This window comes from Phocoena sinus, chromosome 9, assembly GCF_008692025.1.
Source record: "Phocoena sinus isolate mPhoSin1 chromosome 9, mPhoSin1.pri, whole genome shotgun sequence".
NCBI classification, from domain to species: Eukaryota; Metazoa; Chordata; class Mammalia; order Artiodactyla; family Phocoenidae; genus Phocoena; species Phocoena sinus.
The window spans coordinates 92318306-92606663 of NC_045771.1; the positions used below are offsets into that span (position 1 = coordinate 92318306).

General features: G+C 41.6%; 1 protein-coding gene and 1 gene segment (V, D, J or C); both read right to left on the reverse strand.

Moving 5' to 3' along the window:
• Nucleotides 1-9614: 9614 nt before the first annotated feature.
• On the reverse strand, nt 9615-10540 carry LOC116759198. The segment is given in 2 exon segments: nt 9615-9998; nt 10105-10540. Coding segments are annotated over 2 exon segments (384 nt in total).
• Nucleotides 10541-20843: 10303 nt separating this feature from the next.
• On the reverse strand, nt 20844-213376 carry AMPH (amphiphysin). Of its 3 annotated transcripts, none has more exons than XM_032642627.1 (21): nt 213253-213376; nt 124032-124112; nt 104230-104284; nt 101714-101808; nt 98511-98606; nt 89662-89769; nt 87657-87742; nt 81189-81264; nt 80469-80551; nt 77598-77736; nt 76375-76503; nt 63212-63328; nt 59304-59327; nt 57316-57339; nt 54520-54552; nt 50426-50476; nt 45571-45696; nt 29217-29426; nt 27226-27465; nt 24804-24905; nt 20844-21147 (listed from the first exon to the last, which is right to left on the reverse strand). In XM_032642627.1, the coding sequence occupies exons 1-21, from the start codon at nt 213319-213321 to the stop codon at nt 21040-21042; spliced, it is 2052 nt and encodes a 683-aa protein (XP_032498518.1). In that variant the 5' UTR covers nt 213322-213376; the 3' UTR covers nt 20844-21039. The 3 variants fall into 3 exon arrangements, with proteins under 3 accessions (XP_032498518.1, XP_032498519.1, XP_032498520.1); XM_032642628.1 differs by having other exon boundaries at nt 21023-21147; nt 50426-50482; nt 104230-104280; nt 124028-124112; nt 213253-213321; XM_032642629.1 differs by lacking the exon at nt 45571-45696 and having other exon boundaries at nt 21023-21147; nt 50426-50482; nt 104230-104280; nt 124028-124112; nt 213253-213321.
• Between the last annotated feature and the right edge of the window lie 74982 nt (nt 213377-288358).

Sequence of the window (288358 nt, forward strand, 5' to 3'; positions counted from 1 at the left end):
GGCTTCCTGGAAAGCTCAAGAAAGTAGCAGAGAGAGTGAGGCAGAGGCTGGGAGCCCAGGAAGGAACTAGCTGAGTTTGCTCCTGTGGGAAGGCTGTGATGGGGCAGAGCCCCCTCAGAGGCAGTTGTTAGGCTCTGTTGGCACCTCTGGTGCTGTGGGTCCCACCGCACTGTAGTCAGTGGCCACAGCTTCTTCTATGAAGTTTATGGTAAGGATTGAACTGGGTGCTTGAAAATTTTCTTGCCTCAAATTTGCTTTGCTTCTCACCTAAGTGAACTCAAACTGGGGTTTTTATTGAGATGACAAACATCTGATGTGTCATAATTTCGTTGGGTTTCTGCAAATACCAGTGTATAACTATATTTTCAAAGTCTTCTTCATACAGGATATGTTATTTGTTTTTCTGTTGCTCTGGAAGATGACATTTTAGGTTGCTCTAACTTTAACTGCCCATATCCAACCACAAAAAAAAAAAAAATTTTTTTAAGGGAAATTCCCATAAACATCTGACACAGAAAGTGGAAATAATAAAGAATGTATTTCATCTCTTAAGAGCAACTCACAAGCCCAGAGGGAGAAAAATGTGGATGTGCCCAGCAGTGACATTTTCCTGTCTGCCTGACCATGTCACCTGGAAGAAAGCAGGAATGTGGGGTTTTGGAAGATCCAGGTGTCGTGTGACTTGGCAGGACAGGAGGAAGATGTAGGTAGGGTATTTCTACTACAAATCTGCTGAGGATTTGCGGGCACCGTTCTAAATATTTATTTCGTATTCTTTCATTTATACTTCTCAATCTTGAGAGTCTGTGGTATTATTATCTCACTTTGAACTATGAGAACAGTGGGGCAAAGGTGCCTTATCTCACGTTAAAAAGCTGGGAGGGCTTCCCTGGTGGCGCAGTGGTTGAGAGTCCGCCTGCCGATGCAGGGGACACGGGTTCGTGCCCCGGTCCGGGAAGATCCCACGTGCCGTGGAGCGGCTGCGCCCGTGAGCCATGGCCGCTGAGCCTGGGCGCCACCCGTTTGCTTCATCTTTTGCTCTCTTCCCTTTGATTTAATTACGGTGTTCAGTGTTATGTTTGGATTCCTTTCTCTCTCATGTGTGTATGTATTATAGATTTTTGGTTTGTGGCTATCATTAGGTTTATATGTAGCAATCTGTCTATAGAATGTTTTCAGTTGCGTATCTCTTAAGGTCAAACACTTTGCACTTTAACCACTTTGCATTTATACTCCACACCCCCATGTTTACTGTTTTTGATATCACGTTTACGTCTTTTTATTTCGGATATCCTTAACTGCTTATTGTGGATATAGATGATTTTACTACTTTTGTCTTTTAACCTTCCTACTAGCTTTATATGTGCTTGATTTACCACTTTTACTGTATATTTGCCTTTATCAATGAGATTTTTCCTTTCTCATTTTTCATGTTTCTAGTTGTGGCCTTTTCTTTTCTACTTAGAGAAGTTCCTATATCATTTCTTGTAAAGCTTGTTTGGTGGGGCTGAACTCTTTTGATCTTTTTCTTGTCTGTAAAACTTTCGATAGCTCTATCAAATCTGAATGAAATCCTTTCTGGGTAGAGTATTCTTGGTTGTTGGGTTCCCCCCTTTCATCATTTTAAATATGTCATGGCATTCTCTTCTTGCCTGCAAATTTTCTCCTGAAAAGTCAGCTGATAGCCTCATAGGCCCAGGCACTAATAAGCTAGAGGGAGGATTCCAAAATGACACTAGCCACCACGAGTGTTCTTGTGGTAGAATGAGCTCCCCCAAATGGCTGCTGCCAGAGTCTAGGTCCCCTGGGTGAGCTCTGTTTGCCTCCTGCCTCTGGGGAGCTCTCCAAGATCATCAGGTGAACCTGACCCAGGCTCCTTTAAATTACTGCCACTGCCCTGTGAGATTTCGTGTGCGCCCTGTATGAGTGGGGCCTCTATTTCCCTCAGCTCTTTGGCTCTCCTGAAAGTAAGCCCTGCCACCCTTCAAAGCCAAACATTATGGGGGCTCGTCATTCCAGTGCAGGACCCCCGGGCTGGGGAGCCCAATGTGGGGCTTGGTACCCTTGCTTCTTGGGGCGAACCTCTGAGATTGTAGTTATTCTCCCACATGTGGGTCACCCACCCTGGGTTATGGGTCTTGCCTATACTGCACCTTCACCCCTTCTACCCATCTTGTTGTGGTTCCTTCTTTATATCTTTAGTTGTAGAAGATCTCTTTTGCTAGTCTTCGGGTCTCTCTCATCAACAATTTACAGTTGCTCTGTAAATAGTCGTAATTGGGTGTGCCCACGACAGGAGATGAGCTCAGAGTCTTCCTACTCTGCCATCTTCTTTGATAATTCTTTTTTTTTTTTTGCGGTACGCGGGCCTCTCACTGTCGTGGCCTCTCCCGTTACGGAGCACAGGCTCCGGAAGCGCAGGCTCAGCGGCCATGGCTCACGGGCCCAGCCGCTCCGCGGCACGTGGGATTTTCCCGGACCAGGGCACGAACCCGTGTCCCCTGCATCGGCAGGCGGACTCCCAACCACTGCGCCACCAAGGAAGCCCTGATGATTCTTTTTACATAGACTCATTTTGTCTTTCCTTTAGGCCAGGAAGCTTCATAGAGTCAATTTATTTAAAACCCTGTTTCTTGTCTACATGATTCTATGAACTTATTACATCCTAAATAGGGCCATCCCATAGCACATAAGGCTCCTTTTTACTCATTAAAAAAGACACACACCCCTATGCAGAATTAGAAAAAGGCAGTCTCTTGAGACTAACATAGCCCTGGTCCTGAGGGTAGATGGGGGTGGGCATGGGAAGGGATACCCAACCCCTAAGCACCCTTGAGCAGGGCACAGTGACAGAATATACACATGCCACCACTCAGTGCGTGTGTGTGGTATGGAAGCATCATTACTGTGTATAAATGATGTATCTCTTCCTCATTCTGACACTGGAAGAAGATACTAAACTTAGCAATTTAGAATAGTCTCTGCTATTTTTTTATTATTATTTTTTTGCGGTACGCGGGCCTCTCACTGTTGTGGCCTCTCCCGTTGTGGAGCACAGGCCCCGGATGCGCAGGCTCAGTGGGCATGGCTCACGGGCCCAGCCGCTCTGCGGCATGTGGGATCTTCCCAGACCGGGGCATGAACCCGTGTCTCCTGCATCGGCAGGTGGAGTCTCAACCACTGCGCCACCAGGGAAGCCCTAGTCTCTGCTATTTTAGAACGGTCTCCTTCAGGTTACTTAGGTCCCTTTTGGTATATTCTTTATCTTTTTTGCTCCTCTCTCTTCCTTCCTCTCGTCCCCCAGAGGGTATCACTACACATAGGAGGAGTGTGAATTCTTATAGTCATCCTCCCGCCCCCCCTTGTGTTCTCATCAACTTCCAGCTCTTTGTCCTGCTGGTCTCTGAGATTTGGTCTCTTCCGCTCAATTGGCTGGTACAATAGTCAGAACTTAACCTACCACTATTGATTCCGCATGTTGTACCCCTTAAACTTACACAATCTTGTATATCAATTTTATCTCAATAAACATGGGGAAAATAGATAAAATAAAAGAAGCAAAAAGGGAGCTGTTTCTGAGCACAGCCACTATCTCCTTCCACGGGTGGTAACCTCATGGTTTAGTTTTAACAGAAGAAGGACTACAGGTGACATGATTTATGTAGGAGAGTAAAAATATGCTGCCTACAAATTTCCAAAATATTACCCTCATTGCACAGTGTGATTGTTCTTTAAGTCCAGGCTATGGAGTTTTGAGCCCTCTTTATGTACCCTGTCTATGATATTTCTTGTTAAATTAAATTCATAAAACATAGAAGATAGATGATTTTCTTAGACTTTTACCTTCCCCTAGGGGCGAAGGGTCCTGGGGCAGACTGTACAGAAACAAAGCTCTTTAAAATGTGCCCCAAGGTGACCTTCTAGCCATGACCTCTTGAGTGGTTACTCATTCTGTCCTGATCAGGCTCTGCCAGGCAGGGAGATAGGTCTGGGACAATCCATATTTGCTCACAAATGCCAAAGTATATATAAAGTTATATAAAGTTAGTAAACACTAAGGGTATTCAAAGTGGCCCAATAGTGCAATTGAAACAGCACGGACTATTTTTTTGGACTGATTGCTGCCTCTGTCTAAGCATCAACTCCTTCGTCCATGAAACATGCTTATTTGCAGAGTTTTTAGTCACATAAGCTTCTGAACACATATGACATCTAACACGTCATCTGGCAGCCATTGGGAGCTAAATGGATGTAAATTCCATTATGTTCATTGTCAGTACCTTTGGCCTGAGCTTTTCACAATTACTGAAAATCTCTGGGAAATGAAATAATGCACCTTGCCTTTTCTTCTCTCTGAGATAATTAGGCCATTTCAACATACATATTCTCTAAATAGGAACCCATGTCTATAGGAAATGATGTCAAGCCAGACTTTTGGGGGCACAGTTATTAACATCTGTATGGGTACAACTGATAGCCATCAGACTCCCTTTCCTCTTTCCTTTGATATGAGGCATCGACCTAAGAAGCACAGGAAGTGCTGCAGGCTGAGGCTGAGGTCTAGCCAGGGCTGAGATCTGGACTTGGGACCGAGGTTGCTTCATGTTGGGAAGGATGTGGTCACAAGTCATGATAAGGGGTGTTTTTGCTCGTTGTCTTGGCTCTAATGATACTGTAGGTTCCCAGGGCCCATTATATTAGGTCTTCATTTCATCTTCTTTTGTGAATTTTATGTACTCTGTGGTTGCAATTCTTTGATTATAACTGACCTTAAATAAGGTTTTTTTCAAGTAAATATCTGACCCTCAAAAGCCTGATTTGGTTTCAGCACCTGTGTGGTACGGAAAGTTATATCGGGATACCCTACAGTGAAAACATATGTTTCCTTTCTGCTATTAAATATTTTCATTTGCTTCAATTGGAATAGCATTTCCAATCAAAAGCAAAATAATCAACAAATAAGACATTACTTTTTCTTTGGTGGCATGGGTAATTCTATTTTTTCTTGAAGTATAGTTGATTTGCTATATTATGCTTCCTTCAGGTGTACAACATAGTGATTCAGTACTTTTATAGATTATACTCCATTTAAAGTTATTGCAAAACAATAGCTCTGTTTCTCTGTGCTCTTGCTTAGTATTCTGTACATAGTAGTTTGTATCTCTTAAACCCATCCCCCTACCTTGCCCTCCCCACCTCCCTCTCCACACTGGTAACCACTAGTTTGTTCTCTATACCTGTGAGTCTGTTGTTATTTTGTTATTCACATTCTTTTGTTTTATTTTTCAGATTCCACATATAAGTGATAACATAGAGTATTTGTCTTCCTCTGTCTGACTTATCTCACTGGAATTTACTTTATTAAAAAATCCTCACCATATATGGTGAGGATTTTTTAATAGAAAACTTTTAGACAATAGGGAAACAAATTTACGTTCTATTAGACAATACGTTCTATTAGACAAATTTACGTTCTATTAGACAATAGGGAAACAAATTTACGTTCTATTAGACAATACGTTCTATTAGACAAATTTACGTTCTATTAGACAATAGGGAAACAAATTTACGTTCCCAGCATGAGTGAGGAACAGATGAACATTTGTAGCCATACATCCTGTCTGCCCAGGCTGAGTGCCCAAAAAGAATAAGCAGCAGATAGGGAAGAGGCCCAGGAAAAGGAGGAGAGAGCCTCCCAGGGTGTGGGCAGACGAAACCCATCCCTCCACTGGGTAAATTTGTATAAAAAGGAATGTCCATGTGCACTTTCACCTTTTGGTTCCTGGACATAAACCTTCTGGCTATGAGTTAGATGTCACTATATTTGGCCCCTGGAGGAGAACGCAGTCAATCTAAGGCCACCTGTCAGGGAGGGAGCCCTGACCTCACTCTCTGCCCACTTTCCAGTCTCCCAAACAGCAACCAGAGATAAGACCGTTAACCTAGTCCATGAAGGTCTGACTCGTAAGGCATACAGGACAGTTAAGAGAAGTGGACAGTCAATCTGGAAGAGCAAAAGGAAGAAATCAAGCACGTGGTCAAATAAAGTGGGTTATGTTTGCCCCCAAATAAGTAATATAAGTTGAAGAGTAAGAAGAAGGTTTCGTCAAGCTTGTTTCATTTCACTTTCCACAAAGCCACTAAGATCCCATCCCTAACAGAACAGGATGTGCCACTGCTCCTTCAGTAAGAAAACAGGAAACTGGACGGGTGTTGAGAAAGTATCATTAAATTCTGTGCTTTCTAGATGATAAACTTCATAGAGAGGAGCATGTGTTTCTTTGTTATTTCCTCAGGGCTTGGAAATCCTAGTGCCCAAGGAAGGAATGCTTTTGTCAGGTGACACAGTCATGGTTTCTTTGAACTTCAAATTCCATCGGCCGAAATTAAATGGAAATCAATGGTTTCCAATGTGCCCATTAGTGGAATCCATAGGGGTTAGCCTTCTGCGTCGAGAGCCGGTCGAAAGTCTATCTTCTCCCTACTCTCCAGGTGAAGATCCCATGAGGCTGATTTTCTAGCAACCTTCCATGAGAGGTAGAAGATTATGTTCTCAGGCAATAGGAGTGCCAAACAACCTTGCAGACAGAAACCCCTCCTGTGTAATGAAGTGTGAAGTTTTTGCTCATCACGGCATCTGCCTCTGGACAAAACAGAAGTAAAGAAAGCAAGAACGTCGTAGCACAGTGTTAATAAGAAGACTGCATATTTTTGGCACTATCTGTACTACTTAGTGTCTATAATAAGGTAAAAAAAGACATTTAAGCCCAATAAGCCACCCTGAGCATTAACACTGTCTCTCACTTGCCAGACAGGATCACTGGGAATCAGGAGAGAAAACAAGATTTCATTTTGTAAAGAAGCAAAAGTTGTTAGAGAAGAGGGGAGAAAAAAAATGGTCAAGACAGAGCCCATTACAGGCCTTTCTAACCATCAAATTTCATGTTACTCTAAGTGCTCAAAGGTTTCTGAGGTATTTTTAATATTATGAAATGTGTGAATTCTTTTTAAAAATAAAATAAAATTTAAAAGTAATAAAAGTTTTCTATTAGACAATATAGGGGCCACAGAAGTGACATAGAAAAAAATTATCCATGATCCCAACCTCCAGAGGTGACCATTGCAAATTAGCACCCTTTCCTCTACCTTGGGCTGATGCTCTAAACCCATTCTCAGGGCTGAAAGTAAAGATCACCCAAGACAAAAGAATCAAATGGATTTCCAGGTGGGCCTAGCAATTTTCAGAATTGTGGTTTTTCCAAGTTGACGCTTAGCGAACAGACATCACTTTTCCCACAGTACTAGTATGTACAGGGAGTTGGCAGTAGATGATATGACATGATATGATTTATGATTTTTAAGGTTTTCCTTGACTTTACTCAGCATTAATTCGATAATATAATGTTGGTTCTATTACTCAAAGTCATTGTGAATCACCCACCTCAGCTGTGAGAGAAAGTTAAGTTGAGTCAAAGTCATCAGGAGATTTCAGGCATCCATCTGTACAAATTCCCCCATCCACCCATCAGGTAATGCAAACACCTCAATAATAATGGAAATATAGACCTCACTTCAACAGACATTAATTGAGCCCCTTCTGTATTCAGTACTGTACATGCTAATCAAATGCTTTCCATGTTCTATGAACCATTTAATTGCCAATGTTTACTTAGGACAGGGCTGGTTTGCCTCGGGCTGGTTTGCCTTTGGTGTGTGCTGCCGAAGTGTCCTTGATGAAGTTCACTTTAACCTAAAGAAGGGCATGAGGAGTAAGTGACTCCAAATATAGACTTTTTTTCCTCCCATAAGGCTTGTTGCTCCATAAGCAAGACCACTGTAAGTCTCACCTGTGTGTGCCCTAAGGGTACTAGGGACCTGTGATTGGAAACTTAGATTGAAATTGATTGGGGATGGCTCCTCAAGAGGCTTTCTTCATAGCTAGCTAATCTCTCTTTAACTAAACTGTAAGTCAGCCACACTACGACAGATGTGATGCTAAGACCTGGATATAAAGAGGTGTGTGTGTGTGTGTGTGTGTGTGTGTGTGTTCCTGTACGTATAGCTGCCCTCATCGTTACTTTGTTTGTTTCATTTGTTACTAGCTAACGTTTACTGAGTTCTCACAGTATGCTGAGCACTGGACCAAATCCTTAATATGCGTCATCTCAGGAACACTCACACAACCAGGAGGACCTCTACTTTACAGGTGAGGAAATGCACTATAGCAGCGATCGGCCTTGTCACATAGCTAGTACGTGTCAGAGCCCAAGTCAGACCTAGGTCTCTCTGATACAAGAGGCCAAGGTCTTCACCGCTTGGCTACACCCTATCTGTGGCCAGATAATTGTTGACTATTGAAGAATCAGAAAATGTAAGAGCTATTTGAGACGACAAACCTAAGAATTATTTATCCCTCCATTCTGTTAACCAGAGCAAATGTACTTTCATTTGTTTTATATAAGAACACATTTGAAGAAAACAAAAATCATATTTGTTTCATCATGGCAAAACAACAAAAATTATAAACCATGAGCTGATCTAGAAGTAACCAGCATTCCTGGGAGACTTATAACCCTGAATCGTAGTTGAGGACTGTCATTTCACTGGGGAGTGGCAGCCCAGCAGCAGAAAGGGGGCTCTACAGAAGTGACCTCCAGCTTTGACAAAGCATATGAGATTTGCAATGTCTGCTGTGCACAACGCCTGGCTCAAAGTGTCACACACTTATTGTGGGATAAATGGAATCTTAAGCCAGAAAATGCAAGACTCCCCAAACCTTAATCCAAAGTAGACTTTGACTTGGACTCAATAAGTAGCAGCATTTATAAGTTTTGTGCAAAATCAAATATCACCATTCCAGGGCATGAATTTGATATATTTATTACGCAATCAGCCCTGCTTGTGGTTAGATCATGGTGTGTTTGCTACATTTTAGCCTCTAGGAAAATGAATAGCATTTAGGGACTTTCCTGGCAGTTCAGTGGTTAAGACTCTGCGCTTCCACTGCAGAGGGCCTGGGTTCGATTCCTGGTCCCGCAGCCATGAGGTGGTCAAAAAAAGAGAAAATGATTAGCATTCAGTCTAATATCCATTATTTTAATCCAAGGAGATAAGTAGATAATAAAAAACACTAATGAAATACAAATTGACTCATACAAGAAAATGTCACAGATAACGTGGTATATATATCTTGGCAGAAAATAAAAGAGTGAGTAGTGGAGATTGACTCAGATGAATAAACATGGGTGCCCTGGGAAAGTCTGTTGAGAGCAAGATGATTCCCTGAAAACATAACCCTGGTTATTTGCACATACTTCTGAAAGCTTCCTCTAAGAAAATATAGGATTTGACCACTTCACATAAAGTCACCTATATAAAAGTTGATCTAGAAAACTGTACAGAAGCATACAGGTGGTAACTGTGGTTTCCTAACTCACAATAGTGAATGAAAACCCAATGATTTTTGTGACCACCTATAGGGGTGGGATAGGGAGGGTGGGAGGGAGACGCAAGAGGGAGGAGATATGGGGATATATGTTCATGTATAGCTGGTTCACTTTGTTATAAAGCAGAAACTAACACACCGCTGTAAAGCAATTATACTCCAATAAAGATGTTAAAAAAAAGAAACCCAAGGATCATTTATTGAATGACGTGACTCTAATGTCTGCTACTGTGCGCTTCCCAGAGGGCACAATAGTAGGTGGCCGCGTCTTGTTCCTGTACATTGTGAATGGTGAGGGTCGACGTAGAAGTTTCGGGTTTCTTGTCTGCCTCAAACTTGCCCAGTGTAACGTCTGATTCTCTTCTGACGGTGTTGTTAGATAAAATGTGTAGCAGGTGCTGCATGGCTTCACCAGGTCTTTCTTGATACCAATATACAGACATTTTAGAAATGGTTATACCAGATGCCACGCATTCCAGGCGGGCTGTTTTTGACAGCGTTTTGGTACTGGAGAGTTGAGGTTGCTCTAGATGACCTGCACCATACACACATACTGGAAAAAAAGGAGGAGAGTAAATAAACCAGAACCTTGGAATTTTTTAAAATGACAAAATTAGAGAATATTGGTCAAAGGCTATTAGGGGAAGAAAACAACTTACAAGCCCCAAGGACTGTCAGAGTGAGCAGGTGGAACAGCGACGGCATGTCTGCAGGAACTGTGCTCTCCCCGAGGACAGCCTGGAAGCGCTGCTGAGAATTGTTTCAGACCAGTGGGGCTTGGCTGAGTCAATCAAGTCTAACTTCCTATTGGTGACGGTGACACGGCTCTTTCCTCATTGTGAAGGAGTGTTTCTCACCACCTGCTATTACATCCACTCCAAGTCAGTAGTTCAACTCCTCCTGCTTACTATAGACCACACAGACGGCCACCTTAGAACTCTGACGGGACTCATTTTTCCAAGCGGTATTCATGAATCTGCCATGACGTGCAAGGCATTATGCTAAGTTCTTTGGGTGTAATAAAGATGCAAAGATAGGGCATCTAACTGTGGAGAGCTGTCTAATGGGGAGATGGGGTGACAATGCCGTGATCGTGGTATTTATTCTCTCTTTTCTCCCACTGCCTTTTGCAGAAGAAATCCTCCATAACCCCAGAGAGGTGGCAGGCCAGAGCTGGTGAGGAAAGAAGGAGGGTGATCTGGGCTGGGTTATGCATCATTGGGCCCACAGAGAACTTCTGTAACCAGCTGGAGAGACTTCGGTTCATCTGTCTGCTTACATCTGCTCAGTTACCCACAAACACCTACAGCATAGGGTGCTACTGACCACCTTCAGGGTCTGGAGACTCCATTCCAGTTTGTTTGCTTCCATTTAAATTTCAGGTTTATGTCTTCCCCCTTGGCTACCTGGATGATATATCAAATCCCAGTCTCTCGTCTGTGAAACAGGATTTCCTCTTTCTGGATTCCTGAGTTTCCTTTCAGTCTGGTTTTCTTTCTCTAACCCCAAGATATTTCACCTGTTTAGGGTATTTTTAAGAAATTAAGGGTTTAGTCTCTGGATCATCAGAAGGTTTCATTTGAAAGCGACAGGTTCTGATAGGTTCAGACGAAAGGAGGGGACACTGCTGGCTCAGATAAACTCCACGTGGCTGCCAGCCTTCCAGACTTCCTTGTCAGGTGAATGGTCCCGTCCTGGGGCTCTGCCTGGGGTCCCCGGCTCTCTGGACAGACAGCAACGTAACCCCATCAACAGTGGGCTGAGGGGAGATGGTCCTTCTCAGGACAGAGTCACCAAATAGGGACATTTGCAGAGTCCGACATGAGACCCTGTAATTCTGTGAGGCTATATTGCTTTGGAAAAGATAGAATGACAGCTGGAATCCAAGAACTGCCACTTGAAGGATGTGTGTCCTTGGGCAAGTCACTGTAAATGGGAACAATGGTGTTTACTCTGGTTATGCTGTCCACCCTGTGCCAGGGATTGTGTCAAGTTGTTTGTTTTTTAAATAAATACTATCTAAGTTGGTCTTAAGTACCATTTAATTCTTATAACATTTTAATCCTTGTAATAATACTTCAAAGTACTTATATTCAACCACATTTGACAGATGAGAGAATCAGAATCTTAAAACATTTCATCTGCTCGGGATCTTTTTTTTTTTTACATATTTATTGGAGTATAACTGCTTTACAGTGGTGTGTTAGTTTCTGCTTTATAACAAAGTGAATCAGCTATACGTATACATATATCCCCATATCCCCTCCCTCTTGAGTCTCCCTCCCACCCTCCCTATCCCACCCCTCTAGGTGGTCACAAAGCACCGAGCTGATCTCCCTGTGCTATGCAGCTGCTTCCCACTAGCTATCTATTTTACATTTGGTAGTGTATATATGTCCATGCCACTCTCTCAATTCACCCCAGCTTACACTTCCCCCTCCCCGTGTCCTCAAGTCCATTCTCTATGTCTGTGTCTTTATTCCTGTCTTACCCCTATGTTCTTCATAACCTTTTTTTTTTTTTTAGATTCTATATATATGTGTTAGCATATGGCATTTGTTTTTCTCTTCCTGACTTACTTCCCTCTGTATGACAGTCTCTGGGTCCATCCACCTCACTACAGATAACTCAATTTCCTTTCTTTTTATGGCTGAGTAATATTCCATTGTATATATATGCCACATCTTCTTTATCCATTCATCTGTTGATGGACACTTAGGTTGCTTCCATGTCCTGGCTATTGTAAATAGTGCTGCAATGAACATTGGGGTACATGTATCCTTTTGAATTATGGTTTTCTCAGGGTATATGCCCAGTAGTTGGATTGCTGGGTCATATAGTAGTTCTATTTTTAGTTTTTTAAGGAATCTCCATACTGTCCTCCATAGTGGCTGTATCAATTTACATTCCCACCAAGAGTGCAAGAGGGTTCCCTTTTCTCCACACCCTCTCCTGCATTTATTATTTGCAGATTTTTAAATGATGACCATTCTGCTCAGGGTCATTTAAGAAGTAGGTAATGGAGCCTGGATTCAAACCCAAGTCTAACAAATTACAAAGCCTGTGCCAACATCTGTTCAATACATAAAGGTGATATATATGTGTGTGTGTGTGTGTATATATATATATATATATATATATATACACACACACACATACACACACACACATATATATATATATATGATGTCTTTTAAAATTATAATATGCAAGGGACCATGAAGAAAATTTCAGAAATATTACGGAAACTCAGGAATAACTCTCACACACCAACACACAAAGACTATAAGATATTCTTTTTTTTTTTTTTTTTTTTTTGCTGTGCGCGGGCCTCTCACTGTTGTGGCCTCTCCCGTTGTGGAGCACAGGCTCCGGACGCACAAGCCCAGCGGCCATGGCTCACGGGCCCAGCTGCTCCGCGGCATGTGGGATCCTCCCGGACCGGGGCACGAACCTGTGTCCCCTGCATCGGCAGGCGGACTCTCAACCACTGCGCCACCAGGGAAGCCCTATAAGATATTCTTGAAGAACCTACATTCATTAACGTGGTTGACCTCAAAAAGTAAAAGAAATTTCTTCTAACACTTTTGATTTAATAGTTGATGGTCTTTTAAAAAGCCTAATTTTCTTGAGGTTGTAACAGAAATCGTTGATCCATTAAATGATAACAAATACCCTTTATTGAATGTGAAACATTGTACATACTTATCCCTCCTTTGCAAGCATAAAAGCATACTTAGGCCCATTTTACAGATGAAACAGAGGCTTAGAGAGGTTAAGTAACTTACTCGAGCTTGCCTAGGGAATAAAGACACACCAAGAATTTGAGCCAAGTCAGCCAGTCTCCAGAGCCTGTGCCCTAAGTACCATGCCTGGCTGTTTACGATTCAGGAATTACTTTGTCTCCTCACTGGACTGTTTCATTTTAATGCAAACCGTGGGGTTACTGTACATCGGATCTGTTCTCAATTCGTGCTTCCTGCTTACAAAGTGCAGTAGTATTTGGATGCATTCACTTACGCTAACTTCTGGCACCCCCTTTTGGCCATAGGAGATATGTCATCCATGTTATAGTTCCCTGCAACGGAGCCCCAGTAAGTGATGTCTGTTAACAGCAGACTCAGCGTGATGAATGAAAGTGCCCTGGAATGCAAGGCAGGAAACTTGTTTTTCCAATTGTATTCCTAATATGCTTGGTGTTTTTAAGCAAGCGACTCCTCCTTGCAAGGCCCCCATTTCCCCAGCCTCAAAATGAGAGGAGAGGGTGATGTTTTTGGTCTCTTCCAATTCCAATAATTTGTGATTCTTGAACTGAATTGACACTCCAGTTGTTGAAATAACAGTGTGGCAGGATGCAAAAGATGAAATCTTATCATTTGGTTTTGATGTAATAATAATGCCTGTTGCTTGCTTCCTCTTGACAATAACTGCTCTAGAAAACTTTTATTCTGAGTAGGTTCCTTTGCAAAACCCCATTAATTCCTAAGTGTATTGTGAGGGTATATATAGCCACTGGCTTTGTTACCCAGCCTGACCACTACAGAAAGTACTTCCTCCAGCAAACTTGTCCCAAGCCGGCGCAAAGGAAATGCTCAAATATCGCACCTGGAAAAGATGCAAACGTTGAGGCACGGAGAGAGCCCAACGCGCTCACGCGCACGCACACACACACGTGCACACACAGGTATATGTACATGACTACAGTACATACCCAAAGCTGAATTATGCTGATTATCATAGGTAATTGGTTCTGGCTCTGTTGAGGAACTAAGAGAGACCTTCAGTAAATCTAAATATGCCTACAAAATAGAATTCTCTTGGGGATATTTAGAATTTGCCATCTGTCTGCACCACCCCCATGCTTCAAGTTTATTTATAATTTTAAAGTGTTGTAATGTTTCATGGTTTTTAAAAACCAAAAGGATTATCAACAACACACTCAGTATGCCTGTCTCTGAGGGACTTGGTTGTTGACTATGATTTGGAAAACATCTTGGCTAAAAACTAGATTCTCACACCTTCTCTCATTTTCATTTCACGGAGACCCCCAAAGGCTTGTGTCAGTACCTGACTCCAGTTTTTAAATGCAGAAGCATCCCCATTCTGGGTTTGCTTTAATTGTCTTGGAGGAGAACATTGCCTTGAAGTGAGGTCAACATCCATGACTAGCGCACCATGGCCAGGTCCAGCCAGACATCCGTTGGTAGCCAGTGTACCTTAATTTTCCCTGAAGAAGGAAAAAGTTGGGTTGTCCACAACCACTGAAGAAAATGAACCAATTCCCCTTGGGTTAACCTGATCTTAATTTACCAGTTGAAACCATTCTTGAGATTGAGGGGAGATAGGTTGTCGACAATTAAGTCTCAAAGCTCAAATACGAGGTTTTGATGGCTTGTCCTGGAATTAGCATTCTCTGAGTTTCTCCATGGTATATATTTTTCTGATTGCTTTTTGGTTTTGGGTATTTTTTTAACCTTCATTTTCATTTTTGTGTGTGTCATATTCTCAGTGTAGAGCACACTATCACCATTAATCTGTACCAGTCATGTTACATAGTTTTACGTATTTGTTATTTATTTTATTCTTTTTTCCCCTTCTTTCCCTATTCCAGTTCCTCCATAGATGCTCGATCTGTTATGTCCTTCAAGCTTATGTATCTGGGAAAACTAGAGTATCATTTGTGAAGAATGTATTTTTGCGTTGATATAAATGGCACAGCAACCTTACCTGCCTGTGTCTGTACATCTGTCTGCTCACCTGGTTTACTGCTCTTCACAGCTCGCTGCATCCATCCCCCAGGGACCAGCACCTCACCTGCTGCCCGCTCCTGGACATCCCCAGGTATGCAGTGACTGACACCTCAGAGGATCTCTTCATGCCCAGAGTAAGCAATTCCCTGGGAAGGTAACCCCAGGGTTGTAGGTCACAGGGACTACACATACACATGTTCACTAAATACCGTCAGTGCTATGTTAGCTGACACTTTAATTTTCACCAACCTGCTGGCTACCAAGCAGTATCTCACTAGTCTATGAGATTATTGGCACTGGTCTGATCACGAGGAAGCTGAAGGTCTCCTTTTATGCCTGGTATCCACTCAAGTGTCTCCTCCAGAGCCTTGCCTATTCAAGTTCTTAATACAGAGCAAAAAGAAGGGTGGATAGCAGAGGGGCAAACATATGTTAGAGCCAGGATGCCTAGGCTATAGCCTGGCCCTGCTGTTTATTGGCTGTGTGACCTGGAGGAAGTTCCGTCATGTCACTCACTGTACCTTAGCCTCATTTACAAAAGGGAAAAACAGCAACTACCTCACAGATTAATGAAGATTAATACTTGCAGAACACTTAGGTGAGTGTCTGGTAAATAATAGACACGTTAGTCTATAATAATGTTAGTTATTATATACTATATATTATATAATAATATACTATAATATATAATACTGTATATTATTACATAATATACAGTAAGTATATTATGTATACTTACGTAAGTATATTATGTATATATAATAAGTATATTATACTTATTATTACAAGTAATTTATTAATATTATAAATACAAAGATAAATAACAAACATAGGTGAATTATTAAAATTGTATTAAGATAATACTAATTTAGTTTTTGTTGACTTGAATAAGTTTAAGATACTTATCTTAAAGATATAAGTATCTTAAACTTATAAGATACTTATCTTTTGTGACTTCGGCTGTCATGAATATTCTCAGCAAATCTATCATCTCTCTACTGATTTTGTCTCAAGCATCATTCATTAGATAGAAATTCTCAATTTTGTAGTCAAACCATTTTTTGGCCATATACTTTGGGTACTTTCTTATAGTGAATTTCAGATTGGGGATTGGAGTTTCTGGGCTTCCCTGAATTAATCCATCACTCAGTACCTTGTTCCTTTGCTTGGTGCACTTGTGTATAAGGTCCTGGAGCAGACTCGGAATACTGAGAAGGTTGGTAGAGAGTTTTCAGTTAGTGGGGGAAACAAAGGGCTATCTGATATCCTTTTTACACTAAATTCAATGAGCTGAACAGGTGTGGACAGAGGAGTGAACTGGTGAGAAAGCTTTGTCCAGGAGATGGGACTTAATCTGTGCCTGGAGGGAGGGAGCATTGCAGAGGCAGACACGAGGGGCGCGCATTTCAGGAGGAGGTTGCAGTGCAGTGAGCAAAGGGTAGAGGTGCAGCGGGAGGGCAGGATGTACCAGTGAGGAAGGTCCTCTGACGGAAGCAGAAGACAAGCATCGGTAAAGACGTGCAGGGCTTTGAAAGCCAAGCAGAGGCATGGGGATTCCGCGTGTCATACAACAGTGTTCCTCATTAGTGTGTGTGTGTGTGTGTGTGTGTGTGTGTGTGTGTGTGTGTGTGAGAGAGAGAGAGAGAGAGAGAGAGAGAGAGAGAGCGGGAGGGAGAGAGACCAAGAGGGGAGTGCTAACCCTTTGACATCAGTGTAGGTAAATGGTCTGGGGAGTGGAGGATAAACTAGGAAGAAGGGAAGCAGGGAGATAGTGGGACGACAAGCACCAAAAGTCTTCCTTGGCAGGGATAAGGACCACTCCCAGATGCGGTAGCAGGGATTAAAGCACAAGATTGCCTGACATTTTGAGAAAAGAAACATAGGCAGGTGCTTGGAATCTGGAAAAGGAATGGCAGAGGCGAGACCTCACATTTCCAGGCCCAGAGCTCTGAAGAGGGGGACCCCTCAGTGGTGGGCTGCAGCAGGGTTTTTTTTTTTTTTTTTTTTGCAGTATGCGGGCCTCTCACTGTTGTGGCCTCTCCCATTGCGGAGCACAGGCTCCGGACGCGCAGGCTCAGTGGCCATGGCGCATGGGCCCAGCAGCTCCGCGGCATGTGGGATCTTCCCGGACCGGGACACGAACCAGTGTCCCCTGCATCGGCAGGCGGACTCTCAACCACTGCGCCACCAGGGAAGCCCTGCAGCAGGGTTTTGAGAGCAGTTCCTTGAGCGCAAGGTCTCAGTCCATGTGGTCCAGTGCACAGTAACTGACACTTAGCATGAGCCTTACAGATGTTTAATGAATGACCATGCAGACTTGGAAGCAGTAATGGGACCCTCCAGGGAAACATGCTCTGGACAGCGGGTGTACAGACCTAGAGAGAGGGAGACTGATGCTGCCCTGCCCCGCCACCCCACTCCAGCAGCCACTGGAAGAAGCAAGAAAACAAGGAAAATGAGTCTCTTGGAACCTTACAGAGAGTTTGGAGAAGTCTGGCGGCATCATCAGATGTCACAGAAATCACTTGGTGGTCACTGGCCGGTTTTTGGAGAGCAGAGCGTTAAGGACACTGAGTCTGATGCTATTTATTAACAGGGAGAGGGTGTAACGGTGTCAGCCGTGTGGCAATGTGCCGTAGACCAGGCGCTCCTGCACTGGCTTTCATGGCACTGAAAGGCATCAGGAGGTGTTTTCCCAGAGCAAATGAGGCAACCTCAGTGCTGGACCTGAGACCACAGGGGACTGGGAATTAACTGGATTTTAAGAAAGTGAGTTTAGATAGCCTTTGAAAGAGTTTCAAGGTACCTAGCCTGCCTCTCAATCTGCATAGAATTAAGGGGTGTGTCTCAATTACCCCTTCAATGGAAAAAGTCAGTATGTGTTCCCAGTAAGCAATCATAACAAAGGATAGCCAATGAGGCACTAACTCTTGGGTTGGCTGAAAAGCTCACTCGGGTTTTCCGTAAAACGAACTTTTTGACCCACCCAATATTTGGATGGACTATTAAGCTTATTTTAGCATATTTTATTGGTTATTATGAAAAAGTATCAAACCCACGCTCTATACCTCGAGGAAGGCTGCCCTGAACAGCTAGGGTTTGTCTAGTCGTGGTCCTGCTGTGGAGTCGAGGATGAGTAGAGAAGCACACGGCTCTCAGATCTCTAAGTTTGCGAAGAGAATACTGGTCAGCACCTCCTCCATGCAGCTACCAATGTCTGATGCCATTAATCCAAGTCCTAGGACTTGGATGCTATCATATATCATGCTGGGAAGACAGTAGCTACACCACCACCCAAGAAAACTGTGTGACCAGCACATGTCCGAGGTCTGGTACACAGCGTTCATAAAGTCTTTAGTTGGGTTCCAAGTAAAAACCCGAAGGCAGCTTGGGCTCCTTTGAAAAAAGCAGGAGAGTCCTAGCAAGGCAAATGAGTTATTTCTCAGGCTTTGAGGTGTTCATGCATTTTGTGTGAAATAAAGCACTGAGTCTCAGGCATCTTTAAACTCATTGATTTCTTAAAACTCCTGCAGTTTCCCAAAGGTTTTTTCTTGAATGGGCCATCAGAATGGACCATGGGGCCATGCTGGGTTTTTCTAGTAGATTGAGTTCGGGCTTTTTTAGGTAATGAGAGGGCTCAGAATTCTGAACCTGCATACTCTTTCCATGGAAGCCCATGGATGTGGTGTTCTGGCTCTCTCAAAAGCTGTCCTGGCTTGGTCAGAAAGAGCTGGCCCAGGTGGAAGCAGTGTGACAGCATGGTGCATGGAACTTTTCCATCCCAGGTGGCACTGAGATATTAAAAATCAAAATTGTCTGAGGACTTTGCCCTGCAACTGTATACGTCACTCAGTCTATATGTGGAATTGGCAGGAATGCCAAGTAGGTGTATGTTTATAAGAACCATAAGCTTCCGTATCTGACTTTGTGAAGGTCCTCTGATCTATCTGAAGGTCTGAGTCCTACTAGATTTGTAAGAGAAATCTTAAAAGATGAAGAGGAGGCTAGGATAGGGCTTCCTGGGTCAAGGCCTTTCATGAGGATCCAGTTTCCCTGGAAATCAGCCACTGGAAAAATCTTGGGTCGATAATAGCTGTTTCTCTATCAACACTTAACCACCCACTAAGCGTCCAAGTGAGTAATCCACCAGGAGAAATGAAATCATGACTCACGAATACATACCAAATTTAAAATTCTAATAACACCCATTCTAGATCAGCTTATATCGAGTACAATTATACTAGCAGAAAAGAGTCTAAATCAACTGAAAGGGTTTTAAGAATTCTCTTCTATAAACAATGGTCCAGTGAATTGCCTCTTCTATGTCATCTAATCTATTTTTTTGTATGTACCTCCAAACATAAACATGTCAGAAAGAAAAGTAACCCCAAAAAATGAGGCTGGTGTGAGAAGAAACTGCTGATTACGGACGTCGTCAGATTTCTGTGATACACAGACTAGGGCAGCGACAGTCGGCACCTCGGAGGGGCCTCCACTGAAAGCTGTTATTTGTGCTGTAGCGATTGCCAGGCAGCAGGGACCACCGAGTGACCAGCAATGACTGGGATGCAGGGGTTTGCGGAAGGGAGGCGGCCTGTGAAGCACAACCCGGAGGAACAAGCATATTTCTGCACAAATAACAACTCCAACATGGACTGTTTCAAGCACCCGAATGAAACAAGCTTTCCATAACAAATGACTCATCGGAAGGAGTCAAGGTCATTGCTGGAGATTACCCAAGGTTTATTTGGAATGACACAGCACTGAAGACAGACTCGTTACAGATGACTTGTGGATACAGCATACATCATCTATATCTTATTTTCGGACGATCTGTGAAGATGAGTTGCATCAATAAAAAGAGGTGGAAATATATAGGAGCTTTTGGAAATAGTGTTCTTTGGGGGTGGACTGAAATGCCCCGATCATCAGCCAGCCAGTCTCAGAAAGGCAGAAATTAAGACAATTTAGCTGCTAATCCCTACTCGCCCACCTCCAGTCCTAGTGGCTGGACATCCAGATCATCAGACTCTGCTTTCTCCAAAGGGGCAGCAGCTCCGACGTGCCGTTAGTCATCGCATCCTGAAGAATGCACATTCCGAACACAGACACTGTCCACCGTTTTGGCAATGGGATGGCTGGTTTTGCCCGGAGGCAAAACTGCAACTGTGATTCCAGACGGAATGAGAGCAACGCATGTATCAATGACACATAAGAGGCTAAAAGCTACAATGGGAAGGAGAGAGCGCAACTATGTATATGTAGCCTTGTGCATACACATAGATCCAGGAGTGATGAGAAATAGCTCGTGTGACTCTGTGTCCATATATATATAGAGAGAGAGGTGCTGGTAAAGAACAGTGACAACTTTTGCAGCAGTTTCGTTTTAAACACAGTAAATGTGAAAGGGAGAGAGAGAACACGTGCTCACACCTGCACAGGGGAATAGATAATCTCGTATTACAGGACAATTCATCACGTCTTCTGCAGGGAAGCCACTCAATACCATACACTTGGTGCAGAGAAATTAAGGTTCTGGTCTGCAGAAAGCTACTTTAGAACTGGTGGGAGGGGGTCGAGTATACAAGTCTCCACAGCTTGGACAAAGCACAGACAAACCTGTTAGCAAGAACGTGGGAACCAGTGAAGACTTTTTCCTTAATTTACTTGGTTTTTTTTTCCTCTAAACATTTGTTTGCACACATGCTTCATTGACATAGCCTCCCAAACTTCGTCTGGCATTGGTCTGCAAATCACTGAGTGTCATAGCAAAAGTGAACTCTTCAGGTTTTCACAAAGGTTTAAAAACCCAGTAATCAGGCTCTTTCTACAATACTTTTGGCCCTAATCCAGGCGCCGGGTGAAGTTCTCTGGAAAGAGGCCTTTGTACGTGGCGAGATCTCTGTACTGAAGCCAGTCTGATTCCTTCACGCCTACCAGCCAGCCTGCATCCTGCAAGACAAAGACAGGGCTTTCAGAGTCCAACAAACTACTGGAAAAATCTGCATTGCCAAAGATTAATAAAATGATGGGTTTAACGAGCATTGCGGTCCTGCACGAGGATGATGCATTACATGTAAACAGGTGTGCTGAGCTCAGGGGGAAGGCTTGTCCCAAGTAAGTTGTTAGTTAAAAAAAAAAAAAGGAGTAAACATTTGAAATTATTTTATGTATATTGTTAATTGAAGGTTAATATTATAATTTTGTATAAAGTATAGTTAATTGATGCTAACTGGATTATGACGTAAGTCCTTAAGGAAGAGGAAAGAATTAGAATTATAGCCAGTGCAGGGAATTCCCTGGCAGTCCAGTGGTTAGGACTGCGTGCTCTCACTGCCAAGGGCCGGGGTTCAAACCCTGGTCAGGGAACTAAGATCCCACAAGCCGAGCAGTGTGGGAGGGAGGGAGGAAGGAAGGAAGGAAGGGTTATAGCCAGTGCAAAGAGAGGAACACTGGGTGAAAACATCATACACAGGACCATTTCCTGTCCTGTGGATCACAGTGAAAAAAAGGCTTGAGGACCAGTGGGCTGGAATATAGTGCTGACAAGGCCATGGAAGGTCTTTTATTTCATCCTCAACCACTTGCTTATAAGAAGGAACTCTGTCTGCCAGCTCGTATCATGTAACTGAAATAAAGCACCATATACAAGGCTTACCAAATACTAACAGCTCGATATGTGTTGCCTGATATCACTATCGTGTGTTGTTGTTTTTTTCAAGTTTATATAAACTACAAAGCTGTTTGATGTCATGACATTCTTGCTGGCAACATTTGTAGAGTCTTTGTAAATTACTCCTGAAAAACATTTCTCTATCATATAGGCGTGCCCTCACAAAAATGAAGACGGTTAACCACGGAAAGTTTAAAGAACCCATCCGTGCATGGTCATACAGCATGAGAGACCAAACGTAAAACTGAGAAACAGAGGCTGCCATCTGCCCTTGGCCTTCTGGAGATAAGCAGAGTCTAGCTGGGAAAAGCAGAGTTGAAGGATCTATTTTAAACACACAGACCATATGAAGTGAAACGAGAGGGAAATGACTACCTTTATTATGTTAACCAATGCAGGGAAGAGATCTCACTTAAAATGAGGGAGAGCCGGATTTAATCTGAACCAATCCCCAATATGGTTCAAGTACATCAGATAAAACAAGGTCTCAAAAATTAAATAAAGAAGCTGAATACATTCCCTTTGATATAATCTGAGACCATAAACTGATGCTGCTATATAGACAAGAAATATAAGCATTTAGACAGGCCAATATTTGAAGGCAGAAAAAAATAACACTGAGAAAAAAATGATTCAATAAAATAACTGATAAAATCCTAGCTGACGAGGAAAAGTGTCCTCTATAAAATTATGATGTTATGTATGTGAAGGACAAAGTATACTTAGAGTAAAAGATGATAACTAAATATTTTCTAAACCTCTAGTAGACATATAAAAGGTCATATTTTCCCCTCAAGTGTCTATATTTGACTTTATTTACAGCAGGTGAAAAATCTAATGCAGCCAAGTGGAGTCACGCATTTTAAAATAGTTTCAATAAAAATAAAAATAAAGGGCTGGCACAAACCCATAATCAACATATATTCCAACACATACATTCTGAAATGCAACTTATAAAGTGAAGAATCATAGTTAATATCAATCTTTAGTGAGGAAAATATAGAAAATTAAACTTTAACTGCTTAGAACATGTGGTAGACTAAAGATTTCCAGTTTTGGTAGTGGCAAAATAGCTGGTATCAGACAAATGCTTTTGCATAGAACAGTTATAAACACTAGAACAACTATATATTTATATGTAGTTATATATACATATGCATACAGAAATGCAACTATTTATATTTAGAAATGACAGCTATAAAATATAAGTTTATATATTAGAATTTGACAAATAACGGAGTTGTGCATGTATAACAACTATTTGAAAGCACTGAGAATGACCCAAAGCAGTAGAACTGGGGATATTTGACCTTGAAACTGCATTGGGTGAGATCGTTAATAGAGCTTTCTCCCTGAGGATCAGCCTCAGTCTGGGTGACGCAGGGCATTCAGAGAAGCACTTTTATGGAGAATATCTGAAAGAGAGAACTACTATCTTCGGTACGCGGGCCTCTCACTGCTGTGGCCTCTCCTGTTGCAGAGCACAGGCTCCGGTACGCGCAGGCTCAGCGGCCATGACTCACGGGCCAGCCGCTCCGCGGCATGTGGGATCTTCCCGGACCGGGGCACGAACCCGTGTCCCCTGCATCGGCAGGCGGACTCTCAACCACTGTGCCACCAGGGAAGCCCAGAACTACTATCTTGAAAGAGAGAAATACTAAGAAATTTAAAGCAGCTACTGTAACTCAGTTCAAGTACTTAAACTGAAAGATGGTAATAATGTAGAACAGATGGGAAAACCTCAGCAAGAAACAGAAACTATATAAAAGAAAACATAGAAATTATAGGCCTGTGTAAGTAATATCTGAAATTAAAAATTCCCAAGATCAGATTAAACAACAAATTCAACACAGTGGAAGGATCAGTTGTACTCAGAGAAGATCAATGGAAATTATGCCAATGTGAGTACAAAGAGGAGTAAATACTGAACAAAAACCCAGAGTCTTAGACATCAAGAAGTCCAACATATATATAGTTGGAGACCAGAGGAAAAAAGAGTGAAAGAGAGCGAAAAATTAGGAAATAATAGCCAAAAATCTTCCGAATGTAATAAAAAAAAATCAAGATACAAGTCTAAGGAGCTCATGAACCCCAAGCATGAAACCTATAAAAAAAATAACACCTAAGCACATTAGAGCTGAATTGATGAAAACCAAAGATTACAGAGAAATATCTAAAAAGTACTCAGGAGTAAACTGAGTACTACAGTGTATCCTGAGAAACAAGTTAACAAATTACAGCTGAATTCTAATATAAATAGGAGGAGAACAGACAACAATGGAGCAACATCTTTAACGAGTGAAAGACAAAAAATCCAACTCAGAATTCTTCCTATAGTGAAAATCTTTTAAAATGAACATGAATAAAGGCAACAAATACACGTCAGTAAACAAATGCTGAGAGGATTTACTGCTAGATCAGCACTCTAGGACTCCAGATCTATAGGAAGAAATCAGAGCACTGGAAATTGGCAAACATGTTGGTAAATATAAAAGGACTAGCTTTTTTCCTCTTTATTTCTTTAAAAGGATATCTTATGGTTAATGCAAATATATATATAAATTTATATTTTATAATATATTTTATAAGTATAAAATATATTTTGATATATATTTTTACATATTTTCCTAAGTTTATAATGAGGTGTTTAATGATTTTCAGATACCTAGACACTTTTGCCTGATATTGGTAATTTATGCTTTTGTCCATCTATTTGTATTAAAAAAAAATAATATATATATATAATAACATCCAATGGCATCCCCAAAAGAAGTGTCCTAAAAATCTAGTTAGTGATGCTGTGACCTTAAGCCCTTTTCAGAGCTGTCACACAGCATCTCAGAAGGTAGAAGACGTCTTCAGGAAGTCACTGTGCCCAATTGACTCTCAGGAAAAACCAATACAGCCTGCAGTACTTTCCACTCTCATCCTTTACCTGGTCAGCTTCCGAATCTGAGGGCACCACCAACACCACGTCACCCCTTTGTAAGGTAAGCTCATCAGAATTTGCTGCCTCGAAGTCATGCAGTGTTTCCACCTGCAAAAGATTGTAAGAGAACCGATTCATTTTAGAAAGAAAAGGAGATGTAAAATTAAAGTGTCTCAGCCAGATTATCAGCAGGCTCTCTAAGAAGCATCTCCAAGCTGGATAAAATAGTATGAAGATGAGTCACACCCCAAGGAAGAAGGCTGCTGAAGACAGAAAAGAAATCCTAATCTCTGTTTACTTAAAATATCCGAGTCTTACAGACTGATACTGAGGCCACTTGAACATATATTTAGTAAAGCAATGCCTTCTGCAAGAACTAAAATGTAGTGTATTAATGAAATTTTTAATTCATCATATTTTTGTTAGAGATTTGTATTGTATTATCATCAATGTTTTGTTACTGTTTGTTTTTTAACCTGAAGTAAAGATACCTAGTGAAAAGTTCCTCTAACCCCAGCTTCTGTAAAATAATAATTGAGAGCTTGCATGTTTATATAGGGAATTACTAATTAAGCCTGTGATCAATTTCTTTATAAGCAAACTTCCTTCCCTATCTTACCTTTAAACCATGACAATCTGTTTCTTTTCCTTCTCTCTTTCTCTGGTTTTTAATTGAAATATATTTGACATGTGACACTGTATAATTTAAGGTATACACCGTGTTAATTTGATACATTTATATATGGTAATATGATTGCCACTGTAGCCATAGCTAGCTCCCGATCAGGTTACATAATTATCATTTCTTTTTAGTGGTTGGGTTAATTAAGTTCTAGTCTTTTAGCAGGTTTGATGACTATAATACAACAGTGTCATCTATATTCACCATGGATTAGATCTCTAGGTCTACTTTACTACTTGCTGCAAGTTTGCATCTTTTAACAACATCTGTCTTAACCCACCACCCTTCTTTCCCTTTTTTTTTTTGAAAGATTTCTTTAAAATTTGATTATAGAAAAAATTTTAAAAGCAAAAGGAGAAAGAGTACTATAATGAATCCCCACGGACTCATCACCCAGCTTGGATAATGATTTAGTCATGGCCAGTTTTCTCTCTCCCATATCCCTCGCCTCAACCCCACTGCCAAGATTAAACACCTGGCTTTTAAGTTGTGTATTCTGCATACAGAATCATGAGATTTTTCTGATGAGAAAACTGAAGCCCAGAGAGAGGGTAAGTGCAATTCCCCAGTTCACACTGCAGCTAGTGGGCAAAGCCAGGGAGGGACCCAGCCAGGCCTGGCTTTGCATGGCACCTGCCCCCTTGATTTCATGTCCTCTTCTTAAAACAGAACCCAGTGGGACACATGTCCTCGCCACAAGTCTAGCTTTTTTCTCCACATTAATTCATTCATCAATCCCACCTGGACCCACTGGAGGTGACAAGGTAGCAGTTACTTTCTAATGAGCAGAGAGAGAAGAAGAGGATTCTACTCAATCCCACCCGACAAACACACACGGAGTTAACACTTTTTAAAAGACAAAGAGCTGAATTAGGAAATGCAAAATCAAACATGCAAATTAACATTCCAACTATATTCTGTTAGGTAGGATTATCTGCCTTTAACCCCTGGCTTAAACTAGGGTATTAGGCTTAAGTATTAGGTATTTACTGGGTTTTTGGTATGCACCCTTCCATTTATGAAGACTTTAGTAGCCATTTGATGGCCTCTCTAAGCAAAACCTTCTTGCCATTATTATTATCATTTATTTATTTTTTGCGGTATGCGGGCCTCTCACTGTTGTGGCCTCTCCCGTTGCGGAGCACAGGCTCCGGACGCGCAGGCTCAGCGGCCATGGCTCACGGGCCCAGCCGCTCCGCGGCATGTGGGATCTTCCCGGACCGGGGCACGAACCCGTGTCCCCTGCATCGGCAGGCGGACTCTCAACCACTGTGCCACCAGGGAAGCCCCTTTGCCATTATTTTTTATCCTTATCGTGGAAGCCCATTAAGATAGTTATTAACTTTCAAAACAGTTATTGACTCCCTACTCTGTGCCATGCACTACTGTGCACTGACTGTGCCATGCAGTCAGCGCCAGAGCTGACTGAACGATTCATGTATCCTGCCCTCCATGGGGGACCAGATGAGCACACGGGCGATTTCAAGCCCTGGGCTCTAGGGGTCGCTCGGGAGGGCACACCCATTCACTACCAAGAAGAAATCCACCCATTCACTACCAAGGGGCATATCATTTATCCAATGAACCTCAGTTAACTGCAAATCAAATGCAACACGGTTCTCAAGTAGGGCTAAATTTAATTACACTCTGTTCTCCATCCAAAGTGACAGATTTTTCTATTACATTTTCCTGACATTGAATAAAATAAGAAAAAGAAAGCAAAATAAAAAGAAGGAATGTTAAGACCTTGTAGAGGAAACCGGGAGGCCCTTCCTGGAGGGCCTCGCTTGCGGAGGGGGCGGCCGGCTGGGAGGCCTTGCCCTCCTTCTGCTCCTCCGAGGCCAGCGCTGGTGTCTCGCCGGGGGAGCCCGGGAGAGCCGCGTCAACAGTTGCCTCCTTGGACTCTGCACCCATGGTGTCTTCGTGTTCTCCCTCCCCTTCATTGTTGGAGGCGGGCTCTATGACCACCGAAGGGATGACCTTCTCCTAAAGGAAGAAAAATGTAGTTGGCAGCGACTGGGAAAGAAGACTTCTATACCCTCCAAGAGTGGCCACTACCCCACCCCACGCTGCCCGGCTCCACTGTCCCCACCTCCCCCATCCAGCTAAAGGCCTGCTGTTCCCTTATTCTGGCCTTTGGCCCTTCCACCTTGTGGCACCTTCCTCCCGACATGGCTTCCTTTCTATCTCTCCTGAGACAGAAGCCCCTAGTAGGACTAATTTCTGGATCCTTGAACAACCAGGCAGTTTGGTAAGAGTGAGGTTACTAGAGAAACTGGGAAGTGGGATAGGAGGTTTCGGGGAGAGAGGGCGAGTCACCACGGGAGCGGGGGGACGATCCTGAAAGGGAATGTAGTAGGACTCTAGGGATGCTCTCATTTTCGCAGTGGTCCGTTCTTGTCCCACTGAATAGTAACCCTCGCTTGAAACTGACATTTCACCTCCTGTGACCGCTTTTCTCCTCGAAATCCCATTGTCGATGAAGATCTGGTGACCCGTGTTTGGAGATAACCTGCCTGTCCTTTGCTTGTTGATTATCATCAGAGCCCACACTGCAGTGACAACTTGAGGGATGACAAGTCCCACCAAGCACTCTAAGTACTGTGTTGTCTGGGGGAAAAGCAGAACCAAAGGATCAGGATCTCTCTTTCATTTTTGAACAAAGATAAGCACTGAGGGGAATTCTGCTAGCATAATGGAAGCCTGGACATCAAGTTCGCTACATCCTCAGGTATCAGCGGACACAGGCACCTCCGTTCTTCAATTTGGAGAAAACAATACACTCTTTCAACAAGCACAGCAACACGTACAGAAATATGCCTGGCATTGTGACAAAGAAAATCGACGGAAAAAACGGCATATACGTTTGAGTTGTTTCTCTAAGTAGTACTGCTACCTGCTGTTTGAAGGGCTCATTCAATTTCAAGCTTTAAGTAACGCTGGAGAGGTTACTGGAAATTTATTATGAGTAAAATAATCAGGAAAAAGCAAAGCCTCGCATTAAACCAACTCTTCTCTGTTTCTACTTAGAAGAGCAAAGAACTCGGGCTTGAGAAGAGCCGTCCTGCTTTGGCTCCTGGGTTTGAGGCTCCACATTAGGAATGTCTGCATTTGTTGCCTTTGAATGTTTCTCAAAAGAAAGGAAGAGCTTGGGTAACTCCAACTTCATGTACGTATCAATGACCCATTTTATTTTGAAAGTGCAACACAGGGGTGGGCTTTTGGTGAAAGGAGCCTAATGGTGAGTTTGGGGCACTCTAATAAAAATAATGACCACAAAACAGTAATTACAGTAATATGACTCCTAATACGGGCTTCTCACCATGTGCCTGGTACCTGGCTAAGCACTTTCTGGCTCTTTTCTCACTGCATCCAACAACCCTGTAGTTGTTCTACCATATTCTCTTCCTCCTTCCCCCATTCTCATCCTTTTCACCGTGCTTCACTCCTTTTCTCCATCACGTTATTCCACGGTTTCCTTTGCCCCTACCTGTGCTTCAGCCCAGTCCGCCAGAGCAACAGGGGCCCATGTGGAGCCTCAAAATGCCGATACAGAGAGAATGCTGAGGCCACTCTTCCTGAGAATTGAGTATTTCGTTTTGGTGGAGTGCGATGCCACAGAATGGCTACCAACTGTCCACAACTCCACATTCAAGAGAGGTACCACCATTAACCAACAGACAAAGGATTTCAATGGGCGTTATCTCCCTAGAACCTCCATTTACTAGGACATGTACCTGAGTTGCTGCTGCTTCTGTTTCTACCGGTTGAGGTCTGTCACCATCTACAGCCTCTGTGGCTTCGGTGTCAATCTTGGCCTCCTCTGAACTCGCTCCTTCTCCAGCAGGAAGAGTCACCTTCTCTGTCTCTGCTTCTCCCACGGGGGCCCCCTCGGCTGCCGGCACCAAGGTCCCAGCCGTCACATCAGCATCCGTTGCAGGGATGAGCTGTAAACCAGAAACCAAACAGGCTGTGTCTGTCTCCAGGGGCCTCAGGAAGAGTCAGACTCAGCCCTTTCACGTCTCTCCCCTCCTCTGAGGCCATCAGACTTCCAGGCTTTTTTTGTCATGTCCTGAAGCCCCGGATGCAGGTACACCAGAGTCTGCCATTTGCTCCACAAAACCCTGACTCCTCTCCCTCCTGGCCCCCAACAATGCTGCATTCCTCAGCTTTCCTTGCAGTTGGGTGTAGCACATGGAATTTGAATGGAAGTGACACATGCCACTCCTGAGACATGGCTTTTGAGGTGTGCGTGGTCCCCTCCTCAAGCTCTTTCTAGCTCTGTTGGCTGAAAGCAGAGGGCAGCAAGGCTGTAGAGGCTATCTGAGTGATGAAATGGAAGGGGTCTGGGCCCGATACTACCTGGGTCATGGAAGAAAGCCACTTAAAATTACCCTCATCACACAAAGTCAGAATTTAGAAAAACTGTATTTTAGTATGAACTTTCAAATCTTCATGGGGAAAGGTCCCAGAAGCTAAATCCCAGTCATGAAGAAAAAAAAAAAAAAAGTAGGAACTTTCTCAATGAGACCTCTTGAGAATGAAGGGAAAATCATTTTTGTCATCAAATATGCAATATAATCCAAAAATCAAATCAGACTTTGGGTCCTTTACTGAGAAAAGCAAGACAGAAAAAAAGAGAATTTTGTTTCTAAGGTTGGAACGCAGTCAGAAGAGCTTTGAATAGTATTTAAAACTTGTAATAATGAAATAAAGTGCAATCAGAAGTTTTAGTTTTGCACAGATTGGCTATGGAGTCCAAGTCTTGAACCAGACTCTCACATCAGTTTGGCAGACGTGATTTGAGAGCTTCAAATCGGAAAGACTGAGACAGAAGGAGAATTGTAGCTTGATCTTATATAATACGCTCAGGACGCATCTTTCAAAAACTGATCTTGATAGCTGATGTGATTAGCATTAGCCATTCCTTTTCTTTATTGAATAAATTCTACCCAGTCTGTCCTACTAAGTTAGGAAAGCTCTGATGTTGCAGATATTAACTGTCAAACCCAGAATACTGAAAAGGGTGATGGAGAGTGCCTGCCAATCGGGCCTCAGAAATGGGACATGGAGATTCTGAGCTACACACCTACAGTCACAGCCGGGCATTTTTTAAAATAACAACTTTCTTCTGACTCAAATTTACTTTTATTTATAAAAATAACCCGTTGCAGTATACACATTACTAAATAGAAATTAGATAACCAACAAGGACCTACTGTATAGCACAGGGAACTATACTCAGTATCTTGTAATAATCTATAAAGGAGAAGAATCTGAAAAAGAATACACACATAAATGTATGTATAACTGAATCACTTTGCTGTACACTGGAAACTAACACAACATTGTAAACTATACTTCAATTAAAAAAAAGAAAAACAAATAACCTGTTGCAGAATACATTTTTCTGCCACATTTTACTTTAGAAATGAAAAATAATGCTAACAGTGGAGTATTTGTTATAAGTATTACTCATATTCTTAGAAATTTACTTCCCTCTCTTGGGAGAATTTCCTATTATGAGAATTTGGCTCTCCACACGGTATGCAATGATCCAAAATGCAGCCACTGGCCATGACATGGCATTTATTTATTTTTTCTACTCTGGCATTAAAGCACATGACTTCAGAAAAGTAATCCTTCTACCTGAATTGTAATATACTTATTTATGATGAATTATAAACGTTGATAACTACTGAAGTGGGGTAACAGGTACAGGGGGATTTATATTTAGGTGAATAACTGAAAATTCCTATAATAAAAAGTTAATTTAAAAATTTAAGAGAATTGCATCTCTTGTTTTACATAAACGGGTCTTTTTATGTATATGTTTGTTACCATTGTTAAAAGAGTAATACTCAGAATATATATTAGGAGGGCATCTTAATTCTAAGAAGAGTAATGAACAACTGCTCTTAGCTTTACTGTTGGAGAAACCAACAAGCTCTCTCCAAGATCCTAAGGACCTAATGAATTTTCTTCCTCATCGGAAACTATACATAAAGACCGTGTGCATGCAATGAACTTATGAGCTCAAATGTAGAAAACAAGTTGTATTGTCGTCATTCTAAGTTATGTATGCTTTCTATCTGTCTGGAAAAATCACACCTATGGAGTGAACATCCCCCTGGTTTCAACAGCTTCGAACCAGACGGGCTCTATACTATGCAGACAGCATGGGCAAGCGGTGAATACCATTACATACACACATACACGCAGACACAGTGTTACAGATCGAAAAGCAGCCATTATCGTATTGACAGGCTACTCTTCCAAGTTATCATACATAAACCTTTCCTTACATACATGTTCCAAGCACATACTATTAGTAATTGGATTTTACTCTCAACTGGATTGATGTATCTCCCGAAGAGAATATATTTTTGTGAAGTATCGATGGGGTTACCAAAAGTAATTTTTTAATTCGATACAAATAGAATGTTAATAATGAGTCCCCGATTTATCTCTATGGCTCTCTATAACCATCAGTTTGGTTGTATCCGATTTTACTAGTGCAAGATATACATGTTATCACCTCTCCTTTGTTAAATAATTTTAATAGGCATCCTCATCGGCTGGATCTGATTTACACCTGACAGGGTGGTTGCAGCGATGCCGGCCACCAGCAGGTGGAGACCAAGGGCTCTTGTCTGTCTGCTCTGAGGTTCGCTGACCTCAAAGGAACAAATAGCCCAGCTTTAGCGTATCAGCAATTTACCTGATCCCTGTCACACACAAAAAAAGGGATGGAGCAGGTGGAATATTGTTGATAAGAATGACGGCAGATATAAATCACCAAAATATTGAAAGTAACAATGCTAATAAAGACAAGGTGCTAAGGAAATGGAACTGACTACAGACAGGAAAAGCCAAACACTTTGAATGACCTGCTTGGGAAAGGGAAGAAATGATCACTCCTCCATCCTTCTCTGAGTCCATTAGAAACGAATTCCTATTTCTCTAGCTGAAATTAACACTGTGATTTTACAGACCTTAAGAACATTATAGAAACAGAGAAGGACGTCGCCACTTGTACTCCCTTGTATCTTTCAGCCTCTGTCCGACACTCCTCTGAAAAATCAAGGATGCCCTGATCCTTGCCTTATGTCTGGAATCTGTGCCATTTTTTCTTCTCTTACCAAAATATTTCCAGTGCATATTTACTGACTGTAATAATAGAACAACATAAAAATACAATGGAAAATAGAATCCATTTGCTCAGATTAGGTGTTAGCTCTAGATAAATCAAGAACAGATTAAAAAGGTTTTCAGTGACAGAGTTATCCCTCTATGAATATTTTTATGCATTCCAATCTGTTAGCTAATGTAGACTTCAACTTTAAATCTAGTCTTTCCTAGACTCTAGACACCTGCAACCACAATGACTAATGACTGTATTTTGTGTGTGTTTTTTTTTAAAGGGAGACCAGAGTATTGAAACTACTGAAAGTATTTCAAGCCTTTGATATTCAACGTTACTAAATTTTTCTCTTCAGTACACATTTTAAGAGAAACACTATTATCTTATCTTCTGCCAAAGCGGTACTGTCTGTTCGCCAAATAGATTTATGGTGGGAAATCATCTGATGCAAAAAGAGACTAAAAACAGTTCTCCCTACCCTCAGGTTGTTTACCGTATCCACAAGGTCCTGAATCACATGCACCCTATTGCCAATTTGCACATTAATCACACAGAAATCACAGGGATCTGCAGGGGACCTTCTTTGAGAAGGTGAGCGGTTCTCACTTTATCACAGTGTATAGATCTTACTGCCTTTTAATATTCTGCCTCAACAATCCCCTTGGTGGAAAGCAATATGATCATGGCGTGCATGGCAGAGTCTTTTCAAACACCTACCTGCCTTAGCGAGATTTCCTGCAAGCGGAATGAAATGAATGCAATGCAACAATGGCCCCCATATCCTGCACAGCAGGGGAACACAGTGGGTGACGGAAACTAACCGGTCCCTCTGGGCGGTGGTGCCCTAGAAGCAGGTCAACAAGGGCTGAGACCCCAGATAACAGCTGTGATTGGCTGCAGGAGAATTTGTAATCTGCAGGCTTTGTGTAATTTATTGATTTACTTTATTCATTCATGGTTTGTTTTCTTGGCAATATTAGCTCTGAGCAATGCCTGAAAAGCAGCTTGCCAACTGTGTAACTGATCTGGATGAGGAAAAGTGAAGAGATGCCCTAGTATGAAATTCCTATAGGGTAGGCCATCTGAAAATAGGTATTTTTCTGCATAAAAAAATAATAGATACCATTGTTTTCAAAATAATAAAGTAAATAATTTATGGTACCATTTTGATATATTTATTTTTATTCATTTTCTGTGCATATAGGGACTTTGTTTATTTTAGAACACATGGATTGTGTTTCTTGGAAAAATTGTATTAGTGGATATATAACACTTTGTTTTCTCTATTTAACAATTTATTTAACAGTTGTCCTATAATTGAACACTAGCTGGTTTCTAGTTTGTGTGTATGTGTGTTAATACAATATAGTTTCTTTTTAAAATTTTAGTATTTTTATTAAATGGTGGTCATTAGAGAAAATTTGGAAAACATGGGAGCGTAAAAAAGAAAACAAAGTACCCATCACTTTATGACCAATGTTAACATTTTGATGTGTTTTCTCCCACACAGCTTTTTGCTATGGACACACGTGCTTGGACTTAACTGGGATTATCTAGCTACGGTTTCACCCTTGGTCCCAGCTAGTAGCAGAGGCATCACCTAGGAGCTTGTTAGAAATGCAGGGTCTCAGGCCCCACCCCAAACCTACTGAATTGGAATCTGCGTCTTAATGAAGTCCAGGGAATTCATGTATGTATAAAGGTAGCACTGCCTTTTGCACTCTGCATTACATTGTAAGCATTTCACAACCATCTGTCTTAAATCCCCCAAATGCATGCGTCAAAGGATGTGTTGGTGTGAGAGCGACAGTAGGTCCCAGGTGACCTGGATGCTTCAGAGAGATGTGCCCGCACTCATGGTGGGCTGGGTACCAGTGTCTTCTATCTGGGGTGGGATGGATGACACATATTTTTCTATGCCAGGCTCAGTTACTGTGCTTTTAGGATTTGTTCATGCCTTGGTTTGTGGAAAATTCTCCAGAGCCTGGCTAATACTTTGAGTACTATTCATGTTTTGACTCACTTTGTATATTTAAGCGTAAAGAGCGTTAACATGAAAAAATACACTGGTAACAGTGAATCTAGTAAAATTTTGTGATTTTTTTTTTTTTTTCTGTTTCAGTCTTACAATCTTCAGTTATGTGCTCACAGGATGCATTTGATTTTCATTAAAATATTCCTGGGGTAAATGACACAAATGATAAGTAAAGGATGTAAGAAATATATTTTTTAAATTTGGTTACCCTTGCGTCAGAGAGTAGCCATCTTCCTGACATTTGCTCTTGGCAGGAGGCACTTGGCTAAAAGATCACTGAATTCTAGGCTTTCCAATTTATCCCAAACATGGAGAGTAATAATTCTGATCCCCAGACAGGTTTCTGCTTCATAGTTTCAATATAGGCGCATTCTGTAGCCTGTCGGGGAAACTGACCTTTACTGTGGCTCTATAATTTTCCAGGTGCTATCCCAGGTGTTTTACACTTACTGCATATTATTCACCCAACAGCCCTATTAGATATAGTCCCGCTTTCTACACAAGTCAACTCATACTTAGTGACTTGCCCAATCCGTAAACCAGGATTGCAGCCGTCTAACTCTAAATTCTGTGTTTTTTCACACCAAACGGCAACCAAGAAAGCAACGCGCCTCTAAATCAGAGTTCCACAGTGATCCTGAGACCCGGCACCTCCACAGACCTGCCACGTCCTACTGACAACTCCCAAGCGAGCAGCGTTTGCTGAAGAATTCAAGCATGTTCTTACAGCCAATGCGTTCACTTACACTCTTGGATTTGTAGATTATAAATAAAATTTTTTTTGAGATTTGTAGATTATAAATAAAATTTTTAAGCTGAGATTTTTTTAAGTTAAGAATAGTAGATTATAAATAAAATTTTTATTTGTAGCCATGATGTATCTGGGCACCTAAGCAAACATGTCGTAAAATCCCTCTTACTTGATACAAATTATATAATCGAAAGCTATCAAGAAGAGATTGGTTGAATAGGATTTCTCCCCATTATTTTTGTCAGTAGTCCTGTAAATTCCATTGTTTAGAAAGATATGTACAGAATGGGAAAATGGAAAAGAAGATGAATCCATCTCCTGGTGTTATCCAGTGTACTGCAGAGTTACAACTGAAAACACTTAGAAACTGGGCACTTGGGCAGTCCTAGCTATGTTCCCAAGTTAGAGATTGATATGATTCCACAGCTGGAAGGACCGGAGGCCTCATCTAACCCAGAGTTCTCATTTTACAAGGGAGGCAATAAGGTGGAGTGGCAGTAATCCTAGAGATGGAGCTGGCGACCTGGGTTTTGGTTCTGACTCTCCCACTAACAAGCATTGGAGCTGGAGTGACCCCTGAGTCCCTCTGGGAAGTAATGAAGGGAGATGAATCTCACAGTGTGAATCCTGGCTCCAGGCCATCCTGGCCTTTTCCTGCCCAGCCCTTGTTCTGGATCCAACATGAGCTCTTGACTTGTCCAAAGATCCAAGCATTTATATGAAAACACAGGATTCTCTTCAGGATCCATTTTAAAGAAAATCTTAAGAGGCAGCTAGAGAAGAGAAGGTTCCTATACTAAGACACAGTCTGGTGGACGGTACTCCTTCTCTCATAAACTACACTTAAAACATGGCGGGTCATAATTCCCGTTCAGCAAGACTGTACTGTGAGCTCTCCCATGGAACACCATGCCTCCAATGCTGTTCCCTTCAAAGGTTGCTCCTGGTATTACAAACTTCATTTGATAATCTATACGTTTCCTTTCTAATAAAGGAGTTCAGTGGGTTTTTCTCCCTCTGACCTTCAGCTCAATCATCTTTTTCAATCTACTCTCCTAGTATCGCCTGAAGTCCCATCCTAAGCCTTAAGCAGCCTGGTCCCAGGGCAACTCAGCTGCTGGCAGCAGGGTTGCCATGGCAACATCTGTCCAATTTAGCTCCATACTTTCCTTAAAAATTAAGATCTCCTGCTGAAATGCCAAAGTTAAGGAATTTGGGGGTTAATTTGGCCTTTAAGGTCATAGCAGAATTAAATTCTTAAAGTTTTAATTAGAGATTCATTTGCAAAGTGTATGGGAGCAATGCACAGGAAAGGTGGATTTATCTTTATAAGCAAAGGTAAATATTGTGCGTTGTACACTCTCAGAGATTGGGACGTGAGCAAGTATTAGTTTCAGAAGTAGCCACAAAACACAGTTTCAATGGGGGTTGCAAAGAACTTGTTAGAGAGGCTCTTTAGAAAATGCCTTTACCCCACAAGAAACATTTCACCCTGCCTGGCTATGGTATCTTTGAGCATTTGCTGCCACTACTCAAACTGCCTTCTAGTGAGCAGGCTCAGGCTGGGGTTAGCAGACGGCAGAGGCAGGGCTGCCAGACACACCCAGAGACTAAACCAAAAAACGGAGATCTGCAAATCACCTAAATGTCATCATGCTCTGTTGGCAAAACTCCCAACCCTGACCCTGCCAAGAACCACAGGCATGTCCTTGGGCAACCTGTGACTCAGCCAGATGGCAGTCGGGGGCCTGAATCTTGAGGAAAGGTAAGCAGCTGACTGTCACATGTGGAAGACCCAACTGCCTACCCTCTGATATGACAGCCTTTGACTAGTCCTTGGACTTGGTAAGTAAAACACTCCATGCTGATCTGTCGCCCCATTTGCCTAGCAAATAGAAGCTGGAAAATAAGACATGATTCGAGGGCGCTCTCATTACAAAGGATTTGGAAATCCTTAACTGTTTAATGTAGTAAGTTGTAGACTGTTGAGAGTAGGAAGAGAACATATTGTGTATCAAACACAACTTGTAAAGGAGAGATGAGAAAACTGGTAGAGAACGGGAAAATGATTTCCCAAGGCCGCCTCGCTGGTGAGCCATGGAGCTAAGAGTCTCTAGACTCTTGATTCAGGGATCTTTCCAATACATCCCCTTAGACCCTTGCTTTGCAGCCAAAGTGGAGGATTAGGATACCCATTGTCTCTGCGAAGCTCAAGGTTGGGCCCTACAAGCATTTCTATTTCTTTTTGACCCTTCAGCTCTACATCAGGAATACGCACCAAGTCGAAGCATTGGTTGGAGAAAGTCCTGGTCTCAGCGTGGAGGGATTTGAGCCCAGTTGTGACCCTGTTGGCTTTAGATTGGTCTGTAAATGTACTTTTATAAAAACCTGCTCTTTTGAAAAATATAGCATCTGGAGTAGTTATGAGATGAATACCTATGGATTAAAAATGTCAGGATTTGCATTTCATGTCATCACTTTCTGGGTGTGTGATCTTGGTTTAAACCACATAAACTCTCTGTGTCTCAGTTTCCTTAATCTGCAAAATGCGGTAATGATACCTAAAGAATGCTTCCTTCACGGGGCTTCCCCGGTGGCGCAGTGGTTGAGAGTCCACCTGCCAATGCAGGGGACACGGGTTCGTGCCCCGGTCCGGGAAGATCCCACGTGCCGTGGAGCGGCTGGGCCCGTGAGCCATGGCCGCTGAGCCTGTGTGTCCGGAGCCTGTGCTCCGTAATGGGAGAGGCCACAACAGTGAGAGGCCCGTGTACCGCAAAAAAAAAAAAAAAAAAAAAAATGCTTCCTTCACAGGACTGCTGTGAGATAATGTATGTCAAATATTAGCATACAATATGGTCCTGTTGCCTGTGCCTTAACTCTCTTGGTGTTTCAGTCATACTGCCTTTCACTGCAGGCCAAACACAGTAATTCTCAAAGGCAGCCCTTGGGTTGGTTAAGATTCAATATTGGCAACACTGACACTCAATTTGCCAGAGAAAAGGAAGGGATCTCTGATCCAAAATCAAGCACTTTTTCCTGATCACACTTACGGTTTCAGCTCATGTCCACTAATGAGGAGAGGTCCATGGAAAGGACCTTCTACCCTGGAGGTGCTGAGAGGATGAACAGAACAAGAAAGGGTAAGAAAAGGTGCAGAACTATAAGACACACTGGTCTGAATGTTCAGTTCCATAATATCCATGGACCAAATAAACCTTGATACTGGGACCCACAGAGTGAGAGACCTGAGCCCGTAGACACATCTGCAAGGCTCAGCCAAGTCGAAATCCTGTTTGGGGTAAGACTAGGATTGATGGAGGGTGGGGGTGGGTTTTATAAAGAGCTGTCTTTTTAGCATTCCTGGCCATCAGCCCAATTGGGTCTGGTCTTACCCAACCGGGCTGATGGCCAGGAAATGTATCAACGTGGGCTTATGCACTGAGCTCAGTAAATACTGAGAGAGAATAAGGGAGTTTTTATCCCGAAGTTAATTACAACCAAAGCCATGTTGAAAACAGCAAGTTCAAGCACGAGATTTAGTATGTGCCAAAAAGTATACACCAAGCCGGACACAAAAGGTCACATATTGTATGATTCTATGTATATGAAATCTCCAAGGTAGATAAATCCATAGAGACAGAAAGCAGATTGGCAGTTCCCAGGGGCTGGAGGGGGGGGACCCTGGGTATGGGGTTTTAACCTGGGGAGATGAAAATGTTTCGGAAGGAGATAGAGGTGGTAGTTGTACATTAGGAATGTACAAAAGCCACCGAATTTTTCACTTTAAATCGATTAATTTCACATTATGTGAATTGCACCTCAATAAGAAAAAAAAGCACATGCCAAAAGTAACACTTAAAAAATCACTAGGCACCCATCATCGACAAATGGCTGCTCGAAACTGGAAGAATAATCTGAAACCTCACGATCATGTTCACGTGTAATGAGAACACTGAAGAAATAATAACATTCCACAATCATCGCACGGGTCTGTGAAAGAAGGGGCTTTGGAATATGAGACCCCAGAAAGCAGGGAAGGTGGTTTGTGTGTGCTGCCTAACAGCTGGCAGGTGGTTAATGAATACTTAATATCAGCCACACAGGGAAACACCCACGGCCCCATTCTCCAGAGACAGAAACTGACAACCCCAGGTCAACCTGCTCTGTGAGGTGTGAGGCGTGGGGAGTTTCCACCAGCTACCTTCATCTTAGCCCTGGCCAACTCCATCTCTTCCCCGTGATGTGCTGCAGGGGTAGAGAGAAAGAAAGGTCTCGGCCCGGCCACTTGGGTCAACTTTGAATACATCTCTGGAGCTCATCTGCCTGTGTGCTCCTTCTATCACCCCCCCTGAAGGAGGCTGCATGCCTCTGAATGCCCACATCTTCCTGGCAGTGAAGGTTGGAACATTCCCTATCAATGGACCCAATATGAAGGTCCCTAGGAGAGAAAAAGTCTTCTCAGAAAAGGCAAAGAATTTTGATGGGATGCAGCTTCTTTAGGAACCAGGAGGAAATTTGCGCCGATGGGGACCTAAATAAGATCAAGTCCCTTAATATCAACGTGCAACAAAAGGGAAAGGGGTGCTGTTATCTTCCACATCTGTGGCCAGCTCCTTCCCAGAGTACAGCTTTCACCTACATCTGCTTATCTTGGAGGAAACCACTTATCAAGAAGATGATGACAATAATGATATTATCCAACTCTCACTGTCGGAGGAACATCTACGTGTCAGATGCTAAACTAGTGACCTGGATTATTTCCAAGCCCTTGCCAGACACTTTGAAGGTAATTATCATCAATCCCATTTTACATTTGTGGCAACTGGGGCTCAGCTGTCACAGGGCCACTGTGCAGCATGATGAGGAAGGTGGCCCTGCTTTTGATCACAATAAGCAGCTTCCTTTTCCTAAGTATAAAAATTCAATTATCTGAATGCAAACTGAAAGAAAGAAAATGACCATGTAACATCGGTATTTTAACAGCTTTGGCTCAGTAGATTACAGTGTCAATCAGTCAACAAATCAATGACTCAGAATGTACTGGGCATGTATTATTCACCCAGTTCTGTGCTGGGTGCCATGGAACACAAAAGAAACAGCTATTTGTCCGGCCTGCAGGGCACTGAGAATGTAATTAGCTGCTAACAGGAATACAGTCAAACTCAGAGAAAATAACCATTCCTGTGATTTTTTTCTGAGAAAGGTAAAAAAGGTACATCTATCTCCAAGACATGCATATCTGTCTGTCTGTCTATCTATCTATCGCCATATATATCCATATCCATATATAATTATATACATTATAATTTGAAGCATGCTTCAGAGTGAGCACTTTGCGTGTGGACATGATTCTGTGATAATGAAGGGCAGGCGAGAAATTGCTGGCTTCCTCTGTTCCTCAGGTCTTCCTCTGACAGATCCGAGCTCACATCTAGAGGCACAGTTGAAGCCTGAGCTCCCATGTTCACTCTGCACAAGGAGAAAACTCAATGCTGTTGCCCACACACATGCCCATCACAGAAGGATGCCTGGACTACTGTGTAATGTACGCCTCACCCAGCACCAGTGTGTGTGAACCAGGACGGCAGGAGCCATATCTACTGCCTGCATCATCGTATCCCCCAGACCCAGAACAGAGCCAGACATCTAGAGAGGACTCAGCTATATCTACCAGCTGAATGAAGGAGGAAACTAGTACATGCATTCTACACACACAGATAGAAATATTCCTGGAAAGATGAAGTTCACAGACCATAGTGTATATATCTCTATCTATGTATCTATCTATCATGTATCTGTTTACCTATCTATCTACCTATCATCTATAAATCATCTATCTGTTTACCTATTATCTATCATCTATCTATCTATCTATATCTGTTTACCTATCAGTTATCTATCATGTCTACCTATCTATCTATCATCATCTATCTGTTTATCATCTATCTATCTAATCTATCTATATCTGTTTACCTATCAGTTAACTATCTACCATTTGTCTATCTATCTATCTATCTATCTATCATCTATCATCATCTACCATCTATCTGTTTACCTATCAGCTATCATCTATATATCTATGTATCTATCTATCTATCATCAATATATCTATAGTTGTCGGTTTAAATTGGTCCTGACAAGTCAACTTAACGAAACACAAAAGTAGTTCCTCAAATAATGGGTCAGTGTTTCACCTTCCAGGATTCTAAAATTATTCTAAAAATTCTAAAAATATCTACCTCGATCTTTTCCCCATTTATTTGTTTTGGAAACAATGTAACCCTAAATTTAATTACACTGCATTATTTCTTTAAAAATAATACGGAAAAAAGACATTGGTCCACTTCACATCATTGGAGCAAAATATAGGAGCAGACAGAAATTTAGAGAAAGTTAGAAGGGATTCTCTGCAAGAAAATAAAATAAATGTAGGTAAAAATCATCTTTATCTGGTTTTGACCTAATTCTCTGATATATTTCTAAACAAATACTGATTTTTTTTCTAAAGAAAAATTTCAGTACTTATATAACATGGAAACGTCTGGAGAAGAGGTAGCAAGTGTTGGTTTTTAAAATGTATCCTGCAGATATACTGGTAAAATTTGGTGCTGTAGGGAAAAACTAAAAACAATATAAGCTAGGTGGGGAATGAGACAACAAACAAAAATGTAATAATTAAACTTTTCTTGGGAGCCCGAGGTTTCTTTGTGAACCGCTGCTCAAATTTCCTGTTTTCGAAATTACATTTGCCTCTTTTTTTTTTTTTTTTTAAACAAAACACCACAAATTTCACCTCATACGAAATGCATTCTGTCAAGACTGGAAATAATAACCGTGTGGTGACATTTCGGCAGCAAAAATGATGACCTCAAAAGGTCACATCAACCCCATCGTGACCGATGACAGCCACAGCCAGCCTTCTAATTGATGCTTGGGACACGGTGTGGATTTCCATCTCAACTAAATATCACACATCTAGCAACAGAAGAGAGATTTCTTTAGGAAAAATAACCCTAATATTATCTCAATTATGACCAGAAAAAAGAAGCTATAAACCTACATTAAGAGAACAAAACATTTTATCTGAGATTATTTTCTTAAGTAGAAGGGTGGACTTGGGGGAAGAACTGACTTTATCCAAGTGTGTCCATTTTAAAACATGAAAGTAGCCACTTCTGATGAGTATTAGGCAAATCAAACTGCTGGAAACTGCCTTCTCTTACTATTATTTTTAGTCCATATGAGGGTGGAGACATCAACTGCTTGAACTTTTTCTTCTCAGAGAGGATGACTCACATAGTCAGCTCAGGACCTGCTGTTCTTAATCATCTCTGCATCTCAGCAGGTGCCTGAATCCTTCATAAGATTCTCCAAACTGCCTTGTATTTCACAAGGAATCTAAATTTTCTATTCTCTAAAGTTCACATAAGCTTTAGGAGACAAGCATTTTCAGAATGAAGAATTCTTCCAGGGACTTCCCTGGTGGTCCAGTGGTTAAGAATCTGCCTTCCAATGCAGGGGAAGCGGGTTTGATCCCTGGTCAGTGACCTAAGATCCCACATGTGGCGGGGCAACTACTGAGCCCGTGTGCTCTGGAGCCCATGCACCACAGCTAGAGAAAAGCCCGCGTGCCGCAACAAAGATCCCACGTGCCACAACTAAGACCCGACGCAGCCAAATGAATAAATATTTTTTTTAAAAAAAGAATTCTTCCAAACATCTCCTTACCCAACATGAGGGAAGCCCGTTCTAGTAATGGTTGATGCTTATACCATACAGTTTGCTAAATATTTTTAACACCACCCTTGATTTAAAAGATTATAATTCTTTTATAAATCTTTATACATGTAGTAGGTACGACACAATAGGTACTTGATAATCGGTAGCTACTCAGATTGTTCATTGGAAAACCAATGAACTTAGACTTTGAGAAAACAAAACCTACTTATATAAGTTTGTTAAAGTAAGGATGGGTATGAGAGGTTATGTGGTCACGGCCATTAGAGGATCAATATTCGAGCCTGTATTTAACACATGAGCTTGTCTATTTCACATCTCCACCCTACTGTCAAACCCAGAATACCCTTGCTCACAACCATGGGCGTTGATGTCATTAAGCCTTACACTGAATAGTCTGGGGCACTGAATCAACTGGGTTTAAAAACACTGGTATACACTACTATATATAAAATAGAGTTTGCTATATAGCATACGTAACTCTACTCAATACTCTGTAATGACCTATATGGGAACAGAATCTAAAAAAGAGTGGATACATGTGTCTGTATAACTGATTCACTTTGCTGTACAGCAGAAAGTAACACAACATTGCAAATCAACTCTACTCCAATAAAAATTAATTTTAAAAAAAGCACTGGTAAAGATGGAGTCTGTGCTGCTCTTCAAAATAGAAATTTGATGACAACTTTTCAGAACTGAAGCCATTTCTAAAGCAATATCTGAACCTAATCAATATCTTTCTAACTCCCTGGCATGGTCCATATTCTTTTTAAAATCAATTTTCTTCTTAATTGTAACAGCTTTCGAAGATTCAATTGTCTCTTTCCCTTCCTTTGTTATTTAAATCATCCTAAGCTGGGTGGAGAGATCTGACACCAAATGAAAATGCTCCATCTGCATTGAGTTACTAAGATCACCTGCCAATCTGGGCATGAGAGTTAAGAAGAAAAATCCCGGACACTGGAGCACCTCAGCACTTCCCAGTCTACAATCTGTGCAAACAGCCTTTTTAGGAGGGACTCAGTCTAGCAGAACACAGTCTTGTTTTCCTTACAAAACTTGGTCCAACTGTGTACCTTTACATGGAAAATACGATCATTTTTCTTGAGTAATTCTTAATTTGTATTTTGCGTCACTATCTTGCCCTATTATTTATTTTTTCTACTCTGTTAATAAATAATAAATTTGACAGATGACCTACCCTTCTCCCAGTAAAACAACCTAGGGCACTGACAGCAAAAATATAGCTTTTATTTCTCTAGTTATCTCACCTAGGCAATGTTATTTTGGAAATAGGGAGATTGGTCTACCTCTTCTTTTTTTTTTGCGGTACGCGGGCCTCTCACTGTTGTGGCCTCTCCCGCTGCGGAGCACAGGCTCCGGACGCACAGGCTCAGCGGCCATGGCTCACGGGCCCAGCCGCTCCGCAGCATGTGGGATCTTCCCGGACAGGGGCACGAACCCACGTCCCCTGCATCAGCAGGCGGACTCTCAACCACTGCGCCACCAGGGAAGCCTGGTCTCTCTCTTTGTACAGATTCTGGGAAGGCTGTAGGGTACCCTGATTGAAATTCTTGAGAGATATTTTAACTGCATTTCATAAGTAAACTATTGTTCACTCTCCCTGGGAAACTTTGGTACACTTCCCTGGTAAATTTTCCTTGGTATCATTCTACACTTTCACGTGTATTAACTTATCCAATTCAATAGGGTGCATATAGAGCCCATCCCAGTTTTCGATGTGGTGTGGTGTGTGGCTCAAAGGAGCAGGTTAGAGAAGGGTTCCAGGCAGACAAATGAGTCTCCACACTCTTGCACAAAATACATCCTCAAGCTCTCTTGTGCTATAACAGCCAGCACCAGACTTGATTTTGAGCAAATGGTTGTTCCCATAGAAGTCTTTATAGATTCAAGGATTTCTAATATAGGATTTCAGTCCCTCCTGGGGCCTTCACCAACCTACAAAACTAATATTGTAAGAAATCAACGTGTAGACACAACCAACAAGGTGATTACCCTTCTGTCTATCATCTGCAGGTTAGTCCCTAATGGAAGGCCCAACTCCAGCCATCACAGGTGGGGCGGAGCATTAACAAGTCTGGTTATCTGTGAGTTATTACAACCTATTGACCATGAATGGGAGAGTTATCAGAAAGAATCAAGGCACCCTTTTTTGAGAACCAAGCCTGTGGCTACATGAGAGTGTAAGAGCAGGTCTCTAGATAGCTTCCTTAAAAAAAAAACAATATGCAGTTTCCCTGTCAAAGGAGTAAAGGCCATTTGAACCTGGGGAGCCATGACAGATATGCAGGTGATTTGGTCCAAGTGAAGCATGAATGAGAAGGGAGAAATGGGATGATGAGATGAGCACAGCTAATGGCAGGGGGGGCGGGGGGAGGGTGGAAGGGAGGTGGCGCTCACCTCTGCCCCCTCCACTAGCTCCTCAGCCTGGGTGTCAAGTCCAAGGTCCAGCCCGGCAGCAGGTGGTACAGCAGCGGGCGGCTCCTCTGCTTTCGGCTCTGTGGGCGGAGCCTGTTCAGGTTCAGCCTTTGATGGTTTGAGGATTAGAGGAAAAAGATTCAACAAGTGAATAGATAACATGACGGAATACTGGACAATTACGATTTTCTTCGTCATCCTACAGGCAATTAGCTTCATTAAATCTGTGCTGGAAAAAACCCGCACATTAGGCATGATGGGTCTTTACACAACTGAAAAGTCTAGGAATAAACTCTTATTAAGCTTCACATTACCATCACCAAGCACTGTTATATCCCTTGAAGTTGGGCAGAAAGACTTACCATTTTGGCTACTCATTTTACTTACTTTCAACATTATGAGTATTCACTTCCTTAGGTCACCTATAAGAGATCCTGAAACGGTACTTTCCACTACTGAGCAGAGAGAGGAGAGATCCTAGGAGCTCCCACCTTTGGAAATTGGAAGGAGTAGGGAAGAGCTCACGGAAACACAATTCTGGAACCTCCCCCCTCTGTTGATATGCAATGCAACCAAAAAAATGAGGGGCCATCCCAATATTCAGATCAAAACGCATTAAGGTGCATGAAAAGGTCACTATGAAGTTACCTCGCAACTGCCCCGGCTGGGAGGAGTAGATCCAACCACCTGGCAAGGAGCCACCACAGTCGTAGAGACTTTGCTGCCTTACATTTTGTTCGTTCCCTTATTCCACTTTTCCCTCCAACAAAATCCTTAGCCATCAGTTTTTTGTGGTTTTTTTTCATATAATATACTGATTCTTTAGGGAACCACAGGCAGTATTCTCTGTGGTACCCATTAGACTATTCTACTTGTGTGGATAAGAGTGAGGTCTTTTCTTCCCACTGTGACCCCTACACACAGACACCCTCCTGATTCTAATTATATGCTGAATCAAGCCTCTGGCCTCTCTTACCTCCAGATTTTTTGAGTTTTAAAATTAGCATGATTAAATAACAACAGGCTATGAAAAACAGCACAGCCAATGCAAGTTACCACGACTACTGAAATTGTTTCCTCTCTTTTGATTTATAGATTAATGTAAACACACTATTTAGCATGACTATTTCACTAAATGGATGGCCACTGTAGGGCACTTTAAGATCATTTTCTATTAGGGCATTTAAACCATAAGAAAGTTTAAAAGCATTTTCCTAGAGGAGTCCGGAGTCTCCAATAAATACTTCCTTTGGAGGAATCAGTAACTTCCGTCAGACATTCCGTCGCCATAAGACATCAGAAGCCATCTCTAGCTCTCCCATATGTCCACCGAAGCTGGTGCACATGGCAAGCTGCATGGGGAAGTTATGCTGAGATTATAGAAAATAATGATAGCCTGCCGTTGGATAAATACGCAAAATATTTGTCTTGTGCCTCCACCAAAACCTCCACTGTGACGCATACCAAGGTCATACCACCCTTCTCTTGAAAGGGCTTCATAAAATGAAAGGACACTTAGGGAGATAAATGTACAGAGGTTTGATATTTTTATGGGCTTTTATAACCTTTAAGGGGTGATCAGACACAGTTTTTAAGAAAGAATGAGATAAAATTCACTCTCATCTACTCTCAGGAGTCCTTTATGGGGAAAGATTTCACTTGTATTGTTCAAAAGGAATTATCTTCATAATGCACTGAGTTTTCCTTGCAGCAAAGAGCTACTGTAAGCTCTCAGGGTATGATCTAACCATTTTGGAAGTCGAGGTGATTTGCTATGAGAGAATGGTATCAGATGACCTACACAACAAGGATAGGAAGGGTAATTTGACGAAGAGCAAGAAACCCATAGGCTGATGGCTGTCCCCCTGCGAGCTGAGTTTGCAATGGAGGATGAGGGGTCAAGAGAAGTTTCAAAACGTGTATCAAATAAATATATCTGTGCACATTAAGAAAAAACCCAGAAAACCAAACACAGAGATAACTTAAAATGAAAACATATTTGCATCAGAGGCTGGGTTTCTTGGAAGTGCGAGGAAATTCTGAAGTTTTACATACGGCGAGAATAACTAGGGTGATTTCATGAATAAGTCCAATGGCGTCTCCTTGCTGAGGTCAGACAATGACTCAATGGAAGCAAAGTATGAAGGGGAGGAGAGACGGGTTATGTCCCATGAGTCACAACATTTTTCTCTATTTATAATATCACACTGAATATTATAATATAGCATTACACACTTAACAACTTAAATTCTAGGGGGACAAATAGAACTCACTGAATGATGAGTAACGCTGAAGCGTGACAGCATGTTTGCACATAAAATCAGCTACTCAACTCTGGAAACAGAAACCACTTTCCTAATCCTTCTAAGATAATGTAAAATTGAAAATGTTTTGTCAAGATAGAAAGAAAAACAAAGGTAACTTGTGAACAACATCTTGTAGAAAGATCTCAGAGTAGTCCTGTAGGAATTGTGCCCTGTTTCAACCACTTTTTTTTCTATAAGAAGCCTCCCTTGACAAGCATTGCAAGTGGGTTGATACCATGCCATATCCATCTGGGAGCGCTGGTAAGGACTTCCTATTGTTTGCTGGAGTAGAGACCATTATACATTCAGAGGAGAGGTATACTCTATATTTATTACTGACAGCAGGATGCCACAATGGTTTAACTCTGAGACTCAGAAATGGAATTCGTGTTTTAGAACAAAATGAGTAGTGTAACTTCGGTGCACATTTTCCGGCATCCTCTGTGATAAGCTAGAAAGACGGTCAATGCAGAGGAAGAAGAGATGGGTTGGGAGAGTGGAGTTAAGGGTCTAGTCACATTCCAATATGGCGACTACCTTATGATCCTGCTTCTCCAAACTGGGGAGAGCTAATTTAGTGAGAACTTCAAAGGGTCATGGAGGCAACCCTGAGCCCAGGGCAGGGTCTGCAGATTCAAAAAGGTTTAAACTTGTACACAAGGGATGTCCCATGGGGGCATAAGATACAGACTGTGGAGATGTGCAGTTGACTACCAACTGCAGCCTCCACCTTGCTCAGATCAGTCAATGAACCCATGTTGGGACACTGCCCTGCTCCCGGGAAGATCCCATATAATCACAGCTCAGTGGGAGAGGGTCACTGTGATTCCTAGTTCCCCACAGGGCAACCCTAGCAGCATCTACAATGCTGGGAATGACGAAGCTAAGTTCCCCAATGGAAAGAAGGTGCAAGAAGTCTGCTTCAGAGAACACATATAAAGAGAAGGGGAGGGCAGGCAATGGAAGCTCCTAGAACCAGCTGTAGGTGGTAGAGAGATGTTCAGAGAAACTTAAAAACCACTGGATTCTGTGCCAGGAATTTGCAACAGTAATAGATGTGAATTTAATGACGACGCATTGCCTTTTCGTTTATACCAGGGTCCCTCCGTTTTTCTTAACCCATTCTCAACTGATAATTAAAAATCTCATCCTCCAGCACCAATATAACCTTTACTCCATCAGCACCCCAGACTGAAAACCACCAATGACCATGAAATGGAGGTCTCTCTGGCTCCATTATTAACATCAATATAATCTGAATTTTAAACATTTAAATCTTTATTTGCAGGCCTCACAGGCTCCACCTTTTTATCTGGTTACCCAAAAGGCAAAAATACAACCACCTCCGGACAAGGTGCTAGAGAAACACTTGCCTTTGAAAAATATCAAATTAGTTTGGAAGCTCCAAACTTCCTGGAGCAGAAATCCTTACTTAGAAGTGAAATCATCTGAAGGGAAAAATTCCTTCTCCTTAAACCCAATTCTAAGTTTCCCAAATGAAAGCCAGAAGCTGGGATAATCCTATTCCACTCCCATGGGAAAAGCAGTGTGCTACACATAACCGTGAACTAATCCTCAAAGGGCCCAAATCCTCTGTAGTGTAGCACTGGGAAGCTCTCAGTGGTGTCACTCAAGGTCTCTTCATTCAACTTTACGAGTAAGCTGCTGCTAAAAACGTTTCCCATGATAACTGAGTTTGTAAGAATCTCCTCTAACCCCCAGAGTTACCCTTCTGCCTCCTCACTCCCCAGCTAAGCTATTCTCTCATCTCATTTGACAGCAAAGTAGGAATCCTACCTCTACTGTGCATTACTTCCTTCTACAACTCACAAAATGAAGGGAGGACGTGAGAAATGAGGTAGCTTCAGGTTCAAGGAAAAGCAAGGATCTACTTTCAAGCATGAATTCTCGAGGCAATTTCATCGTCAGTCCCGAAGCATAAGGTACAGTCACTCAGAAACACCCATGTACAGGTTCGTTCCCTGGTCTGGGAAGATCCCACATGCTGGGGAGCAACTAAGCCTGTGCGCCACAACTACTGAGCCTGCGCTCTAAAGCCCGCGAGCCACAACTACTGAGCCCGCGTGTCTAGAGCCTGTGCTCCGCAACAAGAGAAGCCACCGCAATGAGAAGCCCGCACACCGCAACGAAGAGTAGCACCCGCTCACCGCAACTAGAGAAAGCCCGCGCGCAGCAATGAAGACCCAACACAGCCAGATAAATAAATTTACTTTTTTAATTAAAAAAAAAAAAGAAACACCCATGTCCTTGATGGATAGACTGTGTTCCACTGAAGCCCGTAATTAAGAGACTGATTTTTGCTGGGATCACTGTGCCTTTATAAATAGAAGTAACCACATTCAAAGTCACACTGAGATTTTTCAGAAGCTCTCCTTCTCATTTTCTAGAAAAGAGGGGGCTACAGAAACCACACTCTGGATTTCAAGCTCTAAATAACCTACAAAGATCAACCTTGGATCATTTGGTGGTAACTAACAACATCCCCAAAACACAAACCAAAATCAGCTTACCAAGTTACAGATCATATTCTGGTCTGTCTGCATTGTGAATAATGTAGTGTCCTGTGGCTGAAAATTGGGAATAAAGTAGAATATTCAAAATTATTAGGGTTTCAGGTAATTTGCCAAAAAAAAAACAACAAAGGTATCATATAAATTAGCTCGCATGAACTGTGTCAACAAATACATTATAAAGTTTTTTTAGTCTCTTTTTATTTTAAATCAGAAAAGCAAAACATGCAGAGATAATTTTTTGCCAGCAGTTATTCTAAATAGAAACCTGAGCTAGCAGAATTCAACGATCTGATGAGAGACATTATGTAAAGGGCAGTGTCTTCAGAGGCATCTTTGGTCTGCAGCTTCTCCTCTGGACATCAACATCAAGTTAGAATTTAATGGATCTAAGCTACAAATTTAAACGTTTTAAAATGTTGGAACCTTAATCTTACTATTTCACTGAAGTGTGACTTCTATGAGTTAATTATGAGCCATAACTTAAAAACTGTATACAGTATATTCATTCAAGATACGAATCCTAAAAAAATCAAGGTGGAGGAAATCTCAGGGAACAGTGATCTCTAGGAGAATCTTCATCAGGTAGCCAGACTTATAGCCTCCAAACAGGAGACTGAAAGAATCTTTCCTGGGTAATCTGACCAAAAAAATCCCAAAAGAATTAAACATCAACGGTTCCCCAACAGAAAAGATGAGCCAGTGACATCAGGTTAAAGATGGTGGATCGAACACAGGCAATTACCTCCAGAATCCAAACTAAATAACAATAAGAAAATTAATTTTTAAAGGCATAAACCCATAAGGGTAAAAAGAATGGGAACAAAAACAACATCAATAAAATTCTGAAACTGAAAAGCAAATGAATGAACAGTAGGTAACTTGGGGAACCAAAAACAACTGTACCTTAAGTTGATGTAAGAAATGCCAAAAAGCAAGCCAATTTATTACTCATAAATCCCAATGGATCAAGAATTAGAAAGATGGGGACCACAGGAAATGGAAGTTAGGATGCTGCTAAAGACAGAGGAACTGGTTGGAAGTCTATTAAAAAGTACTTGGACCTGGAGACACTCTCATCTACCTGAAAACCAAGCAATACCCTTTCCACCCCCGACTTGAGATTTTCAGAGGCTGAAACAGAGGGTCTCTGGACTGGGGGACACACAGGCATGTTAGGAAAGCAGCAGAATGAAATGAAAATTTACATAATAAATATTTAGACATGGGCTCCTCCTCTCCCAACTTCTTCCCCATTCAACTCCCATTACACTGGCAGCCAGGCTTGTACCCCTGCACCCCTGCACATATCCAGACAGGAGACCAGAAGAGTCTTCCCAGGGAAATATGACCAGCTCAAGAAAAAAAAAAAAAGCCTAAAGAATCTGACACTAGGAATTCCTCAACAGGAAAGATAATCCTACAACAGAATCCTACAACAATACCCATAGTCAATGAGCTCTACCTACTTGTACAAGTTTCTCAGCTTTTCAGTGTCCCCCTCTTATTAAATATGAGAAGACAGCCAAGATTAACAAACATTTAAGAAAAGTTTCAAATATTAAAGGGAGACCGAATAGGTTTAAAAAAGTGGGAGAAACAAAGACTTTACAGGGGGGAAAAGACCTTTGAAAATTATTATTATTAATACACTTGGAAATATAATGGAAGATGCTGTATTCATGACACAAGAAGAGGATGTTGTTATTAAAAACCAAATATTCAGTAAACAAAAAGAGCTCTTGGAAATTAAAAATATATATAGAAGTGAAAAATCTGTTGGAAGAGTCGGAAAGCAGAGAAAGAGAAAAGGGTAAAGCAAAGAAAAAGAATTAATTAGAAGACAAGCTCAAGAAGCCAGCATATGAAAAAGAGAAGGGTTACAGAATGAGAAAACAAAAGAAAGCAAAAGAAATCATCAGTAAGAAAAATTTCCCCAAACTGAAAGACACACAGTCGTTAGATTACAAGGGCCCAGTACAATGTATGAAAATAGACTCAGAACACAGTACATCATTGTAAAATCCTAGAATCACTGGGGTATAAAGATTACACAGACTTCCACAGAGAAAGAGAAAAAGAAGGTGGGAGGGGTACATAAGGGGGCAGAGAGAGAGAGAGAGAGAAAGAGAGAGGGTTTCTTACAAAAGATCAAGAATCAAAATGACAATTTCTCAGTGGCAAGGCTAGGAGGTAGAATCGGGTGGAGCAATGGCTCCAAAATTCTAAAGGATAACAGTTTACAACTTGTAATATAATATCCAAACTTACAGTCCATTATGTACATGGGAGCAAAATTATTTTCAAACAGAGAAGGTCACAAATACATGCTTCTTGTGCACACCTTTCTCAGCAAGCTACTGGAGGATGTGCTCTACCCAAATGAAGAAATTTAGCCCCAAATGAGGACAATTTGTGTCCTGAAAAGAGTGGATGGACAGAAGACAGGTAAGGCAATCCCCACAGTAGACGTGATGGGAGACCCTGTGATAATAGCCGTAGCAGCAAGTCGTAGCCATGGAATCCCCAGGTCAGACTGGAGCCATCCAGAAGGAGAGCTTCAACCTTCAGGAGGATGAAACTTAAAGAATGTTTAATGTTTTAAACAAAACGAGAGGAGATTTCTGTAACTACAGAGTATGGGGTTGAATCAGTAATAAGTACCTAGAAAACTAAGCAAACAAACCAACATGCTAACAAACAAGACCCTACAATTATTTCCTCAAAGGAAAACAAAACGTTGGCATAAACGGAAATGTAAACTTCACGACTTGAGCACTAAGAGCGTCTATAGCATCGTGATAATACCACCACTGATTGGCTGGCTGGCTATGACATCAGTGGAAGGACGGGAAGCAGAGACAGATGTGAACTGTGGCCACAGCAGGTTGAAAGCGCTTTAAGTCCTCATCTTCCAGAGAGATCAGTCCATAGCTAATGCTTCGGAATCAAGAAGGAGCATTAGAAGAAAGACATGCACACATATGGGGGTGAAATCAGAGAATCTGCTACAAGGTGTGAAAGTATTTTCCTCTAAGAAGCAGGAAATCAGGGGATGTAAGATGGTCTGAAGTTTTTAAATTAAAAAAAAAAACCTTATAAAATGTTGTTACTCTTTAAACTATGTGCATTTATAAGTGATAAATACAAACTTAAAAAATAAGAAATGAATTCTCATGACCCGATCTTTCAAAGGAGTTCTTTTCTATGGAAGAGACATGTTACCATCTCTCTGTGCGTTTGTGTGTTATCTGTATTTGGGTGTAGGTGTGCGAGTCAGTGGGTTTTCTCTTTTTAATAGGTAACATGGGGGAAAGCAGTCAAACTTTTAAATGGAGAAATTCTGAATGTTAAAATTCAAAATTGTTCATGTCTAATATTCTGAGACAAAGCACTCATCACAGACAAGCAGATATTTGAAGTCTCCCTTGAAGAGGTTTTCAGAACTTATTCCATGAACTTGACAGCCACGTGGCCTGCCTTTCACATGGGTTACACCGTCCATCTGTTGGGACATATACAGTGAATGGGACAGTCCACTGTGTGGCACGTCTTATTGGCCAGAGCCAACCTACAGTTTCTGATCTTCCAGTGGCTCCTTCCTGAAGAACCACTGAAGAAATAAGGTTCCGCGTAGTACGACTCTTAGATAAATATTTAGAAGGAGGCTCCTAAAAATCTCTTATATTGTCTAAAGATCCATCTCATTAGTTCAAAACAATCCTATCTCCTCTTTTCCAACAGCTGAACCTAGGAGATCTCTCAGATAAAGACAACTTCTAATTTCTAGTGGAGGCATCATCAGAATTCCGTGGTAGAGCTAATCATGTTAACAATAGCTAACTAGAGTCAAGGAGCACTTAGTATGTGCTAGGCTGCTGGGCTAAAACTCTACGTTCACATTTCATTTAATCCTCACAACAGCCCTGCAACATTGCTCCTATTACTGTCTCCATTACTGAATTCACAAGAAGTGGGCTCAAATTTTATGCTGACGTACTTAAACATTATGCTATCCCAGCAAGCAGAGGTCTACATTTTCAGACCCGCATCATTCTCAACAGATGGATTTTGCCAGCAAATTGATTTCTTACCTGGGTGAATCCATTAAATGGACCTCCGGAAGCCTAAACAGAAATGGGAATCAGAGTACGTTATTTTTTTCATTACTTTTGTAGGATTGGTAAATGTCTATTAGACAAGTGGGAAAGTAAGGACCACTGCAAATTTTAAAATAATACAAAAGGCTTCTGTGCATGCAAAGGCTTAGGAAATGGAAAAGGCCACATTGTATTATTTTAAATAGGCTGACAAAAAAAAGAACAACATTATTTTTACAATTATTGCTGGTATATGGCTCAGGGTTAACCAAAGCCCACTTTCTCAATAATGAGAACATGATTCCAGACAAGAGCCATGAGTGGTTAAATAGCTCGTTTTTTTTAGCCATCTATAGAATCTGGAAGCATTTCCAGTATTTCTCTAAATACATCATTTTGATGAACAGCTATTAGGAGATTTTATAGCTTCCATGGGCCTGGGTAGAAACATTTCATGTGTTTTTACTGGGGTGGTATCACTTTGGGAACAGTAAACCTGTCTGTTTTATATATTTTAGTGCTTGAACAATAAAAATGAAAGTAGAAAGAATAAATACAGTAAATAGGATGGTAAAGTAGACACTCATTAGTTTCCAACACCACCATTCTGCTTTTTGTGTTGTTGTTCCGGGGGATTTTTGTTTGTTTTGTCAACCTATTTTGTGTTTGGTTTGCACAGATTTCAGGAGGTACATGACAATCTGTCAAGGAGATGAGCAGATCTTGGAGAAGATAGTGATGGATGATGAAGTCGGTGAGAAACATTAGGAAAAACAGAACCTACAGAAGTCTTTGGCTAGTCTATACTACATACTGGGGTAAGTACCTCTTCTTTATCAGCCTCTATTTCTTGGTACAACAATCCATATCTCTGGTTAGCAATTTCATCTTCAGATAAATCTGAGTTGTTGGTGTCATTGTCTTGGGGACTAGTGGAACTCTCGGTGCTAACATTCTGGCAGGTTCCCACAACCAATGGTCTAGCTATCTCTTGAGTCTGTTCCCCACATACCTCTGCTAGTAAGTCCATCTCCAGCCCTTTCTTGCTCCCAACTGTGTCTAAATGTTCCCAGCAATTATCTAAGCCTCCCATATCTCTGATAGACCAGTGGTTAATAGAATCAAGGTAACTGGCAAATCCACTTGCTTGGCCAACTGGTATACCAGAGAATTCCAATATATCCGTATTATTCACTGCTGAATCCAAGCTTGGCTGCCAGATTTGACCTGGATCTGTCCCCCAAGAGTCTGGTTTTGCAATTTTTGGCAAGTTAATGGTATGGCTACAGTTCCCAGTCACTGTACTTTCAGGTTCCTCTATTAATGAATCTTCAGCCTTACACAAACACCAATCTCTTCTGTTTGCATTAGTTCCCAGAGCATAATTAAGATCTGTCCTAGACTGAGCTGCTGCTTCACGTTTTATCGATAAAACAACAGACTGATTTCCATCTCTGTTACTTCCAGGCGCATGTAACACAGCCTCACACTGCATCTCTTCAGCATATGCACTGCCCTGTGCTGAGTGATACATTTTATCATGGTTAAGAGGGTCGATTAAATTTCTCTTTATGTTTTTTCCAGCTAAGAACCATTCCTCTGTGCTGGCATCTTCAGGATTAGACACAGAGTCAGTATGGAGAGGCAGATTCAAAATATCTGTGTGATTGGCAGGGTTAGCTCCAGATCCCTCTATAATTTCACAATTATTTATTACTACTTGAATCCCTTCATCTAGCCCTTGGTCTCTGTCACTCAACTCATCTGCTCTGTCTACACTTTCCACGTCTTTTTCTAATATGTCAGTTTTCTCAAGATACTTTTCATTGGTCTTTACACTTTCCTTATACCCAGCACTTAGATCTTTCCTGGTTCCCTCTTCATTGCTTTTTAAGGTCTCCTGGTCTTGCTTTCCTACTGTCTTAAAAAGATCTACTACTCTGTTTCCCGTACATCCTCTCTCTTCAAATTCCTCCGTCCCTTCTAGGGCCTTGACACCAGTAGCTCCAGCCTCTACCTTTTCATATGTCTCCACACCTGCCCAGACAGAATCTTCTATCTTCTGTTTTCCTTCTTCTTCTTCTGACTTTTTAACATCTTCTTGACTTTCTTTGACCAGGCCACCAGTTTCCATGGCTGGTATCTCTGAGTCAGGTAGATCGCAAGGATGCTCCATCTCCAAACAAGCAGCACCAGGCATGGGATTTGGGGGCATTTGTTCTTCTTCACATGGAGCGGCTGGCCCCAGAACATGCTCACCCTGTCCAGCTACAGTGTGCCAGCCAGCAGCAGGAAGTATTCCGGTGGAAAATCCCAGTTCCTGCTCTGCTTTGGAGAGACATGCAGAGTCTTCCTGCGACCCACCTTGGGTAATTTCCTGGCTGACACTGTCTGTACTAGCATCAGGGCCCCAAATAATTGCACCTAAATCAATCTGAGATCTTTGAATTTCTTCGGTCAACCCACTGTCTGGGGGTTCCTCCATGATCAGATTACACAGCGAAAGACTTTTTGAAGAATCAGTCTTTAGAGTGTGCAGAAAAGCAAAGGAAAAAAAAAAAACATAAGATGAAATAGATCATGGTAAGATCTGATGAAAAACACAAAGCTCTTCAGTAGGGTAGCACCAGTTACACAAAGCTAGAAAGTATTTAAATTAAATGGTTTAAGGCTAAATCTGTGACTAACAATGCCATGAGAAAAAAAAAAAGCTCATTCTAGATAATATACCACATATACAATGCATACTAAATACCAAAAAAATCCAGAATTTTCTGGATATTTACCTACCGGTTGTACCAGATCAGTGCTTGTCTATATGAGTAAAAAAAAAAAGAAGAAGAAATAAGCATAATCATAAGGCAAGAGACGAAAATTCCGTAGCACATTAAAATCCCAGGCTGTCCAGAGTCAACATACTGCTGAAGACTTGGGCTTTTATTGGTTTGATATTAAGTTTTGCAACTTGTTTTATAATAGGAATGAGTTTTATTCCACTATTGCTAAGACTACACAACTGAAACATGAAAAATGCCTCTGTCATTTACAAGGACGTTTTATGGCTATTACATGACTTTTGCTTTAGCAGACTCTGAAATGAAAAGTTTCAAATGAAGAAGCAAGCCTGAGGACACCAGAGCAAGATCAAGGATGAGCAGCCACAGAATCACACAGCATCGTGTGCTCTGATACGGTGTCAGAATAAAATCTTTCCCAAACTCATCCTGCCCTTGGTTCTGCCTTTGAGGTGGTGTTTGCATGGAAGATGATCCGACAGACTAACCACTCTGCCTGCCTGGAGGATTTTCCTCTTGTTCTCCCCGCAACCTAGGAGACTTGTCTGCACACAAAGAAATAACACTGAGGAGATAAGATCAAGAAATGTCAGCTATTATGCCCAGGGAGCTTCCGTCTTACAATCTTGTCATCATTACCATTCCTAGCAGGTCTGTCCTCTGAATTAGTCAGTGTTCCTTCTAGATGGTACTTTTATCCTCTCTATACCCTTCCCAGCTAGGGAAGGTAAGGTGTGTAATAGCTCCAACTAAACATATGAAATATTGGAATAACCAAAATTAGCGATGTCCTCTTAATCTTTAAAAAAAATTAACACAAAGTTGAGGCTAGAATTTTCCAGTGTTCTGAATGTCAATCCATGTATCCCTTTTTGCGAATATCCAAGTAAAACCAGCTCCCTAGAAAAGATGTTTTCATTCAACATTTTTTAGCTCTTCTCTTGAGAACTTTCCACGATGCTTTAAGCTCCTGTGGAAGGGAAGGGGACAGTCATCTTTCTCTTTTAAGGGAAGAAAGTAGCAATGTCACCTCAAAAGACCAGGCTCATGAATAGTTAAATCTACCCAACTTTCCTGTTGCTGTCCCACTAAAAAAGAAGAAAATGTGAACTCAAGTTGATTTCTTAAGACCACGTGACCAAGGGCTTCTCTAAGAAAGGGGCAGACCATGGCCCTACCCCAAGGGATGTGAGGCTCTATGTGGGTGCAGTCATTTTCTTAATTTCACAGATGTCACCACCACAACAGCCTGTTTGTGTTTTATTCTGAAGTCTAAATTCTGAAAGTATTCATCCTTGTACATCAGAGTAGCTGAATACATAACATGAGCAGTAATATCTACCTTGTATTGACACATGCTAGACATTGGGCTAAATATTCTACAAATACTATCTCTAATCCTCACACAACCCTCTGAGGTCGGTGTCATTACCCTTATTTTACAGATGAGAATAACTGAGGCTTAAAGAGTTTTAGTAGAAGTTGCTCAAAGTCATATTGTTGGAAGAACTAGAGTCTAGACTCAAATCCAGGACTGTGTGACTCTGAGGTTCAAATCCTCATTGACTAATAAGCTTCATTGAAAATAATAATGAAAAAATGGTTCCCTGTGTAGAGTAGCTCGTCCTTCACATTTTCTCGTCCATACTTTTTGTGTATCCTATAAGCAATAACAAATAAGCACGCCTTCACTACAAACTTTCCTCTGGCCACCGATAATCACAGGAGGATGCATAAAAGGCAAAACACTGAATTACTGCTCACCCAGGAGTCTGGCACTGACATTCTTTTCCTCACCTTTGTTTCCATGTGCAGGTAAATGCTTAGAAATCATGAGGGAGCTGATGATTGTTCTAGGGGACTACGTTGTCATCAAAAAACATCTGGGTCTTCTCTCCATCACAGATGAAATAAAATATAACAAGGTTCCCAAATGTCTAGCGATCCAGATACACCAAAATACAGAGTTCTTAGTTCTCTTACCGTCCATAGGTCCCAGGGCAATGTCTGAAAGCAAACAGAGAAACAAAAATACCATTAACAGACAAATCCCCAGCATGTAAAAAACACGGAGGTGACAAAAGTTCTTGAAATAAAATCATAAACATTTCAGAAACACTTAGTAAGGCACTGTCCAACAGAACTTTCTTTGGTGATGAAAATGTTCCATATCTGTGCTGTCCAATACAGCAGCCACTAGTCACATGTGCTACTGAACACTTGAAATGTGCAAGTGGAACAGAACCAAACTTTAAATTTTACATTCTTATATTTAATTTAGATTTAAAATGTCCACATGTGGCTAGTGGCTACCATATTGGATAGCATAGGTCTAGTCAATCTGCTTTTTGTTCTGTGAGTGAAAACTATATCTGAACTGTGATGAATGGGTTTACATTAACACACACACACACACACACACACACACACACACACACACACACATTAAAATGAAGTAAACAAGATGTCCAGAAATTAGAGTTTATCACATCTTTGAGGAAATGCAGGTCCTAACCATCGCTAATGCTCTTTCCTCTCCCCACCCCGCCTTACCAAATTCAAGACGATGACCTGTTAATGGTAAATGAATTCCAGAAAAATAGTTCTTCAGTATGTTGAATTAGACGATAACACACAGCTCGATTAATTGGCAATCGTGCAAATTAGCAGGGTGCCCCCTAAGACATGGGTGAATTACACTTACTACTGGCATTTTAATTATGAAGCTTATTGATCCTGGGGAATGAATCCAGATGGTTTAAATAACTTCCACTGTGTGGGGAAAGTGGGGAACACTTTCTTATTTCTTTTGTGACTCAGAATTACAGCTAAGACTACCTCCTTTTCTGCTCATGTCTTTGTGACTAGAATAGATCCATGTTTGAGCACTTATTTTGAATCTCTAAATGTGAACAGAAAATTAAGAGAGCCTGGTACTCACATCTGAAGAATAGGACACTTTCCAGACGGGATTATGGATGTCTGGTTTGGGTTCTGTACTACACAGAAGATGGGCCCTGTGGTTGCAGCTGAAACCCCCCCCCACCGCAGTTGGTCCAGACCTCCTCTAATGGTCCCACCCTGCAGCTCTGGGCAGCCTGGTCGGTCTCTGGGTTAGCACCCACTTGTAGAACGACTAAGTGTAGAACAGCTCCACTGAAAGCCAGTTATTGGTACTTGGACTCCTTCTGCACCTTATATGCATTTTCTGATTCTCCAAATGGTTGATGCTTTCTTGCTTCACAGCCCCTTAAGAATCACAGCTCCTAGAAGCTCCTACACATCCCCGCATAACGCAGACAGAACAGGTATTTTCTCCAAAGGAAGGCAGCAACGGGAAACGTGTTTATCACTCCTTCCGATCATGAAAGGATGTGTTAGCTCGTGTGGACACTGCAGAGATCACAAGGTGAGGTGTTCTGTGAGCAGCAAGAACACAAATTAAAACATGGGGTCAGATGGCTAAGATGAGTCCGGATTACAGAGCCTGCCCTACCCCTAGAATGCTATTTAGATCAAGTTTAGCTGTTAGAGTCCAGGTCTGGTTAACTGCATGCACCTATATAAATAGGAGTCAGAATGCATTATTAGTTGAAGATCGAATCACACATTGTAGAGATGAAGTAGCTGTGATTAAGCTGCATATTTATGCTGGGAAATGGCTGAAGTGGATGACTAGTATGAAAGCTGTTGGCCATAAACATCACATGTCTCATCTGCTTGGAATATGGAAATAGATTCTAAAATAACAGCCACTGGGGTCTTGTTCACTATAAATTCAAACTTCACAGAACTTGGCAGCAATTCACAATCTGACTGTATCTGCAAACTGTCTTCACAGATGTCTAATAAAGCAAAACTCTGGATCTCAAAATAAAATAAAATAAAATAAAAAACACGGGGTCAGGCGATGGGGAAGGGAGAGCATTTTGAGTGAAGGGGAGAGAAGGTAGCAGATTCTAACAGCTCTGTGCTTTTTGTTATCTCAGCCTAGACGTTTCTTCTCAGCCAAAGAGGAGAGATGTGGTTAGCGCTGGATCACAGGACAACTCTGCGGTGAGGTGACTCAATTACAGTCACTGGGAAGTCAGAGCAGTTAATCACCTGGCCCGAGGGAAGGATAGAGGGGCACACACAGCTTGCCCTGATGGCAGTAATACATTTCCTCCAGAAACTGAGACCTTTGAAGATATCACCAAGGTTATTTTTTGTTTGTTTGTTGAATTCTGAAAGAATCTCTTAGCCTTAATTTCCATGATTCATGGCTTCTTTTAATCATAAACTGATAGAGAAGAGGTTTCTCTCCTGAGTCAGACTTGCAGAGATCATCACAGCAGCCACTGTGGAAACTTTCTTCCTGCCACTGAAGTAATAAATGTTGGAGGGGAAGGCAGAAGAAGTCCCTTGAATTCTGCTGGCTTTCTATACAATGGGAAAGCTCTGGAAAGGAGCTGTTCTGAATGATACGTACATTCATTTTCCGCTTTGCTTGGCCACCAGGATAGAATCGTCAAACTTGCTGACAATGACTACATCAGCATTTTCCAAAGTGAGTTTTAGAGGCCATTCCCATGAATGTTAAGACCGTTTCATTAAAACAGATTTCTGGGGTCAAACAAAGTTGGGAAACCCTAAGTTAAACAAATCTAAGCAGTTTTTTTAAATTGTAGGACTTCTTGGAGCCCTTAATATTCTAAGGCACATCACGAATATCTTAAAAGGGAATTAATAGAACTTTCTGAAACATTCATCTAAGAGACCCTTTTTTTTTTTTTTTTTGGCAAAGTACCTTTCCGACTAGTGTCTAATCTACTTAATTGCCTGCTTTATGGATGTCTCAGATTTTTATTTTATTCCAATAGCACAACCTGGAGGCCTGCAGAAATCCAATCACATTCTGGAACAAAATATGGATTAAAGAGGAGTTTTATTTATTGAGGGTCACAGTGAGCTGTCTGTGCCCCAGTGGTTTACTGTATCAGGAAGGCTTCATGACCAGGAAGTTGAGCTGGGTCTCACTTCCTAAGCTGAGTGTTGCAATACACCGTGATTCATTCATTTGAAGCACATTGTAGCATCCTTGGATTTTTCCCAAACTCAAATGTGAGGCCCCGACCACATCGAAACTACTGACATAAACAATTCCCGGGTAGCAAAAATTCTGAGTTAACTTCCTTCCATGAGCAGAGACAACTGTGAAGTAGCTATATTCCAGTGGAATCACCCACAGGTCATGACAGCATCCACCACCAGTATCCCCCTGATAGACAATGAGATCATAGTAACTACTGAAATGGGGAAAATGTTGAGGGGGAGGAAGTCATGAGCAGGGGTAAGCTTGGATAAGCAAGGCCAACTCTGCATCAAGCCATGATCAAGAACACATAGGCCATCATCACCATCATCAAGTTCAGAACTATCAATACTGAAAACGAATTCCTTTTGGGGCAAAATCTCATGGTGATTTGAAACATGCCTTAATTTGCAAAGTATGAGGAAGGAAAGTAGAGAAAACAGTAAGAAGATTAAACCCCAAGCCCAAAGAAACAGTCTTATCTTGGGAAGCCATAAAATGTATCATCCAACCCTGGACACTTCCGAGTACAAATGTGGTTCTGTGGATTACCATTCTGAGATGGATGATTCCTGGCAAACTGGAATGTATGTTATCCCAGCTCTGCGGGTAGAGAAAGCTAATGGTAGGGGAGGTTGAGAATAATTGACAGTGATCAAGTCCTCTTTCTACCCTTCCTTCCCATTAGGAAATATTCATCAACTGAAAAGAAAAGTCAATAGTCACGTGAAAGGGAGAGGGGTCAGCGGAATGCCTTACTGAGCTTGTTAAAGTTTATGAAATATCAGCCCCAAACATCCAAAAATCCACTTGGTACCTGCGACATCGGTGAGTGGGTTACTCCAGCAGAACCCGCAGAGGGCATGTCGGGCTTGAAAGGATCAAAGTCCAGATCCAACAATGTCTCCTCTTTCTTCACCTCAGGGACTTCATTCTGTTAAAACAAAACAAAACATGCACGAGCTTAAATCTGATCAGACTTCATGATCTATTCCATGTATAACCCTCCAATTTCAGCTGATACCCCAAAGCACGCTTTGATAGTTTACCACTTAGCTGGCTCATCCATGGGCTCCCAGAGTCACTACTTATGTATGATGAGAGGTGAAATAACCACCTCCAGCCAAGTATCACCTAAGATGCTCAGGTACATGGCCCAGGCTCCAGTTCTTATCCTTTGTTCAGCTCCAAGTCCAGGCAACAAAGAGAATATCTGAGAAATGTATCCTAAAGCCACCAAGATCCAAGGAATCTCCTTCTCTGCCAGCTCAGAAAACTCAGGTCAAGATTTACAGAGGAACAAGTAGATAAGATGGGCTAAGGCTTGGACCCGTTACAGTTACCCACTGCTGTGATGCCCCCTAGGAAGCTAAGATTTAAAAAGTAAGGGGGACTTCCCTGGTGGCGCAATGGTTTAGAATCCGCCTGCCAACGCAAGGGACACAGGTTCGAGCCCTGGTCCGGGACGATGCCACATGCCGCAGAGCAACTAAGCCTGTGAGTCACAACTACTGAGCCTGTGCTCTAGAGCCTGTGAGCCACAATGACTGAAGCCCGTGTGCCTAGAGCCCGTGCTCCGCAACAAGAGAAGCCACCACAATGAGAAGCCCGTGCACCGCAACGAAGAGTAGCCCCCGCTGGCCGCAGCTAGAGAAAGCCCACGCGCAGCAACGAAGACCCAATGCAGCCAATAAATAAATAAATTTATTAAAAAAAAAAAAAAAAGGCAGGGATTGTTGTCTACTGTGATCTCACCCCACCTGCCTCTTCCCCTCAGAGGTGGCCCACCCCTGGTTTCAGTTATCATGTGATCCACTCTTCATCCATAATGCTGTTTGTCCCAACTGTGTTTATGAGGGAGCGAAAGAGAGAAAAACACATCCCCCAGTTTTCAATGCAGAATGAGCTCCTACCCCAAGAACATTTTTAGATTAGAAAGAAAACCAAACAGAGAATGAAAGTACTGTTATAACAATAGCAAAAATAATTATAGGGCTTCCCTGGTGGTGCAGTGGTTGGGAGTCCGCCTGCCGATGCAGGGGACGCAGGTTCGTGTCCCGGTCCGGGAGGATCCCGCGTGCCGCGGAGCGGCTGGGCCCGTGAGCCATGGCCGCTGAGCCTGCGCGTCCGGAGCCTGTGCTCCGTGGCGGGAGAGGCCACAACAGTGAGAGGCCCGCGTACCGCAAAAAAAAAAATTATAATACTGAGCACTAACATTAGTTCATTTACTGTGGAAGGCAGCTATGCTTACCACTGTACCAGCAATGCACATTTACTGTGAGATCATGACATAGCATGGCCTTGAAGTTGGTCTAACCCAGACTCAGGTTACACAGTAAAGGTCAAAGCTGAAATAAGCCCTCAGAAACTGTACCACAGTGGAGAGAATTGGGGTCAGTTTTCAAGCAATTCAAGTTACATACGTTTGGTATTTGATATAAGCTTCAATTCTGACCATCTATTGCCTAGAAATTGAAAGGGCACAATGGATAAAGTATTATATAAAAATAGAGGTGTTTAGAGACAAAATTTAAACAGGAGTTATTTTAATTAATGTTGATCATAGACATAAAACTTAAAAATCCGGAAATGTATGAAAAGTCTGGGGGCAGAACAGATAATACATTTTTTTAGCATATCCACACTCCTTGTAGGAGGAAATCTGCTTATATATCCTGCTGTTAGTCTTGAATTATCTATTTTGCAGCACAGTTATTCCTCACATATACTTTTAAATTTGACAAGGATAATGATCTTCTGAGATCTCTCTTTCTTTAATAATGACGATCACAAAACTGTCAACAGGTTCCCTCAGCCCCTACTCAAAATCTGCATGAGTTTTGTTTTTCATCAATTGTATACTGGTACAAGTTATATTTTTAAGATTTTGCAAACACTTAAATTACATTTAGGATGCATACTGCTCTAACAACTTGACACATATGAACATTAACTCACAGGAACGCACTTTGTTGTCTTTAAAGAATTACTTTACTGTATTCCCCAAACTGCATTTAACCTGTGCTGCGAATCCTTAAAAAAAAAATCAAGAGGTAGATCATTTTCAAGAGGCATCATTTTCCCATTTGGAGATGAAGAGAATGGGCTGAACCAGGTTATCTACCGTCCTGTGACTCCAATGCTATTCCAGGCTGCTGCAGAGACCCCGTCCCACATCTTAGGGAACCCTGAGATGTGCAAAGGAATGCTTGACATTCTTCTTGTTCTCCAGAAAAATTGAGGCCACACAAACATGTCCATTGGTCCCTTAGGAGCCAAAGAGATCCCCTTAAGGAAGCTCAAATGGGAATTTAGAGATAAAGGATTTAAAAAATTAGTCAATTATGCTTTGACTTTCATTGAAATAAATCTGGGTTTGCACCCCAATTTTGCCACTTGCTTGCTGTCTCTCACTGGGCAGTTAATTCAGCTTCTTTGAGCCTCCATTTCTTCACACATAAAATGAGAATAATAATACCTAGTAAGACTACCATGAGTAATAAAGACAAGAAATGCACTGAATATAATATATTAGTGATACTCAAAATGGAAATGGAAGCCATATTGTTACTACTCTTAGTAATGATGTCTGTGTAAAATTACTGTCATCAAATATTCATCATACCAGTTTGCCTGCCTTCAAAATGTGTAACTGGCTTCTTCAGGCTCAATCTCTATTTGGTTTTTCTCCCTTAAACTTGACAGTTATCCCTTCAGGCACTCATAATCAAAGAGTAATTTAATAGAGCTACAAAAAGAGCAAAAAAGGGTTGCCTGTTTATGCAGTATTCCTTTATAAAAGGGCACGGAAGTACTCACAATGCTGTCATTCCATGTCTAAACATAGTGACATGTAACCTCCCTTAACATAACAAAAGAAAACCAGTCTTTTCTCATTCCTCACACCTGCATCACCACTGGAGTAGATCTGATGCGGTCCCAACATTCTTGAGCTTTTTGGGAGCTTGATCCCAACTACTGTTTTACCATCCAAAGTCTAGAAGAGATGACCTGGGATGTGTACCTAAGAAAGGAGACTAGATGTGAAACCACACTGAGGAGAAATATCCAATGGGAAATAACTACCAATTATAATAACCTTCTATGCTGTATTTCATGAAGTGTCTTCTGCTAAGGACATCTTAAGTTTACAATTAAGGTACTGGACTTCCTCCAATATAGTGTACAATTGAGCATAATCCTTATGCCTAGCCCTGCCCTGGCCTCATGACAGATGGAGTTCACTTCCTTATGCCTTGACTTGGGGGTGACCATGCGTCATGCTTTGGCCAAGGGATGTTAGTGAACATAATGCAAGCAAAGGCTTGAAATGTGCTTGCATGGTTGACTTGTTTTCTTTGGATTCCTGCCATTCACCATGAAAAGTACAAGCTTTGTGCAGCCACTGGCCAAAGAGGATGGGAGACACATGGAGCACACCTGGGCCCATCATAACTAATTTCTCGATACTAGCATTAAAAAGAAATTCTTAAAAGTGGCCAGGCAAAAAAAGACATGTCACTGGGGCTTCCCTGGTGGCACAGTGGTTGAGAGTCCGCCTGCTGATGCAGGGGACACGGGTTCGTGCCCCGGTCTGGGAAGATCCCACATGCCGCGGAGCAGCTGGGCCCGTGAGCCATGGCCGCTGAGCCTGCGCGTCCGGAGCCTCTGCTCCGCAATGGGAGAGGCCACAACAGTGAGAGGCCCGCGTACCGAAAAAAAAAAAAAAAAAAAAAAAAAAAAGACATGTCACTTACAAGGAATGACATAAGAATAACAGAAGATTTACCACCAGAAATAATGCAAGCAAGAAGACAGAGAATCAATATCTTTGAAGTACCGAGAGGAAGAAACCGCCAACCTAGAATTCTGTGCCTCTTGAAACTATTTTTAAAACACAAAAATGAGATGGAGTTTTTTCAGACATACAAAAACAGAGAGAATTTATCACCATCAGATCTGCCCTAGAACTAATGTGAAAGAACATTTTTCAGGCGGAAGAAATGCTATCACATGGAAAGATGGATCCACATAAAGGAGTGAAGAGCATCAGAAATTGTAACTACATAGGTAAGAACATATGACTTTAGTCATTATTAAATCTCCTTAAAAGATAATTGATTGTTTAAAAAATAATAAAGTAATGTGAGGTTACTTCACATTAAAAAGTAAACTCCATGAAAAAAGAGCACAAAAACCAGAAGGGAAGAAATGTAAGTATAATATTGTGAGGTTTTTACACTATACCTGAAATGGTATACTACTGTTTGGAGGTAGACTGTGATAAGTTATTTAAGCCCTAAAGCAACCGCTAAAGTAACAAAATAATAAGTTAAAGCTAATAAACAAAAGAAATAAAGGAGAGTAATAAAAATGATGGATTAATCCAAAAGAAAAATGAGGTGGAAGGGTTAAAACAGATGAGATAATAGAAGAAAAAAATCAAGGTGCTAGATTTAGACTTCACCATATGATAATCACCTTGAATGAAATTGGTCTATATAATATAATGAAAGGCAGAGATTGTCAGGTTGAATTTAAAAAGAGCAAGACTCAACTAGATACTGCCTACAAGAAACTAACGTTAAATATAGAGACACAAACAGTTAAAAGTAAAAGGATGGAAAAAGATATAGGATGCCAACTTAACAAAAAGAAAGCTAGAATAGTTATATTAACGTCAAACAAAGTATATTTCATATCAAAAAGTATTATCAGGGATAAAGAAGGTAATTTCCCGATATAAAAAGGAGTCAATTCCCAAACATTTGTACATTCAATTACAGAGCTTCAAAATACAGGAAGCAAGAACCAAGAAAGCAGCAAAACGAAAGAGAAAAATGCATAATTTTGTAGAAGAAATTTCAATAGTTAATTTTTAATAGTAGAACAAGTAGAGAGAAAATAAACAAGGTTACAGAAGACATAGGTAACACTATGACCCAATATGACCTAATTCACGCTTAGCATTCCACACAATAACAGAGTACATCTTCTTTCTGTGTACACATGAAACATGGAACATGGTAGACGATATTCCAGAGGCATAAAACAGGTCTCAATATACTTAAAAATATTCAAGTCATATAAAGTATGTTCTCTGAGTTCATTGGAATTAAGTTAGAAATCAGTAACATAATTATCTCTGGAAAATCCTCCAATATGTGGACAAAATTAACACTTTATTAATAACCTGATGAGTTGAAGAAATCATAGTGGAAATTAGAAAATACTCTGAACTGAACAAAAATAAAAACAGCACAACAAAATTTGTGAGATGCTACTAAAGCAGTACTTGGGGGGAAATTTATAGCACTAAAGCCCTATTTAAGAAAAGAAGAAAGGTCTCAAATTAGTAAACCTCAGCCTCTACTCAGGTGAAAAAAATACACACAGCAAATAAAACCCTAAATAAAAATGGGGAAAATTATACAGATCAAAGTGGAAATTAATGAAATAGAAGACAAGAAAGAGAGAGAAAATATGAATATCAATAAAGTCAAAAAGATAGTTTTAATCTTTGAGAAGGCTAATAAAATTCTCTAGCCAGACTGATCAAGGGTAAAAAGAAGACAGAGAAAGTGCACAAATTATCGATATCAGAAATGACGGGGCTTCCCTGGTGGCACAGTGGTTAAGAATCCGCCTGCCAATGCACAGGACATGGGCTGGAGCCCTGGTCCAGGAAGATCCCACATGCCGTGGAGCAACTAAGTCTGTGCGCCACAACTACTGAGCCTACACTCTAGAGCCTGCGAGCCACAATCACTGAAGCCTGTGCGCCTACAGCACAGGCTCCACAACAAGCGAAGCCACCGCAATGAGAAGCCCACGCACTGCAACGAAGAGTAGCCCCCGCTCACCACAACTAGAGAAAGCCCGCATGCAGCAACGAAGACCCAAGGCAGCCAAAAATAAATAAATAAATTTTTAAAAAAGAAAAAGAAATGAGAGTGGGGGCAGAGTCACAGACATTAGGAAGAATATTAAGGAAATATTATGAACCACTTTATTCCAATACATTTGACAACTCAGAAGAAACAGACAAATTTCTTAAGAAACACAAACTCCCAAGGCTTACTCAAAAAGAAATGACTTGAATTGCTCTATATCGATTAAAGGAATTACATTTGTAGTTTAAGACATTTGTCCATTAATAATAATAATAATAGTAATCACAACCCTTCAGGCCCAGATGGCTTCTCTGGTGAATTCAACCACATATTTACAGAAGAAAAAATACCAGTCCCATGTAATCTTTCCTGGAAAATCGAAGATGAGGGAATACTTCGCAAGTCATTCTATGAGGCAAGCATTACCCTGGTACTAAAATCAGACAAAGATGTTGTTTTAAAAAAACACCCTGCGAACTAATAAACCTCATGAATATAGACAGAAAAACTCTAGAAAAAGTTTTGGCAAATTGAATAGAAGTATGTATACAAGTATAATGCATCATGACCAAATGGAATTTACCTGAGGAATGCATGATTGATTTACCATGTGAAAACCAATGAATATAATTCATCATATTAACAAATTAAAAAAGAAAACTCATATGATCATCTTAATAGTGTAGAGAAAGTATTTGAAAAAATCCACCTCCAGTCCTGTCCAAAACTCTGAACAAGGTAGGTAAAAAAGTCAACTTCCTCAACCTGATAAAGAGTATCTACAAAAACCTACAGCTATCATCATGCTTAATAACAAAAGACTGGACGCTTTTCCCCTAAGATCAAGGCAAGGACAACTTCTTCACCACTTCTTTTCGACATTATACTAGCAGTACTAGACAGTGAAATAAGGCAGGAAAAAGAAATAAAGGGCATCCAATTTAGAAAGGAAGAAATAATACTATCTTTATTCACAGAAGATACAATCACCTATATAGAAAATCCAGTGAAATCTGCAAAAAAGCTAAGGAACTAATATTGAGTTTAACAAGGCTGCAGGATACAGCAGCAATATACAAAAATCAGTTATATTTACATATAACAGTATAAAAACCCAGAAACTGAAATTTTTAAAATATGATTTACAGTCACACTAAAAATACGAAATACTTAGGGGTAAACCACCCAACAAAAGATGTGAAATGCTTGTATACTGAATACTACAAAACAAAGCAAAGATAAGTTAAAGATCTTAATAAAGGGAGAGATATACTGTGTTTATGGGTCAGACAACTCAATATTATTATGATGTTAATGCTCCCCAAATTGATCTACAGAATCAATGCAATTCCAATCATCTGTATTGGGTTGAATACTGTGCCCACCCAGTCCCCTGTAAAATTCACGTCCATCAGAAACCTTTGAATGTGACCTTATTTGGCAATAGGTTCTTTGCAGATGTAATAAAAATAACATGAGATCGTACTGGATTAGGATGGGCCTTAATGCAATAGCTGGTGTCCTTATAAGAAAAGGGAATTCTGGATATAAAGACACAAAGACAATGCCATGTGAAGATACAGAGCACACAGACACACAGGGAAAATGCAGTGTGATGACAGAGGCAGAGAGTGGAATGATGGGTCTACACACCAATGAACACCAAGGATTGCCAGCAACCAAGAGAAATTAGAGGTGCAAGAAAGAATCCTCCCCCAGAGCCTTTCAGAGGGAACACGGCCCTGCTGACACCTTGATCTTGGACTTCTAGCCGCAGAACTGTGAGAGAATAAACGCATGTTACTTTAAGCCACGCTATTTGTGGTGCTTTATTACGACAGCCCTAGAAATCGAATACAATGTCCCAAAAGTTTGTAGAAACTTACAAATTGATTCTAAAATTCATATGGAAACTCAAAGAACCTAGACTAGCGGAAACAACTCTGAAAAAGAATAACAAAGTTGCAGGACTAACCCTATCTAGTTTCAAGACAGTATAAAGGGACAGTCATCAAGATGGTGTGGTACTTGGCATAAACCTAAGCAAAAAGATCAATGGAAAACCAGTCCAGAAACAGAACTATACACATATGGACAACTAATTTTCCACAAAGGTACAAAGGCAATTAAGGAGAATAATGCTAGACTTTTCAACTATTGTATATCCATATGTAAAGAAATAAATTTCAACCCATACTGACTGACTCTGGGCTTGAAAAGCACTATTTTTTCCTCTTTCCGATTTTCATCTTATTAATTCTTTCTGTCTTCAAAGAATGTTAACATGTTTACTTTGAAAAAAAATATCAACTGAAAGTAGAAGCAGCTGGTCCAGAAATATGCTACATTGAAAAGAAAAGCCAGGGCGGTATTTAAAAGCAGGTTACAGACACCCAGGAAGCCAGTGACGCACATGTAAATAATCGCAGTCTGGCCCCATCAGGATTGAGGAGATGAAAAAGGGCTGTCTCGTGAACGTATTTTGCAAGTTGAAAAATCTATTTAAGTTTGATTGGCTAGGAAAAAGAGGTTTATTTCACGAACTTAAAATGTAAGATGCAGCTTTAGGCTGGAGAACGGAGATCTAAGAGTAGCAAAGTAAATAGTGCTGACGTGATCCCGACGGTCACACGATTTAAAGGCTGTGCTGATGTCTTGCCTTCCCGCACATCAGGGTGACAGGAGGGCTTCGAGAAACAAGCTGGGCTGTTCAGAAGATAATCCCTTTGGATTCGTAAACAAGAAAGCTATATCAAAGAGAGAAAATATGTGACGTCATTGTCAGGAAAAGATTTAGACCAAATAGTTGGGGTATCTGCTATGAAAAAAAAAATCCAAAAACAAGCCATCTTTTCTTCCTCACTGCTATTTGACAGGAAGATAGGCAAGAAGGGACCCTGCCCCTAGCCCTGCCTCTCAAGGGGTCCCCACGCTTTTGAGCACCTTTCTTGGAATTTTTTAGATCACCCTCTGGTTGTGGGAATCAGCTACCGCTAGCAGTGCCATCCAAGCAGCACACCCCTGGAACAGGAGCTGCATGGGCCCGGCCCCCATCTTTCCACTTTGGAGCATTCTCCCACCCTAACTCCACAGGGAGGGTCCATCTCATACCCCAGGAGTCTGGGGCTCATAAATCACCAGGTTGCCCTGGAACTTGGTGGCCAGGCCTGCTGCAAAGAGGCTGGCTGACAACCAGACCTGTCCCACTGGCCGGCATTTCACTTACGGGGTCCCGTGAGACTGGCCACCAGGATGCTGCTGTGAACAGGATGCTGTTCACATCAAGTGACTCAGACTGCTTATACGGAGAGCTCCTGAGCCAAAAAAAGTATTTGCCCAGGACCACAATCCCTAAGGAAAGGCCTGGTGGGAGGGGACGGTGAATATCTGAATTAAAGTTAAGTAACCAAGTCAGCATAGAAAACACTCCAGGACATTTTCTGAAGAAAAAAGGAGACAACCTTGCATGTACACATATATCTATGTGTATTTATACACATGATTTTTTTTTTTGGTCTTGATCTCTGGTAAAAATCTTATTTATTCCCCATATATTTGGCTTCCAGGGATGTAATACCTTTTTAAAATGTTTACCAAAAATCCATTTCCTAAGAATAGAGTATTTTGAGGGGAATGGGAGATTATTTGAGAAGCTCTTATTTAAAGAAAGTACACAGAGATTTTGTTGCAGAACTCCTCAGAGCCCCATACATGCTGAAAGGGACTATGAAAAATGCAAAAGGAGATGTAGCCCCCACCCTTCTATGATCAAAGATGCCCTTTTCACAGCATCTCATGGGACTAGATGGAAAATGCTGTTTTGAAAGAATAATGCAGGTGCGTGCACGCACACACACACACACACACACACACACACACACACACACACACACACACAGGATTTCTTCCTATTTAAGTTCCTGGGAGTTAAATACATGGAGGGATGGATTTGTCCTTTATCGGGTCCATATTTGTAAACACAGAACCAGAAAAGCAAAGTCAGCCCTGTGGTCTTGATAAGCAGGCATCTCCCTATAAGCAGATAAGGATATTTCCAGAGAAGATTCTGGGAAATATATATTTCCCAAATACACATGCTACATTTAAGGTTTGGGCCATTAGAGGGCTCTGTAGACCTGATGGATTTCTGTTTCCAATCCCAGGACATTCTCAAGGGAGAATTATCGCTGTGACGAAGCCTGGTGTATGAAACATACAAATCCATCAGAGATGAGGAATATTTCATTCATCACGTCTTGAGCTTCCAGGTGGGATTAATACAAATGCTTTTCTTCCCCATTATGCAAATGATAAAAATAGCAAACTGGGGGCATAAATCTATTTGTTAAATGTAAAATGACCCATTAAACATTTTGAAAACAGTAAAATAAAATTTATATATAAATATATATATGAATCACTTTGCTGTACGCCAGAAGCTAACACAACATTGTAAATCAACTATACTTCAATAAAGAAAAAATAAGTGAAATTAAATAAAGCTAGATTATATCACTCAATAAGGGAGAAAGCAGACTGAACTATAAATCCCTGATTCACTCCTGCTCTTATTGCGACATGAGACTCACAGCCATTGAATCGATGGAAATGCTTCGAGTTACATACTGGGGTCCACCTGCTAGAACCATGTTGCCACTTATATCCAGAAGAAAATGACAGAAAATCCTTTCTGCCTCCTTCCCAGAGTAAAAGAAAACAATCTATATGAAGTTGAACCCTCCCCAAATGCACCCCCGTAATGTCTCTGGGGGTTACTTCTTTCAGAGTCACCTGGCACACTGATGGACGTGACCCAGCCAGTAAGTTATAAGTGGCAGACAGACAGAGCTTGATGATTTCAGAGCAGATACAGGCCAGGAAACCATGGCATTGAGTGTGCTGAGCCCAGATATTTACACACACATCCAAATTGGAAGAGAAATTGTATTTCTTTAGGTTTCAGACACTGTAATAGATATAAAGCAAAATAAAAACGTGTTGCAAAGTTCTAAAAAGAAGAAATGATAAAAGGCGCTAACGTGTATTAATATATATTGCAAAATGGGAGATGCTTTTCCTTCCCTTTCCAACAGCCTTGGAGTCATGCATACAGACTATCGAAGCTGGGGCAAGGGGGCTCCATCAGCTATCTGTGTCACTGCAGTAGCCACACTGCTACGGCCACAGCTGGAGACGTTTCTGCTTTGAAAGGTGCTTCCTCTCCCTCTCCTCTCCCTAACTCTTGACTTTGCCCATCACTCTCAGTCAACAACACCAGCACACGTTAAGACTCTTAGGAGGACTTAGGCACCTCTTCTGGCGTCTGTAATTTTTAGAAGTGCTTTGATTCTTTTTTTTCCCCCACTGTAAAGGACCCTTATATGAGCCAGCAAACTGCAAATAAAAAAAACATTTTCGAAGAAAGAACTCTTTTAAACCCCATCTTTACTTCAGAACCAGTCTATGTGTCACGTTTTCTCTACTCCAGTGGCCTCAGCTGCTACATGTCCTCAGCTAAATACACACGGCTTCTAGGTGGCTACACTCTCTATTGATGATGGAATTGAGAGGATGCTCTCGCGGGGTCCAGGTGAAAGCAACTTGAGTAAGGGTATTATCACCCTAAAACACTGTTGCTTTTAAAGTGATGTAGCTAAAAACAGAATGAGCTGTTAGAAATACAAAGGGACAGCACAACTTGGAAGTGAAAACTGCTCCAGTTTGGTGCCACGGCCATGGCGGATGCTGGGTAAGATCATTTGGCTCTAAGACCGCTATCCCTGGTGGCATCTGTGCATCCACAGATATAATTGGTCCACGCACTGATAAAAGTGCAGTTCCCCCTCCTCAAAGGAGCTACTAAATCACATTTCAAGTTCTAATTAGCTTACCAAATTCAGCACCTCATACAAACAACAGGAGAAGGAAAACAACAGCTAAAAGCATCGTGCTGATCCATAAATGCCCTCGAAAGAGATGAGAAATTAGGATGTGCCACTGCACTGCTTCTGAGTTTTCATTTTCTGAGCTCCCTGTTTTTAGCACATTATTTCCATTATTATCGACAGGATGCAATTGTAATTGGGATACAATATGCAGTGTTGTTATGGATGTACTCAGTAATTACAATGCTGTGTTTGCACCCCTTGCAAAATGTTAAAATTATTTCTGACCCTGAGAACACCAGGAGGAAATGATATTGGCATGACTTCTCTGGGGACATTCACTCTCAACAAAGAGATGGCTTTGAGGGCATTAGGAGCAACTGAGTCCTTGAGGCAATGGGACAACCAAACTGGGACAGGTGTAGGTATAACATTGAGAGTAGCTGTAGGTGGAGCACACACACAATCAGGCATCTTGAAAAGCAGGGGCAACGCTGGTGCCAAGTCATGGAAATGAATACATTTACTCCTGCTAAAGGTCAAAAGACTTAATATTCACCTCTTTGAATTTCATTTTCCTATTCTCTGCTAGGGAGCAATATGGAAGAAATGATAAAAGGCACAAACGTGTATTAATATATATTGATATCACCAAGGTGCTGGTGACGTAACAGAAAAAGTGGAAGTAACCTGTGACCACCATCAACGGTTGGTTCCATCCATCTGATAGAATACCCCGGTCAAACTCTTTTTGGAAAAGACAATATTATGACATGAAAAAATGCTCAGTAAGATGACGCAGAAAATTCAGGAATACCTAACAATACAATCCGAATTCTGTGCTGCAAAACTGATAAAACAAAAAAACTAAAAGAAAGTAAACCAAAATGCGTCAGCGGTTACGTTAGTGTTATGATTTAAGGGATTATTAAAATTCTTCACTTTACACTTAGTATTTTTCCCAACTTTCTATAGGAAGGATGTACAACTCTTAACAGTGGGAAAAATGAGTCTTTTCAAATACCACACATCTCCCATTTGGGAACCCTTTAGACACACCAAGTATTGATAAAGCAAACCTAAATGACAACTGAAATTACATTGTTGGCTTGAACATCTGCCACCTTCTTTAGAGATGAGCTCTGAGAGTCCCTCTGCTGTGGTGCTTTAGTGAACATCCCAGCTCTGTATCAGGCACTCACCTGAGAAGGCGTCGTCACACTGATTTCCGGAACAAAGTTGTCCTCAAAGAAACTGATGATGTTCTCCTGCTGCAGCTCCTTTGTTGGGGTGACTTTAGGGAGAGGTGGGACAGGAGGCCCTTTCCTTGTCTAAGAAGCATCACACAAACCAACAGGGGTTAATTCAGGCAAAGTGGCATGGGAGACATGCAGAAATGTCACGTGAACAGAGCTAGGGGAACAGATGGATTGCTGATTGAAATGTAGGTCTGCTTAGAGAAATAAGCCCACCTGATTCGGGCAAAGAACGCCTTCCTGGGTAGCCCTCAGAGCTCTGACAACCAGTGGCCCAATGAGAAAAATTCAGGCTATGAGGCTCCATCCATCTCAACCCAAGCGCCATACACAGGGCTGCGGTGCCACGTGTACCTGTGCCTCTCAAGGTAAATTAAGGCAGTACCTTCTCTGAAGTCAACTGAAAATGATTTCTCACTTCAGCAGTGCATTAGCATTCTAGAACTAACATCCAGCAAGCTTTTCACTGGAGTTAGTGAGACCACCATAAGCAGCGTACATCTCAGTCGGCACTCCAGTATTTTGGAAAATAAGCGTTTTAGAGATCTATCCGTTATTCATACCTTCGTACAACGTTCCTTAGTTTCAACCATACACAAGAAAGCTTGAACTGGATTGGACACTTCAAGTTTCCCCACAGGAATTTCATTTTTGCCAAAAGCAGGGAAGCAAATTCCCTGTATTTATCTTTGCTTGGCCCTTTCTGCTTCCTTCAAACACTTGTTCCATCATTTTTGTTGAGCGCACGCACAATATACCGCGGGTGACACAAAAAACGTGAAATGACATACACGTCGTGGCCTTTCTTGCTCCAGATGTTACCTAAAGCACTAACAGGAGGGAGGCTTCCTGGAAAAGGTAGGATTCAACAGAACCTTAAAGGACAGGACTCTGAGAAAAGGAGAGCATGCGAGCCTGAGGAAGCTGAGATTGTGGAAAGATGTGTCAACACACTCAAGCAGAGGGTATGTGAGGAAACATAAAAATCCAAGTAAGAGAAGGAAGCTGATTCCTTGGTGACGGTCACAATGCCCAAGGCTCCCACCTCAAAACCTGCCTGACTGGAAACTCTTGTCAATGTCCCCACCCCATAGAATTACCCCAGGTGTGGTCAACTGAGCACCAGTTTTCCCAGTCCCCCTAATATTATACACGTGATCTCTTCCTACCTGCGAGGGTGACCGAGGCCGGGCTGGTGCAGGAGACGCAGGTACCAGCGTGTGATTTGGACTAGCTGTCGGGCTCGGGATGGGTGAAGGCTCCTCAGGCGGCGACGGCGTCTTTGCGATACGGAGAGGACCCGAGTCGCTGGATGAACACAGAGAGTAAGCAGGGCTCCTTGTAAGGAACAGAACTTATTTCTCAGGGGCCCTCCTTCCCACAGAAAAACTGAGGCACTCCAGGTACTGTTGGTTGTCTACTCCCTCTTCCTGTTAATTCTGCTTATTAGCAATGGTGATGTGGTAACTGGTACTATGTACTGTCCACTGTGTGCCAGATCCCGTTCATATATTATCTCCAATCATCACAAGACCCATGCACGACTGTCCCCACTTTACAGGTAAGTAAAGTAGGGCACAGAGAGGATAAAGATCCCTAAAGTCACTGGGCAACTTAGTGGATCTGAATTCTGGCCTTGGTAATGCAAACCCCTGTTCTTTCCACTGGGCCAGACGGACTCTGCAAGGGTCTTCCAAACATAAGCTGAATTAATTGAACTAATTTTACTTTTGATTTTTAAGAGAATCTTGCTATGGCATAATCTATAGCAAAACCTACCCCCCAAATGATTCGTGGGGTATTAAAAAGCATCCTTAGGAGAGCACTCATTAAGATTTTGTAGGAGTGCTTTCTGATGACATTTAGAAATTAATTCATTATTTCTCTTTCTACACCTTATGGCACAGTGACTCAACTCAGACAGCTTGAAACTGCAAACATATTATGTGATGGATGTGAGAGTCTGTACTGTTTCCTGAGAGCCCACTACATTCCTGGCACCAGGCCAGATGCCTGTCGTCAGCCCAAATGCAACAGCTAAGACACTACTCGGGATACATCCTACTCTCTAAGAATTTCTAAACTCTACAGATTTGAGGGAACAAGGTCTGCACCCCCAAATAAATGAGCACGTACACAGCAGCAGGGTCTACATATTCAAGGGGCTGAGGGAATAGGTCCCGTGGACAAGACGCGGACACATGCATGATTGGGGCCGTGCCAGCAATCATGGCCTCTGCTGGGAAGCACAGCCCCCAAATCTATGCCAAATGGAGACCCCGCTGAGCTCACTCACCACCTTGTTCTGCGGAGGAACATGGAAAAAAATGAAGAACGTTTGTCAAGTGGTCGTGGCCCCGCTTTTTCTTCATTGTATCTGATTCAGCAACATTGCAACTTCCAGATGCCTCTGTCCCTTTCCTCTCTGTGTAAGGGAACAACCTTTTCCCATGCACTGCATCTCTAAATCACCCAAATGTCACTGTGATACTCTTATTACAATTCTTTCTTGGTTTCTAACCTCATATTGAAATAATTGTATTGGAAACAGCAGCTCTATCCCTTTCCTGTATTCTGTTAGGCAACATTCTTTCCCTTAGACAAAGAAAATATACTTAATGCTCACTTAGAATAGCAGCCAGAGTAGGGACTACAAGTACAGCTAGACCAAGGAGCATCAAATAAGAAAATTACCTATTTCTGGGGAGTTCCAAACACTGATATACGGAGGTGGATATATGGAAGTGGTGGTGCCTGTGTTAAGAGTATGTGTGTTTTTATAAATGCGTGTGTATCATGTATACATTGACTGATGTTAAAATCGTTAAGTACAGAATGTCAGGACTGCATATTACCTTAGAAGCTGTTTAGTTCAATAGCACATTTTTATTTCTGTTGATTAAAAAAGAGCTCTTAAACCAGAGAGGTTATTGAACTCACTCAACGAAGGCACAGCAAATTAACTGCAGAGTCAGAAACTTGAAATCCGAGTCTTCTGACTTCCAACCCAAGCCTCACTAGCTTGCACTACTTGAGTACATAATGTCTGAGAAGGATGGATAAAAGGGATTCCCAAATCACAGGAGAAAGCTGCTGTGAATCCAAACCCTGGCAGTGTAGACCATTTACTTACAGATCACTGAGCCTTTGGTATAACTGACTGGTGTACTCAAAATAAAACCAAACCAATGTTCAACAAAACAACACAGTGCTTTCAAGGTCAAGTTTGGAGGTAAGATGAGGTCTCACCTACTTCCTTTCTCCTTTCCCAAAATGGATTCATTAAAGGTATAAGTACGAATAATAAGTATCAGGAATAACTGTTGTGAGTTTGGGGAATTCCCTTCTCCAAATAAAGTAACAAGTGCACAACTAGAAATTATATGTAAGGGACGTCCCTGGTGGCACAGTGGTTAAGAATCCGCCTGTCAATGCAGGGAACACAGGTTCAAGCCCTGGTCCGGGAAGATCCCACATGCTGCGGAGCAACTAAGGCCATGCGCCACAACTACTGACCCTGAGCTCTAGAGCCCGGGAGCCACAACTACTGAGCCCACGTGCCACAACTACTGAAGCCCATGCGCCTAGAGCCCGTGCTCCACAGCAAGAGAAGCCACCGCAATGAGAAGCCCACGCACTGCAACGAAGAGTAGCTCCCCGCTCGCCGCAACTAGAGAAAAGCCGGAGCACAGCAACGAAGACCCAACGCAGCCAAAAATAAATAAATAAAAAAATAAATTTATTAAAAAAAAAGAAATTATATGTAAAAAGCTGACACCACTGCTGGAAAGCAGAGAGAGGTAGATATCAACTCTATTGTGACAATGACAAAAGTCCATGGAGATACATCTGAAGGTTAAAAGTCAATGTAAAAGCACAGAACTAAGGCTGGCGTCAGCCTCCAGATGGAAGGGCTCCTTGGTTTTAGATCTTTGGAGGATGAGTAAAAGACCATAGGCTGATACAAACTGCAGAATTTGCAACAATCCTTGCTTTCAAGGTGTACAGACATGAACTTGGCTCTGATGAACATGGCCTACCTGGGAGCTCCTTGAATGGTGAAGGCCTTGTCAGCATGCTGGTCACCCAATTTCGTCATCACTTCATATAGTTTGTGGCAAAGCTAAGGGGACAGAGGCCACTGCTGTAAGTCATTCTGGTGAAAATTCAGGCTACTGACCCCAGAAAGGAATTGTTTATTGAAAAACTAAGAATCTTATGATGGTATGGATGGTCCCAGGATAATTTAACCTCTGAACAGGGTTCAACTTAAAATTCATGTCAAAACTGTCAGGCCACAAACACAAATAAACTAATATATATACAAACCAGAGCAGGAAAACTTATTGTTTACATTGATTCCATTAGAGATAAAGTCATACAACCTCCCTGCTGAACTAAGAAAACATTAGTCGACAACAGAGCTGCTGACTATGTGAATGTCTGGAGACCAATTTCTCCTGAGCCTAAAGACTTGGAAATCCAACTTTAAAAATTGATTGAAAGAAAAAAAATAACGACTGTAAGACTGTAACAAGCAGGCAGGGATTCATGAAAGCACAAACTAAAATCTTTACCAGCTATACAGAACCGTGTGGTCACTACAAAAAAATGTAGAAATATTATTGAGGGTCATGAAACACTATTAAAAGAAACATGAAAGAGAGTGAATTATTTGCATAATGCTGTGCCATTTCATTTGCTTCCAGAACATTCACTTACTTTATATTCCATAAGGAAAAACAATCTTCATTACTCACCACCGCAATTTCCTTATGAAACTTGGCCTCTAGGCTAGAGACATTTTTGAAAGTATTGACATAAAATCCAACTCGTCTACCATGTAGAGATACAAAGAGGAAAGAAGAGATGGGAAAGACCGGTCAGCAAAACTGTATTTTCAATGGCAACGACATATATTAAAAACAGATTTTCTTTACGTAATTTTGAATAACATTGGATTAAATAAAAATACGTAACCCAGAGTAGGCCCAACCCTTCCTGATTTGTTAATGAACAAAAACAGCTTCTTTTGGTATACAGCACAACCTTTCCTGGAGTGTTGGTAATAACCCCAACAAATGGTTCTCACACTTCAGTGTTCACCAGGGTCACTTGGAGGTTTGTTTCTGATTCAGTAGGTCTGAGGTGGGGACTGAGAATTTGAATTTCTAACAAGCTCTAGGTAATACTGATGCTGCTGGCTCAGAGATAACGCTTTTGGAACCACTGCCCTAAGCATTTGTAGTTTAGATTTGTATCTTGTAAAAGTTTTCAGATAGAGAAGTTTATTAATTTTTACAAAATATAAATGGTCTAGTTTTGGTATCATATATTTGGATTCTGAAATTTGTTTGATAGAGAGAAATAAAAAAATCTACAAATTAATTACAATTTTTCAGCTGAAGTGAGAGTGTACTTTCATTGAACAAATAAAAACACAAGCTACTCATTCGCAATACCTCAAACACATTTGTGAAGTAAAGTCATGGTGGGGGGATTCTGTGAAATGAGCAAGGTCCCCTCAGTCTTCATGTTTAGGTCCCTAATAGTAAGCACACCAGTCAGCCCAGTGGATTCAGCCCAGTATCCCCAGTAAAAGTTCCCTCTGCTCTAAATGAAGGCTCTTTGGACTCTATATTTAATTCAGTCCTTCTGACTCCATCTGAGCAAATCACTACTTTGATTTAATTCATGTTCTTTTTTCAGTGACATTCTCAAAAATCATCCCAGAATCCTGATTGGTTTATGCCAATAAAGAGCAAGAAAGGACCAGAAATACTAAATAGGTCTAATATATGGAGTAAACATATATTCAGGGAGTTTATAATAAGAATACTTACTGGGGAATAAGAATGTGCCCATACACAGTAGGCACCCCTCTTATTTAAACAAAGAGTTGAAAGGGTAGAGAAAAGGGGGCTTCTAGTGGCTTAGCTGTGCCTTGTGGTGAGTCAAATTCCAAACAGTAGAGGTGGATGAATGTTGCATCATCATTAAAGCCAATAAAAAGAAGAGTCATCTAAGCACTTTCTTATATTCCCTCATTTAACCCTCATAACAACCCCCTAGGCAGTGATTCTCATTTTACATCCAAAAAAACTGAGGCACAGAGAGTTTTATTGTCCCAGGCCATGCAGTTAACAAGTAGAGAACCAGTATTTGGTTGCAAAAGGAGGAAAACGCAATAGAAAAGCATGGCATGTTTGCCAAGAAATTCTGCTGAAGCGTGAATGTTGTTATTTCCATGCTTTCTCATGAATTACGTGGATTGGAATTTTAATAAAATAAAAGCTAGAAGTTCAATTTAGACGTTCGGAAATGAAACAGTAGTTGAGTGCTAAAATCCATTCTACCAATAAGACTTACTTCTCCTATGGCTTAACCTGTACCTTAGATTCCTACCATGTTTCACTTAATCTTTTTTTTTTTTATAAGATTAGTTTCTTTGGGCTTTCTTCATCCTTTTTTTCAGCTTCATTAAGGTCTAATCGACAAATAAAATTGTACGATATTTAAAGTGACATGATGGTGACTTGATATATACATTGTGAAAGGATTCCCCCAACTAGTTAATGAACACACCCATCACCTCACATATTTATCTTTTTCTTGTAGAACATTTAAGTTCTATTAGCAAATTTCAATTATATAACACAGTGTTATCAACTACAGTCACCATATTTTACATTAGGTCCTCAGTCCTTATTCATTAGAGCTGAAAGTTTGTACCTTTTACCAACCTCTCCCTACTTCCCCCACCACCAGCACCTGGCAACCACTTTTCTACACTGTTGCTATGAGTTTGCCTTTTTTAAAAAAGATACCACATATAAGCGATACCATGCAATATAACCTCACACCTATTAGAATGGGTATCATCAGAATGACAAGAGAAAACAGATGTTGGCAAGGATGTGGAGAAAACGGAGCCCTTGAGCACTGTTGGTGAGAATGTAAATTGGTGCAGCTGCTATGGGAAACAGTATGGAGATTCCTCAAAAAATTAAAAATAGAACTATCATACGATCCAGCAATTCCACTTCTGGGTATATATACATGAGGGAATGGAGACAGAATCTCAAAGAGGTATCTGCACTTCCATGTTCATTGCAGCGTTATTCACAATAGCCAAGATATAGAAACAATCCGAGTGTCCATCAACGGATGAGTGGATAAAGAAGATGTGATATATAGATACAATGAAACATTATTCAGCCATGAGAAGGAAGGAAATCCTGCCATTTGTGACAAGACGTATAGACCTTGAGGGTATTATGCTAAGTGAAATAAGCCAGACAGAGAAAGACCCATGAATGTTTCGCTCAATCTTAATATTCTTTATCTACAGTGATTGGCCCTGAATTCACCTTTTTCTTTTAATTGATTTAAAGTACAGTTGATCCTTGAACAACACAGGTTTGAACTGTGCAGATCCACTTACACATGGATTTTTTCAATAAAGATAGTACTTGTATTTTCATTTGACAGATCTTTAAATTAACTAAGTGTAGGGGAAAGCTTGTGTTCAATGAGAGATCGTGATAGGTGGAGTCAAAAGAACTAGGGTTTGAGTTCTGATTCTAGCTGAACTGTTTCAGTTTCCTGCCCTTGGACGAGTCATTTATCAATTCTTTTGTTTTTGAGGCAGAGCTAGCAGTACTCGGACTTTAGACTGTGTGAGGGTCAGCAACCCTGCGTTGTTCAGGAGTCAACTGTAATATACATAATCATGTGTATGTCTGTACACACACACACACATTAATAAAGAAAATCCTGGCGCAGTGTGTTTGGGAAATAGTTAGTACGCGGAGGGTCAGATCAGAAGCCTGGGAGGTGACGGCCTGGGGAGACGGAGGACCTTCCAGACCAGGAAGCACGCATTTATTTGCAGGCCACAGTTACTTACAACCCATGGCCCTGTTGGACCTGGGGGAAGGAGAGGACTTGGACCTGTATTTGAGGAAGCTAACTAAGGCAGAGGCTGGGTGGGAGAGGAGAGACTGCACGTGTCCTGACAACATCGTGCAGAGGGACCCAGCTCTTGCATGGTTTGCAAAGGAGTCTTCCTGGGGCACTTGAACCGGCAGCCTAGGACCCCAATCACGCAGACAGTAGTTCCTCATTCAATTACTAGACAAAGAGACTATCTAACTCTGGCTGCACACCTGGTGGTGGGCTATGGTGGCTCCAGACACTAACAATCCAGTTGGAGGAGCACGTGAGGGCTGACTGATGAACATGTGCTCCATTCATACTGGTGAGAGAAAGAAGCAGATTTCAGAACAGCACGCGAGTGTTAAAGGTACCACAAAAGGCCATACGTGGTTACATAGCAAAAATTAGCAGATACGCCAGAAACAGCTGAAGGAACCAAGAGGAGAGGAGAGGGATGAGCCCTGTGCCAGCTGCAAACATCTGCTTGAGACGACAAAGAGGCTGCCCTGAAGAAGGGTCAGATTTAAATAGAGATGGGGGAGTGGGATGAAGTTGAAGTTGATGGTGGGTATCGTTTTCTTTGCATCGATTTTTCACTGTAATAAACAAAACCCTAATGAAGACCTATGACTTGAACTCCGGGTCCAGCTTTACTAGTTCCTTTGAATAAGCTTCTTGGCTGTAAATGCTGGGTGAAAGGCACGGAAAATAGAAGCTTCGATGGGCGCTGCCGACCTGCTCCCCCTTCTGATCCCTCAACTTTGAATGTGACTTCACACAAAACCTTTGTAAATATGATGAGAAAGAGTTAGCATCTCACCAACTATTTAATTATGTATGTTCCTTTAATGAAAGGTGAGTTAACATTTTTTTGTTCATTTATTTATCGCCCATTTGAATTTCTCCTTTTGTGAGTCATCTATTCCTAGTTTGCTTATTTCTTGATGTCGTTTTATTCTTATTTATTTATAAGGGATTTTCTATTAAACACATTGAACTTTGAATACATTGAGCAAAAACAAGAATCCCCTTTCTTCTATTTTTAAATTCTGTTTCCTGATACACAGCGTATCTTGTTTATATCAATGATTATTTAGAGAAATAACTGGCACTAGAGAGAAATACCTTATTTAGAATGACTAAACAAACATCCAAAATTTTCTAATATGTTTATTGTTTCCTTTTAGAACTGAGAAATTAAATCAACTAGATGTATTTAATTGAGAAAAAAGTTCAATATTTTTAATGCAACTTATCATATAGTGATTCTCTCCAGTTTATGAAATCAGAGATTCTTTCAAAGTAGGTACTGCCTTGGTCTAGTTCGTGAGTATAGGCCCAGCACCTAATATAGCAGAACAGGACAGAACAGGCATGCAGTAAATAGTCCATGAATAGGGCTTCCCTGGTGGCGCAGTTGTTGGATGTCCGCCTGCCGATGCAGGGGACACGGGTTCGTGCCCCGGTCCGGGAAGATCCCACATGCCGCGGAGCGGCTGGGCCCGTGAGCCATGGCCACTGAGCCTGCGTGTCCGGAGCCTGTGCTCCGCAACGGGAGAGGCCACAGCAGTGAGAGGCCCGCGAACACACACGCACACACACACACACACACACACACACAAAGTCCATGAATAAATGAATGAATGAAAAAGCAAATGAACAAACCAATGAATGAACAAATTTGGCACTCATTCCACTGGAAGGGCACATTCTGACTACAACCTTGGCTTCTAAAAAACTAGCGTCACCAGCAGTAAGATATACACCCACAAAGAGTATCAGGCTCTGAATTCTGATATCATCTGCTTGGGAGGTTTCATTTCACAAGTTCTTCATAAACAAGAGACTCTGAGACATTACCATTTCCCCAAAGGACTTGTCTGAGGCCTTCTCAGGTCCCTCCTGGTCAGCTGTCAAGGCCAACTTAATTTCTTTATTAAGATGTTTCTTTGTTCTCGGAAATGGTGGAAAGGATTAAAAGCTCAGCTTACCACAGTCCCAGCTTGCCAGCCAGGACGCTCGCATCTCAGCAGTGCCCTGAGGGAAGCCTGTCCCCCCGGGACCTGGTCACTGTTTCCCCCAGAGCCCCCTACAATGGAAGAATAATACTCTGCCTATAAGTCTGTTTCTGTGTCATAGATAGGTTCATTTGTGCCATATTTTAGATTCCACATGTAAGTGATATCATATGGGATTTGTCTTTCTCTTTCTGACTTAACCTCACTTATGATCATGTCTAGTTGCATCCATGTTGCCGCAAATGGCATTATTTTGTTCTTTTCTATGGCTGAGTAGTATTCCATTGTATATACGTACCATATCTTCTTTATCCATTCATCTGTCAATGGACACTTAGGTTGCTTCCATGTTTTGGCTATTGTGAATAGTGCTGTTATGAATAGAGGGGCGCATATATCTTTTTCAATTAGAGTTTTCATCTTTTTCGGATATATGCCCAGGAGTAGGATTGCTGGATCATATGGTAATTCTATTTTTAGTTTTCTGAGGAACCTCCATACTGTTTTCCATAGTGGCCGCACCAATTTACATTCTCATCAACAGTGTACAAGGGTTCCCTTTTCTCCATATCCTCGCCAAGATTTAGGATTTGACTTAAAGCAGTGTTGCAATGACAAGCACAATTCTGTTTACTCAGGGTGGTAGCATGGGGGTGCTGATGGGAATTGAGAGATATAAGGCCCCACTTCACCCAACAACTTCTCGTTCAACCACTGAGTGGGAAAACTGCACTTATGGCATGAGAAATGCAGAATACCTATAAATAAGAACAGTTAACATCTAAAATAGGAATGAAGTTCGGGTTAACAGGTAAGGGCTGAAAGTAGAGGCTTCGTATCAAAGACAGAAGACTAGATGAGCTATTGGAATAAAGGAAGTTCTTCCAAAAGCTAAAAGAGTATCCTCGTAAATTTCAAGGTTAAGGACAGTTCTCCTAATGCTTCTTGGCTGAGATTTGGGTCTCCACCTGGCAAATATACCAAGGTCTAAAACTGTGCCATCCAATGGAGTAGCTGCTAGCTACATCAGGTTATTTAAATTTAAAAGAGTTAAAGAGAAATCATTTTAATTTAAAATTCAGTTCCCCGGTCACACTAGTCATATTCCAAGTGCTCAACAGCTAGCCACGTGTGGCAAGTAGCTCCCATATTGGAAATTATAGATTACTGAACACTTCTATCGCACAGTGCTGAAGCCGCACACGGAATAAGACAAGAGAAGGAATATTCTCTGTTCGCGAACTTCTATAACCTGTACAGAAACATCTTTACCTTGACCATAATGATGGTAACTCTTCTTGTAAGTCAACGTTAAACTCTTCAAACACTTTCTGTGCTTTCTGAAATTCCTCTTCTGCCTAGAAGTGACACATAACATGTTTACACTAAAAAATATCACATAGACACAAGCCATTTCTAGACACAACATCACTTAATATAAAATAGGAATAGCTTTATGGCATCCCGGAAACATTTTGGGAAGGAAAGAATCTGGTAAAAATCCAAAAGATTTTTTTCAATAAAAGTGAAATACTGGGGACTTCCCTGGTGGCGCAGTGGTAAAGAATCCACCTGCCAATGCAGAGGACACAGGTTTGATTCCTGGCCCGGGAAGATCCCACATGCTGCGGAGCAACTAAGCCCGTGCGCCACAACTACTGAGCCTGCGCTGTAGAGCCCGCGAGCCACAACAACTGAGCCTGTGCTCTAGAGCCCACGAGCCACAACTACTGAGCCCACGTGCCACAGCTACTGAAGCCTGAGTGCCCAAGTCCGTGCTCTGCAACAAGAGAAGCCACCACAATGAGAAGCCCACGCACTGCAACAAAGAGTAGCTCCTGCTCGCCGCAACTAGAGAAAGCCCGCGTGCAGCAACGAAGACCCAACGCAGCCAAAAATAAATAAATTAATTAATTTTTAAAAAAGTGAAATACTGAATCTTATTTCAAAAGGAAAACGTGGTTGATTACAATGGTTGCTCTTGCATCTCTTACAGAGTCACTCACTCTACAAAAATGCATTAACAGCCTGTCACATACACTGCTCTGCTCGGGGTGCTGGACACGGAGGCTTCTCCAAGAAATTCCCTGTCTAGTGGTAAGTCTAAGTAATTACACTACAAGGAAGGGCTTATAAGCTGTTATGGAGCATGCTATTAAGGAAGATGGTGCAAGGAATAGAGAAGGTTCCATAGGGCAGGTGATGTTTTAACTTGATATCAAATCTTGAAGAATGAGCAAATGTTTGCTAACAAAGGGAATGGAGAATGGACTGCAATACATAAAAGGTGGACTTGCTGGACTGGGGATGCTAGCTCACTAACCATGTGGACTGCTCCACCTTGGTGCACCTCAAATCCGTAAAATGGACATAGCAATGCCCACCTCACAGGTGTTGTGAGTATTGAAGAAAGAGGATGTAAATGAAGTGTTGAACCTGGTGCGTGGCACCTCAGGGGCCTCGCGTGAAGGGCAGCTCTTATCACAGCTGCTCAGCAGCTGGTATTGTAGGTCACAGAGGCTCCAGCTTAGGACATGTGTAGAGGGAGGAAAGGCGGGGAAAGAAGACTTGAAAGTTGACAAGGATGGCGAGGTGAGTCAGAACCAAGTTGCGAAGGTCGCGTGGGCCATGGTAAGGAATCTAGAATTTTTTTTCTACAGGCAATGGGAGCCATTAAAAGACTTAAGCAGTGGAGAAACTCTATCTAAATATGTGCTGCAGAAAGGCCATCCAGGCAGCTGTGTGTGTGCAGATGGGGGAAGGCAACACTGGATGCCAAGTGAGAAGTCAGCAGGTGTCTCCCATGAGTTGTCAGCCAATGACTGACATACATGGTAAAAGCTCCGGAAATGGGTTTTCTAAAAGAAAAAGAACGTCATGCAATTGTAGTACACATCTGTACGCTCAAGCACAATTTATGTCTGAGAATTTCACACTCGATTTCCTAGTTGAATCTGCATTCTGGCATCAAGTATGGAGCACGACCACAGAAAGAATGTAAGGACGCATTACTTTCTTATCAGGCAGTACTGTTGGGGGCGAACGTTTATGATGATGAAAATGTGAGTCAGTGTCACCCATGTGAACTCTACTATGACCTGAAAACCCTTAATGTTACTTGAAAATTATGAACGGCAGCCCACAAGCACCGTACTTCAGTTTCAATTCTGTCCTGATTCCAGTCTCCATGAGAAAGGGAAGATTTTATTTTCAAAAGCAAAGTTGCGATAGGTCACAGAACATAGAGAGTGGTGACAACAGTGGGATCGGCCCCTACCTTAGAGATGCGACTCTCGTCCTTCCTCTTGGAGCTCTGCAAAGCCTCCAGGTGGTGGCGGGCACTGTCGTAGTCCACCAGCTTCCTGCTGCGCTTTGCGATGCGGTTCTGCCAACAGGGAAACATATGCACTAAGAAAGAGACGCGGTCCCAGACTCTCTTCTTGACTGCCGAAATGCCTTCCTTGTCCGCAGTAGCTGGGGACCTTGACCGGAGATCGAGGTGAACCAGAATGTCACTAGACAAATGATCCCTGGAAAACAGACTACAGCCTCTGCTCCTTTGTGTGAAAACCATTAGGTAAAGGCCTCCCTTCCGAAAATAATTAGGACAATCGTGAGGAGGTGAAGGCTGAATTTGCAAAGACCAGAGAAATTCCGGAACTGGTTGAGGGAAGCACCTAAACCTATACTCTCTGTTAGTCTCTATTCTAGATCTTTAAATGTTCCATTTTGAAGATAGTACAAGACTATATTAGGATTTGGTTTTATAATTCTCATAGCACTCACACTAACAGTAGTTCTATAAATCAGATTTACTTCCTAAGAAACCCTTCTGCCTAGAAGTGTTTGTCAATCCTCTTGTTCATTCAGATCATCTGAGGAGATTTAAAAATATATTGATTTCTAGAGACTTTTGTTTCCAGTTAGGATATAGAGAGCTGCAAACAATGTTACGGTCGCACTAGCAAGAAAAAAATCTGGATAATTTATAAAAGCATAAATTGTCTTGATTGTATCACACACATGAAGTCATAAGGCAATAAAAGAATCTCAATTCCAAAGAGGGATGAGTCTCTTCAAGGAGAGACGAGACATACCAACTCTTTCACCTTTGGCAGGTAAAAGCTGTGGCCACCATACAAGTGGACAAGAAGTAGTCAGCTAAAATTTTAACACATTGTTTAAGGTCTATTGTGGGCTAATGTGTCAGTTTGGAATAGGCGGGTGTCCAAGACACAAAGGGAAGTTGCACTTACGGGCAAGCTCTTTCCTTGGGCCTCCATTGGATGCTATCAAGTCTGAGGACAAGACACTTCCTTGCAGTGCAAGTGAGAATGAGATGATCTCTGATGGCTATGGGGGTAGAAAGACAAAGCCCTGCCCATTCCCTTGGACATTTTTCTCTTTACAAAGCAAAAGCCTTAAGCCACTTGAGGAGGAAACAACAGATCCTCTGGTCCACAGAGACCAGGCAGAGATCCACTGATTCTGCGGGAAAGGTAGAAGCAAAATCGATCTGGCCCCAGTGATGGATAGGAATCCCTTGGGTCCCTAGATATATTCAAAAATAATTGTAACACACAGAAGAGTGGGAGAAAAAAATCTCAACTCATAGGGGACGAACATAAAACCCTCTTGGGCCCAAGATCGGATTCCTATAACAAGAAGAGGTTTGATCCCACTTTGGCAGGGTCAGGAAACTCCTGCTCAAGCTCAACCACAGATACGAGGCCGACTTTGCCTAAGACAGGCCAGGAAAGTATAACATAAGATAGCCTTGCCTCAACTCCAAGCCCAGCACTGAATAACGAGAAACAGCTGCCTACCACTGGAGAAAGGCCAAGTGTATGCAGAGAGACCCTCTCTGGAACACTGGCACACAAGGACACCTGAAATCTGAGGGAGGCAGGAACACGGAGAAAAACTCTCTGGCATCCAAGGGCCCAACCAATGTGGGTCAAAGTAGAGGCAAAAACTAGACTTCAACCCAAGAGCCTGAACATTTTATAGATGTTAGACTATACGTGCAAGGTATTAGCAGCCCAATTCCAGAGGAATTTGAAAGCGACAGGGCACCGAAAGTAACAATAGCAACAACAAAACACAAGTCCAGCTCAAGGTGCAAGCAGAGTAATTTGAACTGTCCCACTACTGGCTTGACAAAAAGGCGTGCCCATTTCCAGGCATAAATAGTACTCCAGTCTTCACTATTCTATACACAATGTCTGGCATTCAATCAAAAGTTCTGAAACACACACCTTAAAAAAAAGAAAAACGGCCCCTGAGAAAAGACAGAGCAAGCAACAGAACCAGACATGACCCAAATGTTGGAAGTATTAGTAATTTTTTTTTGGGGGGGGGCTGCACCCATGCAGCATGTGGGATCTTAGCTCCCCAACCAGGGATTGAACCTGTGCCCCCTGCAGTGGAAGTACAGAGCCTTAACCACTGGACCGCCAGAGAAGTCCCCAGTCAGTAATTTTAAAATAACTATGACTAATATGTTAAAGCATCTAGCTGGAAAAGGTAGACACAATACATAAACAGATAGGGAATGTCAACAGATACATGGAAATTCAGCTAAATGGAAATCAAATGGAAATGATAAAATTTATCAGAGGAGAAATTTCTTCATTAGACTTAAAACAGCTGAGGAAAGAAACAGTACAGTTCAAGAGAAATGAAATGAAGAGAAAAATTTCTCATTAAAACACAAAGAGAGGGACTTCCCTGGTGGCACAGTGGTTAAGAATCCGCCTGCCAATGCAGGGGACACGTGTTCAAGCCCTGGTCCGGGAGGATCCCACATGCCGTGGAGCAACTAAGCCCGTGCGCCACAACTACTGAGCCTGCGCTCTAGAGCCCGCGAGCCACAACTACTGATGCTGCGTGCCACTACTACTGAAGCCTGCACACCTAGAGCCTGTGCTCCACAACAAGAGAAGTGACTGCAATGAGAAGACCACGCACCACAACGAAGAGTAGCCCTGCTTGCCGCAAGTAGAGAAAGCCCGCACCCAGCAATGAAGACCCAATGAAGCCAAAAATAAAAATTAATTAATTTTTAAAAATCACTAAAGAAACTGCCACAAAGTGAGCAAAAGTTTAAGAAAAAACAGAATCAAGCATACAAGACCAATACAATATCAAACAGTCTAACTGGAGTCTCAAAGAGAGGAGAGGGAGAGGCAGAGAAACATTTGAAGTGATAATGGCTGAGAATTTTATAAAATAAGGAAGACATCAAAGTACACATCCAAGACATTCATAGAATCCCAAGAGGGATAAATACCAAACGAGACACAGACAGCTACACCAAAACCAAACTGCTTCAAATCAAGAATAAAGAAACAAAATAAGTACAAAGGTAAGAATTACAGAAGACTAGTCTTCAGAAACTGTGCAAGCCAGAATACAATGGAGTAGCATCTCTTAAGCACTGAAAAATAAAAAATCAAGAGAGATTTTTAGAATTCGATTTCCAGTGAAAATACCTTCCAAAAGTAAAGGTGAAATACACGTTTTTTTAAAAGACAAACAAAAGTTGGGGGAACTCATTGGCATATACGAATTTTAATACCAACAGGAGCTGTACAAAGAAATGAGTACCAGAAATGGTGAAAATTAAGGTAAATAGACAAGATTTTGGTTTTTTACTTTGAATTGCTTGAAAAGGTCACTGAACTAGAGAAAAGCAGAAACAATAGATCGTGGGCTTTATAACCTATGTATAGGGAAAATATATGACAATAAGAGCACAGGGAATGGAGGGAGGAGCTGGAAATACACTGCTATAAGGTTCTTAGACTGTACATAAAGTGCTGCAACGTTACCTGAAGTTAAAGATGTACACTGCAAACTGTAGGGCAACCACTAAAAATTAAGTTAAAGAGGGACGACTAATAAGCAAGTAGTGTAAAATATACTGATTCCTGAGCCCCAGACTAAGAGATTCTGATTTAGTTAGTCTGAGGCAAAGTCCAGGCATCTGTCCTTTTTAAAAAAAATCCCCAGTGGTCTAGTTGTGCCCGGCTAGTCTAATACTGAGAACTGCAGAAGAGGACCCTTAAAAAACTTTAAACTTCATAGTGTATTTTTTAAACATGCCTTTGGGATAGTAGAAAAGCTTCCATAAAACATTGGTTGGTTGATTTGCACTCGTTTCTTATAAATTCAACTGTGTGAGAGGCCAGGAAAACCTTGCCACCAGTCCTAGCGTCCTTGATGAAGCTGGAATAAACCTGCGCTTTCAGTAGGAAAAGAAAAAAAAAAAAAACAAAACCAAAAAACCCCCAAACTTTAAATTTCATAGGGTAGGAAGAAGAAAAACAACAACAATATAAACGTTTATCGTTTACAAAACATAGTCCTCTGGGTCCTCACAGCAATGCCCAGTATGGGTGTTTCAGGGATTTTCCCATTTTACAGGTAGGGAATTTGCAGTTGCATGAGATTAACCTCTAACTTGTCCAGAATTACTCAGCAAGTCTGTGGCGAAAGATGAATTAGGTATCAGCCCCGGGACCAGTGCCAAGAGTAGGGTGACTCCAGTGAGACACCTAGGGCACAATGTTTAAGGAGGCTCTCACTCTTGGGGTAATGTTAGTGCAGGGTCAGCAGTCCACGTAGGACTTTGAACCCTCGTGCCCTCACCTGTCTCACTCAGTCCCTGCCCCTGATGCTTGGTTAGTACTCTTTCTAGCACTGTCCAGGTGTCTCTGACAGACTCTGTCATCCAGCTACCATCTGTCACTCCGTGCCACTCCTCTACACCCCCTTCAGGGGTGATGACAGGTGGGGCGGGGCAGTTACACTCATTTAGCTGCTTCCAATCCCTTTCACTTTATCCTCTGCACCGACCACTTCCGACTGGCATCAGTGGAAGGATGGCTGACATACCACGTTCACTCAAAATATGCGATGAATTAGCCCAGCAGAGTAGAGAGAAGGGTGCTAACAAGGTGACAAAGCTCATTACTTTCGGCAGACATCTGTTACCTTCCAAGGAGCACCGCCCCTTGAGGTAGTGGCCTTGTGTAACTCTGTGGAAAATTTTACAAAGCTCTGCTTTGTAAACTTGGTTGGGGGTGGGGAGGTTGTCCTTTAGTATCTTCCAAAAAGGCAAATCTTGATGCTTTGAAGGTAAACTTGATTTTCGAAAAGAGGCAAAATTCAATTACTTCCAAGCCTGGGAACAGTGCACTGGATCATCTTATTTTTTGTTCAAAAACAAGAAGTGAAGTAAATAATGTGAGTCATTTTCTTGTGTAACTGACAAGTTAATTACGGAGTACAGCTTACCATGGTAGAAGTGACATTTTGAAGGCCATCACTTATTTTGATGCATATATTTTTGTGTTGGCATAACATATCAATCTTATTGCCTTACCTACCTGATATTTGGGAAACCTGAAAAAAGAACCACATCTCCTAAGAAAGGGTAGAGTTAATACACTATAGCTTTCACATGGAAAATGATCCAATTCTTATTTAATCATCCAATAGTAAACTTTATTAAATAAATTTACTAGCTTAATCGCAAATCGTTTAATTAAATATTTATTTATTTTAGTTATTTATTTATTTTTATTATTTTTGGCTGTGTCGGGTCTTAGTTGCAGAGCTTGGGCTTCTCTCTAGTTGTGGCGTGTGGGTTTTCTCTCTCTAGTTGTGGTGCTCGGGCATGTGGCTCTGGAGCTGTGGGATCTTAGTTCCCTGACCAGGGATTGCACTTGTGTTCCCTGCATTGGGAGGTGGATTCTTTACCACCGGACCACAAGGGAAGTCTCAATTAAATGGTTCAATTAAAAGTTCTTCAGGGCTTCCCTGGTGGCGCAGTGGTTGAGAGTCCGCCTGCTGATGCAGGGGACGCGGGTTCGTGCCCCGTTCCGGGAAGATCCCACATGCCGTGGAGCGGCTGGGCCCGTGAGCCATGGCCGCTGAGCCTGCGCGTCCGCAGCCTGTGCCCCGCAACGGGAGAGGCCACAACAGTGAGAGGCCCGCGTACCCCAAAAAAAAAAAAAAAAAAAAAAAAAAAGTTCTTCAGATTCCCCACTATTGATTGACCGTATGCAGTAAAGAAAATAATTTACTAAAGTTTTTAAAAATTTCAACAATAACCCCGATTTGGAATTCATTTTGGCCCACTGCTGTAAATATACGCTTAATGGCTCATGCACAGCTGCCAAGATAAAATCTAAACTTCATTTTACAATAACTGCTAACAGCTGTAAGCCTGTGTAGGTTGGGGACAAGCTGGCTCTTATTACAACATTGATTTTAGATATCAGTACTGCACAACAGAAACTGTAACACCAGGTGCCCTGCCAATCACAGCTGGAAAAGTCAAACACCATTCCCTCATGAATGGTACTGCACAGGCCTTGCTGATGGGCTGCAGTAAATATTTGGAAATTTGCCTAACCATGCACACCCTGTTGATGTTAATGTGTCAAGGAAGTCAACTGTGTTCCAGGCTTTGAAAATGCTCCACTGTATTTTTAATCATTAATCCTCCTTTTCATCAATAACCCATTCACTACACAATCTCTCAGCACTCACTTTACGAAGTGACAGAGTCTGTATTCACATCTAACTTCTGTCCATTGCGTAAAAGGCACAACATCTGTGTATGTTCACTGAAGAAAAGTCTTTCAGCTATTAGAAACAGCTATCCCAACTGCTCTCCAACCCCAGATTGTTTCCTTTCCAAGTTAAACACTGCTATTTCCTTCACTGTTCACCATATGAAATGGTTTCACAACTGTCTATCTTGGTTGAAACCCTATGTGTATGCTCTAATATTCGAAATGTGACTTCAGAGAAACAGAGAGAGAGATTATGCAGGCTCTTTCCACGATGCAGGTAAAACCATGTTTCATTTATCTTCAGGGACTCCAGCTAGATAACATGATTCCAAATCTCTCATGTAAGATGTTTCAGTAACTGGAGGATCATCATTGGGTGTGACCTCAACCATGGACACCATGGACCACAGGAAAAGAACTGCTTAAACAGAATAAAAGGACTTCCCTGGTGGCGCAATGGTTAAGGATCCGCCTGCCAATGCAGGGGGCACGGGTTCGAGCCCTGGTCTGGGAAGATCCCATATGCTGCGGAGCAGCTAAGCCCTTTCACAACAACTACTAAGCCCACGTGCCACAGCTACTGAAGCCCGTGTGCCTAGAGCCTGTGCTCCGCAACAAAGAGAAGCCACTGCAACGAGAAGCCCGCACTCAGCAACGCAGACCCAATGCAGCCAAAATTAAATTAATTAATTAAAAAATAGAATAAAAGTTCCACTGAGTGTTTCAACAAACTGAAAAGACTAACCAACATAAACCATCATGAGTTTATTTTAATCTCTCTGTTTCAACAAAGGTACTTCTGTATGTCTTCTGAAATTTTACGCTCCTAGAGAGAATGGTCAATTTCCAAATAGCTATTGCTGGGCAGTATCATGACAAATAACAGATAACAAACAGATCCTTTGCACATTTTTGATGATACTACGTTTTTGTTCCTGAAGCTCAACAACTTTTCAAATGTATTCTCCTATAGTCAATCACAGCCTTTATTTGCTTATCTAAGTTGTACTATCAAATATTATATGACTAATTTAGACAACTTGCGAGGTCCTTTGAAATTTTCAAGTAGGAAGACAAACGTTTCTTTTACCTAATTTATTAGGAATTGATTTTTATGGAGACTGAATTACCACGCAATAAACAGTATTCTAAAGCGTGATAATAATTCTGAGACTGTTTGCTCCACAAACGCTGCAAATTCCAAGACAAAACGTCAATGCCCATCAAGTTATCTGAAGATACCTCAGAACACATGCCCTGTGTACAGACTTTTAACTTTTTAAAAAATTGTTTAATTTCTCAGAAAATTTTTAAAACTGACTTAATACCTTTCCAAATTAAGATGTAGCTATACAATGACTCGGTAAAGCATTCTGCTGCCTATCATGATAACATCACTGAGAATTCGTCATTTGGATTTGTTCTCTGGGACATCTTGCCAACAAGGCTAATGTGTCCAGTCTGATCCTCTTAGGTTTTTGTCTGGTGCCTCTGGTGGCCCAGAACACACTTCAGGTGTTGGCCATCTAGCGTTAGGCATTCTGTGTGGGACTGAGGAAACTAACGTCATTGATAGGAGTATAGATTTGGCCAAGAAGCTTCACTACGTTTCACGGCCAAAGGCGGTGCACATTATTGCAGATAGTTTCCTGGTGTCTGGCAATGGCTATAAAGAAGGCCAGGTAAAAATGGAACTTCACATCAGAGGTCACCTAGCAAGATATTGAAAATGCCCATGGACACTGGTTCATGGCCTCCTTGCTCTACAGGAAGGGCAGCACATGGCTGTCTTACCTAGCAGTCCTCTTTGAGCTGGGAGAACAACTAGGGAGCAGATCTATTAATGCTACCATTTGCTATATACAGCCCTGATGGTTTAAAGACCATCTATACCTTAAGAGTCAATTTCAAATCTGTAATATTCAATCTTTCACTTGTATATTTTCCTTTCAATGAATCCAAGTGTCGAATAAGACAAATGGTTTAGACAAGATATTTTTAGATCCAGATGCAAATGTATTTGAAATGCTTACATCTTAAGAATTCAATGTGAACCTGAAAATTTCAAGGAGAGAAAAAATATGCAGGTGTACTATGAACATACACAAAATAAACAGTAAGGAAAAGATCAGATTTTGCTCTCACATGTGCAATGAAGTTTCTCCTTTCCTCATGACCTTTGTTTATTCTAATGGAAATTCTTGCCAAATGCCATATAACCAAAAGGTTTGAACATAAAGAAGACTGGAATTTTTTGGTATCTCTGATTTATGATTTTATATCTATAGGATTAAAAAGACTTCTGTAGAGAAATAAAAGCTGAAGCAGTTCATTAAAGGGGGAAATGTGATTTCTGGAACTATATTTCATTTTAAACTGTTAGGAACAGGATAAAAATCTCATGCTTAAATAAATGAAAAGTTACCAACTGTTTCTGATGTCAGCTTGAGGACTTTTAATTCTACTTATCTCTTGCCCATGTTTTAATAAGAACATGGGACCATTCAATTCTTCCCTTTATAGACACAGAATAAAATACCTTTATGTCAGGAAATTGGCCCAGATAGGTGTCCAGTGTCAGCAAGGACCCATCCACTAGTTTTTGATGGAAGTCTTCCCACAGCACATCACATTTCTGAAAGAAAAAGAGAAAGAGACAACTGCAGACTTATTTTAATTGGATAACTTTCACCAACTTCTAAAAAACCTGAGACTATAAAATTAAATAAGTTCTACTTCCCTGGCTAGTAAATGCTAGAAAAGTGTGGATTATTTAAGAATACAGTAATTTGGCTACCAGTTCTAATTTATGATATAGGCTACCTAAGGGCTCAGCTCATGTAAAAATGTGTTTCTGATTCCAAATTACTAAAGAATGTAGAAACTTCAAAAGGTCCCCCGATTCCTATAAATGGACTTTGGGGCTAGGAGTCCGTGAAGAATTCCACCAAGACAGTTTGCTTCTGAAGCAATCCATGAAATTAGAAACCACTCCAGACAAACAACAAACCACAGCTGAAGCCTCCACATGGAAAGCAGAAAATTTAGTCATACTGGGAAGGGCCCTACCATTTATGGAATATCAATTGTCATAAACACAATGAGTATTAGATATTATTATTATTGTTACTCCTATTACTGTCAAGGCATTGGGTTAAAAGCTGTATGTGTCTCTGTGTGTACGTGTGTGTGTGTGATTTATTTCTCACAAGAGCCTTATGAAGAAAGTCTCATTGTTGCCATTATACAGAAGATGATGCTGAAATCCAGAGATGTTACATAGTTTGGCTAAGGTCATGCAGCTGGTATATGACAGACTCTGGTTTCAACCCTTGAATTGGAAGCCCATGATCTGTCGATGACACCAGGCTGCCTCACCAGAACAGAGTTCATATCCTAGCTGTGTGACTTTGGAAAACTGAACGTTCCTGAGTTTCAATTTCTCCAGGTATGTGAGTTGACAACATAAACTTGCTTCACAGAATCCCAGGCACGTGTGCAACAACGTCATTCCATATTCCTCCCATTACTACATCTGGCGTCTCCTGACAATGTCTACCCTTCCTTTTTTCTTAGCAATAGAACGTCCACTTTTAGCCGGGCACACGGCTGCCTAGGATACAGACCATACTTCCCAGCCTCCACTGCAGCCAAGTGCAGCCATGAGACTAAATTCTGCCAATGGGATGGACTTTCAGGAAGTGGCCCTAAAAGGAGGCTTGTCCTCCAAGCCTCCTCCTTCTTGCTGACTGGAAGACAAAAATGAGAGCTGATAGCCAGAGCTCAGAGTCATCTTGAACGTGGAGGTGGCAGCGGGGATGCAAAGACAGGCGCCTGATGCTCGTGGGTCCCCCATACCACACCTGGGCTGCCAACCTCCAAGGTCGGTTATGGGAGAGAAGCTTCTCTCTTGTTGAAAACCACTTTTTAATGGTTGATTTGCTTCTCTTTTTCACACGTTAAAACCCAATTCTAATTGTCATAGATCCTTATTAAGAATTTTATGCAAACAGGGACTTCCCTGGTGGTGCAGTGGATAAGACTCCGTGCTCCCAATGCAGGGGGCCCGGGTTCGATTCCAGGTCGGGGAACTAGATCTCACATGCAAGCCACGACTAAGAGTTCGCATGTCACGACTAAGGAGCCCATGTGCTGCAACTAAGGAGCCCGCCTGCTGTATCTAAGACCCGGCGCAACCGAATAAATAAATAAATAAATACATTAATTAAAATAAAAGAAGTTTATGCAAACAAAAAAATTTAAGTCCACCGTACAAAGAGGCTTATCTTATGATCTGAGCAGACGCCCTGGACATGCAGTGTCAGGTGCTTCACTATTGAAAGATTCCCCAAATCCTGGCAGCCACAAGGATCAAGGCAGGACAGCAGCTGTCTCCTTAGGAATCAAGGTCAACAGTGGCATTTGCCACACACAGAATTGCAACGTGGTGTTCTGAAAAGCCATTCACACAAGTTTCTAACCATTCCCTTAAAAATTCTTCTTTTCACAATGAATTTTTAATTATACACCTCTAATTGGAAATTTACAAAATGAGTTAAGCCTTTAACAACACGCTGTTGAAACACAGTGTCTTTATATTTAAGAAATGTGAGAAGATGCCATTCCTCAAAACTGCATTGGAAAATGGCGTGTGGAGGCTAGTTTTGCCTAATTCACATACTGAAAGTTTTCGAAAGAGGTAACGGAGCTCACAATGAGCTTTCTTCATAAATAGATCTCAGTTTCTATCATAGTCATAACTGTGGGGATGTCAGAATTTTGGTGAAGCAGCCCAGGAAAGATGTTAACCCATCTTTCCAAAGGCTGCGTAGATGATCGGCATGTCATGTACCAGAGTCTTCCCTGAGTTGTGGCGGCCATGTCTTAACTCTCCGGTACCTCATGAGAAGCAAGGAGCTCCCATGAAGTGGGCATGATGACCAACCATTCTGTTTTAACAAAGAGCTTGGACGTAAGAAAACCCGACTGCAGGCTTCCTAAAGTCAGTAATAATCGCACACACTGTGCACTAGGTCGAGGATGTGAACACACTCGACTTTAAGTGTGTTTTTAGGAGATACAATTATTATTCTCACTTCGCCGATAAGGAAACTAAAGCCCAAGAAGATTAAAGAACTCATCTGATGTCACATCCCATTCCGCCTTCTTCAAAGCAACAATGACCACTTTCTCACTTCCCAGAGCCAGACAGCCCTGAGCTAGATGGAGCATTTCAGGTGTTAAGACATGTCTAAGGACGAAGCCTTTCGTTAGTCAAATTCCTATTAGCAGGCCCTGTCCTCGGCCCTGCAGACCAGCAAATGGACCATCTGGTGGTAAAGTGAATGGGATGCTCTTCCCAGATCCCGTGCCTGCTTTCAAGGAGGGATGGGGAAGAAGGTGCAGTACATAAAATCAGGCCATGAGCCAGTTCTCCTACTGGAATGGGCTAAGAAGTGTAGTAAAGGACAGACAGGTGCTATTCTTATGTTGAACAAAACCAATCTTTAAGCCACAGCTTTCTACTCAAGTGGCTTTATTGTCATGTTCACTCCTCACTGCAAGTTTGGGTTGATCTGGATGGTGGAACTGCACAGTGCCTTCTGGGTACACGGTGCCCCTTCATGATTAGGGCCATGAGGTGGTGAGAGGGGGTCAGGGGATAGGCTGAGTGAGCAGGACATGGTGGGAACCTCACAGAAGTCACCCTGGGGCCTCTCACGTGCTGTGACCAGCTCTCACCTCGCCAACCATTTTCACGTCTTCGCGCCCGTACCAGTCGGGCTCATAGACTTCATGCAGCGACTCGGTGAGCTTCATGGAAGCCTCTTGCATGCCTAGCATTGGAGAAAAACAACTCCTGTTAGAGAGAGGCAGGTGAGGAGTCTCTTCCTCCTTTCCCTACTTTTCAAAGTGAGAGGAAAAATCTTGAATACTTGCTAATTGTTTAAGGAAAACCTGGGCAGGCACAATTGCTCTTTGCACCTGTAGTCCTGATTCTGATCACAGTGTGCATTTTCTAGTATTTTTAGGATAAAGATACATGCTGGGTCTTGAAAAAATCAACAAGGTGTTCTAGTCTAAAAGCACCAATAATAATATGTCCTATTATGTGTGCTGTCACTTGCTAAATGGCATGAAACCGTAAATGTATGGGACACCTAGAATACTTACCTATAAAGCTAAAGAGTTCTAAAACAACTAATACCAAATGACTTTAAATATTAGAAATAAAGCATTTGGCGGGGGGAAGCAGATAGAAGCAAAATCTATAGGATTTTCAGGCATCACTGAAAGGGCTTTAAGTGGCCTAAAAATTTTCAAAAGAAACAAGAAGTTGCTCTTTTTCCAATATTACTAAAAGCTTATACATACAGTTTTAAGTCAGAACTCTCAGAAAGCTTAGCGTTCTTAAGTCTATGGGTATTTTCAGAATTTTCGTTAAGGTACAATTTGGTATGTTACAGAAATATGGTTATTAATAATAGGAAAGATAAAAAGTTTCCCAGTGCAACACGGTGATACAAAGTATCATGAAGTCTTTTCCAGACTCCCTCTGCCCCTCCTTCAAAACACGGAGGGTAAAGTGTGGATTGCCATGGAGACAGCTCAGGGCTGGGGACAGAACAAGGTGGAGTCTTTGGCTGGTGACTTGGAGAAGCGCCTCTTTGGCACCAGACTCTCCCTCACAGCTGGAAGGTGAGACCTGACCGAGGTGGTGTCCTGGTCTTTGTCACTAGGGGATATGAAAAGGGGCTGGATAGAAGGAGAGGAGAGAAAAACCATAGCGCTGCCATTAAAAATAAAAGACATATAAACTTAATGCCAGTGAATCAAAGAGGGAAAGTTTTTTGTTAAACTGAAAGCTGCAACACTCTAGACTCACCCACATGCTTGCTGAATTTAAGACAGTCAGTTCTGGGTTCAACAATGAGAGACAAGGACAAAAGGACAAAGGAGTTTGAGGTTTTTGAGCACAAGATGCCTGTTCTCCTTGCTTGGCCCTTGCAATAAACCTTTCTCTGCTCTACAAAATAAAATTAAAAATGAAAGGAAGATGTCTGAAATGATCAAAGTATACCCTCAAAGAGTCACACAATGGACTCAGCCACAAAAAAGAATGAAATAACACCATTTGCAGCAACATGGATAGACTTAGAGATTATCATACTAAGTGAAGTAAGTCAGACAGAGAATTTCATATGGTATCACTTATAAAATGATACCAATGAATTTATTTACAAAACAGAAATAGACTCATAGACATAGAAAACAAACTTATGGTTACCAAAGGGGAAAAGGGTCGGGGAGGGATAAATTAGGAGTTTGGGATTAAAATACACACACTACTAAATATAAAATAGGACCTACTGCAGAGCACAGGGAACTATACTCAATATCTTATAATAACCTATAATGGAAAAGAATCTAAAAAAAGTATATTTATATATATTATATATATAAAGTATATATATATTTATATATATATCGCTTTGCTGTACCCCTGAAACTAACACATTGTAAATCAACTATATATCAATACCAATTTAAAAAAAATAAAGTAAAATACTAGTCCCACCCCACAAATCTCTCCCCACTAATCTCAAAATCTGCCTTATCATCCATCACATCCGTGGTTGCACTTGGATCGGACTCAGTGCAGGGGGCTGGACAGCGGCCAGCCGGCAGAGATGGAGCACACACCCCGATCACTCTCCCTGCCCTCCGTCACCAGCCTCATTTCTTTGCCTTGAACATCCCGAGACTAGAAACCAATGCCAGAGCCTCTCTGTCCCCCTACAGTGGCAGGGCTGCAGGTGCAGCTGGGCCCCACAAGTCACAGGCAGTCCAGGACCATGCTTCCTGCTAACCCTGCTACCATCCCTCACCCCCTCCAGCTAGAAGGCTTGTGTGTAAGTCTGTGAGCATCCAGCTCTTGGGACATACTCTCCCCTGGGATGAAATCAGCTGCAAGGTCTCAAGCTCACTCTGTCTAACAACTCTTCCTAGAAAGCTGTAGGACGTGGGAGGCACTTATTCCTAGTTTCCAGCATAAGGGCAGACACATTTGTTCCTTGTATATTCTGATTATCATTTCAATGGGAATTGGGGAGTGGGTGGAAAGGAACACCTGTGCTCGAGTACCCATCCTGCCAGAAAGCCAAATGGCTGTATAATTAACACTCAATCTTGTTACTCTTGAATTCCAAGAACAACCCGTGCTTGGTAACATGCAGTAAACAACTCATACACGTTACCTTTGATAGCTGCTAAATATCCTCGGAGTTCTCGCTGAAGTCTGGTACCCTCTGCCTGAAAACACACAAACACAGAGATGCTAAGCATCTTGTCTGTATCTTGCATGCAAACATGTACAAAGCAATAAGTCTCGAGTTATTTTCGCCAGGAGCTCTTTCTTGAAAGAACATAAATATGTGGACACAGACTAAACAAGGTGCCCATCACTCTAGATATTTACAAAGGTTTTACTCAGCCTAAAAAGGAAAAGGAGAGGGACCTCCCTGGTGATCCAGTGGGTTAGACTCCACACTCCCAATGTAGGGGGCCCGGGTTTGATCCCTGGTCGGGTAACTAGATCCCGCAACTAAGATCCGGCACAGCCAAAAATAGATAAATAAATATTTTTAAAGAAAGAAAAGAAAAGGAGAAGGCAAGTAAGACTTTGCTTAGAAACTGTGACCCACCATACAGCAGTTCAATACATTCAAGAGCTACTAAGTCTCTAAATTTTGACATGTAGGTTACAATGGCTGGAAACTGATCACCACTGTTCACTGTTTAATATGGTAGCTACTAGCCCCAAGTGGACAGAGATTTAGTGCCCAAAAACATATATATCTCATTAATATATTCTACACTGACTGTATATTAATACAATATTTTGGATATACTGAGTTAGATAAACTATATTGACTCATTTCATCTCTTTCTTTTCATTTTTTAAAAATTAAAGTATAGGGCTTCCCTGGTGGCGCGGTGGTTGAGAGTCTGCCTGCCGATGCAGGGGACGTGGGTTCGTGCCCCGGTCCGGGAAGATCCCACATGCCCCAGAGCGGTTGGGCCCGTGAGCCATGGCCGCTGGGCCTGTGTGTCCGGAGCCTGTGCTCCGCAACGGGAGAGGCCACAACAGTGAGAGGCCCGCGTACCAAAAAAAAAAAAAAAGTTGATTTATAATACTGTTAGTTTCAGGTGTACAGCATCTTTCATTTTTTAAAATACATTAGAAAATTTTAAATTATGAATGTGGTTTGCATTGTGTTTCTATTGGACATCACCAAATTAGAGAAATTGTTCAGTTGTAAATGTTGGCCCATGAACATTTGTTTTGGTTTGGATTGCACTTAGAAACTCTAAGACTCTGAGAGTAGGATTAGATTTTAGTCCGGAGTTACCCCAGGAAATGTTGATGGTAGCGTGGAGTGGTGAAGCAGTTAAGGAAAGAGAGCCAACGCAGGGTGCATTAGCAAGCAAGCTTCTGCAGTGGGCAGCCCCAGCTTAACCCCGCTGGGGAACTCTGGGAGACAGACTCAAACGCCCTATAGACATCCTAACCGAGGGGCAAGGGAGCTGGAGCATTTATGCATCAACTCCTGCCAATCGTTGGCTGAGGGCTGCTTCTGGGGGACATTAATTCTCCATTATGTCCATGTAGGGGCAGATAGGTCTCAGGAACCACAGAAAGCCCTCGGGCAAAGAGCTCTGATGCTGGAAGCTGTAAGTCAGTCTAGTGGGCTCAGAAAAGGTAGGTGCTAGGGGCATACAGCTGGGCACCTACAGTGTTGCCTATGATACTGCAACTTAACACATTAAAAATATATGCATTTTAATTGCACGATCATTTAACAAAAGTGAAGAGGGCTAGCATACAGAATGACTCCACCTTGAAGATTAATACTATAGCAACTGTTTTACAACTATAACTTGATAGTTAAGAATACACCCACTAATATAGCAACTATAATAGTCACATTCAATTCAACGAGCATTTGTTAGTATTTACCAAAAAGGGAGAGGGGATGAAGGCAAAAAAACTTATGTTCCTTCAGGGACTTCCCTGGTGGTCCAGTGGTAAAGAATCCACCCTGTAATGCAGGGAACGCAGGCTCGATCCCTGGTCAGGGAACTAAGATCTCACATGCTGCGGGGCAACTAAGTCTGCATGCCACAACTACTGAGCTTGCGCGCCTCAACTAGAGAGTCTGCGTGCCACAAACTACAGAGCCCACGTGCCCTGGAGACTGCACGCCACAACTACAGAGCGCACGTGCCCTGGAGCGTGTGTGCCACAACTAGAGAAGGGAAAACCTTCAGGCCACAACTAGAGAGAAGCCTGCACGCCACAATGAAAGATTCCGCGTGCCCCAACTAAGACCCGATGCAGCCAAAAACAAATAAATTAATTAAAAAAAAAAGAAAGCTAAACTGTTAAAAAAAAAGTCTTTCAATAAATTATAATCTAGTAGAGGAACTAAAATATCTATACGAAAAATTGCATTGCAAAGCAGATTATACTTAACTCTGAAACACCATCCAAACACAATGCAAAGCCAAAATGCCCAGCACATTTAAAATTAGATAGTGATTAATACAAATAAACTCTGGGGACTTCCCTGGTGGTCCAGTGGCTAAGGCTCCGCGCTCCCAATGCAGGGGGCCCAGGTTCGATCCCTCGCCAGGGACCTAGATCCCACATGCTGCAACTAAAGAGTTTGCATGCCGCAACTGAGAAGAGTCTGCATGCCACAACTACAGATCCCAAATGCCTCAACTAAGACCCGGCACAGCCAAATAAATAAAAATAAATATTAAAAAAAATACAAACAAACTTTGAAAAGAAGTGTTTAAGACTATGCTGGACTCCAAAATAAATTCTGGAAGAGAATAGTTTCCTATATCTTATAGTGCAGGTATAGTGACATTATTTCTATAAAGTCTATGTAAAGCTCAGGTGAGGTTTTCTTTACCTGCCTTAAGCTCAGGCTTTTTTTGCAACTCTGTAAATCCAGGTACCACCAGATGAAAGCTTAGGGTTAATTCATTTGTTGGCACATATGAACTTCAACCAGAATGGTGCTACACAGAATGGCAAAACAGAAATCATCAGAGTTCTAAACAACTGACTCCCTTTCTTGTGGCTCAGCATGGCTGAAAATCAAAACTAAGTTTCCTTTGCCTTGCTGAGCCATTCAGAAATGCAGTGTGAAAGCAAACTACTACAAGCTAGATTAAAATAAAACTAACCATAGTGGATTTCCAAAACATCAAAGTATAGTGTAAAACTGTAGGCAAAGAATGAGGAGAATGAAGAAAAACGCTAATGATAAACACTTGGGCACAGGTAGAAGATATGAAGGATCCAGAGAAGAAACAGGTAGAATCAGGCCAAGGTCCCCAACACGAACAGGAAAAGAATTTGGGGAAAAAGGAAGTCAGTCTTTCCCCTATTGATTATCTATTTTGGGACAGATACTGTGTAAGATTCTGAGTATATAAAAAGCTGAAAAGACATTATTTGGGGAGATTTTATTATTGTCACATCTACACTGCATCTCCCTACCAGGTCTGTTTTGGGGGGAGGATTATACTTCCTGCCCCATCAACATCAAGCTTGGTTGTGGGACTTGGCTAATGAAATGTGAGTGGAAGAGCCATGTGCTACTTCTGAGCAGAAGATGTAAGAGCCGTCACACACTCCGACCATTTCCTTTCCCTCTACCATGCGCCCCATAATGTTCCAGATAGGGGTTGCTTCTCCAGCCCGGATCTCAGAGCGAAGGGAAGATGAAATGGGCAGCTACCGTGCACATTTTCAGGAGTGAGAAACAAACCTGTTCTTAAAAGCTGCCAAGGTATTGCTCCCACAGCATGACCTACCCTAAACAGCCTAATACAATGGTTCACCATCAAGAGTAGAAATGCAGAAAGACAGAGTAGCCTGGAATCTAACAACAAGCCAGTGGAGTTACTGAGCAGAAGAGCATTAAAGGCACTTACAGAAACAGTTCAGAAAGGAAATCAAATTGGAAAGATGAAGGACAAAGTGGGTGATTTAGCAAATGGGAGCCTGAGTGGTGGCCAAGTGATTGAGAGAGGTAGAATGGTACTGAGAGAGGACAGCAGGCCACAATCACTTGTCCCAACAGACGGCAGATAATTTAGAGAGAATAATATGTGAAATCAGACATGTGATTTACCCAGACAGATCTAGATCCAGACCGACCTAAAGCCTACAGCCCTGAAAGGGGTAATTAGGAGGGTTTGACTCCCCTAAGGCCACGTTTTTCAAAATAGGTAAGTGTAGACCTTAGAGGTACTTAATGATTTGTCTAGCACACTTACAGCCACAAAATAAACCTAAAACATCTCACTGGAATATCAATTTATCGAGATTGGAGGGGGACAAATAGAGAAACCATTATTTTACCACCACTAAGCCACCTGTTAGGATGTAAAATGAAAAGCTGCATAGAGATGAAACAGAACTTCACAGATGTCTCCTGTTTTCAGATGTCTGCTTTAAGACTCTGCTCTACTACTGTTCCTGCCCCTTCCCTGGAAAAGTGCAAGAAGCACTTAGCGCAGGCAGGGCTCACATCTCACCCAGAGGGATGCTTTCCCCTCAGGAAGTAATACAGAGCCAACCACAGTAACTGATGGTTTTGAGTTACCCCGATTGCCCAGAGTACCTGGAAACAACAAAAGAGTAAGGTGGAAAGGCATTCTTTTCCCAAATACTTACGAAATAAAGCACGTCAAATTAAGCCCACAATTAAGTCATTGCCTTTTCTTTCAAGAAAAGTACAAGAAAGAGAAGGAAATATTCGGGCTCTAATCTATACACTGCATTCATCTAGCCCAAGGGGAACAATAAACATTTTAAAAAATAAAATAAGCATCCCAGAAGAAATGTTTAGATATTATAAGAGTCACAGAAAATTCAAATTATATAATAATGGCTTAAATTCATGAGTTCAATTTAGCCAGATAAACTGGAGGCTAACTTAAATAACTTTATTCTTTTCCAATTATTAAAATTCTTAATTTTCCCCATGAGTATTAAGGTTCATAAAGCATTCAGTAATGACCATATTGAATTTCGTATAAAATTCTGCCTGAATCAAGCAAAAGCCTCTGGAAAGAAATTTTTCACCTATAATGTGCCACACAGTAGCTCTGCACAAAACCTATTGCATAATAAAATTTACTTAACATCATTACTCTATGTGAATCACAAGTAAGTTTTAAATGAGAAATAACTTCTTATAGCACTGCTCGCATTTCACTGAATCTAAAGTTCGTTCCAAATTCCTCTGAAAATTACCATTTCAGTAATTCAGACTTGAATTGTGTATTGGGCATGTGCGTATGCAGAAAAAAGACTGAAAATTCCACAACGTTGAGAATCTTCCCTTCAATTTCTTAATGTCATTCTCTACAGTATAAAATTACTATTCCAACTCCTGGTCACACTCTCCTCAGGACTTATGGGCAAGTCAGTCTATTATAATTAAGTTATCTGCATTGCCTACTAATACTTCTCTTTGGAAAATATCTAAGAAGGATTCACTGCCCACAATATCCCTTGCCCTGGCATATAGTATAATAACATGCCCCTGGTGTTAGTCAGAGGTCCTTTATTTATTTTTTCAATTGCATCATTTATCAGTGTCAGGAGCCGCTGCCTCTCAAGCCTAGACGGTCCCCCAGGCCTGGCTTTCTTTCCACACAGCCCAAGGGAGTGGCTTGCTTCTCCTTCCTCATTAAAGCTACCCCCCAACACCCCCTCCCTTGTGTGTCATGCCCTTACAGGGCTGGGGAGAAGGAAACCGTCTCCCCAGTCTTCTGTTTCCTGGATGTTCTGGGAAGCAAGCCAGGGTCATTTTGGGTTTCATCATGAAGATATCCAAAATGAATAGGCAAGATGGACCTAGAGATTGTCATACTGAGTGAAGTAAGTCAGACAAAGAGAAATACCGTAGGCGGAATCTAAAAGAAATGATACAAATGGAGAAATGATACAAATGAATGCATTTACAAGACAGAAACGGACTCACAGACTTAGTGAATGAACTTACGGTTACCAGTGGGGGAAGGGTGGAGGGAAGGGATAGTTAGGGAGTTTGGGATTGACATGTACACGCTGCTATATTTAAAAAGGATAATCAACAAGGACCTACTGTATAGCACAGGGAATTCTTCTCAATGTTATGTGGCAGCTTAGATGGGAGGGGAGCCCTGGGGGAGAATGGATACATGTATATGTATGGCTGAGTCTCTTTGCTGTGCACCTGAAACTACTGCAACATTGTTAACTGCCTATACTCCAATATGAAATTTTAAAAAATTTTAAATTAATAGGCAAGCAAAAAGTCTTCATAGTTTTAAAACCTTACAGAGGTCTGAGACTCGCTGCCTCTAATCAAAGAATCCCTTTATTCTCTTGCAGAGTGGTCTCTTGAAGCTGTTGCTTTCTTCCCCAAGTGCTGTGAGCACCTCTCCATGATACCTGCCTCTAAGGACTAGACTGAAGTTTAAAATCTAATTAAATAGCTGGAGAGAGAGTGAAACAGGCACACCACCATGGAAAGTTTCAAATATCTTTGTTACCCAATAGGAAGAAATCACATTCCATACCTAATTAAATGTGTTTCCAAATTGTTCTACATCAGATTGGTCCTCAGGAACACCAATTACTTAATTATTTGTTTATATGTCTTGGGGGGAGGGTGGGGCAGAGGAGGGGGTCGGTTCCCAGATAGGCCTGGCTCCTGGGCAGCTCTCGCTGCTTAAGTCTCTCTTCAGCACCTAGGACAGCTCCCAGACACAACTTTGGTTCTTGAACATTTAAAGATTTAATCTATGTAGTGTCAAAGGACTAGCTATAAATGCTACCACATCAAGGTTTCCTACTGCACTCTAGTAATAAGTGCAAGGAAGAGTTACAGACAGATTTCCTGCAAGGTGAGCCTGGTTCCTGATAAGAGCTACCACAGACTGACACACAAGAAGAGTGTCTCAAAGTTCTACAGCTATGGCAAACTGTATCTGGGCATTGGGCTTAAAAACAGGGTTGCACCAAACTATGATGAATAACACTTGAAGATTAATGAGTCAAGTTGTTTATTGTTTCGGTATACTGAATTCTGAAACACTAAAAAGATATTAATATTGGTAAATACTTATGTCTAGGACTGCAGGAGCCAATACAGAGGTACAATTTTGTTAGCTTACCTTAGACCCAGTTACGCCTGCCCAAAAGAAAGAAACTGTACTTGAGGCATTGATTTGAATTTGAGATACAACGCATAGAATGAATTGATAAATTTCTAAGGAACTAAACTCAGCACAGCAACCACTGCAAATTCAGAAGCACCATGCCCCATACTACCATGTGCATGACACCCGCGGTCAGGGGCATATACCACTGTGGCCCTGACTGTACTTGTAAAACCAAATCCAGTGCATTTTATCTGCAAGGCTATGCAGGTCTAGCCAAACACCTTAAGGCAATATGTATTTAATACCTAGTAAACAAGCAATGGCTTGTTGAATTGACTTGTTAAAATATGGTGAATGTAATTTATATTTATAGGTAACTGATTTATATTTATAGGTAACCTTGTTTTTAAAAAATGAAAGCAATACCCATAAGACAGAAAATGTTTTAATTAAATATCCTCTTTAACTAAGAAACTGGGTTGATGTTTTAAAAGGAGCCAAGATAGAAGGCCAACAGTATTAACGGATGTATGAAACTTGGATCTGAAGAGATGTAACTTCAAAAACTGTGATTTCACAAAGGTAAGTAATATCAGCTTGCCTGTGATCAGGAACCTATAGAAGTTTCCAGAGTTACATTATTATTTTTGGCCTTTACTGACATTCTTCTCTTGAAAAGGCTAAGTAACACATCAAAATTAAAATTGGCTCAATTTCTCAGAGTTCGGACAGGTTAACTCAATCTTGATGTTAGTATATTTTGTGATCATTTCTGAAGCTGAGAAGAAAATCAGATTACCAAGAAGATTAGATTTAATGGAGTTATTATCAGCAACTTGATGAACAGATGACTCGTAAGTCATAACGTCTGAATCCACTTATGATCAAAGACAACCTTAGGCTGCTCAACACTCCAGGCACTCTTGGTTTACTAAGAAATAGAGCTCTCCCTCTGATAAGCTCGGGTGCCGTTCAATTGGAAGATGAGAGTTTTTCAAAGGTAAAAGCAGCAGGGTCTTAGGCACGTACATTTTTTGCTTCCTTGCTTTGAGCTCTTTGTCGTAATAGGAGTCGTCATTAAGAACCTAGCACTGATTTCATAACACCATTTCTTTATTTTTAAAAATTTCTTTTGGCATATCTTCGTGCGAAAGATATAAGATAGAGAGGAGACTGGAGTGTATTTTGAAATCACATTTCTGGGCTGATGGCGGCAGCGAGTGGAACATGGAAGGGAGATAGACATCAAAGAGAACATCCCAGCTTCCACAGTTTTATCCAAGATTCATGGCCCAATTTCCAACTATCCTTGTCAGCAACTCCAAGCATACCTATGATCTGAAAACCAAGTCAAATACCTTCCGCCTTTCAACAAAACAAAATTAGAAAGCTAGCTAGTAATTACATGTACCATTTTCCCATATATTTCCCTTAAGCCAACTAACTTGTTTATAGGTGTCTATTCTGATCTTTTGGAAAAGCTAACCCATTGTGTGTGCAAGGGGATAGAACTACCTAATTAGAACTGTTAAACTCACCACCACAGGCAGGCTGGATATGACTTACAGATATGCTTTATGGCCTTTAGGCAATTGAGTTTGTGAGCCTTGAAAAGCCATCCCAGTTTTTTTTCATTTCGTGTGTGTGTATGAAGAGGCTTGACTTATAAGCTGCACCAGAGACACTATATACATATCTTTCCAAGCTTTGCTTTAATTCCTAGGGCATAGTAATGAATACAGTGGGGAAGGGGGAAATGACCCAAAAATTAAGAGAAACGCCACAGGAGCCCCCCCTCAACAATGACTCTTCCTGTGACTTACTGTTCAGTGTCCCTTTCTGTGGGTATGGATACAACTCCATTTACAATATTCTATCATGGCCAAATTGGACAGGACTTAAAAGTATTAGAGAAACAACTGCTATGTCAAGTTACAGAGGTGCATTGATGAGTAGGAATGAAGTACGTACCTTGTCTATCATTATTCCAGACATAAAGTAACAACCAGGATGCTTCTGAAGCTGCCATTTATGATGTCTGTGTTAGTTCGTTAGGGCCACCGTAACAAAATACCAGAGACTGGGTGTCTTACACAACAGAAATGTATTTCCTCACAGTTGTGGAGGCTACAAGTCCAAGATCAAGGTGTTGGCAGGTTTGGTTTCCCCTGAGGCCTCTCTCCTTGCCTTGCAAACAAACAGCTGCTTTCTCCTCACGTGGCCTTTTTTCTGTATATGTGTGCATCCCAGTGTCTTTCTCTTTTCTTAGAAGGACAACAGTCATGCCGGATTAGGACTCACCAATATGACTTCATTCGACCTTAATTACCTCTTTAATGGCCCTATCTTCAAAAACAGTCACATTGGGCTTCCCTGGTGGCGCAGTGGTTGAGAGTCCGCCTGCCGATGCGGGGGACACGGGTTCGTGCCCCGGTCTGGGAAGATCGCACATGCCGCGGAGCGGCTGGGCCCGTGAGCCATGGCCGCTGAGCCTGCGCGTCCAGAGCCAGTGCTCCGCAACGGGACAGGCCACAGCAGCGAGAGGCCCGTGTACCACAAAAAAAAAAAAAAAAAAAAAAAGTCACATTCTAATGTGTACCAGGGTTAGGACTTTAACATACAAACTTAGGAGGTACATAACTTCAGACCATAACAGTGTCCTCAAAGCAAGCCTTTAATATAGCAATAAGTAACAAAGTCAAACACTTACTGAGGGCTCCCTTTGCTCCAGACACTGTCCTATTAACTCATAATCCTCACAATACCTCTGAGGTCAGCACACATTTACAAATGAGAAGACTGAGGAACAGAGGCTGAAAAGCTTGGCCAGAGGTCACAGAGCTAACAGACGGCAAGCCGGTACTGGAGCTGAGGTGGTCTGGATTATTTAGGCTCTGCAAACTGCCTCAAAAGCCCACGTGTTTCACTGCCCTCTCCCACCTCTATGCCCTCAAACTGTAAAGGCACAGACGCCTTCCTGAGTATACTCCATAGGATTCATAGAGCATAGGGGTTACGTCGGTGGGCTCTGGGATCGCACTGCCTGGCTTTAAAATCTGAGCTCTGCCACTTTTAACTGTGTAACCTTGGGCAAGTCACTTAACCTCTCTAGGCCTCTGATTCATCATTGGTAAAATGAAGTGATAATGGTATTCACTTACTAGGGCTATCACCAGCGTCAAAGGAGACAGTCCACGTAAATTATCAGCAGAGAACCAGGCACACAGTATGCATTCAATAAATGTTGGATGCACTATTATTATTCTACCTGATACCTTTTCAATGATAAACTGTGCAAAGAGCAGGTGTTTCATAAATGCTCGACTGAACCAAGTTCTGCTGCTTGTCATAGTACGAAGGAGTATCTTCATGAGAAATATACAAAACCTCCCCCAAACGAGCCACTTGGGAATTGTGACTGCTTCCTTCTTTTTAATTTGTATTTCTAAGTCTCAAACACACATTTATGTTTTTCAGAAAGTTTTTTTGTACCTTTAAGTGCTTCAGCAACAGAGGATCCTAGAACCTGTGGCAGTAATTTATGCAAATGTGTAAGAACCACTCAATAATGGATATGAGAAAAAAAATCAAACTGACATGATAAATTACTGTGAGGAAACAAGAAAGCATGAATACCCATGACCAACAGAGTAATCAAGCCCATTCCACAAATGAAAGCTTTTGTGACATATACTCAATTTTCTCGTATATAAAGCATAATTACAATTATGAGTTGCTATGGAAATCAAGTGAGACAATGTTCAGAACACTTTATAAGTGTTAAAGCCCTACCTATGGAAAGTCTTAATAATAAAAATACTTCATCAGTGCTTTTGCCTAAGCCAGTCAGGTGTGGCTTGGAAATTTGTAAATTTTTTAAGCTCCGTGAAAGAGTCTTATAATTATCTGGGTTTAGGAACACAGTCAAAAGAAGGTACAATTAAGGAATGATGTGTATTACTATTCCACATACATGGAAATATATGTATTATCTTCACTATATCAGTGAAATCTAAGGCTTGCATCCAAGTTGTTACTACCTTACGATGCTTCTTTAGAGATACAAGTCAAACGGGTGACCCGATTCAGAAGTCTGGAATGGGACCCAGGAATCAAAATTTTAAAAGGCATCCAGATGATTCTACTGGTTATTTGGGAACCTCTGCTTTAATTTCTCACTGGGTCTAGCATTTAATTGACACTGTGTGAATGGACACTCTCGTATGTGGCTCTAGTATGACATAGCCAAAAAGGCCCTTAAAAATACATCCGGCTCCAGGTTTCATTCAGTCACCATCAGACATGCCTTCTAATGCACTTCCATCACTTAGACTATATCTTCAGCGCAAAGTTAGCAAGGGGCTTACAGGGTGACTTATGAGAGAGAATTGCAGGCAATTGCAGGGAATCAGTAATACTGACGTGAATCTGAAAATCAACTGCAGCTCATCTGTGCCGATGTTCACAACCATTCTACAGCCTCCTTAGGCTCGGATGAGAGAGATGCCTACTTCTCTGCATCACATTCTCAGAACAGTACAGTCAACCTAAGGATCATTTAGGGAGGGGCATCCAAACTAGATAATAAGTTGGTTTCACAAGGAGAAGTAGGAGATACATGGAATTGGTCTCTAAATGAATGCTGGGAAATGAGATACTAAATCTTCTCCAATTGGCATAGTTAACTAATGTAGTAAGGTAAAATACAATTAAAATAGGCAACAGAATAAGCTAGATGAAAGGAAACCTTTTGAGCAATAACATGACGAGATTCCTCTAAAAGTGATTTCTTAAGTGGGGAACAGGCTCCATAGGAAGTGGCCCAAACAGTGATGCCTAGAACATCTGTAGTTTGACTGGATCGAATTTTAGTTAGGTTAAGCTTTTGATTTATATAGGCCATAAATGAAAAGATATTCTTGTGGTTGGAATGAAAGAAATAAGAGCAAAGAGGATAAAAGATGGACAAGTTCTCCAACGAATATTTTTCTCTTTCTCCCATCCGGCACCATGGACAGCAACACCTGAATAGTCACAAGAAGTAGGCAGACTCATTTCCCTCCTTGAAAGCCAGTGAGCAAAAGAGAGGTTTAATGGGTGTGTCCGAAATGAACAAACAGAAGACCAAAGAGAAATGCAGGCACATTTGAAGGGCAAGGACCAGTACATTCTTTTGACACCTGCAGGTTTCTTCTCTCTGCTCCCTTCCACAGAAGTCAATTGTATTGGCAATCAATGGGTGATACTTACCAAAAAAAGGACTCTTAAGTCAAGACTGTATATGCAAACCACATCTTTTCCACCAGAACAATGGTACAAAGAAGACTGAAAGTCTTAACTAGGGGCTTAGACCATTTTTCATAAGAATACCAATTGGAGTGAGAGTATACTCATATGCTAATGTTAAAGATGAAACTAGGATACCAAAATGCATTCTAATGATGGAAATATAGTAACATTATCTCAAAATTCTGTGTCTTTTTTCTACTACTTTATTTTTTAAAAGAAAGAAGACTTTTGCACCCTAGACCACAAGCTTGACAAAGACAGAAACTATTCTGTCTGAACTATTTATCACTCTGTTTCCAATGCCTTATGCTTAGTAGACATTTAATTAGGTGTTGAGTCAGCCAAGAAATGCTTTTAATAGACACTTATTATTTGGCTTGTTATATATATATTGACCTGTTACCTTCGATGAAGTATCCAGCTCCTAGCTCAAGCCAATGTCTCCAGTTGTGTACTGGATCCCAACTCCTCTTTCTACTCAAGGACACAAGTCAGCTGTTCTCTCCCCTTTCTCTGGTGATTCATCATATTTTCCTTCTGTACTAAATGAGTCCCATTAGTATACACATATTTCTGCCACCTTAGGAAAATGCTCTCCTGACGCCACTTCCTTCCCCAGCTACAGTCCTATTTATTTGCTCCCCTTTGAAGCAAAACTTGAAACTTACTGTCTCCAAGCCTCCTGATATATTTTACCTCACTCTATATATTCTCTATCTATTCGGTTTTGTCCCCCATAGCTCTCATCATTTCTAGCAAACAGTATAATCTGCTTATTTTTATTAAAGTGTTTTATTTATTGTCTGTCCCCCTGTTCTGGAATGTAAGATCCACAGTGGTAGTAACCTTTGTCTGCTTGTTCTCTGAAGTTTCCCAAAGACCTAGAACCATTCCTGGAACATAGAAGACACTCAATAAATATAAAGAAAATGAATATTGAAATGGTTACATACTATTGTTCTAAACATGCACCCACATGCTATCATCAATCAAATAACCGTGAAACTTCCTTAAAAGTTGATACCAAGAAGAAATACTTTAAATTTTGGAAAACACTGGCACACTAAGATGGTTTTCAGTATTACGGAATTCTCACAGAAACGTATAGCTAGCCAGAAACAGGAGTAAACTTTATTTCCAGAGATGCAGACATATATCAATTCTCTTGTAGTATACTGTGCAATCATTGAGCTCAAACTTTAATGGAAACCAAGTATAAATGCAAGCAACAAGACTCAACAATTCTCTCAGAAGAAAGTAACCATATCAATTAAATATATTAGTGCTCTATGGTCAAAATATTATCCAATCAGAGAAGAGTAAGCTTACTCTAAAATGCAATTCATGAAAAAAAACCCCTACAAATTGAAGAATGTAACTGGGGTTCAAGGACTGAAAAACATCTTCTGCATTAATTAAAATTACTTATTACATTGTGAGTAAAAGTATGTAAAGCTCTCAGAAGATGGAAAATACCATACATGCCAGCTGATACATATGGAGTAGCATGGAACTAGGGCAGCTTCAGAACCCAGGGAGGGGACCAGAGCCTTGCTCTAGTCTCGATAACCCAGGTTAGAATCAAATCCAGGCAATGTGAGACACTCTCCAAAGGCTATTTTGCTGCCAAAAATTAGGATGAAAATGAGAAAGTAAACGACAATGAAGAGAAACACTGACAATGAATGAGTGAGGAGGCATGGAAAATCCAAGACAAAGAGGGAGTACAGAGATAAGTGTGACAAGGAGGGATATATTTACTAATAAGCACCTATCAGGTGCAGAGGGCAGAGATTTTTTTTGTTTTTTTGGGGGGCTGTGCTGGGTCTTTGCTGCTGTGCACGGGCTTTCTCTAGTTGCAGCAAGCGGGGGCTACTCTTCGTTGCGGTTTGCAGGCTTCGCATTGCAGTGGCTTCTCTTGTTGTGGAGCATGGGCTCTAGGCACGTGGGCTTCAGTAGTTGTGGTGCACGTGCTTAGTTGCTCCATGGCACGTGGGATCTTCCCAGCCAAACCCGTGTCCCCTGCATTGGCAGGCGGATTTTTTTAACGGCTGGGAAAGGATGCCTTCTTTTAAATATTTTATAACCTAATGAGGACATAGACGCACATCTAAAATAACTGTCATATAAGAAAACTGGAACAAGAGCTTTTGGATGAATTACAAAAAAATGTACACTGGAGGATACAGAGAAAGAGAGAGGCTGGCTGAGGGGACTGGAAAGACGTCAGGTAAGAAATATCTTGTAAGTTGACCTTAAGCAAAGGTAGGATTTCAACAGATGGAGATGGCAGGTCAGGCAAGGATAGTTCAATCATAAGGAAGCACCCGCAGTGGAGAAAGTGGAAGAAGAAATTGGAAGCAAGCAGTCCAGTCCCTAAATACCACCACCAGGCATAGGAACAACCAGCCATCCCCTTTCACATCATGGTTATCTGTGTTAAAAAGAAATAGTTCTAGGATATCTGTTAGGACTATCTGCTCAAGGAAATTACAAAATTTTTCAGAATGTAAATGTGATTTGCCATAAATAAAAATTTTATCCACACATTAACACACCGTGGGAATATATCCTGTATTTATGTTGTTTTTTCAAACTTCTATTCTGTAATTTTTAATTATTTATATACGTATGTCCTAAAAAGTGTCGTGAAACTGCTTACAAAAATTCAAGCGCTAGTCAACACCTCTTCCATCCCAGAAATAAAAACGTGCTGTAGGAACATGCTCCAAATGATCATTTCTGCCACTAGTTCAGCTTCAAGTTTAACAAATGTTTTAAAGTTTATGTTCAAAGCACTAGATTCTGTGCAGAGAAAAAGATGAAAGCGGCCACACGGGACCCCTGTGCAGAGGAGAGATCAGTATGAAGACATGACTCCAGCTTTCAGACGCTGGATTATCCTAATAATGAGAATCAGTGGCTCTGGCTCCTCCCCACTGGAGAGCATTTCAAGGTCCCGATATTTCTTTCCTTCTTCATCTGTGTTATACCAATTAGGCCGTTACCTCGTGGTGGGCATGGAGAGAAGCAGCAGAGCTACACTGTATGGTATTTCAAGGGGGGACTAAAAAGCCGTGGAGACGTGAGCAGAAGTGAGGCTCCCTTCTCCTTCATATGAGAAGTTCTCAGACCACACCTCCATTAGGGTGCCCATATCTCTACTCGCTGAAATGTGATCAAAGCTGGTTATCTGAGCCCCACCAGCCCCTGGGTTATCCTGTTGTAATCTGCACACTGGCCATAAGCATGGCATCTTCGTGGGCAAGTTTATGAGCAGGAAGGAGAGGGAGAAGCCAAGGACCTTCCTTTTACTTTGGGACCTTCTCTGGGCTCATTAACAGACCCATCAGCAAGCACCCAGGTGAACTGAAGTGAAAGCAGCCGATGTTCACACCAGTCACTTCTGTTACTTGTTAGCAGCTCTGGTAAAAGAGGAAATATAGAAAGGGACAAAACAAACCCTCTGGGGAGGAAACGGTGAAGTCAGGTCTCATTCTTCTGGCTGGATGTCTCCAACCCTTGCTTTCCTTACCACTCGTCACCACGGAAAACCCTGAGCTCTTGGGGGAGGGGTCACTCTATCCTCCTTTGCTGGACCCTCCTCTCCCCCTCCTCCCTGTCCTGACTGGACCACAAAATCCACAGCAACGGGGAGTACAGGAGACAATGCAATGAGAGCATATGCACAGAGCCTGCATCCATGCTCTCCGGCTAATGCAAATCAAATAACTTTTAGGAAGAGGTCTGGGATCAAAAAGAGAATTTGGGGCTGGAACAAGATAAAAGCTAATCCTGAAGCTCAAGGGCAAACATAGACCCGTCTGCTCCCTCTGTTTCCACCACGAAGAAGCAGGGAATATATCAACTACTATAAGGACTCTTCGAATTTTCTTAAAGGAAATTTAAAAGCAAGATCATCAGAGCCCCAGATGCTTGAATACTTTCTAGAACATTCTAGCGGTCTACTTTTCTTAACATTCTTTTTTTTTTGGCCGCACTGTGCAGCATGCAGGATCTTAGTTCCCTGACCAGGGATCGAACCCACGCCCCCTGCATTGGGAGCATGGAGTCTTAACCAATGGACCGCCAGGGAAGTCCTAGTGGTCTACTTTTAGAATCTTTTGATTAAGTACTAATTTAGTATGGTCAGATGACTCTAATATACTGCACAAATCCAAATAAAGTTCATTTTATACTATAAATAGTATTTCTGTTGGATTTGAAATACATACACACGGAAAAAAATATGAAATCTAGATTTCCTAGGTCAATGTCTTTAGTGTATGTCACCTTAAGAGAATGCCTTCTGCCTTTAGAGTAATGATTCACATTAATACAAAAAATAATAAGCCTTGTAGAGGTCACCACAATCTTGGGAGATCCTTCATCCTTGGTTAATGTTTCTACATAGCATAAAAGCATACGCCACAAATGGGAATTGGTCACCAATACATACTGGGGGTTAAAAAGACACAGTTTTCCTTCTACAGAGTATTAATAAAGTCAGTCTGCAGCTATGCTTCCCAACCTTTAATATGTTTCTATAGAAGATTAGTAAACCTCTCTCCTCACCTTCCTCCCACCCCCTCCTTTTTTCCTTCTCTCCCTTTAATATACAGACAAGGTTAAAGTTCCCTCCCTCCTCATGGCAGTAAAATGACTATAAATTTACTCTTTCTGATTAAATCAAAAAAGTATCAAAATGAACATGTGCAAATGCAAGATGATTTTCATGTGAGAATATTTTCAAAGGGAACCAAAGAGGGTCAGGAGACTCCCTGAGAAATACTATTTTTACATTTCCGCTCTATTTGTTTTACTCTTATCAAGTAGAATTGCTCGTGCAAGTTTCCCCAAATGTTTAAGTTTTACCTGCATTATGAAATCTGCTAACGATCTTGACAGAACTAAGGCGCTGATCTTCAAGAACGACAGTATACTATCGGCTCCATAACATTTGAAAATGTATATAGTGAAAGGAATAAGCAGCAGAGCATGTAACTGATGATGATCTAGCCAACTGCACTTCTCTCTAATACCTTAGACGAAAAACAATCCTCACCTTGTTCAGTCAACAAAGTCCAAAAAAGAACAATAAAAATTCCCCATAAGGGACATCCCTGGTGGCGCACTGGTTAAGAATCTGCCTGCCAGTGCAGGGAACACAGTTTCGAGCCCTGGTCCGGGAAGATCCCACATGCCACAGAGCAACTAAGCCCGTGCGCCACAGCTACTGAGCCTGCGCTCTAGAGCCCGCGAGCCACAACTACTGAAGGCCGGGCACCACAACTAATGAAGCTCGCACACCTAGAGCCCGTGCTCCACAATAAGAGTAGCCACAGCAATGGGAAGCCCATGCATCACAAGGACAAGTAGCCCCCGCTCGCCGCAACTAGAGAAAGCCCACGCACAGCAACCAAGACCCAACACGGCCAAAAATAAATAAATAAAATAAATAAATTTATATTAAAAAAAATTCCCCATAATTGGAAAATGCAAAGTACTACCTTATCATGAATGCATTCCTGAACTTGATGCTTCCCAAGGTTAGCCTTCTGGGGTGCTAAAATATCATAATGCCATAAAAGTGACTGAGAAAAAAAATCTAACAGCAAAGAACTAATTAGCTCCACAGGGACACACCAGACTGGAAGACTAGGTTTCAAAGGATAGAGGGTAAATCCTCAAGTAGGGAAATCTGTAAACGTGAGTCACTTCTTCTATCCAAAGCCAATCCCTTCAAGCAGACACTGGGGACTGGCCTGCAAAGTAACAAGGGCCCTGATTAACAAGTTTCTCTGTGGGAAGTTGCTGCCATCCAAGTCAATGATCTGCACGAGTGCTATCCTAGTGTATGAGAAAGTGCAAGAGAACTCACCAAATGAGAACATCAGGAGATGTGGAGAATCTGATCTCCTGGAGGAGACAGGGGGGCAACTTAGTCTATGAGCCGACGTCCAACATTTCTCTAGGAATTCTCTTTTCTACCGTCATAAATCCAAAGCTCTCTATAATACTCAGTGATCGGGACATGATCTATTTTTCCCTCTACCACCGTTTTCTTCTCCAACTCCCCTCTCTCTTTTCTCATTTTCAGATAGAACGAGATCACTGTTATTCATAACGAATTGTGTTCCTATCTGTCCGACCCTTAGTCTTGGGATGAAATTGGAGACATTCAGCAATGTGTTTTGGTGGAGACTAGTCTACCGGGCTCTACCTGCTGGATTTTATATCCCCTGTTGGTGAGGAAAAGAAACAGCATGTTACGAAACAGCCAGAACACTGATACACAAATGGAAACAAGAAACCTCCAGGATCAGGGATCTGCAAACAGAAGCAAAGGCAGCGACATAAAACCTACGTTGGGGGCTTCCCTGGTGGCGCAGTGGTTGAGAGTCCGCCTGCCGATGCAGGGGACATGGGTTCGTGCCCCGGCCCGGGAAGCTCCTACATGCCGCGGAGCTGCTGGGCCCATGAGCCATGGCCGCTGAGCCTGCGCGTCCGGAGCCTGTGCTCCGCAATGGGAGAGGCCACAATGGTGAGAGGCCCGCGTACCGCAAAAAAAAAAAAAAAAATTGTGAAAACCTATGTTGATCTTCCATTGCTGGCTGTCGTCCCTGAGGCCACAATTTCCTCTGTGGACACTTGTGGCTCCAATGACAACAGGAAAATAAACCCATGTCCTTACATTTTCCCTGTGTCCAAACCTTATTTTCCAGAGTTTGCTGGCCCAGCCTACCTCTAGAATGATCTCCAGATTTGAAGCTTCTAATCTAAGAGATCCCGGCATTTATCTTCCCTCTCCCTGACCCTCACGCATGGTCTCTAAAGATGATATGCCAGCCATTCATCAAGCCTTAGAAATATAAACAAATAATTTTAAAAAGTTTGTTTCTTTATTCATATGTCTGTTAAACACGTAGCACCCTATTAAAGGAACAAATATCACAAACTGTGTTCTTCAACCTTTTTTTTCATTATTGCCTCCCCTGAGGAAACTTTTTAGACATTTTTTTCCTAATTATACCCCCATGAAATGTTAATACCACAGATATACCATGTCTACTTATGTGAAGTATTCCCATAAGAAGAGTATGATATTTTTCATCCACCAACAACCAATTTTCTCCCTCTTGGGAGATATACTCTCTATTGAAAATGCGTGATCTTAAAGCTGCAGCAATTGAAATAATTTTGTCAGAAGTATTTAATTACTGCTAATACTCAGTGGAAGATAAATCACCAAAAAGATCGCCTTTCCTTTAGATCAGTAATCTGTATTGAAGAGCTCCAGAGAAGCAAAGTCTTCATCTCCTGAGATTCTAAAACACAAAACTTCTTCCCGCAGTGCCTACTACCTCTTTGCCTCACACAGAAAAAGTCTACAGAATTAACCGTTGTTCCCCTCAAGTTAATGCCAAGCCCAATGAAGAAGATCTTTCTTCAACCTCAAGGTATTTTATTTACGCACTAAAACACAAAGCCAACCCATTTCCCACTCCAGAAATGAGATAAATATACTTGCCTCTTGCCGTTTGAAGTTCTGCACATATTCTTCAAACTGTTCATCTTTTGTCTCATCAGCTTTCCCAAGCTTCTGAAGGACCTGGTTTGTGGATAAAACAAAATGGTTCAATTTAATAATGTTTTCAGGGTGGGATAGGGACGGTGGGAGGGAGACATAAGAGGGAGGAGATATGGGGATATATGTATAGGTATAGCTGATTCACTTTGTTATAAAGCAGAAACTAACACACCAATGTAAAGCAATTATACTCCAATAAAGATGTTAAAAAAGTAATAATGTTTTCAAACAAAAAGCAGAGCAAGGCTGTTGTTTTGCTCTTCTGAGGAGTCGTCTCTCTTAGCACAGCTAGTTTTCTGTTCTGTAAGCATCTTGGCTTAGTGGCTTTGTAGTTGAACAGACCTGGATTTTAATCACAGTCCTACCACGCGCAGGCTGCATGACCTTGAGGAAGTGTCAAGTTATAGCATTCATTTATGCACATGTTTTTTCTCCAATAGGCTATAAGACTTAAAGACAAAAGCTATGCCTTGTCCTTTTGTCCAAAGCATGTGGCACAATGCTTGATGCGTAACAGTTGCTCAATTTTTTTGTTAAACGGTGAATCAAAGTTATTTGAGGAAAGTACTAGCCTACTTCATAGGGATGGATTTAGAATTACTGGAGCCACAGGCACATGGTAAATTCTCCCCCACCATCTCCTGACACTCTCTTCAATTCAATAAATGTTCAAAGAGCCCCTGGGATACACAAAGCCCATGCTAAGAACTGGTCATCCAGAAATAGATATATGAATAAAATAAGGTCCCAGGACTTAACCTTAAGCTTATGATCTAATGGGGTAGACAAGGCAAGTTCACAAATAACAAATCAAAGACAATCTGTAATAAGCAAGATGAGTGGATTGTAAGGCGTTAGAAGCAATATCCCCTTAGAGCTGAGCTCTTCAGGGAATCCTGGTGGGGATTCTTCAAAACATGCTGGAATCCAGCAATCCCACTCCTGGGCATATATTCAGAGAAAATTATAATTTGAAAGGATACATGCACCCCAATGTTCATAGCAGCACTATTTCCAATAGCCAAGACGTGGAAGCAACCTAAATGTCCATCGACAGATGGATGGATAAAAAGATGTGGTATAACATACCAGCAACTCACTTAACCTCTGAGTATATTTCATCATCAGTAAAATGAAGATAATAATAGTAAAAAAGAAAAAACAAAGATGTGGTACATACATACAATGGAATACTACTCAGCCATAAAAAAGAATGAAATAATGCCATTTGCAGCAACATGGATGAACCTAGAGATTATCGTACTAAGTGAAGTCAGTCAGACAGAGAAAGACAAACACATATGGTATCACTTATATGGGGAATCTAAAATACGACACGAGTTTGAAGTTATTTACGAAACAGACTCAGACACAGAAAACAAACTTATGGTTACTAAAGGGGAAAGGGGGTGGGGGAGGGATAAATTAGGAGTTTGGGATTAGCAGATACAAACTACTATATAAAAGAGATAAATAACAAGGTCCTACTGTATAGCACGGGAAATATATTCAATACCCTGTAATAAATCACAGTGGAAAAGAATATGTATATATATATACACACACACACACACACATATATACACACACACACGTATATAACTGAATCACCTTCCTGTACACCAGAAACTAACACAATGTTGTAAATCAACCATACTTCAAATTTAAAACTATCCTGGCAATTCCTGCAGACAGGAACGTGGCAGAGTACATTCCAGTTAAGGAAGCAGCCTAAGCAAAGACCACTGGAAGAATCATGATGGACTGTGAACTGGACATGAGTGGCTCTGTTTTCCTAGAGCACAGGACTGGGTATCAGAAGTAGTTCTTAGCGATACAGCAGAAAGTTACTTGGGACGGAGCAAAAGGACCCTGACAGTCATGATCGGGTACACTATTCAAGATTCCCATATCTAGTATCTAAAACGCTAACTTATTTAAGAATTTATAAAAACTCCATAAATGTTGCCTTCTCAGAATACGTACACCCTATGGCATTACCAAATATGTTTTTCCAAAACATAACCATTTGGGCATTAAAACATACGCTCATACAAAGCACTTTCTATGGCTGGGTTTTACATCAGCTTGTGCTAATTTGTTTCCTTAAAGATATAATCTTGTACAAATTGATAACTTCCTTAGACTCAGTTTAGAATGTTTTAACTAAACCCAAGTATCAAAGTATTTACCCAACAAGTCAGAGTCCATGCAGATTCCTTCAAGAAATAAATTTTCTTTGGAGGTAAATAGTAATTATTCTAAGTATATAAGTAAAAAACGATTATTTTATTCTATTCTAAAACTAACTGTTTATAATATATGCTAGTATTCCTTCCTTTGGCATTACTAAACAAAGATTTTTTAAAACAATAAAACTGTATACAGACTCACATATATTACCAATTACTCAACTTCATTCAATTTCATGTCCCAAACCAACATCATATATGAATAATAGGAAAGATATATTATTTCTCATTGCAAATTTATTATTTAAACAAAGCTGGATGTATCCAGTAACGTAACTATTCAAAGGACAAATAATCACTCTATTAACTAATAATCTTTTCTCACTTAAGAGTCTCTGTGAAAGACAGAAGAGAAAACACTAATTTTTGAAAGAACTGGGCATTGTAACTAGGGAATAAGTTGATAAGCATAAGAAACATGATCAAATATCTATATGAACTATTTTAAAGTTGACAGAGGTTATTCCTGGATGGTAAGATTCAGAGTGATCATTATTTTTTTCTTTATAATTTGCTACATTTTCCATAATTTCCTCTATGGTTATATGTTACTAAAGTAATCAGGAGAAATCATAAAGGTAAGTAACAGGAGTTTATCATACTGATATCCGGTATATAAGAGATTTATGTATCAGATTCTAGTACAAGCAAGTAGCTTGTTAGTAACTAGTTGAAAGACTCTCCTCAAAAGATATAGATGAGTGAATTAATATCAACCGGAAGAAAGGTTTCCAGAGGCAGCCCTTGGGGACCTATACCTGATTCAGTGATTCATGTGTAAGGAGAGGGTATCAATGGTACTTACTTCACAGTATTGTGTGAAACTACCAAGGATACACATGGAAAGGCTGAGCTTTGATGCCTAGCATATAATTAATGCTCAATAAATATCTACTATTATTATAGATATTATCTAACACTATCGAATAATTTATCAATGGCCTAAACTTACACTGACAAAAAGTTGGGAAGGATATTGGATATGTCATATGATGAGAATGAGATTCACAAAAGAAAGCTTCCCTAACAAGCTGAAATTCAACAGGGATAAAATGTAGGTCAAAATATAATTGTCCAAGTGCCAGATTTATGTATTCAACTTTCAACTACAAGGAGACAGGATGGATGTTAAGAATACATGGTTCCTGGGGCTTCCCTGGTGGCGCAGTGGTTGAGAGTCCGCCTGCCGATGCAGGTTCGTGCCCCGGTCTGGGAAGATCCCATATGCCGCGGAGCGGCTGGGCCCGTGAGCCATGGCCGCTGAGCCTGCGCGTCCGGAGCCTGTGCTCCGCAACGGGAGAGGCCACAACAGTGAGAGGCCCGCGTACTGCAAAAAAAAAAAAAAAAAAAAAAAAAAAAAAAAAAAAAAGAATACATGGTTCCTGCCCTTAAGTAGAAATAAGGAACCATTTTCGCCGACAGTCAGTATGAGCTGACAAAGTGATATTGCTGCCAAAGCATCTAATGTGATCTCAGGCTACACGAATAAGCATGAAAGGTACCCGGGGAGCAGTCCTGAATGATTCTATGTGGTGAACATGTTGATAAACACATAGATACGTAGACAACCTGGAGTCAGCTGAAGCGGAGAGAGCTGATACCATGAGGTAAGAGGCATAAATGATATAATCGGTATAGTAACAGGGAGAAGAGGAGACCAAAGGGAAAAGAGTACATCTGTCCTCAAATACCTGAAGGACCAACATCAGGAAGAAGGACTGGACTTTTCCCATCAGAAACCAAGATCAAGAACCAGCACGGGCAGGTAAAAGCTTTATCAAGAAAATGTTTGTGCCAGAAATTTCTATCATGGTTTTCTGGAAATTAAATAGTTTGTTGGTAGAGGTAATGAGCTCACTGTCCTAGGAGTTATTTAAGTTTAACCCAAAGTTAGAGGTGCTAGAGAAGAGATTTATTCATCACACTGGTGCATGGAATGAGTCATATTTCAAATATCTTCTCATTCTTGAATCCATAATCAATGTATCATGTTAGACATTTTCCCTAGAGAAGAATGCAAATCTCAATGAATAGAAGGCAGAGAAGAACGTCTGTTCGTTTCCATCTCCAGCTGATACTGACTTGCTGAAGACTGCTTGCCAAACCCTGTGCTAGGGGCTGCAGAACAGCAAGCTGCGTTCCAGGGACTGTGGTCACGTAACAGGTCTGAGCACGGGTGCAAGCTGTGGAACTAGGGTAGATGTGGCTAGCGTGCTAGGCAGAGGGCAGATTACAGAAAGGCTTCGTCTGCAAGACTAAAGACTTCAATCTGCTTGTAGAGACCACGGGAAGGCAATGAAGAGTCTCCCTTCCCTGGAGACAGCTACGTGATTAAATCTGTGCTCCCTGGTGACAGTGTTAAGGACAGGTTAGAAGAGAGAATGAGTGGAAAAGGGAGACCAGTTAAGAGATTATTTAAATAGTCCAGGCAATAAATGATAGCCGGAGCTAAGGAACAGATAAAACCAACCCTCAAGAAGTAAACATACAGGATTTCAAAGCTTATGAGACAAAAATGGTGAGGACAGAATGAGTCAAGGGTGACATCATTTCTTCTGTGGTGGCTGAATGGGTCGTCTGGTGACAATCAGGGTGCTGAGTTGTTGCAAAGTCTCCAGGGAGATGGGGATGGTTTAGATGTGGAATTGGAAAAGGTTAAGAACCAGAAACACAAAGCAGAAATCGTGGGTGGAACCAAAGGCCCAGCTGAGGCAGAAACCACCAATGTGCAGGTACCCACATTTAAGCAGTTTTGTGATTTTTCTCCAGCAGCCTTGATACAGGTGATAAGATTCATTGCTACATAGAAAGACAGTATCTTAAGGCATCAAGGACACTGAAACCTAGAATTGAGATGACAAAAAAATGTATCTTTTACCTTGCTCTAATATTACAATATTTAACAGTGAGTTTATAATTTAGCTGGCCTCTCTCATTCGCCTCTCTACCGGCTATGTTGACAATACCAATTAAGCCTGAACAGTTTGGCACCCCTGATATTACAGGAGGATTACTAACATATTCACGCATCTGATACTCAGATTTTGACAACATGACACATCTTCCTCCTCCCCAGGCAAAAGGAAGAGAAATCTGCGCCTGGTGCATCTTGGCTCAGGATTTAGGTCTTTTACTTCAAAGATAATTTCATGTACATTGACACTTTCCTGTTTTTTTGGTTTTTTTTGCAGTTCGCGGGCCTCTCACTGCTGTGGCCTCTCCCGTTGCGGAGCACAGTCTCCGGACGCGCGGGCCCAGCGGCCATGACCCACGAGCCCAGCCGCTCTGTGGCATGTGGGATCTTCCCAGACCGGGGCACAAACCCGCGTCCCCTGCATCGGCAGGCGGACTCTCAACCACTGCGCCAGCAGGGAAGCCCGACACTTTACAAGAAGATTTCTGTTGTTACTTTTGTTGCTGTCAGTTTTCAAATGTAAAATAATATTCTCAACTGAAGAAGCTTTTTCAAACTGCTTTTCCTTTCAGTGAGATTCTGAAATATTCCTCTAGAGCTGGCTGGGTATTCATCTTCTCACTCTCAGCCCTGAGTTCAGAAGTTCTGATCTGATCCTAAAAGACATCATGACATAGGCAAAAAATTTTAAAAATTTAAAGCAGGAATATGGTAACTTGGAATATTTAAGCTAATAAATCTTTTTTTCAGTGTCTCCTAAAGCAGTTAAGCTTCTCAGCTTGGTTTACAAAGGCTGCTCCAATGATGTGAATCTCACATACTTTTCTAGAGCAACTGTTCGTGTACAAAGTGTCCAAGTCAAGTCCCTAAAAATTTAGAACTCGTTTTAATTTGGGCAGTTTCCCCACACTGTAAAGCCAAAATTCCAATCCAATTTCAAATCCTCGGAGTCCAGTGCAAATTAAATGCTGACTATTGTAGCAGTGAGAGAATAATTGCCTTCTCTCCATATGTTGAAATTAGGAATGGAACACTATGTTCACAGCTCTCAAAAAAAGTAGTTGGCATTTGAAGTCAAAGAAAAAAACTCACAATCTTCCATTCCACATAGAAAGGACTTCTGTTAATTAGGGGAAGGATCAAAGCAAGGTCAAAAAATAGTGAGGTATGACCCCAAGCACGAAAAAAAGTCCTATGATCCGAAGTGGGAAACTGATAAGAGGCGGGGATGCAGACAACAAGGTAATTCAAGATGAAGGCCATTGTGGGTGTCTGAGACACGTTTTTATATACTGCTTGATGCTGGGACAAGGGTGATGGTTAAAAGAATTCTGCAGCATTGGCCACTGGGATGCCCTAGAGAGATTCACACATTAGATGAGGGCTCAGACTAGACAAAGTTCTAACTCTGGGTGATTCATTCCTTCCTTAATTCATCCTTCCTTAAGCCAGACTCTAAAAGTCAAAGAAAGAATCCTACAATCTAATTAGTTTTCTCTAAACAAGGAGGTGCTCCTCTCTTCACGCTTTCTGTCTTTATAAAGAAGAGCACATCAAATTATGTAAACATGGTTCACTGAATCCAGGAATCAAGTACATGGGAAGACCATGGCCTTTTCTGGACAGGAGGACACAGACAGATGGTCTTCTACCACTGCCCACACCCAGATGATTCATTCACTTATCTGTCTGTACACCCACCTATCCATTTATCAAGTGCTCACTCTGAAGCTGTGCAAAGATCCAAAACCTCGGACTGGAGGGAAACCATTGGGTGCCCGCGAGTGCAGGGTAGCTGCTCTTCTGAAGTGTCCTATGGGTACACACTGCACTGTTTCTCCAACTTCAGGGTACTAGTCCCTTAACCTCTTTCTGGATATGTTTCAAGACTTAAAGAAGTGGCTTTAATGTGGCCTGATTTGAGAAGAATAAGATGAGTCATCCTTTGGTGTGGCTCAGGTGCCCATCAAGGTCCTGCACTTTGCCTTCCATCTGGTCCTCTGTGGGACCTATTTCTGCACCGCTATGACATTCACTTCTTGCCCTGGCAGATCTCAACAGTACATTAGGCATCACATCATCAAAGCCTCTCGGAGGTTGGGATGAGCCTTCTTGCTGATTCTGGGAAACACTTTCAGGGAGGTACACGAGAACAAATGAGAGAGGGAAGGTTCACAGGCTTCCATCCCATTTGGGTGGCCTTCAGACTTTAAAAATTTGAGAATAACGCATGGTAGAGAGAAAGTACAAGTCTCAGACATGAGCAGGTTTATCCTAAGTGGGACAGAAGCAACTGGGTATTAGAAAGCAGTGGAGGAAAGAAAGTTCAGGGGACTGGAAAGGAAAGAGAAGTGAGGTGGGCCCCCAAAATGCAGATACAGTAAAGCACCAGCCAAAGTTGCTTTCAATCACGGGTCTACCTGGTGAGGTATCCTGCTGCAGAATTCTGCTCTCTTCTACCCTCCCCAACCCTTTAAAGTTGAGGGCATCTTACTCCTCTGACTTAAAAAAAATCTTGTTGGAAAAGATAGCTTGAGGAATACTGATGTAGGAAAGATGAATTGTGAGCCCTGGCATCTATCTGACCCCTTCTTCTTCTCCACGAAGCTGGGTGCCCCCTCTCTTCCTCTTGCTTGGGTCACCTCGTCTCAAGACTACTTTTCTATGAAAACTGATACTTCCAGTATCCAACCCAGAATACAACATTTACAGCAAAATTCAGGTACATGGTTGGCTAAAACCTTTGAGTCATCCTAAGGCTCTGAGAGGGACCATATTTTCCTTCTCCAGTGCCCCCCCCCTTCAAGGACAGAGCGCTATCTCATGCCAATATTGCACAGTGAACCTCCAACCTCATTAAATCGTTCAAATTAATCCTCATGCTGCTTAGCTAGGGAAAGATATTCCTCCATATACCACAAGAGAAAAGTTGTCTGCTAAACGGGTGGCAATCTACCTACAGAGGAGCTGTTAGAAAGGCATGTGGCCACAGCAAGCAGGGAGGGCTCTGTACCCAGGCGCTTCACTGGGGATCAGTCCTGTGCCTGATTTCTTCCTACAGACTCCTCAAGCCACCTTTGTGACCTCAGTTACCCACAGTACCAGCAGAAGGTGGATCAGCGATTTGAACACACGGAGCTGCAGTACAAACAGGAAGGAAGATGTTGACTTAGGTGGATCCAAAGTCCACAAAACCCGACTCAGGATTTCAATTGGGAACTGTAAATTGCCTAAGACAAGAGGGAGTTGATGGATAGGAATCAGATGAAAAGGAGAGTCCAGAGAAGAGAGTAAAGACATGTTTTTGCTTTTCTTCCTCTAGGGAAAATGCCCCATCTTAATAACTCCATATTCCTTAAATTATTAGCTATCATCTATGGAAATTTAAAATACATCAAGCACAGTTCCAAATGCATTATACCTAAAAGTGAATTTAATCCTTCCAACAATCTTGTGAGTTAGGTTATAATGACTACCCTCATTTTACTGATGAGAACACTGAAAATTGGTGAAGTTAAACAATTGACCACAGTCACAAACTAGTATGTAACTGAGCTGGGATTCAAAGCAAACAGTATGATTCCAGAGCCAGCTTCTAACTACAAGGCTATATAATGCCCTAAAGACAGCAGCAGGGAAAGAAACATGGCGGATAGCTTTTCCCTAGACAACTAAGTCATTTTCGTCCATTCTACATTCACTCTCACTGATGCCAATATAGCAACTGCTGGATCCATACTTTTGTTAAATGGAACCATCTGACACCACCTCCATCCAAAACAGGTCATTATATTCATTCAAATACCCTGGGTGAGGGGACATGGGTTATACAAAAGACGCATTCTCCCCACTCTACCCTTACTTAGAAAGAAGACTTCCAACTAGCCTCAGACTGGGAAAAGGAGGCCATCACCTCGTTTAAGGACCTGAGAGATCAGGCCACAAAGAGTGCCTCAGCAACAAGTAGTTCAGAAAAACAAAACAAAAAACCTTAGGTGCACGTCAGTACAATGTAGCTGCTTGTTCTGTAATGTCCTATGGGCAAGCATTGCACTGTTTCCCAAAGTTCTGGTGGAAAGAATGGCGTGAACAGAGCCTCACAACGAAGTCCCCACCGCAGTCCTGCCTGGGGCCACACTGAGTGATATCAGAAAGGACACTGTCCCTCTTCAGACTCCTTTTTTTATTAATGATGCCTTTGGTAACTTGACCCTTCCTGCCTCACAAGCACTTCGTGAATAAACACAAAGAGAAAGATATAGGGTGCTTAAAGAACTTTTGAAATCGCATTCTGGGTAATCTCATATTGAAGCAGGACCCCAATTCCACAGGTTCCTAAATGTGCAACAGACTCCAATTGCCAGGGCTCACCGTTACCAAGGATTTTAGACAGACCCGACAGGATGTGACTCAAAGGCAGTTTCACTAGTGGTTTCTATCTTGAATGGTTATCGATCCCAAACTAAGAGTAATCTGATGTAAAAATTTTTATACAAATTGCAGGTTTGAATGGAAGTCAAAAAAAAAAAAAAAAAAGGAGATTGCTAATAGGTTGAAAACCAAATGGTACTTCCTCTGGAAATGAGTCCTGATATAGAGCTGGACATGGTATTTTCCATTCAGTTTGTTCCTGTGGCAGTTTTCTAAAGATCTGTGCACAAGAAGGAACTCTGAGTGCCTTCGTGACCTTTATTTAAAGAACACTGGAACAGAGGGGCAACATAAGGTCCTGGGAGACTTAGGTGAGATACAGGATGCTCGTTACGGCTGTGAGGGCTGCCTGTCAGAGCACACGGCCTTCTGCTCCTGGGCACTCAGGGCTGAAAATACTTCTCACCAACAAACATGCAATCGCCACAAACAAACAAATAAATAAACGAGCGAAGAAACAAGTAAATCCTGCAGCACTAATTATTTCTGCACACATTTCTGTATTTTGCTTTTACGCCTTGATTTTCAATTTTCTGCAGCTATTTTTAAAGTCTGATCTGCATGAAGTGAATTACTAAAGAAAAGAAACTATTAAATATAGTTTGGATGAGGCCCACTTTTCAGATTTAATTGGAGCTTCTGGAGCTGGATTCGCCACTTTCATATGGTTAATATGGAATATTTTATAAAGTTAAACGCAAACTTTGTGTGAATTTTTAAAATATCGAGCCTAACAGTATGCTGCTTTGGGCTATATCACCAGACTCTTGTCTGGACGGGAATACTTTAAGGGTATTTTTTTTTAAGAAGCACAGTTTGGTGTGTAAGAATTACCACGTGATAGAAGGGGTAGGAAGAACACAGCTGTTTTCTGGACACCCTGAGTGATACTTCCATGATACTTGCACAAGGGAAACATGCTTCTGGAACAGCCTTTTACTGGCTGTTCGGACCATCTGTAAACACATGCAGACACTTCTGCGGGTCATACTCTGCACTGACGCCTACAGATCCACACTCCCCCCTCCTCGCCTGGTTCAGCACCTCTAGGGACTGCACCCGGCCCTGCCCCTCTGGCTTCTGTCTAGAGCTGATCATGAGAACTCAAGCCAGCAGAAGATGGAAAGGCAGGAGCAGAGACGTGGCGACAGTGGTTCCCCTGGTCTCCCTGCAGCCACCATGGCAGTAGCCTCAATCCTCTGGTGGCCTCTCCAACAACTACATCTCCTCTCCCTAAGTTCTGATAACAGCTTCCCCCCCTTCCCCTATAGGCCTGGAGATCAAAGACCCCCAGCACCCTCCTCTGCTGCTAGACCCAGCAGCGTCTCCATCCCTTGCTGGTTTGCTTTCCACAGGCCATCCTGGAATACAACAGGGGTCTCAAAATTCCTAGCTCATAATCTCCCACCGCCCTTTTTACATTCCAGCCATGAGCAATAATGAACTAAAGCAACCCAACACACTTCTAAAAAAGTACCACTGTTGTGTCACAGTGTACGAATGGGATAAAAACAAACCAGCACAATCCATCCTACCAGAAACAATTTGCAAGATAAGCAAGTCTAAAGATACTGATCCCACAACAATGGGGTTTTGCCAAGGAGGACGCTTTTCAGGAACATAAACCCTGCCTGCAGTTGGCAAAGGATAATTCTCATTAAAAAGTGTTTAGTAGGCTGTTTTCAGCCTTCATTTGAAGACATCTCAAAGAGAGATTGTTTTTCCTTTTGAAAGGTTGTGGGACTTTGATCCCTGGCACTTGCACGGCATCTTTTCATGAATGTTGTTTAGATGTCGATGTTCCTCCGTTGAGAATTCAAGGTAATCACAACCAAAATCCTAGCAGGCTCATTCAGGAAATTGACAAGATAATTCTACAATTTATATGGAAATGTGAAAGACATAGAATAGTCAAAACAATTTTGAAAAAAAGGAGAATAAAGAAGGATGCTATATCCCACGCCAAAGCACTTTAAAGTCATAAAGTCGAACTTTCAGAATAGAAAACTAAAAATGGGATGACTTACTTTTGTCCTACTGAAAGGGTAGTCTCCTGCAAAATCTTTGACCTTGGCACCTAGTAAATCCTGAGCAGAGTAAAAAGTAAACAACACCTACAAACAACTAGCTTCTATATGTCTTATTCCATGTTTATGGGGAAATCAAATCCCATGCAGGGTCTCTGGTGTAAAAATCAAAATGTTTAAAAAGCTAGGACTGTGTTTTTAGAAAAATAACTGACCAAGATTCTAAGGCCAAACCTCTCTCCAACAGCCTGCATTCTCATGAGATCATTACTTTAGATTTCACTGGCTATACCAGTTCTGCACCTTATTATAGGCAATACTGCAGTAGTATTTCTCTGCCTTTTGTTTAAGAAGATCCAGATGTGAGATCACTTTATTTATTTTTTACAGTAGGTCCCTGTTGGTTATCTATTTTAAATACAGCAGTGTGTACATGTCAATCCCTAACTCCCAATCTATCCCTCCCCGCTGAGATCACTTCTTAAAAAGTTGTTTCTTTCCCTTCTGCTTCAATGTCGCTGTTAAAGCCATAATCTATAATATCTAATTTTTTTTTTTTTTTTTGCGGTACGCGGGCCTCTCACTGCTGTGGCCTCTCCCGTTGCGGAGCACAGGCTCTGGACGCGCAGGCTCAGCGGCCATGGCTCACGGGCCCAGCCGCTCCGCGGCACGTGGGATCCTCCCGGACCGGGGCGCGAACCCACGTCCCCTGCATCGGCAGGCGGACTCTCAATCACTGCGCCACCAGGGAAGTCCTATAATATCTAATATTTGATTAGTCAGCAAATGGAAGGAATACTGCAGTCCAATCAACATAATGTCCAGGGTCATAGAAAGGAGTAACCCATGAACACTTTCAAATGTTCTTACTGTACAGCTTTCAAGAATTATTTAGTCATCCTGATGAATTTATTAAGCAATAAATGTAACTGACCGTTTATTCGATGGCATCCTTTCATCGTATTTACATTTCTGTCTCTAAATTCTTGCCACTCAAAGTGGGTCCTCACACCAGCAGCATCAGCTTTCACCCGGCAGCTTGCTAGGTATGCAGAATTTCACGTCTATCCCAGACCCACTGAATTAGAATCTGCTGTCCAACAGTATCCCCAGGCAATCCATCTGTACGTTCAAGTTTGGGAAACCTCCTCCAAAAATTACAAACTCAATGTCACACCCCACAGGTAAATAAAAAAAAAATAGTCATTTTTCTGGGCATTTGCTGTCAATGTAGAAAAAATCAAGCTTATCACACTGAAACTGCAATGATCACAGGATACACCTTGAACATTGGATATTAAAATGAATGCACAAGCTCTATTCAGCGTTTCCTCCATTCTCTTAAAGCAAAGGACTGAAAAATTTCCAAATGGTTAAATGCTCTGGACAGGTGAGTGGGTTCTGGTTGTTTGCAGTTTAATTTGCATTTTAATGACGTCATCGCCATCAAGTTTTTATAAAAACATGATTCTGCAGACTACTCCATAGGAAGCGGAATCATTCCAATCAGTCACGTTTTTGTCCACAATCTGTGAATTAAACGTGAGTTTCTGGCTCAGCGACAGTCAACAACGTCAGATAAATGAAACAGGAACATCTGTGACGGTTTTCCTGGCCATCCCCCCAAATGGTGTGTAAGGCACTCCTGCCCTTTCATGTGGAAACAACTGAAATCACATGGACCTTGGTCGGCATCAACGTTCCAAGCAACCTGGACTACAAACAGGGGACTTTAACATCAGACAATCATGGCTGCAAATAAGAGCAAATCTGTCTCTCTGGCAAATGTCCTATGATGGTTTTCTATATAAAATAAGAAAGAGGCTTTAACCTAGAAGTCTGCAGGCCATAATCATTTATACTGAACCAAACTTTGCTTCTTCCTCTAAAATCTAACGAACGTCAGTGACCTAATGCCCAGCCAGCACCCGGCTGTGAACAAGACACCAGGCTTAGCCTTAGCCCTATGCCGTATCCGCAAACACAACAGTCACCTCCTCCTTTGAACATAATTGAGGCAAATGGGGTCTTCTCCTGTCATTGCTTCTTTCTCTTTTCCTTTTCCCTCCTCACATCTTACTGGAAGCATCGTGACAGACTCTTTCAGCATAAAATATACTTAAATTAGCTGTGAAAAGTGTCCAATATTAGTGAGAGGAAGTTTCATTTTGTAGAACTGTCTCTCCAAAGAATGTGAAAAACCTTATTCACTTCCACAAATGCCCAGGCCTCAAAAACTCGAATTCCCCCTCCTCCCCAATGAGTCCAGGACCCTGCAGAAAGGGCCAAAGGCATCCTGAGATAGAGATGCATAGCTGCACATCCCAGGTAGGCTGCTTCTGAAACGTTAAGCTGCAAAGTTAGGAAATGGGAAAAGTAAAGAAACATCTTTACTGTACTTGGGTCTCAAAGTATGAACAGAAGCATCTAAAATGAGCCTTCCTTCTGAATATGGGCTGTACAGTTGCACTGTCCTAGGTGTTAAGGACCAAACGAAAGGGTTATATAACCAGCTGGAAAGACAAAAGACAAAAACTGAAATAAATGTAAATTTAAATAATAACTCACACTTAAACAAAACTTAGCCAGGAAACTAGATGACTTCATATGGTCTTAATATGCTAAGTGCATTTTGAATCACCACGAAGATGATGCAGAATGCAGTGTCGTCCAAAAATTTTTTGACCAGAGAACTTTTTGGTCTAAGGAGTATCTTGCGAGACTGATGTGCTACCAAACACACCTGGGAAAGCCCTGAGCTACACCATCCCTACCAGGGATCTAGACCTGGGAAGCCCTGCACCTCTAAATCAGAGCTCCTCAACCTGGCTGTGGCATCAGGATCACCTGGCAGGCGTCTGTTGAAGCAGGTCTGCAAATATCATTCTGATGACCACACATTTGCTCTGATCTGTTAGCTGTGGGCAAAGCCTTAAGCTTATTCCTCAGGAGTAATTATTTTAATTTAATACCAAGTTTATATAACACTCAGAAGTGAGTCATCTCTCAGCAACAAAAACAAATAATGAGATGTCCTGGTTCAGCCAGGTGTAGTAAGCTCCATCACCCCGGATAAGCCGCTGAGGCTCCGTGAGTCTCCCTTCCTCATTTCTGCCGCCCCAAGGCACCCACAAAGGATCCTGAAAAACAAACAGAATCCCTGTATTGTAATTCCTGCCAAGTGCAGCTCAGGTTACTGGGATACATACGGGCAGCATCATTAATTGCCCTGTATTCAATATAAACCAGGCTCAAATAGTTGGTGGGGAGGGGATCTGGTTCATGACCCAGCTCTGCCAAGTGTAAGTGAAAGCTTTCTCACTTCTTCCTCTTCTTCTCCACCATTCTTTCACCATTTAGGTGACAACTAATGAAAGAAAACCATCTGTGTAATACACATGATGACCTCAACATACGCCGGCCCCAAATTCATTTTCTACAGGTCTCTGTGCCCTGCAGGACTGAACCAATGGACGGACTTGCCCAAGCTCCCTTGACTCTAGCTTCCTGGACCAATGGAGGCACCAGCAGGAAATGAAAGTGTGGGGAAAGGAAGGTCAGGTCCTGCTCTGTCTCGGCTTTGAGCTGTTTCTGGCAATACTTATGGTCCCTTCACCCCTACGGCTCCCATCCGGAAACCCCTCCTTTATGACTGTCACTGGGTCTGGCTGCACCATCTTCTCCTCTTGCCCCTTGAGTCCTAGCAGTGGTTACAGTTTCTTGCTGTTGTTACTAGTCTTTGGTGATTCCGTTAACACTTCTGCCCTTCTATGCTCTATTCACTAAAGCATCTTTAAAATTTTTATTTATTTATTTATTTATTCATTTATTTGGCTGTGCCGGGTCTTACTTACGACATGCAGGATCTTTTAGTTGCGGCACGTGGGATCTAGTTCCCTACCCAGGGATTGAACCCGCGCCCCCTGCACTGGGAGCACAGAGTCTTATCCACTGGACCGCCAGGGAAGTCCCCACTAAAGCACCTTGAACCATCTGAGCTGAATTCCGCCTCCTGCCAGGCCCTGGCTGATAGCCCAAGACCGTCTCTGGCCCTGGCGATCACTGTGCCCATCCTGAATCCACTGAGCGAGGGGTTGGAGGGCATATTTGCAGTTTTAAAGCACACATGCACATATACACCGTCACAAAAAAACCTGGTCTCTCAGAATAGATTGCTGAGGGTCCAAATAAACCATTTTAATATACACCAAGTAGCGTGTATTTAAATATATATTACATTGAGTCCAAGTTCTAAAGCCGTAATTGCAAAACAAGCCTGTGCCCTAGGAAGGGTAATATGTATTTACATAGATTAAGGCCCTTAATAATTGGCCTTGAGCGCTGCCAGAATTTGATTCCTATAAACTAAAATTTCAGGGCTTCCCTGGTGGAGCAGTGGTTGAGAGTCCACCTGCCGATGCAGGGGACACGGCTTCGTGCCCCGGTCCGGGAAGATCCCACATGCCGCGGAGCGGCTGGGCCCATGAGCCATGGCCGCTGAACCTGTGCGTCCGGAGCCTGTGCTCCGCACCGGGAGAGGCCACAACAGTGAGAGGCCTGTGTACCGCAAAAAAAAAAAAAAAAAAAAATTTCAAAACTCAAACTGATATAAAAGGAGCCTGGTGGTTTTCAAAGGCAAGGCCTTCTAGGAGGACCAGAAACACATGCTCGGATTCCCACCCTCCATCTCTGCAGCCTGGGAAGGGGTTTGCTCTCACTGCAGCAGACACAACAGGTCAGAAGACAGCTGACCTTAAGAATTCTTACCAGGGTCAGCTCTTCCAGATCTCTGCAATATCCGTAGAAAGAGGAAAATAAAATATCTCCTGCATCCTTTTGCGGGGAGGGAGGGTGTCTCTTGAGTCAAAGGGATTGTTCAATACTGCCAAAAATATTTACTGTTTGTCCCTGCTAAAAACTACGAAGTAGCTCTGTGGTCAGAAATTGGCCATATTGCAGAGCCTGATAGAAAAAAATTTTTAGGCCTTCTTCCCTAAGTTAAAATAAAATGATGTACCCAGAAGAAAGGAAAAAACCCCTAAAGCCCTTGTAAAAGGATTTATTGGGTGGATCAACCTATGATGTCATTTAGGCTGCAACCCGATTCTCTGAGGAATTAAGAGCAACTGTCCTTATCTTACAAATCTTTGCAAAACTAGAAATGTGAGTCTGGAGGCAATTCAAAGTTCACCTATTGTTTTTGATCAATCCCCAAACCTCCCCTATTTAGTCCATAAGGCTTGTAAAATGTGGGTCTTGGGCAACCAAAGTCCTTCTTGGAGAAACCTGCATGCTTTCCCTGTTCCTCTGAGTTGTCAATGTGAAAATACAATTTTCAGGGCGGTAATTTTGATCAAAAGAAAAACAATGGAGAAAGGTCATTTGGGACTTGGACAAACGAGAAATCTTAAGTGTATGGAAGCTATTCTCTGTGTCTGTTCACATGTGTCTATATGTATGTATTGTAGATGTCTGGTATTTTCTACCTCTAGATGATACTGTCAGAATTAATTTGTATATGAGCTCTATTTAACTGGCCTGAAGAAAATTAAGCTCTTACATAAATTATGTATTCTAAAGTTCTTAAAAATGTAAGAAAAACTAACTCAAATGCTTTTCAGGTTCACACCATCTGAGATAATCTTTAGTAAATAAAAGCTAGTCTAAATGTGTTAGTTTAATTAAAGTAGACATGTCTTTAGGATTATCAACATTAAAAATAATGCAGACATACAACTTTTATTCTACCTAGGCTTACTAAAGGTCAAATAAGATCATGTAATCTCTTATAAAATCTGCCAGCAAGAAAAACTGTTTGGGTTGATGACTGACTTTGTTTAATGTCTCATAAAGTTTTTAATGGGTAATGTAAACATAATTGTTAAGAACAAATAAAGTAAATTGATGTAAGTAGGATAAAGTTTTTAGCTGAACTTTTCAAATCTCTTCAGTAACCTAAAACCTTAAAGTTTGCTAAATTAAATTAAATGACGGATAATCACTAAACATCTAGATCATTTCCAAGTAACATGGAATACTGAAAAATTAATTACTAAACACAGGTTTATCCACTTTGGCTTCCTTTTACAGAGAAACTAAAAGATGTTTGGGTTTATTAGCAAACATATTTTGTGCCACCCTAAAAAATTTACTATGAGAAAGCATATGTTTCTAGAACTTATAGAAAATATTTGTAAATTTGTCAAGCCACGGAATACTAATGTAAAGAAGAGTTCACAGTTGTTTACCTTTTCATTTTCACTAAAAATGTGGGTTTTTAGGGTTAAAATTTATAATATATGTAACTAAAGCTACTACAAATAATAAGAAAAATATCTCTGTCAACAAGGGAAGTAGAATATGTGTTTTCAGTAAGAGATGTTATGAGTAATAGAGATACTTTTTTTTAAGGGAAATGAAAGTTATTTTGTCCTAAACTGGTTATTTCAGAATGGAGGAAAAGAGAATTTAAATAAAAAGCTGGGAAAAGATAGATTCTTACCTTGTGTGGTCAAGTTGGCCAAAATCAAATAAACTTATTATAAGGGTTATAAAATTAAGCTTTAAAATCAGTAATGTACTTATGTAAAACTAAAACTTACTTTTCTTTCATCTGCTAACAAGACAAGTTTTCTTGCATTGTTGATCTGCTCTTAATGAGAAATTGTAAATAGGGGTTTTTCTCTACCTTTTGAGTGATCTGCCTAGAAAACAAACACTGAGTTTTATCAAAATCATTTTCTGTGTATGCTGTCTTTATAAGGTCTTTGATTACTTAAGTAAAACTAGTCTTCTCAATTAGAAGAGTTAAATTTTTCTTTTTTTTACAATCATTTATCTTTCAAAGTCTCTAATTGCCACTATGGTTAAATAGATAACTAACTATTGTTTCACTGTGACCTGTGATCCTATTTGACCAAGTGTTTTGAAAGCTTTTGATATTTTTGACAAACTTCCCCAAAGTCAAATTCTAAATGAAGTCTTTTTGACTTTGAACTAACTTGGGGATTTTACAGAGGGTCCCTGGAACATCTCAAAAGATTTGTTCCCTCTCCTTATAAAGGCTTATTTTAATATGTTGAATTACATGGGAAGCATTGTCAAATAAGTGATGATAAACCTTCTTAGATTATATTGTATGGGTGCATGTTATTAATATAAGTGGTCTAGAAATTATATAAAATTCCTAAAATTCTGAAATGTCCTGGTATAATGCTATCAGTCATAATTATGATTATTATATTAAAATGGTGTATGTCACAGAAATAACCAATTTCCTTGTCAATTGCACTTTAATAAATGCTAATCACATCTTTAACCATGCCATTTTTAAGTCTTTTATCATTTACAGACAGTTATTGCTTTACTCTAATGGTTTTGCAAAACTGTTTCAGCAGAGAGATTCACAGAAAGAACTCTGACAAGGACTCTGGAATACAGGTTTCTGATAACTTTAAGATCACAAAATTAAACTGCATAAAAATTTCCAGAACTACCAGAAAAACTGCATTCAAGGAGAACAAGTATTATTACGTAGGACTGAATGAAGTGAGAAGAATGATTATGATTCTTATAAAACATTCAGAAATTTGGAGTACTCTTTTCATGTAGCAATACGGTTAGCTATTTGCAAAAATTTAGTAAGAATCTGTTCTCCTTGCAACAGGCCTTAGGAAAACTGACCTTGTACATTGCTTAAAACGTTCCAGTCTTAAAAAAGGCTTATAAGGTTAATCACTATTCTTGCTACATTTCTGTAAGTAATCAGGCCAAGTACAATGTAAACAAATTAGTTTTACTGTGATTATTCTTTAAAGAAAAATGTGAGTAATTGTAGAAAGAAAAATTATGTTTGCACCTTTGTCTACATTAGAGTCTAATTCTGTTAATTGTCTTTGAGGTTTTTGCTATATATACCTGTAAACTGAACTAGATCCTGAGTTCTAGTTTCCTCAAGTATCTGGCTACAACTTTCCAAACTAACATTTCCAATTTTCTCCTACCCTTCTGATTTGGAATCACTAAGCACAAACACTGCCCTTGAATCTCCTGGGAAGGTTATACACCAGGTCCTTCTCAAGACCCAGACACATTTTAAGGACTTGAACTGTGGATACACATCTCCCAGCTGAAGAAGGCTCCACCCGACATCTGGTCCTGTGCAGATGCTGGAACCCTCCAATCAAATGGACTAGGAAGGAAGAAGCCAACAGCAAGGTAAAGGTAGACTGCCTAGATGTTGGACTGAGACTTCATACTTTAACTAAACATGAAACCTTTTTATCTTCTCCTTCTTCCTTTACTCTGGCATGGCCTGGAAAAATAATACTATCATCTATATCCTTCAGCCCATTGTTAACCTTTCAGACCACTGGATTTGTCATCAAAAACTCTTATCTGGGGCTTCCCTGGTGGCGCAGTGGTTGAGAGTCCGCCTGCCGATGCAGGGGACACGGGTTCGTGCCCCGGTCCAGGAAGATCCCACATGCCGTGGAGAGGCTGGGCCCGTGAGCCATGGCCGCTGAGCCTGCGCGTCCAGAGCCTGTGCTCCGCAACGGGAGAGGCCACAACAGTGAGAGGCCCGCGTCCCGCAAAAACAGAAAACAAAACTCTTATCTGTTCATGATCCTAGAGACCCCCTGGCCCTCCCTGTGACCAATTTCCCTTCTATTCCCAGTGTCCCTGCAAACTACGATTGGCCCCTCCCCCTAGAAGTCTCCTATAGAGCTTAGCTTTTACAGCCACAACATTCTGTGCATTTTTCTTACCTTTCTCCAATTACAGCTGCACGAGACAATTAGATACCTATGTATGTCTCAGTACACTTGCACCCTCACGTTCTCATGACTATCTACACAAGATCTGCCCTTTTTCACTAAACGATCTCACCAACAGCACCCATCTTTGCAAGGTCATCAGGACAACTCTTTATTTTAGGCTGGGAGAAAACTAGCTGCTGACTTAAACAGGCACCATGAATAGCACCATCTTAAAGGAAATGCTTTGTGCCTCAATCAGGTTTGTGTTTGTGGTCATTATCGTTCTCCTTGGGTTTATGAATGCTTAGATGGCTGGCACATAGCCAGGCAATGCCTCTTAAATTACCTAACTGTGCCCCTAACTTTCCACAAACAAACGAAGACACCTCATTGGTTGACTCCCCTGGGTTTACATCATCGAGGGCCATACTTCCCTGGTTAGGAGTAAATGCAAATGAGAATACAATCAATAACCTCTCCTTAACTCTTGAAAGTATTGCACCATCGACCGTTCAAGCAATAGTTGCCTGACAGAACATTCTTAGACTCTCTGGCCAAAGTTGTCCTTGATAATAGGAAAGCCCTTGATTTCCCTTTTAGCTGAGCTAAGAGGTGTCTGAAGTGTACTCCTGTTAAAATAGTTTATAATAGTCATTGTAATAGTCTCCCTGGTGCACTATATTCTCTCAAAAGCTTTAAGTGGATGTTTGCAGCCACTAACCACCAAGCAAATAATCTCCCTAAGACCGGAACATCAGAAAAGGAACAAAGAGAATGGCCAACTTGAAAACTGTGAACCTGAAGTCATGGCCCATGAATATCACAGAGGTAAGGATCATCAGAAGCTTCAAGAACTATAAACAGCAGTAGCTGAGAACGCTGCTAATGCAATTATTTTTCTTTTTTTTTTTTTTTTAGTAGAACAAGAAGTTTATTACTCCCACTCAGTAGTTTCTGGGGGCTTTGATGTTAAGTCATACATAACTCAAGAAATACCAGGAATCTTCTTAATCTCAGTGACCATCTTTAACACCACCTCTACAGGGATCTCATTGCCGGGGGCTGCAGGTATACCAGTCATGAAATCACTAGTAATAAAAGTTCGAATAACCACAGATTTCTGGCGTGAAGGCTGCTTCTGAAGTGGGTCTGAAGTGGGTAAATTTTGACCACATCCCTGTTAGGCTGAGCATCTGATCCAAAGGGGGAATTGAGACAACAAGCCCAACATGGAGTCACTTGTGCTAAGCCCCACAGCAGCAAACCAAGACCTAATACCTAACCTAAATGCAGCTTCAATCGCCCACAAGAATGTAATCTCAACTGGTCAGCACTAGTGAAGTAATCTGTCCCACAGAACCCTTCTGCCTCCCTTCGGAGAGTGAGGTTCCTTGAAACAATGCATTCTTTGCGAGTAATTTACTTTTTCTGCCCCCTCTCCATCTTTAAAAACCTTTCCTTTTCTATAGCTCAGCAGAGCTCCTTTCTTCTTTTTTTTGTTTTTTGATTTGAGAAAAAATGTTTATTGATAAATCACTGAAACAGAGTATTGAGTAGATATCTTAAAAGGCCCGTGGATGTGTTTCTTTTTCTCTCTCTTTTTTTTTAATTGAAGTATAGTTGATTTACAATGTGCCAGTCTCTACTGTACAAAGTGACTCAGTTTTACACATATAGACATTCTTTTTTTAATATTCTTTTTCATTATGGTTTATCCCAGGAGGTTGGATATAGTTCCCCATGCTATACAGTAGGACCTTGTTGTTTATCCATTCTAAATGTAATAGTTTGCATCTACCAACGCCAAATTCCCGGTCCATCCCTCTCTCTCCCCTCTCCCCCTTGGTAACCACAAGTCTGATCTCTATGTGAGACCCTTTGAATTTTTAAACTGGATTGCATTTATGAAAAATTAAGTGTGTTCAAAAACAAATTTATTGACAATCAGAATATTTACATTAAACTATATATATATATATATATATATATATATATATATATATAAACTACAGTTGTTCCCTGTATAAAAACTGGAAAATACAGGTAAGCAAAGACAAATAATCCCACCAATTAGAGAGAAACACTGCTAATCAATTGCTTTTGTGTGTAGATATAATGTACTTTATGTAACATTAACGACTGGGGACATTCAATTTCCATACTTTTTGAAAAGTGAATCTGGAGTGAACAAAATTCAACTGCAGCTTACTTTAGAAGCCAACATGAATTGCCAATACTATGAAAGTGCATAGTAGGAAGTACCTTAACAAGTACTACGCCCTGTGTAGGGACTTTAGAACTTTTGTTTTTCCTCAATCTCCAATGTTTATTATACTTTTCAAATCTGACTTGCACATGAAGCAACAATGAAGTGGTCTCTTCAGTAATCACAGTTTTTTTCAACTTGTCAAATTCAAATTCAGTCATGTATCCATAGCCCAGATAACTGATATATTGACACATAGGTCTGCACAAGTTCAGTGTCAGGATAAGATCTGATTTTTTCAAGGCCTGATAAATTTTAAGTTGTTTCCTGTTATTTGAACATTCCCCTGGTATCTGTATACTATTGCTTTTAACTGTCAACTGTTGCCCAAAATAATTTACACATTACTTTCATGTATTTCAACCTGTTTTTCTAGGTTTTTTTTTCTGTTTCTTTTTCTTTTTTTTGCGGTACATGGGCCTCTCACTGTTGTGGCCTCTCCCGTTGCGGAGCACAGGCTCTGGACGCGCAGGCTCAGCAGCCATGGCTCACGGGCCCAGCTGCTCCGCGGCATGTGGGATCTTCCCAGACCAGGGCACGAACCCGTGTCCCCTGCATCGGCAGGTGGACTCTCAACCACTGCACCACCAGGGAAGCCCTGTTTTTCTAGTTTAACATTGTGAATTTTATCCAGGCCCAACTAAAATATATTTTCAATACTTGCCCTTGAATTATATATAATGTATTTCTTATGTTGATAAACTGTTAGTAAAGAAAAATATACCCAGAACAAAAGAATGTTTGTATACACGTATGTAATTTTTTCTTCCAGTTTGACAGCATTAAAAATATTTCAGCATCAGACACGAAGTTTGGCTTTACTAAAGAGGAGGAGTCTGAGTCCGCCCCAAGTGGTGTGACTTAAAGTATGTTAGGGCTTCTTTGATGATACTGTGGTTAAGAGTCTGCCTGCCAATGCAGGGGACATGAGTTCGAACCCTGGTCCGGGAAGATCCCACATGCTGTGGAGCAGCTAAGCCCATGCGTCACAACTACTGAGCCTGCGCTCTAGAGCCTGCGAGCCACAACTACTGAAGCCCGTGCACCTAGAACCCTGTGTGCCTAGAACCCTGTGCTCTGCAACAAGAGAAGCCACCACAGTGAGAAGCCTGCACACTACAACAAAGAGTAGCACCCACTCGCTGCGACTAAAGAAATCCAGCGCACAGCAACAAAGACCCAACGCAGCCAATAAATAAATTTATTTTTTTAAAAAAGTATGTTATTTATCTTGTCTATGTTTTTTCTATTTCTTTTCTGTAAAATGAGGATGATGATACAATATCAGAGGGCTTATAACACTTTACAGGGCTGGCAGTACTCAAGAAAACAATTCCTATAAAGCACCAGCTTTTTGAAAAGGGTCATCATTCTCCAAATAGAGCTCCTTTCTTTTTGCTAGATGGGATGCCACCTGATTTATTCATTCAATAAAGCCAATTTGATCTTTAAACTTAGTTAAATTTTTGTTAGTTAACAGGAGAAAAGAGAAAGATTCATGAAACATTTGAGTCAAAACTTCAAGACAAGGTGACCACTAGGTTGCCTAGGGACATTCAGAATGCTCATTATTGACGTAATTGCTGAAGAAGCAAATAATGTATTTCTTGAAGCCTTTCTAAGCATAGGTCCTAGAGAAAGTCCATCCAAAAGAATTCATCTGACAGATGGCCCAGAGAAAGGCTTCCACAACACACAGCTCAAGGCCAGTGAGCAGACAGGTATGGGTATTGATGGTTTGGGCTGCCAAACGATACCAAGGACTTTGCACCACCCAAAAGTGATAAATGCAGGTGGAGTACATCTGGTCATAAAACGCTGATTAGAACTCAAAAGACAGATTCCAGCATTTGACAATGTAGTCCTGCAATTAGAGCCTCATTTTAAATTTGCATCTTGGCTTATTCATAGAACTAAAACTTTTCTGCACCTAAAAAGTGGTCTCCATCGCCAAACACTCCTCAGATTAAATCCGAGAAATCATTTAAAACACTTTGATTAATGCTATTTTTAGTCCTCGGGATGGCAAGAAAGGCACAATGCCACGACGGAGGTGGGAAGCTGGTTAGTAACCATCAGGGTGAGAAAGATGTAAAGCATTTTCTTTTAAAGGAATGTTTGGGGCTTCCCTGGTGGCGCAGTGGTTGAGAGTCCGCCTGCCGATGCAGGGGACACGGGTTCGTGCCCTGGTACGGGAAGATCCCACGTGCCGCGGAGTGGCTGGGCCCGTGAGCCATGGCCGCTGGGCCTGTGCGTCCGGAGCCTGTGCTCCGCAACGGGCGAGGCCGCAGCGGTGAGAGGCCTGTGTACCGCAAAAAAAAAATATATATATAAAGGAATGTTTGTAGGTTAAGAGATGCCGAACAACATGCTATATAACAATTTTCACATCTCAAGAAAGTTACCTTAAAAAGCTATTGGTGGGCTTCCCTGGTGGCACACTGGTTAAGAATCCGCCTGCCAATGCAGGGGACACGAGTTCAAGCCCTGGTCCTGGAAGATCCCACATGCCACGGAGCAACTAAGCCCCTGCGCCACAACTACTGAAGCCCGCGCTCTAGAGCCCACGAGCTGCAACCACTGAACCCACGTGCTACAAGTACTGAAGCCCGTGTGCCTAGAGCCCATGCTCTGCAACAAGAGAAGCCACCGCAATGAGAAGCCCACATACCACATGAAGAGAGTGGCCCCCGCTCACCACAACTAGAGAAAGCCCGCATGCAGCAACGAAGACCCAATGCAGCCAAAAAAAATTTGTTTTAAAAAAGGTATTGGTGAGTGATGGGTGTTAATCCTGGGACGCTCCACAGCCACGCTGGGCTCCAGTGACCCCAGTGGTTCAACCTGGGAGGAAAAGATGAAAGAAAACAACAATGCTCACTGCTTTTGTAATTGGCACTTATATGACGAACAGACCTCTGCGTTAAGAAGCTGATTTTGCATTCTTCCACTTGTAGTCACTCCACTTGATTTATCCTGGCAGCCACACACTGACTAGGAAACAGCAAGATGTAAGGGAAGCATATAGATTTCGGAATCCAAGAACAGTTCGTTTAATGAAAAACTAAAGTCACAGAGGACATGCCCTTTGCATGTTCACATTGTCAAAATGTATAATTCACGTGTTTTCCAGCCTCCTCAAGTTCCTAGCAGGCACGGTATATGCAGCTCGCCAGCTGCCAGTATTTTGTGATCCGGCAAACCCAGCAGGCGTACTACTGAAATCACGATCAGGTACCCAACCATATTTCCTCAGCTCCTCTCTTGATCGTGACAACAGAAAGTGACAGAGCAGTCAAAACCCAGCCGAATTTACAGCCCACCCACACAAGGTGAATACAGATGGACAAAGAGATGCAAATCTAATTTTCAGGCTGAGGAACAGGGGACAGTGGCTTCTACACAATATTCTAGAAGAAAGCCAGACCTGTGGTTTCAGCTGCACTGGGTTTCCCGACGGGAGGGGGAGCCAGGGATTCCCAGGGAGATGCTCAGTGAACCATCACTGACAACAGGCTCGATGCCCAGTTGGAGCGAGCCCTGAGTCACATTAAACAGGAAGTAAGGGGCGTTCCATCTTGTCCCTCTGACAAGTGGGGATGTCTAATTCCAACAACTTCATGCACTGAATGCTTCTGCTGTGTCAAGAACTGTGCTACAAGCTTTATTTCATGTAACCCTCCTGAATAGCCTGTAAGGTAGGTACCATTATTATCCCCAATTTACAAATGAGAAAACGGAGGCTTACAGGTATGAAATGGCCCCATGTCACATAGCTAGAAAGTGATAGAGCTAGTACCAGAAACCCTGGTCTGTGCTTTTAATAACCTGCTGTTTCATGATGCTGAGCTTGTGAGATTATTTCAAGTCAAGAGACCACACGTTCCTTGCACCGCTGCCATCTACGATATCTGTGCATATAGACAGGGGGCCAGGCTCTCTTAGCAAGGCCTTGCTTTATTGTTAAGTCCACTCGTTAGGCTCACAGGGCAGGTGTGCAGTTATTTTTATGTGAGATCTCAGACAAGTCATTGAAGCTCTCCTGCAGTCATCTTTGCCATACGGAAAGAGGTGTCAACTAAAAAATAAATGCACAACCTAAACGTCGAGAGTTATGTTTTATTCAGCAGAAATCTTTAGGACTTCAAGCCCGGGAGGCAGCATTTCAAGTAACCCTGAGAGAACTGCTCCCAGGAGGCAAGAGGGGTGCCAGGATATATAGGAGTTTTGCAACAAAGCGCAGGTAGTAGGAACAAAAGATTACTGTGAATTAAAGAAAACTAGAAATCTAAAAGTTAAGGGAATGTAGCGCTTTTGTGTGTGTGGGAAGATGCAAGAGTCTGGCTCACTGAAATCAGTCCTTTGATAGGCACCTCAGCTATCTGGGGCCAGTATCCTGTATTTTCACATCCTGAGTTTCCTCAGGGCTCACCGTGGGGAGTGGCTGCAGTCCGATGGCTGCTAGATGTCACCGCAGGCTGGTGGTTACAATTGCTGATGACTGTGACATCCTTTGTTACGGATATGGCGTGCTGCTACGTAACACGCTCATGGGTGTTGAATGATGAGCACTAAGTTCCCTTCCAGCTTTGAACGTGTGATTGTATAGTAGTTACCAACATTCAAGCTAAACAGCCAACACTCGGTTCCTCTCATGAAGTTGGACAGCAGGGCCTGTCTCACCCTCTGTAAAGTATCGTGCTTCCAGCCCAGGGAGGGGCCAGCACATGGGTCACGATCCATCAGTGACTTGGTCAAGAAATGCTGAGTCCCAAGCCAGGGCCGAGTATTGTACTAGGCACTGCACAACAGAGGAGGGGGGCAAAATGCAGGGTTCCTGAGTTAATCATGATTACAGGGAAGCAAAAGAGAGAAGAGAAACCTCCAGAGCCACGTGACGGGCCCATGAGTAACCCTAAAGGAAGAAGGAAGGCAGGATTCCTCTGGCTCAAGGGGCAATGGACTTGGGAATGAAAAATGTTGCTGTCATATCAGTAAACAAAGGATGCTGCAGCCACCAAGCCACTACAGCCACTCCGACGGTGAGCCCTGAGGGAACTCAGGATGAAGACAAATGGGCTGCCAGCTGCCAAGCTCTCAGCCACTGCAGCCACCCCCGACGATGCACCCTGAGGGGACTCAGGATGGGAAAGCACAGGATACTGGCCCCAGACAGCTAAGGTGCATATCAAAGATATTATTTCAATGAGCCCAGTCTCTTGCATTTTCCCACACACAGAAAAGCGCTGAATTCCTTAACTTCAAAGATCTGGTTTTATTTATTTAACAGTAATCTTTTTGATGTTTCGACTACCTGGTCTTTGTTGCAAACCCCCCTGTGTATCCTGGTTCCTCGCTTACCTCTTTGGAGCAATCCCTCAGAGCTATCTGAGAGGCAGCATCCCAGGCTTAAGTTCTCAGTTTTGTCCTCCAAATAAAGCATAATTCTCAACTTTTAGGTTGTGTATTATTTTTTCAGTTGACAGACTGAATGCCCATGTTCCCTAAAATGCGTATGTTAAAGCCCTAACCCTCAAAATAATGGTACTTGGAGGTGGAGTCTTTGGGAGGTAATTACATTTAGATGAGGTTATGAGAGTAGAGCCCCCCCTGATGGACTTAGTATCCTTATACGAAGAGGAAGAGACTGTAACCCCCTCTCTCTCCATGCACCTGCCCGAGGAAAGGCCATGTGAACACACGGAGAGAAGGCTGCTGCCTACAAGCCAGGAAGAGAGCCCTCACCAGACAGCAAATCTGTCAGCACCGTGACCCTGCACTTCCAGACTCCAGAACTGAGAGGAATAAATATCTGTTGTTTAAGCCCTCCATTCCATGGTATTTTGTTATAGCAGGCCGAGATGACTAAGACAGAAGACTTTCCAGAAGAGACGGGACTTCAGCTGAAGGGCCAAGTAGAAAATAACATGAGAAAGTTAAATGGATGGAAACCGAGGTGGGGAGAAAAGAAGGAAGCCATTCCACAGATGGAAAGACAGGAAGAGAAAAATGAAAAAGTCAGGAAGGCAAGCAGGGGGCAACCTCACAATACAGGAGGAAAAAAAAATCCTGTTCAACCCTAAGCAAAACACATCGACAATTTCAATTCTTTACAAAAAACCCTGATAGTCAAAAGAGAAAGCCATCATTCCCCGGCAGCACCAGGCAGCTGTCTGACAGGGTGAGGACGTGCTAACTGCTCTGTGGTTTCCTTTTCTCTTTAAATCAATTAATTTTAAAACACGCCTCAAATTGGGGTGATGTCATTTATAGTACTGTGACAGCATCGAGATGAAATCACTAGTTCATAAATATTTATCACCTACTGGCAAAGCAGAAGAGAAGAAGGGGAAACTGAAGAAACACTTAAAAGCTTCCCGCATCATGAAAGTGACAGAAGCAAGGCAAAGGTATGGATTCTCAAATACATGAAGGGGTGCTGGGGGTGTTGAAACTCACAGCCTCTACTTCTGCGGCAGCATTGAAAATATTCAAAGCAACCATGATTTGATTACACAGAGTGAGAGAAGAGGAGGGAAAGAAGCAGAGAGGGGCATGGAGATAAAGGGGAGCAGAAGGATACGAGAAAGGGGTGAGCAACACAGAAGCATCTTCTATTTGTAATTTGCTATTGTAATACAGCAGCAAAAAGAAAAAACAACAATGCGAGGGGTATGTCGTCACACCTACTCTTCACCTTCTTTTAAGGGAAAAAGCTTCACTTGAAACAGAATTTAAAGTCATCACTAGTCTCAGAGGCATCTTCCTTGAACATTTCTGTAAGTTCTTCTTACCAAGCATCACCACCTATATCTGAATTCCATAGCGGTAACTTGAGGTCAACTACATTTGCACCCAGTTGGGAAATCAACTGCTAAGCATTTTATGCTTTCCTATTTGAATTAAAACGTATTTTCTGAGGAGAAGGCATTAGAAAGAGATATTTTTCATGCTTATCCTTTTATTTATTAGATGCTCACGAAGTACTGAATGAATGATTATATGAATGTATTGATCATATGAATGATGAATGAATGAATGAGCAGTGAGTGAATGAATGAATGGGCTCCATGGTTCATCCAGGGGCAGCTTGTTAATTGTACACATAAATGCCCCAGAAGAACCAAAAGATTTTTACTCTAGGGCAAAAGAGTTTCTAAGTCAATCCTTTTTCATTCGTTTATTTCAATCATTCATTCTCAAATCTTGTTTGAGAAATCAGTATGCCAGACACCAATAATAAGCACATCATGATCAAATTATTTCATTTCATGACATTTGGTAAGTAACCACACCACACTTTTCCCAGGAGGCTGTGAGCTCCACAAAAGAACAGGCCTGAGTTAAGTAACTTTCCCAAAATCATACAACCAAATGGTAATACAGGTGAGATCTGAATACAGGAATCTGATTCCCAGGACCTGAGCTTCCTATGCAGTCTCTCTCTTAGAGGCACTCAGTAAATATCTATTGAACAAAAGATTTACAGGAATACACGATCTGAGACTTTAAAACACCTTGAAGAGAGAAATAATACATGTATTTTTAAATGAATCATTATTTGAAAACAATAAAAATAATCCCCAAATAATTAAGAATAATTCTGATTTACCTAAAAATGCTCTGTTACAGAAAACATGGAAAGTCTAAAGAAAACAAAAAGCTCTGATAGTCTCAATAACCAGCAAAAAGCACTATTAGCACTTGGCATATCTTTTTCTTCTTTTTCCACTGCAACTGCTTGTTTATTTATTTATTTTCTTACATTACTGAAATCATTTTTTTTTTTGCGGTACGCGGGCCTCTCACTGTTGTGGCCTCTCCCGTTGCGGAGCACAGGCTCCGATCCGAATGCGCAGGCTCAGCGGCCATGGCTCATGGGCCCAGCCGCTCCACGGCATGTGGGATCTTCCCGGACAGAGACACGAACCCGTGTCCCCTGCATCGGCAGGCGGACTCCCAACCACTGCGCCACCAGGGAAGCCCTGAAATCATATACTTTTTTAATTAAAATGGCAATACAGTTTAATAATCCAACCCCCATCTATTTTGGCTAATATAATCTGCATAATATGATAACTGAGAAATAATTTATGGCACCTAAGGTAACAGTCTAAAACCCAGCAAAGACTTTATGCACGTATATCCTCATCATCATGTTATCTGTAAAAAGAAAAAGAAATGCCCCCAAAATGGGGAGCTGCAAAATAAAGTATCAATACAATGCAACATTAGGCATTGTATTATCATATAAAGTAATTCTTTTAAGTCACCATACACTGAAACAATTTCTAATGCTAGTTAACATTTACATGTAAGTGGCTTACGTTTATGTGTACTTGTATCTATTTGTACTGCAATTACTGTATTTCTGTTCTTATACATTTGTCCTAAAGAAAATAAATACCAGGTAACATTATATGAAAAGCAGAATTGCCTGACAGAAGTACCTGTCATTTGCACAAAGCACAGTTGGACAGAAATTGGGGGGTGGAGGCAGGGGTGGGGGGCAAGTAACCTGAAGAATCACAATGCCTGGGAAAGAGTTTCTTCCACTTTCTAAAACATTGGTGTTGCTTATATATAAGAATACGGAAAATCTTTTTTTTTTTTTTTTTTAATTTACAAGGAAATCAGAATATGGAAAGGCTTGGGATAAAAAGCCAATCGGGCCCAGCAGGGTTGTGCGAGGCTGGTTATGAGTGCCCATCTGAGTGGGGACCACAGCACTAAAGGTGATAGAAAAGTTGCCTGTGTATGTCTTTTGAGGTATTCTTTCTTTGTTCTTTTTTCATTAATATAGAGATGGAAGCAATTTCACTAACACAGAAAAACAAAATGTCCCAATTATGTTCCATTTGTAAGGCCATAGGTTTCTTGGAAATAAATTATGGAAACAAATGAAATACATTTCTTCAATCTAAATGGTAATTCTCCATGACAGCACAAATTCTACATAACACCATGCCCAGTGCAAGTGGACGTCCAAGTAGATTCTAACACAGCAGCCTGCCTGGAAATTGCCCTAAGGAGTCCTGAAAATTGGAGGCCCTGACTCTGGGCTGGTTCGAAAAACTCTATCAAACCAAAGCAGCCCTTTAGTGGGGAAACATACCCACAGGCGTAACTTTACAAAGAAGACCTTATAATGAGTAATGGATTCCACATTAGCCATGGAGACTAGCTGGTGAGGCCACTCTTCAGCCTTCTCATTTTCTCATTTGTTTTGTGATGCTAATTAGTTAATTTTTTATTTTATTTTTGGCCGTGACACGTGGCATGCGGGGATCCTAGTTCCCCGACCAGGGATCGAACCCGCGCCCCCTGTGATGGAAGCGCAGAGTCTTAACCACTGGACCACCAGGGAAGCCCCTATGATGTTGATTAGTGAGACAATACATCATCATCCAGAATCCAGCCAGGTCAGTTGAGACCTGATGTCTGTATAAGTCAGAAATCAGAAACTACTTACTTGCCATCCAGGGGATGGAGGTGCTGAGAAGCCAAAGGGGCACATGAGGAGTTTCAAAGACTAGCCAGTGGGGAAAGCCGCTCCCACACCTGAGCTGGGAGAGCCCAGGGACCAAGGTCAACTGACAGAAGGTGGCACCATCGTCGGCCAGCCCATGAGAAGCTGGACCCAGGAAGGACACACAGCTGCAGCTAAAGGAACCACCCCAGGTAAAGTGGAAGAGAGAGAATTACCCTGGTCTCTCCCTTCCACCTACCCTCCAACCTCCCGACAGTGCCTCCCAATGGCCAATGTCAGCTGGAAGCCAACTGAAAGAGCCTGGGAAATGGAGCCTGCAGGGTCCGGGCCCTCCAACGCAGAGAGCAGAGGAGGGACAGCATGTGCCCCAGAGAGGGGCAACTGAGGGCAAGCAGGCCCAGGACCCTTGCACTGCATCACTGTATCACCATTCTCAACCCTGAGAAATCGCTTTCCCATAATCTGCTTTGGTGTGGTGCCATCAGCCAATACCAAGAGAATGAAATGCACCATCATCGTTAGTAATAGTAGCAGTAATGACAAAATGGTCTTAAGATTGCCCATCATTATATAACCAGTAAGTACCCTCTCTTGATGACTCTGAAGAGAATTTTTCCCACTGTGCTCAGTTATCAAAATGACTTGTATGTCCTTTAGTAATTAGGTAGGTTTGGGCTTATGGACACTGGATGGTAAAACTGCTCGTCTTCTTACGTTGCCCTGTCAATCACAGCTGCACTGGGACTCCACCTCAAGTCCTCCTCCACTGTTTCTCCTTTTTCTTTTCTCTTATTTTTAATATTTGCTATTTTGCATTACTGTGAGCTGGCAAATCATTTACAGAACAAGCAGGAAAGAAATACATACATATACACACACATACATACACTCGTAGAAGTGTAGGTGCATAGTTTTGAGCACGGGCTAATGACAACCATATATAACAAATCCAAGGGATGAGCTTTGGTCTCCTGCCAAATTGTGTCGGAAGGCTAACTATCACCTCTTCATCTGTCAGGTGTGTTGCAACTGTTTATTCCGTGTTTTTATTTATTTTTTAATATTGTAAATATTTATGCTTTACTTTGTTGACCTAGCCAATATAGACATTAATGTTTATGTAGTTAAATCTATCAGTTGTTTGTGGTTTCTGTCTCTGATTGCATGCTTAGAGAGCCTTTTCTAACCTTAAGATCAGATAAATATCAATTTCTATTTCCTCCTGGTTGTTTTGTGGGGTTTTTTTTATACATCTTTATTGGAGTATAATGGCTATACAATGTTGTGTTAGTTTCTGATTTATAACAAAGTGAATCAGTTATACATATACATATGTTCCCATATCTCCTCCCTCTTGTGTCTCCCTCCCACCCTCCCTATCCCACCCCTCTAGGTGGTCACAAAGCACCAAGCTGATCTCCCTGTGCTATGCAGCTGCTTCCCACTAGCTATCTATTTGACATTTGGTAGTGTATATATGTCCATGCCACTCTCACTTCATCCCAGCTTACCCTTCCCCCTCCGCGTGTCCTCAAGTCCATTCTCTACGTCTGCGTCTTTATTCCTGTCCTGCCCCTAGGTGCTTCAGAACCATTTTTTTAAGATTCCATATATATGCATTAGTGTACAGTATTTGTTTTTCTCTGACTTACTTCACTCTGTATGACAGACTCTAGGTCCATCCACCTCACTACAAATAACTCAACTTTGTTTCTTTTTATGGCTGAGTAAATAAAAAAAAAACATGTAAAGCATAATAATAATAGTAGTAGTAGTAGATAATAAGAATAATTACAAACACACTAGCAAACATCATCGTCGTAATACTAAACAATTATATGTAACCTGGCTTGTGGCAGACACTGTCCTAAATTATAATTCTAAACAGTAAATAATGCAATAACATTTAATTCTCACAACTACCCTAAATAGCTACTATTACCATCCCATTTTACAGGTGAGAAAGTAGAGACATATCTTCTCAGAGAGAAGTGAGGTAACTTGAGTAAAGTCACAGAGCCAGGAAGTGGCAGAGCCAGGATCTGAACCCATGTAGGCTGGCTCTAGACTCTCGGTGCTCAAACACAATGCCATGCTGCCTCTGGGATGGATTTTGATGTACAGTGCAAGACAAAGATCTAAAAAGTACTTTTTTTTCTTTCCAGAGTAGCCAGCTAACAATCCTAACAACATTCTTGAACCATCCTCATTTCCCACAGTTAGTGACGTCAACTTTATCACATATATTCTTCTTTTCCTTGACTTCACCGCGCACGAGACGACGCAGGGCCTTGTTATTCCCATCATGCACTTCCAGATTCGGTACGGAGGACAAATGAGCAGGTAATCTATCAAAGTCCCACAACTGGAGACTTCTGCTCCATCGGCCCTTGGTGAGGTCCACTCAGACAGCAGGATCCTCAAGACACAAGCAAACACTCCTAACAACACTGAAAATTATTAGAATTCCAGCCAACTGTCACTCTCTCATTAGGATTCCTCTAATTATAAGATTCCGTGAACTGAAAAGACAATCACAGTCAGCAGCTGATACCACTTATAACTGAGAAGTGGCTGGCCTGAAAATTGTGACAAACAAGCCATAAAAGCCCACTTATTACAAGAATAAATATTAACAGGACAAATAAAAGAAAGATAGCAATGATTACCAACATTATCTTTTGTGGTAAGTCTACGGGTAAATTTTTTATTCTATTTTTTCTAGGCTGTCCAAATTTCTATAATTAGCACTCATTACTATTACTTAAGTAAAAAATCATTATTAAAACACTCCACAATAGTGGACTGAATAGTGCTAGTAAATCCAGATCCCGGGTATTCTGTTGCATCCTTCCTCTGTAAACAAATGTGCTTTTGGCCCTACTCTGCCTGTACCCTCTGCTGGGCATGGGGATAGAGAACAAAAAAATGTTTAGTCTCCTCTGTAGTAATCTGACTTTTTAAGCTGGAAAATATAGTCATGAATATTTTGTGATTAAATGTTAATTTTTTTAATGTTTATACGTGTAAAAAATGGAGAGTGAACATGATGTGTCACAGCCAGGATTTCAAGGGGAAGTCATCAAAGGGCAGCTTGATGCTCTTTCCACCTTCCTGGCCCTCCCTCCTCCACTGCTCAGCCTCTGCTACCCACACCCCACCTGTTCTTATTCACCTGGGGTCAGAGCCAAAGAGGGGAGGTGGCTGCCCTGCCTGTCCTCTCTGAGCCTGACAGGGACGCAGTAACGAAGGGACCACCTCCTCCAGTGGCCGTTGTAGCTTTTATTCACCTTCCCTAAATAACTCTTACAGGGGAACGTCTCCATTGATAAACATTCTGGTCCTGGCTGCCACTAGAATTTCTTGAGATGTGGCAGCGTGTAAGATCACAGTTCTAAACCAATAACGAAAACACCTTCACAGAAAGCCTTCGAAGTGGCCATCCAATGCTGGAGAACTCAAAACCTTCTAAAGGAGCCCATACCACTTTGGAAAAGTCTAATGGAAGGAAGGGAAGGAGGGAGGGAGGGAAGGTAGGAAGGTAGGGAGGGTGAGTAGAAGGGAGAAAACAAAACAAACAACTTCCTAACACTGAGCTCCACAACTCATGCTCATCATTTCTCTTTATTGGTTCTCCCAGTTCATTGCTTTAGGGCAGAACTAATCCCTTCTCCACAGGACAGCCCTTGAAATGTTTGATTTAATATCCGCAGATATTAAATTATGGCAATTTTCCTTATAATGTGTTGCAGCTCTATCTTCATTATTTTTTCTTGTTTTCATACTTATCGACCTGAGGATACACAGAATGAACCATCTGGGGTCTTCCAGGAAATCTGGTTATGAGAATTAGATGCCCAGACAATGCCAATCTTGTCTTATTTATCAACTCAGAGTACATAAGAAAAAAGGCAAAAGAATGGGGCAGAGAGGGTGGCTCGTTGTTTTTTTCTATGTCTATTTCTAAAGAAAAGGTTTAAGGATTGGACAGAAGCCCCGGCCTCATGCCTGAGAGATCTTCACTTAACTCCTTCTGTGTCTAGCACAAGGAAAGTAAGGGGCGTAGCACAGCATGTGGATATGAACGTGGACTTGGAGACAGAATCTGGATCCTGCCATGTAACAGTGACCTGAGGCAAGACACTTACCCTTTCTGGAATCCGTTTCTTACCTATAAAATGGAAATGATAAACTCTACCTGATAGGATTGCTTTGAGGAATCAAATGAAATAACATTTAGAGGGTTCACAATATGCTCTCAGTAACCAGTAGTTATTATTTCTTAAAGAAGATCTGCGTGGGGTTCTGGCTTACCATCTTATTCTCTTCTAGTCTACATACAAATCATCTTTACCAGGGTGTGAGAAAATTTGGAAATAGATTTTTATGTAGCAGAAATAGGCAGAAGATATGCTGCTTCCAACACAAAACTTTATTATAGCTAAAAAAAAAAATGCTATTAAACAGATGACATCCACAGACTCATTTTAAAAAATCAAAAGGAAGGAGAGGAAGGAGCCGCATGGCAGATGAATTTCCAAATTTCCAGGTTTCCAAACTGCGTGGAGATGAATCACCTCACTCCTGGGCTCCCCCCTTCCTCGCAGGACCATAGTCCCAGCCCCGTCAGTTACAGGTTTGCCTACCAGTGCCCTCTCCTCCTTGTGCAGATGCTAAGCATGGAATCCACTGGACAGGACAGTCCTCTGCTGGAAACTAACCCACTGACATTCTGACTTCTATGCCTCATTCCCTTGTGAGCTTGATTAGTACAAGTCAGTGGCAAAGAATTCTGAGATACTGACCAAGGTCCCCAAAGGCAGGAACATCACTTTTTTGGTTTTCTCCTGAAAACCAGAATTTAGCACAGTGCCACATACACTGCAGAATGCAGTGAACAACTGTTGAACAGAAGAGAGGAAAAAAGAAAGGGAGAGATAGAGAGACAGAGAGATAAAGGAAAAAGAAGGGATGAAGGGAAGGAAGAAGAGAGGAATGGAAGAAGGAGAAATAATGAATCAATCAATCGAGCAATGCCAGTGAATCCTCTTGGCAACTGGCCCTAGAGCCCTCTCTTGACAAATTCCAAGGGCTTAACATTAGAAACAAGCACAGTAACTGTGCCAGCTCTGCAGGCTCTGCTGTGAGTGACAAGAGATACAACTATATCCAGTAATAAATGGCAGAGATTGAGCTGAGATCAGTTGCTGACACTGCCATGCGGAACCAGGGAAGCCTGCATTTTTTTAGGTGATGGCTTTCAAGTAACCCTCAACTCTTTCCTGGAGAAAATCACACCCACCACTGCAAAGTCAGAAAGACATCAAGAATAACCCAGTGAGAATTATTAGGGAAATGAAAATCAAAACCACCATGAGGTATCACCTCACACCCGTTAGAACGGCTATTACCAAAAAGGCAAGAAATCACAAGTGTTGGAGAAGATGTGGGAAAAAAGGAACCCTCCCATGCTGTTGGTGGGAATGTAACTGGTGTAGCCACTATGGAGAACGGTATGAAGATTCCTTAAAAACTTAAGAATGGAACTATCAAATGACCCAGTTAGTCCACTTCTGGACATTTAGCCAAAGAATATGAAAACACTGTTTCAAAAAGATATATACACTCCTATGTTCATCACAGCATTATTTAAAACAGTCAAGATATAAAAGCAACCTAAGTGCCCATTGGTGGATGAATGGATAAAGAAGATGTGGTGTATAGAGACAATGGAATATCACTCAACCATAAAAAAGGTGAAACCTTACTATTTGAGACAACATGGATGGACCTTGAGGGCATTATGCTAAGTGAAATAAGTCAGACGGAGAAAGACAAATGTTGTATGATTTCACTGATATGAGGAATATAAAAAACAAGCAAACAAAAAAACAAAGTAAGTGAAAAAAGCAAACATGTATTGAATAGATACAAAGAACACAGTAGCAATAGAAATTATGGGAGGAGATGGGGGTGGTGAGATGCGTAAACAGGTCAACTGTATGGTGACAGATGGAAAATAAACTTTTGGTGGTGAGCACGCTGTAATACATACAGAAGTAGAAATGCAATGTTGTACACGTGAAATTTATATTATGATATAAACCAATGTTATCTCAGTAAAAAAAAATAAGAATAAATAAAATACATTTTAAACTTTTTTTAAAAGAATAACCCAGTGTGCCTGTACTTATTAGAGCTGGTTCCACTGTCTGCTCAACTGGCAGTCAATAAATAAGCAAGAAGAGCTTGTGGTTTTTCCACCGTCTCCCCAAACAAAGAATAGATGCTAAAACAAGCCCTTCCCACAAAAAACAAGGGCTGAGCAGTTAGGGTTGCCAGATTTAGCAAATAAAAACACCTGCAATATTTGGGGCATACGTACACAAAAAATGTTCATAAACATCTTTAGTTTACTGAAGTTATATCTTACCAATGATTTACCCAATTCAAATTTTAAGCAAAAAATACTTTAAATATTTATTAAGCTATTTCACATAATAAGTCCATTATTATGTGTCATCGTATATAAAATATTTTATGACATTTTATGGATTTTTAAAAAATATGCTTCCAAATTTCTTTACTGTCTGGCTTAACAGAAGACAGCTGGATTCTCACATCTACTTCGGCATTCAATCTGTAGAGATATTAGCCTCTGGAAAATTCTACGGTACGCTTGTAAGAGAATGAGAGTGATAAAAGCAAAAACAACAGCTTAGCGTTATTTCGAAAATAATGTTGGTCTCACAACGCCCCTGAGAAAGTCTTAGGTTCTGCCAAAGTCCCTGGACCACGCGCTTTGAGAACTGAGACTCCAAGATACGCAGGGACAAATGGAAACTATGAAACACCCAGCAGAGGCTGTGTTGGTGTCCACTGCTCTGTCTAGCTGGTCTACGGTGTGCAGTGACTCATGAGTCATGTCTACGACAGGACAGACAGAAATGCCATTTCTCCCCTGGAACACTGGTTCCCATAGAAACACAGCCAGATCCTCTTCACCACCTGTGGGCTTTGCTTTCCCTTCCAGCACCATTCTTCAGAGAATCGTGTTCTTCAGCCTCAAAGTAGGAATCGGGGACAGCTTCACTCCCAAGCCACCAACTCCTAAGTTGTTTCTTAATATAATATACATCAAGTGTAGGCTGTCTTCTCCTAATTGTAGCGGTGGCTACAATTGTGGGGGTGTACTGTCTTGACTTACGTTCAGTGAACAGTTGGTAGGTGCTGAGATCTTAGAAGATAACGTAATAGCCTACAGTTTAAGAAATGCCTGGGGCTTCCCTGGTGGTGCAGTGGTTGAGAGTCCGCCTGCCGATGCAGGGGACACGGGTTCGTGCCCCGGTCCGGGAAGATCCCACATGCCGCGGAGCGGCTGGGCCTGTGAGCCATGGCCTCTGAGCCTGCACGTCCGGAGCCTGTGCTCCGCAACGGGAGAGGCCACAACAGTGAGAGGCCCGCGTACCGCAAAAAAAAAAAAAAGAAATGCCTGGTCCAGAACTCTTCCTACCAAAGGAGCAAACACTGCGTGATGAGTGCAATAACATTTGTCAATGGTTATACTCCCTGAATATTTCTTTAAGGGATAAAGAAATAATCAAAATCAATGAGGGAAGACATGTTTTATATTGATAGTCGAATCCGAAGTACTGACGTTAATACCTACACCTAAATTTAACTTTGGATTCCTCTGTCACCAAACCCTTTAAGTAAATTACGCATAAAGAAAAAGAAGCGCAAGGGACCAAAAAAGTGTACACAGTGTAAGCCCAGTCCCTCAGTGACAAAAAAGTTTATGCAAAAAACTAGCCTAATGTGAATCTCCAAAAAGTTCAGCTGACTTTTTTTGCACATACCCTTTTGCAGATTCTCATCAAAGCGCAGCCCCAATTCTATGTAAATAAAATACCCTCCTAGACTTTGTTCTCATTTTGGAAGAAGCAATTCATTATAAGACCTTTCTACTTAATGTTTATGTCTTTCTCTTCCTAGTGTTGGCAGCCAGAGAAAGATGAAAAGAATGTAACACATATAAACAGTAAAGGCTCACTACTATGTTCATGAATTCCCCCCAGGGAGATGTTGCAAAAACAAAAGGGTTTGTATTCCAATAACTGTGTGAAACACTGCCTCCTATAATTCCTTCTTTTTTTGCTAAATTAATTTTTATTGGAGTATCGTTGCTTTACAATGTTGTGTTAGTTTCTTGCTGTACAGCAAAGTGAATCAGTCATACGTATACGTATATCAACTCTTTTTTAGATTTCCTTCCCATTTCGGTCACCACAGAGCACTAAGTAGAGTTCCCTGTGCTATACAGTAGGTGATCATTAGTTATCTATTTTATACCTAGTAGGGTATACATGTCAGACCCAATCTCCCAATTCATCCCACCGCCCCCCCCTCCCCTCTTGGTAATCACAAAACAACTCCTTCTTAGAGGCTTACTATATACAATTCTGAAATAAAGGCCCTGGAAAAAGCAGAAACTTTAACTGGTTATTTCCCAGACTATTTTATCTTGGACCTCCCCGCTTTTTGCAAAAACCACATAGCTGTCTGTACTATATATCCTTCAGTATCAAACCTGGGCTGCCAAATCCCAGGGGTGTCCTGTGTGATGCCCTGAGTGGATGGACCAGACCTGCACCTGGGTTTGTCTTCCCTCAGCCAGTGGCCTAAGGAGCCTGAGATAGTCACCCTCCCAATATTATCTATTATTACCTATTATCTGAGTATAAGAAGCTGCAAGATAAATGCAGTAATGATGAGGCTGATAAGGCTCTGAGAACTCTGGAATAGTTGCACTTGTTCTCAAAGGGGAGCCCCACACCAAAGGTCCTCCACCGCAAAATCAGTTTATGCAAAGGTACCTCACCATGTAGGTATGAGTCTACACTTGAACCTCAACATAAAATTTGGGCCTTCCTGTACCTCAAAAAACTATAAGCAGAACTACCATATGACTCAGCAATCCCACTCCTGGGCATATTCTGGGAGAAAACCATAATTCCAAAAGATACCTGCACCCCAATATTCATTGCAGCACTATTTACAATAGCTAGGACATGGAAGCAACATAAATGTCCATCAACAGAGGAATGGATAAAGAAGATGTGGTACATATATACAATGGTATATTACTCAGCCATGAAAAGAACGAAATAGTGTCATTTGCAGAGATGTGGATAGACCTGGAGACTGTCATACAGAGTGAAGTAAGTCAGAAAGAGAAAAACAAATGCCGTATAATATCACTTATATGTGGAATCTAGAAAAATGGTACAGGTGAACTTATTTGCAAAGCAGAAATAGACACAGAGGTAGAGAACAAACTTATGGATACCAAGGGGGGAAAGGAAGGTGGGATGAACTGGGAGATTGGGATTGACATATAATCTATAAAACAGATAACTAATGAGAACCTACTGTATAGCACACGGAACTCTACTCCATGCTCTGTGGTGACCTATATGGAAATCCATAAAGGAGCGGATATATGTATATGTGTAGCTGATTCACTTTGCTGTACAGCAGAAACTAACACAACATTGTAAAGCAACTATTTTTTATTGGCGTATAGCCAATAAAAATTAATTTTCAAAAAATTGGGGTCTTCCTATGATCAAAGTCATGACTTATCCTAGAAGACATTTTTTTGAACTACACATTACGTTGAATACTCTGTGAAAATGTGGAGTTTGGAATTAGCTAATCCTATTCTACTTCTTTGATGTTTTTAATGAATTCTTTCTCAACCTAAGGAGATGAAATTGACAGTTTCATTCCCACTCATTCATTCATTTAACAAATGTTTAATCAGAGTCTAGGGTTTGCCATGCACCCTCTAGGCACTGAACTGCAAGAGAAGAAACAGACAAAATCAACCACTGCCTTAAGAGATCTTTCAGCTGTGGTTGGAGAGAAGAGAGATAATTTTTTTAAAACAATAAGTAAAATATATAATTAATGTTGGAATACGTCAAGGGGAAAAATATAGCAGGAAGCGGTGTTGACAAAGGCCTCACTTGAGCATGTGATATTTGAATAACGTTCAAAGTTGTTTTGTTAAGAGCTCTTTTGAGGTATAGTTGATATATTGATACAAAGAACTGGATGTAGTTAATGTGTACAGTTTGATGGGTTTGGACATATGCAAACACTCCTGACACCATCGCCACAATCAAGGGAACTGACGTTCCCAACCCCTCCCAAAGTTCTCTCACATCTCTTTGTTTTCTATTCTGTTTCGTTTTGATATGTAAAGAGTGAACCCTGCAGACAAATGGGAAGGGCTTTCTAGAAGGATGATGCTGTGGGGCAAAAGCCCGGAGGTGCCACAAGGATACAGCGTGGGGGGATGGGAGTGAGCCAGGGGAAGAGCAAAGAGACAGTGGACCTAGGGGACAAGTCCTACGGGGCTTTGGGAGCCTTTTCTAAAGACTTTGGCTTTCTTTCTGAATGAGATGAAAAGGCACTGGATCTTCTGGAACACAGGAGAGCCATGATCTGATTCACCTTTTAGCAGGAACAACCAGATCGCTGTGCGAAGAAGTGGTTGTAGTGAAGCAAGGGAGGGACCAGGGGACAATTGAGAGGCTCTGCGGTAACTCAGGCCAAGGCAGTAGGGTGGTAGTAGCAGAAGAGGTGGTGGAAAGTAGCAGGACTCCAGATCTATTTTAGAATTTGAGCCAGATTACACTGGCTGAGGGACTGGGTGAGGAGTGTGAAGGAGAAGAGTCGAGAATGACTCCAAGTTTTATGACTGAGCAACTCGAAAGATGGGAGTTTGCCGCAATGAGGAAGACTATGGGAGAAGAAGGCTTAGGGAAGGAGCTGAGGAGCCCCATTATGCACACATTATGTTTGAGATGCGACCAGACACCCGAGGAGACAGATCAAGGAGGCAGTGGGATACACAGATCTCGAGTTCAGGAGAGTGGTCAAGGCTGGAAATAATACTTGGGAGTATCTGCACATAAATGGTATTTTAAAATATGAGACTGGATGATGTCCACACAAAGTGAATAATGCAGATTTGAAAAAAAGAAGTCCTCGGGCTTCCCTGGTGGCGCAGTGGTTGTGAGTCCGCCTACCGATGCAGGGGACACGGGTTCGTGCCCCGGTCCGGGAAGATCCCACATGCCGCGGAGCGGCTGGGCCCGTGAGCCATGGCCGCTGAGCCTGCACGTACGGAGCCTGTGCTCTGCTCCACACGGGAGAGGCCACAACAGTGAGAGTCCCGTGTACCGCAAAAAAAAAAAAAGTCCTCAAGGACTGAGTCACGGGGAAAGCCAAATGAAGAAAATATTTCAAGGATAAGGGAATGATAAACTGTGTCATATGGTTCTGAGAGGTCGAGTCAGGTGATGACTGAGAACTGACCACTGAATTAAACATGTGGAGGTAACGGATGACCTTGACAAGAGCAGTGCAGGTGGCATGGTCAGGTAGAAAGCCTGACTGGAGTGGGTTCAAGAAAGACGAAGAGGAATGAAAAACACACAGATCAGCAGCTACCAACGTGTGGTCCACACACTCCTGGTGGGGGTCCCCCACACCTTTCTACGGGTCCGCAGAATCAAAGGTATCTTCACCCTTATTCTCTCATGAGGGTATACTCAAGTTTGCCAGAGACTCCATGACGTGTGATGACATCTGTGCTCTGACAGCTAAAGGAATGTGTGCCTGTGTATTCTTATGCTGTTAATTTTTCTGCTTCAATTTCTAATATGGGAAATATCAATGAATATAATTCAAATAAACCACAACTCTTTGGGGTCATCATTTAAGAGCACAAAATGGTACTGAGACTAAAAAGTTTGAGAACCACAGATATAAATAGGTATATTGATAGATAGAGGGATAGACAGATAAATAGATGGACAGATGGTAGACACACAGATAGATATATACTGAAAGTGGGAATGAATGAGTATCCCATGCTGCATTTTCTCCTAGTTCCACTGTCTGACATTATAAGTCACCCACATGTGATTCTTAAACAACTAATCAGCCATCAGCTTGAGAGGACATAGTGGCCCTAGGAGGTGGCACATGACAAAGCTTTAGCCCAAAGGGACATGTTGAAGGAGACACAGGGCATAGTCAAAAGCAGACTCGGTGCAATCTGTGACTGTCTGAAAGGCTCTATTCTGAAAACAATTTATTTATTCAGGATCTGGTATTAAAATGCAAATGATTATCCCACACTCAAGCACCATTTGGCACATGGATTCAAATTTCTCTTTACCTTCATTATATTTTTGTCTAAGGGGAAACTTAGCTTAGAATGATCCTGCATACATAATAGTAAACAGTGCATTGGCAATCTCGTGGTTTATTACTGATAGGAATAGGGAATTCTTTTCATAAAATGTCGAAGTTAAAAAAATCACCACTGTCCTATTTCTTCACTCTTAAAGATGATATTCGGGCTTCCCTGGTGGCGCAGTGGTTGAGAGTCCGCCTGCCGATGCAGGGGACACGGGTTCGTGCCCCGGTCCGGGAAGATCCCACATGCCGCGGAGCGGCTGGGCCCGTGAGCCATGGCCGCTGAGCCTGCGCCTCCGGAGCCTGTGCTCCGCAACGGGAGAGGCCACAACAGTGAGAGGCCCGCGTACCGCAAAAACAAACAAACAAACAAAAACAAAGATGATATTCATCAGAGCTCCCCTTCACTGAAAGCATCCAAGAGCCCAAGATGACATTTCTGTATCCCAGCAGAGTAAAAAGAATATAGACTTGGGAGTGCCACAGACCTGGGCTCCACCACGTCCTAGCTGAATGACTCTGTCACGTTACTTAACTTCTCTGAGATTTAATTCCCCTTCTATAAAACAGAGATTTCAGAAGTTCATGAAGGTCAAAAGAAGCAAGCTTTACAAAGTACCTAATATAGAGACTAGCAAATGGTACATATTAAGTAAATGGTAGATTTTTGTTTTAGTATGTCAGTAAAGAGCACAAGATGTACCTTTAAAACGGCCTTAATTATAATATCAGGACACACTTATAAGCAAAGAAATATACAATCAAGGAGTTAAGGGGAAACACATATGTGAATATTCATAGTGAAGCTTCCTGTATTCTTTGAGGATGAGGCTATATTCCATCAGGTCCTTACTCATTCAATACACATTTATTGAGTCCTATGATATGCCAGGCACTGGGGTAGACACTGGGAGTACCGAACAGGATAAATCAGAGCCCCTGCGCCCTGGGAAGCTCATGGTCTGATAGGGAAACAACCTTCAACACAACTGCAGTACAAGAGGGATATGGCTTTGAGGGCCATGCACCAGGCGCCACAGAGGCAGAGACAGCGGAACCAGGGGTGCCCGCGCTGTGGGCTGCCCACTAAGTCCTGCAGCCTTCTCTAAATGAGGAACTGTAGTAGGGAAGAACAAACCTGACTCCATATTGGATCTGTTTCTTTTCTCCATACTTTAACCTTGCTATTCTATTACTTTGGCTTCAAGTTAAGAATGTTGCCTATAGCATGAAATACACAGGATAGCTCATTCTCAAGACTCTGACCTTTAAAGGGTATGATGCTTTTCCATTCATATAGAGGTTAAAAAGTTGCAGAACAGAGAATAACATTTGTCTTGCTGGAGGTTTACAGGATCATAGTGACCTGACCTACATGGAAAGCTTCAAGAACAAAGGATTCTGACACCAAGAAGTTGGCAACAATCAACCACACCCTCTCCCCTTTTAGCATGAAAAGAAACCTGAATTCTAACTCTGGTAAGTTGGCTCTTTGGGACACTAGTCCACCATCTTCTCGGTCTGCTGACTTTCCAAATAAAGTCACTATTCCTTGCCCCAATAACTCGTCTCTTGATTTATTGGCCTGTTGTGCAGTGAGCAGTACGAACTTGGACTCGGTAACACCTGCTGCCCACTAGGTCCTGCAGTCTTCTTTAAATGAGTAACAACTCTTGAAAGTTGTCCCTAAAGCACTCCCTCTCCCACCATCACCACTGCCACACTTCTCAGCTCGCTAAGTCCTGCTCTATCATGACAAAGTTAGGGATTGTCATTGTGTTTTGAGGGTTTAGGATTTGAGCCTCATCTGCCTGGAATCCGTGAAAAATGAATGATTTGGTTACGACCATTTTCATATGTGCATTTGTTTTCAAACATTTTTAGGATCATTAAAGGCCCGTTCGGCTTTATTTATTTGGTGTGTTTCAACCCACTGTAGTCATTATCCTTTCCAAGTTCTTATTGTGATGTCTCAGGTCACTCTTTTTTTTTTTTGCAGTACGCGGGCCTCTCACTGTTGTGGCCTTTCCCGCTGCGGAGCGCAGGCTCCAGACGCGGAGGCTCAGCGGCCATGGCTCACGGGCCCAGCCGCTCCGCGGCATGTGGGATCCTCCCGGACCGGGGCACGAACCCATGTCCCCTGCATCGGCAGGCAGACTCTCAACCACTGTGCCACCAGGGAAGCCCTCAGGTCACTCTTTTGACCTGAGGGAGCTCTTTTGAGTTGGCATCTGTTTCCTTTGAAAGTGACCCAAAGTCTTAGATAGCTTCCTTCCTTTAGAGGATGACAAGATATTCCAGACTCATCTTGTACATTTCCTGCCCACACTGGAATCAGCTATTTCTCCAAGGAGCCCTGGCAGTAAGAAATTTCAGTAGGAAATGGTTCCTTTTAGTAAGATATGGGTCACTACTGCATGGATGTCACTGCTTCTGAGCCTCTTCATTACACAGCAGTAGATCCCTCCCGATGTAGTCATACTCATGAGATGTCTCTGCAGGCAGGTGAGTCGTTTACTAATACCTAGTACCTTCCTTTTCAGACAACACCATCCATGAGGGACTCTCCCCTGGAGGCAGTTATTCGGCCAAAAATTCCAGTTCCTCTTAGAGATAGTCTCTTCCTTCTCTGGTGGGTAATTCTTGGTATTCAACCATGAACTATGCTGTGGGGTACAAGAGGGAAAGGACCCCTAGGGATTTGGAAGGCCAGGTTTGTGATGAGAGAACTGGGAAATTGACATTCATGGGCAGGAAGCTTTCTGGAAATTTTCTCTCTGAACACTCTTGGGTGCACGGTCTGATTCCACTCTTGCTTCAGCAGAGACCAGAGCAGATGAAGCTGCGTCCTCACGACTTCTACCTAAATAAAGTGGCCATTATGTAAAGATCTGGGCTTGAATCCAGTGTGCAAGGGCATATGTGCATTTTTTGCCAAATAGCCCCCAGGTCTACATTTTCCCTCACGTGCCTCAGGTTTGAGACGGACATTTCCTTTCCTTTCCAGGTAAGAATCACAAAATATTCATCTTGGAATTCTCCATGACAACCAGGGAAGACGGCAATTTCCAACTCTGGGAAGCAGCAAGCCAGCTACATGATCAAACACTCAAGACTCCTAGTTGAACGATTCATAATCACAATTAACAATAACAATCCACACAATTATTTATTGGGTGCCAGTTTAGGTAAGGAGCTGTATTTTATTTCCTTTCACAACAGGGCTATGGGATAGATACCACTGTTATTCCCATTTTATAATGAGGAATCTGAGAATGTGTGAGGCCACGTGGCTCACAGCTAATAAGAGGTAGTCCACAGATTTAAACCCAGGGCTGTCTGACTCCAACCTCCAGGCCCTAAACCATTACTCTTTGGGAAAGAGTGAACAAACATCTTGCTTCCAGTTGGCATGACAAGAGGGTAGGGGATATAAGTTGACTGCTAGCTTTTAGCTGGAGGGGAGGAGAGACGAATAAGCCTTGCTGACTACAGCAGAGCACTCATGGAGCTCTCACAAAGATGAGGATGCAGCTTGATGGTGAAAGCAAGCCCTGAGGCCATCTGTGGTACCAGGTCCTGCAGACACACACCTGGCTTAAGAAAAATACATTCTTTTGACACATAAGAATACTTGAACAGTGTGACAAAGGCACTGTATACTAGGTTTTGATGTTGTTTTATACATCACAAATTCAAATTCAGCCCAAGCTTTAAACACATGGGTATATTAAAAGAGCCCCACCATCCACTGTGTCAGTGGAATTTTCCTGTCTACTCTAACAGGCTATTTAAATACAGTGAGGGCTATTTCTGAACATCCTTCATCATTTAAGTGCCATATACAGCAGAATGTCTAAATCTCAATAACGCTTCAGTACTGATTATTTCTCCTGATGGGAAAATTAAATATAAATGTATGCTTAACTGCGGAATCTAGCCACCCAGAGAATTTCACTCACATAACCCTTAAACCAGAGGACGGTGAGATTGCAGTTGTCCTGAGAGATTTTTTTCCTAAGCTTCCTCTACTTGCACTGAGATAACATTCTCACTTCTTTTTTAAATTGAAGTGTAGTTAATTTACACTGTTGTGTTAGCTTCAAGTGTACAGTAAATTGTTATACACACACACACATATGTGTGTGTATATATATATATATATATATATATATATATATATTCTTTTTCAGATTCTTTTCCATTATAGGTTATTATAAGATACTGAGTAGAGTTTCCTGTGCTATACAATAGGTCCTTGTTGTTTATCTATTTTATATACAGTAATCTGTATATGTTAATCCCAAACTCCTAATTTATCCCTCCCCCGCACCTTCCCTTCTGGTAACAATAAGTTTGGTTTCTACGTCAGTCTATTTCCATTATGTAGATAAGTTCATTCGTTTCATATTTTAGATTGCACATATAAGTGATATCATATGATATTTGTCTTCCTCTGCCTGACTTACTTCACTTAACATGATAATCTCCTGGTCCTTCCATGTTTCTTTTGAAATTAGCTTTCATCTTTTTTTGCCCTATTAAATCATCTCATCCTACAAATAATGACATAATACATTAAGCAACACCTAAAAGACAGCTGTATGAAATCCAGACATGGGACTAAAACATGCCTATTACTTCCAAATACAGGAAGACAACTACCCCAGAATTTTCAAAATGTGGAACTTTTTTATTACGGAAAATTTCTAACATACACATAAGTAGACATAACAGTATAATAAGCCCTCACATACCCACCACCCAGCTCTGCCATTCTTGGGTCATGTGTCCATCCCATTCTCACCAGAATTTTTTAAAAGGGCATTCTTTGAGCAAAACAAACCTTACATTCGAATACCAGTGGGGGGAATTCCCTGGTCGTCCAGTGATTAGGACTCTGTGCTTTCACTGCCAAGGGCCAGGTTCAATCCCTGGTCGGGGAACTAAGATCCCACAAGCCGTGTGGTGAGGAACCCCCCCAAAAATACCTGTGGGGACTGAAGTGAAGTGATAGTATCAGACTTCAGTCTTGTGGTACCAATCATGGGGTATCTCAAATCAAGAGCATCTGCTCAATTTCAAAACTACTCTAGATAGTAACTCACGCTTGCAACAAATCAAGATATGAAAGTGCTAATTGCTACTGAGTCAGCTCTAAGAAATACAGATGGATCTTTTCTTGTACATTTACCACATTCATGTGAAAATACACAGCCCAAGATAGAAGGAGTGGTCTAGAGCCAATGCCGTGTACAAGATGAAAGCACGCGACCCAAACCAGGAAAACAGACAGCCTATGTTCTACCACACCAGAGTTAACACCACAGGTCCCAAATTTTGCTTATCATCGTCATTATCCCTGCCATTATCATTTACTGCCGACCTACTCTACCCTACATCCTGTGCTAAGCACTTCAGCATCTCTTTACTGTCCAAAATAAGCACTTTAATCATCAATTTGCAGATGGAGAAATGAAGGCTTAGAGAGATGAGATTTCTTTTTCAGCAGAGTCTCGATTATAAACCAGGGCCTCCTGACTTCAAAGTCTGCATTCTTTTCCTGTAACACACTTTGGTCCCAAATACTGACCCAAATATCATCAGTTAATATAAACAAACACACACACATACACAAATAAAATCCCCACCTATTCTGAATCTCCGGCATGTTAATGGATGGAATGATCAGTACCCGTGTAATATCTGGTTAAAATCTGAGTCTAGGAGGAGGCCCTTTACCAACTTTCTACCCTTTTTATGACTCCTTAAGGGACTGAATAAATCAAGGAGCTGAAACCACACCAGTCTGTTCACCAGGCTTCATCACACTTCAGACCACCTTAGCTTTTAGGAAACAACTCTGGGTGCCTATGCTTCCTAAAGCAGGTGGGCCACGAGGTTTGGCCGTTGTGACTGTTTAGTGCTACCAAAGAACAATGTTGACATCAACCTGGAAGTGCTTACCCTGAGGAGGTGTTTCCAGGGGCAATTGTCAGCTTAAACTTCCTGAGTTATCAGTGGTGTTTAAGTCCAGGTAATAAAAGAGCTTCTGATACTTAAATAATATTTTGTACTGAAACCAACTGAAAAGGGATTTGGGGAAACTCTGACAAGTTAACTAATGAATGTTTGCAAAAGAGAAAGCACTATGTTATGACCCGAGACAGTCACCGGGGGCTGTCAAACGCAAAGTCCTCTGAGCTTAATTCTTTGAACAAAATATTTAATTAACAATTTTCTTAAACAGTGAATGAAACCTTCAAATGGCACCAAAAAGTGGTACAGGGATGACCCTGCTTTGATGTACTGAAACATCGGATCATATATATGTGTCAATGCCTTTGGTCCATTCCAGAAGAAAATCTTCCTAATTATTGTGACTGCCAACTGTGCTCATTCTGTAAGCCCTAAATTGTAATACTTACTCAGTATTAAGCCCCTATATAGTCCTGAGTAATCAGCTAGGCTTCTCAGCTTCAAAATTCTGAACTTCAAAGCAGCTTATTAAATACTGTAAATTATCATTCTCCATACTACTTTCCATCTTATTTCAAAGAGTCCTTTCCCCAACTTTAGGTCTGCACTCCTCTCTCAGTCACTTACACATAATGGAGTTCCTTATTATCTTGAATCTTTTCTATTGAATTTAATTTCTCTAGATATAAAAAAAGCAAAACAACTCCAGTATACGTTTAATCATTACCCTGCTGTACCTCCCTTGATGAACTGATCTGGGTAAGCAAAGGGCAGTACGATTTATGATTTTCTAAATGTCTACTGTACGTTACACATATGTAATGCCACCACATCAAAATAGACCTGTCAAAATTTAAAACTCATTTTCTTTGCCAATTAGTATGCCTAACTCACATTCCTGACTTTATTCTGTGCCTAATCAACTCTCCAATAATGGGGGTTTATATTGGATTAACTGTTATGGGTATTTATTATTATAATCAGAAAAGAAAAACAGATACATATTCAGAAAACCTGGAAGTGGCTTTAATTCTAAAGACCATTATTTCTTTACCACCAAACCATCAGTATAAAGAACTCCTGTGATACTATATTTAAGACATATTTTACTGAGATTATGGCTATCATTGTTAAAATGTAATTGAAGACTTTCATGGGCATCTGGAGTTCAAATACCAGTTGCAAACAACTCTGACAGAGTGTTGAAATGCTCTGGGAAACTGTGTCAGAGAATTCAAAAGGAGGCTCCATTGGGAACAAAGATACTGAGGTCAAAGATGCATGTGAAAAACTAAAAAACTGTTTCATAAAATAGGAGTAGAAAAAGCTATATCTCTAAGGTAGGATATGATTTTATATGAGATTTCTAAATATATGCTACTAAATTAATACATTAACTTTACTTTATATTTTAACATCTTTATTGGAGTATAAATGCTTTACAATGGTGTGTTAGTTTCTGCTTTATAACAAAGTGAATCAGCTATATGTATACACATACCCCCACATCTCCTCCCTCTTGCGTCTCCCTCCCACCCTCCCTATCCCACCCCTCTAGGTGGTCACAAAGCACCAAGCTGATCTCCCTGTGCTATGCGGCTACTTCCAACTAGCTGTCTATTTTACATTTGTTAGTGTATATAAGTCCATGCTGCTCTCTCACGTCGTCCCAGCTTACCCTTACCCCTCCCCGTGTCCTTAAGTCCATTCTCTATGTCTGCATCTTTGTTCCTGTCCTGCCCCTAGGTTCTTCAGAGTCGTTTTCTTTTTTAGGACCTAGAGACTGTCATACAGAGTGAAGTAAGTCAGAGAAAAATAGATACCGTATGCTAACACATATATATGGAATCTAAAAATAATAATAATAATAATAATAATACATTAATTTTATAAGTTGACATTCAACAATTTCAACTACAGCCTTATAAGTTCATACAGAGCGAAAAAATTTTTGAGAGTGAACCTTCTCACTGGTTGCCTTATATTCAGGAGAACATGATAAATATCATTATTATGTTTTAGGGAGGGTAAAACGTACCACAAAGCTATTTAGTGATAGAAGGGGGGCCAACACCCAGGTTGATCTGTATCCAAAGCCCAGGGTGGTCTTTCCACCAACCACAAGAGCTCTTCCAAAAAGAAATCCCATGATTTTTTTCTCTCTTGAGAGTACAGCTAAGTTATCAGGTCTCCTCTGACTTCCACCACGCCCTCTAGTTCCCTAAAGCTAAGGCAGTTTTCAAGTAAAAATAATCCCAGCCAACAAAGACAATAACATACAAATCTTGAAAGCCCCAAACCTCCCTCTGTCAACTCTGCTTTCCTAAGTTTGAAAGGGTCCCCAAAGTAGGAAAATACTGCAGAGATCCCTGAATCTTCATCATCCCCCCTCCTCTGCCCACAAGCTCACAGCCAAACTGCTGGCAATCCCACCATTGTACTCAGTGTGCCTCCACCACCACCTCCTGTTCACAGCTCTGACACTGACGTCCTTCTGAAGCCTCTCCCTCCATTCAACTTTCTCTGAGGTCTCTCCCTGCAGACACGATCCTTCCCCCCTCATGAACTACAGCACCTTCTCAGCCGTGTTTGAGTGGAAGGGGAAATGACCTTGAGGTCTAATGACCTTGGGGTCTAACAACCTTGATTCAAACTCAGTTTCTCCCACCGCAGGATGCCCAGTTACTTAAGCTCTCTGCATCTCACTGCGCTCATCCGAAGTGAGACCAGCAATCTCTACATCACAGCTGAATAAATAAGGGCATGTGCTTTGACTTACCCTAAGGATGGTGTCTGGCATATTCTAGGTTCCCGATGACTGTTAAAGAAGCATCTCTTTTCTTGTACTTACTTAACTTCTCTTATAGCTGCTTATGAATCTGCATGCTGTCTCTCCAACTGAATTGCAACTTATTGAAGTGCAGACATCATTTTAATACTTCTCTTTGTATCTTACAAAACACTTGGCACACAGTAGGGACACAAGAAATATGCTGGCTAAATGATATAAATGAAAGGCTTTCGAGAGGAAAGAAACCATAAAACAGCTTAACGATCAGTCAAACATTTAATTATTTTTGTACTTAAGGATCTGTTTCACTCTAGTGAAACAGAATCTCTTCTTTCAGTGTAGGACATATTCAATAAATTGCTTTGACATTCTTTAAAAAAAAAAAAAAAAAAAGCTCCAGGAGCTGCCAGGACACTCTGAAGGAATGTGTGTTCTGAGGGAACAAACCCTGTAGAATTAACCAAGGCTACATTCACAGCACCAAGGGATACAGACAGTGCTCCTGGGTGGTTCCTACTTTTAATCAAATACAAATGTTAAAGGACCTATAATTTTCCCTCTATTGCTTTCCGTTCTGTCATAGGAGCTAACTGCCTCTCTAAAAATAGCAGGTGTTAATTTGCTGCTTTACTCCATAGCTTGGCTTTGGAAAGAAGAGGAGGACAGGTGCTCCTTTTTGGTAACATGTTTTCATTAGCTTTTTCTTAAAGAAGATGTTGGGGGTAGGAGTTTATTAATTAATTAATTTATTTTTGCTGTGTTGGGTCTTCGTTTCTGTGCGAGGGCTTTCTCCAGGTGCGGCAAGCGGGGGCCACTCTTCATCGCAGTGCGCGGGCCTCTCACTATCGCGGCCTCTCTTGTTGCGGAGCACAGGCTCCAGATGCGCAGGCTCATTACTTGTGGCTCACGGGCCTAGTTGCTCCACGGCATGTGGGATCCTCCCAGACCAGGGCTCGAACCTGTGTCCCCTGCATTAGCAGGCAGATTCTCAACCACTGCACCACCAGGGAAGCCCCTTCATTAGCTTTTGTTTCTTGGTCAACAAACAAGTGTGGGGCACCCGTTAAGTGCCAAGTACTGACCTTGACACTGGGGATACAGATGTGAACACACAGTCCAAAGTCCCTGCCCAAAGCTTACATGGAACTGGGAAAAGAAATAATAATAAGATGAGTAAGTAAAGTAAGAAGTGCGTTGGACAGTTGGAATGCTTAAGATGCAATAAGGTTAAAAAGTAAATAAAAGAAAAAATAAAACATATTTGCAGAAAATAAATAAGTAAAACACATAGGCATAAAAATAGATGCAATAAGCAAACAAAGAGGAGAGAAATGGAGTGGAGAGAGCGGGGCAGGGGGGGGGGGTAAGAAATAATGTCAGAGAGACAAGGAGGAAGGAGCCAGATCAGGAGGGCCTGTGGGACACGGAGAGAGCGGTGGCTTTGACCACAGTGACGTGAGTGCCACTGGAAGGTTCTGAGCAGAGGCCTGCCTCGCTCTGACCTTAGCACTCTGGTGGTCTTGAGGAGAACAGGTGGCAGGGGTCTGGGTCAGAAGCAGGAAGCCAAGTGGGGAGGCCAGTCCCATCACCAGGTGACAGATGGTGGCGGTCTGGATCAGAGAGAGAAGTGAAGACTCCCCAATTCCAGGTTCGTTCTGAAAGCAGAGCTGACATGATTTATTGATGGACTGGATGTGGGGCAAGAAAGAGCGGAGTCTAGGATGACAAAGTTTCTGCCAGGTCTGTACACAAGATACATGTATGATCCCAGTGAATTCCAAGCTCCTTCCAATACCTCTTCCCCCATGTCCCCAAAACACCTTCCCCAACACACCATCTCCTCTTAAGCCTGTGAACTAGCTCCCTGGGGGACAGTAACCCATGTATCCTGCTTGTCTACTTCATATCAGACATTGTGCTCTGTGTACACAAAATCCACACTAAAAACTTGTGCGGTGGTGATTATTATCCCATCTTATGTTTTTGTTTTCTTTTCTTTTCTTATTTTTTTATGGAAATATAGTTGATTTACAATGTTGTGTTAATTACTGCTTACAGCAAAGTGATTCAGTTATCCATATATATATATTCTTTTTTTATACTCTTTTCCATTATGGTTTGTCATAGAACATTGAGCATAGTTGCCTGTGCTATACAGTAGGACCTTGTTGTTTATCCATTCTATATATAAAAGCTTACGTCCGCTAACCTCAACCTCCTGCTCCATCCCTCCCCCAACCCCCTCCCCCTTGGCAACCACCAGTCTGTTTTATATGCCCGTGATTCTGTTTCTGTTTCACAGATAGGTTCATTTGTGTCATATTTTAGATTCCACATATAAGTGATCTCATATGGTATCTGTCTTCCTCTTTCTGACTTACTTCACGTAGTATGATAATTTCTAGGTCCATTCATGTTGCTGCAAATGGCATTATTTCGTTCTTTTTTATGGCTAAGTAGTATTCCATTGTATATATGTACCACAGCTTCTTTATCCATTCATCGGTCATATCCCATCTTATGTTAGAGACCTGAGGCTCAGCAGAGGTAGGTGATCTGCCTAAAGCTGGACCCAGAAAAGAGAGAGCATGTCTAAAGTGGGAAGGGGGACATCTATTCCACTCCAGGATTTTGCTGCCTGGAGGAAATGCCATCCCGGTATTGCTACATCTTCATATTTCTCTAGGGAAATCTGAAATCCCGATTATTACGTGGGTTCTCCTGATATTTAAATGTATAGTTTTTTAAAAACCAGCACTTGTAAAACTATATTTTGTGACCTCCAAAAACTTATATTGCTCCCATTCAACCCTACTCAACTCAAACTTTAATAACAGATAGAAGAAATAATTACCAAACGTATGTCTAAGATTTTGTGTCTATAGCATTCTAAAAACAAGCAAACAAAACAAAAAAAACAAAAAACCAACACTTACATGGGCTAAATAAACATACCTTCATACCAAATTTCACCTAAGGGCAGTCCATCCTAGAAAGATGGAAAAGGCAATGTTGCTAATTCTTAATTATTCCTAGATTTTTTTTATCAGCAATATTTTTTGAAATGATCATCCTAAGTGATGTAGAGAAAATGAAAGAATCTAAGAAACGCTTCAAAGAAATATAAGGCAGGGATGAGACATAAGTTAAAAGAAAAAGAAAGAATTTTAAGACTGACTACAGGCCCACCGTATTGGAGTAGGTTACACACCAAATGTACAAGAGAGGAAGGACACAGATGGCCTTTGCTCTCCAGGAGAGACATTTGCCAAGTGAAACTGGGGCAAGGTGTCTGCTAGCAGCCAGTGCTCTGTGACCACAGAGGGATGCGGGAGCAGGTCTCCAGTTATGCCTTTGACCTGTTAACTCTGAATTCCACTCTCTAGTGGAAGCAGAGCGCTCCCCAGGGCTCCCCAACATGTGTCTTCCTTCCCTCCCCTCCATGCATCGCCTCTGCTTCCTGCTTTCCTCTCAGAAGCAGGCAGAGAGGTGGGAGCATGCATACGGTCCGTGCTGGGGTCCAGGGTGGGAAGTGCTAGGAAAGATCAAGGTCACGTTAAAAATGGGTTGTACGACATATATACAATGGAATACCACTCAGCCGTAGAAAAAAAAGGAAATAATGCCATTTGCAGCAACATGGATGGACCTAGAGATTATCATACTAAGTGAAGAAAATCAGAAAGAGAAAGACAAATAATTACCATATGATGTCACTTATATATGGAATCTAAAATATGACAGGAATGAACTTACCTATGAAACAGAAACAGACTCACAGGCATAGAGAACAGACTGGTGGTTGCCAAGGGAGGGGGGGGGAGAGATGCATGGGGAGGTTGGGATTAGCAGATGCACTATTATATATAGGATGGATAAACAACAAGGTCCTACTGTACAGCACAGGAAACTATATTCAATATCCTGTGATAAACCATAATGGAAAATATGAAAAAGAATGTATACATATGTACAACTGAATCACTTTGCTGTACAGTAGAAATTAACACACATTGTAAATCAACAATACTCCAATAAATTTTTTTTTAAAAAACGGGCTGTACGAAAAGAGGGTGTCTGGGGTCTGCGCTGGTGAACTCAGCAGCCAGTAGAGCAGTCCCCGATGCGGTTCTCTTGCAGATGGAAAGGATATGAGAACGGCCAGTGAAGCCCAAATACAGAGCAGAGGCTAAGAGGAAGAGCAAGCATCCTCCCCCATAAAAATCAGGGCATCCAGAAAAGCCCAACTTGAACTTGGACATGAGTAAGTACTAGAGACATGTGCAAGGTCTGAAAACTGCTGGGAAGGAGGAGGGGCTGTTTGCCTGTGTGAGAGAAGGAAAGAGTGTAGAGAGGCCAGAGCTTGTTCACAAGCCACCGCCTTCCAGGAGCCGTCAGTGAGGGCCTCGTGCAGCCTGTTGCCTCCATTCCAGCTCCAGGTGGGAGCACCCAGGCCTGGCCCTTTAGACACAAGGAAAGAGCCCAGGGACCATCAGAAAAAGAGACTCCAGGCAGGAAGTGTGGGCAGCAGGAGGGGGACGTGTCAAGACACCACCAAGAGGTGGGGGGACACGCCGAGAAGAGTGAAGAGGGTCACCACTCACACCAGATCTGAAGTTGGGACACGACGTTATAAACACGCTCAGAAGTGTGCCCTCTGTTGTGACTTTCAACTTTCACGCTGCAGTCAAGCGTGATCAAATAAAACCGCTGATGGGAAGGGAAAGGTGAAAAAGGATGGGAGTCCAATCGTCCTCCTTCTACATTTACTTTCTTAAATCAGAAACCTAAAATTGCCCTTGACCATCCCTCTTGCCCACTCCCACACACCAAATCCCATCCATCTCCCTCCCAATGACCCCTCAATCCTGTCCACCCCTCTCCAGCCCCCTGCCATTCTCGCTGGGCAGATGGCCTCCATCCCCCATCCCCTCACCTGTGCATCTCTCTGCTTCAAGTCCTTCTTACCCGTCCAACCCATTCTCTACATCACAGTCAAACGACCCTCTAACCACTCAGATCCAATCACATTTCTCTGCTGTTTCAACAGCTTCCCACTGTCTTTAGGATAAAGTCCAATGCCACCTGACCCAGGGCAAGAGTGCAACGTATAGTCATTGAGTAAGTGAAAAAGTCGATTTTAGATCACCTCTATCTATGCTACTCCTTTTTTAGTCTTGGTATAAACCTCTGAGCTGAATATTAAAAGGCACATATAGGGCTTCCCTGGTGGCGCAGTGGTTGAGAGTCCGCCTGCCGATGCAGGGGACACGGGTTCGTGCCCCGGTCCAAGAAGATCCCACATGCCGCAGAGTGGCTGGGCCCGTGAGCCATGGCCGCTGAGCTTGCGCGTCCGGAGCCTGTGCTCCGCAACGGGAGAGGCCACAACAGTGAGAGGCCCGCGTACCGCAAAAACAAAAAACAAAACAAAATAAAAGGCATATATAGTTCTTTGTTGACATTACTATAAAATGAAAAGGCAGAATAAATAATATCCATTTCATGAGTTTTGATACCATAATTACTTAATAAAAGCTTCGGATTCATAGTCAATCCTTTTGCTTATCTGTGAAACTGTATGACATATGCAATCACAGGAATTCAAAGATTGATGTATATTATTGCATTTCCATTTAATAGGAGTTCATCATCATGAAAGTTATATTATGTTAAGTAAGAGGGCTATTATTACTGAGTATTTGCCACATAAAAGGAATAGGAGAAAAGCTATAATGAATCACGAAGTTCAGCAGATCATGCGTGTGACCTAGATGGGTTTGAACGGGTTTGAATCAGCTCTACAGTTAGGAGTTCAAGGTAAAAAATATATACAAATGTATAGACATTTATGAATATTCTAATTCAAGAGAGACGCTTTGGAGTAATTCATTGTCTAGGATTTCTTAAACAGAATTAAATATACATTTCTCATGCTGACGTTAATTATCTTTAAAAATTTTTTTCCATTAAAATTAAAATAGATTTTTATAACCTTTCACAAGCAGAGGCAGAAATTACTCCTACTAAACACTCAGAATACAAACAAAAGGCAACATTAATGTCTGAGAAGCTAAACTCGTCTTAATGACATCCACCTACCAAAACTCAACAGAACACAATAGAACATGCTGTGAGCTGTCATATGATTTGAAAATATCTTTATCTCTTACTCTTATTTATGGTAAATTTTATTCTTGGTTTGTTTACAATAGACTGAAATCTGTCTATCTTTTCTGGCATGGTGTCTGCCTTTGCACCTGGCTCAGAAAGACTCCCCTACCCTCAGGCTCCCTATGTATTTATCTGTGGTCTCTTAGAACACCTGTTTCATTTTTCTCTTCTGTACATTAATCCTCATTCTGGCTGTGAATTTATTTTTGTATATAGTGCATAAAATAAATATGTTTTTTTTTCCAAAATGATGAGCTGTTGTTGGCTCAAATAGACTTGTTGAATGATTCTTAACATATCTTTGGCTTTGTATCTCAACTTTCTATAATTTTCCACTGATTTGTCTAATTATGTTTGTAACATCTTAATTCTGATAAGACAAAGTCCATTTCCTTTCACTAAAATTTTGTCAGTGTTCAAGTAGTTATTTGTGTTTGCAATATTTTAATATCTGATAAGACAAGCCCCAGTTCTTTTCCCCAAAATTTTCTGAGTGATAGGTTAGTACTTTACATTTTTTCAGCCCTATATCTGTGGTTCCGCCCCCTTTCTCTTTATTTTCTTGATGTGTATTCCAGCATTTTTTCTTGATTGGTCATCCCAGAGTTACATTTATTTTATTAGTATTTTCCAAGAATTATCTCATTTTAATATATCAATTTTATTGTATATTTCATTGCCTTATTCCTGGATTTCTGTTTTTAACCTTATTATTCCTTTCTCTTCCTGTCCTTAAATTATATTTCCTGGCTTCTTAAGTAGAAGCTCATTTTATTTAATTTTATCCTTTCCTATTTAATACAAAAGCATTTACAGCAACTGCTTTATCTCATGACTTTTAGAGTGTAATGTGTCACGGCCAATTGATTTCTACATAGTGATTTCTACATGTAGTTTTGATTTCCTCTATTTGCTTTAAATTACTTAACAGAATCCTTTGTAATTCTTCAAGTAGTTGAATTGTGATAAAACTTTTCAATTATTCTCTAATTCTTTGAGTTGTAGAGAGAATGTGGTCTGTGTGATTCCTGCTTTTAGCAATGTAGTAAGATGATCTTTATAGCTTACTGTATAGTATTACCAGTGTAAATATTCTTGAAGTACCGGAAAAGGACATATATTCTTAATTTATAGGACACAATAAATCACCCGTGTCCTCCCGTTTACATATGAATATATAGCTATACAAATTGATATGATCATACATATAAAATTATATAGTCTGCAGCATGTACTTTTTTTTTTTTTTTTTTTTTTGCGGTACGTGGGCCTCTCACTGTTGTGGCCTCTCCCGTTGTGGAGCACAGGCTCCGGACGCACAGGCTCAGCGGCCATGGCTCACGGGCCCAGCCGCTCCGCGGCATGTGGGATCTTCCCAGACTGGGGCACGAACCCGTGTCCCCCGCACCGGCAGGCAGACTCTCAACCACTGCGCCACCAGGGAAGCCCTGCAGCATGTACTTTTACTTAATATTTTATCATTAATATTAAATAGATTTGAAATATTTAAAATATTTCTTTAAATAAGCTTTGTAAATATTATTTTAATGGTATTTTAATTTAATCCATAATAAATGGATCTCACATAAATTAGTTAATAAAACCCCTATTCTCCAACACTATTTATTCCCGTATTTTACTATTATAAAACATTTCCCCATCCAAATAAAAAAAAATTCCCCATCCAAAGCATTACTATAAAAAATATCTTTAAATATATATGTATCTTCATAGCTTTTAATTTTCTTATTGTATATTCCTGCTAATAGAATTACTGAATCGAAGATTGTAGACATTTTTAAGGACTGCACTCCCAACCAGTAACTCAGAAGAGTGACTGGGACCTCATTAAGAGGTAATGAGTTGCTTTTATTTATTTATTTTTCTTTGAGAGTCTAATAACATAAGAGATAAAACTGCAATTTAAATGCATTTCTTTTATTACCAACTAATCTGACCTTTCTCATATCTTTCGAAATCATTTTTATTGCTTCTTTTAAGAACTATCTAAGCCAGCCATTGGTCCATTCCCCTGCTAGGCTATGAACACTTTAATTGACTTATGAGACCTTTTGATACAGTAGGAAAATAACTCACATATGTTCCAAATGATGTATTTTAGTTCTTTGCTTTTTAATATTGCTTAATATATTTCAAACAAACTTACACTTTAAACCCGTACGCAATAAAAACTATGTTAGTGTTCTGTTGCTTTTATGCTTAGAAAATTGATTCTCATCACAGATTCAGTTATATATTCACCTTTAATTTTTATAGTCTTATCTGATATTTTTTTAATCGATCCATCTGAAAAATGTTTTTGTTTATGGCATAAGGTGAAAACTCACACAATTCATGATTTCCCCAATTAGCTGCTTTTTTTATGACCGATTATTGATAAATATTCCTTTCATGTATTTTTGGAGTGAGAGCTTCCCTTTGTCAAACTGATGCTTCCTTGATGGGTCTGCCTTCTTCTGAGGTTTGTGTTCTCATCTAATTTGTGTATAGATTCTTGAACAAGAGCTCCATTGTTTTAATTATTTTACCTTTACAGTACATTATATATGAAGAGGGTAAGTCCTCTGGTGGCACAAAATAATCAAAAATACTCATATGTACTTTCATCTGATTACCTGTTGCTAGAATATTTTTATTTTTTTAACATCTTTATTGGAGTACAATTTAGAATATTTTAAAATTGAGATTAAGTCGGGAAGTGCTGCCGTCCTTAAAATATTCAGTCTTTCTAAAAGAACAGAGTACATCTCTCCATGCATTCAGACATTTTTACACCATAACTTACAGCTACGGCTCTCAGTATACAATATCCTTTTAAATAAGTGCCACTCTTTGCTTAGTAGGGTTGTCCAGAGTTTATATTGTGTTGTTGTCATGGAATAACTTTTTCTTATCATATCTTGTAAATATTGATGATATTTAAGAAAATAGTAATTTTTCTTTGTCTCATGTACTAATGTACTAAATTTATTACTAAATGATTTAAATAACTGCATGAGTTTTAGATGAATGTTTAAATTTTTCTTTGTATCTGTTAGTCATGTCACACTCATGTTATAATATTACTTCCATTTCATGACTCTTTGAATTAGCCAGAAATTCCAAATCAACATCAAATAATATTGTTAATTGGAGATCTTTCTAATATTCCTGATTTTAAATAGAACAAATATGATGCTCACCATAAGATTAATATTTTTTGTCATGAGAAAAAAGGAGGTTTTTGTTTTTTTTCTTTTCTTTGCGGTAGGCAGGCCTCTCACTGCTGTGGCCTCTCCCGTTGTGGAGCACAGGCTCCGGACGCGCAGGCTCAGCGGCCATGGCTCACGGGCCCAGCCGCTCCGCGGCATGTGGGATCCTCCCGGATCGGGGCACGAACCCGCATCCCCTGCATCAGCAGGTGGACTCTCAACCACTGCGCCACCAGGGAAGCCCCAAAAAGGAGGTTTTAATCAGGAATGGGTGGTGAGTTTTATCATATACTTTTATACGTCTATTGAAATTATTACCTATTGATTGGCTACATTTTTAGGTTGAACCACAGGAAAATGCAAATCTTCCAACATTTTTAAACTGGAAAACATGGTAGTTTCCTATGGTTCAACCTAACATACCGAAAGATATGCTAAACATTAAACCATGCCTGCACTTAAGAGACAAATCTTACCTGGTTGGAGGATAATTCCTTTAACGCACTTCGAAATTCAGTTTGCCCACGATTTTATATGGGGCTTTTGTATCTACACTCATCAGTGAGCTTGGGCTAAATAAACGTTCTTGATTCAACCTTGTTACAAGACAATTCGAATAAAATATTAAGACATTATTATGAAGTGACAAGTACCACCACAGACAAACATCACCCAAGCGGGCACTGAGCCAAAGATACAGCATCCAACCTGTTTCCTTCATCATGTTTCCCTCTCTGACTCCCCTGGCTCTCTCCTTCCTTTATCAGGACCCCTGATTACATTGGACCCACCCAAATAGTCCAAGATAATCTTCCCATCTCAAGATCCTTCACTTAATCACATCCATGAAGCTCCTTTTGCCAGGCTAGGTAAGATATTTACAGGTTCCAGAACTTAGGATGCGAACATCTTGAGGACATATTACTCTGCTTACTACAATCTCCAAGACATTGATGTGATGTACTATGACACTGAGAACACTGCATCACTTCTACAGTATTCCTGCCAAATTCACTGAATCACAAGGAAACAGGCATGCCAAAACTGAGAGACATTCTACAAAATAAATGGCCTAGATTCTTCAAAACTGCCAATATCCTGATACAAAGAAAGAAAGGCTGAGGACTGCTTGAGACCAAAGGAGACTAAAAAGAGGTGCTGCTATAAGGACGCAACTGGTGAAGACTGAATCAGGTCTATAGATTAGATAATAGCACTGCATCAGTCTCCTGGTTTTGAATATTGCCTCACTTTGCAACTTTTCCATAAATCCGATATAATGTCAAAATAAAAAGTTAAAATAAGGCAGAAAAATATGACGTTTAAAAAAAAATCACGGGACTTTCCTGGCGGTCCAGCGGTTAAGACTCTGCCTTCCAATGCAGGGGTTGCAGGTTCGATACCTGGTCGGGGAGCTGAGACTCCCACATGCCTCGTGGCCAAGAAAGCCAAAACATAAAACAGAAGAAATACTGTAGCAAATTCAATAGAGACTTAAAAATGATCCATGTCGGGGCTTCCCTGGTGGCGCAGTGGTTGAGAGTCCGCCTGCCGATGCAGGGGACGCGGGTTCGTGCCCCGGTCTGGGAGGATCCCACGTGCCGCGGAGCGGCTGGGCCCGTGAGCCATGGCCGCTGGGCCTGCGCGTCCGGAGCCTGTCCTCCGCAACGGGAGAGGCCACAGCAGTGAGAGGCCCGCGTAACGCATTAAAAAAAAAAAAAAAAAAAATGATCCATGTCAAAAACAATCTTTAAAAAATCACGTTAAAAAACATAATTCTCATTTCTCAGAATTCCAAAGCAAAAGAAAAGCTACTAAAACTAGTTTTGAAATTCTTTTCTATTTTCCCAAACTTCTTTGTACTTCACCATGGGAGTCAGATTCTTTCAGTGCCTAAACCATTTTGGCAATATGCTAGGCACAAGTTACAGCTACAAATGTACATGTCTCCATGGGTAACCTAAAACAAGTATAGCGGTTAAGCCCCTTGACTTAAAGCCACCAGGGGAAGAGGACTTCCCTGGTGGTCCAGTGGTTAAGACTCTGCGCTTCCACTGCAGGGGGCACAGGTTCCATCCCTGGTCCCCCAGGTCAGGGAAGTTCCAAATGTCACGAGGCACAGCCGAAAAAATAAAAAGCCACCAGGAGAAGAACCCGGTCACTTATGTGACACCACCCTGAGGCCTCCAGACTATTTCCAGGCTCCAGAGTGGAGAGTGCTACCAAATAGAAATCCAGCTGAGTTGTACTCAGGCCCTGCTCTCATCCTGGAAAACGAAAACAAGAAAAAAGATACAGGTTTTGACAAATCTCACAAAATATGTGAGTGTGCAATGCGTGAAAAGTAATATCTTTTCAGTGGACAAAGGACAGAGCATACAGGACTTAGGTTATATGGCAGGGAAAAATTAGCTCGATGTGAGAATTACATCCTGTGTTGATTAAGAGGACCAGAGGAATTAAGATGACTTGAGGGGATTTCCAGAGAACTTCAAAACTAGGCACATAAGTGCAATTGCACCTGTCCGGAATGAGCCAACGTGTCATTTATGAAGACCATGGCTGGTAGATGAAACTTCAAGTGTTGGACCTCATTCACCGGTACAGTGAAACCTTTCTAAACAGAGGGGAGATGTTTGCACTCTCCCCAACACACGGAAACAACCTACAGTAAACAGACCCACAAAACAAAGAATAAGCACACATCCGGTGCAGCCGAATTTGAACTCTCAAGGCCTGAGAGGCAAAGGTGGAGAGCAATGGACACACCACACGCAGAAGCACCAGGGTGTGTGTGCCCCAAGAAGTCCTAGAGAAACAGGGTCTTCTGTTGGTGAGGCTGGGCACCCTCCCAGGTGTTCTGTAGCAAATGTCCCCAGGAATCAGCCCTCCTCCTTGAGGTGCCAAGAAGCCTCAAGAAGACGGTAGAAGCTGAGACAAATGACGGCAAGACAGAAACTGCAACAAGAGCTAAGGATGAGGCATAAACCCTCCAACTCCAAAGACCCAAAGCCTCTGCTTCTTCTGCGCACCCACCATGTCTGTGTACCAGCTACGACTGTGTACAAGGGAGCATTCTGGGTGTGGGATGGAGCAAGTCACCTCATTTTCTCCACTTAAAACTCCCCTGTAACTAAATATCCAAAGCAGAACATCCAAGACACTAAAATAGTTAAATGTACATTGGGTTATATACTAGTGATACAGATCCAATTTTTGAAAGCAGAGTGTTTTTATGCAATGTTTCAGGCTAACCTCGAAGAGGACCCTTCCAGAAGACATCGGGGCCTCCAGGGAAACAAAGAGTTACAGACAGATAGAGGAAAGGAGGCAATAGAGAGAAACCGGGAGGGTTTGTTTCCGTTATTGGGGAATGGTCTAACGTCCGCTAAGTCATCCGTTTCCATGACTGCACAATCGAATGAAAGCAAAGGGGGTCTGGATGCTCCAAGGAGGAACACAAGGAACTCACACAATTTTCCTGGTAATGGATTTAATTTTAATTGCATAAACCAATGAAGTTACTAAAAATAGGATCTAAGGCTTCCAATATCCAGTCCTTGTGGGACTAATTCCTGATGTTACAAACACTGACTTTATTAAAAGTTCCAGGGACTTCCCTGGTAGCACAGGGGTTAAGAATCTGCCTGCCAATGCAGGGGACACAGGTTCGAGCCCTGGTCCGGGAAGATCCCACATGCCACAGAGCAGCTAAGCCCGTGCGCCACAACTACTGAGCCTGCACTCTAGAGTCCATGAGCCACAACTACTCAGCCCGTGTGCCTAGAGCCTGTGCCCCGAAACGAGAAGCCACCGCAATGAGAAGCCCTCGCACCACAACAGAGTAGCTTCTGCTCACCGCACCTAGAGAAAAGCCCGTGCGCAGCAACGAGGACCCAACGCAGCCAAAAATAAATAAATAAAATTACCCCCAAAATCCATTTATAAAGCATTATGAAGATGACTTAAAAGATAGAGCTTTCTTTTTTATCCCATGTTGGTGAAAACTCCGATATAAGTCAGGGATATTTTGTGTGTGTTTATTCGTCAAATCCCTGCGGTCAGAGCTTCTATGCGGGGTTCGCTTGCATAAGGCACGCGCTTTGATGGAGTTCAGGACTGTGGAGGCATCTGACCATGAATCTGTGGGCCAGCTCTCCTCTATGCTGCCTCCCGGTCTCTGCCAGCTGTTCTGACTATCCTCCACTTTCTCTCTCAGAATCCTTGGCGTCCTCATCTGTAAGAACAGGGGTCTCCCAATCCCGTGGTGAAAATTAAATGAGATAAAATCCCTCTCTTGCCCCCTTCTTCAACCTGTTCTTCACTGAGTAGCTCCCCACCTTCCTAATACACCGATCTCGGTCTAGGCTTCTTCAGCTCTCTAGCAAAGGCTTTTATCCTGATCAGCACCTCCAAGAGCCCCCAGACTTAAAAGAAGAAAGGCTGAGAGTTTAATCTCTGTCATATATCTCCCCAATCCCTCCAATATACTGACGTCACTAATTGTCACTACTGACACCTATGATCAATACTGACATCAATCCGAAGAAACAGAGGCCAGGGCCTCATGGGGAGACAAATCAGGGTGGAAGGCCGGGTTACCAGATGCTGTCATCAGGACATTCGAGTCCTGTGCTTGCCTCTCTCCTATGTGTGACAAAAATGCTTCAGCAGCTCATCATTTTAAGCACTATTCACAATAGTCAAGATGTGGAGACAACCTAAATGTCCCTAAAGGGATGAAAAGGATAAAGAAAATGTGGTACATCCATACAGTGGAATATTAGCCTTAGAAAAAGAAGGAAATTCTGTCGTATGATCAACATGGATGAACCTTAAGGACACGATGCTAAGTGAAATAAGCTAGTCACAGAAGGAGAAAATGCTGCCTGCGAGGTATCTAAATAGATGCATAGAAGCAAAGAGTGCAGTGGTGGTGGGGCTGGCAGGGAGGGGGAAACAGGCAGTTGCTAATCAACAGGGATAAAGTTTCAGTTAAACAAGATGAATACATTCTAGAGATCCACCTGTACAACACTGCACCTGTAGTCAACAGGACTGCACTTTATACTTAAAAATTTGTTAAGAGGGCTTCCCTGGTGGCGCAGTGGTTGAGAGTCCGCCTGCCGATGCAGGGGACACGGGTTCGTGTCCTGGTCCGGGAAGATCCCACATGCCGTGGAGCGGCTGCGCCCGTGAGCCATGGCCGCTGAGCCTGCGCGTCCGGAGCCTGTGCTCCGCAACGGGAGAGGCCACAACAGTGAGAGGCCGGCATACCGCAAAAAAAAAAAAAAAATTTGTTAAGAGGGTAGATCTCATATTGTGTTCTTAAATAAAATATTTTTTAATGTTTAAATGAGGTGAACATCTCTTATCTGAACCCCAGGATCATATGTGTTCTACAAAATTAGGATTATCTAAGTCCTATATACAGCTCTGATTCCTAAACCTCCAGTCTCCACTGTGGAAGACACAGCCACAATAGGAAATATTCTTTCGACTTCCGTATGCTGCCTGGTGCAGTAACTCTGCAACTGTTATTTGCAGCAGCTCAGAGAAATGAAACCAGCAGCTGAATTCTACCCACCTGCTACGGGTTGTCTCACCTAAATTTGTGCGCTTAGGTTAGCTCATCTCTTCTATAGGTGTATCAAATACATTTCCTATGCACTGGGCTGGAACAGAGGTTTAATTCATTCCTTATTTCATAAATGTCAATAGTAACAGTTAGAGGCACTTCCCTGGTGGTACAGTGCTTGACAATCCGCCTTCCAATGTGCAGGAGCCAGGTTCGATCCCTGGTCGGGGAACTAAGATCCCACATGCCATGGGGCAACTAAGCCCACGTGCCGCAACTACCGAGCCCGCGCGCTCTGGAGCCCGCAACTAGAGAGAAGCCCACGTGCCTTAACGAAAGACCCCACATGCCACGACGAAGATCCTGCGTGCCCCAACTAAGACCCAATGCAGCCTAATTAATTAAAATATTAATTAAAAATAACAGTTAGTTATTAAAACTAATTATACTGATGAGAGAGCCAAATGACAGGAATAGATAAGCCTGGGTTACTGTAAATGTAATAGATCCAAAACAAGGTCCGTCTACACAACTTCGACAGTAAGCTAAGCCAGTGACTTGGGTCTGAGGATACACCTCTGATTTCTCACTTCCCTTCTAGCTCTAAAGTTTTGGGTCTAAGTTCAACAAAGACCCTAGTAAGACTGTTTTTGTTTTGTACCATTATCACCATGAAAATGTCACTAGCGTTTCAAAGGGGGCTTTGGAGCTTGAACAGAGGGCAAGGTGGATTAAATCTTACCCACGGGATCAAGTTCCTCCCCGCCATCTGAACAGTTTTCTCAAAGAGCCCCGCAAGCATTGAGATATAGAGAGCTTTGAGAGAAAAGAAAGAGAGAAAACGTCTTTCCATCTTGGTCTTACCAAAAGTTGGTTCTCTGCATGGACAAGAATCAGGATTTTCAAAAGTGTCCCTGGGTCTGTTCCGCCATGGCTGAGGGTGCAGGCCACACACTCTGCCTGTGAGGTATCCAAGGGCAGACAGATGATGGCAAATGGTTTGTCTTCACCTGTGGCTCTGGCCCCAGTCTTTAGCACACATGAACGTGACCAAAGGAAATATATGTTATGTACCAGGTTTTCTCAGTCTTAACAAGGAGCCTCCCAATTTGGCCCAAATAGATGTGTGGAGTATATACTTAGATCCTCTTTTTGGATCTAAGATCCAGAAAGGTTGGAGATTCTCCATCTCATCTAAAGAAGGATTAGAAGCCATATAAACAGAGCGCTGATGTGCCACCTTGAGAAAGACATTAAAATCCAAAGAAAATAAAAATAGCGACCATTTCTATTCTGTGGAACTCCTACATCCTGTGCCAATGTTTACAATATTAGCTCAGATTCTAACTGCAGTCTGAAAAATCAGCACCATTATCTGCTTTTACTGAAGTGGAAGCATAGGTTCAGAGAGACTGGCCCCAAGACCACATGGCTGGGAAGTGAGAAAGTCAGGATTCGAACCCACACCTGACTAATTCCCACATCTCTTCCCATCATCCTGAACTGCTTCCAAATCCTAACAAAATCTTCCAGTAGTTCTAGCGGCCCAGCTTACCTTTTACCAAAGGCACACTTTCTAAAGTATCATGGCCAGCTCCAAATACCCCTGAGAGCAAAGCACCTACCCTTGGCAAATGACCCAATACATGTGGCCCATTTGCATCACAGCTGAAAGGAAAATACCACTCAGGGGGTCAAACCTTAAAGTCATCCATTGATATACTCAGCTGCTGAGGTGGCTGCCTTCCAACTAATAAGAATAAAAATACCTTATGAGGCTTCCAGGGAGGTCTTAACTAAAGAGAACAATGTTTACAACAGATCGAATCTGGGTAATTCCTGAGTCACCAAGCACCTACTCATTACCTCCTGTTCTGAACTGACTACTTCTCCACCACGTCTGAGGCACCTTCCATAAAACACTGTCTACTTTCACAGGATGCATCCTCAGATGGTAGGTGCTAAACTTAATGAAAAAAAAATGATGAAATGAATGTGTGTTCTTAAGTTGAACAGTATGAAACGGATGATATTTGACAAGTTTTGATTCACAAAAAAATGGCGGTTTCAAACAGTTCAAACTAAACCTTAGGACAGAGGTTTAGCTGTAGGAATGAAAGCCGGAAAACACGGTAGCTTCTGCAGAGATAGAATTCTCTTGCCCTGTCCGGCCACTGTTCTCCTGTAGCCCTGAGGCTGTGACAACTCCACAGTGTGGTGGACCCAGGCTCCGCCATCAAATTGTCTTGCCACGCTCAACACTTGAGATGGCGTGACATCCACGGTCCTAGGTCTCAGCTCCACCTCCCACCATTACATCCACATTCCAGACAGTGGAGATTAAGAGGGGGCAGTGGAACCCAAACCCCCAGGCTTACAATCAAGACCTAGAAGTTTTACACATGAGCCCTTCTGCTCACCTCCCTCTGGTCAGAGCTAACTGCCGTGGCCACATCTAGCTGCAAATGAGGTTGGGAGATGCTATCTTTAGCTGGATAGCCGTGAAAAAGGAAGAACTGATACTATGGGCAACCTGAAATTGTCTACCACGTGACAAAAGAAAGAAGAGGAATCATCAGCGAATGCTAGAGCGTTTCTATGATGGATCATAAAAAATTTGTGGACTTGAGAGGCTTTGGAAAAGCATCTGGAGAGATGAAAATGGAGTTATTCAAGTGAGCTAAAATTAAGAGGAAGTCAGCATTGTTAGCCTATACAAGTTTCTAAGATGCAGATGTAGAAAATGCGCCGGTTCACTGGATGGCTTGGGAAAAATCTGCCCTTTGTATTTAGAAAGCCGCCTTTGTCAATATGGTAGAGCACACACATCCACGCTCCGCTCTCTTCCCCATCTGTGAGGTCATATTTAGTGGTACATCTTTCTCTTACTTCTCCTGGTGCTCAACTTTAGGGTGAGTGGTAAAGATTTCACAGGATGTTCATCCTGTAAGAAATGAAATGAACCTGGATAACTGGTAATTCTCTATGGTTTTTCCAAACCCATCTTTTGAGCCACTAAGACCCCAAGTTACTAGTACCTCCTTCCCAGATCCCATAAGCCGGTGAGCACCATGTTTATTAAAGTAGTTTGAGCTGCTAATATAAAACTACCATGTAACCAAAAACAGGTGATTGTCTCATGGGTTTGCCCCACCTTAAGAAAAGCCAGTATGTAAAATCCAAAAGTCGAGATGATGACTGAGAGGTCCCAGGGGTACAGATATGATGACACATAAAGCAATGAATGACTCATAAAGGAATGAAACCATTTCAGGCACCAGACTACATGGAATTTCTCCCCAACCCGGGGTCATGACTTGAGACCTGACATTTTCTCAGTTCAACACTGCAGAGGAACATCATGAGAACTGATGAAAAGAACATGCCAAGTTCTCAGTCATTTCAGAGAACGTGGGCTCTCCGGAAGCAGACTTCCGAGATCAAATCCCAATGCCACCCTTAACTGGCTAAGTAACCTCAAGCAAACTGCTCAACCTTGTCCTTTCTGTGCTTCAGTCTCCTCATCTGTAAAATAGGGATAATAAGAACACCTACTTCATAGGTTTACTATGAGGGTTAAATGAGCCAATATAGGTAAATTGCTCATAATGATGCCTAATGGATAGAAAACATCCAATTCTTCTTTTTTTAATGGCAAATTTCACTTTTTTAAATGTTTTTAGTTTTATACAATTTTGAAAGGTTACTTCCCATTTACAGTTATTACAAAATATTGGCTGTATTTCCCAGAAAACACCCAATTCTTAATGCAAACTAGACGGGGCGCAAGAATGAAGATGCCTCAAACGACAATTTTCCATAATCTTTCATTTCTCTCCTTAGTATATCAAATGCTAAAGAGGCAAGTGAAGCCCAGGGCAGAGTCCTCGCTCCCACAGTGGAATGAAGAGGCCCCTTTCATCCGTGACGGCCTGGCAAGCTCTGTGGCAGGAAGGTACAACAGAATGCAAAGGAAAGCCTTCCCCTCCACGGACAAGAGAAAAAGAGGTGGAATAAAAATGCATCCCCATTTTCCTCTCTCCTCCCTTTGAAGTAAGGATAATGTCAACGGCAAAAGGGAGCTATGACACTTACACCCCACGGAGCACTCTAGAAAGTTCCTTTTTCAGCCTGCCCTACTTGCCAACCTTGGACACAGCTACATCTCTGTGGCTGCGCTAGGTAACCAGGTCAAGGGGAGCCTGAACTTTAGATTCCTCAATGCCTTGATACTCATGTGGTGAACACATAGTTACTTGGAAGTTCGGCCAAGAAACCCGCCAGCTTGGAAGAGGGATGTGGCTGCTGAGGCAATAGACACGCGGCTCTGTAGAAGGGCTGGGGACCAGAGTCCCGTGTCAGTCTAGCCAAATGGCAGAAGAACATACGGGGCCAGAAGAAACCAAGGTGGGGCTAAGTCAGTTGCAGCACGCCATGCCACTGAGCCTTGCTTAAGCCCGGAGGTGCTCAGATCCTAACTTACTAAACCATATACACCTGCAGAGAAAGCCACCTGTGTGGACCAGAGATCCTGATCCCAGAAGACAGGAGGTAGAATACAGCACATCAAAGAACCCTTGCCACCCTGAGACTCTTGGCACCACAATCCTCCTACCCCTCGCCCCATGCACACAGGCGCCAGCTGTACCCTTCCTCTGCACATGTGAGTGGTAGTGTAATGGTCACCACTCCCCGAGTTTAAACACAGTATATTGATGGGTTCTTGAGAGAGGAATGCTCCTATGACTATGTGTAAAATACATAACGTCATTTGTTCATTAAACAGCACGGGACAAATAGAACTCAGTTTGCTGATACAGCACGGGACAAATAGAACTCAGTTTGCAACACCAAACTTATCATTTGAAGATACAGGCTCTCTAAACTCTCACACTTGCTGATGGGAGTGTAAATTTGATATATCACTTTGGAAGACTCTTTAGCCCTTTCTCCTAAAGCTAGATAATGCTTACCCTAAAGAATCAGAAATTGTATTCCGAGGTATTAACCCAAAAGAAATGAGTGGGTTTTGTCCACCGGAAGACATGTATAAGGAATGTGCACAGCAGCTGAATTCATAACAGCCAAAGACCAGAAACAAGCCAGATGCCTGTCAACTGGAGGATGGATAAATTGTGGGAGATTGTACAGGGTAATACTATTCATGAAAGAAAGGAATGAACTCCTATACACAGCAACATGGATCACTCTCATACACACTGGGATGAGCGAAAGAAGTAAGATTCAAAAGAGCGCACACTGTATGACTGTTTATACAAATTTAAAGAACAGGTGAAACTAACCTATGGGAGTAGAATCAGAATAGCGGCTACCTGGTAGGAAGAAGCGAACAGAAGAGAGGAAATATTAACTTGGAAGAAGTCTGAAGGAGTCTACTGGGTTCCAGAAACGCTCTTCACTTCATCGGAGTGTCAGTAACACAGATTATATGTTATACATGTAACGCTCTTCACTTCATCGGAGTGTCAGTAACACAGATTATATGTTATACATGTATATTCGTAAAATTTTGTCAAACTGTACACCTAAGATTTTTTGCAAGTTAACACATGCATGTCATACCTCACTCTAAAAGCTTCCCCAAAACACACACACACACACATAATGCACACAGATATGTGCATCTTTCAATTTCAGTTGGAGGAAACAGAGTCTTTAGTGATGAGAGGAGGGTCAGCAATGTTACTATGTTACTCCAAACAGGTTGCTCTATATCCAAACTCTACAGCTTCTCATCTAATGCACTCTGGAGATAAATGTAGATGTCTCCCTGGTCACCTCTAATAAAGACTCCCTCTTCGTTTACCTGGGCCATCTCTACATACAGATCTCTAGTTACTATGGGATGGGCAACTGGGAAAAGGTAGGCTACAGTGACTACATTCATGTAAGAAATGTTATTAGCCCTAAATAACAGATTCTTTTTATAAGAATTTGTTTATATAAATTAAGAGTTTGGGATTAACATATACACACTACTGTATATAAAATAGGTAACCAACAAGGACCTACTGTATAGCACAGGGAGCTATACTCAGTATTTTGTAATAACCTATAAGGGAAAAGAATCTGAAAATGAGTATATATATATATATATATATATGAATTTTTGTGCTGTACACCTGAAGCTACCACAACGTTGTAAATCAACTATACATCAATAAAAAAAAAATAATAATTGTTTTAAACGTGTGATGAGGGGCTTCCCTGGTGGCGCAGTGGTTGAGAGTCCGCCTGCCGATGCAGGGGACGCGGGTTCGTGCCCCGGTACGGGAAGACCCCACATGCCGCAGAGTGGCTGGGCCCGTGAGCCACGGCCGCTGAGCCTGCACGTCCGGAGCCTGTGCTCTGCAACGGAAGAGGCCACAACAGTGAGAGGCCCGTGCCGCAAAACAAAAGCAAAAACAAAAAAAAAGTTATATTTACACTATACTGTAGCCTATTAAGTGATCAACAGCATGTGTCTAAAAAAACTATATACATACCTTAATTTTAAAATCCTTTATTGGGAATTCCCTGGAGGTCCAGTGGTTAGGACTCGGTGTTCAATCCCTGGTCGGGGAACTAAGATCCCACAAGCCACACAGCACAGCCAAATAAAATAAAATAAAATAAAAAATAAATTTAAAAAATAAAAAAATACTTTATTGCTGAAAAATGCTAACCATCATCTGAGCCATCAGCTAGGCATAATCTTTTTGCTGGTAGAGAGTTTGAAATATTGCAAGAATTACCAAAATGTGACGCAGAGACACGAAGAGCAAATGCTGGTGGGAAAATGGGGCCAACAGACTTGCTTGAGGCAAGGTTGCCACAAACCTTCCATCTGCAGAAAATACATTATGCGGGAAGTGCAGTAAAGCGAAGCACAATAAAACAAGGTATGCCTGTACTCTCTCGTGATGCTGGGCAGCGGCAGTGAGTACAGCACCCAGCCAGCCATGTGATCACGAGGCTGAACAACCAATACACTTACAAGCACTCTGTACCCAGACAACCCTCCCGCTTTTCACTTCCAGTACAGTACTCATAAATTACATGAGGTATTCGACACTTTATTATAAAATAGGCTTTACATTAGATGATGTTGCCCAACTGTGGGCTAATGTAAGTGTTCTGAGCATGTTTAAAGTAGCCTAGGCTGGCTTCCCTGGTGGCACAGTGGTTGAGAGTCCGCCTGCCGATGCAGGGGACGTGGGTTCGTGCCCCGGTCCGGGAGGATCCCACGTGCTGCGGAGCGGCTGGGCCCCATGAGCCATGGCCGCTGAGCATGCGCGTCCGGAGCCTGTGCTCCGCAACGGGAGAGGCCGTAGCGGTAAGAGGCCCGCGTACCCCAAAAAAAAAAAAAAAAAAAAGTAGCCTAGGCTAAGCTATGATGTTTGGTAGGTTAGGTGTATTTAATAGATTTTTTCAACTTAGGGTATTTTTAACTTATGTTGGCTTTATCAGGACTTAACCCCATCATATGTCAAGGAAGATCTGTACTTCAAAATGATTACCACAATAAGTTTAGTTAACATTCATCATGTCACATAGTTAAATATTTTTTTCTTGTTTTGAGGACTTTTAAGATCCACTCTCTTAGCATGTTTCAAATATAGAGTACAGTCTTGTTAACTATAGTCAGCATACTGTACATGACATCCCCATAACTTATTTATCTTATAACTGGAAGTTTGTACCTTTGACCACATTCACCCAATTCCCCCACCCTCCATTCCGCAATAAATTTAAAGGACTGAAATCACGTAAAGCATGTTATCCAACTACAATTGAATGAAATTAGAAATCATTAACACGGGAAATTTTGAAAATTAATAAACCTGTGCAAAGAAAACAACACACTCCTAAATACCCAACTGACAAAAAAAGAAATCAAAGGGAAACTGGAATATATATTAGATAAATGGAAACCCAACATACCAACTCTTATGGAATGCAGCTAATGCAAGAGAAAACTAATGAAACAAAAAATTGGTTCTTTGAAGAGATTAACAAAGGTGACAAGACTTTAGCTAGACTGACCAAGAAACAGAGAGGACTGAAATTATTAAAATCAGGAATGAAACAGGTGACATTACTACCAACCTTATAGAAATAAAAACGAATACTACTACATAAAGGAACACTATGAACAAGTATATGCCAACAAATTCAATCAATAAACTAGATGAAATAGAAAATTTCTAGAAAGACACAATCTACAAAAACTGACTCAAAAAGGCATAGAGAATCTGTGTGGACCTAAACAAGTTAAGAGATTTGATTAGCAATCAAAAAACTTCCTGCAAATAAAAAACACAAGCCTAGGTTGCTTCACTGATGAATTTTACCAATATTAAGAGAAGAACTAACCACAATTCTTCACAAACTCTTCCAAAAAATAGGAGATGGGTCACTTCCCAATTCATTGTTTGAGGCGATTATTGGATACAAAAAACAGACAAAAACATCACAAGAAATGAAAAGTGTAAAACAATATCCATTAAGAATAAAGACACAACTTCTCAACAAATACCTTTAAAAAAATTAAACTTAGAATCTAATAATCCAGGTCCTATCAAATGGGGCTTCTTCCACAAGAGACCAAAACCATCCTCTGAGTTTTGACCACACTCTCTACTAGGCACGTTTAGCAATCTCATTACTATTCACTCTACAGTAAAACATACAAAATCAATGTAATTACAAACATGTCTCCCAAACTGGCCCATCTCCTTCTGTCACCCACCAAAAATACACAGCAGTTTTTTGAGACAAATATTTCTACTTTTTGTGACTGATGCATTAGCCAGCATTATTCTAAAATTATAATGGTTTTTACAGAACCGGATTTCACAGACTCCGATCTTCTATGCTATACAACACTCCTCATAAGGAAGACATTTGGCCCTTGATGAAACATCTCCAATTTGGCCTCCACAAAACTGATTCCTTTGAAATCTAAGTAGGCTACCTTAAGCATAAGGATATTTTTAAGCATAGTATAGGGCACTGCTTTTCACTTTCTTCTCTCTACTACATTGGAGATAAATTTATAGTCACTGGGTGGAAGAAAGCCTTACTCTCCAAATTATAACCCTGGAGTGGACCTAGGAGCTCATACCCACCACAGAATCTCAACCAAATGCCCTTCTCTAAAGCAGTGTGCTTTGCAGATTCATTAAACCTTTGAATTACCAGAGGAATTTATTAAAATGCATATTCCCAAGTCTTAATAAGAGATCCTGATAAGTTTTAAAACAGGCCCAGGAATCTGTATTCTTAACTCACCCACTCCCCAAATGTTCCTGACTATTGAGAAAACACTACCCTGGAGGTACCTGATTTCTAGATTCACTCCCTATGCTTAACAGGAGTAACCACAGGCCAATACAGGTACCCAGGAGAACCCTCTGCTGACCATGTTTCATAATGCTAGTGGTCCCCATGGTCACATGCATTTCCTAGAGGGGTGGGAAGAAAAATCTGGACATTTTCCTAGAGACTCAGAGAAGAACCCACTGAACAGGGAGCAGGTTGGAAGTTGATTTTTTGCTATAGAAACACGTAGGTTAAAGAGGCAGGATTTCTTGTACAGATGCCTCAAATATTGAGGAATAACAGGGCATGGGAAAGGTATCATCACACTGTTCTAGGCTGTGCTACCACAAAATGGGAGATCCTTCCAAGGCTTGGGCCATCTATGCTACTCAACTGTTACTAACCATTACTAGGTAGAGGAAGAGACTGCCTGCTACAAAAGATTCTCTTCCAAATTTAAGATTCTTCCCAAGCTGCAAATCATCTCAGATTATTCCTAAATTCAAGACCACAGCCTGCAAAATAATCTAGTCAATGTCTACAACATAATTAAGTCAAGTTGCTGCCAGTCTTAACCATGTGTGTTCTCTCTCTTCGCTCTCTCTCTCATTAAAAGTTGGGAATCCAAGTGCATTCAAACCTTTTAAAGACAAACCAATGTTTCCAGATGTGTGGCATTTAAGAATTTTATAAGGGCTTTCATATTTATTTTGCGTTTCTGATGGTTTACGATAAGAGACCTTACAAATCCATAAAAGCAGATTGGGCTGGAGTTTACTGCTGTTATACAAAGGGATCTTTGTATGACAGATAATTCAGAGGGCAAGTCAGCTCGGAACCAGTGTCCTGCCTCTGTATCAAGGGGGAACTCTGACCTAGAAGGACCCTTCAACACGTGAGAGTAAAAATCTGATCACACAAAAGAGGGACTGCGACTACAGAAGGACCATCCCAGTTAGGGTCCACTTTGCCACTTTCATAAATACGCAATGCAAATGGTAGAAGAGATCATTTATAAAGCCAACGCTAACAGTCGATTCTCATTACCTATTGTATATTCTACAGCTCTTTTCTTTTTTTTTTTTTTTTTTACAGCTCTTATTTTTATCTTAGTTAGTTGAATCAGGGCAAAGAGTATGATGTTTAGAATGCTTACTGACTCCTAAAATCCCCACGCTCTTGCCCTACTCCCCTTGCCTGGACAGCTACAACTCATCCTTAGGATCTGAGCTTAAAATCTACCTGCTTTAGATAGGTATATGCAATCCTCTCACTCTAGGTGAGTTCCCTAGTTACATTTACAAATGGTTTTTTTCTCCTCACAGAATTTTTTATTATGATTTTTCATTAATAACGATTTAGTTATTAGTATATTCAAAGATTTCTCTCTCTACCATCTCCTGCTGGTCTTTGTTGAATGCTATATTACAAGTGCCTAGCAAGTGCCTTCTGGGCCTTAGATTCTTTTTTTTTTTTAATTTTTATTGGAGTATAGTTGATTCACAATGTTGTGTTAATTCCAGGCGTTCAGCAAAGTGAATCAATTATACATATATCCACTCTTTTTTTAGATTATTTTCCCACATAGGTCATTACAGAGTATTGAGTAGAGTTCCCTGGGCTATAGAGTACGTCCTTATTAGTTATCTATTTTATATATAATAATGTGTATATGTCAATCCCAATCTCCCAATTTATCTCTCCCCCCTCCCCACGCCGGTAACCATAAGTTTGTTTTCTACATGTTTTGTAAAGAAGTTCATTTGTACCATATTTTTACATTCCACATATAAGTGATATAATATGGTATTTGTCTTTCTCTGACTTACTTCACTCAGTATGAAAACCTCTAGGTCCATCCATGTTGCTGCAAATGGCATTATTTCATTTTTTATGGCTGAGTAATATTCCAATGAATATATGTACCACATCTTCTGTAACTATTCCTCTGTTAATGGGCATTTAGGTTGGTTCCATGTCCTGGCTATTGTAAATAGTGCTGCAATGAACGTTGGGTGCATGTGTCTTTTAGATTCTTTTTTTTTTTTTTTTTTTGCGGTACGCGGGCCTCTCACTGCTGTGGCCTCTCCCGTTGCGGAGCAACAGGCTCCGGACGCGCAGGCTCAGCGGCCATGGCTCACGGGCCCAGCCGCTCCGCGGCATGTGGGATCCTCCCACACCGGGGCACGAACCCGTGTCCCCTGCATCGGCAGGCGGACTCTCAACCACTGCGCCACCAGGGAAGCCCTCTTTTAGATTCTTAATAAATGATTCTAAATGAATAACTGAATTTTACCAGGTTGATTTCACAATCGAATATATTAACTATTAGAATATGTAAATTTAGCATCCTTTTACTCAACAAGTGTCAGGTGCCATAACAAAAGTACATTTATTCATACGTCCATGTGTATTTTATTAAATCATTATAGGCACTTTAAGATAGAAAAAATGTGTATATATGTGTACACATACATGTATATTTTTTCAGGTTCTTCCCACTCATGAACTAAACTTTCAACTAAAGAACTATATGAGAATAAGATGAAAATGACCAAAATCATGGTTTTCTGATTTCCGTACATCTAAGTAGCTTCAGGGTAATCAAAATTTATATATAAGTATATTACGCGTAGCAAATATTTCAAAACTAAGATCTTTTTCATGGCTTTATCCAACATTATTCCTAATAAGAGATTTACTCAATATATATTCAGGAAATATATCTACTAAAGCACTACACTTAAATTTAGACTTACTTTGAATTGGTAAGAATGAAGTTTCAGCTTCACTTATTAAAAGTTGGCCTGTGAGGGCTTCCCTGGTGGCGCTGTGGTTGAGAGTCCGCCTGCCGATGCAGGGGACACAGGTTCATGCCCCGGTCTGGGAAGATCCCACATGCCGTGGAGCGGCTGGGCCCGTGAGCCATGGCCGCTGAGCCTGCGTGTCCGGAGCCAGTGCTCCGCAACGGGAGAGGCCACAACTGTGAGAGGCCCGCATACCGCAAAAAAAAAAAAAAAAAAAAAAAGTTGGCCTGTGGATGTGTTCTCAGGAAAACGTGATTACTCTCATGTTAATTTTGTACAATGCTGTGTATGTAGTCTTATTATATATGTTCATCAGTGAATTCCTCAAACTCTGTGATGATGGCAGCTTCATTACGTCAATGTTAGCCGTTATAGAGAATATCTGGAAAATTATATCTGCAACGTAAGAAATCTTTACATCTGTTATCCCTTCATACAAGCCCACAGGTTCAGTTATTTCCTCGGGAGTTCTACTCAGACAGCCCCTAATTTAAGTGGCTAGAAAAATAAAAAATTGTGTTTGAAGAGTCAAGTGGAAATTCCCAGACCTTAAAAAGTCAGAACATATTTTTTTTAATACTCTTTGCCTTCTCGACTCATCCCCTCACAAAGTGCTTCACAACATTTTGAAACTTAATCACACACTCACACACACACACACACACACACACACACACGCACACACCCTTAAATGGACCGATGGCCCAAAAGAAAGTCAGCTTACAAGAAAGGATGCTGGAGGTCCTCTAAGGTAGTATTCCCAAACTGCAGGCTGGAAATCCATTTAGTATGTCCCCTTAGCATGTTATTAAAAACAGAACAGAGTGGAGTGGCATAGAATGGAATGGATAATCAGTATTTGCTGATAATGAATTTCCTAACTTAGAAACCCTGGCATGATGGGAAATCTTGGAGCAAGAAGCTGTGTGTATATGTGAAAGTATATTTGGAAATAATAAGCCCACTGATAAAGAGCTCACATATTTGGAGCTCAGGCATTCTGTGACACAGTGGCCATAGTTGAGTATAATCCCAGAGAGAAAGGCTTCCTGGCCCTGCCCTCACTGTGAGACCCATCAGTGGGGACACCATGTTCCTGACACACTGCAGTGCTCACCCTGGAGGACAAGAGTGACATCCGAATGCTGGACTCCCTTTTAGAAGCCTTTTCCATAAGGCCACAGTAAAAACCACAGACTTCTTTAGAGAAGGGACCCTCCCCATAGGATTTCTGAACTTATCACAAGACGGGGACCCCAGGGAGGAGTAAGAGATTCTCATGATACACTGGATTCGATGTTGAAACCATTTAATTAGAGTATTTTTTTAAATGGGACCTAATTTTATACCTCTAGTAAAGTGGACCATATTATTTACACAAGTGTTTCAGGTATTTTAAGTTGTATCGGTCCACAGACAAGCTGACTTTTAAAGTATGATTTATGGAACACACACACACACACGCACACACAATATGCTATGTTGTAAAGGATAATGATAACTCTTACTAATATTAAAATCTCAATCCCTACAGTTCTAATTCCCTATTCCTGGAGAAAGAAGGATGCATGGGTATATGCATGTTTATGTGTAAAAAAAAAAAATGAAGAAAGAAACGTTACTGTCAAGAATGTCCTCAGAATTATTTTTAGTTTTGTCAGTTCCTAATACAGCCAGAGAAAATTATCTTAGTAGATGAGAAGGTATAAGCTTGTACAATGTAGAAGCGGACAACAACAAAGTCTTCTGATGATCTTAAAAGGGGAAACCCTGGATGTGTCTCAGAGACTCAGTCTCCAAAGTGTCCTCAAATGTAAACATGGTCATACAAGCTACTCTTCCACAGACAAGGCACTGGGATCCATGGAAAGTGTCTCCTGGTCAGAGCAGGGTATTCCTTCTCCCATTCAATCTGCATAAACAAATAAACACAGGCACGTACACACACAAACACCAACCACATGTCTCCCTTTGAGAGCAAACCAAGATGTGCGCACCAGCAAGGCAACAATTTTTTTTAAAAAACCCACAAATGTCACACAATTAGGCATAGAAGGAGACTACACTCTTTTTCTTGCCACATCACACAATCAGCGTGGGGCTGAACCACAGGACTTTACCAATATTTGACTGTTTGACTTACAAAAATAACAATTTAGTACAGCAACCTAACATTGATGGAGTTCCCACCATCCTCAGAACTCATAAGGTTAATTTTATTTGATATACTACCTCCACAAAATGACAATTCAAATGACAGTGATACATAGTGACACCTTTATGATAATTTCACAAAAGTCAGAGAGAAAGAATAATGTGGAAGGATGCTTTCAGACAATGTGTTTGCAGGGTTGGGAAGTAAACTAGCAAGAACATACAAAGTCAAATAATACATCATCACCGAGTACATACAATTCACAAGACATTAGGTCCTTGTCCTCAAGCACCTATAATTTACTTGGGAAGTTATAATGCAAGAAAAAAATCGCACCTATTATTTTACAATAATTACTCAGGGCAGATAAACTGGCACAAAGAATAGCAAACAGTGCATGTCTTTAGAGTTTAAATAGCATAAGTCTCTTATTAAAACAAAAAAAAGAAATCTAACGCTGAAAAAGGCTAGTATTATACCAAAGGCTTCCCTGCTCACTAGAGTCACATTAAAAAAAAATGTTTAGGGCTTCCCTGGTGGTGCAGTGGCTGAGAGTCTGCCTGCCGATGCAGGGGACACGGGTTCGTGCCCCGGTCCAGGAAGATCCCACATGCCGCTGAGCGGCTGGGCCCATGAGCCATGGCCGCTCAGCCTGCGTGTCCGGAGGCTGTGCTGGGCCCATGAGCCATGGCCGCTCACTCTGCGTGTCTGGAGCCTGTGCTCCACAACGGGAGAGGCCACAGCGGTGAGAGGCCCGCGTAACACAAAAAAGGGAGGAGAAAAAAAAAAGTTTAAATCTTAAAAAATGTTTAAAGTGCTCTACCAATTTAAATACTGCATAGAGGTCAAGGAGGGTTAAGACCAAATAAATGTCACTGGATTTCACAAATGAACAAAGATGGACAAAAAAATCCGAAAGGGATTAAATATTTAAGTAAAAAAGGCCTCTGGATAAACAGGCAGACTGACTGTATGTGTTTATATCTGTCTCCTCCCAAAACCCAACAAAAAAACAACAGCAAAGGAATAAAAAGGTATGAACATACATGGATAAAAAGAGGAGAGGCACTACTAGTGGATGAGTTCAATACATTTTACAGAAGCAGAAAAATAGATAGAAGAATGGAAACAACTCAGCAGAATAGAGAAAGCTACTTTTTAAAAGTGGCTGTAGAGGCAACCAATGAAAAAGCAGCCAATTCTCACTGCCCAGTCACACACACAAACACACTCCAGCTTCAAACCTGGTTCTACCAAGTACTACAGAAAGTGAGGATAAAGAACAACAATGACAATGGGGGACAGTCATTAGATGTGCCTTCAAGTCCCTTCCTCGACCCCAACATTGGCAAGGAAAGACCCAGGACGACAGGTATGTAGCAGGCCTAGAAAAAATAGTCAGCCCAGATTACAGCAAAAGGGCAGAGGCTCCAAACAGAGGGGAGTTGTGGGTGGTGTCGCTCAGTGGAGAATATAATTGCATTACCTGATATACTGAACTTTTGATAATGATATTGACAGGCATTTGACAGAGCTGATGAAGCAAGAACAAACAATTCTAAATAGTTCATAAAAAAATAAGCGAACAGAAATAAAGGCTATTATTAACTCTAGGGAAACAAAAAGCTGTATGGAAAACCTAATCTTCAGATAAGACTTCATTAAAATTTTAAACACACACAAAGGGCACCATTAAGAAAGTACAAAGGCAAGCCACCTTCTAGGAGAAAATATTTGCAAATTGTCTATCTCACAAAGGATTCAGATCCTGAATATATAAAGAACCACATAGCAAGAAGAAAACAACAAGCAACCCAAATAAAACACACAGGCAAAAGACTTTAACAGACACTTTGCAAAAGAAGATACCAAAATAACCAACAAGCATTATACAAGAAAAGATGTTCATCAGGGAAATGATGGTAAAGGAATTAAAAAGGTATGAACATAAACAAGACAAAGAACAAAAGAGACATGAGGGATGACAGATACCTGGTTTATAATAGAAATGTTCTATAACTTGATCTGGGTGGTAGCTATATGGAAATCCATACACATAAAAATCCACCGAGCTGAATATTAAGATTTGTATACTTTAGTCAACAAACATCATACTTTTTCTGATGCTATCAAGTAAGCTTTTTTTTAACATTTTTATTTTATATTAGAGTATTGTTGATTAACAATGCTGTGTTAGTTTCAGGTGTACAACAGAGTTATTCCGTTATACATATTCACGTATCTATCCTTTTTCTATACTTTAACTTTTTAAAAATATAATCCTCAGCAATCAACGATTTTTGCTCTATTATTAGGGGATATGGAAGTAGAAGGATGAATGTAAGAGAGCTAAATCTTTACCAGTCTTCACCAAATAAGAAAGGATAGATCCTTTCCTATCTTAAGCTTATTTGTGATTAGTAATAGCTACCTCTGGGGAAACAAGACTGGCCGTTGAGGAAAGGAGAGACAGGGGACTGCTATTTTTCATAATAAGTCTTTTACTAATATTTGATTTTTTTAAACTGTGCATATATTAACTTGATGGGAAATTTTTAAGTGAATATTAAGTTATAAGCTATTAGCTATGTGATTATTTACACAACCACGGGGCAGAGAAGGCCTTTGAAGTGCGCCGCGGTGGACACCGTTCATTTTGCCAGCACAGTGCCCATTCCCTTTTCTGTGCTCTGATTCTCCCTCCTCTACCAGCAGTACAGATGGTCTAGGGGAAATTTCTCCACCCCAGCTTCCGTAGTAGCCTGTGACTCAGGCCCAATCCAACCCATGGCCCTGGCCCTTGGCCAGAGATATATTTTCTTTTCCAGGGATAGGCACAAGCCCAAATTTGGGCCGATGAGGGCTATACTGAGGAGTTCTCTGTAAATGTGGCCTAGCCTAGAGGGGCTGGCAGCCATCTTGCCACCAAAAGAGAAGAAGGTGCCCAAGAATGGGGCTGACAGGATGGACAGCAGAGATGAGAGATGAGGAAAAGACACCTGAGCCCTGATGCCTGTGGTTGAGCCCTGGTTCCATGCAGGTCTGAAGTCTGTCTTCCCCTGCCGTTTTCATAATTATAAGAGGCAGTACCGTGTAAGGAAGAAGTATTGGACTGCGTGGCTTCAAACTTCAGCTTTACTGCATACTGTGTGACCTTGGGCCTGTCACTTGACCTCTTCCTAATCTATAAAATAGGAATAGTAATAGTACCAACCTCACAGAATCAAATGAGTTAACATGTAACACACACACATATGCACATATATTTTATATATACATATATGTTCATAGCTTAATACAAACATATATTCATTAAAATCTCATTTAAATGTATGTGTGCAAGAACCATATTTTTACTTTTAATTAAATCCTCTTCTTTCCTTAAGCCAGTTTGAATTGAGTTTTCTGATACTTACAAGTGGCAGGATCCTAATTCAACAGCCAAAAGAGAAACCATGCAAAATCAATCGATAGATTTAAGCAAATATATAAAACATACCCATAATATAAACATAAATGTGCTCTATAACAGAAGAAAAATCCTCAAAGAATTAAAAAGTAAATAGAAAAGGAAGAAATAATGTTTGGATTGATAAAGTTTCTGCCCTTACAAATAACAAGATGGAGATGCTACACAAAATGGGCACAAATATAAACACACCATTCACAAATGAAACAAAACAAAAACGCAAGAAACTAATGTTTGGGTTTTAAAAATCAAACATGAAATAAACAGGAACTAATTTTTTCCGATGTTAAATCTAAAGAGTGCTTTAAATTTTATTATCTGGTGTTGGCAAACGTCCCGTGGACTGCTAGTGAGAATGTAAACTGACACAACCTTTCTGAAAGGCAATCTAGCTATAATAAAAAGAAGCACACCTTTGACACCATAATTCTTCTCCTAGGAATTCATCTAAGGAGATACTTAAGAGTGTGTGGGAACATTTTCCCTATAAGTTTTCTCACTGATTGTATTTATATTCGAAAACGCTGGAAACTGAGTGTCCAAAAACAGGGGGTCCATTATAACTCATACATTCCAATACTGTTCAGTCACTTATAATAGTGATGGAAAATATGTACATCTGTTGAAGAACGTTCATGATTATTAAATGAAATAAACAAGTTACAAAACCATATAGGATGCGCCTGTTTTAGTTGTATAAATATATACACATACGTAAGGAAACAAATGTACTGGGATACATATCAAATGACTGTGAAATCTCTGGGTGGTAGAATTTATGTGTCCTAATTTGTTGGTGGGGTTTTTTTCCCCCTTATATATGTATTTCATTCTTTCGCCAATGAACCTTTACAGACTTTCAATAAGAAAAAATGTACCTTAAATTCATAGAAAGCCATAAATTACCTCTGAGTGTAGTTTCAGTCATGCATTTGGAGCCAAAATGCATGCAAGCTGTTAGGTGGAGTACAGGTGATAGAAAAGTCGAGGGAGTGGACACTCTTTTGAGAAAATGTGGTGGTAGAAACAAGAAGCAAAGGGTCTCAAAAACATACGTAGCATATCATTATTGCAATGGAGCATCTGGATAAGAGGAGGAGACCGAAGATGCGAAAAGAAGGAATCACTGGGGGAGATGTCTTACCAAGCCCAAACAGCAACACACTGCTTTCCATTGTCCCGCGGCTTCTGTTTGGGATCGACTGGGCTGCCTTAACTGGATTCCCACACGCCCTTTTCCCATGCGCTGCATGGGCTCAGAACTTACCCAGGGACAGAACTCATACTCTCAGCCTCTTGGTGTCTTAACCCCCTAAACTAAGTACAACAGGCAGTTTTCATCCGAAGCTTTCCCCAGGGAAGAAAGTAGGACACTTGAAGCTCTGCTCAAGGCTTCCCTAGGCCACCTTGATTAACCACCAACCACAACTGCTATCATAATACACACCATTATGAAAAAGTGAGTTTTCAACAATTCATAAAGGTTTGAATGCTCTCTAAGTCAGATTACATTTTCTTTTCAGTTATTTCTGGCATATTAACAGCTGGTGACCTAGATTAAGAAATAATTTAATATGTCAAAAGGCAGACTGTATCAATAAATTCCCTCACAGATGGGAAGTGGATTCAATGAAAAGCTTCAGACCTAAAATTCAAGTACTTACTTGGAAGGAGGGAGAGGGCGGGGAGGAATACCTACCAGTGGGTAAAAGGAAGTATGGAAAAATGACAAAACCTGGCCAGGATCCCAGCAGATCATGGCTACTTTCTGCACAAGTAGCCAGGGACTAGAAGGGGGCAGGAAGCCTTGTTAATTCAGCTGCTAAAGGTGCGACAGGAGGATCACGGTTCAGGATGAGCTTGGGTAGATATTAAAAGAAATACAATCCTCTTACTGCATTGAGAGCATGCATGTGTGAAGGGAGGGACGAGAGGCAGCCACCCAGCCTCTGGGCATGCGGACAGGCAAAGGAATCAGTGCCCCCTTCAGCTGAGTTCATGGGAGTCAATGGGAACTGGGGGGGCGTCCTGAGCCCAAGTCTGAAAAGGGAAATTCACCGTCATAGTGGGCAACGCGGTAAATCTGACTTCCAGTAAAACAGGAAACCACTAAACATCCAGAATCCCAGGGATGGAAAATACTTCCACGTGAAAGAGAACACAGTTCAAGTGACACGGACCGCGGGGCTCATTAGCCAGTGTCCATTTTCAAGTACAATGCTTCATCTACAATATGAATGTCCTTTGCCCAGGACACAAATGAAGACCTCAGTGCTGGCAAGGTCCTGACGACAAGCAGTGGGCAGGGAAGCCAGGCAAACCCACCGCCTGCTACTGTACCTCTCCAACTGCTCGAGGCTGGGCTTGATTTGGACATGGCGTTCATTTGTGCCCACCTCTCGGGGAGAAAAATAAATTACTGGGACCAATCTTGAGGGGCTTGTGAAACACCAGGGAACCCAACCCGTGCAGCATAGATTTTTTTTTTCATGCAATAAAACGCCCTCCTCTGTGCAAAAATATGCAGAGAACTGTTAGGTTCAGGTCATATTTATTTTTGACCTTCCAGAGAAGGACGCTGACGTCAAAAGGGATACACATACAGAGAGACCCCTCAAAAAAAAAAAGGAAGAAAAATCGAAAGAAAGAAGTGTGCATCTAGATCTCGGTTTTGAACTTCGGGATTCACTGCACAGTACTGTATTAAAGCCCTTGGCTCTTCGCGATCAGCCTTCTTAATCCAAACATATTTCTTCGGAGGTAGCTTCTGTGCTAAATCGCTCGTTCCTGCTGCACCCAAGTAGCCAGGAAATCCCGCCGGAGGAAGGACAACGCCGCAATCTCCCGCCGGGACCTGCGGGCCGCGTCCCCACCAGCCGCCTGCGGGCGCGCGGCCAGCGGGCGCCGGGAGGAAGATGCGCTCAGCTCCGGGAGCCGCGGGCGACACGCCGCACCTGCCACAGCTCGTGCCGGGCGCCGGCCCAGGAGGGCGGGGAGCGCGGCCAGCCGCGCGGGGAGCGGCGAGGCAGCCGGGAGACCCGGGCCAACCCCGCGCCTCCTGGGACAGGGGCTGCGCGTCCCCGGCGCTCCCGCCTTCCTGCCGGCTCCCCGCAGCGCCGGGTGCCGCCTTGCTGCAGTGGCTGCGGCGGAGGGCAGGTCGTCCCCGCGACCCCGGCCCGGCCTCCTGCGCTCCCCCACATCCCACCCCCGCCCCGGCCGGCTCGGCCCTGCCCGCCGCGTCCCCGCCACCCGCTTCTGACCTTTTCCTGCGCGCGGTTGAGTCGCTTCTGGACGTTCTTGGCGAAGATGCCCGTCTTGATGTCGGCCATGGCTGCGGGTCCGCGGAGGCTGAGAGGAGCGGAGCGGGCGGCGAGGAGGAGCGGGAAAGGAGGAGCGGGAGAGGCGGCGAGGAGCCGCCGAGCGCCAGGAGGGGTGAGGGAGGGGCGCGGCGGCGGGGACCCACTTAAAGCGACAGAGCGGAGGCGGGACGCGCCGGGCCGGTCGGTGACACGGGTGGCGAGCTAAAGAGAGAGAAGAAGCCAAGAGTCGAAATGCCCAGAGAGCGCCCACAGTGATGGCAGAGGAGATCTGGTGGAGAAAGGGAAGGGAGCCGAGCAGCAGCCGCAGGGCCCGCAGCAGCTCCAGGGTTCTCTGAAGGCGGAGTTTGTGGTGGGGGAGGGTGAGAGGGGCCCCAATTCTCTCCAGCAAAAAAAAAAAAAAAAAAAAAAAGGCGGGTGTGGGCGGGGGAGTTGGAGAAGAGGGAAGGAGAACACCGGGAAGGTGCAAGTGGAAATGGAGGGGGTTGGGCTGCGCTCCCTGGAGGACCCGCTCGACGACCCCAGGCAGAGAATGCAACCCTCGATTATCTGTGTGTTCAAGAACACACCCTCGGGAGGCTCGCAGCCCAACGAGGGAAGCCGACTGGGAAACCGAGTTACGGCAGACGTTGGAGCTGCCCCAGAGACACAGGTAGAAAGGAGGGAGGCACCAATGGTGACACTTGTGTAAACTTTCACACAAGACTTGGGGCGAGGGCGGGAGGTTCCTTGCTGAGAAGGGTCCACTCCTTTAAGGCAGGTGCTGTGCTTTGGTGATCTCTGTAATCCCTGCCCTGAGCATAGGCACTCACTCTCCAAGAACCATTGCATGGAAGAGGCAGGTCCTTTATTGCCTCACACCAGCAGTGTAAGACCCAGGCCTCCTAACCTGTTGCTTCTTACCCACCTTCTGGTAACCTTAACAGGGATTCACCATCGTCAGTACACTTTGCGGAAATAAGAGTAATAGAGATAAACTTGTCCTATACCTACCTAGAGCTCTTGAAGCCTCTGACCGAAGGTCAAACTATTCATATTGGGTTCTCTCTGAGAATGTGAGAAGGGTAAGGCAGGTGGCCCAGCAAACAGGTCAGAAGTGAGTCAGGCACCTGGGAATCCTGTGAGTTCCGGAGAGCATCTCACGCCACCTCTGGAGTAGACTGTCACGTGGGCAGCTCCCATGCTTTGCCGCTTGGTATCCACTCCTAGAATAGTCCCCTCACCTTGATTCTAAAAGGCTTGTGACTGCCTTTTACCAATAAGATATGGCGGAAGTACACTGTACCAATTCCACACCAACGCCTTGAGAAGCCAGGCAGGTTTCGCAGTCTGAGGAACGAAACCTGTTCTTCCTGTGCTGCTGTGTAGAGTTTCAGCTACCCTGCTCTAAAAAGCCCCTTGGAGAGGCCACGTGGTAAAGGGAGAAGCCCTGAGGTTACTTGGACAGGGAGAGCAAAACCCAGATGTCCCTGCATCCCAGCTGAGACCATCCTCCAGGAAACACACTGGCCCGATACAGCCGCACAAAAAATCATCAGCAAGACCAGCGGAAGAACCGCCCAGACAATCCTAGCCAAGAATGTGGAATGGTGAGCAAAAAAAAAAAAATGATAGTGGTTTTATTACACGATGCACACTGAGGCCAAACAAACTCAAATGTCAGTTTGGAGCAGAGAAAGGTTTATTGCAGGGCCATGCAAGGAGACAGCTTATGCCTCCCGAAATCCCAAACTCCTGGGAGGAGTTTCAGCAAAGCATTTTAAAGGCAAGGTGAGGGAGGGGCATGGTTGGTTGTTGGAGACCTCTTCGTGTCAGAATCCTTTCTTCTTGCAGCTGTCCAGGTAGGTCAGGTCAGGATGATCCTGTAAACCTCCAACAAGATAAATGTTATTCTCTGTTCTGCAACTTTTTTTTTTTTTTTTTTGCGGTACGCGGGCCTCTCACTGTTGTGGCCTCTCCCGTTGCGGAGCACAGGCTCCGGACGCGCAGGCTCAGCGGCCATGGCTCACAGGCTCAGCCGCTCCGCGGCATGTGGTATCTTCGCGGACCAGAGCACGAACCCGTGTTCCCTGCATCGGCAGGCGGACTCTCAACCACTGCGCCACCAGGGAAGCCCTGTTCTGCAACTTTTTATCTCTATATGAATAGGAAAATGTTATACCCTTAAAGGTCAGAGCCTTGAGAATGGTCTATCCTGTCCATTTCAGCCTATAGGCAACATTCTTAACTCTAAACAAAAGCTATAGAACACAAAGATTTAAAGAAACAGATCCAATATGGAGTCAGATTTGTTCTACCCTGTCACAGCTTTTTAAGCCACTTTTCTGATGGTTTTTACTGAAATACCCAGTCTATTCACTTGGCTCTTACTTCCTTAGGATGGCTATTCATCCCAATTTGCCTGGGAATGAAGGCGTTTGCAGGACACAGGACTTTCAGTGCTAAAACCAGGAAAGTCCTGGGGAAACTGCAAGAGTTGGTCACCTTCTTTCCAACATCTCAACTAAACAGGAGTTTACTTCAGAGCAAAGTAAGAAAAACTTGTTTCTTCTCTTGGTCAGCATACAGTAGAACAGACTACTCAGAAGCCACGAATTTTGAGTCAGGGGCTTCTGAACCTTAGCTCTGCCTTGGGATCTTGGCCATGAGGATATAAGCCTCAGAATGTTGGAATATACCAGAATGTTCTGGAGAATATCAGTCCATGGTTACTCTTATACTGTGAGCCCCAGAGCCCCCTCTGCTCACTCTGGGCCTGGCTACAGCCCTCATTACAGTCACCACTGCCCTCTCTCTGACAAGCAAGGGACAGGGTCCCAAGCAGTGGGTTTACTTTTTCTCTGCTTACTTAGGGCCCGAGCCATCAGATCCCACTGTCCCAGCCTTTGTCTCTCCTGGCAATTACTCCCCCACCAGTTTTTGGAACACAGTGAATATCTTTTGAAATAAAATTGCAAATGGTTCGCTTTTCTTATCATTCGGATGCCCAAATCTAGATCTGTAGCGTGGGTGGAAAGGGAAGCTTGTCATTTCTTGATAATTCCATTTGGAATACATGCTGAGCATATTAAAACATTGTGTGCAAACTGTTAACAAATCAACCAGTATTTTTGGGTTGCCATGTGGCTCATTCTAGCCACTCTGGAATATTGATGAAGCGCTTTAGCTGGTACTTAGTAGGTGCCCTGTAAATATATATATATATATATTTTTTTTTTTTTTGGCTGCATTGGGTCTTCATTGCTGCACGCGGGATTTCTTCTAGTTGCGGTGACTGGGGGCTACTCTTCGTTACGGGCTCCTCATTGCGGTGGCTTCTCTTGTTGTGGAGCACGGGCTCTAGGCGTGCAGGCTTCAGTAGTTGTGGCTCGTGGGCTCAGTAGTTGTGGCTCACGGGCTCCAGAGCACAGCCTCAGTAGTTGTGGGGCATGGGCTTAGTTGCGCCACGACATGTGGGATCTTCCTGGACCAGGGCTCGAACCCGTGTCCCCTGCACTGACAGGTGGATTCTTAACAACTGCGACGAATGCAGGAATGCATGAGACTAACTCATGAGGATGCATTCTTAGCTATTTCTTCTCATAATTCTTCAGTAATGTTACTGGAACATGGGTGGGGGGAAGGGGAGCCCAAGTACTACAATGTTTTTTTTCCTTAGGATAATTTTTTTAAATTGAAGCATAGTTGATTTACAGTGTTGTGTTAGTCTCAGGTGAACAGCAAAGTGATTCAGTTATACATATATATATATTCTTTTTCAGATTTTTTTCCATTATAGGTTATTGCAAGATATTGAGTATAGTTCCCCATGCTATGTAGTAGGTCCTTGTTGTTTACCTATTTATATGTGGTAGTTGTTTGTATCTGTTAATCCCAAGCTCCTAATTTACCCCTCCCTCCCCATTTGGTAGCCATAAGTTTATTTGCTATGTCTCTGAGTCTGTTTCTTTCTTGTAAATAAGTTCATTTATGTCATTGTTTTAGATTCCACATATAAGTGGCATCACATGGTATTTGTCCGACTTACTTCACTTAGTATGATTTTTTTTTGAATTTTTGAATTTTATTTCACTTATTTTTTTATACAGCAGGTTATTAGTCATCAATTTTATACACATCAGTGTGTACATGTCATCACACCACCATCCCCACCCCCTGTGGCTTTCCCCCTTTGGTGTCCATATGTTTGTTCTCTACATCTGTGTCTCAATTTCTGCCCTGTAAACTGGTTCATCTGTACCATTTTTCTAGGTTCCACATACATGCATTAATATACAATATTTGTTTTTCTCTTTCTGACTTACTTCACTCTGTATGACAGTCTCTAGATCCATCCACATCTCAACAAATGACTCAATTTCGTTCCTTTTCATAGCTGAGTAATATTCAATTGTACATATGTACCACATCTTTATCCATTCATCTGTCGATGGGCATTTCAGTAGCTTCCATGACCTGGCTATTGTAAATAGTGCTGCAATGAACATTGGGGTGAATGTGTCTTTTTGAAATATGGTTTTCTCTGGGTATATCCCAGTAGTGGGATTGCTGGATCATATGATAATTCTATTTTTAGTTTCTTAAGGAACCTCCATACCGTTCTCCATAGTGGCTGTATCAATTTACATTCCCACCAACAGTGCAAGAGGGTTCCCTTTTCTCCACACCCTCTCCAGCATTTGTTTCTAGATTTTTTGGTGGTGGCTATTCTGAAGACTGGTGTGAGGTGATACCTCATTGTAGTTTTGATTTGCATTTCTCTAATGATTAGTGATGTTGAGCAGCTTTTCATGTACTTCTTGGCCAACTGTATGTCTTCTTTGGAGAAATGTCTATTTAGGTCTGGACATTTTTGGATTAGGTTGTTTATTTCTTTAATATTGAGCTGCATGAGCTGTTTATATATTTTGGAGATTAATCCTTTGTCCGTTGATTCGTTTGCAAATATTTTCTCCCATTCTGAGGGTTGTCTTTTCATCTTGTTTATGGTTTCCTTTGCTGTGCAAAAGCTTTGAAGTTTCATTAGGTCCCATTTGTTTATTTTTGTTTTTATTTCCATCACTCTAGGAGGTGGATGGAAAAAGATCTTGCTCTGATTTATGTAAAGAGTGTTCTTCCTATGTTTTCCTCTAAGAGTTTTATAGTGTCTGGTCTTACATTTAGGTCTCGAATCCATTTTGAGTTTATTTTTGTGTATGGTGTTAGGGAATGTTCTAATTTCATTCTTTTACATGTAGCTGTCCAGTTTTCCCAGCACCACTTATTGAAGAGACTGTCTTTTCTCCATTTTATATCCTTGCCTCCTTTGTCATAGATTAGTTGACCATTGGTGCATGGGTTTATCTCTGGGCTTTCTATCCTGTTCCATTGATCTATATTTCTGTTTTTGGGCAAGTACCATATTATCTTGATTACTGTAGCTTTGTAGTATAGTCTGAAGTCAGGGACTCTGATTCCTCCAGCTCCACTTTTTCCCCTCAAGACTGCTTTGGCTCTTCGGGGTCTTTTGTGTCTCCATACAAATTTTATTTTGTTGTTGTTGTTGTTTTAGTTTTTTTGCTGTACGTGGGCGTCTCACTGCTGTGGCCTCCCCCACTGCGGAGCACAGGCTCTGGACGCGCAGGCTCAGCGGCCATGGCTCACAGGCCCAGCCGCTCCGCGGCATGTGGGACCCTCCCGGGCCGGGGCACAAACCCATGTCCCCTGCATCGGCAGGCGGACTCTCAACCACTGCGCCACCAGGGAAGCCCTCTCCATACAAATTTTAAGATTATTTGTTCTAGTTCTGTAAAAAATGCCACTGGTAATTTGATAGGGATTGCACTGAATCTGTAGATTGCTTTAGGTAGTAGAGTCATTTTCACAATATTTATTCTTCCAATCCAAGAACATGGTGTATCTCTCCATCTGTTGGTATCATCTTTAGTTTCTTTCATCACTGTCTTATAGTTTTCTGCATACAGGTCTTTTGTCTCCCTAGGTAGGTTTATTCCTAAGTATTTCATTCTTTTTGTTGCAGTGGTAAATGGGAGTGTTTCCTTAATTTCTCTTTCAGATTTTTTCATCATTAGGGTATAGGAATGCAAGAGATTTCTGTGCATTAATTTTGTATCCTGCAACTTTACCAAATTCATTGATTAGCTCCAGTAGTTTTCTGGTGGCATTTTTAGGATTCTCTATGTATAGTATCATGTCATCTGCAAACAGTGACAGTTTTACTTCTTCTTTTCCAATTTGTAGTCCTTTTATTTCTTTTTCTTCTCTGATTGCCGTGGCTAGGACTTCCAAAACTATGTTGAAAAATAGTGGTGAAAGTAGACATCCTTGTCTTGTTCCTGACCTTGGATAAAATGCTTTCAGTTTTTCACCATTGAGAATGATGTTTGCTATGGGTTTGTCATATATGGCCTTTATTATGTTGAGGTAGGTTCACTCTATGCCCACTTTCTGGAGAGTTTTTATCATAAATAGGTGTTGAATTTTGTCAGAAGCTTTTTCTGCGTCTGTTGAGATGATCATGTGGTTTTGGTTCTTCATTTTGTTAATGTGGTGTATCCCATTGATTGATTTGCATATATTGAAGAATCCTTGCATCCCTGGGATAAATCCCAATTGATCATGGTGTATGATCCTTTTAATGTGTTGTTGGATTCTGTTTGCTAGTATTTTTTTGAGGATTTTGGCATCTATATTCATTAGTGATATTGGTCTGTAATTTTCTTTTTTTGTAGTATCTTTGTCTGGTTTTGGTATCAGGGTTATGGTAGCCTCATAGAATGAGTTTGGGAGTGTTCCTTCCTCTGCAATTTTTTGAAAGAGTTTGAGAAGGATGGTGTTAGCTCGTCTCTAAATGTTTGATAGAATTCACCTGTGAAGCCATCTGGTCCTGGTTTGTTGGAAGATTTTTAATCACAGTTTCAATTTCATTACTTGTGATTGGTCTGTTCATATTTTCTATTTCTTCCTGGTTCAGTCTTGGAAGGTTATACCTTTCTAAGAATTTGTCCATTTCTTCCAGGTTGTCCATTTTATTGGCATAGAGTTGCTTGTAGTAGTCTCTTAGGATGCTTTGTATTTCTGCAGTGTCTGTTGTAACTTCTCCTTTTTCACTTCCAATTTTATTGATTTGAGTCCTCTCCCTCTTTTTCTTGATGAGTCTGGCTAATGGTTTATCAATTTTGCTTATCTTCTCAAAGAACCAGCTTTTGGTTTTATTGATCTTTGCTATTGTTTTCTTTCTTTCTATTTCATTTATTTCTGCTCTGATCTTTATGATTTCTTTCCTTCTGCTAACTTTGGGTTTTGTTTGTTCATCTTTCTCTAGTTCCTTTAGGTGTAAGGTTAGATTGTTTATTTGAGGTTTTTCTTGTTTCTTGAGGTAGGCTTGTATAGCTATAAACTTCCCTCTTAGAACTGCTTTTGCTGCATCCCATAGGTTTTGGATCATTGTGTTTTCATTGTCATTTGTCTCTAGGTATGTTTTTATTTCCTCTTTGATTTCTTGGTTATTTAGTAACGTATTGTTTAGCCTCCATGTGTTTGTGTTTTTTACATTTTTTTCCTTGTAATTCATTTCTAATCTCTTAGCGTTTTGGTCAGAAAAGATGCTTGATGTGATTTCAATTTTCTTAAACTTACTGAGGCTTGATTTGTGACACAAGATGTGATCTATTCTGGAGAATGTTCTATGTGCACTTGAGAAGAAAGTGTAATCTGCTGTTTTTGGATGGAATGTCCTATAAATATCAATTTAATCTATCTGGTCTATTGTGTCATTTAAAGCTTGTGTTTTCCTATTTGTTTTCATTTTGGATGATCTGTCCATTGGTGAAAGTGAGGTGTTAAAGTCTCCTACTATTATTGTGTTACTGTCGATTTCCTCTTTTATAGCTGTTAGCAGTTGTCTTATGTATTGAGGTGCTCCTATGTTGGGTGCATATATATTTATAATTGTTTTATCTTCTTCTTGGATTGATCCCTTGATCATTATTAGTGTCCTTCCTTGATCATCATTAGTGTCCTTCCTTGTCTCTTGAAACATTCTTTATGTCAAAGTCTATTTTGTCTGATATGAGTATAGCTACTCCAGCTTTCTTTTGATTTCCATTTGCATGGAATATCTGTTTCCATCCCCTCACTTTCAGTCTGTATGTGTCCCTAGGTCTGAAGTGTGTCTCTTCTAGACAGCATATAGGTGGGTCTTCTTTTTGTATCCATTCAGCAAGCCTGTGTCTTTTGTTTGGAGCATTTAATCCATTCACGTTTAAGGTAATTATCTATATGTATGTTCCTATGACCATTTTCTTAATTGTTCTGGGTTTGTTTTTGTAGGTCCTTTTCTTCTCTTGTGTTTCCCACTCAGAGAAGTTCCTTTAGCATTTCTTGTAGAGCTGGTTTGGTGGTGCTGAATTCTCTTAGCTTTTGCTTGTCTGTAAAGCTTTTTATTTCTCCATCAAATCTGAATGAGATCCTTGCCGGGTAGAGTAATCTTGGTTGTAGGTTCTTCCCTTTCATCACTTTAAGTATATCATGCCACTCCCTTCTGGCTTGTAGAGTTTCTACTGAGAAACCAACTGTAAACCTTATGGGAGTACCCATGTATGTTAAGTCATTTTTCCCTTGCTGCTTTCAATAATTTTTCTTTGTCTTTAATTTATGTCAGTTTGATTACTATGTGTCTCTGTGTGTTTCTCCTTGGGTTTATCCTGCCTGGGACTATGTACTTCCTGGGCTTGGGTGGCTATTTCCTTTCCCATGTTAGGTAAGTTTTCCACTATAATCTCTTCAAATATTTTCTCTGGTCCTTTCTCTCTCTCTTCTCCTTCTGGATCCCCTATAATGCGAATGTTGTTACGTTTAATGTTGTCCCAGAGGTCTCTTAGGCTGTCTGCATTCCTTTTCATTCTTTTTTCTTGATTCTGTTCTGCAGCAGTGAATTCCACCATTCTGTCTTCCAGGTCACTTATCCATTCTTCTGCCTCAGTTATTCTGCTATTGATTCCTGCTAGTGTAGATTTCATTTCCGTTATTGTATTGTTCATCTCTGTTTGTTCTTTAATTCTTCTAGGTCTTTGTTAAACATTTCTTGCATCTTCTTGATCTTTGCCTCCACTGTTTTTCCAAGGTCCTGGATCATCTTCACTATCATTATTCTGAATTCTTTTTTGGAAGGTTGCCTATCTCCACTTCATTTAGTTGTTTTTCTGGGGTTTTATCTTGTTCCTTCATCTGGTACATAGCCCTCTGCCTTTTCATCTTGTCTATCCTTTTGTGTATGTGGTTTTTGTTCTACAGGCTGCAGGATTGTAGTTCTTCTTGATTCTAATGTGTGCCGTCTGGTGGATGAGGCTATCTAAGAGGCCTGTGTAAGTTTCCTGATGGGAGGGACTGGTGGTGGGTAGAGCTGACTGTTTCTTTGGTCGCCAGAGCTCAGTAAAACTTTAATCTGCTTGCCTGCTGATGAGTGGGTCTGCATTCCCTCCCTGTTGATTGTTTGGCCTGAGGCAACCCAGCACTGGAGCCTACCTGGGCTCTTTGGTGGGGCTAATGACAGACTCTGGGAGGGCTCACGCCTAGGAGTACTTCCCAGAACTTCTGCTGCCAGTGTTCTTGTCCCCACGGTGAGCCACAGCCACCACCCACCCCCCGCCTCTGCAGGAGACCCTCCAACACTAGCAGGTAGGTCTGGTTCAGTCTCCCCTGGGGTCACTGCTCCTTCCCCTGGGTCCCAATGCACACACTACTTTGTGTGTGCCCTCCAAGAATGGAGTCTCTGTTTCCCCCAGTCCTGTCGAAGTCCTGCAATCAAATCCCGCTAGCCTTCAAAGTCTGATTTTCCAGGAATTCCTCCTCCCATTGCGAGACCCCCAAGTTGGGAAGCCTGACATGGGGCTCAGAACCTTCACTCCAGTGGGTGGACTTCTGTGGTATAGGTGTTCTCCAGTCTGTGAGTCACCCACCCAGCAGTTATGGGATTTGATTTTGCTGTGATTGCGCCCCTCCTACCGTCTCATTGTGGCTTTTCCTTTGTCTTTGGATGTGGGGTATCTTTTTTGGTGAGTTCCAGCGTCTCCCTTTCGATGATTGTCCAGCAGCTAGTTGTGATTCTGGTGTTCTCACTAGAGCGAGTGAGAGCACGTCCTTCTATTCCGCCATCTTGCTTCCTACCTCAGTAGCATCTTATACTCAAAAAACAGTAGTATGATTTTTAATCATGGTTATGTCATACAGTGGAGTCTTTTATTTTTTACAAAAGCTTATGCAGCACTCAAATATATTAATCAGGTGGACCCTCTCTGGATGCAGAGAATGTTGGGTGCCCAGAGCTCCACCCATTAGGTGGCCCGTTTATTCCCTGTGACTGTCTTTAAGGAAGATCCTTAGAGCCACAGAACACAGCAGAAGTCCACAGTAGCAGCGACCCTCAGCGACACCTTCTGTCTCTGAAGCTGTAGGATCCATGCTTTTGTGTGTGTTTCCTTCATCCCCAATACCACTGGGCCCTCCCACCCGTATTCCTTGATTGTTTGTGCCTGTTCCTCATAATGACCATACATTTTTCTCCTTGGTCAGTCAAGGAAAAATGTGACCCTTGCAGTTCCACGTAGATGTCACTATTAATGAAAAGTAACCCAAATCCTCACTAACTTCAGGGACAAGCTTAGATTGTTACCGAACTCAGGTCTGGCTGTTCACCACTCAGAAAGCAGTACTCGAAAGAGAGACAAATGTTGGTAGAAAGGAAAACTGCTTTTAATCAGAATGCCGGCAATCTGCCAGCAATCAGTGTCCCCCAAATCCATCTCCAAAGATACTGCTCGGCCACGAAAGCTTTTAAAAGGAAAAAGGGAAGTAGTCTCAGTTAATCACTGAGATGGGGGTCAGAGTTGTTGCCATCCCACAATGTGTGCAGGCTTATGTGCAGGCTTGTTGACTTCTTGTGGTCTTTCTCTAGATGCAATCTTATTCACACAGTTTGGGAGCTTACCGAAGGGGAAGCTAGAGAAGAGATCTGGTCGTCTGTTAATTCCTTATTCTTCATTTCTACTTCTTTGATCGATGGAAAGAACCAACACGTTAGGCAAGGTATCGTGTGATCAAAAGCTTTGAAAGGTGTGCTTGGGCCAGAGATGTGTAGAGCATGGGGGGTGCCTGGTTTAAGGTTAGTGTCAAGACAAAAGGGGCCTCCTGCAGGGAGCTCTTTCCTGCAAAGAGCTCTTTCCTCCCAAAAGCTGCTTACAAAATGTTAAATTTTATTTAATGATTATTCAGGTAAAGTTCAGAAAAAGCATCACAACTCCAACCCCAGGTATTCATCTGAACAGGGCAGAATTCCTGAATTAATTGTAATTTCCAATTCACCTTCCTTCCTTCTAAACTGCACTTCAAATTGCTTGATAAATCAGAAGTATAATTATGACAGGTTTTCATAATTTGGAATAGGCCCAGAATTACTACTGTATTATCACAAAACTCATTTTCCAGATGTTTTAATGGTACAGAAGTTTATCCTTGCCTATATTTATATCTTGTAAGTCCAATTTAGACCCTTAGGAAGGTAGATTTCTAGATCCATCGTTTAATGTGTCTAGCTCTTTGCTAACACTCACAAGAGTTAAAATTTATGCTGTATATTCTAGTTAGCTACAACTTCTTTATCTCATTGTACAGATAATTAAGGAGCCATTCCATTTAAACATTTGGTTGAACCTAACTGGACTTTTGGTCCCAACCAAATTATGACTAGTACTTACACTTACCTCTTTGTTTAAAGACTCAGACAAAATTTTATTTTGTCTCACAAATGTTAAAATAGCAGTGAAAGGAGGATGTGCTGTAAAATATATTTTTTGGACTGATTATCTTATGCATTTCAGGTGAAAACTTTCTTCAAATTATGCCAACTATTTACATTTTAGTCCCACATATATTTTTATTCAATTTCGCCTGCATAACTACCCTTTTCTTTTCCCAATTTAACCAAGTCTAAAAATACAAACTTCTAACTCTATTAATAACGCATCACTAATGTATCCCAAAATACTGCGTAGGAGGCAAGAGATTTGTTTTAATACGTGAGCCATTGGCCACTAAGGAAAACAATAACAATGTATTCAGTTGCCTAATAACTTTAAGGTACTTCAACACCATGTTTGATGTGTTTGTGCAGAACAATGCAAAACAACTTCTATGCCTCAAAACAAAATGCTTGAACATCACTTAATAGCTTACAAGCCAACTAAGAGGTCAGGGAGCAAAACAAAATAGAAATTCTAATTAACCACAACTCTTTCTGAAGAAAGGGACAAGTCCCTGCAAATATTTTAAGCTATTTTCTATCCACAAATAAGCTATAAAAATTCCATGTACAGTGTGGGAAACAACACATTTGTCTGGGCTACTGAGAGCATCCTCTTAATTGCTTATATATCTAGACTATGTTATTGGGGAGTTTTCCAGCTTGGACAAACCCCAGCTTTGTAACATTGATCTACTTGAAAACCTTTTAACAAATGCTTAATTTTATCATATGTTGGCCCGAGATTTTTTTTGGTTCGAGGAACTTATTTTTTTATTAAATGTGTCCATATTTATATTTTACATGAATGTAGCTATTCACATGTGCCTACATTTGGCTGCATGGCTGCTACCCTACCTTCACCCCATCTTTTGCCACCCCTACACATCTCTCTCCAAACTGCTCCTGGAACTGTGTGACATATGCCGCTGACCTAGTAGAGGTATTACCTTGGACCATAAGATTCCCCACGACAGTGTTCCTCCACTCCAAGCCCGCACTTCAACCAAAGCCCCTGGCGAATGAAGCCAACCCAGGTTCCTGGTATGATTTTATGTACAAGAAGTCTGGACTAAGCACTGTGTCCTCCCAAACATCTGCCTACTTCCCTGCAGTATAGCCTCTTTCCTCTCCAGAGACCACACAACCTTCTACCTGTTCTTGTTACCAACTCCAGGTTCATACTTCTCACTGCATGACAGGCCAATAAATCAAGACACGAGTCATTGGGCAAGGAATAGAGACTTTATTTGGAAAGCCAGCAGACTGAGGTGTCGGACTAGTGTCCCAAAGAACCATCTTGCGCAGGTTTGGATGTTAGTTTCTTTTATAGAACAAAGAGGGGAAGGTGAGGAGGTAAAGTGAAGAAGACAATAAGTTGTTGCAAATGTTTCCTGGTTCCGGCCAGACTCCAGAGGGGATGTGTTAATTACTTCTTTCGTGAAGCCATTTACAGGTGTGCCCGGTCAGGATGTTTCCTGTGAGCTAAACAAAGGCATTTTAGCTTAACGCTGAGGTAGGGGAGGCAGGGTTCTCGGGGATGGGCCATTATGTGTACTTTCCCTTTAGTAATAAACTTCTAGCAAAAGCAATAGAATACAAAGGTTAAAGTAAAAGAAGTAGATCCAATATGGAGTCAGATTTGTTCCTCCCTATTACATTCTCACATCTAAAATTACCTCACTCTCTTCACCTCTCTTCTCTAAGACCCCCAACAGGCTGCTGCCTAGAGCCACCTCCAAGGAATCAAGCAAGTTGGATGGTGGTGGTGGTAATATTTCCTATTAGTATTGCTTTCTGTGTTTCTGCTGTAGTTCAGCATTATTGGGCTTAGAGAGGCTTTGGTAAGCTACTCTAGGACAGAATCTGTCATGGATTGAATTGTGTCCCTGTGATATTGTGATTTATGATAAGAAATATTATGCTTGGTGTTTGTCCCTGTTCTTGCACAAAGCTCCCCAAACCCTTGAAATTTCCCAAGTGATTAGAGCAATACAGGTATTTTTTGTTATTCTTAAGAAAGCCCCTTTTGGGCTTCCCTGGTGGCACAGTAGTTAAGAATCCGCTTGCCAATGCTGGGGACACGGGTTCAAGCCCTGGTCCGGGAAGAGCCCACATGCCTCAGAGCAACCAAGCCCATGCACCACAACTACTAAGCCTGCGCTCTAAAGCCCGTGAACCACAACTACTGAACCCACATGCCACAACTACTGAAGCCCATGCACCTAGAGTCCATGCTCCACAACAAGGGAAGCCACCACAATAAGAAGCCTGTGCACCACAACGAAGAGTAGCCCCCACTCGCCGCAACTAAAGGAAGTCCATGCGCAGCAACGAAGACCCAGCACAGCCAAAAATAAATAAATTTATTTAAAAAAAAGAAAAAAAGCCCCTTTCAATCACACCTGAGTGTATGTTAATGAGGTAACTCTTAGAAAGGTCCTAACGATGGGGGCTTGTTGCCAGGAGAACCAACCTGGTGATTAGAGGGTTGGAACTTTCAGCCCCACCCTCATTGCATCCCCCTACCCCCCCTACCTTCTTCCACCCCCGACCTCTGGGGAGAGGAGACAGGCCAATGATTGAATCAACCATGCCTATGTAATGAAGCCGCCATAAAAACAAAAAGGGTAAGATTCAGAGAGCTTCCAGGTTGGTAAACACATGGTGGTGCAGAGAGAATGGGGCCTGGAGGGGGCTTAGAAGCTCCACACATGTCTTGCCCTATGCATCTCTTCCATCTGGCGATTCCTGAGTTATACCCTTATAATAAACCAGTAATCTAGTAAGTAAACTGTTTCTCTGAGTTCTGTGAGCCACTCCAGTAAATTAAATCCTAGGAGGGGGTCACACGAACCTCCAATTTACAGCCAGTTGGTAAGAAGCACAGGTGACAACCTGAACTTGCCATTGGCATCTGTAGTGGAGGGTGGGATTGAGCCCTTAAACTATGGGATCTGACACTAACTCCAGGTAGTGTCAGGACTGAACAGAATTGTAGAACCCCCAGCTGGTGTTGCAGAATTGCTTGGTGTGGGGAAACCCGGCAGCTCCCCCCAGCATTTGGTGGCCAGAAGTTTTGCAAGTAGAAAAGAAATACCTAGGAGGAGTTTGTTCTTTACAGTCTCCACAAGAGATCATTGAAGTCCTAACTCCTGGTACCTGTGAATTTAATCTTATTTGGAAATAGGATCTTTACAGATATAATTAAGATGTAAATTAAGATGAGGTCACAGTGCAGTAGGGCAAGTCCTTAATCCAATAGAACTGGTTTCTTTATTTTTTTTTTTAAAAAAGAAGAGACTTGGAAACAGACACACACAGAGGAGAATGCATGTGAAGACAGACGCAGAGGGCAGAGGGCCGTGTAGTGATGGAGGCACGGATGGCTGCGCCACCGGAGCACCTCCAGCAACTCCAGAAGCTTGGAGAGTGAGCACGGCCCCGCTGACACCTGGATCACAGACTACCGCCTCCAGAACAGAGGTTATACATTTCTGTTGTTTTAAGCCACCCAGTTTTTGTTACTTTCTTATAGCAGGCCTAGGAAACTGATGCAGAATCCAACCTCCTTCTTCAAAACAGCATGCATCTTGGAATAATTTATCTCCCAATCCAAATAACTGACAAACAGATTTCTGACAAACAGATTTCTGAAAACAAGATTTTCATTAGTTGGAACAGCCCGTGCTCATCTGTTGCTTTCTTTTGAAACAATGTATTTTTGTAAGTGCGTGATTTGCCCTTCTTTTCCTTCTTAATTTAATGAAAAAAGCAGTAGCTTTTGAGCAAGCCTCTTGCAGGTTGGGTTCTAAGGAAGCAGAGGCTGAGTTTGGGGTGCAAGTTGATTAGAGATCGCTGAACCTGTGAAAGGCAGGGGGAGGAAGCAGGATTGGCAGAGGAGGAAGCTGGACTCACAGGCAGGTCTGGGCTCTGTAGGGAGCAGTGCCCATAGAATGTCCCCATCCAGCTCACAGGAGCTGGGCCATTACCCCTCTGCCCACCAGCCACTGGAGGCCGGTGGCCCTAGGAGGCGTGTGAACTGGGGTCAGGCAGCTTTCTGCCAGGGGAGTCCACTCTGCAGGCCCTGGCAGGAGGCTGCCTGGGGACCACACTCCCTCAGAGGTGAGCAGCAAGCCCCTTTTTTTTTTTTTTGGCCACACAGCGCAGCATCTGGGATCTTAGTTCCCTGACCAGGGATCAAACCCACGACCCCTGCATTAGAAGCGCAGAGTCTTAACCACTGTACCACCAGGAAGGTCTCAGCAAGCCCTTCTTGGATGGAGGTCTGGGCAGTGGGCCAGGCCATCCCCTACTCAGTAGTTCAGATGAAGAGCTCCTAGAACACGGTAGACACGTGTTCTTTGGTCCCCTCTAAACATCTGCTGTTTCTTCACCCTCCCATGTTATCCTGCCTCCTACCTACACTGAGATGTTTCTGAGATTAATACTAAGTCGATCATCCTCCACAAGGTGCAGACTTTTACATTTAAACATGGTCCATTTGCCCCTTATGAAGTTAGTTTAGTCATCTGTGTTGTCAGGGCTCTCCATTCTATAGCTACTATTTTTCCTTTTTTTTTTTTTAATTTTTTAAAATAATAATTTATTTATTTATGGCTGTGTTGGGTCTTCGTTTCTGTGTGAGGGCCTTCCCCAGTTGTGGCAAGTGGGGGCCACTCTTCATCGTGGTGCGCAGGCCTCTCACTGTCGCGGCCTCTCTTGTTGCGGAGCACAGGCTCCAGATGCGCAGGCTCAGTAATTGTGGCTCACGGGCCCAGTTGCTCCGCAGCATGTGGGATCCTCCCAGACCAGGGCTCGAACCCGTGTCCCCTGCATTGGCAGGCGGATTCTCAGCCATTTTTAATAAATAAGAAACTTGTAGGTGGACACTCTGAAACTACGTAAATACTGTTTCTTGCCAAAATCTCCCTCCCCCAATTCAGCATGCATAATGGTTCTTGCCTAAATCTGTTTTTACCAAGATGGTTTTTAAATGGCGCTTTTCTACTTCCGTCAGTGCTACTATGTTAATCAGAACTCCACTGTATGCAAGAGCTTTGCCTTTCTTTCCATATATCTACTAACTTATTATCTATTGTCAATATGGACTCATGGATTCTTATTTTATTCATTCTGTTCTTGTTCTTATGTACCTTGCTGCTCAAAGTACCCCAGACTTGGCCAGTGAAAGCCCCTTCATTTTTTAATATATCCTCATCATTTTCTGAGCACTTCCTTATTTTCTGGCACAGTAACATATTCCAGGCTCATCTTGATTTTCTCTGCCCCAGCCTTTGAATAAGCCATTTCTCCATGAGCCCCTGGTTCATTTTTGTGGAGAATTGTATTTAGAAACGAAGGTGTGGGTTCAGGCTTTGCTCGTTGCAAATGAGTGACTGAGCGTCATTGAAATAATAAACTTATATGGATACCTCTAATTAGAATCCGACCTAGGATCTTGCTTGCTTTTCCCCATTCCATACTCATATCTCTCATCTTATATATTTCCCTGGCTCTCAAGAACCTTACTATAGTCACTCATTTGCGCAATTCTGCAATACCCACAAAATGGTTTCATAATACTGATACCACTGCAATAAACCTATTGAGAAGAGTTCAAGGTTAACCTTTTTTTTTCTTTGGACTGAAGTCAAAATACTATCTTCAATATTTTCTTGCGGTACTGGCATAAAGACAGACCAATGGAATAGAATAGAGAGGTCCCAAAATCAACCTTCACATATATGGTTGAATGATTCTCAACAAAAGTGCCAAGGCCTTTCAAAAAGAAAGGACAGTCTTTTTTTTTTTTTTTTGCGGTACGCGGGCCTCTCACTGTTGTGGCCTCTCCCGTTGCGGAGCACAGGCTCCGGACGCGCAGGCTCAGCGGCCATGGCTGACGGGCCCAGCTGCTCCGAGGCATGTGGGATCTTCCCCGGATCGGGCACGAACCCGTGTCCCCTGCATCAGCAGGCGGACTCTCAACCACTGTGCCACCAGGGAAGCCCAAGGACAGTCTTTTTAACAAATGGTGCTGGGAAAACTGGGTATTGATATGTAGATAAATGAAGTTGAACTCTTACTTATACAAGGTACAAAAATTAACTCAAAATGGATTAAAGACCTAAATGCAAGGCCTAAAATTATAACACTCTTAGAAGAAAACATAAAAGGAAAGCATGATATTGCATTAGGCAATGATTTGTTGGATATCTCACCAAAAACATGGACAACAAAAGAAAAACAGATAAATTGGACTACGTCAAAATTACATGCTTCTGTTTATCAAAGGAAATAATCAGCAGAGTGAAAAGACAAACCATGGAATCAGAGAAGCTATTTGCTCACCATATATCTGATAAAGGGTTAATATCCAGAACATATAAAGAACTCCTAAAACTCAACAACAAAAACCAAACAACCTGATTTAAAAATGGACAAAGGGCATGGATAGACATTTCTCCAAACGAGATAATCAAATGGCCAATAAGCACATGAAAAGATGTTCAACATCACTCATCATCAGGAAAATCAAAATTAAAATCACAATGAGATACCACCTTATACCCATTAGAATAGCTACTATCAAACCCAGAAAATAACATGTTGGTGAGGATGTAGTAAAATTGGAATACCTGTGCACTCTTGGTGAGAATATAAAATGGTGTAGCCACTATGGAAAACAACATTGCAATTCCTGAAAAAAGTAAAATAGGACTTTCGTATGACAGCAGTACCATTTCTGGATATATACCCCTCCAAAAATTAAAGCAAGGTCTCAAAGAAATATTTGTACACCTACAATCATAGCAGCATTATTCATAATCGTCAAAGGTAGAAGCAACTCTGGTGTCCATCGACTGGGTAATGGATAAACAAATGTGATATATTCATACAGCCTTAAAAGGAAGGAAATCTTGACACATGCTACAACATGGAAGAACCTTGAGGACATGATGCCATATAAAGCAAGCCAATCATAAAAGGTCAAATATTGTATGATTCCATTTATATGAATTACCTGGAGTAGGCAAAGTCATAGACACAGAAAGTAGAATGGTAGTTACCCAGGACTGGTGGCAATGGGGAGTTGTTATTTAATGGGTTTGGAGTTTCAGTTTTACAAGATGAAGAGACATCTGGAAATGGATGGTGGTGATGATTGCCCAGCAATATGAATGTACTTAATGCCACAGAACTACACACTTAAAAATTGTTAAAATGGTCAATTGTATGTTATGTATATTTTACCATAATAAAAAAAAAATGAGAAACTTCCTGAGGCAGATCACTTTATTCACTGGAAACAGGTTTGTTACTGTTTTCATTTAGTTTAAGATTTTCCCCATCCTTATTAACTTATTTTATTGGATATGTAGAACATTAATATGAATCCAAAAGTCAAAACTGTATAGAAATGTACACTCAGGGAAGTGTCACTCCTTCTCCTATACCTTCAACCATCCCTTCATCTCCATTCCTTGTGGGTAACCAATTTTATTACTTTTTGTATTATCAGTCTTGTATTACTTTTTGCAAAGTTATACAAATACGTGCATGTTTTCTTATTTTCTCTTCTTTTTTACAAAAAAAACCCTAGCATACTATGTATATTCTTTTGCATTTTTTATTTAAAATATGTTCTGGAAATTACTCTCTTTCAGTTTATAAAGATTTCTCTATTTTTTTTTTTACCAGTTTCCAGTACTTCAGAGTGTGTATTTATCATAGTGTATTCAACCAACAATCATCGTTCTTATTTATCTTGAAGCTGAAATTATCCCAGATATAGCCAGTGAAAGCAATCTTCTGTTTGTACATTTAAGTAGTTTACAATATTTTACAATTATAAATAATGCTGTATGAATAATTTTTGCATATGTATTTTCATATTGTTACAACTATATCCTCGGGATAAATTCCTGATAAATCTGTAGGTCAGATAATACCTGTGTAAGCAGGTTTGTTCAGTATTGTCAAATTCAACTCCAGGGGAGAGTACTATTTTGCATTTTTATCAGCAGTGTATGAAAGTGCTTGTTTCTGCACAATCTGGCTAATTTTGGCAAGCCTTTGGATTTTGTCAATCTGATGTGTGAAAAAAAAATAAACTGAAGGAACTGTAAACTTGAAATAAGTGAGAGATTATTTCCCAAATATCTCTCTAAGGTAAAGAAAAGCGATTATAAAATTCATGTCTTCTTCGTGTGTCATATACATTTTCAATTTTATGACAGGCATTGTGTTTAAAACAGTAGACAGTGAAGTAGATTCTGTCAGGCAGCTGAGGTGAAAGGATGATTTCTTTGATCTCACTAGGAGTTGACCTCAGTGGGGGATCAATAGCAGCTGTAATTTGTTTCAGTTTACATCTGGACCGCTTGAGAACGAAGTCAGCCCCCTCCCAACAGCCAGACTTTGCAAGCAAGTCACCAGTATACTATAAGACTGTGAGAGGGCTTTCCTGGTGGCGCAGTGGTTAAGAATCCGCCTGCCAAGACAGGGGACACGGGTTCGAGCCCTGGCCCGGGAAGATCCCACATGCCGCAGAGCACCTAAGCCGGTGCGCCACAACTACTGGGCCTGCGCTCTAGAGCCCACGAGCCACAAGTACTGAGCCCGCGAGCCACAAGTACTGAGCCTGTGTGCCACAACTACTGAAGCCCGCATACCTAGAGTCTGTGCTCCCAACAAGAGAAGCCACCACAGTGAGAAGCCCGCGCACCGCAACAAAGAGTAGCCCCTGCTCGCCGCAACTGGAGAAAGCCCACGTGCAGCAACGAAGACCCAAGGCAGCCAAAATAAAAAAGACTGAGATCTCTCTGCTTTCTGCCTTCTTATACTATTGAGGGGCTGATCTCTATGATCTTATCAGCTGAGCTGGTGGCAGCTGGGGTTCAGATTTAGTTAATTTCAGTTATCTTCTAGTTCCAAGTGTTTTGAGGTGATGCCAGGCGCCTCCCACCTGTGACACAGGTACAGTGAGGCTGGGTTCTCAGGGAAGCGCAGACGTTGAGATGGAGCTCGGTGTGCAGGCTGTTTACAGGGAGTGCCCTTGGATCAGCACCTGTGGAAGGAAGTGTTTCATTTCCTGGGGCTGCCATAACAAATTACCACAAACTGAGGAAGGCTTTCCCATCACCAAACCTGACCATCTGCTGAGTTTTCTGGCCTTACACGGTCTGTCCACTCCTGCATGCCCACTTCCCTGAGTCCTTGAATCTCTTCTTCCACTGTCTGCCACAGTAGTCCTGGTATTTTTCCTCACTTAGTACAGACTATTACTTTTTCCATGCTTCTAGGAGCCATCCTAGAGCCAGATTAGAGTCTTTGCTAGCATGTTAAACGCTTTCTCTTGGAAAAGTGCAATTAATTTGTAAACTTTCTGTTATCCAATCTTATGTTCCAGGCCCCCTTTACCAAACATGCTCAGATCCAGTCCCACACAGACTCCGCTGGTCCTGCCAGTACACGCTGGCTGGGACTGGCAGCTCCTTTGAGGTACAGGCCTTTTCCTCCCTTTTCTGGCCCTGCATGTTGCTGGCTGGGGCATCCTGTGACTTCACACCCGAGTTATAGGCCTGGTACCCAGGACGAATGAGGGGACATATCCTGGGGCACATCCTTGCTCACAGAGGAAAGGCTTTTGAATTGTCTTCAAGGGAACAGAGCACTAGCTCTTGGAAAGGGATGTGCCACTTCTGATGGCTCAGAAGTTTTAGGAAAATGTATGGATTTAAGAGTTTCAGGGTTTTCAAGCCAGATATCCTCATCCCATGTGTCAGTGTCCTATTGTTTCTCAAACAAGGCTCTAATCTTGGCATTAAGACCTACCATGGCTGAGAGTTTAACCTCTGGAACCCTGCTACTCTTGTGACTAAGTCCTGGGCCTCGAGCTTAGATTTCCCTGCACCCCCAACTGCAGATACTTTTCAGAGCCTCTTAGCCATCTCCCAAGAGGTGCTCTAATTCACGCTGGCCTTTCAACTGCCAGTTAGTTGCTTTTAGCCTTTCCTTATCTTTTTCTAGAGTGTCAGTGAGTTTTGCACTAGGCATCTAACTCCATAATCTTTTTAGTTACTTTCCCGCATACTTTTCTTTTTTAAAATTTCAGTTTATTGTGATAAGAATACTTCACATGAGATCTACCGCTGAACTAATTTTTCAGTGTGCAAGTACATTATTGTGGACTGTGTAATGTCGTACAGCAGATCTCTAGAACTGACTCTTCTTGCTTAACTGAAACTTTGTACCCATTGATTAGTAACTTCCCGTTTCCCACCCACCCGTGCCCCCCAACGCCTGGCAACCACCATTTCACTCTTCGATTCTATGAATTCTAGATACTTCATGTAAGCAGAATCGTGCAGATTTATCTTTCTGTAACTGACTTGTTTCCCTCAGCATAATATCCTCAAGGTTTATCTATGTCATGCATACTGCAGAATTTTCTTATTTTTGTAAGGCTGACTAGCATTCCGTTCTATGTATATACCACATTTTATTTATCCGTTTCTATGTTGATGGACATTTAGGGTGTTTCCACATCTTAGCTATTGTGAATAGTGCTGCAGTGAACATGGGAGTGGTTATATGTCTTTGAGATCCTGATTTCAATTATTTTGGATAAATACCCAGAAGTGAGATTCCTGGATCATATGGTAGTTCTAGCTTTAATTTTTTGAGGAAACTCCATACTGTTTTTCATAGTGGCTGTACCATTTTGCATCCCCACCAACAGTGCACAGGAGTTCCCTTTTCTCCACATGCTTGCCAACAGTTGTTGTCTTTTGGTCTTTCATGATAGTTGTCATGACAGGTGTGAGGTGATATTATGGTTTTCATTTGCATTTCCCAATGATTAGTGACGTTAAACATTTTTTCATATGTATGTTGATCATTTATATGTCTTCTTTGGAGAAATGCCTGTTCAAGTCTTTAGTTCATTTTTTATTCAGGTTATTAGTTTTTTGGCTGTTGAGTTGTAGGGGTTCATTATATACTTTGGAGATTTATCCCTTAACAGATGTATGGTTTGCAGATATTTTCTCCCATCCCCTAGCTTGCCTTTCACTCTGTTGATTGTTTTTTTTGCTGTGCAGAAGGTTGTTTAGTTTGATGTAGTCCTACTTGTTTATTTTTGTTTGTGTCGCCTGTGCTTTTGGTGTCATATCTGTGAAATCATTGCCAAGATCAATATCAAGAATTTTTTCCCTATATTTTCTGCTAGGATTTTTATAGTTTCAGGTCTTATGTTTAACTTATTAATCCATTTGAGTTGATTTTTGTGTGAGATATAAGAAAAGAGTCCAATGTCTTTCTTTTGCATATGGCTATCCAGTTTTCTCAACACCATTTGTTGAAAGGACTATGATTTGCACACTGTGTACTCTTGGCACCCTAAGATCAGTTGAGTGTATATGCATGGGTTTATTTCTGGGCTCTCTATTCTGTTCTGTTGGTCAATATGTCTGTCTTAATGCCAGTACCATACTGCTTTGACTACTAGTTTTGTAATATGTTTCAAAATCAGGAAGTGTGATGCCTCTGACTTTGTTCTTCTTGCTTAGGATTGTTTTGGCTGTTTGGGGGGTTTTGTGGTTCCATATGAAGCACAGTTTTTTTCTCTTTCTGTTAAAAATGCCTTTGGGGTTTTGATAAGGATTGCATTGAATCTATAGATCATTTGGGGTGGTATGGACATTTTAATAACATTAAGCCTTTTCATCCATGAGCATAGGATGTCTTTCCATTTGTTTGTGTCTTCTTTAATTTCTTTAATCAATGTCATATAGTTTTTAGTGTACAAGTCTTTCATCTCCTTGGTTGAGTTTATTCCTAAGTATTTTATTCATTTTGGTGCTATTTTAATTGGGATTATTTTACTTATTTCCTTTTCAGATAGTTCATTGTGCATAGAAATGCAACTGAGTTTTGTATGTTGAGCTTATATCATACAACTTTACTGAGTTCATTTATGAGTTCTAACAGTCTTTTTGCCAGTACCATACTATTTTTCATGTAGTCTTTTGGATTTTCTATACATAAGATCATGTCATTTGCAAACAGAGACAATTTTACTTCTTCCTTTTCAATTTGGATGTCTTTTATTTCTTTATCTTGTCTAATTACTCTGTTTGAGACTTCCAGTACTATGTTGCATAGAAGTGGTGAGAGTGGGCATTCTTGACTTGTTCCTGATTTTAGAGGAAAAGCTTTCAGTTTTTCACCATTGAGTATGATACCAGCTATGGGATCTTCCTATTTGGCCTTTAATAGGTTGAGGTACTTTCCTCCCCCATACTTTTAAAATACTGACTGATACCTTTGGCTAGTGCACTCTCTTTACATGCTAGTGCATTCATCACTACTGAAATTTTTAACAACTGTGTGTGCTCCACTTTTCACCAGTGATGAAGTCTTCAGTAGCAGCTGGGCAGAGAGTAATCTAGCTCCAAAACCCCACTTCAGTGTTCACTTTTTTGGCCATTCCCGGCAGTAACTGTCTACAGATGGAGCTCTCCAGTCAGCAGTCTCTGAGACAGAGTCTAAAGGACACTATGTTTATTAGGAATCAATATCTATGGAAGAGAGCGGAAGGAAGCAAAGAGGACAGTCAGGCTGCAACACAGACCCAGTAATCTCAGGCAACCCCACAAGGAGTCCCCGGGATAAGATAGCCAGTCACAGTTTTCCTGTGTTAAGCCAAAATGCCTCAATCAGGCAGTAGATACAGACCACCCCAGAGAAGCATAGCTTTGGGTGGGTTGGCTTTCTGTAGTTGAGGCATTCACTGAAGAGTTTAACAACCAAAGGCTGCTTTCTAGCACATTCCCAACAGCTGAGCCAATAAGTTTTTTCTTGACGTTTTTGAGTGGCACATCCACGTTACCAGAGAGGATAATTATGCCCACATGTAAAACGGACTGCCAGTTATTCCCTCCTTGCAAAGAGCTTGCCATATTCTGCAGTATAGATCACTTAGACTTTATGGTTTCCATTGATCTTCAATGTCATTCTAATATCATTTTAAAATTAAGATTTCTTTTTAGTTTAGCTGATACGTTGTTGTTTGAGCAGGAGTAATGATCTATAACTCCAACAGCCTGATCAGAAGTGAAACTTCTCCAACCGTGAACTCTTAATTTCAGTTATATATCTTTCAGTTCTGGAATTCCTATTTGATTCTTCTCGGTAACATCCAGTATATGGTGAAATTCACCATCTTGTCATTTAATTTCTTTGAGCATATTAGTTACAACTATTTTAGTGTTCTTACCTGATAGCTCTAATATTTGAATTTTTCATCTAAGTGTTTTTTGCCTTTTTCTCTTCCTTTTCAAATTTTTTTTCTTCATCTTTTCTTTCTTTTCCTCTCCCTCTCTCCTTCCTTCCTTCCTTTTTGCATACCAAGTTATTTTTGATTGAATATCAGACGTTGTATGTTATATATTATCAAGATAAGCTGAGGGGACTTCCCTGGTGGTGCAGTAAGATTCCGTGCTCCCAGTGCAGGGTGCCCGGGTTTGATCCCTGGTCAGGAAACTAGATCCCACATGCATGCCACAACTAAGAGTTCACATGCCACAACTAAGGAGCCCTTGAGCTGCAGCTAAGGAGCCCACATGGCACAATGACCCAGTGCAACAAATATAAATAAATAAATATTAGAAAAAAAAGATAAACTCAGGATCTTGACGATATCTTCCTCCAAGTAAAATATATTTTTGCTTTTGGTGAGCAGTTAGAGGAATGATGATCTCCTTAACCCTAATAGAGATTAAACTCATTCAAACCTTTTTTTATGTGAAGGCTGGGCAATTTATGATTCACTTAACTTGGAGTATCTATCCTTTTGTGATCCCAACTGAATGCTTAGGGTGTTTACCACATTACTTCCTCCTTTGTGGGCTTGTACTCCAATTTTTATACCAAACTCCACAAGACTTCCAGAAGTTCTATTCAGCCTCTCTCTCTCTGTAAACCACAGTTTTCTCCTCAACTTCTTGGCCCTGCAGCTGCCTTTTAATCAGTAAAAGCTCCCAGCTAGCAGCTGGGAGTGAAAAACGGCACCATATGTTTCAACTACCTCGCTTCCCCAATTTATGGACCCTTACCTTCCCTAAGTCCTCATGGGCTTGGTAGCTCTCTGATGCCTTCAAATGGTGTGTGGGGATGTGCATGTTTAGTTCAATTCAGCTTTCCTACACATTCTCAGCAGGTTGGTCTAGTGCAAGAGAGTTCATCATTGTCAACAGCATAATTCCAAATTCTGGTTTTATCGAGTTTATGTTTTTAGTAACTTGTTTTAAAATAAAAAGCAGCATGTAGGGAATTCCCTGGAGGTCCAATGGTTAGGTCTCTGTGCTTTCACTGCCATGGGCCTGGGTTCCATCCCTGTTTCAGGGAACTAAGATCCTGGAAGCTGTGCAGCCTGGCCAGAAAACAAAAAACAACAGGTAGCATGTCTTTCTGAGTCTAGTTCATTTCACCTGGCATAATATCTTCAGGGTTCATCCATGTTGTCACAAACGGCAGGATTTCCTTCTTTTCTCTGGTCGAATAATATTTCAGTGCATGTGTGTGTGTCACATTTTCTTTATCTATTTATTCATCAGCGGACATTTAGGTTATTTCCCTATCTTGGCTATTGTGAATGATGCTGCAGTAGACATGGGAGTGCAGATTATCTCTTTAAGGTCCTGATTTTGTTTCCTTTGGCTATAACCCCAAAATGGGGCTGCTGTTATAGTATGATCGTTCTATTTTCTAACTTTTTTTGAGGACTCTTCATATGGCTTTCCATAATGGCTGTGCCAATTTACATTGCCACCCAACAATTCACATCTTTGCCAACACTTACTATCTTTTGATTTTTTGATAATAGCCCTCCTAGTAGGTATCAGGTGATACCTCTTGGTGGTTTTGATTTGCATTTTCCTGACGATTAGTGATGTTGAGTACCTTTTTATATACCTGTTGGTCATTTGTATGTCTTCTTGGGACAAAAGTTTATTCGGGTCAGTAGTCCATTTTTATTTGGGTCATTTGTTTTTGGTGCATGTATTATTTTTCTGATTTCATTGTATTGTCCGTGTTCTCTTGTAGCTCTCTGAACTTCTTGAAAACAATTTCTTTGAATTCTTTGTCAAAGATCTCATAGATTTCCATTTCTCTTGTGTCAGTTGCTGGAATTGTATTGTCCTCCTTTCACGTTTACCTGATTTTTTGTTTTCCTTGTAGCCTTGCATTGGTGTCTTCACATTGGAAGTAGTCACTTCTTCCAGACTTTATTGACTGGCAGGGGAAGACCTTCGCTTGTGCGTGTATGTCAGGGCCCTAGTGTTACTAAACCAGGTCTGTTTACCCAACGCATAGCAAGCCAAAGGCTGATACACTGAAGTTTACTGCCAAGAATACGTTTATTCACAAAGCATTCACAAAGTGAAGAGACAAGAGAACAAGTCTCAGATCCATCCCCCGAAGGCGAGAGTGTTGGGGTAAGTAGGATGGTCTTAGGCATGGGGAAAGGTGATTGGACCTAGGGAAAAAGGCGAGACAATTGGAGTTCTGCGCAGGTGCATCTAGGTTACCTGATTGTGCAGATTCAAGATGGAGGCGCTCAGCCTGATTTGAGGGTGGGGTTTTCTGGCCCTCGGACATCCACGGGACATGCGCAGGTCCAGTTTTAGGGTCGCTGGTCCTAACCCGCCCCCAGCCAGCTCGCATTAGGGAGCAGCTGACTCAGCGTTCCTGTAAAACAGCTGAGCTGTGTGAAGCTGAGAAGGTACGTAAGGAAAGATATTTTTCCTCTCTTTAAGAAAAAAGACAACTAAAGCGAACTTAATCAGTGAAGACAGTTTACAAGCAAAAGGGTTTTAACAGGCCGTTCCCTTATCTGTTGTTCTATAAGACAAGTTCAAGCATTTCTATTAATTATCAGCTTCTGTTAACGGTTTCACTGGTTCAGTGAGATGCACTTTTACGGCGAGTCTGGTGCTGGGTCCAAGGTCACGTGGGGATGCCAGTTCCAGGTGCACCAAATACAGGGTGGGCTTGCGCAGTGGAGCCCATATAGGGCTCGGAGCGGTGAATCCTGGCGTCAGAGGCGCTCAGTGTTGTGGACTGTGAGAAGCTCCGTAGCCGTGGTCGAAGTTGGTGAGGTTTTCGGGGATTTGCAGTGGCAGAGGCTGCGGGAGTCCACAGCAGCAGTGAGGACTTTTGGGGTCCTCAGTGGTGAAAGCTACCGGCGTTCTCCTCCCCGTTTCTTCCATGGAGTGAGCTCACGTCCAAGGGGATTTGCTGATTTGGGGGATGGAATGACACAGGTAAAATTCTTCCTACCCTTTTTTATGTGGCCATCTTCTGTTTTGGGGCTCCACGGGGCTGCTGCAGTTTCTTAATTGTATTCCAGAGCTTTCCCAGAGCTCTTTTAGTCTACGGATAGTTGCCAAATCACGGTTTTTGTGGGAATGTTAGCGAATGCAGGTTTGTGTGCCCGACCCATGGTGAGGCCAAACAGTACCGAAACATTGGAGTTAGGACTGAAACGTTGGAGTTTGGAGAGGAGAAAGGTTTATTGCAGGACCAAGTAAGGCGACAAGTGGTTTGTGCCCACAAAGCCCCCAACCCTGAAGGGTTTTAGCAAAGCATTTTCTTTTTTCTTTTTTTTTTTTTGTTGCGGTACGCGGGCCTCTCGCTGTTGGGGCCTCTCCCGTTGAGCACAGGCTCTGGACGCGCAGGCTCAGCGGCCATGGCTCACGGGCCCAGCCGCTCCGCGGGATGTGGGATCTTCCGGGACCGGGGCATGAACCCGCGTCCCCTGCATCGGCAGGCGGACTGTCAACCACTGCGCCACCAGGGAAGCCCGGCAAAGCATTTTTAAAGGTAAGTTGAGGGAGGGGTCAGGTTGGTTGCTGCAGACTTCTTGGTGCAGGAATCCTTTGTCCAGAAAGGTCGGGTCAAATGTTTCTGTAAACTTCAAACAAAACAAATACTCTCTGTTGTGCAGCTTTTTACCTCTATAAGAATGGAAAAGTGTTACACCCTTAAAGGTCAGAGCCTTGAGAATAGGCTATCCTGTATATTTCAGGCTCTAGGCAACATTCTTAACTCCAAGAAAACAAAGATTAACATGAAAGAAACATCTCGTCTGGAGTCAGATTTCTTGGGACTCTTTAATCAATAGAAATTGCTAAAAGGCCAGATGAGAGAAATTCAGGCGAGGCTTCAGTGGAACTCATGCTGCAGCACAAGGGAGTGAAAACGAGTAACAGGTGCCCTAGCTCGCGCCCGGTGGGCGTCGGTGGGAGGGTGGGGGAGGGAGGGGGCGGGCTGTTTCCTCAAATGGGGTGGATGGGTGGGTCGGGCCAGAGGGGCAGCTCAGGTGGCCGGCCCATCCCCTTGGGGGTGCTGTGTGCAGGCATCGTGCGCAGTACCCTGCTTTTGCTTCCGGCACCCTAGACGTGGCAGTTGGTTCATGACCTTTTTGTATCTTATTGCACATAATTGCCTCCATCTGCGCATGCATGCAGTTAATTTTAGTCCCTTATAGCTTCTTTGTATTCTGTTGTTCAAGGAGATTCGTCCAGGTGCAAGGACTAAAGGGTCCCAGGTCCCAGCGTGTCTCAACATCACTCTCCGCATATCTTAATTTTGACTTACACGGATGACCACTGTATACACTGCACCGGGCACTATCACTATACTGCAGAGACCCTTCCACAGAGGCACATATACATCTTTCTCTTCCTTCTTTCCCTCCTTCTTGCGTCTCTCCCTCTCTCTCTTCTTTCTTTCTTTCTTCCCACCCAGAAAGAAGTTCTGGTATTTTTTTTTTCCACTCATACTTTTACAGAAAGTGAAGGGAAGAAGTTAGAAAACCGTACAATTTTTTTAGTCAGAAAATTCTACTATACCTGGGTTTGTTCCTTGAATGTCATTCAAATTTTTTCTGATTACATAAATAATACCTTCTCATTGCCACAAAATAAAGCAGTGTGAATATTTCATTAGCAAGGACTTATATACTGCTTACTGAGTGCCAAGCTCTGTTCTAGGTGCTTTAAATATTTTAAGTTCTCATTTTATTCTCTGAACAAGTCTGTGAGTTAGGTACTGAGAACCTGTCTTACCAATAAGGAAACAGGCACAAGGACTTTACTTAAATTTCATAGTTAAAAGGCAGCGGAGGTGGACTTCAGATCCAGTCCATCTGGTTCTGGAGCCCGTCCTCTTTGCCACCCTGTTCTGAGGCCCATCCTCAGATTCAAATGACGCTAGGATTGTTGCTGACTAGCGTCTTTGGATTCTTTAATCAATAGAAATTGATGAGAGGCCAGACGAAGAATTTAGGCAAGGCTTAATTGGGACTCACGCTGCAGCCCCACGCTGCAGCCCGAAGGAGCTAGAACAAGTAGCAGGTGCCCTTGCTCAGGCCCTGAGGTGGGAGCAGTGAGCTGGTCCCTTAATTGAGGTGAGAGTAGGGATGTGTAGGTGAGTTGGGCTGGAAGGTGGCTTAGGTGGTCTGCCCACCCCCTTGGTGGTGCTGTGTGCAGGGATCATGCCCAGTACTCTGCTTTTGCTCCTGGCACCTCATAAGTGGCAGTTGGGTTTTGGCCTTTTTGTGTCTTGTTGATAATTTGCCCCATCTGCGTGTGCATGCAGTTATTTTTAGTCCCTTATAGTTTCTTTTTATATTCTTTTGCTTGAGGAGATGTTTGTCCAGGTGCAAGGACTGCAGTAAAGGGTCCCAGGTCTCAGCCTGTTTTAGGGTCACTTATAAACCACATGTCCTGCAGTGACCACAGTGACCTTTCAGTGATCATCCTTTCATGATATTTCTGTGTATGTATTTATGAACATACACATATTTTTATATAAGTAAACCACACAAATACACAATACATATGTACAAAATCAAGTGGCCTTTTTTGCCATTAACTTTCACAAAATTGGAACTGTATTTTATTTATATGTATATATATCACCTCTGCATCTTGCATTCCTAGTTGAACAGCTTCAGGAGTTCCTCCAGGTCAACTAGTGTAGCTCTACCTGATTCTTTCATAACTACAAGATATGCCTTGGTCAGCTATGCCTCCACCTACATAACCGTTCCCTTCTTGATATGTATTTACTTTGTTTCCAGGAGTTTTAGTACTACAAAGAATGCTGGAACAAGTATGAGTACATGTTTCTTTTTGCATTGCTACTTTTTATACCTAAAGATTAGCTTTCCAGGTGTTATTGTTGTTGTTTTTCTTAACAGATTGTGCTAGATTGTTTTCACAAAAATTCGAACAATTCGCAAGTGGATCAGCAGTGCATGAGCACCCCCTTTTCCTGATGGTAAACGCCAACAGTGAGTGAAGCTTCTTTTTAATTTTTGTCAATATCATTTGTGTACAGTAATCCTTCATAATTTTATCTGCTTTCCCCTGACTACTAGCAAGCTTAAAGGCCTTTTATTGTTGATAACAAGCCGTTTGGAGTTGCTTTTCTGTGACCTGTCTCTTTCTTATCTCTGTCCATTTTTCTATTCCATCGTCTTTTTTTGGTATGATTATAATTTGTTATAGTTGTTTGTATGTAACCTATGCTTTAGCTGTTACAGATGTTTTTCTCAATCGTTTGTATGCTACAAACAAATGTTTTATATTTGTTATATTTTACCTTATAAAATGTTTTAACATTTGTAAAATCAAATATGACTGATTATTAATAGCTCATGATTTTCCTGTCTCACCAACCTCTAGCTTGCATGTACGGTCTCTTAAACTTTCTTTTAAAATGTATTTTATTCTTTACCTTTAAGATTTTACTCCATCTGGAATTTATTCTTATATAAGAGACGGGAATCAAATTTATTCTTTCCCAATGCATAGCCAGTTTTGCCAGTATTATTCATTAAATTTAAACACTGTTCCCTGCTGAATTATAAAATATTTTCCTGTATTAAATGCCCAAAGGCACTGAAATATATTTTAGGGGATCCTATTCTGCATAGTTCCACTTGCCTTTTTGCCTTTTCCTATGTTAACATCATACTGCTTTTATTACAGAGGTTTCACGTGATTTAATATTGTATAAAGCCTTCCTTTTCAAAAATTTCTTAACTATTCTTGAACATTTACTCTTCCATATGAATTTTAAATTCATTTAATCCAAAAGAAAAAAAAACCCCACACACCAGGGTTCTAATTTGGATTGCACTCATTTCTATATTAATGGGACAATTCACATTTTCATGATATTTCCTCATTTGGGGATGTGGTACAACTTTCTGTTTAATGTTTTATTTTATGCCCTCCTGTGGACTAACCTCCACGTGCTCTCGTATGAAGCCATGAAGACTTGTGAGAACTCTTTCACCTGGGTTCACCCTGAAATAGGAGGAATTCACATAATTTTTGCACCTGCCACGTGATGTCCCTAATGCTGACTTTAGCTGTCTCATCCCACATTCTCTTGCCACTTTTAAGACACTTTTATCTACTCTCATCTTTCCTGGTTTCTTTGGGTATCTCTCCCTTTCTGGCAAGGTCTAATCCTTAGAACTCATTGAGATCTGTCCTGGGCATGGTCACCACCTTCACAGCTCCCTCTAGTGTGTGTTGCAAGACCTGCAGGTGCTCGGGCATCCAACATTCCAGGGAAGTGAGTCAGCAGCCCCAGCGTTGTCCTCCTGAGCTGTTCCCAGTGGTCCCTGACCCAGCTCTGCAGGAAGGTTGGACAGTGGAATGGCTCTGACGCTGCAAGCCTCCAGAGCGACCCCTCACCTGCACATTATTCCTGCTGTTGTCCCCCAGTGTTTTCATGGGAAGTTCTTATCTGGATCTCTGGAATCCTGTTTACTGAGCCGCCATAGGACCCTTACAGCCGTTATTTACTGATTCTAGGGGCTGGAGCATTTGTCCCCCAACTTTTCAGACCCTAAGGCACTATTTTCTGAGTATATATCTTTTATCACAAACACACAGAACTTTGGCCTCTTGTCAAGCTGCTTCAATTTTGGATCTCTCCATCACTTGCTAAGTGACTTAGATTAAACTAAGGATGTCTCTTTTCTCTGTGTCCTCTTTCTTTACAAAGAGGAGAATGGTCTTCTGTAGTATCATGTTTTCTGAGACGCACATAGCTGATGACCCAAATGGTCCTTGAATCCAAGCAACATGGTCAGGATCAGGGACCTATGACCACGATCTCTCCATGCTCCCCGATCCCAACCTACCCCAATTTTTGCAGATAAAAAAGTTCAGTCCCGCAAGGGTCCATCAGTCTCATTCTGCAGGCTAGCAAGGATTTGGTTTGTCTTCAATGTATTCAGAAGAATCTGCAGATTGTTAAGACATAGACAGATGGATATACTCCCCCAAGAAGTAAGCAACCTTCGAAGGAGGCAGATTTACAAAAAACTACGGGCCCCCAGTTCTAAGTCAACAACCATCTCATTACGAGTTGATCTTAATTCTGGACCTATTGGCAGGTTTCCTCCCACAAGTATCACTTATTCATTGTATAGAGTACAGGATGCTTTTTTTCATGTCTAAATGCATCTTCTGTTGAAAAAGTTCATAACCATGGCACGACATTGATAATCTTGGAAGTACTCAGCCCATTCTGCTCTAGTTTCCTCATCTCTAAAATTAGGATAAAATTAGTACTTCTTTCCTAAAATTGAGTTGAGGGTTAGAATAGTTAATATAAATCAAACCCTTGGAAAAGTGCCGGGATCATGGTCAGTGCCATGTAAACGTTTGTTATCCTTATCTTGGTTGTCACTGAGTTTTACTCCCTGTTCTCTCTGCTCAAAGTAGAATTCTTTACTTTGGCAGCCTCCTGACCTTGACTTTTAATACCCCTTTGTTACCACTGCCAGGATGCCTCTTTTGTGGTCTTTCTGGGCTCCTCTGAGAATGGATAAAAAAAATCAGCCTGCTTGTAAAAACGTGAGAATAGTCTTGTGTTCCTTATGAAGTCCTCCATATTCAGAGGAGCAGACATAATAACATTTAAAGCTTATCTCAAAGGAAGGGACTTTCACCCAAAGTTTATACAGATGAAGCCCCTATCTGCATTGTAATGTCTTTTTCTCAAGTACCTCCCTGCCTCCTTGTTACCACAGTAACCCATATCCAATAATATAATTTCAGATTTTAGCAAGAGAGTCTGTTAAGTAAGAGAGGAAGGCAACAGAGGCTTTTGATGTTCCTTTTCAGGAGCAACTTTCTAAATATTCTTCCTGTGGACTCCTGGCATCTTATCCTCCAGTGCCTGCAGTGCTATGACAGTTCCAGGTGCATCAGAGTGTCCAGTATGCCACTGAAATCCACAGCTCTCTGGACGTTGACCACACAAAGAGGCTCAAAATAAAACAAGAATCCAAATTACTTAACTCTTATATTGAGAGTAAATTATATCCCACTACATGCTAATAGTTCATTTATTTATGATTATACACACATATTTTAAACATTGTTATTTTTAATTAAATTTATTTTATTGGAGTATAGTTGACTTACAATGCTGTGTTAATTTCTGTGCAGCAAAGTGATTCATTATACACACATATATATATAGATACACACATTCTTTTTCATATTCTTTTCCATTGTGGTTTATCATAGGATACTGAATATAGTCCCCTGTGCTATACAGTAGGAACTTGTTTATCCATTCCATATATAATAGTTTGAGTCTGCTAATCCCAAACTCCCAGTCCAACCCTCCCCCCACTTCCCCCTTGGCAGCCACAAGTCTGTTCTCTATGTCCGTAAGTCTGTTTCATAGATAAGTTCATTTGTGTCATATTTTAGTAGGATGCTTTTAATGGGGGGGACATACTTTGCTTTTTATGAATTGGTAGCTTTTTGATGTTACAAGTAAACATAAAAGGAATTCATTTCTAAGATGATTAGGTGTGCACAGAGTTCTTACTTCTAGGGAGAAAGAAATGAGATCCTTCGTGAGTGAAAGTCAAGAAAATCTGCTTTAAGATGGCTTGGGGTACCTGAGCAAGGATAGTGGTATATTTTTTGCAAGTATATAGAGTTCCCACAATGGAGTCTGATGCAAAGATAATCTCTTATAAAGATGCCTCCCCTCCCCCTTGGCAACCACAAGGCCGTTCTCTGAGTCTTAACAAATATTAGTGAGTGCCTGCTGCACAAGTGTGTGCTCACTATACTGGACACCAGTGACACACTGGAGCAATAACAAGGGTCGTTCAGTGGGGGAGACACTTAAGAGTTCAGTGGGAGTCCTAGAGATTGACTGAATAACCATGCTAATTAATAAACACAAACATTCAAATTTAGACAAATGCTCCAAGGAAAAGGAACATATCATAGAAAGCTGACCTACACTTACGGGACGTGGAAGATTTCTCTGAGGAAGAGACCTTTGACATATAAAGAATGTCTGGAGTTACCAAAGGAAAGAGAAAAAGGAAGAGCATTGCAGGCAGCTAGGTCGAGATGTGCAAAGGTTCTATGGTGGGACAGAAGTTGGCTAGTAAAAGATGTGTGAGGCATCCGTGAAACAGGGATCACTGGCAGACCAGATGTTTCGGGGAAGAGCCTGGGTTTGGTCTTGAACGTGAGGTGTCTGGACCTCAAGGAAGTGTCTGAGCCTAAGATACAAATAGCTTAGAGATAGCAGTTAAAACTAATGCTCTTGGATGGAGATGCCTAGACAGAAAGAGTGTATTGAAAAAAAGGCCTGGGCCTTGGCAAGCTTCAGATCTAATGGCTGAATAGAAGATGAGTCCAGAAAGTAGGCTGAGAAGAAGCAGGAAGGGAAAGCAGGAGGACGTGGCAGCATTGCAGCAAGGGGGAAAGAGTTGCAAGAATTTGCAAGTGGTTAATAGCATTCAAGAAGACTGCTGAATTGTGCCATAAGATAAGATCTGAACAGTGTCCACTGTCTGAGGACAGGGAAGTCATTGTTGCCCTTATCAGAGCTGGTTCAGAGGAGTGACTGGGGGAGGGGAGAGCATGGGACCAGAACATTCAGCCTGGAATAGGTTGAGGAAGGATTGGGAATTAAGAAAGTGGAGACAGAAAATACAGGTATCTCTTTCAAGAAGTGTGATTGTGAAAGAAAAGAGTGATATATGGCACCACAATATGGTGGTGGGTTACAACATGATTTGAGATTGAGGGAAGGTTTGGTTTTTCCTTTTTAAGTGTGAAAAAATCATATATATAAAAATTCACATATATAGAAGAGTCTATGTAATATGTGTGTATTCAACTTCAGGTGAAGAATACTACCAGTATTTGAGAAGTCCCTGTGGTTCTTCCCCAGTCACATCCAGCTGAAGGGAAGTTATTTTTCAGAGAGAAGAGACTTAAGTACATTTAAATGGTGTTGGGAAGGGTCCAGTTTGTAAGGACTGGCCGAATATGCAGAGGGAAAAGGGATATTTGCTGGTGGGGAGTGATCATGATAGCACAAACAAACAGGGTCCAAGGCACAGGAGAAGGTGTGTGCTGTAGACGGGGCTGGCGGGGTGGGGAGGGCGGACAGCTCTGATGATGGGTACAGATGTGGGTAGGTTATGTAGGTTTGGTATCAGGAAGTTAAGGAGCACCTGACTGATGGCTTCACAGTTCTCAGTAAAATAGGAAATGATCTCATCTGCTAAAAAGCAAAAGGCTTCAAAGAAGGGTGGGGTATGATTTTAAATAGCCATTGTTGAGCACAGGAGAATGAGTTGATCAGAGAAATGTAACAGTAGTGCTGGTCTGTGTTGAGGGCGTAATTGAGGCTGATGACCGTGTATTTTAAATGATATCAGTGTGCTGTGTTTTTCTCCAGGAGTATTTGGCCATTTGACTATAGGCGCGAAACAACCCAGAATCTTATAGGCTTATAGTTTTGCTAGACAGATGAAGAAAATTCAGAGGGGCGAGGCATTAGAGAATATTAGTAAGAGCTTAGAAAGAAATCTACACTGTAATAGAAGGAAAATGAACAAGAAAGATTCATAGGACCAAAAATTCCAATGAGGGTACACGGTAATTGGCCAGGGAGTAGGATGCGCGAATTAGTGATTTGGGAGATGAAGCAGTTTGGGATGATGATACGGTCCAAGCTGCAGCTGGGAAGGATACTTTCCCTCCATGCTTGTCATTTCCTTTCATATAAAGTGGCTCTCTTGTGCTTTGATTCAACTCTGGAGGGGCTGGGAAGGAGAAGTTCAACATAAGTACCCAGCTCTTTCTCCCTTACCTCCTTTGCTACCCAGGAAGTGCACATTCTGATCTGCTCCTCTGATTTCCTCATGAAGAACCTGGGTGGATGCACCTCATTCTAGGGCTCACTATCAAGAAGCTTAATCTTGGCTTCACAGCTAAGTCACATTCTCGAATCTAGCTATTATCATCTGCAATAAAGATAAATTCATTTCTATCTGTCTTACTCCCCTCTATACTACAACTGGTATAGAACTTAATGAGAAGAGAGGAGTGGGCCTATCGATTGCCCTCTTCAATCCATACCATGACTTTGGTAGATGGTAGCTGGAGAAGAGTGGAGGAGATGGTCATTAGAGATGAAGTGGTCGAAGAACTAAGAAATTGATTTATTAGATGGGTTGTCCCAATAGATGTTGAAGTCATCCAGGATGCAGAACTTGGAGCAGAGCTGACAATTATCAACCAGGTTTCAAAATCCTTAATACATGGGATTGAATATGGAGCTAGCCGAGTGCCTGACAGGTCGAGAGTGATAAATCCAATGGTGTGAGTCTCCAAGGAGCCACATTTGGCTTTGTTTATTTTGAGAGCTGGTGGTGTCTAATACTGGAAATGGCAGTGGGAGCCAAGAGGAAACCCTCTCCATGGCCCATAGATGGATTAACCGTAAAATCACATGGAGCCGTAGAGAGATGATGGCATAGAGAAAGATGGACATCCGGGAGAGCTTACATTTTGGCACTGAAGGACAAAAGCAGAGATTGCAGGCAGGGTTGATTTGGACTTAGCAGTTCCTCTGAGCAGTCATGAGTTTAGATCCCTCAGTCTAGAATGAGAAGATGAAAGGATACATTCCCAGCAACTGCACACACCAGGGAAGTCCCAGCTTTATCTTTTATAAAGAAATTGAAAGAGATCTGAGAAGACTGTTATCCATCATGTGTTGTTTTGAGTGGGCCTTAGATAGGGCTATCATGCCCAATAGGATGGGTTTTCCATCATAAGGGTTTCTCCCAAAGTTATAAAAGGAGCTGAGGAAGGCAAGCCACGTGCAAGTTTAGTATCTTCTAACTTTAAATGGGGAGTGAGAATGCTGCCAGGTGTGCGACAAGGGGGATGTATGCAAAGAAATAAAATTATTTTCCTAACAGATCTTATTTCCATTTATGGGCTCCCGGGCTTCTCAGCAGTACGTAACTGGATATTGATCTTCTCTCTTCCAGCTATTTTAGTAACTCTTGTTTTACTTAAAAAAAATTTTTAATTGAAGTATAGTTGCTTTACAATATTATGTAAGTTACAGGTGTACAGTATAGTGATTCATGATTTTTAAAGGTTATACTCCATTTATGGTTATTATAAAATACTGTCTGTATCCCCAATGTTGTTTCCTTGTAGCTTATAAAATATTGGCTTTATTATAAACTATTGGCTGTATTGCCCATGTGTATTCCCGTGTTGTATCCTTGTAGCTAATTTTATACCTAATAGTTTGTACATCTGTACTGCCTCTCCTCCCTTTCCTCTCCCCACTGGTAACCACTAGTTTGTTCTCTGTATCACTGAGTCTACTTCTTTTTTGTTATATTCACTAGTGTGTATTTTTTAGATTCCACATATAAGTGGTATCACACAGTGTTTGTCTTTCTGTGTCTGACTTACTTTACCTAGCATAATACCCTACAAGTCCATCCATGTTGCTGCAAATGGCAAAATTTTATTCTTTTTTATGGCTGAGTAGTATTCCATTGTGTGTGTATGTATATCTCACATCTTTTTTTTGAATTTTAGAATTTTATTTATTTTTTTATACAGCAGGTTCTCATTATCCATTTTATACGTATTAGTGTATATATGTCAACCCCAATCTCCCAATTCATCACACCACCACCCCTCCCTGCCACTTTCCCCCCTTGGTGTCCATATATTTGTTCTCTATATCTGTGTCTCTATTTCTGCTCTGCAAACCGGTTCATCTGTACCGATTTTCGAAGTTCCACATATATGCGTTAATATACGGTATTCGTTTTTCTCTTTCTGACTTCACTCTGTATGGTAGCCTCTAGATCCATCCACGTCTCTACAAATGACCCAATTTCGTTCCTTTTTATGGCTAATTAATATTCTATTGTATATGTGCGAGATCTTCTTTATCCATTTGTCTGATGACAGGCATTTAGGTTGCTTCCGTGACCTGGCTATTGTAAACAGTGCTGCAGTGAACATTGGGGTGCATGTGTCTTTTTGAATTTTGGTTTTCTCTCAGTATATGCCCAGTAGTGGGATTGCTGGGTCATATGGTAGTTCTATTCTTAGCTTTTTAAGGAAGCTCCATACTCTTTCCATAGTGGTTGTATCAATTTTCATTCCCACCAACAGTGCAGGAGGGTTCCCTTTTCACCACGCTCTTTGCAGTATTTATTGTTTCCAGGTTTTTTGATAATGGCCATTCTGACCGGCGTGAGGTGATACCTCAGTTTGATTTGCATTTCTCTGATAATTAGTGATGTTGAGCATCTTTTCATGTGCCTCGTGGCCATCTATATGTCTTCCTTGGTGAAATGTCTGTTTAGGTCTTCCACCCATTTTTTAACTGGATTGTTTGGGGTTTTTTTTGATATTGAGCTTCATGAGCTGTTCGTATATTTTGGAGATTAATCTTTTGTCTGTGTCATTTGCAAATATTTTCTCCCATTCTGAGGGTTGCCTTTTTGTCTTGTTTATTGTTTCCTTTGCTGTGCAAAAGATTTTAAGTTTAATTAAGTCCCATTTGTTTATTTTTGTTTTTATTTCCATTACTCCAGAAGGTGTGTCAAAAAAGATATTGCTGTGATTTATGTTAAAGAATGTTTTTCCTAAGATTTCCTCTAAGAGTTTTATAGTGCCTGGCCTTACATTTAGGTCTCGAATCCATTTTGAGTTTATTTTTGTGTATGGTGTTAGGTAGTGTTCTAATTTCATTCTTTTATGTTGCTGTCCAGTTTTCCCAGCGCCACTTATAGAAAGGCTGTCTTTTCTCCATTGTATGTTCTTGCCTCCTTTGTCGTAAATTAGGTGCCCATATGTGTGTGGGTATTTTATCTCTGGGCTTTCTATCCTGTACCATTGATCTATATTTCTGTTTTGGTGCCAGTACCATACTGTCTTGATTACTGTAGCTTTGTGGTAGAGTTTGAAGTCAGGGAGCCTGATTCCTCCAACTCTGTTTTTCTTTCTCAGGATTGCTTTGGTTATTCGGGGTCTTTGATTGATTGATTTCCATATATTGAGGAATCCTTGCATCCCTGGGATAGACCCCACTTGATCATGGTGTATGATCCTTTTAATGTGCTGTTGGATTCTGTTTCTAGTATTTTGTCCAGTATTTTTGCATGTATGTTCATCAGTGATATTGGTCTATAATTTTTCTTTTTGTGATACCTTTCTGTAGTTTTGGTATCAGGGTGATGGTGGCTTCGTAGAATGAATTTGGGAGTGTTTCTCCTGCAATTTTTGGGAAGAATTGGAGAAAGATTGGTATTAGCTCTTCTCAAAATGTTTGATAGAATTCACCTGTGAAGATGTCTGGTCCTGGACTTTTGTTGGAAGATTTTTAATTATGGTTTCAATTTTGTTGCTTGTGATAGGTCTGTTTATATTTTCTAACTCTTCCTAGTTCAGTCTTGGAAAATTGTACCTTTCTGAGAATTTGTCCATTTCTTCATTGTTGTCCATTTTATTGGCATATAGTTGTTTGTAGTAGTCTCTTATAATCCTTTGTATTTCTGCAGTGTCATTTGTGATTACTCCATTTTCATTTCCAATTTTTTTGATTTGTGTCCTCTCCCTTTTTTCTTGATGAGTCTGGCTAAGGGTTTATCCATTTTGTTTATATTCTCAAGGAACCAGCTTTCAGTTTTATTCATCTTTGCTATTGTTTTCTTCATTTCTATTTCATTTATTTCTGCTCTAATATTTATGATTTCTTTCCTTCTACTGACTTTGGGTTTTCTTTGTTCTTCTTTCTCTACTTGTTTTAAGTGTAGGGTTAGATTGTTTGAGATTTTTCTTGTTTCTTGAGGCGAGATTGAATTGCTATATACTTCCCTCTGAATTGCTATATACTTCCCTCTTAGAACTGCTTTTGCTGTGTCCCATAGGTTTTGGGTTGTCAAGTTTTTGTTATTTTTTTCTATGTATTTTTAAATTTCTTCTTTGATTTCTTCAGTGATCTGTTGGTTATTTAGTAGTGCACTGTTTAACCTTTATGTATTTTTGTTTTTTACAGTTTTTTTTCCTGTAATTGAGTTCCAATCTCATAGCTCTGTGGTCAGAAAAGATGCTAGATACAATTTCAATATTCTTAAAATTGATTTGTGAGGCTTTATTTGTGACCCAAGATGTGATCTCTCCTGGAGAATGTTCTGTGTGCACTTGAGAAGGAAGTGTATTCATCCACTTTTGGGTGGGATGATCTGTAAATATCAATTAAATCTACCTGGTCTATTTTGTCATTTAAAGCTTGTGTTTCCTTATTTCTGTTTGGATGATCTATCAGTTGGTGTAAGTTGGGTGTTAAAGTCCCGTACTATTATTGTGTTACTGTCGATTTCTCATTTCGTGGTTGTTAGCATTTGCCTTATGTATTTAGGTGCTCTTATGTTGGGTTCATAAACATTTATAATTGTTATATCTTCTTCTTGAATTGATCCTTTGATCATTATGTAGTGTCCCTCCTTATCTCTTGTAACAGTTTTTATTTTAAAGCCTATTTTATTTCATGCGAGTATTGCTACTTCAGCTTGCTTTTGATTTCCATTTGCATGGAATATCTTTTTCCATCCCTTCACTTTCAGTCTGTATGTGTCCCTAGGTCTGACGTGGGTCTCTTTTAGACTGGATATATATGGGTCTTGTTTTGTATCCATTCAACTAGTCTATGTCTTTTGGTTGGGGCATTTAATCTATTTACATTCAAGGTTATTAGTGGTATGTATGTTCCTATTACCATTTTCTTAATTGTTTTGGGTTTGTTTTTCTGGGTCTTTTCCTTCTCTTGTGTTTCCCATGTAGAGAAGTTTCTTTAACATTTGTTGTAAAGCTGGTTTGGTGGTGCTGAATTCTCTTAGCTTTTGCTTGTCTGAAAACTTTTGACTTCTCCGTCAAATCTGAATGAGATCCTTGCTGGGTAGAGTAATCTTGGTTGTAGGTCTTTCTTTCATCATTTTAAGTATATCCTGCCACTCACTTCTGGCCTGCAGAGTTTCCACTGAAAAGTCAGCTGATAACCTTATGGGGATTCTTTTGTATGTTATTTTTTGTTTTTCCCTTGCTGCTTTTAATATTTTTTCTTTGAATTTAATTTTTGTTAGCTTGATTAATATGTGTCTTGGTGTGTTTTTCCTAGGGTTTATCCTGTATTGGACTCTGCTTCCTGGTCTTGGGTGACTATTTCCTTTCCAGTTTAGGGAAGTTTTCGACTATAATCTCTTCAAATATTTTCTCTGACCTTTCTTTTTCTCTTCTTTTTCTGGGACCACTATAATTTGAACATTGGTGTGTTTAGTGTTGTCCTAGAGATCCCTGAGCTTGTCTTTAATTCTTTTCATTCTTTTTTCTTTATTCTGCTCCTTGGCTGTTATTTCTACCATTTTGTCTTCCAGCTCACTTATTCATTCTTATGCCTCAGTTATTCTGTTATTGATTCTTTCTGTTGTACTTTTCCTTTCAGTTATTGTGCTGTTCATTTGTTTGTTCTTTAGTTCTTCTAGAATTTTGTTAAACACTTTTTGTATGTCCTCAATCCATGCCTCTATTCTATTTCCAAGATTCTGGATCATCTTTACTATCATAACTCTGAGTTCTTTTTCAGGCAGATTACCTATTTCCTCTTCATTTATTTGGTCTTGTAGGTTTTTATCTTGCTTCTTCATCTGTGCCATATTTTTTAACTGTCTCATTTTTTTTAAATTTATTTTTAATTTTTAAATTTTTGGTTGCGTTGGGTCTTTGTTGCAGGCTTTCTCTGGTTGCGGTGAGCAGGGGCTACTCTTCATTGTGGTGCACAGGCTTCTCATTGCAGTGGCTTCTCTTGTTGCAGAGCATGGGCTCTAGGCACGCAGGCTTCAGTAGTTGTGGCACGTGGGCTCAGTAGTCGTGGTACATGAGCTCTAGAGCACAGGCTCAGTAGTTGTGGTGCATGGGCTTAGTTCCTCCATGGCACATGGGATCTTCCCGGGCCAGGGCTCGAACCTGTGTCCACTGCATTGGCAGGCAGATTCTTAACTGCTGTGCCACCAGGGAAGGCCCCACTTTTTTTTTTTATGAGTCGGATTGTGTTCCTGTCTCACTGGTTGTTTGGCCTGGGGCTTCCAACACTGGAGTTTGTTGGCTATTGAGTAGAGCTGGGTCTTGGTGCTGAGGTGAGGAACTCCGTGAGACCTCACTCCAGTGAATATTCCCTGGGATCTGAGGTTCTCTTTTAGTCCCGTGGTTTGGACTCGGAGCTCCCACCACAGGAGCTTCAGCCTGACCCCCAACTTGTGAACCAAGATCCTGCAAGCTGTGTGGGGTGGGCAAAAAGAACAATAACAAAGTAAAAAAAATAAAATTAGGCTAGGAAACTAACCGATATGTTAGAAAGAATATAAAGATAAAAATATAGATGAATCAACAACCGGAAGGTACATCAGTACCACAATTGTAAAAAAGTGGAGAGGAAAAAAAAAAAGTGGGAAAGGCCTTGGCTGTGGAGGGTGGGGCCTAAGCAAGGGTGAGGTGTGGGTGGTAGGTGGAGCCAATGCTCAGAACCCCCAGGGCTGGAAAAGGCCTAGGGGCTGTGGGGGGTGGGGCTTAGGCTCAAGGAACAGAAGGGGCCCAGGCGTGCCCCCCACCCCTGGTCTCAGAGGGCAGCAGACCTCATCTGGGAGCCCAACAGGTTTCCTGGGCTTGAGTGGGCGGGGCAAACTCCCTCTGCTCCTCTCCTGCTCCACCTGGATGGCTCCTCCCACCTGCCTCTCCTGATCTCCCTGGCCTCCCTCCTCTGCCCCCAGGACCCACGCAGCCTGGATGGGGTTTTGGAGGGAGCTCAGCAGGCTCCCTGTGCCCAAGTGGGCAGAGCAGTCACCCTCCTCTCCTCTCCCCCCTCCCAGATGGCTCCTTCCACCTGCCTCTCCTGATCTCCCCAGCCTCCACTTCTTCTCCCCCCTCAGTACCCCTACGTCCTACCGGTTCACTTTAGGGTTCCTCCCATCAGAGTCTCCCACTAGTGGCCAGCAGGTGCCCTAGTTGTGGGGAGGCGCAAACTCTGCGTCTTCCCACAGCGCCATCTTGGCTATACCTCCTTCTGGTGAGCTTTTTCATTTCGTAATTGTTTCTAGTTGTGGCATTTTGTTTTCAGACTAGAAGAGTTCCTTTCACATTTAAAGGTGGTTTGGTGGTGCTGTACTCTTTTAGCTTTTGCTTGCCTGTGAAGCATTTTATTTTTCCATCAAATCTGAAGGAGAAACTTGCTGGGTAGGATATTCTTTGTTATAGGTTTTTGTCTTTCGTTGCTTTAAATATATTATGTTACTCCCTTCTGGCCTGCAGAGTTTCTGCTTAAAAATCAGCCAATAGCTGTATGGGAGTTGCCTTGTATGTAATTTGTTGCTTTTCCCTTGCTGCTTTTAATATTCTTTCTTTATCTTTAATTTTCATCATTTTAATTACAATGTGTCTTGGTATGTTCCTGTTTGGGTTAATCCTGTATGGAATTCTCTGCACTTCCTGGACTTGGGTGACTGTTTCATTTCCCAGGTTAGAGTCATTTTCAGCTACTGTTTCTTTTTTTTTTTTTTTTTTTTTATGCGTTACGCGGGCCTCTCACTGCCGTGGCCTCTCCCGTTGCGGAGGACAGGCTCCGGACGCGCAGGCTCAGCGGCCACGGCTCACGGGCCCAGCCGCTCCGCGGCATGTGGGATCCCCCCAGACCGGGGCACGAACCCGCGTCCCCTGCATCGGCAGGCGGACTCTCAACCACTGCGCCACCAGGGAAGCCCTCAGCTACTGTTTCTTCACATATTTTCTCAGGCCCTTTCTCTCTCCCTTCCTCTAAGATCCCTTTAATGCAAATGTTAGTGTGCTTGATCTCGTCCCAGAGGTCTCTTAAACTGTCCTCATTTATTTCCATTCTTTTTTCCATTTAGCAGCAGTGATTTCCACTACTCTGTCTTCCAGCTCATGATCCATTTCTTTGTATCATTTAGTCTCCCATTGATTACTTCTAGTGTATTTTTCTTTTCATTTATTGTATTCTTTATCTCTGATTGTTCTGTATGTTTACGCTTTGTTAAAAAAAAAAAAAAAACTTCTAACTTCTAGCTGTGTGCATCCATTCTTCTCCCAAGTTCTTTGATCATCTTTACGATCACTATTCTGAAATCTTTTTCAAGTAGATTGCCTATCTCCACTTCACTTAGTTATTCTTCTGGGGTTTTATCTTGTTCCTTTGTCTGGAACATGTTCCTCTGCACCTCATTTTGGCTAAGTTGCTATTTGCATTTTTAAGTATGTGGGAGGTTAGTTATGTTTCTCAACCTTGGAGAAGTGGCCCTCTGTAGGAGACGTCCTATGCATCCCAGCAGCACACTCCCTACCGTCACCCAAGTTACATGCTCTGTGAGTTCCCCATAAAAGGGCTTTGTGGGTTCTGTTCTTCTGTTGTAGAAGGCTGACTGTGTGGGTGGTCTGGTAGGCTTGGTTGACCCCTGGCCCTGTTGGCCAGGCCCTACCTTGTGTATATGCTGCTGGCTGCTGTTCAGTGGGATCTGGTCATGAGGTGACTGGCTGCAGGACCTTAGGGGGCCCTGGTTATTGCTGGCTCACTGGTGGGCAGAGTCAGGGTTCAGAAGACTTCAGGGCTATTGCCCACCCAGTGGTGGGTGAAGCCAGGTCCTGGGATTAGTACCAGACTACTGGTAGGCAGAGCTGGGTCTTGGAATCTGGTTGCAGGGCCAAGGAGTCACAGAGCTGGTGTCAGATCGCTGGTGGGAGGTACCAGTTTCTGACACAGTTGGGTATGTGGTCTGGGGTGTCCTGAAGCTTCTGTTGGCCTGCTAGCAGGCAGGGCCAGGGCCCAGCTGGTCCCAAGGTAGGGTCTGGCTTGCTGTGGGTGGGCTGGATCCACAGGCTGTGGGATTGTGGTTTTCTTGCATCTGGTATCTGCCCCTGGGGGATGAGGCTGGTCTAGAGGCTAATGCAGGCTTTCTGGAGGGCAGGGCCTGTTACCCTGCCCACTGGTGCATGGAGCTGGGTTTTGGCCTTCTGGTGAGCAGGGCCCTGTCTAGAAGCGTGTAGCTTCGGGCTCAGGAAGTCTTTAGGCAGCCTGTCTGCTGATGGGTGGGGCTGTGTCCCCAACCAGTTAGGTTTTCAGCCTGAGGCATCCCAGCCCTGGCGCCTACAGGCTATTGGATGGGGCCAGGTCTTGGCACTAATGAGCTAGAGGGAGCGTCCCAAGATGGTGGCCACCAGCAGTAGTGTTCACACAGTAGAAAGCTGCCCAGTGTGGCTGCTGCCAGTGTCTATACAGGGTGAAGTGCAGCTGCTTCCTGCCTCCTCCAGGAAACTCTCCAAGGCCAGCAGGTAGCTCTGGCTTAGGCTCCTATCAAATTACTGCTTTTTCCCTGGGCCCCAGCACACATGAGACTTTGTGAGCGCCCTTTAAGAGTGAAGTCTATTTCCCCCAGTCCTGTGGGGCTCCCAAAATGAAGCCCCACTGGCCTTCGAAGCCAAATGCTCTGGGGGCTCATCTTCCCACTGCAGGACCCCTGGGCTGGGGAGCCCGACATGGGGCTCAGAACTCTTACTCCTGTAGGAGGACCTCTGCAATATAATTATCCTGCAGTCTGTGGGTTGCCCACCCAGGGGTATGGGACTTGATCATATCACGAGTACACCCCTCCTGCCCCTCTCATTGCAGTTCCTTCTTCATGTCTTTATCTGTAGAATATGTTTTTCTGGTAGGTTCATCGATGGTTCTGCAGGTAGTTGTGATTTTGGGGTGCTCATGAGAGGAGGTGGGCTCACGGTCTTTCTACTCCTGCATCCTGGCTGATCTCCGCCAAGGTAAATAAATTTTAAATGTAGTCCTCAATCAAGATCTGGTTCATTTGAGGTTTTAACATTTTCCTGCTGCCAAAGTTGAAATATTTCAAGGAAAGGTTTTCAGAGATACTTACCACCAGGCTGACATCTCTGGGCAACCTTCTAGTCACTCCTGTTTTAATACTTCATCTCATTCAGGTAAATACTCAGCTGAAGTGAAGTATTACTTCAGTCAAAGCACATAGCTCCCTCTCCCGAACTCTTTTCCATATCCTTTGTTCTTCTTCTCACCTCCTATTAATTCTGCTTCTCATTCAACAGGCTTCAGTGTTCCCATCTCTGGGTAGCATCAGGGAGAAGAAAGGAGTGTCTGTTTCCATGGGCAACACACTTGGGTGAACATGTGGGGGAGGCACGTTTGTCTTTATTTTCATCACATTTGCTTGGCTCTGGTGCCCAACTGCAGCTGATGGCTACTGTCAGCTCCGTCATCCCGGATGTATCCAATACTGGCTTTTTCTTGTGACAGTTAGGTGATCTTCAGGTACCTAGGTGGGTCCTCCTGCAGCTTTGCCATTGGGTGATCCTGTGGAGACATGACCACTTCCTCTCAGCTTCTGGTGCCTGGTTCACCCAACGGCTTTGAGGTCACTTTAGCTTAGCAGCAAGGGTGACCTGCATATTTTTCCTCTCAGCAAACTTCAGCAAAAAGCCAACACCAGTCCTCTATTGTCTTGAGTCAAATTCCCCGGAAACTAGACTGACTGTGGTGGTCATTTCACAGTATATACAGATACCAAATCATTATGTTGTACACCTGCAACTAATGTAATGCGGTATGTCTATTATACTTCCAAAAAATAATTCCCCAAGGAAAGACTCTGAGCTAAGGATTTGGGTGAAAGTGATTTGTTAAGGAAGTGCTTTCAGAAAAAGACCAGTAAGGGAGTAGGGGTACTGCTAGGGGGAAGAGGGGGAGAAGGGATTCTTATGGGAGGGTGGCTGCAGCCTGATTCCTCAGAATTCTAGAATGTAAATGAGGCTCAGAGATGTTGGGACCTGAGCAAGGGGGCCAAGCAGTCATCTCCCACACCCAAGACACACACCCCCACACCCAAGACACACCCCCACACACACATCCATCTATCTATCATCTATCTATCCATTTATCCATCTATCCAATCTATCTATCTACCTATCTATCTATCTGTTTATCTTCTCTATCCATCTATCTATCTACACTAGTCATTGGTTAAGGGCCACAAGGCTGGAATACCTGGGGCTCTGCACTCCTGCAGGCAAAGTCGGCTCCGGGAAGCTGAGGAAGTCTTCTGGAAAAATCACAGGTGCAGAGCTCTGGAGGCAAAAGCAAAGGGAAGCAGGGGAGAAGGGTTCAGAGAGGACCATCCCAGCGGGCTGCACAGGGCTCAGGCGATGACTGCTACATCTGTGTTTAGAATCACTTTGAGACTTCAGGGAAGAATTTCCGTAGTTCCTTCTGCATTCTCTAGAGAGGGTAGGGGGCAACACACGATGCTTCTCCCTGCCTCACAAATCCTGTTCCCCGGACGTTCCCTCTACTTCCAGCGTTTCATGTTCACTCTGGCAGAGCTAGATGAGCAACTCTTTGGGTCCATATACACAGCACCCACAACCCTTTCATCTCACAACTGGCCATTGCCAGTCCTGTCATTTTTGTCACATCGGTCCTTGGTTTTGTGGGCTTCTATGTGTGTCCACATGTGTCTGTGTGCACACACGTATATGTACGAAAGTACGAGTCATGGGGAAAAGGGAAGCAGAACTCACCATTTTTGTCTCAAATGATCAATTATTCACGTCTTAAAGTAGGAGGGTTGCCTTTTTTATTAATTTATTTTTTGGCTGCGTTGGGTCTTTGTTGCGGTGTGCGGGCTTCTCATTGCGGTGGCTTCTGTTGTGGAACACGGGCTCTAGGCGTGCAGGCTTCGGTAGTTGTGGCAAATGGGCTCAGTAGTTGTGGCTCTTGGGCTCTAGAGAGCAGGCTCAGTAGTTCTGGTGCACGGGCTCAGTTGCTCTGCGGCATGTGGGATCTTCCCGGGCCGGGGCTCAAACCCGTGTCCCCTGGCTTGGCAGGTAGATTCTTAACCACTGCACCGCCAGGGAAGTCCAGGGTTGCCTATTTGAAGTGCATCTAGCGCTCCCCTTGCTTCATCCGGTGTCAGATCATTTTAGCCCAGATGGCTGGGCGGGGCCTCAGGCAGAGCTGGCATCTTCCTCTTAGGCTACTGGACCTTTTCTTCTGCTGTCCATACATCCTATTCTCCCCGTCACAGACTGCCCCTGCCAGCTCCCTGTTCCTTCTGGCTGCACGCTCGGTCTCTCTAGTTCTGTGCTTATTTCTTGGAAAAGTGCCTGTAGAAATACCAGTCACTCGTGCTCACCACTCTAGTCGGTTGAGGGATATTCACTTATGTGCATGTTGTGAGTTAGACGACCAGGCATAGGATTCCCCAAATCTGCCCTACTAGTCACACCCCTCCATGTGCTGAAACTACCGACGAGGTAGAATAGCAAGAGGATGACGGAAGTGCTACTGTGTTAATAGATGTGGGGAGGGGATGTATTATAAAGCATTAGCTAAGGTGTTCCCTCTGTCTCGCTGTTCTCTCATACCTGATCCTTATCAGGGCACCAGATGGGGCCCCCATTGCTCCATGAGGAGTTATCACTGTAGAAACAGCAAAGCAAGGCATCAACTTTTTAATCAAAATACAGTTGACTTACAGTATTGTGCTACAAATGAACCTACCTATGAAACAATCACCAACATAGAGAACAGACTGGTGGTTGCCACGGGGGAGGAAGTTGGGGGAGGGTTGGAGTGGGAGGTCGGGGTTAGCAGATGTGAGCTTTCATATAGAGAATGGAAACACAGCAAGGTCCTACTGTGTAGCACAGAGGATTATACTCAATATCCTGTGATAAACCATAATGGAAAAGAATATAAAAAATATATATATGTATGACTGAGTCATTTTGTTGTACAGTAGTAATTAACACAACATTGTAAATCAACTATATTTCAATGAAAACAGAACAATACTGTATTAGTTTCAGGTGTGCAGCAAAGTGATTCAGTTACATATATATTTTTTTCAGATTCTTTTCCATTATAGGCTATTACAAGATATTGAATATAGTTCTCTGTACTATACAGTAAATCCTTGTTGTTTATTTTTATATAGAGTTTTATATAGAGTGATGTGTATCTGTTAATCTCATACCCCTAATTGATCCCTCCCTCACCTCCTTTTCTCCTTTGGTAACCGTAAGATTGTTTTCTATGTCTGTGAGTCTTTCTGTTTTGTAAATAAATCCATTTGTATTATTTTTTAGATTCCACATATAAATGTAATATTCCTCTTTCTCTGACTTACTTCACTCAGTATGATAATCTGTAGGTCCATCCACATTGCTGCAAATGGCATTATTTCATTCTTTTTACTCTTTCTGTGAGTTGTATTCTATTGTGTGTATATATACCACATCTTTATCCATTCATCTGTCGATGGACACTTAGGTTGCTTCCATGTCTTGGCTATTGTGAATAGAGCTGCAGTGAACACTGGGGTGCATGTATCTTTTAGAGTTTTCGTCTTTTCTGGATATATGCTCAGGAGTAGGCTTGCTGGATCATATCATATTTTTAGTTTTTTAAGGAACCTCCATACTGTTCTCCACAGTGGCTGCATCAACTTATATTCCCACCAACAGTGTGGGAGGGTTCCTTTCCACCACACCCTCTCCAGCATTTATTGTCTGTGTTCTTTTTGATGATGGCCATTCTGACTGGTGTGAGGTGGTGCCTCATCATGGTTTTGGTTTGCATTTCTCTAATAATTAGTGATGGTGAGCATCTTGTGCCTGTTGGCCATGGGTGTGTCTTCTTTGGAGAAATGTCTATTTAGTTTTTCTGCCCAATTTTTGATTGGATTGTTTTGTTTTGATTTGATATTGGTTTGTATGAGCTGTTGGTATCAAATTCTTAAGTTCTAGTCTTAGATTAACTTGTGTGCATTCTGTAGCAGTAGAAAGCTGTTTTTTTGATGTGTCTTTTCTTACAGTAGTGGGATAACTCTCTAGAGCCCAGATTCCTTCTATTTCCTACTCTCTTCAAGCAAACCCAGCCGAGTTTAAAATCTAACCAGCTTGTATGGTGGTCCTGTTTCCACTCTAGCACATGGAGGACAAAAACTGTGCACTAGACCAGAGTGCTTTTCATTCCTTTTCTCTTTGCTTTTGAGCTTAAACATATGTTTTCCTAACACAGTCATCTATAATCTATCTTCTGGGGTTCTCTGCAATAAGAAATATAAATGTACCAAGTTCTGAGTCTATTACAACATCTATTTTTCAAACAGATCATGCCCATCTTTTCTGTCTATCTAAATGAGGCAATTTTAGCCAGGAAGCATCCTCCCATTACCCCAATGTTGAACCCAGGCCAGGACTGCATTATTGAGGTCCTGCCTGGCTTGCATTTACTATGTTTTTCATCCTGTTCTTCCCTGGGATTCCCGTAAGCAAAATGTCCAGGCACACCTAGATTTTATTTCTAGCCTTTGAGTTTATTGATAATTATGCATTAGTCAGGTTAAGTTATGCTGTAGTAACAAACAGCTCCAAATCTTAGTGACTTACAATGATAGTTTTTTTTAAGATGTTGGGGGTAGGAGTTTATTAATTAATTTATTTATTTTTGCTGTGTTGGGTCTTCGTTTCTGTGCAAGGGCTTTCTTTAGTTGTGGCAAGCAGGGGCCACTCTTCATAGCGGTGCGTGGGCCTCTCACTATCGTGGCCTCTCTTGTTGCGGAGCACAGGCTCCAGATGCTCAGGCTCAGCAGTTGAACGGCTCATGGGCTTAGTTGCTCCGCGGCATGTGGAATCTTCCCAGACCAGGTCTTGAACCTGTGTCCCCTGCATTAGCAGGCAGACTCTCAACCACTGCGCCACCAGGGAAGCCCCAATGATAAAGTTTTAATTTTCACTCATATTATCTACTTACTGTGACACATTGCTATGGTTTTGCTCCATGTCATCTTCATTCTGGGACCAGACTAGCAGAGTAGCCTCTACCTGAAATATTGGCAGTTGCTGTGGCAGAGAGAAGAGAGACATGGAGAAGCCACACACTGGCTCTTAAAGCTTCTGCCTAGAAGTAACACATTATCTCTGCCCTTATTTCATTGATTAAGGCAAGTCGCATGGCCACTCCTGAATTCAACTGTGTAAGAATTTATAACTCTTGCAGAAGCATCTAAGGAAGGAAAGCTAGAATATGTGGCCAACAATAATACAATCTATCAGAATCTGCCTTAACTTAGGTAACGTAGTCTTCTATAATAAGTTCCTCAGGCATTTTTGTCTGTTTATTGGTAAGAGAAATTCCATCACCCACTGTGATTGAAACCAATGTTTGGGTCATGAAATGCTGAACTGAATTAAAGGTATATAATTAGCAACCCAAAATTAAGTTGATACATGGTGAGGAGGTGGTGAATCCAAGGAACTTCACAGACTGTATGAATCCAAGACGTTAGTCATGCCATGGTTCCCTTCTTAGCTCTGGATACATAGTCTGGGAATATGGATCCAGAGCCACCTGCCTATGCTCAGAGGTTGTGAACCAGAGGCGTATGTGGAATGTAGATGCTTTCTTCAGAGACGTACTGTTCCTCTATGCTGTCCTTGCTGAGAAACAGATTAAAGGAGAAAACAAGCTGTGAGAGCAAAACAGCATTCTCCTCACAGCTGCCTAAAAGCCTGTTGGAAGCACTGGCTGTTCTGAAGTCAGCCTTAAATGGAACTAGAAGAATCCCATTTTCCAATAATCTCATACCAGCCTGAGCCACGCCATCGACTTGCACAGCGGCACAATGAGACCTGGCCTTTCCCTGGAGTACGCTGGTCTTCGAATGCTGCTTTTGAGGGTATCCTCACATGGCTGGGCACCCGTGAATCACGGTTCATGACCCACTGCTTCTCCTTCCTTCCTCCAATGCCCTCTGTGGAGGGACTGAGGATTGACAACCAGGTGGGGAACATACCAACTTTATAAACAACTAAGTATACCGTTTATCATCTAAACCTAAATATTTTTGAGACCGAGAAACTCTGCTAAGAATGAATCATATGATTTGAAATATTTATTAATTGGCCCTCAACTGATCTTATAATGTTGATAGGCTTATAATATAGTCCTATTAAAAACTATTTTTAAAAACAAAATGCTTTCTACAAAATAAAAGTAATGTTTCCATGTACATTAAAGCAAATTTTATGAAAGCTTGTTTATATTAAGCATTTGAAATAAGGTAAATAAAAAAGTTATTCTTGGTACCTATTCACTTACTTTGATCTGCTTCTCAGCCATATATCTCTTTCTCTGTCACTGGTACTTTTCTGAAAATTTTATTTTTATTTTTTATTGAAGTATAGTTGATTTACAATGTTTCAGGTGTACAGCAAAGTGATTCGGCTATACATATATATATATTCTTCAGATTCTTTTCCATTATAGGTTATTACAAGATATTGAATATAGTTCCCTGTGCTATACAGTAGGTCCCTGTTGTTTATTTTATTTTATTTACTTTTTAATTATTTTTGGCTGCATTGGATCTTTGTTGCTGCATGCGGGGTTTCCCTAGTTGCGGCAACCGGGGGCTACTCTTTGTTGTGGTGTGTGGCCATCTCACTGTGGTGGCTTCTCTTGTTGCAGGGCATGAGCTCTAGGTGCACGGGCTTCAGTAGTTGTGGCACATAGGCCCAGTAGTTGTGGCTTGCGGGATCTAGAGCACAGGCTCAGTAGCCATGGCACACAGGCTTAGTTGCTCCGTGGCATGTGGGATTTTCTTGGACCAGGGCTTGAACCCGTGTCCCCTGCATTGACAGGCAGATCCTTAACCACTGCGCCACCAGGGAAGTCCCTATCTATTTTATGTATAGTAGTGTGTATCTGTTAATCTTAAATTCCTAATTTAATCCTCCCCCCCCCCAATTTCACCCTTGGTAATCATAAATTTGTTTTCTTTGTGTGTCGATTTCTGTTTTGGAAATGAGTTCATTTGTATCTTTTTTTTTAACACCCACATATGAGTGATGCCATATGATATTTGTCTTTCTGACTTACTCCACTTAGTATGATAACCTCCAGGTCCATCCATGTTGCTGCAAATGGCATTATTTCATTCTTTTTTATGGCTGAGTAATATTGCACTGTATATATGTACCACATCTTCTTTATCCATTCGTCTGTCGATGGACATCTAGGTTGTTTCCATGTCTTGACTATTGTGAATAGTGCTGCTGTGAACACTTGAGCGCATGTATCTTTTTGAATTCTCTGGATATATGCCCAAGAGTGGAATTGCTGCATCGTATGGCAACTCTAGTTTTCTGAGGAACCTCCATACTGTTTTCCATAGTTGTACCGATTTACATTCCCACCAACAGTGTAGGAGGGTTCCCTTTCTCCCACACCCTCTCCAGCATTTATTATTTGTATACTTTTGATGATGGCCGTTCTGACTGGTGTGAGGTGATATCTCATTGTAGTTTTGTTTTTAATTTTTATTATTTTTGGCTGCATTGGGTCTTCATTGCTCTGTGCAGGCTTTCTCTAATTGCAGCGAGCAGGGGCTTCTCTTGTTGTGGAGCACAGGTTCTAGGCACACGGGCTTCAGTAGATGTGGCACATGGGCTCAGTAGTTGTGGCTCACAGGCTCTAGAGCTTAGTTGCTTTGCGGCATGTGGGATCTTCCCGGACCAGGGCTCGAGCCCTTGTCCCCTGCATTGGCAGGTGGATTCTTAACCACTCTGCCACCAGGGGAGTCCCCTCTTTGTAGTTTTGATTGCATTTCTCTAATAATTAGCGATGTTGATCATCTTTTCATGTGCCTGTTGGCTATCTGTATGTTTTCTCTGGAGAAATGTCTATTTAGGTCTTCTGCCCATTTTTCGAGTGGGTTGTTTGTTTTGTTATTGAGTTGTATGAGCTGTGTGTAAGTTTTGGAAATCAAGCCCTTGTTGGTCACGTCATTTGCAAATATTTTCTCCCAGTCCATAGGTTGACTTTTCATTTTGTTTGGGGTTTCCTTTGCTGTACAAAAGCTTTGAAGTTTGATTAGGTCCCATTTGTTTATTTTTGCTTTTATCTCTGTTGCCTTGGGAGGCTGACCTAAGAAAACATTGGTACGATTTACGTCAGAGGATGTTATGCATCTGTTCGCGTCTAGGAGTTTTACGGTGTCATACATTTAAGTGTGTAAGCCATTTTGAGTTTATTTTTGTGTATGGAGTTAGGGTGTGTTCTAACTTCATTGATTTACTTGCAGCTGTCCAATTTACCCAACACCACTTCCAGAAGAGACTGAGAAAACCTTTTTTAAATGATTAAAATTTTTTTTCAAAAAATTGCTGGTAATCAGCTTCAAATGTGCATTTTATGGTTAGTAAATTTAAAATTGCTCCCACCTTCACTTGGCTCTTCTCTACATGTTATAATCTATAATTAAGAAAATGCTGTCTTTACAGGTACTAATGTACAAGTAATTGTAGAACAAATTCTGCTAAAAGGAGAATATGTTAAATTCTAATTTCCCTTATATTGAAATTTGTAAATATTTCAGCCCAAATATTTTTGCAGTTCTTATCTTTTGCTTCCATTCAAGGTTTCTTTCAGAATTTTGGGGGCATTTAACATTTTTTTTCTTTAATGTCTTTATTTTTGGCTGTGTTGGGTCTTTGTTGCTGCACGTAGGCTTTCTCTAGTTGTGGCGAGTAGGGGCTACCCTTCATTGCGGTGCGTGGGCTTCTAATTGCGGTGGTTTCTCTTGTTGCGGAGCATGGGCTCTAGGCACACGGGCTTCAGTGGTTGCAGTACGTGGGTTCAGTAGTTGTGGCTCACGGGCTCTAGAGCGCAGGCTCATTAGTTGTGGTACATGGACTTAGTTGCTCCATGGCATGTGGGATTCTCCCAGACCAGGGCTTGAACCCGTGTTCCCTGCATTGGTAGGCGGATTCTTAACCACTGCACCACCAGGGAAGTCCCCTGGGCATTTTTAAATTGTGGTAAAACATACATAAAATTTACCATCTTAACCATTTTAAGTGTGAAGTTCAGTAGCATTAAGTACATTCACGTTGTTATGTAACCATCACCACCATTCACCTGTAGAACTCGTTTCATCTTGCAAAACCGAAATTCTGTACCATGGGATGATAGCTCCCCACTCTTCCATCCCTCCAGACTTTGGTAACCCCATCCTACTTTCTGGCTCTATAAAGTTGACTACTCTACAAATAAGTCATACAAGTGGGATCACATTTATCCTTTTATGACGGTGTTATTTCACTTAGCACAGTGCCCTCAAGGTTCATCCATGTTGTGGCATGTGTCAGAATTTCCTACTTTTTTAAGGCTGAATAATATTCCACTTTACACATATACCGCATTTTGTTTATCCATTCATCCACCAATGGATACTTGCTTTGCTTCCACCTTTTGACTATTGGGACTAATGCTGTTATGAACATAGGAGCGCAAATATGTCTTGAAGTTCCTACTTTAAATTCTTTTGAGTATATACCCAGAATTGGGGTTGCTGGATCATAGAGAAGTTCCATTTTTAATTTTTTGAGGAACCGCCACTTTGTTTTCCATAGAGGCTGGACCATTTTATACTCCCACAAACAGTACATAAGTGTTCCAATCTTACTGTATCCTCACCAACACTTGTTATTTCGTTTTTGAAAGTAGCTGTCCTAATAGGTATGAGGTGGTATCTTATTGTGGTTTGAGTTTGCATCTCCCTATTGATTAATTATGTTGAGCATCTTGTCACGTGCTTTTTGGCCATTTGTATATGTTAAGAAATGTCTATTTGAGTGCTTTACCGATTTTAATATTGAGTTGTTTTTGTTGTTGTTGAGTTGTAGGAGTGCTTTATATAGTCTGGATATTAACCTCTTATCACATATATGATTTGCAAATATTTCCCCCCATTCCTTGAGTGGCCTTTTTACTTTGTATCCTTCAATGCATCAAAGTTTTAAATTTTGATGTAGTTCAATTAATCTGTTTTTTTCTTTTGCTACCTATCAAAATTAATTTTCATCAGAAAAACTCAGTAATTTGTATCTGATTCTTTCAAATGATAATCAAATTTATTTATTTTAATTGGTATGGGTTTTTTAAACATCTTTATTGGAGTATAATTGCTTTACAATGGTGTGCTAGTTTCTGCTTTATAACAAAGTGAATCAGTTATACATATGTTCCCATATCTCTTCCCTCTTGCGTCTCCCGATAATCAAATTTAGATGCTGCAGAATTAATAGATTCTACCTACAAAATAAGATATTCCAAAGTATATTTACAGAACCTGAAAATTAAATCTTACATCCCCTTTGCCCTATCGTTGTTAATTTGTTCAGTTCCTCTGTAGCTTTAGTAGGGATACATGTCAACAGCTTCCTGTATGCAAGTGTTGCTTTCAAACTGCAATTAGAAAAAAGAAGGTTGAATGTTGAGGTTTGGAGGACTACAATTGTTTAACATTTTGAATACAATGCAAACAAGCTTTAGATTACTCAGTTACGCAAAAGTTTAATACCATTTGCAGGACTCTGAATTTGACTCACAAAGTAATTTTTCAAAGGCTCAAACGTCTCTAAACTCAGGTGATGATAGGCAGTAGACAAAAACTTTTATTGCCTTTCATCAGTGTTTTTAGTTTCCAGGCTCAGCGTCCACCAAAAAAAGAAAAAAATGCAGGTCAGTTGTAGTGATAAATATAAAAGTATTTTAAAAATTTGACGAGTACAGCTGCGATTTTGATTGCAAGGTGTTTGAATGCAGCTGTGAACTAGACGCTGCACGGGTTTCTTAATTTAGTAAGAACGTTGTGTTATACTATGACTCTGTTGCATTAAGTGTCGCATCTACATTAGTCCAGAAAAAAATTTCTTTCCTAGTTGGATTCACCCAGAAGCAGACACTGTGTGCTAGCACTGAGTGCACATGATTTATTTGGAGGTTCAGGAAACCATCAGGGGAGTGGGAAAGTAATATCCTAAGCCAGCTGACTTGGTGGCTTAGTCTTGTGGGGAGCTCTAAGGATGACTGTAAAACACATGCCTCAGAATTATCCCAGCCAAGGGGGCCAGGATCTGGGGTATTGATACCCCCTATTCCCTTTAATTACTGATTGTTCGGTACCCCTGAGGGTAGTGCCCCAGGCACTTCTGGCCTTGTAGAGTGCCTTAGAGCAGCCTGAAAGCAGTCTACTGACAAATACGCACTTACTGGCAAGTGCATTAACTGAGAAGACGCGAGCAGAGCACTGCCAGCTTCTGCCTCAGTTTTCAAAGTTGAACTTGGGCCAAATAGAAGACAGAACCTGCACAGTAATTTAAAGAAGTTTAATACTTCTTTAAGTTATTAAACTTAAGGGGTATTAAATTTGGGGTCAGCCAACCGTGCCCTGGGGGCCAAATTCAGGCTTGCTTTTCTCCTGCCGGCTTTATTGAGGTATAATTGACAGAAAACGTCATGTAAGGCTAAGGTGTGCAATCTGATGATTTGTGAAATGACCACAGTAAGGTTAGCTTTGTAAAATAAAGTGCTGTTGCAACATGGTCATTCCAATTCGTTTGTATATTTTCTATGGCTGCTTTTGCATTATAACTGTAGGGGTGAGTAGTCACAGAGATTGTATGGTCTACAGAGTGTAAGATACTTACTATTTGGTTCTTTGCAAAAAAACTTTTCCTACTCATGATTTAATGTGAACAGGTATTAAGCTATGACAGGAGAATTACTTTGGAGATGTAAGTGACATCTAAAGGACTGAGGAAAAATAGATAGGGAAGAACAAACTTGGAAGAGGTCCCATTCCCAAGACCAGGCTCAGAATTCATTGAAGAGGGTGTGGATGGTGGAGAAGTTTACTGGGTTGCCCGGGACAGAGTTGGTCCCAGGCGCTGGGCAATCGAGAACAACGCTCTGTGCGCAAGTCTAGGCAGGCGGATGGGTGGGCAGAGTCTGGATAAGACCACAGGAGCAAGGCCTGGCCCACATGGTGTTTGAATCCAGAGGCCCACAGAAGTAAGTTTCCAGGGCAAAGCTGAGCCAAGGCTGGTGGGCAAATACCCAAAGAGCATTAGGGCACCCACTGGGAGTCAGGGCACTACTGCAGTTGTTGCCATACTGGGAGCTGAAGCAGCCACCCTCTGCAGGAGTCTGGTGGACCTGTGTATGGCTTGGGCTGGGGGTTCATGGTGGCATGGGTGGGATAAAGATCAGGCAGCCAGCTCACTAGATGACCAGCTCCTTGGGACCACATGTGTGCCCATAGTTGGGGCTGAGAGGATGGTGCAGGGAGCAGCAACCTCTGCTAGGGCACAGGTCCACACTCTCTGTGGCTACACCACTACTGCCTGAGTTGAGAGATTCAGAAAGCAAGTGGCAAACAACTGCTAGAGAAGGTGGCATGGTGTAGGCACCTAGCATGAAGAAAGTGAAGAAACAAAGTCCGCTCTCTAGGAGCGAGCCACACTGGAACCAGGAAGGAATACCCTCCCTCCTGCAATGTCTCTCTAAGGCAGTTGTTACAGAGTCCAAGCTTGTACTGCTTGCCGCCCAGCAGGACAATAAATAGACAAGTTGTTGGGGCAAAGAATGGCGACTTTATCGAGGAAGCCAGCAGACGGAGAAGATGATGGACTGGTGTCCCAAAGAACCATCTTGCGCAGGTTTGGATGCTAGTTTCTTTTATAGAGCAAAAAGGGGACGGTGAAGGGGGTAAAGTAAAAAGGGCCGTAAGTGGTTACAAGTATTTCCTGGTTCAGCCAGACTCCAGAGGGGATGTGTTAATTTCTTCTCTCCGGAAGTCATTTACAGGTGGGCCTGGGCAGGATGTTTCCTGTGAGCTAAACAAAGATACTTTAGCTTGAGCTCAGGCATGGGAGGCAGGGTTCCCAGAGGGCCATTATGCATACTTTAAGCTCTAGGCAACATCCCTTTAGTGATTAACTTGTAGAAAAAGCAGTAGTATACAAAGGTTAAAGTAAAAGAAACAGATGCAGTATGGAGTCAGATTTGTTTTCCCCTGTTACGTTAATATGAAAACTGTGCTCATTGTTCCCCCAGATCACTCATTCCTAGATGAAACCATGGCAGCAGATAGAAGTACAAAGTGTGAGTCTACCAGATTCACCCCAGCTTACTTTCATGTAACTACCAATACTACTACTTTAAAACAGAAATATTTAGGACAAAAGCTAAACTAGACAGGATACAACATGACTTAAGTCTTTCCAAAATGAACTGGGGTCAGTTACCCTGATTCCCCACTTCAGATCCTTAAAACTGAATTGGAGACTATGGCTTAGATTGGGAAAATCAAGCAGGACCTCTTCCACCTGTTTTTCTCTCCTGACTGTAAAAGGCTCTATTCTCCAAACAGTCCCTAGAGAAATGGGTGTGTCTGCTTTACTCACCAGGGCACAGTGGAACAGAGAGCACAGGGGCAAGATGCAGCGCTGTTCAGTGCAGTGACCTAACCCAGTAGAGAAGCACGGTCCAAAGTGCATCAGACTCTGACCAATACGATCAGCCACTCTTCCTTTCATGTGGATGGGTGAGTAGAAGGATGGAGAGAGACATAAGAATTATGGGACAAATAATCCCTGCAGGCACCTCTCCGCTTCTGCTGAGACAAATTAGAATCCTCCAGTCATTTCTACCTCTTCCCCCTTCTCCAGCAAGTGCGTCCTTTCCCCTCTTATCTGGTCACTCAGCCCTGTCTCGCCTTCCTCCAAAATATACCTAGAATCAACCCTATCTTTTCTCTTTCCAACCACTGTGGTTGTAGCTTCTCTCGTTTATTTTTGCCTTCACACTGCTCACCAGAGTTATCTTGCTACAGATGTTTGAAGTCAGCACCCTCTGATGGCTTCTTATCACTAATACGATGAAGTTCAGACTTTTTAGCCTGGAGGACAGCGCTTCCTGAAGCTGATTGTGCATCTAAAGTATCTGGAGTAGTTTTTAAAACAGCAAATAGTGGTCTCCATCCCAGAGGCACTGAATCCTGGGATTGGGGTGCAGAAATCTGTAGAGAGCTCTCCATCCACATAGTGTGACCTCCGTTCCACTTTCCCTCTCTCCACAACTCTTCATACCCTGAGGCCACAGAGACTCTTTTCCATTTTCCTACTGTGACACACATTTTCATGCAGAGTAATTTTCTGAATTATCTTTTCTAGCATGTTCTTTCCTGCCTTCTTTGCCTTAATAAGTCGAGGTACTTCAACATTTTGCCCCAGTGACTGCACTGTGAGATCCTTAGTTATCCAATGGGAAGAGATGGTATCTCCTCATGTCCTACGGCGCTTGTTGTACTTACAATATGCTATACACATATCCTGTTTTTCTTGGAGTTTGAAGTGTTACAGTAAGCACCCTCTCTCTCTGTTGCCTAGTTCTAAGAGAGACACATAGGAGATGTGAGATGAAGATCAAAATAGCAGCTTCATGATGGAAATGTGATGTTAACATGACTCGTTACGTGATTGTATAGAAAAATAAAATTTCATGAAACTGTAAAAATATATGTAATTTGTATATACATATAAGATATATATTTTATATATGTATATATATATATATATATAAAATCTCAGCCCCATTTACTGATACAAAACTGTATCTTGGAAGATGAAACTTAAGTTGCGTGGTCATATTGCCTTATGACTACACTTCCCTGTCTGAGTGAAACTACTTCCATATGGGCAAAAACCCTACCACGTTTCCTTTAAGTAGAGTGTCAGAGAGCTTAAGAGTAGCAGTGGGGTGAGGGGAGAGAGAGAGAAGCAGAGAGGCAAGTCCATTTTCCTCTTCTAAACTCTCCATCAGATAATTCGCCCTTAGCCTGGGTACCAGTGAAGGGGGAAGGAGAGAGGTGGAGAAAAGCCTAGTGTTGTCTAATGGGAGTTCCACATGAAAATGTATGAATTGGGGAATAAATGCCCCCTTAATAGTACTGTAATTATTTTTATATGATCATTTCTCATTCTGCCTCTTCAAGAATCCCCAAAATGCTTTTGTTTATCTTTGCATTTTTTTGTCCCTAGTACTAAGGTCAATAAATATTTGTTTGATGAGTGCTTAATCCTGAAGGGGTATTTAACACTTCAGATTTTACTATAGCTGTAGCTCAAATTTCTAAATCAGATAGCATCTAGTACTTTCTAATTCGCAGCAGTCTCCCTAACATAATTACATGTTTTATTCATCATATTGGACATTGTCCACAAGTGTTATTTGTTGTATAATTTTCTTCCCCAAATAGCTAAGACTTATATCTATTTTTAGTTGTTTTCTTAATTTAAATTCAAATAGGACAAAAGCCAGCATCCAGTGTCCTGTTGCAGTGTACACAGCTTGAGAATGATCTCTAAATATTTGTTGGCTTCTGTAAGAAAAAAAGACCTTGTGAGGCATCACTGATCTAGATAGAGTGGAACCAGATGAGAATCGTATGTTCCTATTTTCAGAATCCTTTGTTCACATAGGAGAGGGGATGGCAGGTGACAGCTGAAAGATGTCCTTCTGATAGAGGGAAACTACCCACAAGGAAGCTTGTAGCTGGGTCTGCTTAGTTAAACTGTGGAATAGTGTGGGCATCAGTAAAGTTGGGGAGAGGTTAAAACAGACGTCAGGCATTGAATGAAGTGAAGTGGGAAGAGCAAAGGCATTGAAACCAAAGACCCTTGGGTTGGAACTTGGGCAAGTCACTTACATCTCAGAGCCACAGTTTCTTCATCTCTGTGAAGAAGGTGAAGCGGGGGTTAGTAATAGCACTTTTGCTGGGCTGGCCATGAGTTCTGAGTGAGGCCAGAGGTGGTACCAGGGAGGAGCACACACGGTCATTGTTACTTGTATGTTAGGTTAACCTGTATCATGGGGAGAATCACCCTGCTTCTGTCAGCTCTGTGGAGACAGAGGTGGAGGCATTTTCTGAACAAATTTATTTTTCAAAAACTTCTTCTGAGGCATTGCCCATATGTTCTGTGGTTGATTTTTTTCTTCATTTGTGAAAATGTAAACACACGTTCAGGCACTTTAACCACGTTACCATCGCCGTACTGTTTACCTTTTTTGCTGAACACAGGCTGTGAGTTTCAATGCTCATCTGGTCTCTTTGGCTAAGAGGATGACTTTTATGCCACTGAGGAATGGTTGACATTTAAATCTTAGCAGTAACTGTTAGAACACTTCCAGGTTAATTTTGGAAAATTGATTGAAATCCAATTGTTTTTTTCCCCTGAAAGGAATCATAAGAAACTGTTAACAGTGGTTACTTTGGGGGGAGAGAGTTGTGGGCAGGGTACAAATGAGTTGTGATAGGTGTCCTCTAAGGTGAGGTACCTCCTGGGATTCACACCCCTGTGTTATCCCCTCCTCTTGAGTGTAGACTGAACGTGTTGACTTACTTCTAGTGTAGACTGAGTGTAGACTGAACGTGGTGACTTAACCACAATTCAGCAGAAGTGGCGGATGTCACTTGCATGAAGTTATAGAAAGATGGTGGCTTCCGTCTTGGCTGTTTTCTCTTGCTTTCTTTCTTGTTTGCTCACCAGGAGGGAAGCTGGTGGCTATGATGTGGGCTGCTCTAAGCATGGGAACTGGTGGCAAGGAACTGAGGGCGGCCTGAAGCCAACAGCCATGAGGAACTGAGATCCTCAGTCCATTGCCTGTGAGGGGCTAAATGCTGCCAACAATCACGTGAGTGAGTTGGAAGATCTTCCCCCAGCTGAGTGTTTAGATGAGATGAAGTCCTGTCAACAGCTTGACTACAACCCAAGAGACTTAGAGCCAGAGACAGCCAGCTAAGCAGTGCCTAGGTTTCTGACCTGCAGAAACTGAGATAATAAATGTTTTGTTAAGTTGCTATATTTTGGGGGTAATTTGTTACTCGGCAGTAGATAACTCATCCAGGAAGTGGGGGGTGGAAAGGAGTTACAATAAGCAGCTTTTACCTTTCTATACTATGAATTTTCTATTTGTATATATTCATTGTTTGTACTTTTGGGGTTTTTTTGTTTGTTTTGATGATGGGAGTTTATTATAAGGCTCTGTGGTGAAATGTTAGGGTACAGAAAACTTTTAAAAGTACTGTCTACAGGTGTTATTTAAGCAGGTAGATTACGGCAAACTCTGCAAATCAGTTCACTCAACATGAGTGCCACCACCCACCCTCTATTGCCTTCCTGTATGATAGAAGCCAGAAGTCTCTAAAAGAAAAGCAAACCTACGTTTTCCAGACTCTCTTGCAGCAGGGGACCCATATGTGACCTAGTTTTCACCAAGCCGGCATATTGCTTGTATAAAACATAGAAGAAATTCACAATTCGAGGTGATATTTTCTGTCCAATCTGTGGGTGGAGATGCCGATTATTCTGTAGTAATTGTGGCAGAGGTTCTGCGGTCTAGATGCATATTTGACAATAATCCCAAAGTGCCAGTGAGAGGGTGTGGTGACAATAGAGTTTTTGCGAGAACAGTTTTATAGAATAGCTTGCATTACTCATCTGGTGCCATTGTTTCCTGTGGGGTAACATCCAAGATAAGGATTTAACTCACTTCACCACTTCTCTCTTCTCTGCCTTTACTCCTCCCAAAATTTTCTAGTTAAGTTACATTTCACTTTTCTTTTGGTATCTTCAAACATTAAATAATATACAGAAAGCTTTACTTTTATTGGTTTAATCAAATTTATTTTGACTTCCTTTAACCCCCCCACCCCCAGTTAACCTCTACTCCTCTTTCCTCCAACTTTATTTCCCTGTACTCCCAGTAAAAAATGTTTGGGTGGGAAAAAAAAAAAGGCGCTATTAGTAATTACACTGAATGAACAATAGGTATAATCAAATAAACTTTTGGCCATGCCATGTAAATAGAGTTATATTCCTGCCAGATCTCTCCACTTGACTTGGAAAATAAAATTTTCTATGAAAATTGTAATATCAAAATTGAATTGTATAATTTTCTCTCAATAAGTTAAGAAAAATATTGAAAGGAAGTGGACAAAAATGTTAGGATTATTCACTTCCAGATAGTGAGCCATGGGCAGTTTATTTTTCTTTTTAAAAAAAATGTAACTGAAGTATAGTTGATTTACAATGTTGTGTTAATTTCTGCTGTACAGCAAAGTGACTCAGTTAATATATGCGTGTGTGTATATATATATATATATATACATAAAAGAATATATATATTCTTTTCCATTATGGTTTATCACATGACATTGAATATAATTCCCTGTGCTATACAGTAGGACTTTGTTGTATATCCATCCTATTAATACTACTTTGCATCTGCTAATCCCAAACTCCTCCCAGCCCTTCCCTCCCCCACGCCCTCTCCTCCTTGGCAACCACAAGTCTGTTCTCTATGTCTGTGAGTCTTTCTGTTTCACAGATATGTTCATTTGTGTCGTATTTTATATTCCACATATAAGTGATATCATATGGTATTTGTCTTTCTCTTTCTGACTTAACTTTGATTAGTATGATAATCTCTAGGTCCACTATGTTGCTGCAAATGGCATTATTTCATTCTTTTTTATGGCTGAGTGATACTTCATTTTATTTATACATATATATATTTATACCACATCTTCTTTATCCATTCATCTGTCGTTGGACATTTAGGTTGTTTCCATGTCTTGACTGTTGTAAATAGTGCTGCTGTGAACATAGGGGTACATGAATTCTGAGTATATGCCCAGGAGTGGGATTGCTGTATCATATGGTAACTCTGTTTTTAGTTTTTGAAGACCCTCCATACTGTTTTCTGTAATGGCTGTACCAATTTATATTCCCATAAACAGTGTAAGGTTCCCTTTTCTCCAGACCCTCTCCAATATTTATTTTTTGTAGACTTTTAAAAAACTTTTTATTTTATATTGGAGTATAGTTGATTAACAGTGTTGTGATAGTTTCAGGTGTACAGCAAAGTGATTCAGTTATACATACACACATATCTATTCTTTTTCAAATTCTTTTCCCATTGAGGTTGTTAAATAATATTGAGCAGAGTTCCCTGTGCTATACAGTAGGTCCTTGTTGGTTATCTATTTTAAGTATAGCAGTGTGTACGACGTGTCAATCCCAAACTCCCTAACTATCCCTTCCCCCCACCCTTCCGCTCTGGTAACCATAAGTTCATTCTCTAAGTCTGTGAGTCTATTTCTGTTTTGTAAATAAGTTCATTTGTATCATTTCTTTTTAGATTCCTCATATGTTATATGGTATTTCTCTTTCTCTGACTTACTTCACTCAGTATGACAATCTCGAGGTCCATCCTGGTTGCTGCAGATGGTGTTATTTCATTATTTTAAATGGCTGAATAATACTCCATTGTATATATGTACCACATCTTCTTTATCCACTCCTCTGTCAATGGGTGCTTCCACGTCTTGGCTGTTGTAAACAGTGCTGCAGTTAACGTTGGGGTGCATGTATCCCTTCGGACCATGTTTTTCTCTGGATATATGCCCAGAAGTGGGATTGCAAGATCATATGGTAGTTCTATTTTTAGTTTTCTAAGGAATCTCCATACTGTTCTCCATAGTGGCTGTACCAATTTACGTTCCCACCAACAGTATTAGGAGGGTTCCCTTCTCTCCACACCCTCCCCAGCATTTATTGTTTGTGGATTTTTTTTTTTTTTTTCTTGCGGTACCCGGGCCTCTCACTGTTGTGGCCTCTCCCATTGCGGAGCACAGGCTCCGGACGCACAGGCTCAGCGGCCATGGCTCACGGGCCCAGCAGCTCCACGGCACGTGGGATCCTCCCGAACCGGGACATGAACCCGTGTCCCCTGCATCGGCAGGCAGACTCTCAACCACTGCGCCACCAGGGAAGCCCTGTTTGTGGATTTTTTGATGAGAATTCTTTTGACTGGTGTGAGGTGATTTCTCATTGTAGTTTTGAGTTTGTAGACTTTTTAATGATGGCCATTGGGACTGGTGTGAGCTGGTACTCATTGTAGTTTTGATTTGAATTTCTTTAATAATTAGCAATAAAGAGCATCTTTTCATGTGCCTATTGGCCATCTGTATGTCTTCTTTGCAGAAATGTCTATTTAGGTCTTCTGCCAATTTTTCGATTGGATTGTCTAGTTTTTTTAATATTGAGTTGTATGAGCTGTTTGTGTATTTTGGAAATTAAGCCCTTGGTTGCATCATTTGCAAATATCTTCTCCCAGCCTTTCTCTGTTCTGTTGTCTTTTCATTTTGTTTACGGTTTCCTTTGCTGTGCAAAAGTAATGGGCAGTTTTTATTTCCTGTTTTTCTGTTTTCTCTGCTCTCCTAATTTTTTCCAGTATGCATGAGTTATTTTTAAACTAGGAAATAAAAGTTCCTGAAAACATTTTAAAAAGTAAAACCTTCCTTACAACCCATCTAAATGAACAAGAATTTTAACTAATCGTTTAGAAAACTTTGTTCAGAAACCAAATATTTTCCCTAGCAACCCCTCACAGATTAAAAAAAAAAATAGCTAAGAGGTCATTTATTTTTGAACAAGTTGGAGGCGGAGTCAGAACACATTGCCACTATTTAAAAGCATGTGGCAGGCAGGGAAAGGAAAAGAAGCACAGGAATTTTTGAAGGAAATTTTGAACTCTCAGAACACTGCTTCTCAAGTGTGGTCTGCAGACTGGCAGCTTCAGTGCTCCCTGAATCTTGTTAGAATATCAAATTCGGGAACCCTACCATAGACACTGATTTCAGTTCTCTGCAGGTGGGGCCCAGAAATCTGTGCACCAGTAAGTCCTCTAGGTGATTCTGAGGCATGCTGAAGTCTGAGAAGCACTGCTCCAGAGTTGAAAAAAAATGAACACAGGGCAACTCATGAATTCTGTGCCATGCTAAATTGTCGTTTGCACGCAAGGGTAACAAACAACCATCTCTTGTACGTATAGACCCAGAAAACAATTTTGTCATGATTATTTGAAAGAGGGAGAATTGAATGAAGAAAATCACTTTCACAGTTGATGTGAGAGCTTTTAAGGGGAAATGAGACATTTCAAGATGAGCAATAGCAAGAAACAACAGCAAGGCTCTCTGCTTGAGGAACAAAGAAACCAGAGGCCAGAGTTACCGGAAGGAAATTAATCCTGGCAGACCTGTCTAGCAGGAATGGAGATACAGTAGCCCCATCACCACCCAAAATCCTCAGTTTCACTTTCCACAGTTTCATTTACCTGCGGTCAACTGCAGTCTGAAAATAATGAATGAGAAGTTTCAATTTGTGAATTGTTTTATTTTTATTTAATTGAAGTAGAGTTGATTAACAATATTGTGTTAGTTTCAGGTGTACAGCAAAGTGATTCAGATTTTATATATATATATAAATGTTTATATTTATATATAAATATAAAATATATAAATATGTATTATATATATTTTATATATATTCAAATATATTCATATATTTTATATATATGAATTCTTTTTCAGATTCTTTTCCATTATAGGCTATTACAAGATATTGAATATAGTTCCTTGTGCTATACAGTAGGTCCTTGTTTATTTTTTATATAGTACTATATATCTGTTAATCCCAAGCTCTTAATTTATCCCCCCCTTTCCTCTTTGGTAACCAGTTTGTTTTCTCTGTGAATCTGTTTCTGTTTTGTAAGTTCATTTGTATAATTTTTTTAGATTCCACATAGAAGCGGTATCATATGATATTTGTCTTTCTCTGTTTGACTTACTTCACTTAGTATAATAATCTCTAGGTCCATCCATGTTGCTGCAAATGACATTATTTCATTCTTTTTTATGGCTGAGTAATATTCCATTGTATGTATATATACCACATCTTCTTTATCCATTTATCTGTTGATGGACATTTCGGTTGCTTCCATGTCTTGGCTATTGTAAAAAGTGCTGCTATGAACATTGGGGTGCATGTATCTTTTTGAATTGCAGTTTTCATCTTTTCTGGATATATGCCCACAAGTGATTGCTGAATCATATTGTAACTCTATTTTTAGTTTTTAAAGTAACCTCCATACTGTTCTCCATAGGGGTTGTACCAATTTACATTCGCATCAACAGTGTAGGAGGGTTCCGTTTTTTCCACACCCTCTCCAGAATTTATTATTTGTAGACTTTTTTTAAATTTATTTTTGGCTGTGTTGGGTCTTTGTTGCAAGTGAGCTTCCTCTAGTTGTGGTGAGAGGGGGCTACTCTTCCTTGCTGTGTGTGAGCTTCTCATCGTGGTGGCTTCTCTTGTTGTGGAGCACGGGCTCTAGGTGTGCGGGCTTCAGTAGTTGTGGCACGTGGGCTCAGTATTTGTGGCACATGGGTTTCATTGCTCTGCGGCATGTGGGATCTTCCCAGACTAGGGCTCGAACCTGTGTCCCCTGCATTGGCAGGCAGATCCTTAACCACTGTGCCACCAGGGAAGTCCCTCTTAGACTTTTTGATGATGGCCATTCTGACCAGTGTGAGGTGATACCTCATTGTAGTTTTGATTTGCATTTCTCTAATAATTAGGGATGTTGAACATCTTTTCATGTGCCTGTTGGCCATCTATATGTCTTCTTTGGAGAAATATCTGTTTCCACCCACTTTTTCAATGGATTGTTTGGTTTTTTTGGTACTGAACTGTATGAGCTGTTTGTATATTAACAATAAGTTTTAGATTGCTTGCCATTCTGAGTAGCATGATGAAATCTCAGGCCATTTGGCACAGTCCCACCCAGGACCTGAAACATCCCTTTGGGCAGGATATCCCTCCCGATAGTCACTCTGCAGCCATCTGGGTTATCAGTCGACTACCACAGTAATGGTAGTGCTTGTGTTCAAGTGACCCTTATTTTACGTCATAATGGTCCCAAAGCACAAGAGTAGTGATGCTGACAATTGGGAAATGCCACAGAGAAGCTGGTAAGTGCTTCCTTTAAGTGAAAAGTTGAAAGGTCTGGACTTAAGAAAAGAAATTGTATGCTGAGGCTGCTAAGATCTATTTTAGGAATGTATGTCCTAGTCATGAAATTGTGAAGAAGGAAAAAGAAATTCATGCTCCTTTTACTGTCCCACCTCAAACTGCAAAAGTTATGGCCACAGTGAATGATAAGTACTTAGTTAAAATGGAAAAGGTGTTAAATTTGTACAGCAAGATATTTTGAGAGAGAGAAACCACATTTATATCTTTTATTATATTATTATAATTGTTTTATTATTAGTTGTTGTTAGTCTCTTACTGTGCCTAATTTACAAATTAAACTTTATCACAGGTACGTATGTATAGGAAAAAACATAGTATATATAGGGTTTTGTACTAGCCCAATTTCAGGCACCCACTGGAGGTCTTGGAGCATACCCACTGTAGATAAGGGGGCACTGCTGTATTCCTTGAGACTCATGGGGAGTTGGTGTCTGGGATGCTGAATGAGATGCACAGGGAAAGGGGGAAATACTCTCCTTCTCCCTTCCTCCATCCTTCCAGTTTCTTCCTTCATCTCCCATTGGCCAAACCTTGCTGAAAGCCAGCTGACTCAAGAACCTGGGAAAACGTCTTTCACAGGAAAGTCCCTCTATGGCTCAGAACAAGTAGAAGAGTGAGGAAAGAATCCGAGGGCCAGCAGGACTTTGCCCAGGACTGGTGCAAGGTCTTACTTCAATCCACTAAATGATAATGAGGCAGGAGATAGATGGGCCCCTGGCTGAGCAGCTGCAGTTGGTCCCCTGTGGACAGATACTCCAGGATGAAGACAGTAGCAGGAGGATAACAGGAGAGGCTGGGCCCTGCCCAGATAAAAGAGACCGCATATTCCTCATTCTCGAAGTCAAGGAGACCTTCCCGACTGTACATGTATAGAAATGCCCCTTGAAGGTCAAAAAGGTAGTGATGTCAACCTACCCGTAGGCCTGTTGGCTAGAATCCGTCTTGGCTAAGAGATATGCACGCACACAAGGGAGGACCCTGAGATAAACCAAATACGGGCTCAGACCCTGGAAAAGCAAGATGATTGGCCAAAGGAAACCCAGAAGAAATGCCCCATTTAAGTGATTAAAACTACCATGAGGGTGCGACCTTTTCTCTGAGCCAGCCTGTGTGTGCCTGTTCACATGTACTCTTTTTCCTCCTAATAAACATTTGTTTCACTGCTTTCTGTTTCTTTGTGGGAATTCATTTCTACAAAGCCGGCAGGCCAGGGCCTTGTCACTGGCCACGGGTCCCTGGTCTCTAGTGGCAAGGATTCAGTGCTCTCACTGCCGTGGCCCGACTCCAATCTCTGGCTGGGAACCAAAATCCTGCTTTGAGCCACTGCAGGCCAAGGCCACCCGAGATAAATAAAAGAACTGACAGATGGGAAAGTGGTATGACAAGAGGGCAGCAGGCCTTTCTTTGTGGACTTCAGGACCTGTGCGGTCTCGCTGAGCCTCCTGCTTCAAAGAGCAACGTGTGGTTTGCATTCTGCCGTTGCCATCTTAAAATTCTGGATAATTTTGAACAAAGAGATCCCCCGTTTTCATTTTGCACTCAGCCCTACAAATTATGGAGCTGGCCTTTAGACAGTAAACATTAAGTTACTTAAATATAGAGTCACTGTTTTCATAATACAGTGTGTAGATGCGATACCTATTTACAGAAAAGCCTCCATGATGTTAAAAATAATAACAGTGATGGACAAAAATCCTAGTATATCCCAACAAAAACTTGGAGCTGATATCAGAAGGAAGTTTTAAGTGGGTGAATTCCCTTTTCTTCCATAGGAGGAAGTGAATGGATTTTGTTTTGCTTATGAAGTTGGATGAAGTTGACTTGAAATATCCACCTTCCCATATGTTACTTAACATTAAAATAAGGTCATTCTTAATAACTTTCAAGTTACCAAAGGGAGAAGAGTGAGATGAGCTCAAAGAAAATAGGGGCCACATAGCAAAGATAGGAAATAGGAAAGCACAGTCACACAAAAGTGACAGTGAAACTCTATAATAATAATACATGTGAGTACTATTTACTCAAGTATTGCATCAGAAATTTAAACCAATGAATTAATGTCTGTAAGTGACATAATTAAAACAGGAGGTCTACGGTTACTAATGTCTACAAAAGATACTCTTAAGAGGAATCAAAATTTTAAATAAAGAGATGGGAGAAATATGGCGGGCAAAAACAAACAAAATAAAACATGGGTCGCGAGATTACTGTCAAGTTAGTCAAGCAAAGAGCATTAAGACATGCCTAAGCGTGTCACTTTATATAAATGATGGGTAAAGAAATTCATAAGAAGTTCATAAGTGCTGTTGAACCCACAGCATCAAAATATCATGCAAACAGTTCTCTTTTACAGGAATAAAGACACAGACCTACTAGAGAATGGACTTGAGGATACGGGGAGGGGGAAGGGTAAGCTGGGACAAAGTGAGAGAGTGGCATGGCCATATATACACTACCAAACGTAAAATAGATAGCTAGTGGGAAGCAGCCGCATAGCACAGGGAGATCAGCTCGGTGCTTTGTGACCACCTAGAGGGGTGGGATAGGGAGGGTGGGAGGGAGGGAGACGCAAGAGGGAAGAGATATGGGAACATATGTATATGTATAACTGATTCACTTTGTTATAAAGCAGAAACTAACACACCATTGTAAAGCAATTATACGCCAATAAAGATGTTAAAATATATATATATTTTTTCATGGATGGGCTTCCCTGGTGGTGCAGTGGTTAAGACTCTGCCTGCCAATGCAGGGGACACAGGTTTGCGCCCTGGTCCGGGAGGATCCCATATGCAGTGGAGCAACTCAGCCCGTGTGCCACAACTACTGAGCCCATGCACCACAACTACTGAAGCCTGCGCACCTAGAGACTGTGCTCCACAGCAAGAGAAGCCACCACAATGAGAAGCCCGCTCGCTGCAACAAAGAGTAACCCCCGCTCGCCGCAACTAGAGAAAGACCGTGCGCAGCAACAAAGACCCAACGCAGCCAAACATAAACAAATAAAATAAATAAAAATAAAACTTAAAAAAATATTTTCTTAGAAAAGTTTATGAAAATGTAACATGTTGAAGCTAGACAATTCATTAAGTTACAAAGGGAATTCCATTCCAAGAGAGCTAAAATCTGGTAAGATTCCTAGTTATACCTTACGTTTTAGATCCGCATCATCCATTACAATAGCCACTGGTCTGAGTGCAACTCTGCAAGTATAAAATAAATACCAGCTTTCTAAGTCTTAGCATGAAAAAATATATAAATCACCATGTTAATAATTTTTATGCTGTATGTTGAAATCATAACCTTTTGGATTAAGTAAATCATAACCTTTTTGGGTTAAGTAAATTAATTTGTGGGGTTTTTGCCTTTTCAGTGTAGCTACTGGAAAATTTTAAGTTGCCTGTGTGGCTTGTGTTACATTCCATTGGATACTGCTCTTCTATGTAATCTTTATTACTACAGTTTTGATATATTTCATCTGATTTCTTTTAAAATCATTTTTATTGAAGTATAGTTAACTTACAATGTTGCATTAATTTCAGGTGTACAGCAAAGTCAGTTATACATATGTATACTTTTTCGGATTCCTTTCCATTTTGGGTTATTATAAGATATTGAATATAGTTCCCTGTGCTATAAGTAGATCCTTATTGGTTATCTATTTTATATATACTAATGTGTATATGTTAATCCCAAACTCCTAATTTATCTCCCCCACCCCCCACTATCCCCTTTGGCAACCATAAGTTTGTTTTCTAAAATTCCTTTAGTTTTGCTTTGTTTTCATAATAAATGCCTAGTTGAAGCTGAGGATTTGCTACTAGGTTTATCTGATGAATTCCGTCTTTTTGCAGTAGAATTAATTTATTCTTATCACTAGCACCAACCCATTTATGTTTCCATGTTTCAATTATTTTATAAAGTAATAAGGGAAAAATATTTATATTCGGCAAAATAGTAACAGTAGGAAAAGTGGACTGCTGGCTGGCCGACAGATGCCAGTACTGTGAAAAAATAACTCATAGAGCTTTTGGGTCAACTCACGTAGGCAACTCTGAATTCAGTACCTCAGAGCTGATGGAGAGGAATCAGTAGCATTTACAAATGTATACCAGTTCAACTTTCATGAAAATCAAAGGTAAAAAGTCAGAAATTACCTTTAAGACCAAAACTGCTGAAAATGTAAAGAAAATGTGACAGAAACATAATCATAGAAAGAGACAAGTCTCTTTTCGTCAGATTATATAGACAAAAATTACACTATAGCTGAATAATTAATATATATTCTCTCCCTTACTTTGGAAATATATCTCCTTTAAGAAAACTATAAACATACCTTCTGATTGGATCCAAAGATCAACATTGTAGAGATAACACATCTTCCCAAATTTATCAGTGAATTAAATGCAGTTGCAAATAAAAAACTTTGTGAAATCAAATAATTTAAAAGGTCATATAAAAGAATATGTAGCAGAATAGCTGGGAGAAATTCTAAAAAAAATTAATGAGGTCAGTTTGACCCTTGCACATGAAAATGTGTGCAGCTGTAGCAATTAAAATAGTACAGGTAAAGGACCAGACAATGAATGAATCACAGGAAATTGGTATGTGATAAGGATCATTAGTAATCAGTGTGGATATTCAGTTAATGGCTACTTGGGAAAAATGAAGCTTAATTCCTACCTCAGTCCTTAAAGCAAACAAAAATTCAAAATGGTTCAAAATTTGTGTGATAAAAAATGAAATCAATATATATATACAGATTGATCTACATATGTTACATTACTTTTATGGTTTGTGTTTTATGACTTGTGTACACTTATATCCTTAATCCTTTTTGGGTCTGGTCTGTTCCAGTGATATAACTATTACTGTTATTATAGCTTTATTGTGCATTTTAATATCTGCTAGG

Bases quoted from the DNA above. Each gene is read 5' to 3' on its own strand.
- AMPH (XM_032642628.1), bottom strand. From the start codon at position 213,321: ATGGCCGACATCAAGACGGGCATCTTCGCCAAGAACGTCCAGAAGCGA. The intron at 101,809-104,229 runs GTAACGTGTATG...CTCCAATGCTAG, and splicing joins ATATTTAGCAGCTATCAAAG to GCATGCAAGAGGCTTCCATG. The intron at 63,329-76,374 runs GTGAGTGCCTGA...TTGTTTTAACAG, and splicing joins GTGTGACGACGCCTTCTCAG to AATGAAGTCCCTGAGGTGAA.